This window comes from Spermophilus citellus (genome assembly GCF_964194105.1).
Source record: "Spermophilus citellus genome assembly, chromosome: 10".
NCBI classification, from domain to species: domain Eukaryota; kingdom Metazoa; phylum Chordata; class Mammalia; order Rodentia; family Sciuridae; genus Spermophilus; species Spermophilus citellus.
The window spans coordinates 9,541,179-9,829,536 of NC_138197.1; the positions used below are offsets into that span (position 1 = coordinate 9,541,179).

At 41.8% G+C, this 288,358-nt stretch overlaps 1 long non-coding RNA gene and 2 pseudogenes across 3 annotated transcripts; 2 read left to right on the top strand and 1 right to left on the bottom strand.

Annotated features, from left to right (window-relative positions):
- Nucleotides 1–27,472: 27,472 nt before the first annotated feature.
- On the bottom strand, nt 27,473–81,788 carry LOC308658381 (WASH complex subunit 4-like; annotated as a pseudogene). Its single transcript, XR_014024305.1, has 33 exons — nt 81,674–81,788; nt 78,353–78,492; nt 75,046–75,099; nt 74,883–74,948; nt 74,082–74,127; nt 73,382–73,449; nt 70,342–70,424; nt 68,600–68,642; nt 68,041–68,144; nt 67,238–67,358; nt 65,744–65,867; nt 65,517–65,644; nt 63,803–63,963; nt 58,001–58,127; nt 53,219–53,344; nt 50,497–50,604; nt 49,927–50,073; nt 49,718–49,797; nt 48,481–48,586; nt 47,835–47,951; nt 46,418–46,586; nt 46,007–46,161; nt 44,789–44,863; nt 44,439–44,543; nt 42,336–42,470; nt 40,914–41,022; nt 37,572–37,638; nt 37,042–37,128; nt 33,634–33,781; nt 31,437–31,532; nt 30,483–30,679; nt 30,061–30,160; nt 27,473–28,867 (listed from the first exon to the last, which is right to left on the bottom strand). The product of XR_014024305.1 is annotated as a WASH complex subunit 4-like (transcript).
- Nucleotides 81,789–81,927: 139 nt separating this feature from the next.
- On the top strand, nt 81,928–93,706 carry LOC308658350. The gene is made up of 3 exons (XR_014024154.1): nt 81,928–82,686; nt 83,972–84,915; nt 93,572–93,706. It is a non-coding gene; the product is annotated as an uncharacterized lncRNA (long non-coding RNA).
- Nucleotides 93,707–102,721: 9,015 nt separating this feature from the next.
- Nucleotides 102,722–229,869, top strand: LOC308659092 (mitochondrial 10-formyltetrahydrofolate dehydrogenase-like; annotated as a pseudogene). Its single transcript has 16 exons — nt 102,722–102,769; nt 113,903–114,048; nt 117,523–117,757; nt 119,526–119,695; nt 122,032–122,128; nt 122,310–122,399; nt 123,648–123,782; nt 125,043–125,168; nt 125,829–125,920; nt 128,360–128,507; nt 130,940–131,059; nt 131,776–131,903; nt 133,882–134,032; nt 136,743–136,813; nt 136,894–136,999; nt 229,726–229,869. The product of its transcript is annotated as a mitochondrial 10-formyltetrahydrofolate dehydrogenase-like (transcript).
- The last annotated feature ends 58,489 nt before the right edge of the window (nt 229,870–288,358 follow it).

The following is a 288,358-nucleotide window of genomic DNA, read 5'->3' on the forward strand; positions in this document are numbered from 1 at the left end:
TACAAGAGAGCCCTTCGTCTGACCTACAGAACTCACAGATAGGTCTCCTGAGTAGGCGAGGCTGCCGAGCTGGGTGCCGGCTCAGGGAGGAAAGCACTCCGGGCTGGGATCCTGGAGCCTGAAGTGGAATTCAGGGAAGAAAGGCGGCACTCAGGGGACCCAGGCAAACTCCCTGTGGCAATTAGGGAAGCCAAAGGCAAAGAAGTGGCTCTCCAAGCCACCCAGCTCCTCAGGGCCTGGCCCTGCTGTCTCCTGTCCACCCCACCTGCTGTCGCAGAGGACCTGGCTCTCTGTTGGGTCCTTATTTATGTCTGTTCACCCACCCCTTCCAGAACCCCTCTCTCCTCCCCCAGCATGCTGAAGATTCAGACCTACAGTGCCCTGGGCTCTCTGGGCCCCCTCGCAGGGAATTCTGCTCCTGGGACTTCCAGCCCTCCCCACTCAAGCCATTGTCTGTGTGGCAGGTTTCCCAGGTGAGGAGCTTACCTCTTTACACCTAGGTTGGAACATTCTAGCTTTACTACCATATCTTCACCTTTAGAACACTACCACACTCAACGAGGATAAGCGTTGTAGCTACAGTGGATAATCCTGATCCAAACACCAGAGACCAGGAGTGTTTCAGATTTAAAAATAAATAAATAAATAAAAAACATAAGGGGGGAGAGGTTGGAATATTTACTTATGCATAATATTCTCCTGGGAATGGAGGCCCACATCTAAAAATGAATTCATTTATGTTTCAGAGATAACTTATACACATAGCCTAAAGGCAACTTTATATGATATTTTTAATGTTTTTGTACATGAAATAGTTTCAAGGTTTGGAATTTTCCACCTGTGACGCTCAAAAAGTTTCAGATTTTGGAGTATTTTGGATGTTTGATTTTTGGATTAGGAACACTCAACCTCCATTCCTGTATTCATCAATAAGGAGTTCCTTGAGAGAAGCCCTGACAGAGGGCACAAAAATATCATGAAGTAAGAAAGGGACAGAAGGACTTCAGTCTCCTGAGAACCTTTCATACATGGGGCCTTCAAACCCAAACTATGATTTTTAGATCTAACAAACAAATGTGTTTTAGGGGTTCTGGGGGCTGAACCCAGAGTGTTCACCACTGAGCCACATCCCCAGTCCTTTCTAACTTGTTTATTTTGAGACAGGATCTTGCTAAGTTACCCCATTTGGCCTGGAACTTGGGATCCTCCTGCCTCAGCCTCACAAGTTGCTGGGATCAAATGTGTTCTGCAGTCTTTCTGCCACAGAACACTACCCTCACCAACGCTGTTGGAGTCTCCACACAGTGTTCCAGGTCCCTCCTCATCCCTCCCCTCCATTGCGGACGGCAGTGGTTGGCAAATTCTATTTTCCCAGCAAAACTCTTGGATCCAGTGAAATCTTTCACCAAATCCCAAAGATAAAACTAAAAAAAACAAGACTCTGGGGAAAGGAGGGCACCCAGCACAAAGGGCCCCAGCACCTTTTGGCAGCCCCCAACTCACCCGCTGCTCCCCTGGCCCCCAGGTCACCTGGACCTCACATGAGCTTCCCCTGGATTCTCCCTCCATTGCCTTCCCTCCAGCCCCACCCACACCAGGCTGTCAGCCCACCTCTGACTTGGCTCTAACCTCACCAGGCCTCAAAGCCTGTCACTCCCTGCTGCCGTCCAGCCCACACCCTTCCTGCTGGCTCCAAGACAGGAGGCATCCTCACACGTTAACCCGGGCCCACTGCTCCCCTCCAGCCTCTCTGGCTGCAGTGGGCTCCTGTGGACAAACCTCACTCCTGCCTGGCCGCTTTCTCCCATGGGACCTTCTGAACCTGGAGTGCCTGCTCCTTACCCGTCTTCGCCTGTCTTGTTACGCACCCATCTCCACCTTCTCTGGATCCTGTTGCCTGGAACCCCCTTTCACACATGTCCAAATTCTCCCTCCCCCTGCACTCCCAGTCCTGGGATTAGACCTCATAAGCAGGTCTTGGCCCCAGCCCCTCCTCCTGACTCAGCCTTCATTTGGACTCTCATCAGTTGCAAGGATTCCTGGGAATCCTGATGGGTCCCCCTGCCTCACCAATCCACCTTGTCCAGAAGCTCAGGGCCGACCATCAGAAACTCAGACGGGTTCTGTGGCCACCCTGGCTTAACACCTTCTATGGCAGCCAGAGCTTTGTATCAGCTCCTCACCCCTTAGCTGAGCATAAAATTAGGCTGGTCATGTTCTGGCTTCCACCTACCTTCCAGCCTCACCTCCTTCCACTCCCGGGGCTCAGCCAGTGCAGCCATCACAAATCATGTGGGGTCACTTCTTGCTCAGCTAGGAGCAGACCATTCCACAGACCCGCCCTAGGACAACAGAATCAGTTGGTTAAAAACAGCTACCCAAGCTCTGAGCACTTCCTGCTACCCTAGCCCTGCCACCCTGTCCCAGCACTCTGGGGTGACCGGCCCAGCAGCAGCTCAGTTGTCAAATACCAAGGCTCTTGCCCCTACCAGGGGCCAGTCCTTACTCTCTGCCTGGACTGTCCTTCTCCCCAGGCTTCACGACTCCTACGTCCCTACCCCTGCGGGGAGGCAGGGACTTTGCCACCTCACCCAATTACTCCCTTCTCCATGTTCCCATAGAACCTCTTCCATTCCTTTATCATCCACCTACTTTTGCTATATTTTGACTTCTTTCCTCTCTCCTATCCACCAAGAGCTGCTCGGGGGCTGGAGACGCAGCTCATCCACATAACAGCTGCTCAGTAAGAGCTTGGTGAACTTGACTTTTTAGCACTTTAGGAAAGTCCTAGCCTCTCAAATCCCTCTCATCTTGGGCTGGGGTGTGGCTCAGTGGTAGAGTGCTTGCCAGGCACGTGTGAGGCACTGTGTTCGAGTCTCAGCACCACATAATAAAATAAAGATAGTGTGTCCATCTACAGCTAAAAAAATGTATTTAAAAACAATTTCTCCCATCTCCACTGTCACAGCCTTTCTCACACCTTGAACCCCACTGGGAGCACTCCATGTACAGCTGGGCATATACTAGATGAGTCCCCTCTCCAAGGCTAACACTCCCGCACCTCCTTCCCCTGACATGAGGACACACCAGCCCTCTCAGCCGAAATGAAGGGATACAGCTGAGACCAAGGAAATCAGGAGAACAGCTGCCAAGAAACAGCTAAGCACACTCAGCCACAGGCTGCCAGGCCAGCAAGCCCTGCTCCAGCTCAGCCTTGCAAAGGAGGAACATTTGGCCAGCCCCCTCCGCCGCCCCTGGGCCAACCCTCCTCCTGCCCAAACAAGGGCCCCAGGCCAGGCCAGAGGAAGATGGAGGGGGTCCAACCACACTCTGCTGTGGGGCATTGGGTGTTGTTTAAAGAAAAGGGAAAACAGAATCCAAAGATTGTCTTTTCTCTTTCAGGCAAAGCCCCCCGGGTGGCTGTCCCACCTTCTGCAGGGTTCACCCAAGGCCTCAGAGCACAGGGAGAAAGTGAGGGCACCTCTGGAGGGAAAGGAGGGAGGGAGGGAGAGTTAACGCAGCCTCAGTGCTGGACAGACGACTCAGCCAAGTGCTTTGCATGCGCCCGCTCCCTGAACCATGAAAACAGCCCTCTGAGCTTGGCATTACTCCTATTGTATGTATTTATTTTATTTCTATTTTAAAGCAGAGGGAACAGGGGCTCGGGGAGTCCATCGGTTCACCCAAGGGCAGAGGGCTAGCACGCAGCAGGGCCACGTTGTGAGTAGGGTGTCTGACAGCCATCCCGCGACCCTCTCTGGGGCTCTGCCCACCTCCCCTCTGGACTTCCCCAGCCTCCAGCAGGACCAGCCTGGCTTGACATCCTGCCACTCTCCAGCTTTCTGCTTGGCAAAGCAGGTTCACACCCGCGGGGCTCCTCATCAGGGAGATTTGACTCAGCGCCCGCAGGCAAGCATGTGCTTCTCACAAGGTGACAGCTACAGATGAGCTGTGGATGGGGATTATGGATCGCAGACCGCACTGTCCTGGCAAGCTGGAAGCCAGCAGAGCACTGGACTCGCCCCACGTTTGACCATCTGCTCAAAATTTCACCAGGGTGACCAGGACTTCCTTCGCTCTCCCTCTAGTGCTTTTCCAGCCACCCCCTCCCCCTCTCTGTCCTGAGACAGTCCACCGGCCAAGATTTCCCTCCCCTGCCACAGGAGGTAACCGTCTAACCCCACCCACAGGTGGATCAGGAGCTCCAGATGAGGAGGGAATACTGAGCATGCTCAGAAGCAGCACATTGCTGGATGACACAGAGGGTAGCCTTGTCCTCTTGACGGAGGTGAGCGCCTGAGCTACCTGACTGCTCAAAAAAAATCCGACACCACTGTGGGGGTTTTCAAATAACACTGGACTGGAAGTTATTTGTCTGAGCAAGCTCCAAGTCACCAGGCCAATGCTCTGTCCACAAGGAATGGAGGTTGACTTAGAGGGGACCTGTCTACCTAACACACCTCCCTACCACAAAATATACCTGGCCAGAGATGCCCATAAAGTATTTACCTAATGTGAACAATCTCCTGATGGATGTAGAAGAAGCTTCAGTCTAGATTCCAAAGAGCCACAGGGCAAGGGGACCTCTCCAGGAAGCTGCTCACCAGCATGCCCAGGCAGAGGTGGTCCACACTGCCCATGGGATAGAAAGAGACCCTGCCCACACTTTCCCCTGAACCACCTGCTCCCAGTCACAGGCGTTTGGCCTCCAATTCAGAGCAGCGTTTGAAAGTGCAATTCCTGGAGCATTTGGCAAATGCAGATTCCAAAGCCATGAACTCCTGATTGTGACCTTGAAATATTTCCTGTTGGCCAGATTCTCAGAGAAAGAGAAACCAGAGATGCTGATTAATCCCTGCTTGCTTGAGAGGAAGGGTCACCTAAAAGCAGGTCAGAAGCAAGTCAACCCCCGTTCCTTGTGGATAAAGCATCACCCCTGGTGACCTGAATCTTGTTCACACAAAGAACTTCCAGTCCAATGTTGTTCGAAGAACTCCTTCAGTGATATTTTTTTGGAGGAATCAGAAGGCTCACAAACCTCCACCAAGAGGACATCGTCATGGCTCCCACCCACAGTCATCCAGGCAAGATGCTGCTTCCAAGTGTGCTCAACATTTCCTCCCTGGCCGGAGCTCCAAAATCCACGTGAGGATGGGGTTCATCCATGACCCTAGTGGAGAAATCAGGTCAGGCCAACAGGAATGGCCCCTGTCCTTATCTCAGTGGTAGAGCACGGGCGTAGCAAGTGCAAGACACTAGGTTCGATTCTCAGCACCACATATAAACAAATTAAATAAAGGTCCATCAACAACTAAAAACAATTGGAAAAAAAACACAACCTAATGCTAGATTAGTTTTTAAATATTTCTAATATCCTCCCTGGCTTCTATCATAAGATTGTTGTAATTCATTGAGATAATATCTATAAAATTCTTAGTGTAGTGACTGGGACCTAGTACATAATCAATATTCACTCTCATTAAATTATAATTACTACAGGACATTAAGAAACCATGCACTATAAACTGTTTAGAAAGAACCTGATAGTATTTTCTGGAAAAACATTCTCTCCAAACACCATTTAATTCAGTTCAACTTAACTGAGGTCAATGTCCCAAGCCACTTAAGAGACTTACAGCCTAAGACTTTCCGCTTAGGGGAACAATCTGCTGGGATTTGGCAGGACCACTGGCTGCTGGGTATTCTGGCAGGTGGAGAGGAGGTCCTGGTGGGGGACATGGCAGCCTGGCCACCAGACTCAAAGCCTGCACTGCGACATGAAACTGACTTGCTTCTCCAGAGCTTTCTGTTCCAGCCTGGCCTTTGTCTATACACAGGGGAAATGTGAAAAATTAAGAATTGATGTAGGACTCACCTGTTTTGCTTCTGCTTTATAAATAGTTCCAGTTAATGGTTTGGGGATTTGTGTTCTTTAGAAAGTGAGAACTTTCTCTTGCCTCCCTCCCCAGGCTCTCTGCACACACCTCACAGGACGCAGTATTGAACAGCATCACCCGAGGTGCTAAGCCTGCTCCCTTGTTTGCCCAAATCATGCCAAAACCCTTGACCTGGTTCAGGGTTCACTCTGAGCCGGTGGTTTTTATGTCCTCCCCCTCCCCCAGCTCTCAGAAGAAGGACTCAGCCTGTGTGTCCAAAAAAAGACCTTGGATTCAAACTGGAATCTGCCCAAATTCATCTTGCTGAAGCTGTGACTTCCAGATTCTCATTCTCTCCCTCTGTGCTGCTGATTAAAATTTTTAAATTCCCACAGGAGGTGAGTCAAATCAGCATGAGGACACATTACAGAAATGATCCCGGAGGGTTTTGCCAGCAGATCTGGCCAACAAAAACCTCCATGCCTGCAAATGCACAGCGTGGCCTTGGGGTAGGAAGAACTAGACCCTCAGGCCTGAGACGCCAGAGGTCTGCCCTGTGCAGCGTGGGGCATAACGACAGTGGCTCATAAAGGACCAGGGAGTCTGGAGTGATCTGATGAGGAGCTGGTCCCACCGCAGAATCTTAAGCAGCAGAAGCATGATCAGAATGGTGAGGGGCTCCAGTTGCCCAGGCTGAGTGGACGGGAGAAGGCGACAGGCAGGGGAGGGAAAGTCAGGGCAGACACAGTGATCAATGAGAAGGGAACTGAGCCACCTATGTTGGGTGAGAAGGGGAAACACTGCAGGAGACACTGCAGAGGAGAAGCTAGAGGGAGGGTTGTGGTCTGAATGTGGGATGTGGCAGACACAGCAATCAGTGATAGAATTGCTAGATTTTTCCCCCAGGGACCCAAGAGAGGGCCCCAGCTGGAACTGGGGCTCTGGGAAAACAAGTGAATGCAAAACAGCTGAAGCCTGACATTCCAGAAAAGAAGCAGAGAAGCGCTATGAACCCAGGCCATTGGGAAGGGCTGGGCTATTCCGTCACCTTTGACGTCTGGTGTAGGGACCTAGTCCAACCCCAGATGTGATACCAGCCAGCAAGGTGATGGAACAAAAGCCAGTCAGTGTGGCCCAAACGTGTCTTAGCATCACTGGGGTGCTGGAGCCAGCTCTTACCCAGAAATGCACACAGTTATTCACAATGAAATGAGGGGCCTGGGTGGGAGGGAGCATCTGCCTTGCATCCACAAGGCCCTTGGTTCAATCTTGAATCTCCAATTCAATCTCCAGCACCGAAGAAATATGTAGGTAAATAAATATTAAATTAAACTTACAACTAAATAAACAATGGTGATAAATATTTAAAACTCATCCTTTCTTAATTATTTTACTCTTAGACCATCTCTGCCTTGGGTTGTTTGTGTCTGCCGTCTCTGCATTTTGCAAACACTGTAGAAGGACATGCTACTGCACATCTCTTCCCAACTCCGTTCAATGATGTCATGTGAGCTGTTTGCAATCTGATATGGTGAGATGATTCACACCATGGAGACTGGCAGATGCTACAGTGGCTCTTCCAGGTCAGGGCTCTGCAGAGCTGCCTCCTGCCAGGGTGAAAGCAGGTCAGGAGTCGGGTGTTCCTCAACAGCCTGGGCAGCACTTTCCTTCCCTAAGGCACTATGAGCCCTTCAATGCCTCTTTTGTCCACCTGCCTTGTAAACTCTAGCTTCCCCAGTGCCAGGCTTGGGGTGGAACCAGAACTTCGGGTGGCCCCCCAAGACTATGGGGTCTGCAGGATCTCCAAACCCTGGAACTTTGCTGAGGACAGCAGTATAGTTCCTGCTGCCAACCAGGCTGCTGCAGAGTTGGAAGCACCTGGGTTACTTGGAAGCCAGATATGTCCTGAGGGTGTGCCCTGCAACAGGGTCCCCACCCTGTGTGACAGCTCTGCAGCAAAAATTAGGGGGTTTTCCCCCCAAGAAGTCTGGGGAAATGATGCTGGAGTCAAAGGAAGTTACCAGAGGTGGCTGGAGCAGCAATCCAGTCCAACCCCAGATGTGATACCAGCCGGCAAGGTGATGGAACAAAAGCCAGTCAGTGTGGCCAAAACATGCCTTAGCCTCACTGGGCTGCATGAGGCTATCCTAGCCTCCCAGGAGGGTCCTGGGATGCAAGCTCCTCTCTCCCCTCATCCCTCCCCTGCTGCCCTGATTCTTGCCTAATGCCATCCCCCATCTCCCAGGCCCTTTGCACCTGTGGGTTGCTCTCTCCACTGCACACCTCCACCTGGCCAGTCGGGCTGTCTTCAGGACTCAGTTTAGGGGTATCTTCTCCCCCAAGACTGGATTGAGGTCCTCTTTGGGGGGCCCTCCAGCATCCTTGGCCTCTCCAGCGGCAGCAACCCACTCTGCCTGGAACCTTTTCATAGTGGAGTTGTAAATGAATTTGTAAGTGTGGCTCACTGTGAGCACTCAGGAAATGGTTCCGGTTTTTTTTTCTTTAATTATTATTTTATTTATTTGTTTTTATGAAGTGCTAAGGATGGAACTCAGTGCCTCACACATGCTAGGCAAGCACTCTGCCACTGAGCTACAACCCTAGCCCTGTTTGTTTTTAATTAATTTTTTTTTCTTCTCCACCCCACCTCCACAATACTGGGAATTCAACCCAGGGCCTCCGATATGCTAGATGTGAGCTTTACCACTGAGCTACATCCCCAGCCCATTTGATTTTACTTAGAGACTGGGTCTTGCTAAGTTTCCCAGACTGGTCTCAAATGGCAATCTTCCTGCCTCAGCCTCCCCAGTGAGTAACTGGGATCACAGGTGTGTGCCACTACACTTGGCTTCAGTAAACATCAGAATGAATGCATGATAACCTCAGAGTCCTGGCATGCTACTCTTGTAAGGATGTGGTTCTGCCCTGATACAGCCCTTCTATGAATATTGCACCCCCAGCCCAAGCCAGGCTACTTCTCACTCGGGAGGCAGCCCATGTGGGCTGTCCCTTCAATGTGTATCTTCCTTCCTAAATAAACCTCTGCCTAGGCCTTTGGCTCGTGCTGAAGTCCTTTCCGGTTAGGTATGCCAAGGACCCCTCTGGTCCTGAGTTCCCCCTCTCTTCTGGGAACTCCTCAGATCCTTCTCCAGCAACATCTCTTCTCCTGTGACAAAACCCTGTGTTCTCTGGCATTTCGGATCAGGGAAGTGGAAAGTCAAGATCCAAAGCCCATTCTTAGCCACTGGGCTGCACTGGACATCAGTGGCCTTGAATGGTGAGAGCTGCACTGGACATCAGTGGCCTCGAATGGCGAGAGCTCAGGAAAGGTGAGCTCCCCAGACAAGGGCACTGGAAATCCCAAAGCTCAGGAAGTTTCCTGCACTTACCGGAGCACTGGCCTGATCCCTCCTTAGCTATGACCCAGAAAACATGTTCAGTTCCTGGGGAAGCTCCCTTTGCTCCAGGCAACATGGTAAGGGATGTCACCCATATGACCTCGAACCACACTGAGCAAGGCGTACCCATATCTCTGGAACCCAATTTCCTCTTCTGCAAAACGGGGAGGAAACAAGGGTCTGGACCACCTGGCACCTGTTTTTACATTCAGTGAGATAAGAAATGTCAAGAGTGGTCTGTAACTCACAGAAGCTGTAAACATACTAGTTCCTAGGGGCAACCAAGGAGGCCGAGTGACAGCTCCAGCGTGGGTGGGCAAGACTGTGCGTGCTTCAATTCAGCTAGGACATCGCCTCCCAACGACTGGCTCCTCCTCCCTTCATGCAGCCTGAGCGTGGGCAGAACGGCAGCCTCCAAGTCCACCGCTCAGCACAAACACAACTCAGGATTTCTGGGCTGGGAGCTGTATTATGATTTTTTAAATTGACATGATTTCCAAATAAGATATCACGTAAATATTTTGGCCTTGACACCAACATGAAAAAAGAACTTCAAAACAACAACCCCGTACACAGTACACATGCACACACACGTGCACACCCACATGCACACACACATGCGCACACACACACACATGTGCACACACACCCCTCAAGGCATTCCTCATAGAATTTATTGATGATGATCAGTTTATACTCATTCTGTATAGGATTTTGTTTGTAAAGCAAAACCATCAGCTGCTTGTTTTTTAGAGTTTAATGACTAGCGAAGCTTTACAAGGCAGATCAGGATGGAGCTGGCAGCCTGGCTTCACCAGGCCAGCATGACTATTGGCATTTTTTGGCTTTTGTATGCTTGTGTTCACAAAGTCCTCACCAAACAAGTTTTTTTGCATTTGAATAGATTACAATGTGTTTATAGGTCTGCTTCCTTCCAAGACAGTAGTTAATTGGCCTCCCCAAGAACAGCAAGAGATTCTCATTATCCAGATGTAACAAAGGAAGAGAAGAAAATCGGGGACTTAATCCAGGCCCTGGTGCTGAGTTCAGTCATCATCATGGTCATGAGCATTGTTTTCATCACCCCTAATGCTACGAGGGCACACTGACACTCTCTCTTCCTCCTGGAGCTGAGATTACAGACCTTTGATGTCACCATTCCTGAAAGAGCTAAGTAGGTCATAAGAGAAATATGTGTTGAGAGTAATCCTCTGATACTTCAGGCCCCATTCTTCATCAGGAGGAGTCAAAGGAACCACACCCCAAACCAGAGGGTGCTCCCCTTTCTGCAGCCCACCTCAGATTCCCCGTCAGTTAGCAAAGAACTGGTACCACCTGACCGTGCCCTTGGCCCTAGGATCAGCCAGGATGTTATTAAACAGCTAGGCCCTGACAGTTGGGGCTGGGGGTGGCCCAGGATCAGTCTGCAGGAAATGCTATTTTAACTAAGGATGCTGTAGAGGACAGGTCGAAAGCTTTGGGGCTAAATGTGTCTAAGCTATTATCATTGTCCACTGTGGCCCTCACAGCTGCTGACCCAGAAACACAGCTTATTTTTGGAAATTTGGACAAACTCCCAGCCTGGTGGATCCTTTTTCTCCCTACTACATAGAAATGACTTAACTAAACCTTAAGTGGACAGTGGCCTGATCACCGAATCAGGATCACAATGGCCTTTCCCACAGGGCACAGCCTGCCTGCATGTAGTCAGAACCAGATAAAGATGAGGAACAGCCCAAGTCAGACTGCTTGGGCTCCAAGTGACCTTGAACAAGTTACTGACCTTGCCTGAGCCTCAGTTTCCTTGTCTGTAAAGTGCAAATAACATACAGCATGGGTGAACCTTAGAATCATTATGCTAACAAGATGCCAGACACAAAAGGTCACATGTTTATTACATGGTTCTATTTATGTGAAGTGTCCAGTGTAAGTGAATCCATAGAGACAGAGAGCAGATTGGTGGTTGCCAGGGTGGGGCGGGGGAGCACGGGAGACAGCTGCTTTCTGGGCAGGAGTCTGTCTTTGGGTGATGACGGTATTCTGGATAGTGGGGTTGCTGACACTGTGAATACTAGATGCCACCAAACTATGTGCTTTAAAATAGTTAAAATGATGAATTTTCTGATGTGCATATTTTAACACAATTTTTATAAAATGCAGTTAGTGAGGATTTGCCTCCCATTCTCTACCTGGCAGTGAGGGGGTCAGCATGAAAGAATAGCAGGGTGTCCAGCCTGGGACAGGCAGGAGCCAATATGTCCTCCATCTCATAAGCATCTTAGAGCCAGTCCAATTGCTTGTTAAGCCCATGAGAAAGTCCCTTTCACAGCAGATTCTCCGGGCAGCTGCACACTGCATTCATTCATTCAGTCTTCAGAAACTAAGGCTCATAGGGTCTCAGAATTTATAAGTGGTATGATCGGGTTTGAATCCAATTCAGTCTGAGACCAAAACCCCTGGCTCTTTCCAGAGGATAAGCATTTCCCCATCTGAAATGCTTCAGAGCAGAAATGTTTCAGATCTTGGAATATCTGCATTTACATACATAATGAGATCTCTGGGGGATGGGGCCCATGTCTAAGCACAAGATACTCTTATTCACTATTTTTATATCTGTAATATGAGGTCCTACATGGAAAGTTCCACTTGGGGTATCATGTTGCTGCTCAAAACATTTTGGATCTTGGAGCATTTTGGATTTTGGATTTTTGTACTAGGGATGCTTAATGTGTATTATACTATCCCCCAAAAGATTTTGGATTTTTGTACTAGGGATGCTTAATATGTATTATAATACCCCCCAAGAGAAAAGATACCCACTTTTTATAACTACACATTATATACTTCTTGGACTTTTTAAAAGGCTTTCAGATTCTTTATCTTTATTCTCATATTAACCCTGTGGAATAGGTTATTAGCTCCATTTTGCAGATGAATCAAAGTAACAAAGTAATGTGTTTAACCCAAACTCTCACAGCAACTATTACTTTGTTTTTGTAATCTCTGGATTACTGGATAAATATTTTCCCATCAGATATGGAAATGCCCACACCTTCCCCAGTACCCGCCATGTCCCTAACTGAACTACCACGTCAGCTCAGTTAAATGCGCATTTCCATCCTAAGAAAAAAGTCCATTTAATCTGACACTTCTAGCCTCTGAAAAAGAGCAGAATAAACAAAGGCGAAAGACAAGAAAGTCACATGAAATATGTATTAAGACTTCATTCATTAAACTAATTTACTCAGCATCTACTATGCCCCAAGTATGGCTGTGGACAGATCTAAGATACAATGGTAAACAAGAAGGATATCCCACTTTGAGCAGCTTGCAACTGAATATAGTATTACTGAAACCTGAAGGATCTACAAAATAGCTTTTTTAAATATAGACTCCAGGGCCCCACCCTCCGAGATCTGAAGTGGAGCCCAGGAATCTGGGTTGTGGAAAGCTTTCTCAATAGTCCTTCCTAAATTGGCCCAATCACAGAAGGCACATGGAGCACTTGTTAAGTGTGCAGGTCCCAGGCCTCCTTCCCATCTGGAGTGTGGAATCGGAATGTTGAACAAGCACCTCTGATAGTTCTTGGGACCCAGCAGGTTTGGGAGGCACTGCTCTAAGCAGTTAAAAAAAAATCGAACACAAACCAGATCTCACCCCTCGGGTCCTGATCCACTCACACAGGAACAACCCCATAAGACATTTGAGTCACGCATCATGAAAATGAAAATGGTTTCCCACAATGTCAAAGCCACCGCGTAGGAAGCATTCCCTTCTCACAGAATTTCTTCCTCCTTTGGCAAGACTTCAGTAAGAAGACACACTCAGCACGTATTTGTGCCATAAACCATAACCATCAAATCAACTCGAACAGACTCTAATTTCAAAGAAAGTGTTTCTGTGCTAAGACCTTCAATGCCAAGTTAACCAGAAGATGTTTCTCCTGTGAAGCCGTGAACCTGCACATACCTCTAATGGCCTATAAATAAATAATGGACATAAAAATAGCAATAATGAGCTCGGAAAATACTAGCTAATTTACACCATAATAGAAATACCCAGGAATCTTTAACAATTGAAGGACTGACACCAGCCCCCCTAATAAGTACACCAAACCATATTATTCCACATGTGAGTGTAATTTCTAAATCACAGTGTATAATACAGAAGGGCGTCTGCTCTCTGAAAGGGAAAGAAGTATTTACAGGAGAGCTATTACTCAGCTGCATCGTCCCCTGATGAGAAAAATCAAAGGAATTATTGGAACAATGTATTCTTGGAGGCCCAGGAGCAGAACGCTTCAGGAAAAGGCTATCATTAATCTTTATGCAGTTGCAGAGATAAATCAGAGCTCAGTGCCACGTGAAGCGAACCGAGGTGGAGGCCTTTGTGCGAGCGGCCTCTCTCCTTCCACCCCCAAGAGTCAAGAAAGCTGCGGCTGCCATGCGTCCGTGCCCCAGCAAAGCCTGCTCTAAGACCACTCACTGGCTGGCTCGGGAACAACAGGGAGAGCCCCTGTTCAGCCACAGATTACCCGTCAGTCAGCTCCCCCAAACCTGATCTGATCCCATGTAGCAGTTTGCCCTCACCTAGAGGATAACATCTAAGCTCCTAATTTGGCACATGAGATCCATCAAAAGACAGCCCCTGGCCACCTCCACCGCCTCTCGCTGAGGCTTTCCTTCTGCTATAGATTGAATTTGTTCCCCAAGTGTCCATGGGGAGGAAGCTTATTTCCCAGGGTATTGGAAGGTGGTGTGGGGCCTACTGAGAGGCCCTTAAGCCCAATGGGGGGCATTCAGACTTCCCATTTTTGCAGCATGATCTCTCACTGGCACCCACACTTCCATGACGGATTTATCCTGCCATGAGGCCTTCCTCAGCTGAGCTGATAGTGGTACCATGCCCTCTAATTGCCAGAACTCTGAGCTAAGTAAATCTCTTTTCATTATAAAGTGAGCCTGCCTCAAGGGTTTTATTATAGTAACAAAAAATAAACTAATACTCTTCCTCTCCCTCTTTCTGCTTTCTTAGGTTACATCATCTTATACCCCCCCACCACCCACAATTTTGGAATATTGGAGGTTTCTAAGCATACACTGATGTAGTGGTTTCAAATACCACAGTTTCCTTTGTTCATTTACCCACCCCACAGACATTCAGAAATGCTGGTGATATTTGCGAGTGTCACAAGTGAAAGTGCTACAAACATCTAGCAGCTACAGGTCAAGAACACTGCTAAACACTGAATAAACAGGGCACTAGACAGTTCCCCACAAAAAATAATAAAAATAATAATACAGTCCAAAATGTCTATAGTGTCACTTTGGGTTTTGGGGACTAGGGGTTTCATTTTGTTTTAGTTTTTTAACCAGTACCACTATGTTGTCCAGGCTGGCCTCAAACACCTGGCCAGAAGAGACCCTCCTGCCTTAGCCTCAGTAGTGTGGACTACAGGCATATGCCACCACCCCCAGCTGATTGTTACTTTTGAAACTCTTCCCACAGAAATTGCATTAATCACCCCAAACCTTTACCCATCCCTACATTTATACACCACTTAACTTTAGAGTGCTCTACCAGCACCCGGGCAGGGCTTCCTCCCTGGCCCTTGACTCTGTGCTTGTCCAGGTGGCCTGCTTCGGCCAATAGAATGGGGTGAAATGACGATATGCATTTCCACTTACATGTGCTAGTGCCAGAACAGGCTGGTGGATGAGAAACACATGGAATGGAGCCAGCCCCCAATGGAGCCCAGCCTAAGTCCAACAGCCAAGCCCATGAAAACTCATGATTGTTGTTTAAGCCACTAAGTTCCAGGGAGATTTGTTACATAGTAATAGCAACGAATCACACACAAAACGCTGCTCCGGAGTTTGATATCTACTGTTCCCCTGCTTTAAAAGACTGCCTCCCTGGCAGGTGCAGTGGTCTTGCCTATAATCCCAGTGACTCAGGAGGCTGGGATAGGAGGATCCAGTCAAGTCCAGTCTGAGCAACTTAGCAAGACCTGTCTCAAAATAAGGGGCTGGCGATGTGGCTCAGTGGTAAAGTGCCCCTGGGTTCAATCCCCAGTGCTGGAAAAAAAAGGGGGGATTCCCACCTCATCCACATCTCACTTAGCAATCTCAACACTCAAAGATCTCCTTTCCTGCTAATTCTGCCCTCATTCCCTACAGAAGGTCGTGGGTCCCTCCTGACCCAGGTACTTTTGCTCTCTGCTCCCACTCCCTGTCTTTATCTCTTCCTAGACAGCGACCCCCCCCCCGAGAGCAGAGAGCTCAGGCCCCCAGCAACAGAGCACCACAGCTACTGGCGTGGAGGCTCAGGAAGTAGCAGTGGAATGTCAAGGGATGGACTGGACATCGTGGGAAGGTGATTATCAAGGGCATTTATCAGCTTTGGCTCCCACACTGGAACGGCACCTGGAACCAGGCCCAATTCCTGTGACCAAAAAAAAAAAAAAAAAGGAACTGTTGTCTCCAGCCTGCAGTCTGGACTTCCCTGCCAATCAAAGTCGTCGGGGAGAGGAACAGCCTTGGCCATTACTCTTTAGCACAATGAGATGGTTTAGAGGAGAGCCTTACCTTCAGGAAATTCCAATGAGCCTGCTTTATTGTTGCCCTCCAACAGTAATGATGCCTGTGGGGTTAAACAGAGTGTGAAATAATTGCTGAGACATCCCTTGCCAGGGATGGAGGAGGCTGCACAAGATGTAATGCTCCCACCTCACTTGGGAGGGATGGGGCTCGCTCACGGATACAAAGTGTGTCATTGGAGCTTTGCAGAGTTGGGAGAGGCAGCCTGGCAGGGAGGGATGGGGCAAGGCAGAGGAAAGAATCCAAGGATTGCAAAGACACCTGCTCCGGTCGCCACCCCCATCACATCACAGGTCACGTTGTGCCTCTTGGTTCCTCTGAAAAACAGGGATATAAAACACTTCCTTTCTAAAGAGTTGGGATTATAAAAGAGGTGCTGCATATGGAAATGCCTCGTGCAAGGGAGGGACACGGTGATTTTACTCCCTTTCCTCCTGCGCCAACTTGGAGAAGAAACACATCAGAACAAATGTGTCAAAATTAAGGGACCCAGGCCAAGACAACATAAGCTCCGGAGATAGTCTTTCCAAAAAAACTGAGTAGGAAACAATGCAGCAGGACCCAGAGGACATCAGAAAGCTCCTTGCCACCAGTACAAATGCATGTGGCTGGATCCCAGAACCCACATTTCTCTTGCAGAAATGGCTTCACAAACCAGTGACTTGTGCAGTCACACTCTATCCTGGTTTAATGCTTTGCTATTCCTATCTTAAAACAATGATTTTCAAGCAAGGACACTTGATGTTGGGCTGGGGATGTGGCTCAAGCAGTAGTGCGCTCGCCTGGCATGCCTGCGGCCCGGGTTCGATCCTCAGCACCACATACAAACAAAGATGTTGTGTCCGCCGAAAACTAAAAAATAAAATATTAAAAAAATTCTCGCTCGCTCTCTATCTCTCTCACTCTCTCTTTAAAAAAAAAAAGGACACTTGATGTTTACTTTGCACCAGGCTGTATAGTAACCAAGCCAGCCCCACTCTCTTGTTCTTCAGTCCCTACTGGTAAGGGACTGGGCAGCTTCGCTCCAAGAACTATCATCTGCTAAAAGATGCATGCATCTCACAGGGGCAAATTCTAGCCTGAAGGTTCTTGGAACCATCATTATTGCATAAAAATTCCTAGGACAAGATGTTCAGGACACAAAATTTTGCAGAGTAAAACTGTTTGATAAGGTATCTTTTGGGTGGGGCACTCAATCACTGAGCCACATCCCTGACCCTATTTTGTATTTTATTTAGAGACAAAGTTTCACTGAGGCTGGCTTTGAACTCAAGATCCTCTTGCCTCAGCCTCCCGAGCCACTGGGATTACAGATGTACACCACCACACCCTGCTTGATAAGGTATCTTTAGCTTTGAGTAAAGAACAGGGGACCATGAGACACTGAGACAATTAGTTAAAGTCAGAGGGCAGCAGAACTAAAATTTGAACCCAGGTAGCACTGATGCTGGGCCTGTGTCACCTCTGCTCTTAGGACATTTTTCCACCCAGCGGTTTCCTCTGAGCCTTGATGAATGAGTGTTAGGTTTTCATGTTAAAATGCAGTTAGGGAAGGTGGTACTATTATGAGTCACCTTTTGCAGGGGTATGGTATTCTCCTGGGACACAAAGGTCACCTGGGAATTAAATGCCTTGTGGGAAACAGAAACAGTGAAGGACAGACTGAAAGGCCCCATGCAGTTTTTCTACCTTGCAACTTTGTTTCCAAAAAAAAATCACAACCAGAGGAGACCAGGAGAGTGGCAACCCAGAGTGTCACTGCCTCACAGATAGTTTTCTTTCAGCCGACAGAACAAGGGTAGAAATGAAATACAGAATTGTGTTAAGTCATATGAAATTAGGGCAGTATTCAGATCCTGACATGGAACTTTAGATAATAACAGTTTATTGATTTGTGAATTGCTTTCGGTCTGAATTGGGTCTGTCAGCAGAAAGCTGGATTTTGGCAATGCAATTATTTTCATTGACACAGCAGTTGAATATCAATATCAATAACATTTACCTTTTGAGAAGAAAAAAACACCAACTACCAGGGACATGAGGAATGAAGACCCTTGTGAAGGATTAGGCAGGAGGGCCCAACAGGCACGCAGCCTGGAAACCTGGGGAAAATGCAGACTCGATTCCAGCCATTGTGCACTGCCACTGTCCCCTGAAGAGCCAGCTCCAGCCACACAGCTCTCCAAGGTCAAAGCTGTGCTTCCCCCGCCACCAGTCCTCAGCGTAATGAGAAGTCACAGGAAAACCACAAGCCAGGATTTGTAAAGACCAGTGCTTCTGTATCAGTCTGGGTTTTCTGGAGATAGAACCAATAGGAGACAGACACAACATACCACAGTTCAAATCTGAGATGTTCCCCACAGGCCTGTGTGTGCCCAGGGAGGTGCTACTTAAAGACGCTTTAAGTGACTGAGGGCATGCCCTGGAGGGAGTTTGGGGATCAAGTTCTCTTCCTTCTCTCCCTTCCTGCCAGGGGTGAATGTTTTACTCTCCCATACACTTCCGCCTTGAAGGGCTCACTTGCTACAGGCCCAGAACAATGTGGCTCATTGATCCAGGACTAAAACCTCTAAAACGGTGATCCAAAGAACATCTTTTCTCTTTATGATTATCTCAGGTATTTGTTACAGTAACAGAAAGCTGACTTAGATGATAGATAGATAGGGAGTTTATTAGGGGAATTAGCTCATGTAATGAGGCCAAGAAGTCCCAAACTGGCCATTGCAAGCTGGAGATCCCAGGATGTCAGTAACATGGCTCTGTCCAGGTCCAGAGGCCTCAGAAACAGGTAAGCTGATGGTGTGATTCTTGGTCCAAGACCAAAGGCCTAAGATTTCAGGGAGCTGCTGGTGTGAATCCTAGAGTCCAAAAGTCAGAGAGCATGGAATTCTGATGTCCAAGGGCAAGAGAAGAAGAGTGAGCCCCAGATCTAAGAGACAGAGAGGAAATTCCTGTCTTCTTATTCATTCTGGGTCCCTAACTGAGTAGATGGTGTCCATCCATATTGAGAGTGGCTCCTCCCCACCCAGACCACTAACTCCATCTCCTCTGAAAACACCCCCACAGATACACCCAGAAGTAATGCCTTGGCAATTCTTCAAGTATTCCTTAGTCCAGTCAAGCTGCAGCTGAAACTAACCACCACACGTTGACATCACTCTTCTCTGAATGCCCAACATGGAATTCGACCCGACGCTGTATCTGCTCACTAGGGTGCATATATTCTGTTTCAACCCCGATTGGTACGCTGCAAGCCTCTTGTCATTACTTCCTAGAGTCCGTGTAGACCCCCCATGTTGAGGGCTTACTGTCCCACAGGAAGACTGACCTCACTTTAGAAGCTATGTGCACTTTGGGGATCCCCAGGCCACCTTCGCTTCTGAACACCTGGCTGTACATTCAGGGGTTTCCACTACACTCTCAGTTTTCATAATTTGGTGACTCACAGAAATGAGGAAAATTCTACACTTACCCTTATAGCTTTATTATGAAGGATATCAATCTGGACCAAGCAAATGAAAAGAAATGTCAGGCAAGATCTGGAAGCATCTCAAATGCAGAGCTGCCATCCCCTTCCCCACAGAATCTGAATACATCAGCACATCACTGTGTTCACCAACCAGTAAGCTCCACTGAGTTCCAGGGTCCAGAGTTTTTACTGGGCTTTATTATGTGGGCGTGATGGATTGGTTACATGGTTGAACTTAGTCTCTCATCCTGTTACTGCCCTGCCGGCTCAAAGTCTCTACCCTCCAACTACATGGTTGGTCTTTCTGGTGACCAGCCACCAATGTGAAGCTGTCTTGGGACTCACTGTGAGTCACATGAACTCAGGAGGGATCCAAAAGTTTCATGAACAGCATTGACATTCCTATCACTTGATAAATTCCAAGTGTTTTAGAAGTTCTATGCCAGGATCCCAGACCAAAGGCCAAACAGATTCTTTATTGTGCAATACAAATGCCCTTCTCTTGCCAGCATAAATACAGCAGGACAAGCCAGCCAGAGTCCTTTAGTCTGTCTTTTCCAGTGTTAAGAGGAGATACTGAAGGAGCTGGTTACCTTCAGATTGGGGAGAGTTTGTATTTTTTTAATCAATAAACAAATCATCTCAGGGAATTCCTTTTCTTGAAGTTCTAATCCAAAGTCAGCATCATTGAAATTTTACTGTCCAAAATGCCAAACTAAAAATTGTTCCCCACCCTAGCCCCAACCTCCTGGTAATGACATATTCCAGCAGCAAACACGAACTACTGTCTTAATGACATTATAAACCCACAGAAATTGTAACACAGGATACTCATTTCGTATTCCCCACAGCCAGCATCTATTAAAATGCCAAGAACTTACCTGGTGCTCAATAAATACTTGTTCAATTTAATTAGCTGGTTAATCTGAGTATTAACTATAATGTATCCAATTCAGAAAACCACAAACATTTAATGAGCACTCTCTGCAAGCCAAGATTTTGAGAAGTAACAATGAATAAAGCATGGTCCCTGGTCCCTAGGAGCTGTATATCGAAAGGGGAAGACAAAATTCTAAATCAATTATTTTATTATAAAATTGAAATTCTATAACAGGAGTAAGAGTAAATTACTATGGGGGACTTAAGTAATGATTTTGTTGTTGTTGCTTTGGGGTACTAGGATTGAACCCAGAACTTCATGTACACTAAGCATGCACCCTACCACTAAGCTTTATCCCTGCCCCATTAATGATTATTTTTTAGTTAATATGTGTGTTGTGAGTTTGGGAAGTAATAAGGTTAAGAATGGAGTTCACAGAAGAAAAGATGTTTGAGCCACCCTTGTTTGGTGGTTTAGACCTCAGCAAAGGATCATGAGTAAATTCAGGCAAAGTAAAACCGTGAAAATAAAAGAAAGTATGGGTAAGCTACAGAGAGAACACACAGGAGAATATTGGGATGGTGAGATCATTCTGTATGGTGCTGGTTGGTATGGATACCTTTTTCTAAACATTTGTCAAAACCTATTGAACTTTACATCAAAAGAGCAAACTTCAGTGTATGAAGATTTTTTTAAAAAATCAACCAGGAGATGAGAGGATCCCAGCCTGAGATGCAGATCATGACAAAAGAATCTTAATGCTTTATAAGTGTATTAAGCAGATGGTGGGGGAAAGGGGTGCTGATTTAATAATGTTGGAAAACCCAAGGCAAAATGCAGAGGAAAGTCTGCACATCCATGTACTCTAGTCAGTAAAGCTGTTTGGTGCAGGGTTATAGGTCAAAAATTCTGAAACTATTTTCTGTGTGTACAGGGGTTGAACAAATAATTAAACAGTGGACAGGATTGATAAGGGATATCATGGACAAGTAGGAGGGGAAAGCTAGAATGGACTGTGTGGTGCTGAATGAGATTCAGAGACTCAATATGAACTCTTTTTAGCTTAATGAAGATGTAAATGGGTAAATATGGATTATGTGTGTACACACACGTTTCCCAGTTCTGTCAGCTGAGAGGCCTAGAGGCAGGCACAGCCCAGTAGAAATGAGCACAGCAAGCATCTAAATCTTGGTTTCTAATACCATCCTCCAATGAAAGGTAGTGCAGCTCCTTGGAGATAAGGCTGATTCTAAGGCTGGTCAGGGAAGACACACGATGAGCCAGGAGTATCTTGTGGTGCCAAAAAGCAAGCAAGGATCAAACACCAAAAGGATGGGCATGCCAAAGGAATGTAGGAGCCAACCTGGAAGATCCCCAGCAGCAAAGCAGGAATAATTTGAGCAATAAAATAAATATTGTTGAATTATAGTCCAAAGTACACAATAAGCAACCATGAACTCATATTGATAATATAAGTGATTGAATAAATAAATAACTATGAGCATAGAGACAAATCCTCCTTACAGAAGAATGCTAAATAATTTATGTATATATACTCCCCTTAGAGAAAATGGAAATTAATCTCCTAAATGCTTTCAAACACACACACCTTGAATGTGGGTAAATTTAGTGACTTTCATTTAAAGAAATGAGAATAGAAAGAAATAAAGTAATTTTATAGTAAAGAAAACCAGAAAACCACTCTTGAACTAGATGATCAAGTTTAATATCAGTACTGGGCACAGTGGTACAGATCTGTAATCCCACCGACCTGAGAGGCTGAGGTAGGAGAATCATGAGTGCAAAGCCAGCCTCAGTAACTTAGCGAGGCCCTAAGTAGCTCAGGGAGAACCTGTCTCTAAATAAAATATTAAAAAAAGGGCTGGGGATGTGGCTCAGTAGTAAAGTGCCCCTGAGTTCAATCCCTGGAACAAAAAAAAAAGTTTAACATCAATGATAAGCCATGGGAACAATTTTGTTGTTGTTGTTATGTGATATATAAGAAATGGAAATTTGGGGCTAGGGTTGTAGCTCAGTGATGGAAAACTTGCCTGGCATGTGTGAGGCACTGGGTTCAATTCTCAGCACCACATATACATAAATAAAAATAAAGTTCTATCACAACTGAAGACAAAAAAAAAAAAAAAGAAATGGAAAATTTCCAGCCATCTCTAATTTTGGTCCAAAGTGTCCAAAGTCCAATTGACCTCATGGGTGATGAGTGTCATGTATCTTATAATTACTCTTAAATAATGGCTATACAAAGCTATGTAGTTAAAGTGAGTGTAACCATGAAAACAAATTAAAAATAATTTTGACAGGCTTTGGGGATAGAATTAAGTACTCACCCCAAGTTCACCACTGACCATTAGTCATGTTTGCCAATTTACTGAACATTTCACAGCCTCCACTTCCTTGTCTAAAAATAAAGTTTTAAAAAATAGTGTCTAGATATAGTATCCAATAATAGGGTCATTGGTAGAAGTCAATGAGAGAAAATGCCCAGAGCATCCTCAGTATTTGAGTAACTTTTAATCACAGAGGTGGCAATAGAGTAATAATAGTAGGGGTGTTTGCCTACTTAGTTCCACACGTATGGGAATTCTGTACCACTGTTTCTTGAATTACTGAGAGGGGACAGCTCATCAAAAAGTAACTATTCAACATGAGTATTTTTTTAAATGGGGAATTAATAAAACAACCTTTGCAGCCCAAAACTAAGTTAACTTCATAGGGTGTATTAGAAGAGTCACTCCTGTAAATGTGTACACCATCAGAGACATGGATAGCTGATCTAAGCCAGTATGAGACCATTAAGTGAGTTCTAGATTCATTCTAACTGTAGTAGATCAGTAAATTCTCAGCTGCAAAAGCCACAGTCCTCCCCTTCCCCCCCCCCAATAGACTTTTTCAATGGAGGGAGGTATGAAGTAGAGAATCTTGAGTCTTGAACAGTTAGTCACTAGGATGGAAACTAAAGCATTGTTAATACTGTGGCTTAAATAAGATACAGACCATGCAGAAAATAAGGAAAAGATAAAAAGTCTGAAATTCAGCACCTTAAAAAAATTTTCATCACAAAATACAAGGGCTGGGGAAGAAATTCAGTGACAGCACTTGCCTAGCATTGTGTGAGGCTCTGGATTTAATTGATACCCATCATCATCAAAAAAAAAAGAATGAAAATATTAACTAAGCAAAGATACAAGACCAAATATTCAGAATATATAAAGTATTCCCAAGTATTTTAAAAACGTACAAAGTCATGAAAGCATTTCATAGATTAAAAACTACAAAGTACTCAAACAGAATTGTGCTCATTCTCTCATAATAGAAAGTGCAAATTAAAACCACAGACATTTTATATTCAACAGACTACAAATATTCAGCTGTTGGAAGGGAAAGGAGCAATGGGGAGTCTAACCCACTGCTGAAATGAGAGAACAGTGTGACAGTCTATAGTAAATTTGAAAGTGTGCCTGTCCCACCACTTACCAGTTTCAACACATGCTCTAGGACATGTACAACAGTGATTACAGCAAGAATGTTCAATAGTATCCCAAATGTGAAAACCCCAATGTCATCAATGGTACAGTAGGTTAAACATCTACAATCACTAACAATATTAGAGAAGTAAAAATAGGATATAGCTATGCACCAGCATGCATTTCAAAAATCATACTAGAGTCATAAAAACATACAGTGTAAGATGCTATTTGTGGTAAGGATAAACATGCAAAACACTACATTATTTAGGAAAATACAGAAAGGTGATAAAACTAAACAAAAGCAACAGACCTATTTCCACCAAACCCTGAACAGTAGTTGGGGGAATGCTGGGAGGGAGCCTCTGAGGAAGTGGGAACAAGTGTTTAACCAACACCGTCACTTCCCAAGTAGTATTCTTTAAATAGGTCATACATATTTTTAAATAAAAATTTTAATTTAGAAACCAGGTGATCTGCCCTTTTTCTCAACTTACTGAATTGTGTATTAATGCAAATAGAAGCCCTGTGAAAAATTAATGAGTGCCAAATGAATGGTGGGAGTATAGGAAATGGAACCTTTTTAGAAAACCAGCTATCCTCACCAGTTTCGATTTCCATATGGATTTCTCCATCACATACCCATAAGTCTGCCCTCTTATGACTGCTTTTAGGGACGAGCAAGGCCTTCTTCACATTTACAACTAGCCTAGTCACTGAGCTAAGAACCTAGACTCGCCACAGTTAAATACAGACTGCTTTTCAAACTCCACCTAAAAGAGTGATAATAGCAGCTAACATTTATATACCAAATGCATTTCTACCTAAGAGTACAAATCAATAAGCCATATAAAATAGCTAAAATGTAAAATATAAAGTGTTTTATATAAATTAATCCTCAAAATCCCATGAACTCCTTATTTTTACTATCCCATCTTGTGCCTATATAACCTCACAGGCAGCAAATCAAGATTCACATCAGTCTGTCCTTGGAGTGTATGCTTCTAACCACTATGTGTTATGTATATGACCTCAGAGATAAGCAATTACCAAATATTTCTTAGTACTAAGCTGTGAAGATTATTCTGATATTCAGAAACTATATCAAAGTATCTTTATTTCTACAAAAATTATTTAAGTACTTTAAAATTGATTTTATATCAACAGATACTTCTAGGTATAAAAGTTTCCCCCCTCCTTAATGAGGGCACTACTACAGAATGCTTCAGTTTACATATATCTTACATACATTATACAATGTTTTAGTTCTTAAAGATGATCCCAGAATTATGACATCAGACATGCATCAATGGAAAGATAAATTTCATCTATATTCCTGCGAAATTTATCTCCACTAATGGGAACTCAAGAGATCACTTAGTTTTAAGTGGTAATGAAGAGGTAAGCTATCAAAATAGGGAAACTACTTACTGGCCAAACTTTATGTAAAAATTTACTTTTATATAAACTATAACTTTGCCATCACCATTTCAAGAGTTCCTTGTACAATCTAATTTCTATAGATTTCCATTTATTCTAGATTCCTCTTTTTTATCTGAAATCTTAAAAACCTATGTAATTGTTCCTAACACCTAAAAGCTTTGTTTAAAAATTATTTTTATACAGACAGATACTTCTAGGTACCTGTCAGCTCTCCCTAAGCCAGAGAAGAGCTGATACTGGATGGGAAAACTGCAATGAGCAACCCTGAAGGATGAAGTATCTTCCTCCAGTACACAGAGCAGGCTTTTTTTACTATTTGCTATATAAGTCATGGATTTCCTAAACTCAGTGGTCTTCAGGAGTAACAAAGCCCCTAGGCATTAAAGCATCTGTCAGGATCCATGAAACATTTCCCTATGGAATTTAAGGGAAAGGGGGACTGATGAAAATATGCTGGTGCTCATTTTGCCTGCATTATTGTCCCTTTGGTCAGCATCCATGACATCATGGCAATCAAACGTGGTAGCCTGCAAGTAGGGTAAAAATCACATCCAAGATCCTTATACCAAGAGCATATGTAAATTGTGGTTTGCATTGACTTAGTGGCAAACCAAATAAATAATGTTAATCTCCACTGACAGGAAAATAGTTCAATAAAATGGTGCATCAATACCAAGGAGTAGTGGGGTGATAGACATCTGAAACTTCTGCAACCTGAAGCTGGAAAAGAGAATAGTGCCAAGATTTTTAAAGTCGCTAGGCATGGTGGCACATACCTGTAATCCCAGTGGCTCAGGAGGCTGAGGCAGGAGGATCACAAGTTCAAAGCCAGCCTCAGCAAAAGCGAGGCACTATGCAACACTGTGAAACCCTGTGTCTAAGTAAAGATACAAAATAGGGCTGGGGATATGGCTCAGTGTTCGAGAGCCCCGGAGTTCAATCCCCAGTACCCATACCCCAAATTATGAAAGTCTACCATTCATACTTTCAGCAAAACCAGCATCAAAAAGTAACATGATGTATGTGGTAGTATTATCTTTCCCACAATTTTACAAATTTAATACCTCAGAATAAAAAAGGTGGTAATCAGACATTTCTCCAGCATAATGTTTAACAGGATTGTTATCTCTTGCCTTCCAATGTAGTATTTAAAAGGCTCTTGTTTATTACCGTTTCACTTCAACCCATGTTTGTAAATAGGATTATAGTTATTTCTAACATATTAAGCACTTCATACTTAGGAACCCTTTCTAGGATTAGGATTTAAAATAAATTCATGTTGTTATTTTTATTTGAAAATATCAAGCTATTGGAAAGATCAAGGATGGATAAAGGAAAGAAAACAAAGGTTCTTTTCCTGGGATAGACAAAATCCAATCCCATTATATACTTGAAATTTTTTGCCTCTGGACAGCTTGCAAGCATTTTTTCTTTGAGAGATTCCGTATATTTTATTTGATTTAAGGGGACCCAGAAAGGTAAATGTTAAGAACTACTGGTTCAAGACATTCAATTTTGAACATAAACATCCAGGGGAAGGAAAAATTTAAAATTATATTAATGTTTTATTATACATACTGTATTTTCTTAGAATTGGGAGAGGGAACCCCCACTCAAGTGAGGTAACAAACTTGCCATCCTTTACAAAATTTAATTTGAACTGACAATGTATGGTTAGTCCTTAATTCCTGAGAATTTGAACATCATTAAGTTTTCTGTGAACTTATAACAAATGGTTCACATTAATTTTTAAATTACAGTATGTCTGAAAAAATATTAATATGTTAGTAAGAAAAAACATCCAAGTGTATATATTAACTCAGGTGGGAATATACTGAAGCCCTGTTGCTCTGCAGTTTGATACCATTTAAATACTTTTCAGAGATTTTATTTCAAGTATCTGAAATTATAATTTCTCCAGACTGCAGTGATGTTATTTTGAACTAAAGGTGAAATAATAATCTGTCACTTTCTTCTCAATTGTAGGTATCCAGGGAGTCAGCATGTGGCCTCTAGTATTGATAAAATGATTAATTTACATATGGGGATAATCAAGAGATGTGATTCTTTTAATCACAATTTCTATCCCCATTGAAGGATATAATTTAGAAAGTTAGAGAAGAAAAACAGAAAAAATACTGTTGCTATGAAATGGTGACTAATTTGATACAATTAAATGCAATATCATTAATATAAACATTTATAATAATGAAAATATAAATTATCAAATTATCAATTATGCAGCATGCTTTAAGGCCATTTCTACAGTTAGTATGAATTAAAAATATCAAATGTCTTTAATCTATCCATTGTTCATAATTTTTAAGCCATGTTTACATAATAAACATAAAACAGTTTCTACAAATTCTGTTTCTTCTGACTTTAATAGGGAAGGTATTTATCTTGGGCTGGGAAAGTTTTCCTGACCCTAAACCAATGAGCACAGACAGAGCACTGAATACCCATTCCAAAAATGTTAGAATTTCTTCCTTGCAGGATTTATCCAAAGAAATGTTTAGCAGGCAAATGCAACAGAAAAATCAAGCATTTTCCCAAATGATATTTGTATTACATTTAAAGTTTTAAATTTTCTTTTTCACCATAAAGGTATTATTTTATTATATTTAAAAAGGCCAAGATTAAACCATATAATTATTAACTAACATCTTTACAAAAATAAAGCCAGTAGCTTGCCAGGAACTAAAATTTACTCAAAATCTTTCTATATTCTTAAAATCAGGAAGTGATTTATTAGAGTTTTATTCTCACAGTGGTAATTTTTTAAAAGCCTGCACAGTGCAATTATTTAATCTTGTATTTTAGATTATACTTGATATGAAGAAAAAGCCTGCCCAAACCATCAGGATTTCAATTTAACCTAACATAGAAGAAACCTGAGTTTAGATGTAGAAACAATTCATTCAACTTTTTTTGATATCAACCAGAAGTGAACAAGCAGGATTCTATGGCTTTATCTGACTTTTGAGTATTAAGTAAATCTTAAAACAGTTGTTGGAGGTTAAATGTTCCCAAAGCAATGTAAACTAATTACAATGTCTCATCAAAAGACATCAGCAGCAGCTCTTGTGAGTCACACGAAATTAACAATGAAGGATCATCAGTTATACTGTACACAAAGGGTACATAACACATTTGTACCTCACCTCCAGTATCAAAGTTGTCTTCACATACTCTTTTTGTAAGAATATTGATATGTATGCTTCATAAATTTCAGGTTCAATTTCTTTTTTTTTAAGACATGTATTTACTGGCTATATAGTATATGCATTGAATTTCCAATGACTTGAGATAAAGACCTATGCAAATATAAATTACAAACACTTGTAGACTGCAAGAGATCTGAGGTGACATTTTAGGAATCTGGATTTGCCAACAAATAATTTTTCCTAGAAACATCTTCTAGCCTAAAGTCTAGGCAAAAGTCAACTTTTAAAATCTTATTCTCAACCTTTGAAAAGCAGAGCCTTTGTAAACAGAATGGCTGAACTTCAGAGTACTGCCTTAAGAGTTGTTACAACTAAAATATTTTCCAGAGATGTGACCCAGGAAACAATTTGATGATAGCTTACAACATCCATTTCACTGGCAAAAATATTAACACAATTCTGATGATCTCATACCATAAATATCACTTCACAACAGGATCAGTAGACACAGTGCAATCAGACAGGTCTCCATTGCTTGTTTTAGTTTCTTCTAGAAGTATGAGTGAAAACAACAATGGTCATATTTATGTCCAATTTTAAAAAGTGAATTAAAATGTAAATAAAATTTGAAAAGAGCAATATTGTTACATATCAAATTAAAAGGTTGTATCCATCAAACTTTTCTTCAACATAACAAATTATAACTAGTTTTTGTTTTGTTTTACATAGACCAAATACTAAGCAAGTTCTGACTGGTTGTTAATGGAAATGCAGAGTTGAGAGAGAGGAATCGCAACTGGGGAGGGACTTCAAACTGAGCATCTTTTTCCTGTGGAATCTTGGTATCTCTCATCTAAATAGGTTATGCCCCCCCCCCCACCACTTCTTCCAGTTGAACCAAGAAATCACCACTACGGTGCACTGCCAATACTGACAGAGATGTGGCAGCAAACTCACATATTAAAATTGTCCAGAATGAATAACTTTCCATTTGTACTTGTAACTTACTTTTTATAAACAGCTTTTTACTGTCTAGGATCAGAACAAAATCCTGGCATTTTGTGCAAATGTCATGTGCATATACTATTTAACAAATGAAAATTATTTGACAAATGTACTTATTCAGCAACTGACATCTCTGAGCAATCTTTAGCTAAAATACAGTTAAGAAGTGTAACTTGAGCATGTAAGTGATATACATCAAACCAGACCCCTAGAGAGTTCTTCAAGAAAAAATCAAAGCAAGGAATCCCACTGCCTTGAGACTACAGTGGTTTGGTGGTTTTGTTTTAATGATTCAGGATTTAAAGCAAATGGTCTAGTCCATCTGCAGTTTTTTCCAGTCTCTTGCACTGAAAACAAGGTTCCGGCATCAAAAAATGCCTAAGCAGAACCTAAGCACTCAAGTTTCTGCACAGTTTAGATTATATTAACTCAAATTCTTCCAAATCTTTTGCCTTGAAAATGAACCTAAATGGAATTAATTTAATAAATACTAAATATCTTCCAGATAATAGTCTAAAATAATTTTAAGCATGTTTAATTCTAATTCATGAATTAAGTAAATTTCTTTTCAACTTAAATACAGGCATTAGTTTGTTTTTTTTAAAGACTTATTTCTAGGTCTATATTATTTTCCAAAAGAAAAAAGGAAGCTAGAAATCTGACCCAAAAATGGTGTATTCATGTCTACAGTTAAAAAGAGATTTATTGTTTTTTTCCAAATTCAAGTCACTCACTGACCTTCCTTTTCTTTCTTTTCTTGGTTCTCTTCAGCTGCAGTCTTGTCTGCTCTGAAGAAAATTCTTGCACTGCTCAGTGAGAAATAGAGCAATTCAAATTCCTAAATAAACAAATTTGAAATAAAAAGGAAAAATGCTTATTATCACAAAATATCAAGAATAAAAGAAACAAAACTAAAAAGAAAATATTTGTACTTTAATGTGTCTTATTATATTAAAACCCTCTGGCATAAATCATAAATAAACTTAACTAAGTAGCCCATCCATTATTAAGATCTGAATCAAACAACTTTCAAATATCATTAATCCTAAAATATACCCTATATTCATATAACTTGTTTAAAATGGGGTTTTCCATATGGATTATGGTTTTCAGATATCAAAAAGCAAGTCAAAGCAGATTTGACTTTTACATTCCTCTACCTGTAGATAGACATCCAGTCGCTTCTGAGTGAGGTTCATGGTTTGCAATAGTTTTTCATCTTGACTAGCTGATTGTACGTTCTGTTGCTTAGCAACTGCTCTTATCTCCTTCAGGTATTTCTCTCTAACAGACTGGAACCAGTGAAGTGAATCAAACTCCTGGTACTGATCCAAAAGCTTTAGGATGTAAGCCACACCTACAGTCATAAGCAAAATTACAGTGAGTGTAGAGGTTGTATTCTATGCCTTTACCAATAACTCTTAGCAATAAGCTAACAATTTTGAATCAATACTCTTTCAAATCACATTTTACTGCATAAATGAGTGAAGCTACCGAGATGGCTTAATTTTCCTAAGAAAATATGTAAAAATGTAAAAAACTAAAGAAAAATCAATTAAGAAGAAAATAAATAATATGGCCTGCAAAAATATTGGGCTATTGAGGGTAGCGAATAAAAAGTTCCACTGATAGGGCTGGGGCTGGGTCTCAGTGGTAGAGCACTTGCTTCACACAGAACGTGTGACACACTGGGTTCAATTCTCAGCACCACATAAAAATAATAATTATAGTATTGTGTTCATCTACAACTAAAAAAAATATTTAAAAAAAAAGTTCCACTGATAAAGAGCAAGTGAAGAGGAAGTTACAGGCAAACTAGGGAAACTAAATACAAGATGCTTAAAACTATGAAAACCCAACAAAAACAAAGCCTAAGTGTTCAGTCAAGTTAGAAAAGTGATTAGCAATACTAACAGACTATTGAAATACAGTTAAAGATGATGAGGAAAAAAAAAGTATTGTCAGATGACCCCACTAAAATGAAACAAACAGTAAGCACTATCCCATGAAAAATCAATCTGTAAAGAGCACAAAAACCTATTTTTAAGTCAATATAAAAACATATTTTAAGGTGAACATAAAATCAGTGGGAAAATAGTTCCATTTAAGCTTACCCATGGCAAAACCATCATCAGTAAAGGCTGCTCCAATTTTATTTTTTTATTCAATTTTTCCTTGCAACTAATGGAATGCTCTACAAAGTTGAGAGTCTAAAAAGAGATATTAAAGAAACAACTGTGTTAAGAAAGTCTTTAGAATCTTCAGAACAGACATTTCAAAAACTGCAAAATGAACCCTAGGTTCCTGTCTTTCGTTCTGAAACATTTGCCTAAGACAATCTCTTAGTGAGGAAACAAATCTATTCAAATGTCTCTTAATGGCTTTCTTTCCAAGCCCTTAAAACATGAGTCCTCCTTCAATCACTACTTAACCCAAGCACAGTGTATATGGTACATTATAAAGTATGATGAAAACACTGAGCACTGGGAGATTTAGCATCTTACCCAAAATGATACAAAAAGAATGTGGGAGTCAGAAATGGTCCTGCTTTATAACAAAATACTCGTAAGCCTATGCAGGAAGCTTTTACTTCTGCCTGCTTGATTCATTCTAAAATACTACTTATCATGTTTTTGGTTAAAAGGGATTAAAAGTCCTTTGGCTAAAGGGTGAATTCCTCAAAAGTGGTACTTCTCTTGAAAATTCAGCTTTTCCAAAATACCTTATCTAATCAATTTGTTCAAAGATTTACTGAAGCTACTATGTAACATGCATAAAAGAACTTTTGATTAGAAAAAAAAACTGATTACCATTTAGAGTTTATACCAAGCAGCACTACTGGCACAGATTTTTTTTCGTGTCCAACATACTAAGCCATTAGTCATATGTGTCCACTGAAGCTAGTATATAACTGAGAAAGTGAATTTTTAATTTCATAAAATTAAAAAAAAAAACTTTTAGTGGCCACATGTGATAATACAAGGACAGCAGAGCCATAGAGGGGTACAGAAAACATTGTTTAAAAAACAATTATGATACAGTGATGAATACAGTTAACAGCCAACATTAAAAACAAAACATCAAGTTTCACTTTTATTGCCTGTGAAATTCATTTCACAATCACATATTTGCAAAATATTTATCAACTGTTATTTAAATATTTTTTAAGATAGCTTATTTACATTTTAAAACTGTAAACTTGAGCACAAAGGTAGTGTTCTATACTTCTTGGTAGGGCTCTTAGTCCATTTGGAACTGAATTCTGTAAATCTCCAGGCTCCCCCCTAAGGTCACCAATGGTTTTCATTACTGCTACTAGGGCCTAAACATTTGTCCTCCATCTTAAAGAAATACGGTGAGAACTCACCCTAAGTTAACTACAGTGTTTCCACATACTAGTTTGGACCTAGCCTAAAATGGAAAGATGCTTATTAGATGAATGTGGACATCTTTGCTCTACCATAGCTACTAAATTGTAATGATAACTAACAATAAGTATATAAAACAAAATTTATGAAAAACAAAAGCTATCAATAAGTCAATAGCTATTTCTGATAGGTAATAATGGTTATGTAAAATGTATGAAGATGGGTGTCAACAATTCAGGCAAAAATATGAAAAGTTGTTATTCTTGGTCAAAGGTAGATATAATAAAAAGCTAAAACTGCAAAGTGATATTTAGATTTTAGAGCTATCTATTTACAAATTGAAAAACTATTATAGAAAGCTTCAGGGAAGATTAACCTATCTAAACTTTTGACTCCATTTCCCCCACTGGAAAAATTGTCTTTATAATGTCATTTTTGTTAATAAGCTACTTTTTGATAGTGACTACAGAAATACAGAACATATTACATATTTTAATAAGGAGAAAGCACTAAATATTTAGGTATTGGTATTTACTACTGAATAGACAGAAGTTATCCTCAAATAAGAGGCTTTTAAGAGAGATGTTAGAAAAAACTTTATATTAAAACAGCTGAAGTCAGTCTATGCTAAGCAATTAAAATGATTACATGGTATTATTCTGGTCAAAGATTCTATGGGATATGTAATGGCATATACTCAAGTAATTTAAAACACTATGATTTCTCTGGCAGTGTATAACAAATAATAATCTCTTAACTATTAAATAAGTTCAACATAGCTAATGAATAAAAAAAAAGTTGGTCACATTCACTGAGCTCACACTTAGTTTTACCTACAACCAGAAAGTCAGTAATACAGTCTGTGTGCATTTCATGCTTACAAGAAAACCAGATTTATTAATACTCTTTTTTCAAATTCATTTTAGGTTCTGAATATACTCACTAGAGGAGGAACAATGATATAGAAATTTCGGAGATGTATATTCTTTGGCCTTCGAAATTCTGGAGCAGAAACATCTACAAGCATTTTGAAATATTCTGTGCCTTCAGCAGAATTTCGTGTATGATCACTGAGGACCGAGTCCAAATGCCTAAAAACCAAACAAACAAAAATGTGTTTCCTCTTTTAAATAAGGTGTGGCCTTTAAAAAACAGTGTGTGCTTTTAGATAAAAGCACTCATAAGCAGGAAACATTATACAATTTATATATGAGTTTCCTTGGAGTTCACAATGAAATAATTTTCTTATGGATAGAAACTGATTAGAATCATCTAGTTAACTTAATTATTAAAATAGAATAGAGCATCCAGGGACTTAAAATGATAAGGTTCTGTATTTCTTTTCCCCACAATGAGCCCTGTACATCTCATTGTAAGTAAAGTCTTCATTTTAAGTCTCTTCACTAGTCCTTCCTCTACATCTCCTTACCTCAACTTAAACCTGGCCTTCTTTCAAGAAGCTTTTCTTTCAATCTTCAGAAATATTAGCTGCTTTTCCTCCTGAAATCCTCATGTATACTACTTCTACATGTTATTCCTCCACCAGAGGAAGGCAAAAATCTCTCCTTTAATCCAACTACAGATGCTCCTCAACCTACAATGGGTTTGCATCCTGATAGATCCACAGTAAATTGAAAATAAAGTAAAATAAAGAAAAAAAATGTGTGTATACACGTAGCCAACTAAACATGATAGCCTAGCAATGCAGTATACTGGAGTATATCAGTTGTTTCGCTTTCTGATTGTGAGGCTGACAGGGAGCTACAACTCACTGTTCTGCTCTGTATCGCACAAGAGGTTCATAATGCAAATTGCTAGCCCAAAGAGATCCAAATCCAAGACATAAAGGAGCTAGGGATGCAGTTTAGCGGTAAAGTACTTGCCTCGCAAGCACCAGGTACTAGCAAGCACCAGGCCCTAAACTTGATCTCAGCACCACAAAAACATAAATCAAAATAATCAAAGTATAATTTCTACTGAATGCTTTATCATTTTCACACCATCCTAAAATTGAAAAAAGAGTAGAGTTGAAAGTAAAATAAAATGGTAAGTTGAGCCATTATAAATCAGTGGTCATCTGTATATTCATCTACTCTTTTGGAAAGCAAGCATCTACCAAATTTTAGCCACTACCCTAACTTAATATCTAGGACTAGGATGCCTTCCCTAGTTCTCTACTGTTTATGTGGATAATTTACTCATTACCATGACCCCACAACTCTTGGATTTCATCTGCCATGACATTTCTTCACTTACTATTAACCATCCTCTCCCTTGCACAAATGTGGATCTTTCAGTTAGCAATCATATCTTAAAAACCAATATCCTACTGTAACTTCCTTTGGCTTCTTCAAAGTATTTTTTAAACAGTCCCCAATTTTGAAGAAAATGATGACATTTAAGAGGAGATAAAGGGTCCAATTTTCTTTTTTGGTATGCAAGCCACAACCATTTTAATTATTTTCATGACTTCAAATGACTTTAATACCTGTCTTCTGTAATCTAGTAAAGCACTATGCTATCCAGTAGGATACTGCAGAACAAAGCTTCTGTGTTAGGGTCATGTTTTCATTAAAATGTACACATATATTTTCTGGTATATTTTAATACTTATTTTTAAAAATATCAAGCCTATAAAAAATTAAAAGATAGTATAATGAACCCTGAATGCCCTTAATTAGATTCACACTTCTTCACAATTTGCTAGTTTTCTCTATTTTTCAGAAACATTTCAAAATTGCAGACCCCATGTCACTTAGCACATAAATACTTCAGCATTACTCTATTAGAATAAAGACATTTCCCTAAAAAGCCACATCAGTACACCCAAGAATAAAATACAACATTATCTAATACACAACCCATTTTTCAAATCTCCCCAATCATTCCCCAAATGTCCTTTATAGATAAATGTTTTCTTTACCTGGATTATGATTAAGGACAACCCCATTACATTTGGTTATCAGGTCTCTTTATTCTCCTAATCTAGACAGCCTCTTTGCCTTTTTGGTCTTTCATGACATCTGACACTTTTTAAGAGTCTAGGCCAGGTATTTCACAGAATGCCCCACATTCTGGATTTCTCACATTGCTTCTTCCTAATAAATTCAGAGAAACACTCCTAGGAAGAACATAAACTAGGTGCTTGTCATTACATTACATCAGGAGGCCATATAATATCAGTCTGTCCCATTACCAATGTGCTGTTTTATCACTTGACTAATGTTGTAGACATCTCTTCTACATTGCACATAGCTTTTCCCTGTGATTAATAAGCAATTTTGTGGGATGATTTTTGAAAATGAGTTCTCTGGTTTCCAAAAACTTTTCACCCAACACTTAAGTGTTATAATTGCAAAATGTGATGCTTTTTCCCTTAATTTTCTCATCTGCTTTATGTTAGCTGCCATTCTTTTGTTAAAAGAAAAAAAACAACTGTTTTAACCTTTCTTATTATCACTATAACTCATAGATTTTTTTATTCAATGTTTTATGGCCTATTTCTATCATTACTCTTTTTTTTTTAAGTTGAAGATGGACACAATACCTTTATTTTGTTTATTTTTATGTGGTGCCAGGGATGGAACCCAGTGCCTTATGCATGGCGAGGTAAGCGCTCTACCAATGAGCTGCAACTCCAGCTCCCCATTACTCTTTTTGACATTCAAACTGTCTCCACTTTGTTCAGAGTGCCCCTTCATATCTGATTCAATAAAGTGCTATAAATATTAAAAATAAAATCTACAATTTTCTCTCAAGTTTTATGTTACAAAATCACTAATGACTCAAGCCTGTAGATCTGCACTACCCACTAAGATCACTATCAGTAGTAAAATGAAAAAAATTCAGTTCCCCAGTCTAATCTGCCATATTTCAAGTGCTCAACAGCAGTGTATGGTAGTGGCTGCTCTCCTAGAGGACTCTACTATGCTGCTTTAGAGGACATGAAAGGAAGGACTGGCATTCAAGAACAGTGCTAATGAATAGAAATATTTTTAAAGTAAGAAGAAATAGGTAAAATGAATTTTACGAATGAGATATCTGACAATCCTTTTCTTATACTAAATCTTTGACCCAAACACATTTCAGGTGCCTAGAGTCATATGTGGCTAGTGAGTTCCATACTGGACAGCATGTTCCAGAAGATCCCTTTTTAGTGAAGTTGGAAAGATCCTGGAATGACATAAGTCTCTAAAAAACAATGTTATTTCATAAACTGAGACCATAAATAATTTGCATAATAAAGATCCTGGCATATAAATTACATATTACCCTCTAGTCTTCTCATTAATGTTTTATATAAACACACTATTTTAAACTTCCAAATTTAGTTACTCCAAAATTAGACTACCTTGCTGCTTTTAATGTTTCTTCTGAAAGACCTTCTTCTTTCACAAGTTCCTCAAAGTTTACAATATCTTCAAGATCAGGCACAAATCTACATAAGAATTTGGGAAAGATTTATTAGAGCAACTGACACAGACATAAAAGTGGTACCATAGGACTCAAAATTTTTCAATTATACATTTAGGAAGAACTCTACATTTCAGTAACAATATCACCACTTAAGTTCCAAATCAAATTTTACACATGATCACATTTTAATCCTTAAAATCACATACTCTTTAGATCCTCTCGTTTTCCATACTGACAAATAAACATAACTACAACCTTAAGAGAAATAAAGATTTCAAAAGTATAAAGCAAAGAAATCTAGTAGAAGTAATGGTTTTCTTTCACATTAGAATTAATGGATTTTGTCTACATTTTATCTCAAAATATATTAACACAAATAAACACCTTCTCTATAATCAATAAACAGATTTAAGTAACAATTTTCAAATAGCATAAACAAGGCAAAAATGATATTTGCATCCATACCTAATGGCATTGCTGCTACAATGAAGACCACCAGATCTTATCATTCATACATAGCCCATAGCATTACCTTAAAAACCACATAAAAAAATCAGATATTTATATAAATAACTCTAAATTCTATAATCAGGAATATAATTACATACAGTAGTCAATTACAAGGTTTCCACTCCAAAGTACCAAGATAATCTGCTATATTTTACTTCTGTTCAGTGTTCCATTAAAAGCAAAACTGTTAACATATTTCTGTACTTAAAAGTTATATACATCTACGTTAAATATTTAAAATAAACCTAACTTTCAACAAACTAAATTCATTAAATGCTATGTTAAAATTATCTAACAGTTTTAAATTGTAATACCAATAGTTTATTTGCTTTCACACTGAAATCTAGCTTCCTCTTTTTCTCCCTCCCTCTTCAACAACATTTGCAGTTATCATCGTATTCCTAATTGCCACATCTTGCCTAGAACACTACAATATGCAATGGTTTCCTGATTTCCCTACCTTCACCATTAGCACCCTGCCGTATCCTTCAATCTTTCATTTAACTAGCAGCTAGTTACTGTTGGGGGCAGGGGCAGTACTGGGGATTGAACTCAAAAGTGCTTAACCACTGAGCCACATTCCCAGCCCTTTTTCTTTTTTATTCTGAGACAGGGCCTCACTAATTGTTTAGGACCTTGCTAAGCTGTTAAAGCTGACCATGAACTTGGAATCCTCCTGCATCAACCTTCTGTGTTGCTGGGATTACAGGTGCACACCAATACACCCAGCTACAGCTAGTTACTTTATAAAAACTAAGTTGGAGCACATCATTCCTTTTCTGAAAACTCTACAATGGTTTTCCATCTCAATAAAACCCAAACTCTGTATGTTCAACTTCAGTATAGCCCTGCATTTTCCTGCCCCTGGCTGCTGTTCTGCTATCACACCTTGCCAATCAGGTCTTCACTATCTCCATTCCAGCCCCCAGCCAAGTCCTCAGAATGCCAAGCAGACTCTGGAGTTTTGCAATTGACTGTCAACTGTCAGGTATACTTTTTCCCTAGATATGAACAAGGTTTATGCCCTCATTTTATTAAGTCCCTGTTCATATGTCACCTTCAAAAGCTTTCCCTGAATATCACTGCATAATGCCCAATCCCATTACATAACCTCACCCAGCACTTATCAGTGACATATTATCTTTTGTTTATATCTTTTTGTTTATATCTTATCAGTGACATATTATCTTTTTGTTTATATTGCACTACAATGCAAGATCCATGAGTACAGCCTTTGACTTCTTCATTGCTTCATCCCTAGAGTCAGCAAGTCCTAGCACAGGGTAGGAATTCAATACAAAATTGAAGTGAATTGAAATTATTTAGGAGAGAACAGATAAAAAGGTAAGAAGCAGTTAACATTTTTTAGCCATTATGGTAACATATGTTTTGACATTAACAACCCTACAAGGCAGGTATCACTGAATTTATCTTAAGGCCTGTCCCAGTGGGGTTTTTGAGTTTTTTTTAAGCACATATTAGAAAAATCAATTATCTAGTTTTACTATTTTCCTCCAAACTGTCAGACATATGTCTGGCTAATTGAAATGTGAGAGGTAGATACAGAGCAATGGTTAGGAGCAAAGCTCTGAAACCAGACTACTTGGGTTCACATTCAGACTCTGCCACTCATTAGCTGGAAGATCTAGGTCAAATTATACAACTTCTTTTTATGTCAGTCTCATCTGTTAAACTCTAGAAGGGCAGAGATCTTTTTTACTGTCAAAATTCTGATATTAGTATGTGAAAAATGAAATTTAAGCAATACTGCTCCAAGGACAGCTCTTAATCTGAGGTCCCTAGACCCACACTTAAAGCACCTGGACTCCTGTACCTTATATACAAAAGTATAAGTTCATACACAGGCTAATATTAGTTCTAGGAGAAATCAATCCAGAATTTTCACCAGATTCTCAAAAACTAAGAAATACTGCTCCAGAAGTGGCCACCTAATATGATATTAAATGATATCATATTAGAAAACAATACTCCCTGAAGAAAACAATACTCAACACCTTATATTAAATGGTTTAAGATAAAAAATTTACAAAGCTAATATTTTTGTACTATCATAGAAACATTTAATATCCAAACCAAGCAATCTATAAAACTTAAGCTACAATTCAGTGACGTTACTCTAACACTAAATACTTGTAACGTACTTCCTACTAGTAAATTTAAAGCCCCTTGGGAGCAAAGATTGTCTGCATCCCCAGCACCTGAAAGAACATTCATCACAACTGATGCTTAGTAAATGTTTGATAAATGAATAAATGAATCTCAGAAGGCAAAAATTTCCCAAAATATAGCTAAGAAGATATTATTAAGTGATTGGTGTCATTTAACATAAAATGTGAAGAATTTAAAAACACCTCTGGACTTATACCTGAACAACCTTGATTTAAGCCTCAGCAACACCATTTTTTTTCTCTAAGTCTCTTTTTCTTTCACTCCCTCCTTCTCTCTCCTTTTCTATTTATTTATTTTTAGTTCTAGAGATTTAACCCAGGGATGCTTAACCACTAAGCTATATCCCCAGCCCTTTTTTTTTATTTTGAGACACAGTCTCACTAAGTTGCTTAGGGTCTCCCTAAGCTGCTGAGGCTGGCTTTAAACTTGCAATCCCCCTGCCTCTGCCTCCCAAGTAGCTGGGATTACAAATGTACACCACCATGCCTGGCCTCTTTCTGCATTTTAAAAACAGTGATTACAGTCTCTCTTTCAGAATTATTGTAAGGACATTAACAAAGATAATATGTGAAAAGCCTAAATAAGTATAAGATTTTATTAAGCTATGATTATTTTTAACTACTTTTAAATGTCATATACTATATTTCAGAAGACAAATTCAACTTGTTAGTTCAAATCATATGCACATGTATAAAAGGGTGCAGCATCAAAAATTATAGTATTCAGTATTTTATCTTTAAATTTTTATACAGCTTATTAAATTACTAACTTTTCACGTAAATTCGTTATACTCTCATATTTAATGTGAGAAAATCTCTTAGAAGCCCAAAACAGTGCTTTGAACAGAGTAGGTACCCAGTAATTACTAACCAGCAGACTATCAATTATGAATATAATCTTTGTGAAATTTATTAAGTATATTTTAAATCTGTGATCAGTCTATCAATTGCTTCTGTAGCAACAGTAATTGTGTTAAGAAAATTACCCCAGTGAAATAAAACTAAGTTGAGACATTCACATAATAAGCTGTTTATTAGCATGACCTATTTAATATATGAGATTATTGGGCTTTGTACTTTGTTTCCCAACATTTTTATAGTAACTTACCAATTTGGCTGATGAGTTGCCTGAACTGATCAAGATAGCTCTGTCCCTCTGGTGTTATTCCAAGTTTTCTGATGCCTCGATTGAATTTTTCTGCTCTATCAAAAGGATACTAGAGAGATAATTTTAAGACTACCTTTAGACCCCTAAACCAGAAAATGCCTACTAAATCAATCACGGCAATAAACTTTCCTGTCTAATTTTGTATCTCATCATGCCTTCAAAAATATACCACTCAAGTCTAATGACATAAAAGTTGTGTAAAAAAAACAAAAAACAAAAAAAACTACTAACATTCAGTTTTGTTTTTTTTTCCTTTTTGGTATTAAAGGTATGCCACTAAATAAGTTTTACATCACAAATTACTAGTGTCCTAACACCTCAAAACTCTTATCAGATTGAAAAAGAACCTTATTCATCCTAGAAACATTTGTTTCTAGATGTGTCAAGTTTCTGTGGGCTAAATATGTATCTGATATTTATGAACATTCTTTTCCAATGAAAACACATCAGGTGGCTTAAAATTAATAGGTGCCATCAATAATAAAACAACTTTTTTAAGTTAGAGACATATGTGTTAGGATGCTACCCTTAGCACCATTTATAAAAATGAAAAATGAGGGGGAAAAGATTCATCAATATAAAATTAAGTAAGTTATTATCTCTATACTACCAACTATTAAAAATAATTAGATCTATAGGTACTGATATTTTATGAGTATACTGCAGAAGAATGTGTATAACATCACTCCATTTTTGCTATAAAAAAGAAAGATGTGGGGCTGGGGATGTGGCTCAAGCGGTAGCGCGCTCGCCTGGCATGCGTGCGGCCCGGGTTCGATCCTCAGCACCACATACCAACAAAGATGTTGTGTCCGCCGAGAACTAAAAAAAAATAAATATTAAAAATTCTCTCTCTCTCTCTCCCCCTCTCTCACTCTCTTTAAAAAAAAATTTTCTCTCTCTCTCTCTCTAAAAAAAAAAAAGAAAGATGTATAAATGTGTGTAATTATATGTGTCTACTGTGAAGATATTGTGAAGGGTATAACACAGCACTGCTAACAGCCACTGTCTCCAGAAAATGGAATTGAGAGGAAGAAAATGAGGGAGGATAGTATATATACTTTACATGGCTTAAATGTTTCAAAATTATGTTTTTATATTATTTTAAAATTTTACAAAAGTAAACCTGGCTACATTGATTATTTTATTTTTCCTTATGCTTAAGCACACAGAGAATGCAAAGATTAGGAAATTATAAGGGAAAAGACAAAGGAACTTGGAGGTCAGATGTAGATAACATGTGAAAAATTAATAAAGAAAGAAAAACCCCACAGAGATCTAAATAATGTATTGTAGCATAAACATTAGCCATATACGGCACACAGCTGAATCAAAGTACCTAACAGCAAATATGTAGCATACCTTATGGTCATTTTGGTCCTTGATTTCCCTGAAAAACCGAATATCTTTAATCAATCTGGACTTGATATGTTCATCATACATAAACTGGCTAAATATATAGAACTTCTTTTTCAAAAATTGGTAAGTGAAATTAACCTATAAAATTAAAATTTAAAAAAAGTTAAATTAAAAAATTAATTTTAGGTCAATATTACCAAATAACAATAATCTAAAAAGTACTATTTTAAAATTCAACTTATTTTGGATCTGAAATATTTAAATAATGAAGCTTTTTATTGCCTAAGTTTATAGAACTTTCTACAGGCTTCTCATATTTTTACTAAAAAAAGGAGAAAAAAGTGTACAATATTCTCATGACAGGATTAAAAGCAGTAATGGGAAACACAAAACCAGACAGAAGCCCCTAGCTTTTAGGTCATACACCAGTAAGAAGTTCCTATGTTGATCCATCATTAAGATTACTTATTACTAATATGCACAGCTAGAATGAAACTGAAGTGAGAAACATGATGCTCCTTGAAGATTCCTCAAGGACGATATTAAACATTTAATTATCTGTAAGCATTTTTTAATGCCTTTTATACACAAAGCAATATGCTATTCTCATGCTAGATGCAGTCCTTGTCCTCATGAGGTTATATTCTAGCAGGAGTGACAGATGTTTTAAACAAGTTCTGTTTAATAAGTTGTTATATTTCAACTGCAATAATTTCTAAAAATGAGAAGTATGAGTGCTTTGAGAATGAATAACAAAAGGCCTGAAGTAGATTCAGAATCTTCTGACAAAGTGAAAGTTGAACTGGGATTGAACTAAAATAACATAACATTAATTCTAACCTACAAAATGGAAGCCCCATACTCATTTCCATTCCCATGACTCTCAGATACAACAAATGGTTTGGACAAATTTAAGCCCTTTTTACTGAATCTTCATTTACCCAGTTATAGAAATGGGTCATTCCTCTAAACTTACATTGTGGCTTAAACTTTGTACTCTCCCTGCTCTGTGTCTGTTTCTTTGCTTTTTATCTCCTTTGTGGTCTTTTCTTTGTCCTTCTACTCTTCATAGTAACTCTGCCACTCTGATTCTCACTTTCCTCTGCTCACTTTATCATCACACATCAGTAACCTACATTCATTAGTAAGATTAACTGATTTTCAATATTCCTCTACTAGGAAATGTCTGTTTTTCTCACCCTAGTGCCAGAGGCACATAAAATACACTGGTAATACTTGTTACATGAATGAGTCTGTGGTAGATGATAGAAGGTAAGGAAGAGTTTATCCTCAAAAGTTCATTTATCATGGAAGGTTTCAGACATGATTTCTACATGGATGATTCCTTATTTTAAATTTAAAACTCTGACTACACAGATCTCATTTCTATACTGGTAACCATTAAAATAGAGCCTCAATCACACTCATTGGCTCTAAAACTTCAAAGCATTCCCTACTATATACTAAAATGATCCCAACTTAACTTTCCAATCTTCTTCCTATTCCCTCACTCCAAAGATATTTAATATTTTACTACTTAAGCATTCACAATTTTTTCCTCTTCAGGAGAAATTATGCTAAAAGTGAGGTAAATTCAAAGATCTCTTTCTTCAGAAAGGGAAAAACAGCACGCACATTTAAAAGATTTCCTCAAGTGAATGAATGTCCATTTCTAAGAGTAAAATATTTTTAGTAAATTCATAATTATATGGATATTAAATAATTAGTAGCCCCTCCACGTAAAGGATATAAATGACCTTAAACTACTATCAGTGATTAACTTTTTAATTAACTTCCAGAGAATATCAGAATCAACATACATATGGACGTCCTCAAAACTACAGTGCTATTTATAATGATGATGCTGTGATGTCTGTTAAGGAGCCTTTTATAAGCAAAACTCCCATCACATCGAATACAATTTAGTGCCAAATATTTTTAATTATACTACCAGAAAAAAAATGGAAATTCAGCTATAATATCAACAAGTAGTAATGTGTATTTGCCAGAATATTCTATAAGAAAATTATCTTCCAACCTATTAAATTAAGCAGGGGTCTAAGTACCTACCAACCCACGCCAGTCCCCCACTAAAAGTGCACTTACTGTGGTATTCATGATTCCTGTGCCATGTGTACGAACTGAATTAGCAATATGCCGAATATTAATAGTATTCAAATGTTTGTTATTGCTTGTTCGTTCAATAAAAATCTACAATGAAACAAATTTAATCAGTTATCCAAAGAAAATTTTAGAATTGGTTTCATTAATTTAACTGGGAAGCCATTCAAGAAGATAGTACAACCAAGTCGCATCAAAGCAATAAACAAGATCTCTAAACATTCATTTTGTTTTGAATATTTTACTAATTTTTGGCCTTGAGAATCAATTCCTTGTGCCTTGTCTTCCACTTAAATAACCACTCACATTTAAAAAAAATTCTTAAACCTACTTACCTGATTGTTGAGATTATAGAGGTATCAAGACACAAATATATGAATGTTTCTCATGATTTCCAAAACATCAAGGCCCTACAACATAATCCACATAAGTTCTATAATTATAAATTTAAATAATCAAAATTATATCAATACAGTGACACTGATTATATTAAGCTTCCCAATATTTTGAAACTATTTTAAGAAACTACATAAAAAGTATGACCAAAGGTATAAGAGCCTTCTGACATATATAATCAGAACTACCTCTTTGAGAAAGCCTTGTTGATTATGATTTTACCTCTTCTATGTGAACAGAAGTTCAAATAATCAAAGATGATGACCCACCATCATTTCCCCACCATCCTTGAAAATACCTATTTGTCTTTCCAAGGATATTACTCACATTTTTTTTTATATAAACTAAAGAACAGATTCTAAATGGTATTCACAGGATATACTATGTTTGTAAAATGCATACTATGTTTCAGCTACTATGCAAAGTTCTTTTACAAAGGATTATTCTAAATTCCACAGGTGAAGAAAATGAAGGTAAGGAAGTTCTTTAGGGTCACAAGTCATGAAGAGCCAGAACCCTGGGATTTAAGAAAGCCTAACTCCAAATTAGACACCTTTTAATGCACAAGTTCTCTACTGAGATTCCTTCATTCTTCAGACACAGTATTACTCTATACACCCAATGGTATACCATCTACATTTTTCTCTGCTCTTCTAATTATGGCTTAAAGTAGCATTACAATACCTCTAGTTTCAGTTATAGTTTTTTATTGTGTTCTAATCTAAAAATTTGTTCACACCTTTTTACTCTACACCAAATGCTGCTTTGCACTCATTTTAAGAGCAAATACATTTGTAATTCTATAAAATTAACCACTTTCCTAAGACACTAATGCCTAAGTTTAAAATCCTTAAATATGACCCTGAGTAAACTATTTGCAATTCTGCTGAAGACACCTAGTATGTTTGTGAAATTTATATACATCACCAACACTCAACAGAAATCTGGGTGCACCCAGGAAGCCGCTAGTAAATTCTTTCATAAAGTCAAATAGTGGCATCTAATTTCTCACTCTTCTCACGTATGAGGTTTTATATAGAAAATATTTTCTTTAAAAAAAAACACACACACACGTAGTAAAAAGTAAGAAGAAAAGACTTCCTAAAGAAATATTGTTATATTACAGTCAGATTATGTTAGGAGTACATTATACACACCTGTTCCAAAGTCTGACTAGGAAGATGTGCCTCTGTCATAACCAATCCATAACGTTGAGTAGCTAAATTTCTCATTTCACTGTACGTGGCCCAATCATGAAGGGCTACTGTTGTGAGATTGTAGAAAGTCTTATCTAGGTAGTGAGTTACATAAGCTACCAGAAAAAACAAATTCCAAACAATTTTTGAATCATAAAAACAGCAGAAAAGGAACTAGAAAGGAAAAAAAAACAATACTTGTCTTTGAATATTATATTTCTTCCTTTAAGATAAGGTACTAGGAAATAAACACAAAGGAGTTACAGAATAAATTAGCACATACCAAAAATAATACCCACAAGGTGTTATTTCTTCTTTCATAGTTTATTAAAGAGATATAGGATATGAATTAAGAAGGAAAAAAAAACTCACCTCGAATGTCAATGAATCGATTGAAAAACCTAATTGGATTTAGCGAGAAAAAAAGAGCCAGGTCTTTCATGCCAACTTTGAAAGGGTTTCGGTCATCCAGCTTTAAATGAGTATGCACAGAAAGTCTCAGATCCTTCTCTATTTCTTTGCACAACTTGTCCAACAAATGCTGTTCAGAGATGAATTGATAGTTTAATTTTTCAAAATGATATCCCAATTGTATTGTTTCTCTATATGACTATGTTTTGAGAGTTTATAATCAGTGCATTGAAGAAAAAAATTATCAAAATAGTTTTGTTTAGGATTCTAAATACATCATGATAATTTTTTAAATTGGAAAATGGAAAATTATTTTGCTCATTTTATACCAATAATTTTAGAGGGAGAGGGCCAGGGAGAAACTATCTAATTGTCAAACCTTTATTTTCATTAATATTTTAAATTTAGCTAAAAAGAAAACCAAAAAAGCAATAGCTTCACAATAAGGAACATGAATATGTAATATAAGCATAAAATTTATGGGAACAGCAACAAAGGAGGAAAAACCCCACAAATATGCAAGTGAGAAAAGAAAAGAAATCTTTCTGATCTACCACAGAGTTCTAAATACTGGACATGTATTTCATTTTCTAAATAAAAATATTTATGGGTTGGGGATATAGATCAGTAGGAGACACCTGCCTGCCTAGTATATGCAAGGCCCTGGGTTTGAAGGAAGAAAAAAAGAAAGGAAAGTAGGAAAGGAGGGAGGGAGAAAAAGATGAGGAAGGAAGACATGGAGAGGAAGGAAGGAAAAAAGGGAGGGAGGGAAAAAGAGAGAATATTTTTAATTCAAAAAATTACATAAAATTTTCCCAATTTCATCAAACCCACATAGGTTTACACTGTAAAGTTGACTCATTTTTAGTTCTTCCCTCCAAATAAAACATCACTAGATGGAAATTTGATTTTAAAGGTATCAGTGTTTATTATAAACACTAAAACAGGAAACACTATATATTGCAGTCAAATTGTTATGCAAATCTTTTAAATAATTCTCTCCTCTAAGATACTCTTCATATGAAATTCAATAAAATATTAATAGTAAAATTGCCTTAACTGTACTATCAGCAGCATTCAACATTCAAACACATTTTATGTATACATTCTTCTAATTAATACAAATTTAAATTCGAACACACTGTTTGCTAAATTAAAAATTTCCAAATTCCTAGTCTGATTTCTAAAATGATTATGAATTACAGACTATTTAGCATAATAGTGATATTATAACTAAAAATAGTTCCTTTGCTCTATACAATGATTTATAAAGAGTAATTTTTGACTCAATGGAAGTCTGTTTCAATTCAAAATTTTTTTTCAAACACTGCATTCCAAAACATTATTTAATCCTTTTCAATCTCAAATATGGTCTTACCTCATTTAAAATTTCCATAATTTCCTTGTCATAGCAATCCAGGAGAATCTCATAGGACTCTAAATGCCTTGCATGCATCATAGCCGGCACACAGTCTCATAAAGCACTGAACATGTACTAACGAAAACAAATTTTAAAGTATGAATTTAGAAAAAAAAAACGAGCTATAAACAATATTACAAAGGCTATTTATCTGAATCAAGAAAGATAAAACCTTGATCTGAAGAAAATATGATTTTTCTACAACTATCTAACTTTCCTAAATAAAGTATGTAATTTAACTAAATACATAAAATTTTATATTGACATCCTTTCCTACCTTATACACTGAAACTGCTTTATTTCCATAAACAAAAATGATGAATAACATGTGGTTTGCTGATGAGTAATGTCAGACTACTAATACCAATTAAAATCAAGTGAAATGAGAATGATCAGGAATAAGTGAGAAGTTAAATATATTAAAATTAACTTCATTCATATTAACATAAAATTAAACCACAGAAACATTTATTGGATATTCATAATATTGTTCAAAACAGTATTAGAGGTCAATTTTAAAATAGTTTATTAAATCAGATAAGCTATTTTAAAACTTAAAGTGAATAAAATATGATGAGTTAATTCTTTATTATTCTTTACTTACATGTAATCTAGCTGCATCAATGGCATTTTCATACACATCATCTAAATAAATTGGGAAGACTGCTCGATGCCAGTATAAAAAACAACAGTCACACTGTATTTGAACTCTACAATATAAGTATTATAGTAATTAGTGGTATCAAAACTAAAGTTTCCCAAAACAACATAAAAGAATGACTTTATATACTATTAGGGCAAGAGACCTGTCATTCATTTTACATTCCCTACATCACTTCACCTAACATTAGTTTAGAAAAATCACAAAAAAATTATTTTTCAAATTGAGCTAAGATTTTAATAAAATTCTCCAATACCTGACACTGACAGAATTTTGCATATATGGAGAATTAGATTCTCAAAAAAATAGAAGAAAAAATTATCAAACTACAATGGTTGACTTTTAAAGAAGAGTTTAAAATAAATTTATTTTCAATATTATTTAATATGACTATTGCATAACATGTATCATTTTACCTGTTTCCAAGTTGAAAAGTAAAACTTAAAAAACTGTAATGCAAAAAAGTCCAGTCACACATAACCTATCCATAGTCTCTATCACCAAATGACTATTTCACACCTTATAAAGTAACAAAATGATCATTAAATCTTATAATGAAGGTTTAATATTTCTTCCAAAGATGGAAAACTAAATGCAACTATAAATATATGTTCAGCTCAAAATTAAAAATATATATATTATGAGCATTAAAGATATTATTGTGCTGTAACATAATTCAGCTGGAAGTCAAAATTTGTAAGGCTCATTTTCCCTTCAGGAAGCTTATTGTTTACTCAACAAAAAGTAAACAATAAAGTCACAAGTAGCTGCAAAAATGTGACTGGCTACTGACATTGTAATTAAAATTTCTACCTCAAAATAAAATTATAGGACACTATGAGTCAAAGGATCTCTAAGTTTCTCACAAATTGATGAAGCCTTACAATAAAGCAGCAATTTTGAAAGCCCAGTAAGTGATAATCAGCATAATAATCACAACATGCACAAGACTCTGCCTAAGGCTCTGAGTGCACTGCTTTTCTAGAAGCCGCATGCTTCATGGAGAAGAAAAGCTAAATGAATATGATCCCTAGTCACAGTCTCACTTTGGTCATGCCAAAGAAATTAAAGAGGACTAATGCTCAATCTGAATTTTACTCCTCTTTATGCTAAAAAAGAAAACTAATGCTCCAAATAGCCCTATTTTTTGAGTATTATTATATTCACCAGTCCTGCTTACCGTTCTGTAAGTTCACTGATAAGATCCAGTTTTTTCATGACTACTTGAAGTGGAAAGAGTTCTTCATCTTTGAATGTTTTCTATCAGGAAGTAGGGAAAAGACAGAGAAGTTACAGTCAAAGTAAAGGCAGATTTCTTGGATCAATAACAAAGAAACTGTGAAATTTCAGACCTTATATTTATTCCATAAATAATAGCAATACATTTACCATTTGTGTGCCAACACTTAGTGCTAAAGAAACGATAAGTCACCGTTGCTTTATGCTTGGTCCATTTGGAGTATTTTCAGCCAAAACTAAAGCAGAGAGCACATCAAGACACTGTTCGCTGTATTTTTTGTCAGAAATTACTCTTTTCTTTAAGACAAAACAGAAAACTATTAATTTTGCTCCTGGGATAATGACCAAAGCTACAGAAGAAAAACTTCTCTTTATCTCTTCCACAATTCAGTTTAAGAAAACATAAATAACACCTTTCCCCCTGAGCTTGTTCCATACTAATAAGAAATCACTTCTTTAAAAAAATGATACATCAATTTCAAAAGTACATACAATATCAGTTTTAGTAGAAGTATATTACAGTAGTATAGTATTACATGCTGCAATTTCGGAGTAGATAACAATGATCCTAAATAAAAATCATAAAACACCATGGATATAAATGACCAAGATGTTATGTTCAAAGGAATGGAATAAATAGGCTAAGCTAGAAAACATATAAAACAGCAGGACAAAAAAAAAAGTAACCCAATTATGCTGAATATATAATAATTTGCATACCTTGGCGACAGAAATAGAATTAAGAGCCTGGTGTTGAAGGTGCTGTGTTATATGTGCAACTGAATCAGCCACAACCATGCTTCTTCTGTAGAACATATGCTCTATTGCCTTAAAAATCAAAAGTAATTTTGTTAAGATCAACTTAAAACTTTCAAGCAAAATTAAAGAATATCTTTATGACCTCAGGCAAGAGAAGGAATTTGTAAATGAGATACAAAAATAACACTATGAAAGACTGGAAAATTCTGCTGTATTAAAATTAAGAACTCTCTTTGTCAAAAGCCATCATTACCAAGCAGCTTGGGAGATTAAGGCAGGATGATCACAGTTCAAAACCAGCAACAGCAAAAAGGTAAGCAACTTGGTGAGTCCCTGTCTCTAAATAAAATACAAAATAGGGCTGGGGAAGTGGCTCAGTGGTTGAGTGCCCCTTAGTTCAATCTCGGAACTCCCCATCACCAAAAAAAAAAAAAAAAAAAAAAAAAAAAAGCTATTTTTAAAGAAATAAAAAAATAAGCCAAAGTATGAAAAGAGAATCTGCAAAGTATAAGAAATTAGTATTCAGTATATGTACAGACTCCCAAAGAATTATTTTTTTAAAGGCATACAATCCAATTGAAAACTGAACAAAAACAAGAACACATCTTTCTCAAAAGAAACACAGTTAATAAATCATTGAATAAATATTCAGCAACACTAACAAATAGGGGTTGAACATAAAAAGTCATGACCAAACCCAATTATACCCACTAATTTATAAAAGAAACAAAAATACCTGAAGCCTGATAACATAGGTTAAGTATCCCTAAATTAAAAATCAGAAATTTGAAATGATCCAATATCAAAACTTTTGGGGCACTAGCATAACATGGCAAATGGAAAATTCCACACCTGATCTCATGTGCAAGAGTCATGGTCAAAGCATGGGCATGCAAAAAAAAAAAAAAAAACATTGTATGAAGTTATCTCCTGGATATTTGTATGAGGTATATATGAAACTCTTAGTGAATTTTATGTTTAGATTTGGATCTCATTCCTAAGATAGCTCACTGCACATATGCAAATATTCTAAAAACAAAACCAAAAACAAAAAAATTGAAATCCTAAACATGTCTGGTCCCAAACATTTCAGATGCTATTCAACCTACACAAGGGCTGGCCAGCTAGAGAATAAGAGGAAGTCTAATATATATGGGAGGTATATAAAATGACATAATTATTTAGGAAAACAATTTGTCTTCATCCTAAAACTTGAATACACACATAGCTTACAACCCAGCAACGCACCCATAGGTATATATTACATTAGAAAAACTCTTCCACAGATACACCAAGAAACACAAGAATGGCAGCACTGTTTATAATAGCAATAACTGGAAACCACTCTCAATTCCATCCTCAACAAGCCACCAGCAATGGAAAGCAACAAAATACAGCTACTAATCCCAACATATTCCAATACAAAATGATGAGTAAAAAAGACAAAAGGAATATATATAAAGTATTACTCCATCAACATAAACTCTACAGCCAAATGTAACTATGAGTGGTTCATGGATTCAGCTAAAAAGATAAACAAGGAAATAAGCGTAAAATTTCAGAACACTGATTTCCTCTGAGGGGCCTGGTTGAGATCCAATCCAGAAGGACACACAGGAGGCTTTGAAATCACTAGTAACACTCTATTTCTTCAGTGGGATACTATTTGTTCTTTAAAACTATACTGAAATATTATATATACTCACATCCGTATTTATATTTCATTTAAAAAAAACAATATTTCTTAAAAAAAACCTGAAAATGCAAAGGCACAATATCAAAAAAAAAAAGAAAATATTTCCTAAACAAATCTAATGTCCATTGTTAGCAGATATTTACCAGTAAATCTTAATTTAAATTTTTATATAAGAAAAATTGGGCTCTCCTGCTTGAAAGTTTTATTTTTTATTTACACTATATGCTAAGAAACATTTTATATTTCCACAAGTACTATAATTTTGAATTCATATGACCACCTCTGTAAGTAGCCTACTGTTCAAATCACAAGATTATAAGCACTTTTTCTAAATATCAAAAAATCTTCCTATTAACTAATCTCATATGCATGTGAGCATTATAAAATAATGGATATAAAAATTTAAAAATAACATAATGGATGTTGTGTTTTTTTAACCTCATTTAACATGCTTTTAAATTTTTAAGAACCACTTTTAAAATTTCCATAAATAAAACTGAACTAATAATACTAAAACCTTACTATTTCCTTTCTCACTACCTTAACCTTCAATAAAGTTTAACTATATAAGCAGTCTTCAACCTTCAATTTTTCTACTTTATAATGGTATAAAAGCCTATGTTCTGTTTTTCCCTTTCAGTATACTATTCAATAAATCACATGAGATGAATTCAGCACTTTATTATAAAATAGGCTTTGAATTAGATGATTTTGCCCATCTGCAGGCTAATGTAAGCATCCTGGGTATATTAAGGCGGACTACACTAAGTTATGAGGTTAACAGTACATAACTCCATCATAAGTCAAGAAGCATCTGTAATGAACATTCGAAATATTTAGAAATTTCGTTTGAGAGGCAAGTATACTTTTTCACAAGTTTTTGTTCTCATGAAAACAAAAAGTCAAATGTTACAAACAAGATCATTCTAATTTAAGACTGGATCATCTGAGAAACATGATGGCAAGGTAACATAACCCAAGACCTACCTTCAGAAGTTCAACAAGCCTGCATAATGCCTTAACTGAGGTTTTGGTCATTGGCTTTTGCATGGACATGTAGAGATTCATCGTGGTTTTAATAATAGTACTAATACTATATGCATATAAGAAGCCCTGTAAAAGAAAATAAAACACTGAGTATAATCATAAGAAAAGATTTCCTTTCTTCAAGACTTAATTCTCTATGTTAATAGTAGTTAGTCCCCAACTTGCCAATAATTAGTGTTTTCAAGTTCCTTTTAAAGCCAGTCTTAAAATTTTGAAATAATCTTGCTTTCAGGGACAATTTAAGCTTAAAGCAGCCCTTAAAGTTTAGACTACCACAAAAACCAGAAGATTAGTACCATTGAAATTATAGTATATAATCAGTTTTTAAATATTTCCATTAAAAAAACTTCAGAGAAATGGTTTGGATGTCAGGGAGGTTTCTACTTTTCCTCATCTTACCTGCCAGGGAAGAGAACAGACTCCTATCTGTTGCCACGTAGGGCAAGAACTGAGGACTCTAAAGAGCTAGGAATTAAAAAAGAAGAGAGCTGCTTTCTGACCAAAGCAGACACACAAGGAAATCTCTGAGTTCCAAGCCACTTCCACCTTTCCTCTTTTCCTAGACCAGTCCACACAGTCCATCTGCTATCCTGTCTCTGCTAATCAGGCCTTTTCTCCTTTTAGCTCACTGAGAACAGATTGCCTCCTCCCCTTCAATCCATGAAGAAAGCACAGGTTTAAAAACATTTTTGACACTATTAAATTCAGGGAAAGAATAAATAAAAAAAACAGGAAAAAGGGACGTTAACTCTCAATTTTTTTTTTCTTTGTACCAGAGATTGAGCCCAGGGCACTTAGTCTATAAGCCACATCCCCATCCCTTTTTATTTTTTACTTTGAGACAGGATCTCACTAAATTGCTGAGGCTGACCTTGAACTTGCAATCCTCCTGCCTCAGCCTCCCAAGTAGCTGGGATTATAGTATGCACTTCCACACCCAGCTCAAATATATTTTCCTTTAAACCCAAAAGAGACACACAGAAATGCAAAGATAATGATAGCAATTCTCTGGGCTTCTACAGGTCCCCAAAATATGCATTTATATTTCAAAGATGAACCAACTATGTAATTGTGGATACAGGCAAGAAGGTGAGACAAGATCTACACCAGTGTTTGTCAACCTTTTTCTCCTGCCCCACCACACATGAGAAAGTTCTCTCACAGAAGTAACCATGGCTCTGCTAAAGGAATGATACTCAACACAGAGTAGAAGTGGGAGTTTCTCTGAACCACTACTCACCTGTGGTGAAGAAACATGCTTAAGTATGAGAATGAGGAAATGAAAGAGAAAGAAAGAAAGCAGTAAGACCAAAGCATGGGATATACTTAAAGAAGTAGCTGCAAGTCTTACCTTGTCAGCTACAGACCATCACATCAACCCTGCCCTAGTGCCATGCCGGAAAAAGTTACAAAGCAGAAACAGAAGCAGGGAAGTAGGTATCTACTCATCATTATCCTACCTGCCAGAGAAGAGACAGACTCCACTCTGCTGCCACACTACGGCAGGCAGAAAAAAGGATTCCTTCCCCCCCCCCCAAATTGGGGGTTTGAAGTACAGAACACCTGGGCCCATTCCACCCGCTTCATCACTAATCTGTGAACTGGCTACACATGAAGGATGTACTTTAAAATCTAAATGGGGTCAGGGGAGTCTGGGACCTCACTGTTAATGACAGAATGAATAATATGAACCACCTTTCCCATTGAGAACTAGAAAAGGTGAGCAAAACAGTTCTGAAATCTCTCGGAAGGCATGAAAGAGCTAGAAAAAAAGTAAGAAAACAGGAGGCCAAGATCTAAGAGAAGACAGAAATCCAGAGAAGGGAGCCAGTATTTGGGGTTGCCTTCTCTTAGAATATCTACCTTAGAGGATTCTGTTAAAGACAAAAGCCAAGTACATCTTTCAACAATGTCTCCAGGGAAGAGGATAAAAAACAGGAGTTCACAGCCCATCAAGGAGGGGAGAAAGTTCTGAGAAACCATGCAGGCTCTGTTTGGGGACCCTGAAAAGATGGATTACCTGCCCCCTCCCCCAATTAAGGGTGAACTGGAACAAAACTAGCCATCAGAAGTTTAAGTCCTTCAAATCATCTCAATCCATGACTGGATTGATGTAATCCAGGCTGCCAACTGTCCTGGACTGATTGTGGTAGACTGGGTTCCCAATCTATCCTAAACAGCAGATTAGATATAGAGAATAAGAATAGAAAAAGAAAAGAACAGAAACAGTACTGAGGCATGACTGAGAATTTCCCACAAATTCAAGAAACTACAAATTCCAAACAGCACGTACACAAACACTTATGAGCATCAAAGTAATACTGCCAAAATCCAAAACCCAATCTTATAGGTAATTAAACAAAGATGTCTTAAAAAAAAAGATTTAAAATCAGCAGCTAACTTTAACAAAAACAAAGCAAGCCAGAAAACAATGACATCTTTAAACCTAGATGAAAAAAACCCAGCCAACCCAGAATTCTAACACAGCAAAACTACTGAAACGAAGACATACGCAGACCCAAAACTATGCCAATTCATCAAAAAAAATGCATATTAAATGAATTACTAGCAGGTATTCCACACAAGGATGAAAAGAAATAGAAAGTATAGGGCAGTGTGAATCCAGATGAACACTGACTATAAAATAACAAAATATAAGCAAAAATAATGCTTATATTTAAAATATACAAAGTCTTCTTTGATATAAGGAGAGTAACTAAGAACAGAGTAGGGACGAAGAGCATGAGAAGAAGATTAACATTAAACAGGGATGAGAGATGGGAGGGAAAGGGAGAGAGAAGGGAAATTGCATGGAAATGGAAGGAGACCCTCAGGGTTATACAAAATTACATACAAGAGGAAGTGAGGGGAAAGGGAAAAATAATACAAGGGGGAGAAATGAATTACAGTAGAGGGGGTAGAGAGAGAGGAGGGGAGGGGAGGGGAGGGGAGGGGGGATAGTAGAGGATAGGAAAGGCAACAGAATACAACAGACACGAGTATGGTAATATGTAAATCAATGGAAGTGAAACTGATGTGATTCTGCAATCTTTATACGGGATAAAAAGGGGAGTTCATAACCCACTTGAATCAAAGTGTGAAATATGATATATCAAGAACTATGTAATGTTTTGAACAACCAGCAATAAAAAAAATTCAATAAAATTCAAAGAAAAAAAGAAAAAGAATGAAAACCAAAAATAAATAAATAAATAAAATAAAATATACAAAGAATCAAAGTTACCAATAGCAACACAAAAGGTGAGAGGGAAATAAACAGAATTAAAGTGGTTTAAAACCATTACATTATCTGGAAAGTGGTAAAACTACTAAGTTATATGAGAGCTCAGTGAGAAAACAATACATCTTTAAATCTCCAAAGTAATCTCAAAAAGAACAGTAAAATACAGAATAACAAGCTATTAGAGAAATGAGAAATAAAATGATAAAAATAATCCACAAGGAAGGAAAAGGGATATAGAACAAAAGTAGACAAATAGAAAGCAACTAGTTAAGTGATAGTTTTAAAAAAATATACATCAAGGGCTGGGGCTGTAGCTCAGTGGTAGAGCACTTGCATGGCACGTGTAAAGCAGTGGATTCAATCCTCAGCACCACATAAAAATAAATAAATAAAAATAAAGGTATTCTCTTCCATCTACAACTAAAAAATATTTTTAAAAAATGTATATACATCAATAGTTACATACATTTAAAAAAAAGTTCAATGAAAAACAAAGATTATCAGATTGGGGAAAAAATGTTACTTACAGGAGACACACATAGGGAGCCAAAAGGCTCTAAGAATAAATATCAAGAAAGATATACCATGCAGATATTAACTAACATAAAACTGGTACAGCTATGTTAATATCACACAAAAGAGACCTAAGACAAAAAGCATTACTAAAGATAAATAAGTATTTTTTTCAAGGGGCAGGGGTGATAGGGATCTAACCCAGAGCCTCACACATGCTAAGCACATGCCCTACCACTGAGCTACATCCCTAGCCCACAAACACACATTTCGTAATGATAAAAAGTCCAGTTCTACAAGATATAACAATTCTAAACTTAATACATAATCTACATAATCTCAAATCATATGAAACAAAAATTGACAGAACTACAAAACTAAATAGACAAATGCACAATAGTAGGAGATTCTGACCCCGCTCTCTCAATAACAAATAGAATACACAGAAAAAATCATTTATAAAAGTAAGCCTCTTGTCATATACACAACACTGCAACTGACAAATGTAAATTTTACATTCTTTCCAAGTACACATAAAATGTTTACGAATGCTGAGCCAAGGCTAGGACTTTATAAATTTCAAAACAAATAATTTGAATATTGCTTCAAATCAGTAATAAAAAGATAACTAAGAAATTAACTTGTAAATTAAGAAACATCATTTAAAAACCCACAGATTTAAGTCACAATTAAAATTTTAAAATATTTTAAACTGATAATGAAAATACAACATTAAAATTTATGAGATGCAGTTAAAAAAAAAGTCATGCTTTAAAGGGAATGCAGAGCTTTGGGTTAGGAAATCCAAATTAATAAGGCACATTTATCCAAAAATAACCAAAAGAATTTTAAACACAAAAACATACCCTTATCCTTTCCCAGTATTTTCTAATTGTAACTCCTATAAATTAAATTAACAAAGAAATTACCCCAAAAAATATTCCAAAAAAGAAGATGTAACTAACCTGTATAAAAATATTACATCTATTGGTGAGGCCTTCGGCAAATTTATCTATTCTCTGCTCTTTAGATAAAATAGATTCCATTTTCATCATCCATGAGCTCACAAAGACGTAGTAAGACTGTACATCTCTAACAAAGGAAAATATTGGGGTTACTAAGCACAGGAAAGAAACTGAGTTTGATTTTTATCATGTTGGTCAGAATAAAATTTTTCCGTACAGCAGCCGTTCAAAAGATAGATATCATAGATATAATTTACTTACTCAACAAATATTTCCTGAGTGCCTATACAGGTGAGGCATTCTATTTACTACTGAGAACAAAACACATGCAAATCCCTTCCTCTGTGAAGCTTATATTCTAGAGTTACATAATCAAGAAATCAATTATTAAAATCTTAAAATAACTCAAAGATGTTAGAGTATACATCCTGTGAGAAAAAAATAAAGCAGAGAAAGGGGCAGAGCCTGGATCAGGGGTACAATTTTAAATAGAGTGATCAAAGTAGGCTAATTAAGTAGGTGACTTCATGCCAAGATTGAAAAAAAAATGAATGAGTAATCAAGGCAAAATATATAAGAACAGAATTTAAGAAAAGTAAGTAATAAGCGTAAATGTCCTAAGATATTTGGAAATGTGTCTGGCATGTTTAGTTAATAACAAAAATTTAGTCAGTATGACTAGAGCAGACTAAGCAGGAATGAGAGCAGAAAAGGAAAACAGAGAAGTACAGGGGTGGGGCTCAAGATGTGGGGAAGAGACTGGAAGTCCTTATGGAAAGAACGGACTTCAACTGAGTGACATGGGAAGCCATTAGAAGATCTGATCAGAGTGACTTGATCTAACTTTATGGTGATCAGTATCACTTTTCTGACAAACTATAGAGGGGACAATGGTTTTCTTAGGAAAAGCACCAAGCAAGCTACTGTATTAATGCAAGATAAAGAGAATGACAGCTTGAACCAGAAAGAACAATGGAAGTTGCCAGAATCTCGATTGAAAAGATCACAGTTATTGAATGCTGTCTGCCAGCCACTTTTTTAAGCACTTTACAAAAATTTGCTCATTCAGTCTTCACATTGGCCTTATGAGGTAGATGCTAGATTTCCACCTTACAGAAGAGGAAACTATCACACAGAAGTAATGTGCCAATATCATACAACTAGTAAGCTTCCACACTAATATTCAAGCCCAAATCCAGGAAGCTGTCCCATCCTGAAAACAAACAATAAGGGTAATTCTACTATTCAGAATGATTACAAACAAATCACTCTGCCAATATGTCTAAGACAATCTCATTCAGATGGGAAATTTTAACTCCTACAAGTTATTTAAATTTTCCTCTCTAAAAAAAATATGTGCAAAAATGAATAATTCCTTTTTATGTGATCCAACAATACTAATTCTTTTTTTAAACCCTTCTTCAGATAGCATAAAGAAATATCTGACTATTGCCAGTCAGAATCACTAACGGAGAGCTCTTTGGGGCAGGAGACTAAAGATACTCACTTGACTAAGGGTAGAATCCCACAGTGAGGTTGGTGGGTAGCCACATTGCCAGGCAAACTGTCAATCTCAAAAACTAAGTCTGAAAAGGGATTACATCAAAATCTGTAATGTGTTTAGGGGTATAAAGCAACCCCTAGCATAAAACTCTGAGAAAAACAATTTCTGCGGAGCCATGATTCCATTAAACAAAAGATATCAATAGTTACAGTTTTGGCTTTGCTTCTAAAGGTGCTGAAATATATTATTAAACATCTATTTAAAAGTATGGAACAGTGAAAAAACAAGGTCTTAGAGCAGCACTTTCAGTTTTCAGGAGGCACCTAGATGGGTCATGAGCAACAACTCAGGGGGATCTTGAAGGAAGTGATGAAAGAACTCCCAGTGGGAAAAGCTATGGGGATGATGCATTTGATGGTCCAGGGAGTGTGATAAATGAAGTGTCCCAGGTGAGAATAAATGTGGACTTGTAGGCTGGGTAAATGCTTTGTCTGGCAGTGCAAGGATCGGAAGGAGATGCATTGGAATACTATGAACAGGAGTTCTAGAAAAGAGTCATGTTTAGAAAAGACAACTGTTTAGGGTGAATATAAAGTGTAAGATAATTCCAGTGAAATTCATAAGAGCTGTGCGTTGAAAGTGAGTGAGGAATATAAGGAGTTTCATTACATTATGTTGAATATGTGAAAAACTATTAATTTTGCTGGTCAAAAATGGCAGGATATTGGCAATTTCATATGGAAAAAAAAGTCATAAGCAAGGATCAGAAAAAGAGACTAGACTATGTAGCATTCCCTGATAGCAAGTAGATCAATTATGCATAAGGCATTACAAAAGCAAAAAGCATTCTCAGCCTCAGATCAGACTGTCAACAAAGTAGAGGTTTACATCAGTTTTGCCCATCACTCTCACATTCAGATCCAGATCTTGAAACTGCTTCAAGTTAACAAAAAGTATAAAAATGCCCCAGAGTCTCATCAGATTATCAGCTTCCTTTCAAAGTACAAACAGGAAAAACACTAACAACAACAACAACAAAAAATTTCCTGTCCCAATAAAAAGCACTAAGCAATGTCAACAACAGTACGTCAACCTGAGAGTGACACAAGGGTTTAGACCTCTATCCCCTAAAGGCAGTTATTTTTGAGGGTCAAAATGGTTGTGAATGAAAAGCAAAATGTAGCAACCACAGACTTTGAATCCCAGTGAAGGCAGTGGCTGGGACACTGATGACTTCAAATCTAACATTTAGTGTAGGGGCAGGAAACTCCTGCAGTCCTCCCTCTTCACTTACATAAACACTGCAGCCCACCCTTCAGACAGCTCTATCACCCCCCAACTTGCTTTAAAATGTCAGGACAAAGCTCACACTGACTGCATTTCCCTTCTCCAGAGTTTCACTTTAGCGAGGTGAATTTTAGGTTTCTGGCATAATTGCAAAAAGAATAAAAAACATAACCACCACCTTCAGCTCTCTGAAACTCCAAAATTTTATTTATACACACACACACACACACACACACACACACATATATATATCATGTACACTGTCTCATGTAAACTCTAATAATCTTAGGTGAGAAATAATAAAGATCTCTCTCTCTCTCTCTCTCTCTCTAGAGAGAGAGAGAGAGAGATCGATTCAAATGAATTTAGAAACACAATTTGTATGTGAACTTCTATCTCTACCTACTAAGACTCACTTCCTACTGTCTGGTGGGCTGATGTTCATCTATACTGCACACAGCTCCAGTGAAGCACAGTATATTATCTCAGAGCAACCTGCACAACTCTACCCACTGGAGATGCCCTACAACAGGACTGATACCAGTTTGAATTCCTTTTCTAATGTGTACTGAAGTGTGTGGCCTGGCAAATTTCTTTTCTCTAAACCGAATTTTCCTCCTAAAAATAGGATTAAAAAGTTTAGAGTAGCAGTTAATAGTTTGGGTTCCAACAGCTGAACTTCCTGGTTCTGCCACCTAATAGTTATTTAAACTTGGGAAAATTTAATCTCTCTCTACTTAACTTTTCTAATCTATATAATGGCAATAACATAAGTTATCTATTTACTTCATGGGCTTTTCTGGTAAATAGAGGAAATAATACGTGAGAAGTTCCTGAAATTTTATACATATATATACACACACATATACATACATACATACACACTCCATACAGTGAGCACTCCGTAGTCTCCAGCTGTTACTTTTATTATTTCTCACCTAAGATTATTACAGAATTTACCTGAGACAATGTGCATAACCCTTCAGCACAATGTCTGCTACATAGTGAATTGCTCTAAAATGTTATCATTACTATCTGTTATCTCCACCTTCCATTTTCAATTTAACCTTCTGGAGCCACAGAGATCAAATCTGCTCTCTCTTCACTCTGAATGACCCTCAGAAAGAAACTCACCACATCATTCTTCAGATTTCTCTTTTAAAGGACAAACTACAGAAAGACTCTCCATGGCCTTTAAAAAGAGAAGGCATGGTTCCCAGATCCTCTGCCATCCTGATCGGCTTTACTTAGCTGGAGTTCTGGCCCTTGTAAAAAGCAGTACTTCCAAACACTAACTATGATCTAACCAATAAGAATTTAATGAAATTAACAATTCCCTTGGCCCAGATAAGTCCATGACCTGGGTACTATGTTTATTCATGCAATCCGAGGATACGCTGGCATTTTTAACAACTGCATCTCACCACAAAAGAATACTGAGCTTCTAAGAACTTAATTGCCCACACATTTTTTTAACTTACTGATAACGCAACTATTTTTAACCTAATTCCTGTTAACCTAACTCTCCATCTGATATTAAATTCACCTCTTTATACCCAAACCTTTGTCCCTCTTCCACTGTTTTAGGATGTACAATAGAGCTCTGGTATCTCTGCTGTGAGCAGACCTACCTGAAGTGTTATCATTTTCCACTGACTAATCACAATATATGTGGCTCCTAAAAGATACTTTAAGGATTTCCTGTATTTCAGTAATGTTTCTTCTTCCCTCATTGTAAAGCAGAGACCCAATTTCACCTTGATCATCAGGATCAACAGAAAGTAGTTAAGAATTCCTGTTATATTTTTCATCATAACACAGACAATATATGTATACAGAACGAAGTCAATGGTATAGTCTCATGCCATTTCACTTAAAATCTTCATCCAATTTAACAAGTGTTAGCAGTATACTCGTGTAACAATGTGCTATACATTGATTTCTGAAGCTGGGTGATGAAAACATGTTTCTTTACATTATTTTTAGTATATGCATGTTTGAAAATTAACCCAATAAGAGATAAACAAAACATAAAGATATAAATGTCTGAAGGAACAAAGAGTTAAGTGTTCTTTTAGGAAGTAGGACTGAGGTACAGGGAAGAACAGGACAATTGGGCTCACGACAATTCTTTTTCTCTTTAAGCTTTATCACTTTTTGACTTTTTAAATATATGCATACATTACTTTCACAAAAATAAAAATAAGATGGGCATAGTGGAGCATGTCTACAATCCTTACAACTAATAGAGTTGAGGCAGAAGGATCCAAAGTTCCAAAGTTCAAAGCCAACCTCAGCAATTTACTGAGATCCAGTCTCAAAACAAAACGTGTTGGGGATATAGTTGAGTGGTAGAACACTTGTCTAGCTTGTGCAAAGCCCTGGGCTTAATCCCTAGTACTGCAAAATAAAGAAACAGAAATTCAGATAAGTAAGTAAAAAGGGGAATAAAAAGAAGAGCAGCAAGTTAAAGTCAATTCCTCCAAATATCATGAACACCCAAGGTTCCTGATTTCATCAAAAGACATACATTGTTGGGTGAGGTAGCACATGCTTAGAATCAGTTACTTAGGAGGCTGAGGCAGGAGGGTTACAAGTTTGAGGCTGGCCTCAGCAACTTAGCAAGACCCTAAGCAACTTAGACCCCATTTCAAAATAAAAAATAAAAATGACTGTGGATGTGGCTCAGTGTTAAGCACCTCTGGGTTTGATGCCCGGTACAAAAAAAAAAAAAAAAAAAAAAAAAAAAAGACATACTGCAAATAAATCAGACTTCACTTTAGGAAAAAAAAATATGGCTAATAAAAAGTGTATCTATAAACAATAAGCCTACACTTTAAACTGACTTTAAGACTACACAATTTTTTTTAAAAAGTTTCTAGAAAATAAATCTGGAAATTGCCCAAATTTCTCTGGTAATGAAAAAGTACCCTTGATCTTATAATTCAAATGCTTTCAATATAAAACATTATAAAACATATATTTTCACTAGAATTGCTTATGAAACCTACTTGGTAAGTGATTGAGCTTTCTGCTGTAAGAAAGTATCCCTGTGTATTTTAATGGCTTGAAGACTTTTTCTGTCTAGAAGTTTGGCAGCTGCTGGTATTTTCTGGATCAGAAAATTATCAGGAAACCAAATAATATTAGCAGTTAATGTGATGGCTGGTACCTGAAACAGTGAAGACAAGGGAGAAAAAAATATTAAATGCAAGCTTAACAACACACTGTTTAGTAGTTCTACAATGTACATGGAAAACAATTCATGAAAAAGTAACCACACAAAAAAATTCATTAATAGAGCCAGGTGCTAAAGCGCATGCCTGCAATCCCAGTGACATGGGAAGATGAGGCAGTAGGATCTCATGTTTGAGAACAGCTTTCACAATTTAGAGAGGCCCCCTGCAACTCAGTGAGACCCTGTCTCAAAAATTAAAATAAAAAGGAGCATAGTGGAGCACGCCTGTAATACCAGCAGCTCAAGAGGCTGAGACAGGACGATCACAAGTTCAAAGCCAGCTTCAGCAATTAGCAAGGCTTTGAGTAACTCAGAAAGACCCTATCTCTAAATAAATTTTTTTAAAAATAAAAAGGCTGGGGCTGGGGCTGGGGTTGTGGCTCGGTAGTAGAGCACATCCCTTGCATGTGTGAGGCCCTGGGTTTGATCCTCAGCACCACATAAAAATAAATACATACATACATATATAAAAGTATTTTTAAAAAAGGCTGGGGATGTGGCTCAGTGGTTAAGTGCTTATGGGTACAAAAACATAAATCCCCAGTACACAAAAATAAATAAATAAAATTTAAAAATAAAAAGGCATGGAGATACAACTCAGTGGTAAACATTCCTGGGTTCAATCCCCAGTACCAAAAATCAAAACAGAACCAAAAAAACTCATTAATATATTATAAAACAAATATTTTACTATGGCATAAAGTGAAAGCATTTCTATTTCTGGTGCTGAACACGTCAATTTTATTCTTCCTAAATATTAACACATACACAGGCACATACACACACCCAATTCCCTGCTCTTTTACAGATTTTACAATGAAAGTACAAATAAAAACTTGAATCCTCATGTCCTTACTTTCACTCTATTATTAGTGAAAAGAAATTTTTTTTTCAAATGAGAGGGGGGAAAAAAAAACTGATGTCTGGTTCTCATGTGGTCCTGTATAATTTGATGACATTACAAACTAAATTTTCAATTCAGAAATCCCAGGGAAATATCAAAGAAGCAGAAAAAAAAAATAATTTTTTTATACATTAGCAGAAAGAATACTTTAAATTTTTTCTACGTTAACAGTAATACTGAGTGACAAAAAGAAGAGGAAAAAACAGAAGAAAAATGCAGTATTAGCAGTAAAATATATAAGGAAAAAAAATCTAAACATCCACCTGTCTATATATAGTCTTATGAAGTGGAATTACAGAATATTTTCATTTACTATGTTACTTATTTCTGGAACACTTGGATTTTAAAACTGAATACTATCAAGATACTGGTCAAATTTTGTTACACTGTGTGCATGTACAAATATGAAACAACATATCCCATAATTACATACATCTATAATGCACCAATAAGAAAATGTGGAAGAAAAAAACTCTGAATACTATGGAATTATTTTTGTAAATAAGAATAAAATGTATTTTAAATATCTAGTTATATCCAAAATCTTTTCAATCTACTCAAAAAATAAGTTCCAAATTCATACCTTCTTACAAATATCCAACAAAGACTTATAAAACTTTTTATCAACAGTTCGAAAAATTTGAAAGTGCAGTACAGAGAGTCCACAAATTCCAACATACTTGTCTCTCTGGTCAATTTCAGAAGGTTCTCCTTATAAAATAATAACACAAGAGAAAAATACACTTAAATTATGTTTATAAGGCAATGCAAACTTTGCAAACAAAAACCCCAAAATGTGATCTATATTACCAAGTTTGGCTTCTACATTTGCAAAAATTGAGTGAATACTATGTGCAAATTCTTCAGCAAAAGTGCTATTCTTTGACACAGATACTCCACCATTGAGAGAATCAAACTGTTGTTCTATACAGGCCTATACAGGAGATATTTAAGAGAAATTGAGGCTCTTAATCATAAAGAATCAAACATTTAAAATATATGATAAACACCTATAGTTATCATTTTAATATTATTAAAACTGAAACACAGATTCTTACTTTAGTACCTAAGTCCTCTTGACTGAAAAATGTGTATATACTTATACATCTGACTACAATTATGTGAAAGTAATAAAACTAAACCCCAAATATCTAATTCTGGATAAACAGATATCCAAAATGATGCTTAAGAGGTGTACAGAAGATATTTCTGATGACACACTGGGAAGCATGTTTTTATTTTACTTTGCACTCTCAAGGGTAGAACCTGTATTTTTTTCTGTTTACATTTGCTTTCCTAGCACTTTATTATAGTATGTGTGGAAATATCCCCTGGCAAAAGAATAAATATCAAAAATAGTTACCTTCTGAATCTAATGAACAGTTAAATTATAAAAACAAAAGCTGGGATTACTCTATTTAAATTGTGATCATGAGCAATATAAATTAAAAGTTACCCCGAAGCACATGTAAAACAGAATATAATCCAATCTCTTGGGGACACTACCTAAGTCAGACCTCTCCAATAGAACTTCCTGTGATGATGGAAACATTCTGATTATGTGCTATCTGATTAACAGTTTGCCAAGAATTACATGTGACTATTAGGTAATGGTAATACCTAAATGTAGCTATTATGACTAAGAAAGTGATTTTTAGGGCTAATGAGATAGCTCATAGTAGGCCTTGGTTTGATCCCCAGCACCAGAAAAAAAATAGGAAGTAATTAATGTATGCAGAATTTAAACATCTGTAGAAGGTGCTAAATGAACTGTGCAGACTCAACATTATATTCCTTGAGCCTAGGATGAATTCATCAGACTTTTTTTTAATGGTTTTTTACTTATACATGGACACAATATCTTTATTTTGTTTATTTATTTTTATGTGGTGCTGAGGATCGAACCCAGGGTCTCTCATGTGTGAGGCGAACACTCTACCACTGAGCCACAACCCCAAGCCCTCATCAGACTTTTTTAAGGTAGTTTTACAAACCTAAATCTAGAGGTATTTAACAACAAACAATATGTATTTAACAATAAAAAATATTTAACACAAACACTTAAATCTTAGTCCTTAATTTTCTCCTTTTACATAATTTAAAAGAAAACCCTCACCCCTAGTACAATCAATACACTTTTTTGTTTACTACTAGATACCAAAATAGTTATCAATTAATACACTAACAATGATTTTAAGTCAAAGCACTTTTTAAAGAAAAACAAACTCAACAGTATTCAAAAAATTCTTAGCTGAGTTAACTAATACAAGCTCATTGGTTATAGCCTGATACAGCTCTACTCACCTGAAATATCAGGCCATCAAGTAACTGCCCTTCTAGTTTTAACAAGAACTTTTCAAATGGCTTTAGTTTTTCTTCCTGAATTCCAAATTTGGAAGGGTTGTGATGTACAGACTTCAGTAACCTTGTAGAAAAGCAGGAAAAAGATCTTAAATCTACTTAAATGAATTATTAAAAACTCAAACTTTTTCCTCATTCTTATTTGGTGCTATACATTTGAAAATTTGAGCAGAATAATCCTCATACATGAAATTTTCTTTTGCTTCTTTATATCATCTTAAATTCAGATGCCTGGAGCTCTGTATATACCAGATATTTAGCGAATATTTATACATTGAATAAAACATAAAATAAAGTTTTAGAGCATGTAATAAAATGAAGCCAATTCAGAGAAAAAAAACATCACTTGAATAGAGTCCAAAGAAAAAAATAAATCAGAGTCCTAAGGCAGGTAAAGTAACATTTGACTCTTCTTAAGAATGAGGATGCTTGCCAGGTACACCTTAAATCCCACTGGCTCAGGAGGCTAAAGCAGGAGAATTGCAAGTTCGAAGCCAGCCTCAGCAACTTAGTGAGGACTTGAGCAACTGAGAAGACCCTGCCTCAAAATAAACAAATTTTAAAAAGGGCTGGGGATGTGACTCAGTGCTAAGTGCCCCTGGATTCAATCCCTGATACAAAAACAAAATGAATGAATATGCTTTATATAGGTTTATCATGCCCTCAGACAAATCCATCTCAAATTAAGCAACAGTAAGTACTATCTTCATAAATGTAAGAGAATAAAGTTATTTTAATTGATGTACCTTTTGTACATAGTCCAGTGGTCTTTCAGTGTGATATGATTATCAATAATTTCATCCAGAGTGAGCAAAACTGTCAGCAGTTCTCCCAAGTGCTCATACATAGTCTGTCAAAAAACCTTTAATGATTATCATTTAGTCACTAGTTAGAAATTAAGCCTTATATAGATTTTTAAAGTAAAATATTTGGGCTAATTACTGAATTAGTTTAAGCAGGGGGGTAACATCAGTTTATTAAACTACAGGTTTGATCCTCAAATGAGACTATCAGTCTTAAATAGAGAACCCTTTGCCCAATATTTCTTCCTTAATTATGACATTTTGCAGATTTATTGATTTATTTCACTGATCAAAGAGACTATGAAGAATGTGTACTGGGCCACAACCAGGAAAACTAAAAATAACAGTGATAGTAAGTAATGCCTCATCAACTACACAAGTGAAAAGAGAATATGAAAAAAAAATCCTATAAGAATCTTGGTATGATTGTTACACTTCCTAATCACACATACTCCAAAGTAAAACACAGTAAAAATGAGCTTTACTGGTCAAGTTAAATTACCTGAAAATGAACTCCAGTTGTCTCTATAATTTTGGGGGCAATCCTATAATAAAATAACACCCAAGTTAAAAAAATTGCTTTTTTTAAAGAAACAGTTCATTCTTATTTTAAAGAATATACACATTAGCAGAAGCTCTTAGAATTTTAATATGCACTCATCTTAAGGCTTCAGTCATTAAAATTTAAGAAATCTAAGAAATTACTACCATGTTCCTCTCTTCTAAGAAGGGAACTGCCGTATGCATTCAGACTGCTATCCCTGTGTACTCACAGGAAGGGACATGACAACATGTGGCCCATGAATAATCCTAGCGATTTAAACCTAAAAGATATATCCTGGATAATGACAGAAATAACAAAACTAAAGCTATTAGAATTCTTCAATTATCAGCTAGGCTCTTTGTATCCTAACCGAAGTGGTATTTTGGAACTAGGCCTCTCTTTGGTCAGATTGATTTCTTGTTCTTATTCCTACTGAAAAACATACTTCTAAGATTATACTAAAGTCAAAAGCCACAGAAAATTCATTTCACTTCCTTCCTAAACATCCAATTTACTCAACAATAAATAATTTATGATAGTATTTATATGTTAAAATACATATAGATATTTCAAAGAACACATTTTTTAAAATAAAGAGAAAATTCAAATAAATTTCATCCTTCAGGGTCGAGGTGGGGCTGGGAGAGACAGGGAGCTATACTCTCACTCTCCCCTGACACAGGGATAACTTCACTGATAAGCCAGAACAAAAAAGTACCTGATAAGAAATGCATGAGAATGAGAGTAAAAACATTCTACCCATTTATGAAGAGTTAAGGTACATTTAGAACAATGAATTAATGATTTAGAGTTAAGGTATACTTAGAACACATTTAGAACAATGAATCAACTGATGACCAAAGTAACAGTGCCAAAGTTGCCATGGAATCTTAATAAATAACTTCTATGGGCCTCATATATCTCTTCTTATCATTAAGAGTGCTAGTCAAGGGGCTGGGGTTGTGGCTCAGTGGTAGAACGCTTGTCTAGCACATGTGAGGCACTAGGTTTGATCCTCAGCACCATATAAAAATAGATAAATAAAAGTATTATGTCCATCTACAACTAAAAATTAAAAAAATTAAAAAGAGCCCTAGTCAAACATCTAAACAAAATTACTGTAAGGATATAATTAAATAGTAAATGTGAGAAAATGTTTAAGTATAAAGAATTAATCAAATGGTAGATATTATTGTGTGGTAGTAAGAATAGCAAACGCTCTAGGAAAACTTGATCACGTTTCTTAATTTAGGATAGTGGTCCCTAAATTTGTAAGATTATAGGACTACAAAATTTTTTCAGTATAGATTCCTTAACTCCACTCCTCAGGACCCCTGATTTTAAGAAAAAAAGTCTCATGAATCAGGAAACTACTAATGTAGATAAGAAAGGAGTGAAGAGAGAGTATAGTGCAAGAATAAATTCCACATTAGTTTTTTTCTATATGGTCAAATTTCTTCTAAGTTTTTTTTTTTCTGGTTGACATTCTCATTCAGACAAATAATGGGGTCATGCACTATGGTAGAAATTGTGCTTATTAATTTATGTAATGTACCCATAAGTAGCACTTAAAACATTGTAAGCATTCAAAGAATGCTGAATAAATAAGTGAATAAAAAACTATTTCAGATGTTTAGTTTTTTAAAAGACATTTCCTTTATCTCTAATATAAAAGCAAAAACATATGTAAAATCCATTACTTGTTACTGATATAGAGGGCGGCCAACTGATGGACTACATTCATCACCACTTCATAGCATCTCGTAACAAAACAAGACAGTTCCTGAAATGATAAGTTGAGTATGTTTTACAAAATTGCCTTTAAATGTCATCTTTTTAAACTAATTTTTATGGTAAAGAATCTTTGAAAAATAATCAATTTCTAGTAAAATATCCAATTACCCACAAGTCAAATAACTTAAGCATTCCTCAAGCAATCAATTAACTCACTTCCTGCATCCCAGGCCATTCCTAGTTCTGTTCCCACTGCACTTCATTCATACTTCTATTTTAAGTCTAATTGTTCTAGCTATTCATATAACATCGAAGTGGGATTCATTCCGTCTTTGAATATCTATTGAGTAGCATGGTAGCTAACACTGAATTATTGCTCAGCATGAATGAAGGAGCTCAAAGGCTGCCAGTTTTGGAAAATAGGAAGATGAGAGAAGGGGTCTAGAAATCACTTCAAATATTAAGTACCTTTATAATCTATAAGTGGGCTTGGCACACAATAAGTGAAGTATCAATTACTCCAGGGTTGTGCTTGTCATTAAACAATAAATTCACATCTGTTGTATCTCAGACCTCGACTTTTAAACCCATAGAAAGTGTGTATCTAAAATATTTAAAATCTGATTAAATTTAAAACTATTTTAAATTTTAAGCTCTATGAGGGCAGCAATTTTTGTTGGTTTTATGTACTGTTGTATCCTCAGCACTAAGAGTAGGTGTATAGACATCACAAAGTGTATTTACACAAATCAATACAGCTATAACACCACTAAGCAATATAATCTTATGGGAATACTGTTGTAAATTCAGTCCTCTGTTGACCGAAACAGTTACATGGCACATGACTGTATGTGCAATTATATTAAAATGCATTTTTTTCTTAAAAAATGCATGATGACACAAAATATTTGAAAGAATTATAAAATGATAAATCAAGAAAATGCCAACTAGAACAGAGTTGAGGCAGCCATATTACTATCAAACAAAACAGATTTTATGAGCATTACTATAGCTAATCACTACACAGGTTGAACATCCTTTATCTGAAATGCTTGGAACCAGATTTGTGCTTTGGCTGGAATACCTGAGAATATTTGCATATACATAATGAGATATCCAGGGGATGGGAACCAAGTCTAAATATGAAATTCATTTGTTTCATATATCCCTTATACACATAGCCTGCAGGCAACTGGATACAGTATTTTTATTAATCTGGGTTATGATATTTTCTACTTGTGATTGTCACATCAGTGCTCAAATGGTTTCAGATTTTGGAGCTGAATGTTTTAGTATTTTGGGATAGGAGATTCTCAACCTGTATATGTAACATATATTTACACAAATATATATATAATGTTTTTTAGTTGTCAATGGATCTTTATTTTATTTATTCATATGTGGTGCTGAGAATTGAACCCAGTGCCTCCCACATGCTAGGTAAGCGCTCTACCACTGAGCCACAACCCCAGCCCCCACAATTATATATTATATAATTATTATCATAGCTTAAGAGTCACCTCATAGCAATAAAAGATTAAATTTATCAGGAATCATTAAAAATTCTAAATTTGTATACACAGGATAAAATATCTGCAAATTAAGAAATGCAAATTTGATAAAACTAAGGGGAGAAACTGACACATTTACTGAAACCCTATAAACTATATTTTTTAGACACTTTCCTATCCAGAAGACCTCCTGTTAGATTCTGCCAATAAGAGATTAGGAGGCAGGAAGAGGACATGCTTTCAATTTTTTGCTATTTTTATCAAGATACCTATGTAAGAGCACCTCACCCCAACAATGGAAGTTTGCACCAGTATCCAGTTTCTTTTAGCACTTCAAATATAACCTCAAACCACCCTCTCAAGGTACCAGCACAGGCAGGGCCAAATCCTCAGGGATATGAACACCAATTCCACATGGTTATTTCAAGCTCCTAGATTCTGGAAAACCCAACTTTTTCCTTCTGTTCCCTTGATGTTGAGGTCATATCTACTTCCTTTGGATTACCTATTTTGTTCTTTCAGTCCTCTAATTCCTGTGTAACCAATTCTTTATATTAAATACCCTCTTTTAAAAATATTATTGTGTATATCTAAGGTATGCAACATAATTAGTTTTTTGTCAAATGCAGCTAAAATCTATTCATTTAAAACAATTCCATATAAAATTTTATTGCTTATTGCCCCCATGTGGTAAATTAAGATTTCTAGACTTCTTGCTACACTATTTGCCATTTTGTAACCTCTGATCTAGATCTTTTGAAGGACCTTCTGTGATTTGTTTTCTAGATAAGACCTTGAATAACACATACCATCATCAACAAAGTGCTCTCAATTAGGTCAAGTAGACACCCCAGAAAGAAATTATAAGGATTCGAACCATATATTTGCATGCACAATTTGATAAAACATATCAAGTCTTAACAATCAGAAGGGAGGTGGAACTATGGATATTTTTTCTTTAGTCCTGATTTTTGTTTTTGTCACTTTGTGCATTATTGTATGCTCTCCCGCTGGGGCAGCAAGGGAATAGAGATTATTTCATGCTTTTGATTAAATCAAGCCAAAAGATATGGAATCACTAAAACTCTTCAGAGATACAAAGCATATCTAAATTGAAATATTCTATTAGAAGCATCAAGCACCGCTGCTTTTAACAATCTCATCAATGCTCATTCAACAGCTTAAGCTTCACCATTTACAACTTTCCCACATGTAATTTATCTTCTTCCACAAGGTACAAAGTTGAAGTGACTATAAAAAGCATGATAAATCATCCTTTAAAAAATTATGCAAAGAAACTGATTTTGATACCTTATTCCTCTAAGAGTGCTTGGAAATTTTTCAGAAGTCTATCTCTTAAACTACAATCCAATGCTTATTAAGTGTCTCACAGAGCACACATATCCTTAGCATGTAAAGTTTTCAGAACTTTCTAAGTTGGGATTTATTCAAACTTTTAAAAGAGAAAGCTCATTAAAAAGCAAAAATCACTTACCTGTAAGAATGAAATAAATCTCCCCATTTGAATTTGGCAATCACCTTCCACCATGCTGGAATCTGTAGCTTTAAAGGACAACATGAATAATTACATTTCAATTTTTTCGTCTGAATTCAACACCAAAACACACTTATTTTTTTAATTAGGACATCTTCTAATCCACATAGTATTTATTATATTTTTTTCTTGTCTTTTTCTTCATTATTTTAATCTGCATAACATTAAAGAATTTTTACTGAAGAGAAAAATTCGACATTAGTCATACAATTAAAAGTAACCATCTGCTTCACTATTAAATGAATTCAAGAAAAATCCTCATCTAATTATGGTACTTTTGGGGGTTAGTTTGATTTGGTATCTGGGATTAAACCAAAGGGTGCTACACCACAAGCTACATCCCCATTGCCTTTTCAGTTTTGAGGCAGGGTCTTGCTAAGTGGCTGAGGCTGGCCCCAAACTTGTGATCCTCCTGTCTCAGCCTCTGGTGGTGTAACAGGCATGCATTACCATGCTTTGTAACTTACGAAAATACCACAAATCAGTTTTAGAGAATTCTCTTGTTTAACCAACCAAATAAACCAACAAAAACCTGGAATTTTTTTTTCTCACACTAATACATGACATAATCATGTTCTGTCAACTTTCTGTTCATTTCAATCTCATTACCACAATACCATTTTGAAACTTTAAAACATACCTCCTTCTCCATAAAACAAGAGCCCATTGTAAAACTTAGTTTCAGCCTGTTTAAAAAATAATAAAATAATTTTAAACACTGTTTTGTTTTCAAATTTCTAGGCTCTCTTATTTATACTTAACAACAGAGGACTACAACATCACTTACAAATTTTTTTTTAATTTCAAAAGCTACTTACAAGTAAATTCAATTTTTCTTAAGATTAACAAATATGTTACTGATACTCAAAGCTCTATCCTGATTTCTTTAGCCTTGACTCATCTGACCACCCTCATTGTTCCACACTGTTCCACTAGTTAATAGATAGCAACCACAGTGTCAAAGAGTGAGAGGGAAAAAAAGATGACACTTAAACCAACTTTTATCAGAGTGTAAATGGCTCTTGGGTAAGAAAACACAAAACCAAATAGATACTAAGGATTCAAAGGTTTTTTTAAGAAATCAGTTATATCTAGCTAGCCACTACATATGGCAGGTAACACCAACTTGGGAGGTATCCAGACCTGGATTCAATCTGTTAAGATGCAAGACATTAGACAAGTGACACCCTCTTTAAGCCTGAGTTTCTTCTATTCCTCACCTACCTCCCTGAGTTAGGGAGGACTAACCATATTAGCATGGTGTTTGGCACACAAGAAGTACGCAATGGTGTTATAACTATTAGTATCTTACTATTAGTATTATTACTGTTATTTCAAATAATTCATTTAATATTCAATATTCATAGAACACCACACATATACAAGCACTTTTTTGCTCTAAATGACCTGGTTTTAAAGTTTTAGATATAAAAATAATTACCTCATATTTTAATTTCTTGATTTCACAACAAAGTGCAGCATAAACAGTGATGACTTTGTTTAAAACCTAGTTTCATGAGAGAAAAGAAAATAGAAAAAGTAAATTTTAAAAAATAACAAAAGCATTTTTTTTAAAATACATTTTTAGGTTTAGGACTTTGTACCTTGTTTTCAGTCTTTATGAGTTCCAAAAGGGAAGACTGTTCATAAGGCAAAAGCTATAGAAACAAAGAAAAAGAACATTTCTTTTTAATCTGGAAAAAAAAATCACTGAAATTTTAAATACATGAATTGAGACTATCTATACTCTGTTTAAACTTGTGTTAGACCCTGTACTCAGCACTAAAACCCAACCAACTTGTTTGTTCAAAACAATCTCAACAGAGGAAGTAAAAAATAATAATAAGCTCAAGAAGGAAAAATAAACAAGCTCAAGAAGAAATGACCCAACATAACACCACTATGCTGAAAGACTGTAGTTGTGCTCTGGGACATAAGGTGGTTGATTATAAATGCAGTGCAATAAAATGCTAAGTAATGAGATAATACTAATCAATAAATTCTATTAATTATGAACATGGGAAAGGACAACTATCATTTTGGAACTCATTATGCAGGCATACATTCAGTAAAATATGGTCTGAGATGTAGCTTAGTGGTAGAGCACTTGCCTAGCATGTGTGAGGCCCTGTGTTCAATCTCCAGTACCAAAGAGGGGAAAAAAACAATTTACAATTTAGTAAGATGTTAATATGATACCTAAAAGGGAGAAGTAAGTTATCATAAAGAACAGAACAAAGAAGAAAAGAGAAAATATCATCTTTTCTTGTATAAATCAAAGACCCAAAATCACTTAAAAATGCAGTCTTGGGTTCACTTATCTTCTAAGACCAGCTCACAATCTACCTCTTTCACAAAGCCTTCCTATAATCATCATCTACAAGTGATGACTTTTAAGTTTCAGATCTTTCTACAATTAAATATTTATGTAGGTAAATAACCTTATTATTATGTTGGAATTTGTTTTCAGAGATTTTGCCTGATTTTGTGATTCCCCGAAAGTACTACTACTCTTGTGGAGTTAGAAACATGAAACAATTGCCCAATAATGGAATTAAGAAGATTCCAAAGAAAGCAACAGGGATCAGGAAGGTTTTGTATAATGATAAAATTTAAGAGATTAGAATGCTTCAGTGGGGGAACATAAAAGCTAAGAGATTATTTCACCCTTTTATAAAATCTGAGAGTTGAGAGAAACACCAATGTTTATGATCACAACTATGAGGCTCTTAAAGCTCAAGAATAAGTCTTTAAAAAACAAGAAGTTTTACTGAAAAAAATACAGAAACTCATTACCTTCAGAGATAATACAGGTTGACAATGGCAATTTCCTAGTGAAATTCCTATAATTTATATACAATGATTCTGATAGATGTGTCAAACAAAAAAAAAACAAAAAAAAACAGACAGCAACAAATTTAGCTTAAAGATTTTTTAAAGGAAAACTATGCTTATCCAGTCAGCAAGACAGAAAAGTTTAGCGTAATTTCATTTTACAAATACATAAAGCATTAGTAAGGCAATTTAGAGTAGCAGATAAGGAATGTGCTCTGGAACTAAACTGCCTTTTATTGATTTGTCACTTAAATTCACTTTTTGAGTGTGTTGCTTAACTTTTCCATTCCTTTATTTTTCATTTGCAAACAGAGATGATACAGCATTGTTGTGGGATTTTAAAAGTCAATACCTCTCTTACAACACAAGAATAAAAAGTCCAATTTTAAAATGGGCTAGGGCCAGGTACAGAGGCGAGCACCTGAAGTCCCAGCTACTTGGATGGGAGGCAGAGATAGGAGAATCCCCTGAGCCCAAGAGTTTGAGGCCAGCATGGGCAACAATGGAAGACCCTGCCACCTCCTCCCACCCCTGACAAAAAAAAAAGGAAGAGCAGAGGATCTGCACAGACATTTCTCTAAAGAGAATTTCTCCATTTGTATAAATGGCCAAGAGCACAGGAAAAGATGCTCAACATCATTAGCCATAGGAGAAATAGCCATATGAAATTCAAATCAAAACCACAATAAGATATAATTTCATACCCACTAATATGGCTATAATAATTTTTTTAAGAACATAATATCAAGTGTTGACAATGATATGGAGAGAAACTGGAACCCTCATACATTGATGGTAGGAATGTAAAACGGTGTGGCCACATTGGGAAAAAGTCTTACAGATCCTTAGAAAATTAAACAGCATATGACACAGCAATTCCACTGAGGCTTACACTTCAAGAGATATGAAAACATGTCTACAAAAAACTTGTACACGAATGCTCACAGCGGCAACTGTGAGCACAACTCTATTCCAAAAAGGAAAACCTCAACTATTTAGCAATTGATGAATGCATAAATACACTGTATTTGCATTTCATACAAAGGAATATTATTCAGCAATAAAAAGAAAGTAAGACATGCTCATGAGCCTTATATGGATGAGCCTTAAAAACATTACGGTAAGTAAAAGAAGTTGGACACAAAGGGCTACATATTGTATGTCTCCAATTATGAAATGTTCAAAAGGGACAAATCCATAGAGAGATAAAGTAAACTGATTGGTGATAGCCTAGAGTCAGTGGATATTGGTGTAGCACAATATGGAAGCAGGGGTGACTAAAAGGTGCAAGATTTTAGGGGTGATAAAAATGTTCTAAAACTGACAGTGGTGATGGCTGCACAATTCTGTAAATAAACATAAAAAAAAAGATCACTGAATTGTACAATTTAAGGGGGTTAATTTTATGATATGCAAATTACATCTCAAGAAAGCTGTCATTAACAAAAAGGCAATGTGTGACTTAGGACAGACACAGTATATAAATGCTCAACAAATATTAATTATTATTTAAGTGGAAATAGACCAGTTTCAAAGACAGAACAAGAGAGTAATCTCAAAATGTAACAGAGTAAGAGTAACACATTAAACAATCACTCCCACTTCAATATCTCCAATATAACACAAAGAAACTTTTTGAAAATGATGAAAATATTCTTATATCTTGATTGGGATACAAGTTATGGGCATACATGTTGGCAAAATTCACTGAACAGTATCCTTAAAAATCAGTACTTTTCAGTGTATGAAAATAACCTCCATAAGAACAAACAAGCCAAGCTTAAATAGTCTATCCAGCATTCTTATTATTTTTTTAGTGATGAAAAACAATGACCAAGTCAAAAAGCTGGAGCTTGTACCACTCTGACACTAACATCTTCAAGAATCATTCTTTCAAAAAACAAATTTTAAAAACATCTACCTAGCTTAGAGAAAAGAAAGTTAACAATTTTCTGTAATTTCTTTTTACTCTTAAAGATTGAAAATAAAATATATTTTCTACTTTAAAATTGAAGTTTAATATATTCTAGGTCCTGAAAATATATACATAAGTAAAATAATCAAACCAAATCAAACCTTTAATGCTATAGGATCAAGATTGAAATCCCAAACATCTCCAATTGAATCATCCAGCGCGTCCTCGATTCTTCTCAATTGAGATGTATATTCCTCCAGAAATTTTCCATAATTCTTAAGTTGGACTTCAGCATGAATTTCTAAATTTAAATTTTAAAACAGTATGTTAGAGCCACAAGTAATGAATTACAGAACACATACTTCAAATAACCTCAGAAATCACAGCAAAGCATTGTTAATTATTACTTTGGAATGTCTGGACTTCTTGAAAATAAAGTTCCAAAGTTAAACAGTAATTCAGCCTTCAACTTTTTCCAAATGCATAAAACAATTTTAAAAGCAGTGACCCATTTACCCAGGACTTCTAACCAATCTGAATAATGCCTCTGACAACTCAATGTCTTGATTCTATGTTTTAGTGAGAAACAACTCTACTGAAAAATATAAATATTCACAACCTGGCCTAAAGCAGGTGCAAAAATCTACATTGAGCTGGGGCTATGGCTCTAGGGCTTGCCTAGAATGTGCAAGGACCTGGGCTCAATCCCCAGCACTACAAAAATAAACAAGCTGCTGGCTGTGCTGGTAACTTAAGCCGGGCACAGCACACCTGCAAATCCAGCAACTCAGGAGGCTGAGGCAGAAGGATCACAAGTTCAAAGCCAATCTCAACAACTTAGCAAGACCTTGGTTTCAAAATAAAACATAGAAAGGACTGAATATGTGGCTCAAGGGTTAAGCACCCCTGGATTCAATCCCCAGTGCCCCCCCCCAAAAAATCTGTATTGTTAAAGAAGCAACATTTTTAGATGATAATTTAAGAATATTTTTCTCATAATGCCTAAAACTTTACCATGTTTTATAATTTGTTAAATTATTTAACTATAAAAACAAGTTGGAAAAGTAAAGTCAGAACAAAATACTGTGCTGCTATTTACAGAATTAACACAATTCATGACTTTAAGCTTAAAGTCACTGGAATAAACCATATTTTAAAAATGCCAGATCATCAAAATTAATGAAAGTAATTACTTCATCCTATACATAAGAATTATTTATTCACAAAGGCAGCAAATTCAAGTTTCTTTTATTGATGTGTATAACTATTCAATCTTTGTCTTCTAAAAAAAGAAAATTTTTCTTTTCAAATTAGCAATATGGGGCTGGGGTTGTAGCTCAGTGGTACAGTGCTTACTTAGCATATGTGAGGCACTGAGTTTGATCCTCAGTACTACATAAAAATAAATAAATAAAATAAAGGTATTATGTTCACCTACAACTAAAATTTGTTTTAAAAACTTTTAACTTAGCAATCTGAAGCAACTCTAAGATAAAGTATATTCTGACTCATGCTGTATTAAAGATCTACCTTCCTATTTTTCCTTAGTGTTTGCAACTCATGATCTGAATCAGAAGAACCAATTTAGCTCAATAAAGTTTCTATCTCATTACAGCATTAATCTAGGTAGTTTTGGAAAACATTTAGTCTAGATATAATTCATAGTCCAAAAATCAATAAAAAACAGTCTTCTCTTTCCTACAGCTAACATAAAAACTACGTAAGTGTTCAGGACCCCAAATTGACATTCTATTCTGTTACATGAGAAAGGATCAAGCTTCATTTGACCAGCAAATGAATTCTCAAAGACAATACTAGAAAAACACACCAATAAATTGCTCCCTTAGTTTGAGAATTCACAAGGTAGAAGGGAACAGAAAACCCTAATAACATTGAGGTTCCTTGCCAATAATGAACAGTTGAAAAATTAGTAAAAGTTAAAGTACATGACTTGACATAAGAATCACATGATTATTCAGAATTCTAAACACCTGTATAACAGTCATCTTTTCCAATAGTTACCCTTCCTTGCCTTATCTTTGTACCCTTAACAGCAACTGGAGTGTAGAAAATATCTGTTGAATGAATCAGATTATTCTACTTCAAGTTGGAATCATTTCAAAACCAAATAACATATCTTCATTCATTCTTTTTTAATATCCTTTATTTTATTTTTATGTGGTGCTGAGGATTAAACCCAGTACTTCACGTATGCCAGGCGAGCACTCTATCACTGAGCCACAACCCCATCCCATTTATTTATTTTTTAGTTTTAATTGGACAATATCTTTATTTTTATGTGGTGCTGAGGATCCAACCCAGGGCCTTACATGTGCTAGGCCAGTGCTCTACTGCTGAGCCACAACCCCCAGCCTCATTATTGTTTTGAAGATACTAACATAGGAAACCGTTGCCTACAAAACACCATACATGACAACCCGCTTCTCACAATAAGCACCAAAGATCTGCAACAAAAAATGATTCAAGATTTTTGTCAATAGCTCCAAGATTACTTTTATGTTGCATAAGCGTTAATATCTTAAAGAATGTTTTGTAAAAAAATTCAAACAATGCTGGATGTAGTTTACCCATCTTTGAGAAATGAATAATCTTAAATTCATAGATGTTAAGTTTCTCTTTATAAAATCAGACAAAGTTCACCTAGAATTTTTAAAAACTGACTTTCCGATTTGGGGAAAACATCATGCCCCAATATCTCTTTAAATAGATTAATATCAACAAAGACAGACTGAGGACTTGCAGTAATCTCAAGTAGTTTCATTAAGATAATTAGTTTGGGCTCTATATTTTGCCAAAAGAAACTGTTAGGTTTTCCTTTTTTTGGTTGTTGAATTCTACGTTTAAAAAAAATCAGTCCATTCTATTTATGAAGCAAAATTTCAAGCTCTGTTGTAATTTTTTAAAGCTTTTATAGCTGCGATGCAAGACTCGCCATCCCAGGAAACACACGAGTTAACATAATGGGCCTGGAAGAGGGTAAAATGATATTCGGGTTATTTTCTACCGCGTGAACAGCTATTTCCTCGCTATTTTCTACGGTTCTAAGTACCGGAACCCAAACTTCCAAAAGTTGGTTTGAGAAAAAGAAGAAAAACAGGAAACCGAAACAGGAACCCAGGCAAGAGCCTCTGCTTGAAGTGCACGCTCCGCGAACTCGACGAAGTCCCCGCGAGGCAGGCCGGGGGCCTCCTGGGCGCGCCCGCCCGCAGCCCCGGCCGCAGAGAGCCCACCGCGGTCGGCCCGCTCACGCAGAGCCCCGGCCGGCCGACCCGCCGTCTTCGGGCCCCGACCCGGGAAGGCACACCCGAGGGCGCGTACCACTCACACCCCCGGGGTGGCCAGGGTCCGGGACCCTACGGCTGCGCGGCGCCCCGACGCAGAGCCCTCCTGCAGGAGCGCCGCCACGGCTGCGGCCGGCCCGGGAGGGTCCGCCCGCGGCCCGCGCCCTGACACTCCCTTACTCTGTGAGCCGTCGTCAACACGGTCAAACTCCCAGTCAGGGGACAGAGTCTCCACCGCCATCACCCCAGCGCCTCCCACAGACACAGCCTCAACTAGCCCGGGCGGCGACGCCGGCCTCGCCCCAGCGGCTGTCACAGCACGTGACTTCCGGCCTCGGCCCCGTCCCCGCGCGCGAGGGCCGGCCGGGCTCGCAACCCCTGCGGCCGCGGGGACCGCTGGGAAAGTGAGTCCTCCGCCGGGGACGGACGCGGTCGCCATGGCGGCGGCGGCGCCTGTTTCCGCGGGCTTCTTGGGTCCTTGCGTGGGCCTTGCCACCGCTCACTACTTTCCCATGCCACACAGGCTCCCGCAATTTCACCTTGCGGTCTCACGACTATTTTTATTGCCGGGGGGAGTTGCTCCTCAGTCCGGCCTTGAAAGGGCCGCATCGACGGCGTGAGGGCTCCACAGGAAGGCGTGGTCTTGGGGAGGACGCTGTCCAGGCGCCTTTCCAAGAAGCGCAAATGTCCATCGTCTTTCCTGTCACCCGGCAGCGGAGGCCTTGCGCTCCCAGCTCGTCCAAGACCTCAGTGCGAGAGGAAGAATTAACGATTGCCCTAAAGGGCATCTTCCTGCTTACCCTGCATTCCACGGCTCTCCTCCCAGCGCTTTTAGGAACGCGGAGGGGGCTTCTCCACGAATAAGGGATTGGTGTTACCCGCACATTCTACGTTTATCCAGATATTTGCCCATGAATGTACATTGCAGCGTGGTTTTTAATAGGAAACGATCTAAATGTCCCTCAGAATGGGATAGTAATAGAAAACAATATAGTCTTTATGAATTACTAAAGAGTTATTAAAAGAAGTAGATCTGTAATGGTAAGAAACACCAACAGCAGGCAGTTGCAAAATAATGCATATTTATGGTTGCATTTGTATTTTAAGTTATATAAACATGCATATGTTTTTGCAAATTCATGGAGAGAGAAATCACACTAAAGAGGACAGCAACTCCGAAAAAGTATGTGTTGGTGAGTAGAAAGTTTTAAAGTTTTGTTGTGTATACTTAAGTTTCTACGAATCTTTAGCAAGGAGAATTTATTAAGGTTTTTTGGTGAGTTTTTTGTTTTGTTTGTTTTGTTTGTGTGTGTGTGTGTAACTTCAAGTACCAAAATAAGTAATCAATGTCCAGTGCTCTCCTCCCCACCCACACCTTACTGGCCATTGAACTCAGGGGCAGTCTATCACTGAGCTACATCCCCAGTCCTTTTTATTTTTTTTATTTTAAGACAAGATCTTACCCAGGAGTTATCCAGGCTGGCCTCAGACTTACCATCTTCTGCCTCAGCTTCCCAAGTAGCTGGTGTTGCAGGCATGCACCACAGTACCCAGGTAGAATTTCTCTTGAAAAGCTTTGTTCTAGATATTATTGTGTGGATATGGTTTGAATGCCATCCTCCAAGTTTTCATGTGTTGAAGTTTGATCCCCACTGTGAGGTATTAAGAAGGTGGAATTGGGGCTGGGGTTGTAGCTCAGTGGTTGAGCGCTTGCCTCGCATGCGTGAGGAACTGGGTTCGATCCTCAGCACCACATAAAAAATAAATAAATGAATAAATAAAACAAAGATATTTTTAAAAACTTTTAAAAAAAAGAAGGTGGAAATGTGTGTGGCTGGGATTATAGCTCAGTGGTAGAGCCAGCAGGAGGTCTCCAACACCATGGAAATGTCAAGGTGGAAATTTATACAACAATAGTATTGAGAAGTAGAGCCTTTGTGAGCTGATTTAGATATAAGGTTATTAGATATTATTGTCTGGATATGGTTTGAATGCTATCCTCCAAGATTTCATGTGTTGAAGTTTGATCCCCATTGTGAGGTATTAAGAAGGTGGAAATGGGGCTGGGGTTGTAGCTCAGAGGGAGAGAATTCGGGAGAAATGAACATACCTGTCCCTTAATCTCTTTCTATGTGATAACCCTGAACCACCTTGGGATTCTGTCAGCAAGCAGACCATTACCACATGCAGCCCCTCACACTTAGGCCAGAATTCTGACCCAAAATAAACCTCTTTGTTAAAAAATACAGCCCCAGGTATTTTGTTGCAGTAATGAAAAACAAATACAGAGACCACAGATTTGCAGTGGATCAAATATTTATCGAATGCCAACTCTACTTAAACATAAAAATAATAAAACAGACAAAAAAGATTGACCCATGCTCCTTTGGTTCTTGCTTGTGGTATTAGTGCTTAGTGGGCATTTTATTTATTTTTGACCTTCACTTTTTTTTTTTTTTTTTTTTTTTTTTGATACAGGGATCTCACTCACTGTGTTGCCAAAGCTCATCTTGAACTAGTGGACTCAACTGATGTCCCATCTCAGCCCCCTCAGTAGCTGAGATTACAGGCATGCATCACCATGCCTAGCTTCTGGCAAACCTTTTTTCACATTACTCTCTGAGTGATCTTGAAATCTGCTTTGCCGTGTTCTTCACATTTACTTTAATCACACATAATTAATCTCCCAATAGTTCATTATGATAAACTGAAGTTACAAGTAAGAGCAATTTGAATCTGCAAATACACTAATTTATTAATAAGTTAGTGTTGAAAGGGAGTATCAAGTAATGATTGTGGAGAGAAGGCACTGCCCTGCTCTGAGTTGCTCCATTTGTATGGAACAGCAGTGCCCTGACTTATTCCATTTTATAAAGCAGTTTGACCTGAGCTACTCCATTTTGAATTAAAGTGCTAAAGCAGAATGACTCGAAAACTTGTCTGAGCAAACAGATAACCTCCAGATGGTAGACATACAGAATTCATCAAGAAGAATAACCTCCAGCAATACAGCATGATCATAAGGCACAAACTGAAAATTGAATAATGAATAACGACCACTTGTGAACTTACCAAATTAAATCAGAAACTCATGGATGCAAGGACATCAAACCCATATCAGAGAAACAAGGCGCCTGAGTTTATCAATCTCACCAGAAGTAATCCTTTCACCTGAAATACATAAAAGGAGGACCACCAAAACGGTAATGGGTGGTGTTGCAACCCATCCAGTGAACTGCTCAGGAGGTCCACAGGTAACAAACTCCCAACTCTGTTCCTAGGACTTCAGCTCAGCAGGTCCTCACCCTCCCCCACTTCACAACTGCCTGCCCTCTAGACCTTGGCTTAGAATAAGTTCAGCACCCTGATAGCCTTGACGCCTGAGCAAGTTCTTCAGCTGGTTCCTGATCTGACCACTTGCAGTAAGTCTTCTGTAGTTATATTGCTCCCTGCCATAGGGCCTCTTAAAACCCTGTGTCCACCTTAACCTTCCTTAGCCTTCTGTAACCTATATAGCATTGTGTTAAGTATGATGTGTGATTTGAGTGTTATAAACATTAGTAATTAAGACTGAAATGGAAAGCTAGTAATTATGATTGCCTGGGTCATAACACCAAGTGAACCATGAGTAATTTCAGGAATTTGAAGCTGATGAAATTGATGTAGCTTGTAAATTTATTATTACTCAATAAATCCTGACAATGTGGAAAGACACAAATGTGTCCAGTCTATGTTAATGGCATAGCTTGTTCAGGACATTAGTTAAAAGCACAATTTTTTATTATATTTTTTATTTGTTCTAATTAGTTATACATGGCAGTAGGATGTACTTTGACACATCATATATAAACGGAGTATAATTTCTCATTCTTCTGGTTGTACATGATGTGGAATCACACTGGTCATGTAGTCATATATGTACTTAGGGTAATTATGTCTGATTAATTCTACTATTCTTCCTACCCTCATACCCCCTCCCCTCCCTTCACTCCCCTCTACCTAATCTAAAGTACCTCTATTCTTCTTTGCCCATCCCCCTTATTTTGAAGTAGCATCCACATATCAGAGAAAACATTTGGCCTTTAGTTTTTGGGGGGATTGGCTTATTTCACTTAGCATGGTATTCCAGTAACCATATTGCTTAGGTCTAAATCTAAACACAGCCTCTTGGTAGCCATGTGATATCAGACCAAGCAACTTAACCTCTGCCTCAATTTTCTCATCTTTAAAATGAGAAAAAAAAATAGAAAATACCTCATAGGATTGTTATAAGAACTAAATTAATTTTTACATAGAAGGCACATAGAACAATACCAACCACAAATTGTAGAGTATTTGCTATTATGAACCAATATGGCCTTATTTCTTAAAAACTTAAGGATTGCCTGTCTTGAAATTAAATATCTTTAAACCAAATTCCAGAGCCTAGAATCTCAAATTTGTTAGAAAAGTGCAAGTTAGATATTAAATAAAAAAGTACATTCACTAACTGAAAAATGCTATCTGAAAGTTTTGATTAACTATTTCTTAGACCTAGTCTACAGAAGATGAAAAATTATTTTGAGAAATTAAATCTTTCTTTATACTACTCTTCATTCACACAGTATTTTCTGCAAGGCAAGTTTGCAGATAGAAGGGGAAACATTTTACATGGACAGTATTGTACTGATTTGAGAGCTTCTGAGAACTTTAGAACAGCTGCCCACAGAAGGTGCCTGCTGCCAGCTTCCAGGAATTCTGCCTTTAACCTACAGGTGTTTATACCTGCACATTAAGTACCAGCTCACTCCATACCAAATTATTTTTACATATTATATAAATAAGGTCTTGGTGAACTTGTTTTTAATATACATTATTTTTCCTACAATGTAAAATCTGTGGTTATAACTTCCAGAAGACATCTCACCTAGTGATTTGTCACAGAGTCCTGTGTATACCTGTCAAAAAGATTCCTAATATGTTCATGTATTTTTTCAGCAAATAATCTCTCACTTGAACAGTAACATAACCTATTATGGACCTTCTCTCTCTATTGCTCATAGAAAAAGGGCTGAGGATGTGGCTCAATTTATTGAGCCCCTGGGGTTCAATTAAAAAAAAAAACCTACCAGATCTAGTCACATCCCACTTCGGCTCTTTTCCTGGATTCCCACTGTCTCTGCATGGAGTTTTCACTTCACAGCATGCAGTCCAAGGTTTCTTCCAGTCTGGCCTTTGATTTAAGGGACCCAAGCATCCCTGTACTGGTTGTGTCATCAATGATTGTGGAATCTTATAGATTACCATTATATGTGATTCTCTGAATTCCAGATTGGACTGGGAGTTCCAGTCCTGTGCTTCCACAGTATATACCACTTGGAAATTATCTGTTGATGCAGTTGTCCACCCTAATAGGGTACTATTAGTTTCCCTTTGCTGCTTAACAAATTGTCACAAACTTAGTGACTTAAAACACATCTATTATATTTCAGTTCTGGAGGTTAGAAATCCAAAATCAGTCTCAACAGGTTAAAGTCAAGGTGTCTTCCTGGACATTCTGCTGGGACAATTTGTATCTTTGTCCTTTTAGCTGCCATGCATGACTCAAACCTTTTCCTTCTGTCACCACATCTGCTATTCACTGACTCTGCCTTCCCTTTATAAGGACCTTTGTGATTACATTGAGTTTGCCTATATAATCCAGTTTAATCACCATATCTCAAAAATAATTACTTCTGCAAGTTCCCTTCAAACACATAAGCTAACACATTCTAAGGTTCGGGGGGTCAGGATGTGAAAGTCTCTGTGGCTCCTCAGCCTCACGTTGGCCATAAATTCTTTGATATCAGGGACCATGATTTATTCCCATATTGCACAGTCCCTGGTATACATTAAACACTCAAAGTGTTTGAGATATTAAAAACTGTAGTTATCGATCATTCTAGATATAAGGACTTCTTCAAATTTCTGAGTTTATTTTAAAAATGTATTTTTCAGGGCTAGGGATATAGCTCTGGTAGAACATATACATAACATGTTAGGCCCTTGTTTTAATCCCCAACACCATGAATAAATAAAAGTAGATGAAGAATGTATATTTCAAAATTAGCTGCCCTAATGACTCAATAAACTCCCATTTTAAAATAACAACTATAAATGTAAGAAATTAAGAAGTCTGAAATCCTTTCTGACAATTCCAATATCTAGATTTCCTGTGGGTCTCTTTTCTGCTGCCTGGTGATATTTCTTTTTCTCTTGGTTTTCCATCATTTGCTCTTATTTCCTGGTATATCTGATAATTTTTTCAGTGAACTCTTGCCATTGTGTGTGAAGAGTTGGCAAAGATAATTTAAGGCTATGAATGATGTTATCTTTCTCCATTTTCTCTGGAAGGCCATTAGAGTAGGGACAGATTACTTTAACCCAAACTAAGACTGTTCTGATTGAAAGCTGGGTTTGTCTTTATGACCTTCATCCTGGAGTATAACTTTGCAGGACTGCTTGGCAGAGTCTGTCAAACCTCCACTCATCTTTTCAAACTGTTAATTACTACTCTTGGCTATTCAATCTCTTAGATTCTCAGCTGCCACTTAGAAATCAGCAAATGTGAGCCATGTGCAATTGCACAAGCCTGTAATCCCAATGACTCAGGAGATTGAGGCAGGAGGATCACAAGTTCCAGGTCAGCCTCAGCAACATAGTGAGATCCAGTCTCAAAAAGAAAAAAATTAAGGGCTGGGGTTGTGGCTCAATGGTAGAGCATTTGCCTGGCATGTGTAAGGTACTGGATTCAATTCTCAGCACCACATATAAAGAAAGAAAGAAAAGAAAAGTCCATCAACAAGTAAAAAATATAAATAAAAACAAAAAGGCCTAGGAATGAGGCTCAGTGGTTAAGCACCCCTGGGTTCAATGCCCGGCACAAAAAAAGAAAAAAGAAATCAGCAAATACCTAAATCCCTTCAGGTGAAATGTGGTGTCAAATCACAGGTTCACCTCTCTAGACTTTCTCTCCTGAATTTTGGGTCAAGTCCTCTCTATCCTGGGTCATCCATGCCCTCAAAATTATTTTTAGCAAGAAAAGCAAAATGGATAAATGGGATATGGGGGGGTGGGGGTGGGAAGAGATTTCAGACACTCTAAGTAAGCCCAAATTTAGCAGCAAATTCAAAGTATTAGGGGTTATAGATGTGGCTCAGTGACAGTGTGTTTGTTCTAGTTTTTGAGTTATATTCAAAGAGTTAAGGGATTATATTCAAGGAATTAAAGGTTTTAGTAAATCGATAAGGGCTATCAAAATAATCAAATACAAACTACAGAGCTGGAAAGAACAATAATTGGAAATAAAAATAACTGACTAGAGAGTCAACATAAGGCAGGAAAAGGTAGGTCAATAAAAACCATATAATCCAAATAACTTAGAGAAAAAAACATGCATTAGTACATTACAGCAAAATGACTGAATACCAAGATAATGAGAAAATCTTGAAAGCACCAAGACATAAACGACACATCCCAGGTAAGCAACAATGTGATTAATAGTTACTTCTCATTTTAAAAATAGAGGCTATAAGACATTTATAATGACATATTCCAAGTGTTTTAAAAGAGAATGAAAACAGTCAACTAAAAATTTATATCCAGCAAAGACTGTTTCTCAAAAATGAAAGTGAAATAAAGATATTTTCAGAAAATGATACACCGAAAAATTTTGTTTCCAGCAGCTTTGCACTACAAGAAATGCCAAAAGGTGTTCATTAGGCTAAAGATAGATGACATCAGATGGTAACCTTGAACTTCAGAAAGGAGGGAAGAAGATTGAAAATACAAAATAGTTATGTAAATCCAAAAATTCTTTACTAATTATATGTTCTTTAAAAGTATACATTTTTATTAAAAGCAAAAGCAAAAATTATTGAGTTTATAATGTATATAAGAATATGATACTTTCTAAAATATACATTTTTATTAAAAGCAAAAGCAAAAATTGTTGAGTTTATAATGTATATAGGAATATGATACTTTCTATAATAATACAAAGAATGAAGCTTTGGAAGAAACATACATTTTTAAGTTTTTTATATTTCATCTAAGTCAGTCACTATTAACACTAAGTAAATATTACTAAGTTAAAGATGCAACCCAGGTCAACCAATAAAAAAGCAAAAGTGTCACTAAAAGGGTCAATGGAAGAATTTAAATGGAATGCTAAACAAAAGAACATAGGAAAAAAGAAGAACAAAAATAAATGAGACAAAATCCAAATAACAAAATGGCACACCTAAATTCTACTATGTAAAAATTATGTAAATAAGGGAGAGAATTGAACAACAGCAGAGGAGGTAGAGAGGGAAGATGGGAGGGGAGGGGAGGGGAGGGGGGTAGTAGGGGATAGGAAAGGTAGCAGAATACAACAGTCACTAATATGGCATTATGTAAAAATGTGAATATGTAACAGATGTGATTCTGCAATCTGTATTTGGGGTGAAAATGGGAGTTCAAAACCCAATTTGAGTCAAATGTATGGAAGATGATATATCATGAGCTATGTAATGTTTTAAATAATCAATAAAAAAATTATGTAAATATACTAAATATGCCAATTAAAAAGGAAAGTTTGGATTTCTGCTTCCAGCCATGATGAAGTAACCAGGAATGAACTTAATCTTCTGTCATAAACAACTAGAAAGTTGGAAAATACATAGCACCTGTGAAAAATATATGAAACTAGACACGCTATTTCAGAAATTTGGAAACAGTACTTCTGTTCTCTAATAAATGTAACAAATGAGGTAACCTCTATAATATCCCCAGATTTCTGCCTGGAAGCAATTTGGGGACTATGAACATCAAAGGAATCTGAAGAGTGTAAAACCTTGCTGAGTTAAAGTCAAAGGCCTAGTGAGCTGGAATTGCTGGGAAATTCACAGAAACCAGGCTCAGAAATCTGCTTAGAGGATCTGGGGATGTGGCTCAAGTGGTAATGCACTAGCCTGGCATGCACAGGGCGCTGGATTCGATCCTCAGCACCACATAAAAAAAAATAAATAAATAAAAATTAAAAAAAGATGTTGTGTCCACCGATATTAAAAGTTTCTCTCTCTCTCTCTCTCTCCCCCCCTGCCCCCCATCTTTTAAAAAAAGAAATATGCTTAGACCACAGTCTCTGTTCAACTACCAGGTTACCAGGGTACAGAAGGAGATTCCACAGAGACTGGAAAAATAACCACAGAGACTTAGAAACTGTATAATTCCCATAACTTGAGAAGAATGAGGAAAGTTCTCCATGACCATGAGTGCATCCTTTGGCCCCTCCCCATGGGGTCACCCTTAGTAGTAGGACAGACCTGTCAGTGGAATGAAAACTACTCTAGATTTGTCCTAGTAAAGCTCTAAAAATGGGGCTCTGGAGACGAGACTGATCTGTAAGTAGCTTAATTGCCTGCCAAAAAAACAAAACCCCAAGAATCTTTATAAGAAGAAAACCAAATCCAGGCACACAGCAGTATAAGATTCAAATATCTAACATCCAGTTAAAAACTATGAGACAGTATACTAAGAAGCGGTGACCAATAACTAGGAAGAAAATCAGGTAATAGAGATAGAAATTATAAGGATGATGGAATTTGCAGACAAGGATGTTAAAGTTCAGTTACAGGGCTGTGGCTGTAGCTCAGTGGCAGACTGCTTGCCTACCTTACCTGAGACACTGTGTTCGATCCTCAGCACCACATCAAAATAAAGGTATTCTGTCTATTTACAACTGCAAAAAAAAAATTTTAAGTGCAATTACAATCAGGTTTCAATTTTTTAAAACATAAACATGGTAAGGAAAGAAATGTAAGATATAAAAAGAGTCTAACAGAATTTTTAGAAATGAAAATGAAAGTTTTACTGAGTGAGATTTGCAGAAGATTGGACCCAAAAGAAAATCCCAGTAAATTTGTGGTGGGGGGAGGGGCATCAAAAAATCAGTGATCTTTAGAACAGTATCAAGTGCTATACTGCACATCTGATTGGGCACTCAGAAGAGGGAGGACAGGAAAATATCCGAAGAAACAATGATTAAAACTTTTGCAAATATGAAGCTAACAAAATCACATGCTAAGAAGTGCAGTGAGCCCCAAATCAGATACACACACACACACATACACACACACACAATCATATCATGATACATTGACCAAAAACCAGTTATGAAAGAAAAACAATAAAGGAAGCAAGAAAAAAAACAATAAAGGAAGCAAGAAAAAAAAGATACTTTGGGGTGTGTTGGCACATGCCTGTAATTCCAGTGACTGGGGAGGCTGAGGCAGAAGGATGCAAGTTTGAGGCCAGCCTGAACAACTAAGGGAGACCCTGTCTCAAAAAGTTAAAAGGACTGTGGGTGTGACTCCATGGTTAAAGTGTCCCTGGGTTGAATCCCTAGTGGGGGCAGGGATGGAATTATAGACTTTTCATCAGGAATTATTCAAGCTAGATGACAGTAGACCAAAAATCATAAAGTGCTCAAAGACACATGGCACATGCCTATAATTCCAGCTACTGGGGGTGGAGTTAGGGGTGGGGCTGAGGCAGGAGGATGGCAAGTTCATGGCCAGCTTGTATCTTAGTGAGACCCTGTCTCAAAATAAAAAATAAAAAGGGCTGGGCAAATGAAAAGTAGCTTAGTGGTAGAGCATTTGCCTAGCAAGTGTGAGGTCCTGGTTTGAGCCCCCAGTGTGGGGAGACAAGGCAAAAGCCCTCATCATTCTGTATCTAGCTGAAATATACTTTAAAAGTGAAGATGAGCCAGAGCCAGGCACGGTGGCACATGCCTGTAATCCCAGCAGCTTGGGAGGCTGAGGCAGGAGGATCTCGAGTTCAGAGCCAGCTTCAGCAAAAGTGAGGTGCTAAGCAACTCAGTGAGACCCTGTGTCTAAATAAAATACAAAATAGGGCTGGGGATGTGGCTCAGTGGCTGAGTACCCCTGAATTCATTCCCCGGTACCCCCCACCAAAAAAAAAAGTGAAGATGAGCCCAGCACAGTGGCCCACACCTGTAATCCCTGGCTCCTGAGACTGAGGCAGGAGGATCTCAAATTCAAAGCCAGTCTCAGTATCTTAGTGAGTACCTAAGCAGTTTAGCAAGATCTTGTCTCAAAAGGGCTGGGGGTGCTGGGGATGTGGCTCAAGTGGTAGCGTGTTTGCCTGGCATGCATGCGGTGCTGGGTTCGATCCTCAGCACCACATACAAATAAAATAAAGATGTTGTGTCCGCCAAAAACTAAACAATAAATATTTTTTAAAAAATTCCCTCTCTCTCTCTCTCTCTCTCTCTCAAAAAAAAAATTTTAAAATAAGTATTTTTTTTTAAAAAGGGCTGGGGGGGCTGGGGTTGTGGCTCAGTAGCAGAGCACTTGCCTAGCAGGTGTGAGGCACTGGGTTTGAGCCTAAGCACCACATATAAGTGAATAAGGTACATCAAAAACTAAAAAATATTTTTTAAAAGGGGAGGTGGGGCTGGGGATGTGGCTCAATAGTTAAGCGTCCTAGGTTCAATCTCCAATACCAAAAAAAAATATATATATATATATATATATATATATATATATATATATATATATATATATATATATATGTGTGTGTGTATGGGCTAGGGATATGGCTCAGTGGTTAATATTTAAAACCAAACCATACTAATATTTGCATTGAAATCAAAATTTTCTAAACATTTTAACTAGAAGGCAAAGACAGACTGGGTTTAAAAAGAAGAAGGATATGAAATAAACCCAGCAATGTTTTAAATATAAAGACACAAATGTTTTAAATACAAAAATACAGCAAGTCATGTGCAATGCTGACTCTATAAGAAAGTAGTACTGACTATACTAATATCATACAAAGCAGAGTACAAAGCAAAGAATATTACCTCAGTAAAGAGAGACTTGTTGCAAAGACAAAGGGATTAATTCATGAAAAAGACATGATAATCCTAAATATATATATTTCCCAATAATATAACTTTAAAATATATAAAATATGATGAAATAGAATAAAATAGATATATTTACAATTATATTTGGAGATTTCAACACTCCTCTCTCGCTGTTTTTACAGATTATAGAAGAATATCAAAGAATTAAAGATTACTCTCAATCATCGTAATTGATATTTGTAAAATACTCTCCTCAACAACAGCAAAATAAACATCTCTTTGATGTACAAGGACTATTCAGCAAGATGGGTCATTTGGTAAGCAAATTTCTGGAAATTTCAATAGATGAAAAGTTACATTCTCTAGACAATTGTATTATATTATTATATAGAATTATGTTAGAAATCAGTAAGAGAAGCATCCTCAAATTCATGGAAAACCTGTAAATATCTACACAAATCTCACAGGCATCATACTGAATTTTAAAAAGGCAAATCTCAAAAATTTATATACTGTACAATTTTATTGATTTGACATTCTCAAAAAGATAAAACTAACAGTGATAGAGAACAAGTCTCAAAAACTTATATACTATATGATTTCATTGATTTGATATTCCCCCCAAAATAAAACTATAGCTGTAGAGAGATGAATGGTTTTCAGGATTAAGGGTGGCTAGCAGATACAGCTATAAAGAAACAGGGCAAGGAACTTGTTCAGAGGGAAGGAAATGGACCTGTTCTGTATCCTGATCATGGTGTTCCTTATACAGATTTCTACATATGATTTGACTATATGTCAATTTTAAAACATCTAGCTATAGTTTGGCACAATTGGGAAGTAGGTGGGGCCTGGTGGTGAGTCTTGAGGTCGTTGGAGTGTCCTTGAAGGGGATTATGGAACCCCATCCCCTTCCTTTTCCAGTCTCTTTTCGTCTCCGCCATGGAGTGAGAGGCTTTGCTCTACCATGTGCTCCTGCCATAAGGTACTGCCCTGCCCAGGCCCAAAAGCAACAGACCATCCAACTATGGACCAAAACCTCCCAAACTGTAACACAAACTAAACCTTGTCTCTTTATAAGATGATTGTCTTGAGTGTTTATTATGGTGACAGAAAGCTAACTCAGCCTTCGTGTGCATCTGGCTTCAGGATTCAAATGACACTCACTGTTTGGATTTTCACTGTCTCTTTTCTATATCTTCCACATTTTTGGCTACATTCTTTAGGCTCCATATGGTAGTCCTTTGGCAGCTTCAGGCTCATATCATTCACAATATTAAATCTAGCCTAACGGAGAAAAAGAGCACACTCAACTGATAAGTCCCAGAATTAAGTCTTGCCAGTATTGATTAGCCTTTCAGGGAACTTGTGCATACTTTGCAACCAATCAATGTAATTGAAAAGATGGAAGGAATGTGCCAATTGGCTTAGTGTGGGTCAAGTGCTCCACCCTGCATGGAGTGGTGAAAGGGAGAGGTAACTTCATAGGAACCACTTGGTCTGAGAGTGAAGGAGAAGCAGATCCTTAGATGAAAACCAGGAAACTTTTGTCACAAGAAGTGGGTTGAGATGGCAAGTGGTAAAAGCAATACATGGTTATCACACTACCCAGTCATTTGGTAATCTGAAGTCAAGCAGATCAGTTCCTGTTTGCCAGATATTGAAATAAAAATTTACTTATTAAAATAGGATGATTTTTTTTAAAAAAATCATTATCTTAAAATTCCTTTTAGGGGCTGAGGATGTGATTTGGTAGTTGAGCACTTGCCTAGCATGTATAAGGCCCTTAATTTGATCTCTAGCACCCCAGGACTCCCTATGATGAAGATCTGTCAGTAGGCATACTTGAGATTGCCACCTTCTCCTGTGTGTGTGTGTATGTGTGCATGTGTGTGCACATAGCAGTTCTGGGGGTAGAGCCCAGGAACTCACATGCTAGGCAGGCATTCTACCACAGAGTTACATCTCCATCTTGCAGTCTTCTCTAATTTGGTCACAGAATAACTGGTATACCAATGGAAACAAGGTCCAAAAGGAATACCTGGTCCAAAAGCCTCTCCTCATTCACGTGTTCCTGTGCAAATAACAACAAAGAGGGAAAACTGGAAAAAGTTTATTTTAGGATCCTGATAGTCAATTGTTATGATGCATCATTATGAATTTATCCCAAGAAAACTATTAAAATTCATATGCTTGAGGCTGGGGTTTGGCTCAGTGGTAGAGCACTTGCTTCACATGTGTAAGGCACTGGGTTCGATTCTCGATTCTCAGAACCACATATAAATAAATGAATAAATATCTATAAACAACTGAAAAATATTTTTAAAATTTTTAGACATTGATGGGCCTTTATTTTGTTCATTTATCATATGCAGTGCTGAGAATCAAACCCAGTGCCTCATACATGCTAGGCAAGTGCTCTACCACTGACCTACAGCTCCAGCTCCTGCTCCTAAAAAATATTTTTTTAAAAATTCATATGCTTAATGAGATCAATCACAAGAAAAACTGAAATGACTATTAACCTCAAAGTGTGTCTTTGTTTTGTGTTGCTCTAACAGAATACTTGACTCTGAGTAATATATAAAGAAAAGAGGTTTATTTTAGCTCACAATTCTGGTAGCTAGAAAGTCCAGAAAGCATGGCACCAGCATCTAGTAAGGGCTCTCTCTAACTGTGTCACAACATGGTAGAGAAACAGAAAGGAAACCAACCACATAATATCCTGTTCTCTGCAGAACTAATCCATTTGCAGGAGACCCAATTCACTCCTGAGAGGTGGCACCCCCGTGATGTAATCATTTCCCACTAGGCCCCTCCTCTTAAAGATTCTACCCCCTTTAGGGGGAGACTAAGTTTCCAGCACATGAACTTTTGGGGGTCAATCTACCATATTCAAACCATGGCAAAATAACACTTACAGAAGACCTAATTATTTATCAGTGACAAATTCCATACAGTCTATATGTTAGATAATCTAATTTAAAGCATAATTTTCTTATCTCATTAAAATTATTTACTAATATTCAGTTCTCCCTGTTTTATAGGTTTTCCTGGGCTGGCACTCTCAAGTGTTTGTTTTTATCCTAAAATTATTTTTGTTTGAACAATAATTAGCATTGATAATATAGTTTCAAGGGTGGTTAATAAAAATTAGATATACAAATATAGCATCAATCCTATATACTATAAAATGGAGTACTCAGAAGAGCCAATTTTGAAAATAGAGAGACAGCAATGTTTCCAAATAGTCAAAAAATCCATACATTGATTTGAAAATAAGCAACCAAAAAAAGGCGAGGGCGGGAGTTGTGTCTCAGTGATAGAGCACTTGCCTGGCATATGTAAGGCACTGGGTCCCATCCTCAGCACTGCATATAAATAAATAAATAAATAAATAAAATATCCATTCACAACTAAGAAATATATTTTAAAAGTGGGTCATGGAAACCCACAGAATGTTGTTCTAAAAACTCCAAAAGTTACTGTAGAAGTAAATATTTTCCACATTTAAAAAAAGCATATAAATTGTAGGCCTTGCAAAAAATTTTTTTTTGGTACTGAGGATTGAAACCAGGGGTGCTTAACCACTAAGCCATATCCCCAGCCTTTTTATTAGAGACAGGGTCTTGCTGAATTGCTAAGTGCCTCATTAAGTTGCTGCGGCTGGCTTTGAACTCTCCATCCTCCTGCCTCAGCCTCCCGAGCAGCTGGGATTACAGGCTAAATTGTATGCTTTGCAATTTCATAAAATTCTGAATATTATGTCGAGGACAAAATAGATCCTTGAACAACTTATCAGATTTGTGCAAAGCCCTGAATGGTACTGATACTAGTTGCAAAACAATTGTCTATGCAAAACTGAATAAAAATTCCTAGTTGATATTTTAAAACTTTTTTTTTCTTTTTCTACTGGGGATTGAACCCAGGTTATTCTACCTCCAAGCTACATTCCCACCCTTTTTATTTTTTTATTTTGAGATAGGGCCTGGCTAAATTGCCCAGGGTTGCCTTGTACTTGCTATCCTTCTGCCTTAGCCTCTGAGATTATAGGCATGCACCTCTGCACCTGGCCTTAGTTGGTATTTCGTAAACCTCAAGCTAAAAAACTACTCTTACTATACAAAGCTCTTTCTTGTATAATTTTATGTGGGAATTCTTGTGTTTCACCATGGCATGTCACCTACAGGTGTGAAATTAATGCAGACTTTTGCAAAAGACTGTACAAATAATTTTATTTACAAAAATGGCACCAAAGTGAATTGAACAGTCTATGCGCATGCACACATCATTTACATCTTCAGCACAAATAACAAAAGCTACTCTAACACTAGGTACAAAGAGCAGTTCTTAAGAAAGTACTAGAGTCACACAAAGTTATGCTACACTGAGCAAGTAGCTTAAGAATACATAGCCAGTGAAATTCCATGTCTACAACCACAAGAATGGGATCCTAAGTAGAATAAGTTATACTCCATGCATGTAAAATATATCAAAATACACTCTACTGTCATGAATATCTAAAATGAACAAATTAAATAATTGAAACATGTATAAAGCTAATCAAGTTCAACTATAGAGATAAAGATCTTTCAGAACCCCACTAATTTTTCTGTTTGAAATATCTAATCTACCAGTCTGTGACCTTAAACTTGTTTTCTAAAAATCCAAAAAGGAAAAGACAGAAGAAAGTAACACAACAGAGGTTATATAAAATAAAAAATATTAAGTGCTTATAATTAAGTGAAGAAAGCCAAAATATTAAAATCATAACTTGTTTATTACTTTCTAGAATTAGGACTACATTGGAAGATAGGAAATACATATATTTATTTTCAGTAAATTCCTTTCTATTGTTCTAATTCATCTTTTCCATCAATGCATTATTTAACTAATAAAAAATTAGACACATTAGAGTTTGAAGAATAGCGCATCCGTTGGCTGCCTGCAAAGCAGTCAGTCTCAGTGACTTAGTGTATGGAGAGAAACAAAGAGCAGAGACAATAATAAAATCCAAGAAGAAGAAATAATAAAAAGCAGAAGGTTCACAGTTGACGTCCTTGACTCAGCTGGCCAGTTTGCTGGCTACAGGGATGGTCTCCATCCCTGTAGGGAATGTGGGAATGTGGTCACTTGTCACCTCGGCCTCTTCCAAGGCAGCAGTGGGAGTCACTTGATCTTCACTTTCTCACTTGGTTTGTTATAATGCCCAGAATGTGTCAAATGCCCTTTAACAAGTATTTTCTCAAGAAATCTGAACACCCAAAGTTCAGGCCAGATAAGAATCTTTTGTTTTCCATTTTGCTTCTGTAAGTTTCTCTAAACTATTTTTTCTCTCATTTTTTTTTCCTTCTCAGCAACAATGTCTTGGAAATGTGGACAGACACAGGCTCCCTCCTACGCGATAAATGCTGGGAAAAGCAAAAACCTTGCTATCTTTTCCAGAACTTCCTCTGTTCTTATTTAAAAGTTTTCTTCATTGCCAGGCACAATGCTGCTTGCCTATAATCCCAGAGACTGGGGAGGCTGAGGCAGGAGGATCAAAAGCTGGAGGCAAGTCTTAGTAATTTAATGAGATTCTAACTCAAAAATTTAAAAAGAATGGGGATGTAGCTAAGTGATAAAGCTCCCCTGGGTTCAATCCCCAGTACTGGTGTGTGTGGGGGGGGGCGGCAGGGGGTGGGGGTAGGTTCTTCATCAATGCCAAAGAAGTGAGAATTACACCAGTTATCTTTGTGGTATGGATTTCTAGTTTAATTCCACTGCAGTCAGAAGCCATACCCTGCAATTTTAATTGTTTATAGCCTTGCATTTGGTGAATCTTAAAAATATGTTTTATATATTTAAAAAGAATGTGGGGCAGGTTGTGTCTTAGTGGTAAAGCATTTTCCTAGCATGCATGAGACCCTAGGTTCAATTCCCAGACTGGAATAAAATTTTAAATAAAAATAAATTTTGAGGGGCTGGGGATGTGGCTCAAGCGGTAGCGCGCTCGCCTGGCATGCGTGCGGCCCCGTTTCGAGCCTCAGCACCGCATACAAAAAAAGATGTTGTGTCTGCCGAGAACTAAAAAAATAAATATTAAAAATTCTCTCTCTCTCTCTTAAAAAAAGAAATCTGTCCTTAAGGAGTTTATTAAAAAAATAAAAATAAAAAATAAATTAATTAATTTTGAAATATATAAATTTATGTGGTAGTTGGATGCTTCTTCTATGTTTGCTAATTAAGTCAAATATATTAATTATTTAAATATTCTGAATCATTGCTGATTTTTTCTGCTTCTATACTTTAATGAAAATGTATGTTAAAATCTTTATGATTTTAATTTTTTCTATCCTTTTTAGAGTCATAAAGTTTTACTTTATAAAATTTGAAGTTATTTTAATAACTATGTAAAAATTTAATCTTTAGCAGTTTTATTTGTAAGCAATCTAACAATCTTTTTTCCATTTTTATGTAATGAAATTACTGGTATATTTAAACTTAAGTGTACATCTTGCTGTTTTCACTCTTTTTTCCCTCACCTGTTCTGTGTTCCTTTTTCTCCTTTTGCTTTCTTTTGGACTGTTTTTAAATCATTCTATTATTTTGATAGCCACGCATTATGTTAAGTTGGGGTTATGCCTTCTATTAGTATTCTACTCATAGTTGTATTAGAAATTATTATGTAATATACATCCTTAATTTACCATAAATTAACATTTAACTTGTTTGCAATGCAATACTGCAACTTTAAAATGCTTTAGCTCCATTTTCTTTCTCTGTGAAAATCATATGCCATTGTTTTCAGGTATTTTGATTCTATATGTTTTTGAACTACATAGAACATCATCATTATTGGGGTATACAATTAATATTGATGTACATTTGCCCTCATACTTATGCCTTCCATTGCTCTCAATTCATTCCTTCATTTCTGACCTTTTATGTGGGATTGTTTTCTTTCTGCCTGATGGACATTCCCTTTCTCCAAAATTATCCAATAATTTTCTATAGTTATTTGTATACTTATTTGATATTTCATATATATACAAATATAATCCACAATATTTTATTGTTCCTTCCTCTTCTTCTTCTTTTTGTCTTCCTACATTTCTAGGCTTCCATGTGGATAATTTTTCTCCTGCTAGGAGGATGCTCTATAATAGTCCCATTATCCTGTGCCCGATGATGACAAATTCTCTTAAGCTTTTGTTTTCTAAAATCTTATTTCATCTTCATTATTGAAGTAGTGTTTTGTTTGCCAAACTCTCTAATAGCTGACTTCCAGTTATCAAGGGAACTACACTTTGGGTTCTTCCAAAAAAAAAAAAAAAAAGACACATGAGTTTTTGCCGGGTTTCTGTTCTCGCGACTACAAGGCTCAGGGTTTACTCCAGCTGAACTGGGCTGACTGGGCTACACAAAATAACCACACAAGAGACACAGATATCTTTTTCTTTGGGGTCACTGTGACAGCTCGTCTGACTTTAAGGGTCCGCAGGAAGAGAGAGCATGAGCACTGGCTTACCCCTTTTATTGAGGAGAAGCTATTCAAATGAGGCAAGGGGTCAGGTTTCAGGGGGCTGAGTCTATCTTCATGATGTCCACTGTCAGCAGGTTGACTGACACCTAGGTAGGCCACACCCAAGGTCACAGTAAGAGAAGGGGACACACATAAGGCACTTCCATGGAAGATACTATCCTAAACAGGGCAAGGGGTTATATTACAAAGGAACAGGTGAGCATAGCTCCACCCATGGAGCTGTAGCAAGACATACCCATGCAGGAGACACGGACCCTCGAACCCAAGAAGGGTGGGGAAGCTCTGCCATATTTCTGTAACTGAGCGCCTCAGCACCCAGCAGAGGAGTGTGACCCAATCACTGCAAGGTTGGTCTCCCACAAGTATTACATCATATTAATGTAAACATAAACTCTACATTTCCTAAAGTTGAGAAAGGCAGTATATAACTGTGGTGCATCACTCAGAGAAAGACCACACTCCTTAAGATACACAGATCTGAACAAATACAATGAACAAATAAAATGAACATCAATATTTGGAAGTTTGAAAGAAACCAGAAGTCACAAAACATAGAAAAGGGGATTGAAATGGCAAAGGTTAGTACCCAAAGCTAAACCCTGAATGTTTTCTACAATTCTCCAAGTTTTTAAAGTGGTTCTTTCTCCTTACTTCTTAATCACATTTATTCATTCATTAGCTTTTTCTCTTTTACAAAGTTCTTTTTAAAGCTCTGCTTAGTGCCAGATATTGTAAATCCAGATAAATCTGACATGGACTCAGTCTAAAAAGAGCTTGCAGCAGAGAAGATAACAGGTGGCACAAATATCAATAACAGATTGAGAGGTTCATAAGATGGCATAGTCAAAAATTCTTCTCAACTTAGAGGAGTGAAAGATTGCATAGGGGAATAAGGAGGTTAAGAGAGGAAGGAATTGTGGGTGGGGTGGGAGGTGGAGTGCCTCCAGGAGGCAATCTTTGAGCTGTACCTTTAAAAAGGAAGGAATTTGGTCGTGCCAAGATGGTAACAAATGCCAAACTTTTCTGGGATGCCTTGTCCAGGAAGGAATGTCAAGTACTGCTGTCAGGCTTCGAGTTACGCGTGCAAAAGAGCAGTGAAAAATCAGTAAATGCCAAACTGTAAGTTCCGGTTGAGATAAGTACTTGGCTAAAGCCTGTCTCAGCATTGCTTCCAGAGAGGTGGGGGAGAAGGGCATGTGTCTGCTTTCCACTGGTACCAGCTCTGCACCAGGCCCAATGGACAGAATCTCATTGATCCTTTCATCATCCTACGAGATCGATATCAGGATCCCTATATATAGCAAAGGTGCACCTACCCCTTATATTTCATAGCTCCACGCATACAGGCCTTCTCAGGACGGTCATGGATATGAGTTGGGGGTGTCAGTTTGATCATCATCATTGAGGCAGATCTCTATATACATCACAGGTCTTAGTAACTGGTAGAGGATTCCGCAGCCATCAGTATTCTTCACTCCATGTTCCTGCCGTGGCTGGAACCAAGGGAAGGATCACGTAGCTGTCTTGCATGGCTCCAAAGCCCGGGCCTCAAGGCCCAGGAGACTGTCAGTGAGCTCCGCGGGTTGCACTGGATATGCCCTCAGAGCCTCAAGGGGGCGGGGTCCTGCCATCTGAGGGTGGGGCCTGTCAGCCAAGGGGGCGGGGCCGTGAGTCGGGGCCGCGAGTCTAGTCCCCGACCCGCGGAGGCCCACGCAGCGAGCAGGGCGGTCTGGGCACCTAGGCTGGAGGCAGAGCCCACGGGGAACCCCTCGCCTGCCTCCCGCGCCGCTGCGCGCTCCTTTCCAGCATGCTGAGGCGGAGCAGCCAGACACTCCGGCGCTTCTCCACCGGACGGGTAAGTCCGGCCCCGGCGAGCGGCCCACCCTCACCTCGTCCAGCTTTGCAGACCCCAGGGTGGAAGGGCCCGGGCGGTGGGGCTGCGGGTGGGCGGCGATGCTTAGACTTTGCTAAAAGGAAAGACAGCGTTTTGCTACTGGGAGACTTCGGAGAAGGGTCCGGGAAGGGTCCTGGATGAGAATAGTCAAACGAGCTATTGTCTTTGATGGGGAAGCAGCTGCAGATAGTTTTTGAACACGTCAGATCTGGCTGAGATAACAAGGTGGGGACAGTCGCTTGGTTAGGGAGAAAGAAAGATGGATGGAGCAGTATACAAGTGAGATGGTAGTATCAAGTCAGTTGGATCTGTTTTAGCCTCCTGAGTGGTGGAAGCGCTCTGGACTGGCGTGCGGGGGGGCCCTTTCGGAAAATACCAATTAGAAGCGATGACTGCATGCTCAGTACTGCAGACCCGGGCTGCAGGCGACAAGATTTCAAGGATTTCCAGGCGCTGCAGAAGCAGCCACGCTGGAACATATTAAATTGTAGCTCAAGAAGTGAGCCCTGGCCCAGCCCCGAGGCTTCAAATTGCATCAGCTTGGACACGTTGCATGTGGCACTACCCTCAGCACTTCGGGGGGCCTCAAGAGAGATGCCTTCCGAGTTTAGACAGACTCCAGGCTGTTCAGGGAAGAAAAAGAACTCCATCCCCGGCATATTCTCTCTTTTACAAGAAATCCACGCACCCTGTATTATGAAAGATGCGGGGTTTTCATTGTTCTCTCTGCCAAAGCCATGTGTGTGTGTGTGTGTGTGTGTATATATATACACACACACAGATGTAAAAAAAGTTGGAGGGAGAGAGTGATGAGTAGCACTAAGAACTGTCCCAAATTCGCATAAATGGTAAAACTTCTGTCCTCCTCCCATAAGCCCGAATAGTGGCAATTCATTTTACTCCTTATGATCAGTTCTAGTTACTTTGGGGAATATTTGCGTGTTATAAAATGCAAAGGAAAAGACCTGCTCTAGGACTTTAGCAGGGCTTTTGCTTACTCTACTAAGCAATGTTTTGGACAACTCCTTAGCTGCTTCCTCCACGTGGCACCTGGGGATTTAGGCTGGATGGCAGAGAGCAAGGGGCTTGTGCCAACACAGTTTCATTGGCCTTTTCTGTCAACACTTTTCCACGAACTGTCTTTTTTTGGAAAGCAGGAGGGAGTCTTGAAGAATGAAAATGTTTCCACAGTGGAGTCTGTATAAGATCTCAGTTATACAGGGTGAACATCTCAGGTGGCAAATGATACAAGCAAGAAGCTGGATGCAAGAAGCACTGGCTTCCCAGGGTTTGACTCTTCTCAGGAGTACTCCAGAAAAAGTAGTGACAGATATGGCTGGGAAGAAGATAGGTTTCTCAATGGCCAAAAGGAGAAAATCTAATAAGAAAAACAATTGGGGGCTGGGGATGTGGCTCAAGCGGCAGCGCATTTGCCTGGCAGGTGCGCAGCAGTGCTCAATCGCCACGCGCATGCCAGGCAAACGCGCACCGCATATAAATAAAATAAAGATGTTGTGTCCGCTGAAAACTAAACAGTAAATATTAAAAAAAATTGGAGTTATTTTACTCTGTTGACAATGATTTGGGTGTGTTCTATAAGAACTGAAGTCACACATATACCTGGCTATGAATGTAAGAGCGTACAGACACTTTAGAAAACTGTTCCACTGTTTCTTACATAGCAATCACACTCCTATGGGTTTATCCAAGAGAAAAGAAACTTTACATTCACCCAAAACCTATTACAAATGTTTATAGGGGCTTTATTCATAATCGCCCCAAACTAGAAAGAACTTAAGTGTCCTCAACTAGTGACAAGATAAACTTGGTATATACCTGCATAAAATGGGATTTCACTCAGTGGGTTAGGTTAAGGGGGGGATGCATTACTGTTATAATGTGAATGAAACTCAAATATGTATATGAAGTCTAAGAAACCACACTCAAATGATTTCATTTATCTGACATTTTGGAAAGGGTAAAACTATAGGGACAGAAAAAGGATCAGTGGTGATCAGGAGCTGAGAACAGGAGGGAGTGACTATCAGTGGGCATGAGGAACTCCTGGGGGGGGGCTGGAACTCTTCTAGATCTTAACGTTTCAGTACCCATGTCTTCAACTTGTGTTCGAATTGCCTGACCTGCTTTGATGTCTAGTTTGTTCTTAGAACGCTGAAATTCAACTTCAAACCATATTTAATTGTCTGCTATGAGCTGTTTGTCTAAATCCTGAGGCTATGATATTAATAGAACTGGTATTGCACTTTACTATTTCCAGGCAGTCTTCTAAATGTTTTACATAGATACTCCTTTAATCACATCTCACTGAAGTATTGATGATCATTACACCCATTTTGTATATCAGGAAACTGAGACCCAGAAGTTAACTAACTTTTTGAGTCTCACAGCCAAAAAAGGATAAAATAATAAACAGGAAATAATCTCTGCTCTCAAAGAATTCATAAGTGTTTTTTCAGCGTTGGATAATATTACGTAATACACTAAATAAGCCAATACACCAACTAGGAAAGGTAAATGGACAATAAAATACTAAAAGACACTCAACCAAACTAGTAGTCATGGAAATACAAGCAAGATATCATTTTTCACTCATCAACTTGACAAAAAGAGTGTGACAATTTTCTATGTTAACAAGTGAGAAAATAGTTCCTCAAAAACACGAGAAGCAAATTTGATATTCTCCATTAATATTTAAGCTTAAAAATGATTCTGGTGTTTGAGAAAAATGCTACCACATGGGCTCAGGAAGGATGTACAGTATATTCTATGCTGTGACATTTGTAACAATGACATATTAAATGCTAAAATGTCCCTGTAAAGAAATGAACAAATAAATTCAGACATAGCTACGCTATGGAATATCGTACAGCAATTTTAAAGAATGAGCATATGTACTGACGGAAAGCTCATTATTTCATTTATATTATTTTTTAAAAAAACTAAATAATACTTTGCATGTACATTTCCATGTATATAAAAGCTAGAGGTCTATAGAATGCTCACCAAAGTATACAGTAGTAATTTTTTTCTCTTGAGTTGGGAGTCATGGTCAAAGGGGACTCAGTCTGTGATCTTTTCCTCTTCTTTTTTAAAAAGGAGATTATGTGTATTTGTTATATGTACACTTAAAATTAATTTTTAAAATTGCTATGTCATTAAAATATTATAGATAAATGTTATGCACTGCTGTGCTGCCTCTCTGGTGGGGACTGGAGTCTGTCTCTGGACTCCAGCCCTTTGGACTTCTCCAGTTTCCTCAGTCTTTAAAATGTTCCCTGGTCACCAGCCTCATCTGGGAGTTCTTTCTAGTCCCCAGGTGCTCAGCAGCCCCCTTCTTGCCTCACCTGCTAATAAGCCCTTGTATTAATGTCCTTCTAACAGAAAATCTTTTATCCTCCTCTGATAAAAAAGATATTGGGGGCTCAGGCGTAGCTCAGCAGAACAGTGCTTGCCTAACATGCACAGAGCCCAGATGTCATCCCCAGCACTGCAAAAAAAAGGAGGAAAAAAGTTGGCCAGCTATCCAAGGAAGTTGTCACCAATACCTTCTTTCCCTAATGATGCAATAGGGAAATAAAGTTGTATAAGTTTGTCATTTATGGTGGCATCCTGAGCCTGGGTTGAATCTTGCACAGATTTATTTCCATGAGAAGTGTAATTTGTTGCTTCTGACTATTAGGATGAGAGTTTGTTACACTTGGTAGCATCCTGTGAATACTGAAGGCCAGTTATTGAACTTTTTTTTCACTTTCTCTGCTTAATTCCCAAACATAAGAGGTGTGCCTGCCCCAAGCTGGTTCACACCTCCACAGGGATGTCTGAGGGGTCTGGTAACATGGCAGTGCAATGCTGTCCTCATTCAGTGATTCCTGTGGTCTTCACAGTAAGATCCAAATTATTTGACACAGATGAAGCCCTCCATGATGCCTTTCTGTAGCTTATCATCTGTGGCCACTCCCTGACTCCCAGGACTGGTCACGCTGTACCCCCTCATTCCCTCTATGCCTGAAACTTCCCAAGGATGTCCTGTTAAGTCCTGTTACCCACCCCGCCCTCTTTTTTTCTCTTCTTCTTTTTTGGTACCAGGAATTGAACCCAGGGGTACTTAACCACTGAGCCATGTCCCCGGCTCCATTTTTAATTTTTTTTTTCATTTTTAAGAGTCTCTCTAAGTTGCTTAGGGCCTCACTAGGTTGCTGAAGCTGGCTTTGAACTTGTGATCCTCCTGTACCCACCTCCTGAGATCCCCTGTCTTTTCTTGGCCACCTCCAAGATGAATCTTCTGAGGTTCTGCTAAGGAATGCCCTTCTTGGGAAGTCCTTCCCCTCCCAACCCACACTGGTCTCCCACCCTAGTCCTCCTGTGTTACCAGTACATCTTTACTTGGGCATCTTCCCTGCTAATTGAAGAATCCCTGAGGACAGAGACCATTTTTTCCTTGTGTACTTAGCAGAGGGGTCCCCAAAAGAAGTACCCACAGAGGCCAAGCAGGTAAGACAAATGAGGCTGGGTGAAGGGAAAGACCAGGTCGAAGATCAAGGAGGCCACCATTGCTCATCTCTACCATGGGAATGTGAACCAGGATTAATAACCTGAGTTTTCAAGAACTCCAACCTGCTGATATGAAACCTCCTAAAAACCCTAGAGCTCTTTTAAAAATGATTTGAGGGCCAACGAGAACACTCCTCCTTCCACCCACCCCAGACCACTGATGTGCAGTCTCTACCATGCCCCATGCCCAGAGCATGGCAAATCCTCCAAACATGCTATTTGGACTAATCTTACATAGTCAGGCCCAGTATGGGGCCTGTACACCAAATGCTCCACTAAGTATTAGGCATCTTATTGTCTCAGGAAAATACACTTTGCTGTATTCTTTCGTGTAAAGGTCTTTCATGTAAAAACTGCCAATTCTCACAATTCCTAATGTGTATACATTTGGCCTTATTTGACACTCTGCTTAAATGGTTCTGGCATGGACATATCTTCACAAAATGGCTTCTGATCAGGGCAGACTCTTAGCACTGCACATTTGAGTTTTATATGAAAGACTAGGTATTGTCAGGTATTTTAATCTTTGGAACCTGGCCAGAGCCCACATTCCCCTGATCTCTATGATATTCCACCAGAGAGCAGATTGTTTGGGAAGGCAATATTTGGGAGTTTCAAAAGCAAAACCTATGTTCCCTGCAAAAGGCTCCTATTGCAGATGTCATCTCTAGAAAACCCCGAGACACTAGGACTTGTCACCCAGATTTGGAAATGCTGTGTCATTTTGTGCCCCTTCCTCATTCACGCCAAACAGAAAGCATACTATGAGAGCCCCTTGAACAACGGTGCTGTGTCCCACGTCAGGACCACCACAGTGTTCTCTTAGAAGGGCTATAGAACTGTTTCCAACCACTGACCTGTCAAACTGTTGCCATATTTTCCTTTTGCAAAATAAAAAGGGGTGGGAGGGCAAGTTGGACATGGTGGGATGTGTCTGTAGTCCCAGCTACTCAGGAGGCTGAGGCAGGAGGATCACTTGAGGTCAGGAGCAGGAGACCAGCCTGGGCAACATAGAGAGGACCTGTCTCTTGAAAAAGATGGGTGGACTTTCAACACAGGAGAGCCCCAGAAACACATCCACTGGAACAAGATGGGTCTGAGTTTCAATGTTGTCTTATTCCTGATCAGCTCTGTTCTTAGGCAGTTTACAAACCTTCTCTGGGTCCTATGCTTTTTCATTTGTAAAAAGGATCACCCTGAGCATTAAAGTCCTGTAATAAGCAGTTGATTGTTTTTGTGGTGGTGGTGCTGTGGAATGAGCACACACTAGGCAAGCACTCTACTACTGAGCTTCACCCTCAGCCCAATAAAAAGTTTTTGACTTAGTGAAAACAGTTCAATATAGTGCCTGGCTCATGAAACATTCCCAATGGAGCTACCCCTATCATCCTTCTTCCTCTTTTTTTTTTTAAACTGGCCTGTCCTACACACATTTATTCATTTTTAATTGGAGCTTTCCATACGTAAAGGTGGAATTCACTGTGGTATATTTATACAACACATATTGTAATTTTGTCAAATTCATCCGACATTTCCTCCCCTCTCCCATCCCTCCTTCCCCCTCAGTTTCCTATTCCACTAAATTTCCCTCTATCTTTATTTTATTTTACTGGTTCTTTTTAATTACACATGATAGTAGAATCCATTTGGATAAAATTATATAAGCATGGGATATATCTTACTCTAATTAGGACCCCATTCTTGTGGGTGGGCACAATGATAGAGTTCCCTTAGGTATTTTCATATGTAGACATAGGAAAATTATCTTAGATTTATTCTACTGTCTTTCCTATTCCTTTCCCCTCCCTTCCTTTCCTTTCCCTTTATCTAATCTACTGAATTTCTCTTCTTCTCCTTCCCCCCTTTATTGTGGTTTAGCTTCCACATATCAGTGAAAACATTTGACCTTTGGCCTTTTGGGATTGGCTTATTTCCCTTAGTTTGGTAATCTCCAAATTCACCCATTTACTGAGAAGTGTCATAAAGTCTCATCATTCTTCTTTACCTAAGTATAATTTGTGGCATTATGACAAAAGCAATGGTTAACATTTATTGAGTCTTTCCTTGTGCCACACGATGCACTAATGCAATACAGATTTTATCCCGTGGAATTCTCAGAACAACCTGAAGAGATAGGTACTATTATTATTCTGATTTTAACTGATGAGGAAAACTGGGACCCCACTCAAGATTGCACAGCTGGAGTTAGGGGAAAACTAACCCACACTGGGATAATAACTAGAGTTAAGACTCTCAGACCTGCCACTTGGTAGCTATTTGACTCCTGGCTTTCTTTTTTTTTCCAGTTGTATATGGGCTCAATGCCTTTATTTATTTAATTAAATTAATTAATTAATTAATTAATTTTTGTGCTAGGATTGAACCTAGTGCCTCACACTTGCAAGGCAAGTGCTCTACCACTGTGCTACAACTCCAGCCCTCTGGCTATGTGTTAACACCTCTGTGCTTTAATTTCTTCATCTGTAAAAATGAGTCAAGGTTGCCGTCTCCCACAGTCCTTGGGCAATCAAATGCAGTGATATGTGTTAAATACCTGGCACATACTAGGGTCTTATTAGAGAGCTTGCTATCATTTCCTCTGCTTCTTCCTCCTCCAAATTCTCCAGGGTGGAATCTGTTGTTTGGTAAACACTCTCTATGGAGAGTCCCAGACTTTAGTGTCCCCATGGTCACCAGAGAGTTCACTAAAACGCAGCTTCCCTGGCCTGTGTATCTCGGGTGGGGGCCTAGAGTTCACATTTTAAATATATCTTTCCCATTGATTATACCTAGTCAAAGCTCAGATCACACTTGGAGAAATTAGACTGAAAAACGTCCCTATCCATTCTTTAGAATCCTGCAAGTTTCTTATAAACATAATTGACAGTCATAAAATCTGAAAATTTTCCCATGTTACAAACCCACATTGGGGCTGAGCATAAAAAATAGTGGTAGAATTTATGCTGCATGTATAAGGCCCTGGGATCCCTCCCCAGCAGCCCCCATCCTCCCCAAAGAAAGAAAAAGAAACATTTTTATAGCTTCAGCTTTGACATTAAGTTCAGAAAGTGTTTCAATGAGTACAATATTTTCAAAGACACTGACATGATTTCTTTAAACATTCTTTCTTTAAACATTCAACTAGTATCAACTTTGGAATTGAACTTCAAATAGCCAGGTGACAGCTGAGCAGCACATTACATAGACCTCAGCTCTATTCCTGAGGATAGACAGGAAACACAGGAACACACAGGAATTCTTGTGTTTCCTGTGTTCTTGATTCCTGTGTGTTTTTAAAGTTGTATGTTACATGTCTTTACATATCTGGCAATGGTAATGGTATAAAGTATAGCCAAAAATTTTGTAATGTGGCCAACATGTAGGTCCTATTTCAAGTAGCAGCTTTAATTATAGGATATGAAATTAGGATATTTATAGAACATTTTGATTTGGGAGGGGATACTGGGGATTGAACCCAGAGGCACTTTCCCACTGAGCACTTTCCCAGCTCTTTTTATTATTTTTTTAATTTGAGAAAGGGTCTTGCTGAGTTGCTAAGGCTGGCCTCAAACTTGTCATCCTCCTGCCTCAGCCTCCTAAGTTGCTGGTATTACAGGCATGCACCACTGTGAAGCCCATTTTAATTTTTTGAGAAGAGGAAATTCAATGCTCAGCTATGCATTATATGTAGGTGGATTTGCTGTTGCTACACAGTTAATCTGTTTGCAAGTATTTGTTAGACCCTAAAGCTTAATTCAACTTACTTGGGATATAAACTTTGGTTGACCCTGGAAAAGGACTTTTTTAAAAACTAAAACCATAATTGTTTAATTATCAGTTCAATTACAAAGAAGATGTGTCAGGCATCATTTTAAGTTCACAACTAAAAAGAGTTGTTATCCACACCCTTTAAAAAGTGGGAAATAAGGGACAATTAAGTTTCTTCATAATTGGATTGTCACAGTGAAGCATTACCCATTTTGGATGACTTTCCATATCATTAAAGAATCCCATTTAGATTGAAAGGGAAAAAAACATTCAAAAAATAATCCAAATAGTGCAGGACCCTATTTTAAAATGGAAGAAGATAAGGTGGAGTCCTGGGGAGCTTGGCCCTGTGCCAAGAAGGGAAGCGCTCAGAAGGTCATGGTGCTCTGATCACCATCTCCATACCCAGGATCCTGCGTCCAGCCTCCCTCACCTGAGGGTGCTCATTGGGGCCATAGAATGGTATAAAATGAAGAATAATGAAACAGCATAGTCCTCATGTCAATGTGTGGCCTTAAGCATAGCAGAAAGCCTCCACTTTGGGAGACGTCTCAGAAGGTGTAATTGCTCAGAAAGATTCTTCCAAAGTCCACCCTCCAGCGTCACTCTTATCTATGTGGTGTACATACTTCCTGATAACCACTGCATTTGTGCGTGTCAGTTTTTATCACAAAGAGCATGGAAGAGATGGGTAGTAATATTTCATTGTAATGATTTTATTTTTTTAAGAGATTTTTCTCATTTTTATTTTATTTATTTTATGTGGTGCTGAGGCTCGAACCCAGGGCCTCACATATGCGAGGCAAGCACTCTACCACTGAGCAACAACCCCAGCCCTTAATGGTTTTATTTTTAAGTGCATATGTGTGACCATGGGATGCACTTGACATTTCTTTCTTTCTTTCTTTTCTTCCTTTCTTTCTTTCTTTCTTTTTTTTTTTGGTACCAGGAATTGAACCCAGGGGTGCTTTACCACTAAGTCACATCCCCAGCCTTTTGTTTTGTTTTGTTTTAATTTTTTAAAAATGTGGATGGACTTTTCTTTCTTTCTTTCTTTCTTTTTTTCTTCCTGTCTTTCTTTCTTTTTCTCTTTCTTTCTTTTTTTGGTGCTGGGGATTGAACCCAGGGCCTTGTGATTGTGAGGCAAGCACTCTACCAACTGAGCCATATCCCCAGCCCTTATTCACTTATTGATATGTGGTGGTGAGAATCTAACCCAGTGCTTCATACATGCTAGGCAAGTGCTCTATCACTGAGCCACAACCTCAGCCACCTCCAGCCGTTTTTTAAATATTTCATTAGAGACACGATCTTGCTGAATTGCTTAGGGTCTTGCTAAGTTGCTGAGGCTGGCTTTGAACTCAGGATCCTCCTGACTGAGCCTCCCTACCACTGGGATGACTCTTTACATCTATGAAATAGCATAGATGTAAAGATTAAATAAAATGAAATGATATGGAGGCCTCTGTCCCTTTTCTGAAAACTTTGGGGCCAACTGTGATGAGAGTTCAGGATTATTCATATTTGGAAAGTTACTATAATATATAGATCATACCTTACATAAAATTCCCAGCAGGCTCTGGGGTGTTACCTGCAACATCAGTTTTTTTTCTTGTGGCAAACATATGACTATTCCTATAGTCTTTATAAATGTTATTAATGACTATAAATGGTGTATGTCAATTCAGGTCTGATTTGAAGTCAAAAGAGTTTGTGCCAAACTTAGAAGAAACTTGTAAGGACTATAAAGAGAACTGCATTAGATCAAACCAGGTTGTAAGGCCAAATGGGTTTGGGGCACTTACCAAGAAAAAATATGGAACACATTTTATGAACATCACCGTTTGTGGATATTTTATTGTATCTCTCAACTCCCTAAATGCTTTGAATTCTAGACTATTTGAAAAAATATAGAACACAGTCTGAAATAGAACAAGAGCTTTAAAAAGTTAGAAATCTTTGACTTAAACATTAGGAAATCTGTGCCACACAGTGCAATAGGTTTATTGCATATTACATCCTTTACGTCAGTCAAGATTGTACGAGGTTGGTATTATTACACTTGAGAGGAGAAAGGTAGTTACTTGAATACAGCCAAGGGGTGGCACTGAGTTTTGACCTCAAGAACCCTAGCTCTAGGGCTATGCTTTTTTTAAATTTTTTATTGATTATTTAAAGAATTACATAGCTCATGATATATCATCTTTCATACATTTGACTCAAATTGTGTTTTGAACTCCCATTTTCACCCCAAATACAGATTGCAGAATCACATCTGTTACATATTCACATTTTTACATAATGCCATATTAGTGACTGTTGTATTCTGCTACCCTATGTTCTACTAGATATTGGCCTTTTTGAGAGGTCAGAGGTGAGTCCAGTTCTTATTCCTACATTTTAGGGACACCTTTCCAGAGTTAAATTCCTTTTAACTATGACAAACTTATTTGTTTACACCTGGTTCATTTCACTAAGAAGCTGAGGTTGCTTATAAGAATACATGCAATCCCAGTGATTAAAATGAATAATCATGGGAATTGGAACAAGAGAAAATGGGCGAGATTTAGGTGTGGAAGTATTTTTACTCTCATATACATGTATGGTAGTCTGGGTTCAATGTTAGACATCAATAAAAATTTTAATTTATAGACCTTGGAGTCTTTCACAGTTCCCAGGTCATCTTGCAAGACTACAGATATCCAATATCCCCTATCCACATTGACATCTGCCATCACTGAATTTGCTTCACAGGTTTTTTTCAAAAAACAAGCTGAAGTTGGCACTTATTGGCCAGAGCCTTTTTGGACAGGAAGTCTACAGTCACCTCTGCAAAGAGGGCCACCGAGTAGTGGGGGTGTTCACAGTTCCAGACAAGGATGGCAAAGCTGATCCACTGGGTGAGTGCTCTTGGGGTGCATGGATCAAGAACTCTCCAATCCGGGCTGGCGATCAGAGCTGTTACAGCAGCTCTGCATTGCTCACAATGTGCATGCCCTCTACTTGTTATTTAGCCATGACCTTGGCAGGGCTCCGATATCATGGGCCAAGGAAGCTGCCTCAGCCCCAAGTAAGTTTGCATTCCAGCAAGCAAGAAGGACAAGAGGGGAAGTTGAGGTTAAACTTTTATTATGGACATAATTCAGAGGTTGCATTTGAATTTATTTGCAGAGGAGACAGAGAAACAGAGATGTTATTGGGGGTGTATATATGTTCAAGTCAGCTAAGGGAATCCATTGCTAAAGGATGAATGGGGGACTAGCACTCTCTGTCGTGTACATGGGTTTCAGAATGGCAAGATGTGACTTTCAGACCTCATTTTAGAAGGGGTCCTGGGAAATGAATTCTCCTTGGTGACTGGACCCAGGGTGACTAGCCCATTTTCTGTTGGCCATGACCATTTGAACTCAGCACATAACTCAGAAGAAGGAAAAATAGCAATCTGGTTTTTATAGGGTACCCTGGGAGATGGTACAGCCTGTGTTTTATCAGCATATGTTCTAGAGTCAGGGGATTAATGCAAACTCTGCCACTTACTGTATGACCTCAGGCAAGTTGCTTAGTCTTCTTTCAGTTCAATGGTACAAACCTCAGGTGGCTGCTGTGGGGGTTAAAAGAGATAATGTACATCAAATGCTCAACAGTACATCAGGATCCTAATAAGCAATCAATAATGACAGTAGCTAATCATTCTTGTCAGGTTAGTTGATTGGGGAAGCCCAAAACAGATCTGGGACAGCCAGAAACCAAAATAGGAGATGGACACCTTGGTGCCTCAATCCAGTCTCTGGAGTACATTATTTACAATGCACATTCACAATGAAGATCTCTCTCCTCTACCCCATTTCTCTTTCTCATATAATCTTTCACATTTTTCTTCCATTATCATACTTCTAACCACCATCTGTCCATTTTACTGTCATCTGACATGTGAATTATGTTCTTGAACATTTTATGAACATCACAGTTTGTGGATATTTTATTGTATCTCTCAACTCCCCAAATGCATTGAGGAAGGCCTCACCATAGTGGCCAGAGTCCTTCAGGACCTCCTTAGGTTTTAGAACTTGAGTTTTGTGCTAGAGTCATCATCTTCCCCCATCAATCTATCCTAGTCAATGAATTTAAATGATTGGATAGGGAAAAAGGGAAAAAGCACACAAAAATGCAGACAAAAAGATTTAGTTAAGGTTTCTGGAAAGATTTGGAACATATACACACACATATGTATATACACACTTACATATACTCTATTATAGAATATGTAATAGTATATATAAAATATGTATTTTATCTGTTTATATATATATTATCAACTGTGGATGCATAAAAATATATAGTTGTATATTAATGTACCATAATATACTAACACATTAATATATTAGTAGATAGCATATTATATAATATGTCAATATTATTAATAAATAATAGGTAATAGTATTACTATAAAATATTTATATGTGATATTTAGGTGAATATACATACTTAAATCAATATGTACACTTAAGATGTATGATACTTGGTAAAAATGACATTTTATTGTGAAAAAAAAAACAGGCTTGCCTTGTCTGTCCTTTGGAGGGCAAATTCATTTTCACAGGGAGTTAGGATGAGTCATTGTCTGGGAAGGGACAATGCTTGGATGGAGACTTTGATCTGTTCAGTCTTGGCTAGATCCTTACCAAGTGCTGAGTGTGTCCTCTCCATTTTTAGCCCCTCTCCTTTTTGCAATGGGCAAAGGTGAAACATATGCAGCCAAGGAGAGAAATGAAGAATGTCCACATGCTTCTGCTCTTTTCAATGCTTATTCACTCAAATCACTCCATACAATTTCACTTGATTGGTTATTAATCAAGAAATTGACAATCCTTAATGCTGGGCACTGCAATAGACATAATCAATTAAAGCAAAGAATTCTAAGTTAACTCTAAGCACTGCAAACACATTAATCATGACAGACCTATTACAGACATCCCCTCTGCATGCCAAGCTCAAGTGCCAGATCTAAAGTCTTAAGGCTTAGGTCTTAAGTCCAGCAGATGCACACTCACTCAGACTGCAACGATCACATCAGCAACCAGTGGAGGCTTCTCCTGGTGTGGAGTCCACGGCTGGCTGAGGAGATGGTCATGAGGAGATGTCGCCGATCTCACTAGAGTCAAGAGGCTGCTGTAGAATTTGAGAGCAGTCAGGATGATGCAGAGGATCAGACAGGTGATGAGAAGAGTTGGGATGTCAGTCCAGGTCCTCATCAGGCTCTCCAGCAAGTGGGCATCAGTGTCAGCTGGCTGAATGTCTGTCCTTTTGCTCTATCATTTATACTAAATTTTGGAGGTTCTGCTCACCCTTTGAGTCCCTATCAACTGTTACCAAGTTTCTTAGAGATGTTTTACATTTCAGAGCCAAGCCATTTGGTTTGGTGGTTTCCACCCTGATTTTGCACTCTGATCCTTTTCAGGGTTAAAGCAAGTGATGTGTTTATATTAAGTGACTTCACTCACTCTGACTCATGTCAGGGTTGTGGAAAGTGACTTGTTTATACTTGTTTATGATGTGTTTACCAGGCTATGCCTGATGATGTATTGGAGGGCTCTATAGGCTTGTGCCTGGGGAGGATGCAGGTTTTTAAAATGGAGTTGCTTAGGCTAAGGCCTAAGGCCATCCCTACACTCCTCCACTCTCTTATCCATTTGGTGAACCCGGGAGAAGGAACTAGACTAGTGCAGCTCACCAGCTGTAACCCTTCATCTATTGGTGTCTACCTGTTCAGCAGGGAGAATATGTTGGGCTCTACAGTTTGTCCTGTATGGGGAGGGGGAGACCCAGGTTTTTCCAATGTTCCAAAATTCGAGCATGTTTAATTTGGGAGTGACATACTGGCATGTGGCTCCAAATCTAACACTATTACATTTGTTCTGGAGTCAGGGGATTAATGCAGACTCTTCTACTTACTGTGTATGACTTTTCTAAAAAGAAAAAAACTTCCTTTAAAATTTCAAAATATTATCTAATCACAAGCTCTTTTTTGAACTATGTTTTTATTATATTATTATATTATTTTATTTATTATGTGATGCTGAGGATTGAACCCAGTGCCTCACAAGTTCTAGGCAAATGCTCTACCACTGAGCCACAACCCCTAGGCTCAAGCTTTTGGGTTCAAACATATTATGCCTTCAATAGATAAATGTCACTGTAGAAAAATAAATGATGCTATGATAGTATGTCAAATTCTGATCACTGTTTAAATGGTTGTTCACCATGGTTTATTTGTACATGTTTCATGAAATGTAAAATTGCAATGTATGTATTGAGAGCAATATAAAACTTGGCTAACTTTTAAAAAATGAAAATATTTTCTTTTTTATGCTCAGCTTTGGCTGCAGAGAAAGATGGGACCCCTGTGTTCAAGTTTCCTAGATGGAGGGTCAAGGGCAAGACCATCAAGGAGGTGGCAGAGGTCTACAGATCTGTGGGTGCCGAGCTGAACGTGCTTCCCTTTTGCACGCAGTTCATCCCCATGGATGTCATTGATCACCCCAAGCACGGTTCCATCATTTACCACCCGTCCATCCTGCCCAGGCACAGAGGAGCTTCTGCCATCAACTGGTGAGGTTTTTAAAAATAACAGACGCTGGGCCTATTTCCACTGCCTACGGTCTGTTTTTTTTTTTTTAACCTAGGTGATCAATAAACCAGGTATGCTTGAACAATTGTGAGGTCCTGAGCAGTTGCTTCTAGTACATGAACTCCCTCTGAGATCTTGACATACTGCATGAACCAGGACAGCATATCCTACAAGAATAGTCAGTGGGAACTATTCCAATGACTGTAACTAGGCAAACAGAAGTTCTGTGGTCAGATCAGGTTGGTTTATGCTGGACTGTTTTGTTTTGTTTTGTTTTTGTTTTTGTTTTTTTTGTCATACTGGGAATTGAACCCAGGGCCTCACATATGTTAGGCAAGTGCTTTCCCACTGAGCTACATTCCTGGACCTTATGCTAGAATTATTTATCAAAGGGCTTCCTTGAGTTTTCACTCTGAACTTTAATTGAGCATTATACTCTCTGAGAGGGAATCTGAGTATAATATTCCACCAAAAAAACTTGACCACAATTTTTTTTTTGCATAGAATGTTAAACACATTCCAGAAAATGCTGTATTACCTAAAATTATCTTCTTCATTGTCCATCTTCACCCATTTGACTCTAAGCTTCTTGAGGGAAGGACTTTGTGTAATGTTTTTATGGCTATTTTAAGAACAGTGCCTGATGCACTATAAGTACTCAATACCACAGTTCCATGGTGCTGTGGGTTGATGGGCTTTTCCCACATTTTTTTGGCCTTCTTTCCTTTGCCTGCACATCTTCTTGATATCTCTCAGTGTCAAAATTATTGAATAGGTAGAAAATCTACACTTGGTTTAACTGTGATGAAAAAAATTTCATTGTATTTAAAGTTTAATTATGTGAATTGATTTATTTTTTGCTTTTATAAATAATCCTGTCATTGCATTTAAGTTTGCACTTTTTAAATTTCACATTGTTTCCACATGCAGAATCATTGAGTCAAAGCATATAAGTATTTTCAAAACTCTTAATAACATAATACCAATTAATTCCTCAATAATTCTGAAAAGAATGATTTATTGGTGAAAGTCTTGAACAGTAGATCAGGGAAGTAAAAACAATTTAGACTGTAGGCTTTGCTTACTTACTACTTCATTCTCTCTCTGTGTTAATCTATTCTCTGATGTGTAATTATAGGTATTTGTCCACATATCCAGCCTATCGTTTATGTTTTAAGCTCCTCTAAGACCAAGCAAAGCTTTTCTCTTAGGGTAAATTTTACAGAGCACAAAATACCAAGAGTTGTATTAATCAACTGACCTTTACTACAATTTATGTAGACAATCAAGAGCTAATTCTAATCCTAAGTGACATTTATACCTCAATTATAGAACCCAAATTAATAGCTCTCCTGTCCACATTGCACGGAGTATTTTTTCCCCCTTCCATTTCTTTTCTAGGACAAGGTCAAGTGCAATGTAGGAATTGGACCTCAGTGTACAAGTGACTTAGTCCTAAAGTAGAAAACTGACACTTGGGAGTCAATGAGTGGTAGTAATGGTGGACTCGGAAGCCTTTTGAATTTATTACAAGTCATTACCATATATCGACAAGAGGATGCATAAAATGGCAGTACCATCAGTGTCACTTTTTATAAGCTCTGACATCTCCCATCTCTACTGTTAATTTCTTAAGGTCACTTCATTCACTGTCTGCTTTTCCATTGTAACTACCTTGTCCTTTAATATCACTAAATCTTTAATGTTATAGTCAAGCAACATTTTAAGTTGAAACTCTTCTTTTCACAGGACTCTAATTATGGGAGATAAGAAAGCTGGGTTTTCTGTTTTCTGGGCTGATGATGGTTTAGATACAGGACCCATCCTCCTTCAGAGATCATGTTACGTTGAACCCAAAGACACAGTGGATGCACTTTACAATCGATTCCTCTTTCCTGAAGGCATCAAGGCCATGGTCAGTATGTCTGTGCCATCAAGAAGAATTTAGGAAACCTTTAAGTTTTGGAGAACTTTTTTTCTTGTATTAAGAATTTGCCATGTGATTTTCACTAAAAATATGAAACCTAAAAACAAAATTATATTTCATATTTTTAGTGGAAATTTGAATTTAAATTTTTTTTTTGTCTATGATGCTGACTTGTTCCTGAAAGCAGTGATTACATGAATGAAACAGCAATTAAACTGCTCCACTATTTTTTGACAAATAATACTTGAATTTCCAATCTTGATTATAACGACTAATTGTAAAAAAGCATATAGAATCTTAAAAGTTTTGCTGTATAATTTGGATTTCAGTGTTAGTCAGTTTTCCATTTCTGTGACAAAATATCTGAGATAAACAACTTATGAGAAGAAAATATTTATTTTCAATCACAGTTTTGGAGGTTTCAATTCATGGTGGTTTGGCAGAACATCATGGTGGGGAGCTTGGTGGAACAAAGCAGCTGCTTCGTGTAGCCAGGAAGCAGAAAGAGGAAGGAAGCAGTGTCCCAATATATCCTACAAGGACACATCCCCAATTGTCCATTTCCTCCCACTAAACCCTGCCTCCTAAAATGTCCATCACCTCCCAACAGTGCCATCAGCAGGGGACTGAGCCTTCAACACAGGAGCCTTTGGGGGATATTTAAGATCCAAGGCATAACAACCTCCTTTAAATGTATTTTGAGTTAGTCTGTATAAAAGGGGGAATTTAGGGTTACTTTATTTATTCAGATGTTCTCTGGGTAAAAACCCAATACCTGTATATCATGAAATAAAAATATGAGCTGGCAAAACCATTGAGAGAATGAGCAAATAATTTTCATTTCATTTAATTTTTCCAGAGTTTCGTAGTAGAAGTAGCAAGATTATATAAAGTAGTAGCCACTGATTTAGGAGGAAGGGGAGCAATGCTTCATTTGTATCACCTAATGATTTAGAGTAGGTCTTTGTCATCAGAAAGACCTGTTTTCAAATTCACATTCTACCACTGTTGTGTGACAATAAGCAAGTCACTATAACCTCTTTAGTCTTGATCCCCTCATTTATGAAATGTGGATAACACTGCCTGACTCATAGGATTGATGTGAAAATTAAATAACATTATCTGTGTAAAGTACCTGGCACATAGCAGGTATTCAGAGGTGATAATTATGATCAAATAGTATTATGTGTGTTCAGGTGACATTTGCACAAGCCCAGATACTATATCTGAGGTGCCATAAACTTGGCTCTGTTCCCAGATGGCTTCCTCCATGTATTCTTGGGCAGGTTGTTCAGCAGCTGTGAATTCTTAGAGAGAGAGAGATCTGAGAACATGGGCATATATAGGTCTCGAGTGAAGGGGCGCACTCTCAACTCAAGGCAAATATAAAAATGCCAAAGGGAGAATGCAAGACACATTCCAAAGGCAATCAAACTCATGGACAGATTTAACTTTTTAAATTCCAGGTATAGTAAGCTAGAAAGCAAGTTGAATTCATGGATTACATGAATTCATTTATTACATTTTCTAGAATCATCCTGATGAGTACAATAACCCACAATGACTTACTCTATAATTATATTCCTGAAATACATTGAATCACCAAGGAGGGAACTGAAGCTTGTTTAAACAAGGAGTCTTTGTGTGTGTGTGTGTGTGTGTGTGTGTGTGTGTGTGTGTGTGTGTGAGAGAGAGAGAGAGAGAGAGAGAGAGAGAGAGAAAGTTGGGACTTGAACCCAGGACTTTCCATGTGCTAGCACATGATGGACCACTGGCTATACCTTCAGCTCCAGACAGGAGTAATTTTTTTATTAATTATTTTTAGTTGTCAATGGACCTTTATTTTTATTTATTGAAATGTGGTGCTGAGAATCAAAACCAATGCCCCACACATGCTAGGCAAGCTCTCTACCACTGAGCCACAACCCAGCCCCGGGAGTCATTTTTGAGTGCAGGCTTGGTAACTGGCAATGGACACACCTGAATGCAAATCCCATTTCTGACACCTAGAAGCCATCTCTGTGCTGTTTAGCTAGTTATTCAGCTCTGCCTTGAACCACAATTTCCTCACCCATAAAACAGGAATAACAATATCCATTTTGTGGAATTTTCGTGATGTTTGCAAGGGATATTTTACATGCAGTCATGCCCATTTGATGTGCTTGGCACAATAGATGAATCTGAAGAAATAGCAGTTATCATCACAGCCTGACTCTCTCTGAACAGATACATATGTAGTGTTCTGTTCTGCACAGACTTCAGTTAAACAGACCACGCTGTTGTGGATCACTGGACTGTAACACAGCTGATGTTTCTGGCTTTAGGTAGAAGCTGTCCAACTCATAGCAGATGGAAAAGCGCTTCGAGTTCCTCAGCCAAAGGAGGGAGCAACATATGAAGGCATCCAAAAAAGGAAAATGCTGAGGTATTTAGATCAGCTTGAGAATCCATCTCAAAGTTCCTGGCCCTCTCCCTTTGGAAGTTCCCAGGGTACTATTTCCTGGCAAAAAGGTAGACCTTGGAGCCAGCCCATCCCAATCTTACCAATGACGGGGAGAAATGTTTCTGTTGCCTGTGAGATTCAGGCTGTGTTTGTGCTTCCTCAGATTTCTTGGGATCAGTCTGCTGAAGTTTTACATAACTGGATCCGAGGTCATGATAAAGTCCCTGGAGCCTGGTCAGAGATAAATGGACAGGTATGTTCTGGACTCTATTGTCCCTCATAACCTTCATCAGAGGTACTACGAAGAAGTCCAGGCTTCCTCTGGTTCTTCCCTTGGGCATGAGCCCATCCGTGATTTCTCTTCTCTTTATTCAGTGTGTAGTTGGCATTTATTGTAGGCACAGCCCCTGCTCCTCGGGAGGCTGCAGTTTTGTGGAGAAAGCAGAGAAGTGAATAAACACTGATGCTGCTGTCAGATAAATGCTGTAGCTAAGACTCAAACTCCAGTATGTTGGGAAGCGCTTCCTTGAAAAGCTGGTTGCTTTGCTAGAACTTGGAGATGAGTTAACCAGGGAGAGAGCAAGACAAAGAGGTGAGGTCCCAGAGGCCGAGGAGTCCACCTCCTTTAACAGGAAGATCTGTACAATGGGGTGAATAAAACTGCCTCCCTGTAGGTTATGAGGTTTTGTGAAGATTACACGAGTCAATACATGTTAGTTCATGTAAGCACTCAGTCCCTGGTACAGAGTAGTCAGTCAATGTTATTTTAGCTCAGGAAATGCCAGCCAATAGTCACAGACTCAAATAACCAATCAGTTAGTGTCAGTTGCTCTTGGCTGCAGTCTGGATCTAGCCTTATTTCCATGAACTGACCCCAAAGCACCGGGTACTTTCCATCACTTCCTGCCCTGCATTGTGGGAGTCTGTCAGTCCCCTCCCTGATACCCTCCCCCAGCACTTCCATCTGCAATCCCTACCTTCAGGCTACAGAGGCTCATCTTTGTATCAATTTCAATACATGGTGAATGCTTACTTGTGTCACCTGGATGTGGGGCAAGTTTTAAACTGTTCAACTGTGGTGTGTGTGTGTGTGTGTGTGTGTGTGTGTGTGTGTGTGTGTTAGTTACCCCAGGATAGAACCCAGAGGTGTTCTACCACTGGGCTACATCCCCAGCCCTTTTTATTTTATTTTGAGACAGGCCCTGGCCTCGAACTTGCAATCTTCCTGCCTCAGCCTCCCATGTCTCTGGAATTACAGGCCTGTGCCCCCACACCTAGTTTATGCAGAATGTTTTCTTGCTTGGTGCCAATTTATACTGATGCTTGATACAATCTCTCACATATTATTACAAATACAAAATATATAATGTAATTATGTCTCACTTTTATTATAGATGATAATTCAAACTCCAGCATTTCTGCAAAGAGCAATGCTTGCACACACCCCTATGAGTGCCTTTTACTTCCTGATTTTACAGTCTGCTTTTGATCTCTTTCTTAGATGGTCACTTTCTATGGCTTATCATTACTGAGTAGCTCTGTGCCTCCCGGAGAAACGCTGGAAATTAAAGGTGCCAAGAAGCCTGGCCTTGTTACCAAAAATGGACTTGTTCTTTTTGGTAATGATGGAAAAGCTGTGAGTGTTCAGCATGGTCACCTGTGAAATATCAGTTTCCTTCTCTAACCCTAGCTGTAAAGGGAATAGCTTTTATAGGGTCGTCTGGCTTTGCACTGGGTGTGGGAAGCTCAGGATATCTGAACCATTCTCCTCTGGTGAGGAGCTGCCTCTCTGTGCCCCCATGAAGACAGGATCTTCAGGATGAACCTGCCCCAGAACCTGCAGTCTGTTTTGTGATACAGGAGAAGACCTTGGACCCTAAGAGTCAGGGGTTTGAACTCCTGTTCTACCGCTCTCTGGTCTTGGGCGAGATGGGACACCCCTCCACAACTCATGTTCTTTTTCTAGAAAGCAGAGGGGAATCCACCTGTTTGCCTCCCACTACCCACATCCGGGAAGATCCATCAAGATGCATGTGGCCCTCTCCTGATGTGCACTGCCATTGCTCACTAGCCAGGCACCACCCACCTTGCCGTGCTCAGAAGTGTGGCTCTGGGCCTCAGTGTGCTCTTGGGCAGCTTCCCAATGAACAGTGTGAAAGTGAATTTGTAGTGTAAAGACGTTTCCCAGTTACTGGGGACAAATCACTTGTTAAGATGGTAGACTTTAGGGCTGGGATTGTGGCTCAGTGGTAGAGTGCTTGCATAGCACAAGCGAGGCCCTGGGTTCGATCCTCAGCACACATAAAAATAAAATAAAGATATTGTGTCCAACTATGACTAAAAAAATTTTTTTATAGACGGTAGACTTTAGCATCTAGCTAGTTCCAGGTCCTAATGTCAGCTCTGTTACTTACTATCTGAGTTGCACTGGGCAAATGAATCAACCATATTGAGCCTCCATTTCTGCATCATAATAATAGCATCTGCCTCCATTAGGATTTCTGAGATTAAATAAGATATTTCAGCTCATATACACTGTGCAAGAAAACAGAGCGAGGGTTCACACGAGGATAGCAGCAGACTTGTAGTTAGTGGCAGTGTCCCTTGTTGCTATAGTAGATTCAGTCCAATACCTACAGCTAAATGTCCATTTTTCCTGGTCTTCCTATCCATTTTGAGATGTATCTGCTCTAGACTTGAGTTTATCCTTCCTGATGCAACCATTAAAGTGCCTTATCAATTCTTTTGCACATGTGGAGAGTATTGTTTTTATCTACATTTTTGTTTTTTCCAAACAGACTGGTCTTTATTACCATATAATAAATTAGATTCCACCACGCTCACTTTTGGACCATCTCAATCCTCAATTTTTATGCTTGCTTTGCTGCTATTTTAGCTGATGGTGAAAAGCTTGCAGTTTGAAGATGGTAAAATGATTCCTGCCTCCCAGTACTTTTCAAGGGGTGAGACATCAGTGGTAGAACTTACGGCTGAAGAGATGAATGAGGCAGAGACCATCAAGGTGAGCATGTGATGTCCTTCCGATTACTCTTTTTTTAAAATATTTTTAAATTGTTGACGGACCTTTTATTTTATTCATTTATTTGTATGTGGTGCTGAGAATCGAACCCAGTGCCTCACACATGCGAGGCAACTGCTCTGCCACTGAGCCACAACCCCAGCCCCTGATTACTCTTACCTTGGAAAGATGCAGCATATTCATAACTGGTATCATTGTCCTCCAAGTTGTGGGGTTGAACGTTTATTTCCTATATTTATATAAGTTGCAATAGGAAATTGACTCCAAAATTAATATGCTTGAACGTAGTGTATGCAAATTTTCAAGGCAGTTTTAGGTTGGCTTGGAGGGCAGGGGTGAAGCTGGGGCAAAGGCGGGGAGTGGAGCCCCAGCCCCCAGAGATTTTTCAAGGTCATTTCTATTCCCTGCAGCCAGAAGGGTGATAAAGCACAGTCCTGCATGGAGCAGGTTTTCCATGGCCAAGACCAGGGTGTGTGGGTCACTTGCACTCACATTCCATGGCTGCATCTCACTGAAGGGATGCTGGGAAATGTCGTCGAGCTGTAATGCAAGATGAAGAGGAGACAGGCTATCAGAGCTGGCCTGTCTCTGCTACGTGGTTCTACATGTGTCCCACTGGCAAAGGTTTCCCTTTCTGTGCAGGTCATCTGGGCTGGAATTTTAAGCAACATCCCTGTTATTGAAAACTCCACGGACTTCTTTAAATCTGGAGCAAGATCAATGGACGTTGTGAGGTAGAACCACCCCTGCTAACACACAGGCCTCCATGAGGGATTCTGACTTTGTCTTTGAAAATCGAGTCCCAGTCCTTAGTTCTGGATGTCATCACCCTTTTCAGATCTGTCAATTGCATATCTCTTCATTTTCTTGTTGTGGTTTCCAGGACAGACACATATATCTATATCTTTACTTCTCTTTGTGGCTAATCAGAGTTGTTTTCTTTTTTTTTAATATTTATTTTTTAGTTTTAGGTAGACACCATATCTTTATTTTTATGTGGTGCTGAGGATCGAACCCAGTGCCTCATGCATGCTAGGCGAGCGCCCTACCACTGAGCCCCAGCCCCAGCCCCAGCCCCCAGAGTTGTTTTCATCCCTCCTTTGTACCTAGACAACCAATCCTTCTAATTGTTTGCTACTTCTAAGTCGTCTCTGCACTCCTCAGCTGATTTTCCTCCAGCATGACATTGCAGTTGAGCTCTGGGTGAGAATGCTAAGCGGGGGTTTTTCTATGCAGCCTGACCCAGAAGGACACCCGACATTGATTACACTTGCCCCCAAATCATTTTCTCACATCCCCCAAATTACCCAAGTAGAAAGATCTAGAATGAGGGTTATCGGGCTGCCATTAGTCAGAGTGTCTCTACACAGGTTTACAGTGAGCTAAAGGGCTGGAGTCACAGCCTCGCTGTGGTAATGCAAGTGCTAGGATCCTCGTGGTCTTAGCAGAGGCTTTTATTCCCTGAGTAACTGGGATAATGAGAAGCTGCTAACTGACCAGGGGCCGGGCAGTCCTTTGATGGTGGGAGCAGAGAACAGAAGCTAAGGGTGTTTTGATCCCAGGCACACTGTGGTCATTCACTAACTAAACAGGTAAAGAACTGTCCTCCTCATGATGTGGTCCTTTGTATCCACAAAGCGTTATTCTACCGTCCCATCCCCCAGCTCTGGTACCGGAGCAGAACCCAGGAGGCTTAACTGCTGAGCCATATCCCCAGCATCCCCACCTTTGTGTGTGTGTGTGTGTGTGTGTGTGTGTGTGTGTGTGTATGACAGGGTTTCCCTAAATTGCTGAGGCTGGCTTTGAACTTGTGATCCTCCTGCCTCAGCCTCCCAGGTGCGGGGATTATAGGTATGCACCACTGTGCCCAGCATTTATTCTTGAATATTCTATTTATTAATGTATTCCCTTATTAATTTATTCCCTTATTAATTTAACAAAACTGATTGAATACTTACTACATATCAGGACAGTTGGGGATAAAGGTGCAAACTAGACCAAGTCCCTTCATTCATGGAGCGTTGATTCCTGAAACCAAAAATAATCATTTCAAGAGCATAAAGCATTATCAAAAGTCAAGAGTTTTGGTTCCTCAAATTATAGATTTCTCAGCAATGATTTATAAATTTCTAGAAACTTCTAACTAGCTTAATAAAGATTTCAATAGTGTATTCTTAATACTAATTTGTTTTTACTATCTAGATGCCTGCAGGAATTATTCATTTCCTGTTTGAGTGCCTGACTTACCATAATGATCTGATATTAACATCTTGATAACACCATCTGATATCATTACATTGAAAGCCAAGGCACCTCATTTCTTAGAGAATCAATAATTGAACAAGAACTCTGCTGGCTTTCTACACTTAACCCAGTACACCATTACCATCCAAGAGCTGTTAGGGAACAGCTGTGATTCAACAAATTAGCCAGAAATCAAAGGATCGAAGAGGGGCTTCAACAAAATTATATTGACCTACCATGTGGTTCTAAGCTAGTCCCTATGTTAAACATGTAATACGAATAAATGACTGTTTTGCTCTTGTACATAGTCTAGATAAAATATTCTATAATATTGATTTTCATTTCTCATGATCTTTATAGTTGGAGAATTGCCTTTTTTTCTTACTTATTCTTTGAATTCATTTGAAAGGAAAGTTAACGGACTTTAAGTGAGTAAAATATTTTTGCCTTCATTTATTTTCAATCATGGGTAAAGTTAAAAAAAAGTCACTGTCCTTTAAGACATATTTTTAATTTTCTTGCCCCTAGTTTTAGCAACCTCTGTGATTATTATCACAAAAGATCTCCTAGGACAGGAGTAGACATGTGACAGAAGTGTCACTTCAAAACAAGGCCAGGTGTGGTAAAGAATGCCTGTTATCCCAGCAGCTCAGGAGGCTGAGGCAGGAGGAGTGCAAGTTCAAGGCCAGCTCAGCAACTTAGTGAGGCCCTAAGCAACTTAGCAGGACCCTGTCTCAAAAAATAAAATATGAAAAGGGCTGGGAATGTAGCTCAGTGGTTAATCACCCCTGGGTTCAATCTCCAGTACCCAAAATAATAATCATAAAATAAAAAATAAAGAAAAAAATCAACTTGACAGATGTGAGGAATACATTTCCCCAAAACTCTTTTGAAAATGTGAGTAACATGAGCTGCTTCTTAACCTTCAGGCTGGTTGAAGAAATCAGACAGAAATGCGGTGGCCTTCAGTTACAGAACGAAGATGTCTACATGGCCACCAGGTTTGAAGATTTCATCCAGAAGGTTGTGAGGAAGTTACGAGGAGAAGACCAAGAGGAGGAGCTTGTGGTGGATTATGTAAGCTTTCCCTCCATGATTCCATTCTACCTCATTAAGATGCGTATGCTATAAAAGAATGCAGGAGCCAGGTGCAGTGGCCCACGCCTGTAATTTCAAAGGCTTGGGAGGCTGAAGCAGGAGGATCATGAGTTCAAAGCCAGCCTCAGCAACAGCGAGGCACTAAGCAACTCAGTGAGACGCTGTCTTTAAATAAAATACAAAATAGGGCTGGAGATGTGATTCTGTGGTTGAGTGCCCCTGAGTTCAATCCCTGGTACAAAAAAAAAAAAGACTGCTGGGCTTTTCATCCATTTGCTTTATATATATAACCTTTAAAAATGGCTTTATTGAGATATGCAGATACCATAACATTTCATCACTTTGAAATATACATTTCAGTGTTCTCTAGAACATTCTCATCAGACTTGTTCAATCCTCAACCACCATCTAATTTCAGAGTATTTTCATCACCCCCAAAAGAAAGAACATACCCATTAGCAGTAGTCTACTCCCTTCCCCTCACCTCCTTCCTCCAGCCCAGGAAACCACTAATTTACTGTCTCTGGATTTGCCTGTTTAAAGCATTTCATATAAATAGAATCAGGCCATTTGTGGCCTTTGTGTCTGGCTTCTGTCACTGAGCATAATGTATTCAGAGTCCATCCACATTGTAGCAAGCATCATTACTTCTATCCTCTTTCTGACCAAATAATATTCCACTGCATGAATAGACTACAATTTGTTTATCCATTCACCAATTGAAGTACATTTGGGTCCCTTCCCTTTTTTGCTATGATGAATATGCTATAAAAAAATTCATGTATAAGTTGTTGTGTCCATGTTTTCAAATCTTCTGGTTATATACCTAAGAGTAGAATCAATGAGTCATATGGTTGTCCTACGTTTAACTATTTGAGAAACTGCTCAATTGTCTTCCTAAGCAACTACACCACTTCGTGATTTCTCTAGCAAAGGACAAGAATTCCAATTCTCCATATCTTCACATTTGCTGTTACTGTCTTCTCTTGTAGCTGTCCTAGTGGGGGGCAGAGTGGTGAGGATCTCATTGCAATTTGGATTTGCCTTCCCTGTGACTAATGATCTTGAGCATCTTTTTGTGTACTTACTGGGCATTTGTGTATTTTCTTGGATAAATGTTTATTTGAATCCTTTGTGAATTTTTAGATTGGATTATCTTCTTGTTGTTAATTTGTGAGAGTGCTCTGTGTATTTTTGATCCTAGATCTTCATCAGATATGGATTTGCAAATATTTTTTCTTGTTCTATGGATTTTCTTTTTTTACTTTCTTGACAGCACACACAGCAGATTTCCATTTTGACAAAGTCTGATTTATCTGTTTGTTTGTTTGTTGCTACTTCTGGTACCGTCTTTTATTCCTTTATTCTTCCTTTACTTCAGCCTTTTGTGTTAAGCAGATTTTGCCTTCCATGCCATTTTAATCCCTGTTGTCTCTTTCACTGTGTCTTTTAGGTATTTCCTTAGTGGTTGTCCTGAGGATTACAATTAGAGTTTTTGCTAAAAGCAATCCCATTCAGATTCACACCAATGTAATACCAATAGTGCAGGAAAACTCAGCCACAGTATGGCTAGTCCCTGTGCCTAATCTGTAGTGACATTTGCATACAAATTCCATCTTCAGGCGTTGTAAGATCACCAACACAGTTTTATAATTATCGCTTCCTACAGTAGTCTTTTTTAAATCAGCAAGAAGAGTAAAAACAAAAATATATGTAAGCCGACTTCTGTATTTACTCATGTAGCTACATTTACTGATGATCTTTGTTTCTTCATGTGGATCCCAGTTACTGCCCAGAGTTTTTTCATTTCCACCTGGAGGACACCTTGGGACAGCAATGAATGTTCTGTTTTTCTTCATTTGGAAACACTGTAATTCTTTTTCATTTTTGAAAGACAGTTTAGCCAGGTGACTCGGCTATCATTATCCCCATTTTATTTTGAAAAAACCGAGCTTCATACAAGTTAACTGAGTAACCCCAATTCACTTGTCAGCCAGGGGCAGGGAGTAGAGTTTAGGGAGTACAGGGAGGAATTTAGAAAACGGAACTTATAGTGACACCACGCAGAGGGGAAACCTTAACACAAAGGCGCGAGCAACGACCTGGGAAAGCAGCGACTGCGCGTCACGGATGTTCCACTAGATGGCGGTGTTGCTGCAGGCGGGACCACTCCCGAGTTCTTCCTTCCTTAGGAGACCGGTTAAGCTCTTCCTGACTCCGAGGCCACGCCGAGCATCTTGAGGCCCAAATCTTACCTATTCTTGTCTCTTCTAGACAGTAGACAATAGAAACTAGAATCCCACTGATCACTTCTCCCGCAGCATTAGTGAATTATCTTCTTTACTGACATTCAATATCAAATGGTAAGCACAAAAACCCATCAGATCTATTAATATGATTCTCTCTCTTAGGTTGCAAAGGAGGTCAATGAAATGACAGTAAAAATGCCATATCAGTGTTTCATAAATGGACAGTTCACCGATGCAGACGATGGAAAGACTTACGACACCATCAACCCAACAGATGGGTCGGTGAGTAATCACTGTGGTGTGTGCAGGGACAGGCAGCCATGGATTCAGCTCCCGCAGAGCTGCAGAAAGGCAGTTTCGAGACATCCCTTCATCTGCCACGCTGCCTCCAGGCACCTCACGCAATACACTTCTGCGTTTCTTTCAATGAGTCAACTCTGATAGCGGCTGCTGTTAACCAGAGTAACCTTTTTAATAGGGTGGATGTTTGTTATGAATTTAGACAAAGGGCATGTCAAAGGCACCTCTCTGCATAAAGCTATATATGGGAAAAATTTTTTCAGACTTTGAAAACTTGTGGTAAGAAATCCAGCTTCCCTAAGGCAGGAGGAGAAATATATAGTATTTCTAAATGTGTTCTTCCATAATGAGGTGCAACAGGAGAAGCGCCCAGTTTCAGGCTCACAGTTCTCAGGTCCAAATGATCCTTTTTTTTTTTTTTACCATATTTGTAGAGGTATTCATTTTCCATCAATTTGAATTTTGTAAGTGATACTTTGCTTTTTCCTAGTAACAGAATGTCAATTCCAAGAATCCATATATACAAATATCTATATCTATCTATCTATCTCTATCTATCTATCTCTATCTATCTATCTCTATCTATCTATATCTATCTCTCTCTCTCTCTCTCTCTCTCTCTCTCTCTCTCTCTATATATATATATATATATATATATACACACACATATACCTTGTTTTTTGCTTTCCTTGAAACAGACAATATGCAAAGTAGCCTATGCCTCTTTGGTGGATGTTGACAAAGCAGTGGCTGCGGCAAAAGATGCCTTTGAAAACGGCGAATGGGGAAGAATGAACGCCAGAGAAAGAGGAAGGTTGATGTACAGGTGTGTTTTTTAGAAAAGTGAGTCTGTCACCTTTGGATATTGGTTAGCATTGCCAAAAATTTGTAAATTCCTGCAAAACATTCTGGTAGGCACCTGCTATACACTGTCTTCTGTTACTCAAATCCTATCAGTCCTGAATCTGGAAGCTCCTGATGTTTGAGTCATTGCTTGTGTCATTGCTTGCGTCAGCCTGAGTCCTGGTAGGAAAAGAAGTTGAATGAAGGACTTTTTACAAAGATGTGGGCAAGGTCAAGGGACTCCCACAGAGGATAATGGCGCACCCAGGCAGAGGTGGAAGCAGGGGAAGCTGCTACTCCTCCAAGGTCAGAAGGGACAGAGGAAGGAGCTGTTTCTAGACTCTGGCAAGATCTGTGTCTTTGGGAAGCCACACTGCAGAGATCTTAGGTGGGGAGACAGAGCAACTGCTGAACCACAGCCATTCAAGAGAGGGAGCTGAAAATGTAATCCCCAACCACATTCTCCTCCAGCGTGCCAGCCTCCGCAGGTGTCTCCAGGAGCCAGGTGATGGAGTCGATAAAGGTCATCCTCCAAGGTCATGGAACAGGGTGGAGAATGGACAGAGAGCAGCAGATGGAGATACCCAGCACCCCGTTGTCTTCAAGGATGCAATTTCATTCTCTTTGCTATGTAGGGATTAGGAGCACCGAGGAGTACCAGGGCCGGGAGAGAACATTACAGATGAGTAACTGAGCAGGCCAGCAGGAATCAGGCTATCATCAACTCTGTTTTCTGCTCACCTAAAGCTAAATATTTGATCTTAATTAAGTGATCTCTTAGGAGCCAGTCATGGGAGAAACGTTAGGGAGGGAACACCTCAGGCCTGACCCTAGGGTGGCCCCAAAGGAGCAGCTCGGAGAACCACTCCAGGAAGGAGGGGAAACACGCAGTGGAGGTGGACACAGAAGATGGCCTTGGACTCTGTGGTGGTGATTGTAGTCCCTCCATGTCTCTCCAGTTAGTTTAGAAAACATCTCTGTAGCGGCGGGCGCTGGGCAGGTGTGGGGTTCTCGAGCGCGTGGGCTGCGCTCTGAGGTCTGCCTCCTCATCCCCTCTGTCTCCTGTCCTTGAGCTCTTCCATGGCTGCGGTGCTTGGTCACTCAGGCCAGTTGTGTGCACTAGCCTCTGTGTCTCCTTTGTCACTCTTGCACAAATCACATATGAGATCATCTAAGATCTGCCTTCCCTACTGGACCCTGATCTCCTAAGGGCAGAGACCTGGTCCATTTGTGTTCACCTCAGAAATCTCAGTCCTAGAATTGTAATATTACCTTCTGGGGTATTTTGATAGCTCCCTTTCCATCGATATTAATTTTTGTGATTTTTGCTTTTTTCTTGAATACACTTGTTTGGTTTTTATCAACTTTTAGCTGTATTATTTCTTCTCTATTTCATGAATTTCTGCTCCTCCTCTTATTTCTTCCTTCCTACTTTGTAATTTGAAAATAACTTGTTGGCTATTTTAGCTTCTTTCTGATACAAGTACCTTAAGTTATAAATGTTCATCTGAGTACTATTTCATCCCAGATATTCTGATATTTTAAGCTTTTATTATCTATTAAGTCAAAGCATTTTTTATTTACTTTTCTTGTGCTCTCTTCCTTGACCTCTGAGATATTTGTAAGTGTGCCATTTAATTTTGAAGTAGTTGACATGTGGGGTGGGGTTCTATATATCTTAAGGCGATTGATTTCTAATGTAATAAAAAGTGCAGGAAACACAGTCTGCATGATTTCAAATTTAAAAAAAATAATAGAAATGGTTTTTATATTGATTGTATTGGTTACATACAAGTCGAAGCTGATCAAATCGCATACTTCAAATAGGTACATTTTATTGTACTTCAGTTTCACCTCAATAAAGCTATGGGAGGAAAAAGAAATCTCAGTCTTAGGATATCATATTTATAATAAGGATGCAATCAATAATCACTGATTGACTGTTTTCACTGGCCATGCAGACTTGCAGACCTACTGGAAGAAAACCAAGAAGAGCTAGCAACCATCGAAGCCCTTGACTCTGGGGCTGTCTACACCTTGGCTCTGAAGACTCACATTGGAATGTCTGTGCAAACGTTCAGATACTTTGCCGGCTGGTGTGACAAAATTCAGGTAAACATGAATGGTCTTTGTTCTCAAAGGAAGAGAGACTAACATCCATGAGTTGTCACCAGGTACTGGGTCAGACCTGTTTTTTCCATAGGTTTTCTCACCTATGTGGCATGGCTGTCTTAGTCAGTTTTGTGCTACTATACCAGCTTACCTGGGACTGGGCCATTTATAAAGCACAAAGATTTATTCTGTCATAGTTCTAGGAACTGGGAAATGAGTTCAGGTTGCCAGCAGGTCTGGTCTCTGGTTCCAAGATGGCACCTGGTAGCTGCATCCTATGGAGAGGTGGAACAGTGTCTTCACATGGCAGAAGAGCAGGAGAGAGAGACTCCCCTCCCATCAGCCCTTTTTACAGCAGCATTAATCCTCGAATGAGGACCGAGCCCCCGTGATATAAGCACCTCACATGAGACCCCACCTCACAACACTTGGTTTTTGGATTAAGTTGCTAATACAGGAATTATGGGGGGCACAGTCAGACCATAGCAGTGGTTATAACAGCTGTGAGGTCAGTGGACAGCTGTTGTCCCTTACTGTGGACAAGGAAATGGGCTGGAGGGATGAGTGCCTTCCTGTGACCCACAGCAAGTCAACTGCAGGGCCAGGTTCCACCGCAGGCTTTTCCGAATCTGCAGCCACCACAGTCTTCCTTGGGCTTTGCCATAACGCATCGAGTTGTCATCTAGATGTCTAGAGAGAACCCTAGGGTCAGGCGGGGGTTGCCAATGCAGACGTCTACAGAGGCCAAAGTTGCAAACGTAGGTGGTGGAGGCCGACTGAGCGCAAGAACATTTTGGTAAAAACAAGGGTATAATAAATATTTAATTTTCCTTTTATTCTATGGTAAGAAACAGGGCATGCTTGGTGGTGAATGTCAAGTACACTTGGCCTCAGCACTGGGGACAGATACAAAGGAAAAAGGGAGGCCACCACCAAGAGCAGCACGCGACCACCCTCGGCAGGGATGCACAGAACCTCCCGCAGGAGCTTCTCCTGCAGCCGCATCCCAGCAGGGAGGAAGGGGGAGGGGGAAGGGAAAGGGGCTTTAGAAAGCATGCCCCCCTACCCCACCCCCATGCCTTGTGCTTATGTCACCCATGGGCCATCTCTGTCTCTAAGGAGACTGAGAAACACCTTATCTGTGAGCATCGCTGCCACCAACATTAGCATAGAGTCAGAGAGGCCCGGGTCCAGTCTCAACTCTGCCATTTACCAAGTGTAAAAGCTATGTTAGCACCAGTACAGTGTGTACACCTGTATCCCAGCTACTCTGGAGGCTGAGGCAGGAGGACCCCAAGGTCAAGGCCAGCTTAGACAACTCAGCGAGACCCTGTCTCAAAATAAAAAATAAAAGGAGCTGGGGATGTGGCTCAGTGGTAGAGCATCCCTGGGTTCAATCCCAGTTCTTTAATAATAATTTTAAAAAGTTATTTTACCTCTCAGCACCTTACTTTCCTCGTCTGTAAAATGGCTGCAGTTGATACATCCATTGAAAGTTATAAGGATAGGAAATAAGTGCTTCTACAGGACAAGATAAGCCTGAAGCATAGGAAGTTATACCTAAAGGAAGTGTTGATGGTGGTTCAGCCACAGGGTCGTGCACCTGCAGACATTCAGTGCTTCAGGGCCACCTCTTCTCCTCAAATGTGAAATCCAAATAGCTCTGGAACCTGAAAATTGATTGGATTGGTTCAGACCCCAGGGCTGCCAGACACTGACCTGAGTGAGGATCAGTCTATTTATAATCTTTATTTGTATCACTTCGAGTCAAGATTCCTATGCTTCACTGAGGAATATGAACGTGTTTGATTATGGAGGGTTTTGTAGATCTTATGATGGGTAGTAGATAGGATATGTGCACTATGTTGTTTCTAGAGGCCAAAAAATTCTGAATTCCGAAGTAGACCTGGCTGCAAGGGGCTCAGGTAAGAGATGGTTCCCTGGCATCCATGAGAGCAATGATCTTACCAGACAAAGCAAGTGAATAGCTCCGGTTAAAGACTAAGATTGTGAACTCCTTCGGATTAAGTTTGGCTGTGTATAACAGAAATCCCAAATAAGAAGCTTCTTTTTCTCTCATTTTGAGAAGTCCAAAGGCAGGCAGGCAGGCAGGCAGAACTAGTACGTGAGATGCAGGCTCCTTCCATCTCTGCCAGGCCATCCTTACTGCCATGTGCCCTCTACCCTCAAGGCTGTCTCAAGGCACTCAGGATAACCACTGCAGTGCCAGCCATTTCAGCAACATTCTAAAGTAGGAAGGAGGAGGAAGTGGGAGTAAAGGGTAGGGTAAAAGAGTATTTGTTGTAACTGAGTCAGTCTACGTTAAAGCTTTGGGCTTATATTTTCCACTGACCAGGAGACACTATTTTTTTCTGGGCACAGTGCTGTCGCCGTTGTTAACTGGGGGTCCTACTAGGAAGGAGAGAGAGGAGAGTGGATATTGGGTGGGCAGTTCACATTCTCTGCCATGCTTTGAGGTTGGAAATGGAGGAGACTTAATCAGAATCCTTTATTCTCTTGTCTCCTAGTTCTTTCGAGAAATGAACAGCCGTCCCTCTTGGGTGGGTGGGGATGTATTTCTTATGTGTTTGACAATGCCTTTTCACATCACCTCAGAAAAATGAGAGAGGAGGGCAGAAGATGGATTCTTTGAGATGAAATTCACTACTTCACCTTGGTAAAGGAAGCGTTCACTTGTTCTGTTCTTCAGGGCTCCACGATCCCCATCAACCAGGCCCGTCCAAGTCGCAACCTGTCCTTCACCAAGAAGGAGCCGCTGGGGTAAGACTCAGAGCGCCTCTGAGTGACTCTCCCGCGAGTGAGTCTGAGGCAGCTGAGGATGTCGCATCTCCCCGCTGCAGGGTCTGTGCCATCATCATCCCCTGGAATTACCCGCTCATGATGCTGGCCTGGAAGAGCGCTGCCTGCCTGGCCACCGGCAACACCTTAGTGCTCAAGCCCGCGCAGGTGAGTGGGCCAGCGGACAGCCGCCCTCTGTGTGCTCAGCCACACACGTCTGTGCACGGTGCCTCGCGATCCAATACCGCGATGCCTTTTCCTGTGTCATGGGTGCCTTCATTTAAAATGTTCATTTTTAACAGCCACCTAATCATCCTATGGAGATTCTATAATTTAGAACTTCCAAGGTGGTGTAGCTCAATGAAACCCATTGCCCTGTTACAAACCAGTTCAAAACTTGCAAAATGCCAAGTGCCCAAACAGTGGAGAATTATGTCAAGTAACTATGAGACATCAAAATAAAAATATGCAGGCATGCAAACATGATCATACAAAATGTTGTAAAGATGTGGAAAATGAGGGAAGAACATGTAAAAAAAACCTATAATCGTGGCAATTTTATAAGAATATTTATGTGTGGATAGCAAGGAAATACTTTTAAAATAGATCAGGTAAACCAGGCACATTATCGTAATCCCAGGAGCGCAGGAGGCTGAGGCAGGAGGATCACAAATTTGAGACCAGCTTGGGCAACTTTGCAAGACCCTTTCTTAAAATTAAAAATAAAGGAGCTGGGGATGTGGTTCAGTGATAGAGTACCACAGAGTTCAACCCTTCATACAAAAACAAACAAAACCAAACAAAATTAGGTAATTCTCAAATACATCCATTACTGCCACATACAGTAGCTCTTCAAGAAAAATGTAGTAGCCAATTTAACAGAGAGCATGTACTAAGTACAGTTCTTACAGACAGTGCTACAGTTCCAAGGTGCATAAGTCAGGGAGAAAACTTGGAGTCTGTTCTGGAAGAGTTTACAATTAGTTACTTATCAACTAATTTCTTCTTTTAACATGTAGCTATGCCAAATCTCATTTGGCATAGCTACATGGTAATTCAAACACAGCCACCTTTTCAAAATTCCTAAGTTATAGAAGTAAATAATGAATTCTCCCTCCTATCACTCTTCTCCAGTGAACCAGTTTCCCTCCTTAGTGGCAATCAAATGTTATCAATGGCTATTTATTTGTTTCTTAGGCATTCCAGAGATAGATACCTGTACATAAAAACACAGATTTTTTTAAACAAAATACATATATGTGCATATCTATATATGTATGTGTATATATGTATGTATTTGTAAAATAAACAAAAATCTCAGTCACCGACTTTCTGAACCATGAGTCTCTGTTCTGCATCCTGGCCACGGGTTTGGGAGCCATGGAGGAGTTTTCTCTTCCCTGTAGCCTTAACTATCTGTATCTTAGGAGAGTCTCCTCACCCCACTGTCTCCTCTCCAGTTTGGGGAGGGCTTGCTGCAATGGATTTGGTATGGTCCTGAGATGTGTAGAGGAACTAGCCTACCTTCACTCTTGCCCCAGCCAGCAGGAAACGCCTTTAGTGCATGTGTTGAAGAGTCACCTTGCCTTGGGTTTCTGTAGATCCTCCTGGTGTAATGCCACCTCCAGTGGGACATTGCCTTGTACTGAGGAAGGTCCTGCACATCCAGCTGAGGGCTGTTTAGCTCTGCTCATCTCCAGCCGCCACACTGCAGAAGACCCCTGCCTTTCACTTAGGGAAAACACTACTTTTAATTTCCTCTTAGTTTTTGTCCAGTTTTAACATTCTCTCCCTGTGTATGTACTAGAGACTTGAGGTAGAGTGACAGGAAGTACTGACATTTCCTGTAGCTAGGCATGCCATCAAGAGGACCTACGCAGTCATCAAATTCATGGAAAATGAGCTCCTTGACCCTCTACCCTTCTTCATGATGGATTCTTCCCTCCCACTCTTGCTCCAATGATGCACACAGCCAAACGCTCCCTTCTTCCTTGAATATAACTCATTCAGGGTTCTCTGCATCTTTAACTCTCTAATGGTTTAATTATGGTTTTATATCTTGCCCAGTTTGTTCTTGTTGCTAAGACGGTAAATTAGAAAGGAACGGGCACTGGGAGGTGATCCGTCTCCAGTTTGCTATCCGCTTAATGCAGTTCCATTCTGCAGACCTCAGTTTCCCTGTTACACAGTTGCCATCTTCCCACAAAACGTTGTACAGATTAAAGAGTAAACAGTAGCAAACTACTTCAAGATGGGGAAGGAGTCAGATGTCTGTTTTAATCTGGATACAGTCCACCTAACTGTCTGCTTCATCTCCTTCACTCTCTGGAGTTGGAGGCTCTGATTTTCTTTCCATCAGCCCCCTAAGAGCATCATGTTCTCTGACCTTTGAACATGATGCTCCCTTTGCAATAACACTTGCTTCTTCTTTCTTCCCTTTGTTTTGATTCCAGAAACCCTTTCCTGACCCCACCCTCCAGTGAAGTGCTTTCCCGTCACAGCACTTATCATTTTGTGATATAATTGCATATTTGCTTGTGTATATTCCCCACTGACTGTAAGTTCTCTGGAAGCAGGAATTATGCAGATCTTGTTAATCTTTGCATCACAGCATTTAATGGAATCTATAGACTGGGCACAAGAAGGACTCTGACTAAATAAGTGAATCACTCTAAATAGTGTTACTTCTTCATTTAGAAAATATTTGTTATACATCTATTAAGTACATAGCTTATGCAATTTGCTCTTGGAATGATAATGCATATCTATCTATGACATACAGCTGCTGGCCTCAAGGAACTTCTAATGAGCCAGAGAGAATATGGAAACAGGAAAAGATAAAAGGTACTTCAAATGTTCAATAAAAAGTGAGATGATCATAAAAAATGAAAATAATTTCAACCAAGAAAGAGAGGATCAACCATTTTAACAGGATCAATGTTGTTGACAGGACAAAGAATACAAAATCTGAGAACAAAACTCTATGTTTGGCAATTACCAAGTTAACTTTGAGAAAGACACTTCAGAATCTGGTAACAATAGAATCCAGACTTCGGGGCATTTGGAGTGAAATAGTGGGAAGGCAGCAGAGCATGTGGGTGGGGCCCACACACTCAAGACGTTTGGCAAGAAGAAAACAGAGGACCATTCCTTTGGAGGCAATAGATCAAACTGCAGATGGGAAGGATCCCACAGAGAGTGAGAAAGAGATTAAAAATGCCCAGGAAAAGCAGAACACCTGATAGAACGTCATTCTGAAAGAGAAGCTGGGGACCAGCACTGCTTATTCAGGCCAAGAATGAGCCCAGGGAATGGGGACTGCTCCCCTCCTCTCAGATAGCAGGAGAATGAAGGCAGAGACTTTGAGGAACAGGTAGGGAAGGAAAAACTGACCATGGCTCCTATGGTCTCAGCAAAGCACAAAGCAAGACCGTTTGCTGAGAAAAGAGGGTGACTACCCCAGGAGGGGACCTGAGAGTGGAGCAGGTTTAGAAGAGCAAATATGTGTAAGTGACCTCTCTTGGAATATGGTCCCTGTCAGATGACCTTGTCATCTGCATGACAAGGCAAATATCTAGGGCACCAGACTAAACCTGCTACTGGGAGGCAGCTCGTGTCTCCCAGGGAGGCTAAAGAAGAACACTTACAATGAAGGCAAAGGCGTGTTCAGGAGCTTCATGTGGTAGAGCAGTAGGGCGAGAAAGAGAAATGGGATCCCATGGAGTTTTGGGTTAGACCTCAGGGGACATGGAAGAAATGTTGAGCCCTTGTCCACAAGGCCCAGACCAGGCTGAGTAAGGAAGCCTGTAACCAGAGCTGGGGAGAAAACACCACCACGCAGAGAGGTCTCAGAGTCTAACTTGGTACAGTTGGGAATCATTACCCAACATTAAAGCCTGTTTGGTTATGTTCTTATCAGCACTGTCACTCCTTCCTCGAGCATTTTAAATGTCTGTTTGGTCTTTGTCATCAACAGACACAGAGGCAGCACCAGAAAATTGTGTCACAGCCAGCTGGGCTCAAGGTCAATGTCAGAACTCAAACAAAAGATAAGCTTCTAATCCTGAAAGGGTATTACCAAAGCAGGACTGGCACTGAAGGAATAAGTCAAAAGTCTTCCACCAGAATCAAGGTGCAGCCCGAAGATAGGTTTTATGGAAGAGACAGAGTAGGCCACTTTTTAGAACTGAGGACAGAGAAGTGACTGTGATTTAAGAATATGACAAATCTTGGATCTCTGGCTCTAATTAGGCACAGAGGCCATGTTACATTAATTGCTTCTGTCACAATCAGCATGAATTCTGAAAACTCTAAAATGACTGAATCAATAGTGGCAATGTCTGGGCTCAGGGTACAATCCAAATGGATTTGGATGAGGAACCTCAGGACAGCTGTTGGCCAGAAGCCACATAAGACTCCGGAATGGGCCTGGGTCCACAGAGCTACATGCAGAGGTAAAGGCCACCGGCCAGAAATAGGTTGTTGCCCAGGCATTCCTGAAAAGAGAGGTGTTGGAAAGGAACGGGGGAGGGGGGCAAATTTTTAAAAACGGGAGGAGTCAGAGGGAGTAGAAAAAGAGGCAAATGCCTTAAGGGAAGTAAAAGTAGTCCTCCCAGTGGGAGGAGCAGAGGAGGAGGTGAATATCTCGGGGATCCAAGACATGGGGGGGGCGGGGCACGCTTGGAAAAAATGTCTTTAGATGAGCAAACCCAGGGTGGTGCACTTGCCTAGAGCCCAGAGAGCATGCTACAAACAAGGTGGATCACTGTGACTGTTCATAGGCATTCTCTGACCGTACTTCATCTGGAGTGCCAGGGGTTGAACCCACGGCCTCATGGCCTGGTGCGTATAGCTAAGCATGTTCAACCACCAAGACCCAGCCTCAGCCTCAACCTTTTTTTTTTTCTTTCCTGAGACAGGTTCTTGATAAATTACCCAGGCTGGACTGGAATTGCAATCCTCCTGCCTCAGCCTCCTGACTAGCTGGGATTACAGGCGTGCATTACCATGCCCAGCTCTTTGCCCCTAATTTTTAAGGCCTGTGCTCAGCTCAGAGCAGACAAGCCTTAAAAGGGGGCTGTGGTGCAGAAATAAAAAGGACACAAAGACACAAGGAAAGCTGTGTGGTATTTTAGTAGTCTGGGAGAGTATTTTGAGAGACTTTCTGACTTTGAGAACTTGGGGACTAGAGCATTCCACAGACTGAGGGTGATCCAGAGTTGGCAACTGGAATGCACGTGGTGGCAAGTGTGAATCTGCGTCTGTCCAGCCGCCAGTCTCTCTCCCTGTGAAAACAGACATATCCTTCCACCTGTGTGCATGTGGCCTGGAAGATGGTGGTTCCTAATGTCTGCCTTCCACTACCATCCTCCATTACAGAAGGGAAGGGAGACTGACCCCAGCTCTTCCCTTACCCCCAACCCAGGAAGCAGGCATTAAGATCTCTGCTAAGTCATTCAGGATCCAGGCTTTAAATTCTGAACCCAAGACAAGGCATTGGGGGTTGATAGAGTTTGCAATAGAAGCCTTGGTTCCTTCTCCTTTCCTAAGCCTGATCCTGATGTTTTCATTAAATAAGAGAGCCCTTCAGATCCTACTCATGTTTGCCCTTTCTTCTTCAAATTGTCAAAGACTGTCTCTATTGCTTGTAATCAAAATTTTTGACGGATGCACATGGTATGGCAGACAGTCAGAGGATGAGAGTAAATTTAGGTTGTCAGCAAGGGCAATGTTGATGCAAACAGGTCTTGAAATAGAGATTAGGCTAGAGGTCAAGAACACAGAGAAAGACGCTCCTGGTTAGGATGAAACTGGCAAGTCCAAAGATAGGAAATTTGTGGGCATCATACGGAGGGAGACCACAATGTAATTTTGGTGGTGATTTTAGAAAGGAGAAGAGCTGGTGCCAGGAGGATCTTACCGTGTAGCAGAGAGGAGACAACTACATAAATGATTACCGTTAAACAAGATAAGTGTTACAGTTAAAAAATATGAACTTTGGAGTAAAATTATCTACATTCAAAATCCAAACACAAGAGTTATGTGAATTCTCTGTACCTAAGTTCCTATATTAGTAAAATGGGAAAATAATTTGCCCATGAAGAACAATTAAAATAATGTAGAAAATATGGCAAATATTTCCCCCCAAATAGTTCTTTTACAGAGACCCTAGAGGGCTGTGTGGAAACAAAGTCATCCACCCAACCTGATGTTGGAATAGGGCAGAAGCAACTGGAAGACAGTGATTTTAAACTTGGGACCTGAAAGATAAGTAATAACAACAGTGATAATTATCATATTTATGAATCCCTTTCCATATGCCAGGAATATTATCTCCTTTATTCCTCACAGGAGTCCTATGAGGTAAGACACCAATATCATCACGGCTTTACAAATGAAAGGAACTAATACTCAGCAAAGTTCAGCACTTAGAGCAAAAATCCCTCCCTTATCTAGTGGGACAGAGGGTGGGAGAGGGGCAGATAGACCAGTACATCTGAGACCCTGAGAAATAAATTTCTGATCTGAAGTTATGGGAAACCACTCATTCCCAGGCCCCACCTTGTTGGAGGTTATTTTCCTACAAATACACATACTCAGCTTATAGCATTCTGCAAAGGACACAATTCAGACACAATTCATTGACCAGACTTTGTTTTCTATTTCACTTTTTAAGAGTATGTATTTTTCATAAACAAACAATAACTGCTGTGATTATTGATCTGATAAAATTAACATAGTTTTCTCAATTAGATTCCCATCAGAGCACCCCTCAAAGCCAGTCCTCTCTGATGGGAACAAGGAAAAACATGTTGAATGTCCTCCCTCCCATTCCAAGAGAGGCACATTTGTCCTGCACACTAATCAAAGGAATGTGTTACCACCTTGCCCAATGTGAGCCCTGACTTCATTACTAAAACGCGGCGTCTGCGGAGGTGGGTGACTGGGGCAGCTGTTCAACATATGCCTAGCAACACCGAAGAGCCCTGTTAGTCCAGGAAGTGAGGGATGCTCTATCCCTACGAAGCTGAAGGGGAAATTGTAAGTGAGCATAAAGTAATTACCCACTTGGAACCTGTCCAGGCCATGTTCAATGCAATTGAAAGCTTCTGTCCTTGATGCCAATCTTCTCTCCAGCAGAGGGAGGTCAGAGAACTTGGAACATTTTCACCACTCTACCCTGCAGACACCTGATCGGCTTTGAAGATCTGTCTGAAATTCACTGAGGTCACCGAGGGGAGGGATTACTGCTTTCCCAGCCAAAGAACATCCTGTCTCAGGAGAGTTAACATCATTTCAAATGCTCTTTGGTTCATGTTAAATATTGCTGCTTCTCTCCTCTGGTGTGTAGTGGTGTACAGAGAGCCTTCCGTAGATATTATCTCATTTGATCAGCACAACAGCCATGTAAGAGAGAGTGTCATTATTCCCAATTCGCAGGCAAGGAAACCTGATGTTAGAGTGGATAATTGATTAGACAGGGGTGGAGTCATGGTCTTCTGAGACCTATCATCTGGGCAGGTGGTGTCCTTTTATCTTACCCCACTCCACCTCTTCCTGCACGATGCCCAACCAGCCCACATTTGGAGACATCTTTGTTCTCTTTCAGTTGCCTTAAAATCTTAAGGAAACTGTAAAAATTTTTCAAAATAATAGTCACATAAAGTAATGTTATAATTTAGGCTTTTGGTCCTGTGAAGATGATAACCTGCTGACCTTTTTTCTCAAATTTCACCCTAAAGAATATGAAGAGAGAGAAAAGAAATATGGATCTGGGGAGGAGCTAATAAAAATGAATGTGAATCTCTTGGGGAGATTGGATGATTTCTTGAACTGCTCATCCTGAGACAAAGCTCTGAGAGGCAGCAGTGGGAAGGTCGAGCAGAGGAAAGCTCTCCACGGCTCCTCCAGGCTTTCCACTCATTGTTTTGAGACAAAGTCACCAGCCTCTTCCCCACAGAAGTCCTTCTAGTCCTGACCACTGGGGCTGGCAAAATAAAATCAAAGGCGTACAGATGCATGCTGGGGTGAGAAGATGCTGAATGCAGGTGCAGGTGACCAGGTGCCCTTGGAAGGCCATCACTGAACGTACGGCCACACAGTACATCAGGAAAGGCACCCTGCCTCAGACAGGCAGAGCCTCACACCTGGGTGCACAGCTTGGGGGTGGAGGAGGATGGCAGTGTCTGCTCCCCTCATCCCAAGAGTAAGGACCACCTGCCCAATTTGGAGTGGGGTCCCTGGCCCTTTCTTCCTGCCACTGAATCCTCTGAAGTCCCACTCCTAACAGAATCGCTGTCTGTGAAGACTGACTCAGCCCTGTGCTGCTTCTCCTGAAGAATTTAATTGAAAGTAGAAACTCTGACCAGGGATGTTGCCTGGCAAGAGGCAGTTCAGGGAACTATACAAAATATTTTTGTGATGTATATGGGTTTGTACTCTGGGGCTCAGCACTTCTCCTTATCTTTTTAATCTCTCAGTAGATTAAAAATCTTACATTTGGCCTTCCTCAACAAATATTATCAAGAGGAGAAATTGATACAAGTGGAAGAAATGATTTACAGTAGAGGGGGTAGAGAGAGAAAAGGGGAGGGGAGGGGGAGGGGGATAGTAGAGAATAGGATAGACAGCAGAATACATCAGACACTAGAATGGCAATATGTAAATCAATGGAAGTGTAACTGATGTGATACAGCAATCTGTATATGGGGTAAAAATGGGAGTTCATAACCCACTTAAATCAAACTGTGAAATATGATATATTAAGAACTATGTAATGTTTTGAACGACCAACAATAAAAATAAAGAAGAGAAATTGATATCTACAGAAGAGTGTGCACATACAAGTCCAGATAAGGTCTAATAAAGACAGCCAGAAACTCAGAATCATCTACTACTTCAACCAGAACCGTTCAATCAAATGGAAATAAAATATATAATATTGGTGTAACAACTTTGCTTTAAGGAGATGCAGGAAAAATATCAGTAAAGTAAAGCAGGAATAATAAATCTTAAAAAGAACCAAGTGACAGATTTAAAAAAAAATGCATAGTTGAAATGAAGAACACAGTACATAGCATGAATAATAGGATGGAATAGAGCTAAAGAAAAACTTCATGAATTGGATGATCAGATTAAGAAACTTTTGCTAAAAGCATCAGAAAAGAATAAAGAGAAAGTAAATTAAAGAAGAATTTACTGTTAACAGACTTGGAAGACAAAAATAGAAGCACTGACATCCAGATCATAGGATTCCAGAAGAAATGAGATAGGAAATGGAAAGGAGAAAGTATTTAAAGCAATAATGAAGATAGATTTTTCCAAAACTAATGAAAATAGACTTATTTTTCAGAATGAAAAGCTCTCAGAGGACATAAGAGGGATACGGAGAATGTCACACCTATTAATTTGCAATAAAATTTCAAAATACTATAAACCTCAGAAAAAAATATTAGAACTTCAAAACTGGGAGGGAAAAAGATCTATGAAGTAGCATGTATCAGGGTAATTCCAAAATATTCAAGAACAATGAGAGCAAGATGATAATGGCAATTTCTTTTAAAAAGATAGGACAGAGCAATTTTGAATTATTGAAGGAAAAATAATTTCAGGCCTAGAATTTTATTATTTTTCAAATATGAGGGCATGATAAAAACATAAAAGCTTTCAAGAGATTTGATGTGCGAAAATTCACCCTAAATTCATTCTCTTATAATAAATTCAAATAAGAAAAAAAAGCAGAGATGCTGCAAGTCGGGGGAAAAGCTAAAGTAGATAAATGCCTTGGTGAAGTGTATTATTCATCCTTCAGTCCGATTCTTTTGAATAGGTTTGAAAAAAAAACCTGGAAAAAACTCACCTCAAAAGACAAAGGAAATGTACAAATAAATGAAATATAGGGGAAAGACAGCAAGCAGCTATAAATAGAACAAAGATTCAAAAGAGAATATTGTGACTTAAGACCTAAGAAGAAATAGAAAATATGAAGGTCAAAATTAATGCAAAAAGAAGTATAGGAAATGAGTGGATCAATGACTCTTTTAGGTATGGAATCTGAATTACAGCCCTCCTTTCAAAAAAATTTAAAAGGATTAAGTTCGAATTGATTTAGAGGTGAATTGAAATTTCACAGATTTTCCATTTCCTAAACTATATCCATTTTCCAAGAGAAAAGGAAAGTCAAACCAGGACAAAGATAATCATTTTACTTTAAAACTAGATATATATAATACAAGAAGTTAAAATGATAGGCCCACATCATGTTATAAATTGAAACTGCTAAATAAAATTTTGTTGACATAATTAAACATAAATGTATCATAATGGTATGGTGATCCTGTGGTTTTAAATATTTTATCTTGGAGAGATAGTGATGTATGTTTGTGATGAAGTGATAAATCCATAAAATGAAATTTTCAATAGTATTGGACTTAAGGATAAAAATATGATCCTTACTGTTGACGCAGAAATACTGTTTGATAAGATTCAACACCTACTTAGTTGTTTTTTTTTTAGGAGAGAGAGAGTGAGAGAAATTTTTTTTAATATTTATTTTTTTAGTTTTTGGCGGGCACATCTTTGTTGGTATGAGGTGCTAAGGATCGAACCCGGGCCGCACGCATGCCAGACGAACGTGCTACTGCTTGAGCCACATCCTCAGCCCCCTTAGTTGTTATTTTTAAAGAATCATTCTTATCCAGCCAGGAACACAGTTAACTTCCTTAACTTTTCATAAGGCAATATCACAAAAACCTTTAGCAATATTATATTTAACAAAGGATGCTAATGCTTTCCCTATAAAATTGGAAACAAAAATAGGAAGTCTCATTAGCTCTACCACTATTTAAATATAGTACTGGTTAATGCTCCAGGAAAAGAAAAAATAAGAGAATTAAAATTTTCCAAGAAAGAGAGAAAACTTATTATTTACAGACAGATGAAAAAGAAAATTCAGCAAGTCAGGCAAGGACAACATTGGTTCAAAAAAATTGATAGGATTTTAATATCATAAAGGCATCAGATGTTCCCCCAAATTGATCTATAAATTCAATGTAATCTCACTCAAAATATCAGTTAGAATTGAGAGGAATTTAGTAAAGTCATTTGAAATTTTATATGGAAAAGTAAAGATCCACAAATACTTAAGTCAACCTTGAAAAATAAGTTTCAAAGATAGAATCAGGGAGTTTTCCTATTAATATCAAAAATAAATTTAAAAAATAAAAAAAAGAATTGCCTGGGAAAGATGATAAAATGCATCCGAGGTGGTGGGGCTGTGTTCTCTCTTGAGAAGGGTCTGCATTACACAGAAGAGGCATTTGTCGAAATGTTTGCCTAACACTTATGTGTTTCATGAAAAGAAAAACTATAAATCAATATTGCACTGGAGTCAGTAATACGCAGCCCGGTGTCCGTGGGGAAAGCACGATGTTTTCATTTTACTTTGAAATGGAGGGACAGGTGGGAGAATATACGAATATACGTTAAAGTATGTGCCGTGACACGGGTCAGAGTGGGAAAGGGCAGTACAGGAGTGACAGTGAGGACAAGGATGAGGACTAAGTGCACCACAGGACAGTACTGCTTCTGGGGACAGTGGGAGTCCAGAGGGAGAGCCCGTGGGCATGACAGGGGTGCAGACAGAGGTGGCCCCTGAGTCAAAGTGAAAGAATGGGGTCTATGAGTATGGAGGGGAAACCTGCCCATTACATGGAGAAAAATAAAGCTGGGTGTCCACTTACCACCTCGCACAGAGCTGGAAAATGCAGAGTAAAGGCCTAAGGTAAAGGCAAGTGAAACTGCAGGAGAATATCTATGTGGCTTCCACATGAAGAACACCAAAACTTTCAGAGCAGAAATCATAAAACCAAAAACTAAAAAGGTGTACATATAAATTAAATATGTTCCATTCCCCAAAGTACATCACAAAGTTAATAAAGTAAAAAACAGAATAGGGGAATGTATTTACAATGTCTAGTCCCCCTTTCCCCCACCCCCCAAAAAATTCCATCTGAAATATATGAAATATACAAGGAATTCCTACAAGTCAATATTTCAAAAAATTAAACAGAAACACAACTTTGAAGATGGGCAAAGGATAGAAACATACAATTCTCAGAAGAAAAAAAAATCAATTGGCTGTGAAGTATGTGATGAAACACTCAAAATTAGTAATCACAGGACTGCAAATTAAAACAACAATGAGATGTCACTTTACACCAATTAAAGTGGAAAGAATTAGGAAATTGGTTAATGTCAGGTGTTTGAGAAGTTGTGGGACTCTAACAACCTTGGCACTGGGCAAGGATATCCACTACTAAAGTGTGGATTGAGATGGTGAGCAGGGAAAGGTCATTGCCCATCAATGAAAGTTTGGATAGTCCAATAGTAGCAAAAGCCATTCCTATAATATTCATTAAGTAATTATTATCATCAATATGATTTTCTTCCTAAGTGAATACATTTCATGGGATAATTTAGAAGCACAGTCTATATGTACATAGACTAACTGGATGGATCAAAAATGCAGTGTTGGTAAGCATATAGAATATATTTTACATTGGTTGAAAATATAAAATAATACCTTACATTTTAAGATAATACATTCAAACAAGAGGATATATATTAAGAATGAGAGGAGTTTTCCACTGAAACAGAAAGAAAAAGGGTAAAAAGAAATGAATGAATGAGTTAGTAACCTCATATGAACCAGTGATAAGAATGGACCACGATCTGAGGGGCATGATTAACTTAACACTCACCAACAGACTTCATAAATAAATAAATAAATAAATAAGAATGGCTTGTGTACATGTGTCATCTGACATTAACATCAGCTTTCTGTTATGAAACAAAATGCCTGAGATAACCAAGTTCAAAAGAAGAAAGGTTTCTCCTTTGACTCAGGTTTTAAATGTTTCAGTCCATGGTCAATTGGCCTGGCCTCACTGCTTTGGGGCCTGTGGAGGAAATACATGGCAGAGGAAGCTGCTCAGGTCATGGAAAGGGGGAAAAAACAGAGAAAAGGGGTCAGGTTTCCAATATAACTTTCAAGGGCACATACCCAATGACCTAACCTCCTCCATGTAGATCCTACATCTTAAATGTTCCACTACTCCTGATAGCACCATGGACTTTCTCAAAAAAATATGATTCATATAAGAAATAACATCATAAATACCTTCTATGTCCCCCAAAACATCCCTAACCCTAACTCTAAATCAGAATCCCAGCAGTTTGGGAATCTGAGACGTGAATTTGAAGTTGCCTCAGCAACTTAGCAAGACTATGTCTCTAATAAAATACTTAAAAAGGACTAGCTGGATTGAACTGGCTCTGTTCAATCTCTGGTAACAAAACAAAAATTTTTTTTTAAAAAAATCATATAAGATAGTTTTAGAATCCTAAATTCTAAACTAAGTAAAAAGGTAAGACCTTCAATTAATGGTCAAGTTTGTGATACTAATGACTAATGACTATTGCAATATCAAAGGATTCTTACCCTTAGGTTTGGAGTCTGTCTCAGGATTCTTGTTTCTTTCCCCTGCCCTGACTCATTCAGAAAGCCAGGCAGGAGGCAAAAATTGTATAACTGATTTTGTATATCAAGAGCTTCCAGTGGCCCTGGGCATCGCTAGTGCCATACAGAAGCTTGAAGGGGTGTCATGTGCCCTTCTGCATGGCTGAGATCCTGGCACTGACCCATCTTTGGCTGTCTCCTCCCACTTAAAGAAGCCTTTCTGTCCCTGCATCAGATGATCAGTACCCTGCATTGTGACATATGGTGTGACATATGCCCATATCTTTTAAAATAGTACTTTTAATAATAATGTCCTCAAATTATCCTAATCTAATTTTGCTGTGTCCTACAGTACATCTTCGCTGATGTACCCAACCTGCTTCATATTTGGGAGAGGGCTAGAAACAACTTCCTTTTTCTCTTTTTGGCCCTTAGTAAATACTCAGTTTCACATTTTCAGGTTGATTGGAGATCAGGAACCAAAGTTATACACTCTGCTGGCTCAAGGACCTGGCCTGGGACCCCTCAAAATCCTAGAAGGACCTTCGAGCATGATTTACTACAGCTTTCCTCAATTTGTTCCCAGAGGTGTCACCATCCCCCAAGGGAACATTTTACCCAAGACTACCCTCTGTGCTTTTATAGATTTTATTAAAATTGCAACAGTTTTATGTTTCACTGTTAAGAGTTGAATAAAACTTTACCCATAAAAAGTAAATCATGGCAAACCCCCAGACAAATAGAACAGTCTTAGCATCCTCATATTAATTTATATGGCATGCGCTGTAGGCCGCTCATCTGCAGAGCACCTCCGATTAAAATGACTTACAGGGTTAAAGAAGAGTTGGGGCAGGCTGACAAAGAGCCAGTCCAGGGGACAAAATGGACCAAATGGATATTGATAAGCTCAACACAGGGACCACTTCACCACACCACTGGGTGCCAGACAACTCAGGTGAAATACCACAGCCGTTAACTGCTAGAGCAGAGTCTCAATTTAAGAAAGAGAATAAAGAAAAATAGCCTGCCTACACAGAGTGCTCAGGGGATTTCAGAAGGCACAGCACAATGACTATAATGAGAAGCACTGGGGAGGGTGGGACACGGCCAAGTTCCATCTCCAGCAGTGGCCTCGCCTCCCTAACTACAGGAGTCCTCAAAGGTGAGAAGTGGGTGCTACTTTTCAACACACCCTCTACTCAGTGCTTGCAGAGCTCAGAGACACATTCATGGTACAGACACACGTAAGAGGCAGAGATCAGGAGCATCTCCCAGCCGCCAGCCATGCAGCACTGAGAAGTGGACAATGAATCCCACAGAGCCCTGCTGGCAGGACGCTTACCATCCAGCCATCCATGCTGTGGAGTGGGTGAGAGAGGGCAACAGATATCTCCGGTGGTAAAGAGGGAGAAGGGGGAATGAGCCCCTTATCTTCCTTACCAAGGAAGGCATTCACATCATAATACAGTGGTCCACAGCAGGTGCTAATTAAAGAATGGAGACCAAATGACCACAAGGAGACCATGCCTGGGCCTGCAGACATAGCCCCCCACCTATGGCATCCTGGAGGAAGAACTTGGCGGCCCTATCCCTCAGGACCATGATTTCATATCCTCTTTCCATGGTGAGAGGCAATGACATAAAGTGCTGTGGGAACCATCAAGAGGAAGGTAAGTGACAGGTACCCAGTGAGTCCCGCAGGCTATAAACATGTCACAAAAAAAATAAGGATGATAAGAGTTTATGTCTGTGAAGCCCTAGCCTCCAAGGAAATCATGGGCCTCTTTTCAGGTTGACTTTTAAAGTAATTAAACATCAGGACATACCCTGGTGACACAAGGAAGCGCTCCATGGCTTCATAGATAGTAAAACTGAGGCCCTGGTACGTTCACTAACTGCCCCAAGGGTAAACCGTGGCTGGCAGAGGCAAAGCAGGGGGTTGAGACAATTGGGCACATTATTAAAAGGGACACACACACACACACACACACACACACACACAACCCTATTGCAAGGAACCTTGGAATGAGGATCCTCCCTGAGCAGCATAAAGTGATCAGATACTCAATTATTGTGTCTCTTGCTCCTTCACTTCTTCACGAGGCTTTGCCAGACACCATCAGTGCCATTTGAGAGAGAGAGCACAGCATGGTTGAAATAGCATTGACCATTCAAATGAACACACATTTTACAAGAACAAGAGAAACAAAAAATTCAGGTATTGAGCAGATTTGAGTAGTTCATGAAGGAGGGATGGGGAGGATGGCTGAGCCTGAGTAATGGAGACAGAGGGAAGAAATAAGTAAAATCAAAAAGAATGGATTTGTTTTGAAGTTATAGTGCTAATGTCATGCTTAACTCAACCCTTTAAAACTGAGTAAAAATCAAATAGCACATGTGTGGGAGTTCAACAGACTGGTTTTGAATATTGACCCAGTGGCTCAACTTCCTTAAGCCTGAATCCCAGTGTCCTAATGGGCAAAATAGGGATTGATAATAATATAAATAGCACATCTCATTTGTTTTCAAAATTATAGCAGATGGAAAGAGTTATCTTTCCATTTCAGGGCACATGGAAGATTACGATAATAACCACTAGGAAGTCAGCAGAACCTTGTGACTAGTTCTGGTCACCGATACGTGAAATGAAATAACATAATCTTTCCAACTGAGTCTAAAACGTCGCAGTGAGATCTCCAGCTTCCCACTTTCCCTTTGGTGAAGAGTTTGCTGGCTGTGAGTTGAGGTGCAAGGGCCAAAAGGCTGAGCAGCCCGAAGTGATGAGCCCATGTTTGGTGGACAACTTCCTGGACATTTGCAGAAATGAGAAATAAACACTTGTTAAGTCCCTGGGTTCCTGAGATGATTTTTTGCTGCAGCATGGTTTAGTCTAACCAGCTTTATACACATACAATAGTCATTAGCACCATCACCCTTATAGCTAGGGCCAGCTGACCTGGGCCCTGCAGAAAATGGGTGCCAGGAAGAAATCAAGCATTCATCTATAGGCCTTTGGAGCAGTAAATGTGAGGTAAGGGTCTGGGCATGAAAAGCTAGAGGGGGAAGTAAGCCAGGATCTACTACTGGAAGGTAGAAAGTTCACTGTCAGGTATCACTGTAAATATGACTGTCTGCTTCTGAGAGGAGCTCATCCTTCATCCACAGCAGCACCCCCAGTCAGATCATCCAGCCCCCTGTGCATTGCTTCTCCAGGAGCCATTAAAGCCCAGAACAAATCCCCTATGTGAAGATTTTTACAGTAGTCCTTCCCCAACCTCAGAGTAATAGTGTCTGTTATATCTAGTTAGAAAATTAAAATTTTCCTTGGTCAAAGCTAAAAGGTAATACAATCCTATAACCTTGTGGTTTTGTGTGTACATTACTTACTCCTTGGAGAGAAAAACAATAAATTAACTATCTGTGCATGTAATATCCTCTTTTCTCTCCAGAGACTCATGTAGGTTCCAAATATCCAAATAACATCAGTGTGAAGCAATGTTTGCAAACAGTCTAGCAGCTTCTTTATGACCCTCTCATTAACCTTTTCAACTCTCCAATTCCTGTATCTTAGGTCCGGTCACTTCTATTTAATAATGTTGGTACAAACGATTGCACAGACTACAATAAGAGGATGGGCATGTCCTCACACGTACCCAAACAGTGTGTGTGTCAGCCCCCATTAATTACAGGACTATAAAACATTGAGTGGGCCATAAAATAAAGAGGGAGCTGTATGGATGACAATATCAGTCATAGAAAAAGCTGGTCTTGGTGGTTATGTAGAACAGCTGGTTCCACTCTCAAGATCTCTATGCTCACACCCTCGCAGCCGGCTACAGAAGACAAAGCAGGAGCCTGGAATTCAGCTGAGAAGAACCAAAAAGCAGAACTAGATTCTGACAACCTGTGACTTCTTGACAGGAGGAGTTCCCAGGTGTCCCCGGAAGGATTAAATGGTTCTGAGGTTCTGGGGAGGCTCAGGGGATAGCGGCTTCTTGGGAAGTGTGGTGTACCATCACTGCTGCTGCTCAGGCTCAGCTCAGCCACGTTGTCTGCACGTTAGAGCCAGAGGGACCCTGGGCCTCAACATTTCCACTTCTTCCAGGCCCTTGAAAAGTCACTCAGCCTCCCTGGAGAGTAGCTTTCCAGTGAGGCCCGCCTGGTGGTGGTCCTGAGGTCCCTCTGCTTTCTCATGGCTTCTCTCAATTCCATCAAACAGAAGAGAATCCCATAATGTCATGACTGTTACAATTGGACGAAAAACACCTTCGTAATAATGCATTAGTTCCCCCAGACAATTTTTAAGCCTCTTATCTTTAATTGTGGAATTAAGGATTTTATCTCCCATGAAAGGAATTTCATTCATCAGCTAAGCAAGGTGCAGGGTAGAGGTGGAAAGGAGCCTCCCAGGGTCCCTACAAACCACACTGAGTCATGGTGAGTCCAAGGGATGCAGCTTCAAGAAGGTGAGAGAGACAGAGGTCAGAGGAGAAGATGTGAATCCGAGATGACTGTGGACTGGGATTGTTCCCATCTTTTGCTCACTGGGCTAACTCAGGGGAAAGTGCTGGGCTCTTCTTCAGATGATCATTCTGCACTAGTTGTAGGAGAGGAAGTCCTGGCTTCTTGCGTGGAGGTGCCTGGGCTTGGAGCAGAGGAATGGAGCCTTCCACCTGCTCTTGGGCTTCTGGGATCCTTCCCCATCCCTAGACTGGTGCTACACAATCTTCTGCCTCATCCTCTCTTCCCCTGAGCCACATCACTGATGCGTTTGTGCCCTTCACCTATAGCCTCACACACAGCCACCACTTTCTCCCTTGGAAGACTGTCCCATCCCTCAAAGCACAGAAGATGTTTGCAGAGGGACCTCTGTGAACGTGACAGGACAGAAAGGGATCAAAGCCTCCCATTGCTCAACAACACATGAGCTGCAGAGGCAGGAAGAGATCAAGTTATCACGGAGGGAGCCTCAGTCACAAGACATGCCAGAGGGTGGTGACCACACAGTTGTAGGAACCTGATGGAGGACGTTTTTGACTCCTCTGCACGCAGGAGTGTGCCTGTGCGCATGCGCAACAGCACATGTCGAGAGGAAACTGACATCTTTGACAATAATTATAGTTACCAAGAAACTTTAAAAGTGAGAAAAAGAACTGAAACTTTGGCTAGCTAAAAGTAATACTAATTACAGGCTTTATGCAAATTAAGTCTATTTATCATGCAACACAATAATAATATGTCTATCACTACAATGTGTCAGATTAACTTTCTTGTAAATTTTCCATAACAATTCTGAACTTTCTTCATGTACATGTTGTGCAAGTAAACAGACTCTAATAAGACTACATTGTCATTTCAAGTCCTTTGTCCATATTTCTGTATGTTGTTGATCTTTTTCCTTAATGATTTTTATTTTATTTTTTTTTGTAATTTCTTTTTTTTAATTGGTTGTTCAAAACATTACATAGTTCTTGATATATCATATTTCACACTTTGATTCAAGTGGGTTATGAACTCCCATTTTTACCCCGTATACAGATTGCAGAGTCACATCAGTTACACTTCCACTGATTTACATATTGACATACTCATGTCTGTTGTATTCTGCTGCCTTTCCTATCCTCTACTATCCCCCCTCCCCTTAATGATTTTTAAATGGTCTTTATGTAATGAGGAGAAAATCCTTCTAACTGTTACATGTGCTGCAACTATTTCTTCCAGTTTTGGATTTGTCTTTTAATTTTGATGATGTGTTAGGCTGTATTGAGAAATTGGTCTGCATAAGTCCTTCCTAATCACACCTCCTGTGCTCACTTTCCATGCAGAACACTCGCCTGTTTGCAATTTAAAAAAAAAAGTAATAGGGAAAGTACCCATTATATCCATTTTCTGAAGCCTAAAATTCCTTTGAACAGGAAATAATCTTTCTTTCCACAATTAGAGATAAAAGGGTTGCAAATGCATTAAGCCTTGGCAATAACACATTAGTGTGTTTCAGGTAAATGTTGTATAAGAACAGACTTCCCTGTGTTTATGGAAGGAAGTTTCATTTAGAAAGTGGTAGAGGATCCAGAGCCATAATGAGTGAGGGACAGAGGCCACTAAGACGACTTCCAAAAGGCAAGACTGACCCTGTCCTAGAGCCTTCCCTGGCCCTCCCAGGTAGGTGTTAGACACCTCTTGCCTAAGGTCCCACAGCACCCATAAACACCCCTGTCCTACTGATCACAGGGCACTACAACTGCTAATTTCCTGACTTGCTACTTCCCTATAACGTACTTGGAGGGCAGGGATTACACCTACCTAGCTCACCATTGTATCCAGAGCCTTGAGGATTTTAATAAACATTCATTGAATCAATAAATGAATGAATCAATAATCCACGTTATTACTTTTCTTGGGGCTTGTGTGACAGGGTCCTTGAAGGTATCTATCTGTAGGTATTTAGGGGAAGGCTGAAGCTGAGATGAGTTCCTACGGGATGACTAACACCACTCCCCCAGCATCTGGCCCCCAATGGGCCCCAGAAATACATACCCTAATGGAACCCCACAGAAAGGCTAAGCCCTCCCTAAAACCTAGACCCCAGTTTGTCAAGGTGAATGAGGGTGGTGTCTCCCCTTCCTGTCTCCAGACACAGAGAGTTTCCCTAAACACTGACTCAACAACAACTGGGTTTTCAGGAGGTACCCAGAATCCGCTGCATCCAGCAAGGGACCCTTATCTAATTCATCTCTCCTCAGTGTCTTACGACTGATGTGGCTTGAACCTCAGAAATTTGCTGAACTTTTAATCTTTCACTAGCTGACCTCCTATTCTCTGTCTCTGACCTTCTGAAATGGATCGCAGAGTCCTGTTTACCATGTGTAGGCCCTTCCCAGCCCACCATCAAGGCTGACCTCTTCTGGATTTCCTGGCAGCTTCAGCTTGATTGACCCTGGTTTGGCCTCATTCTGGGACCTTGTGCAGACATGCACTTCCCCATCCTCTGCCCCATACTTAGTAAATACACTCAGCTGTGGCCAAAGTGCCCTGCCTGCCCATGTCTGAACCAGCCCTGGACAAGGCCAGGTCTTCCTGATGGGTCAGTGCATGCATACCAGAGACTAAGGGATTGCTGGCTGTTCTAGGTCCTTCTTACCCTCAAATCACCACCTGCTCATGTCTTTCCAAACTACTGTTGCTCTCATGCTTCAATCTAAGTTCCTGCACTCCTGTTTTCCTAGAGGTGACTTAGGGTCTGCCTTCTGATTACTCACTGATCATGTTTCCAGGCTGCCTCTCTGGATTCAGTCCCTTCCCAGCACCATTCGCCTGGTTCACGACTTTGAAGCCTACAAAGAGGACCTATGGATACGGGGCAAATATAAAATAAGGAGCTGATGGGCAGAGTGGCAGAGTGCACAGGTTCCCATCTTTTGCCCTCCTGGGGAGAGTGCCTGGGTTGGGCACCGCTGGGTGGTGGGCCAGCAAGATGACAGGTGACAAACAAACACAGCCTTCGTGTGCTCTAGGTCAAGTGGATGATGACCACATACACACTGGCCTATGGGAGCAGGTTTCATTTAGAACAAGACAGAGAATTCAGAATGGGTAACAGGAACCAGGCCTCCAAGTGGAGCTTGGAGCTGCCCTGGGCTTCCCAGGCTTTCTGAAGGGAGGGACCTCACTCTAGCCTCTTAACTCACTGTCCCAATCAAAATATAGACATCTTCTGATTCATTTCCCTAGAACCCTGCTTTTTCTAGAATGTAGAATCACAGAATCTTAGACATCCATGATCTTCCCATAAAATGGGAACATAAAGATCTCTACCCCAGCCCAGGAAAGCAGAGGACGCTTCTCTAAGAGGTGGGTGGCTTTACTTCAGTTGGTTGGTTTGGTCTTTAGTGTCCCTCCCTTTCTATAACCTCCGTCCCCCTGAATCTTCTAAACACCAGCCCCACTCTTCACTAGCTAATCAGTCATGGATGACTGTCTAACTTTGGGGCTGTGTTTACTCATCATCAAAACTGCATGACATTAGTACCTTTTTTCAAAGGATGGTCCAGAGGATCAATGAGGGAATCTTATGTGAATCACTGACACTCAATAAATGTTAGGTCTTACTATTTCCGTAAGCCTTTCTATCTCATTCTTTACAAAAATCAACCTAAATCAATCCCTCTATTAAGTTGTATTTAAGGGCAATGTATCTCACCCCTCACAGGTGATACAGCTGTGTGCGAGCAGGGAGGAAGTTTCATGTGACAGAGGGGCACGTGAGGAGAGCGTCAAGCTTCCTAGAAGACAGTGAGGGAGCTTTGGGGAAGGTGAGATTCACCGAGCCCTAACAATAAGGACGGTAGATGCCTAACATGTGCAGATAGTTTGGGGCTTAGTATCCAAATGCCTTAGAGTTCCTAATCCTAACCTGGAAAATAACAACCAGGATTTATTTCCATAGCTTTATTATAAAAGGACATTTTGACAGATCACTTTACTTCCCCTGCTCATGCCATAGAATCCATTTTAAAAAAATGGTTCAAAAGAATTAAAGCATGACCTGAATAATTCAGTTTGAATACCTACACATTCAGGTTAGTAATGTTTATTCTACATATAGATTTTTTTCTGTCTAAAACCATGACATTATTCTGCTAAATATTGACATCAGACCTTTATTAGGTGTTTTTAGCTTTTCCAAAGGCTGATCTTTTACCTAGTTTATTTCCCTAAATTCCACAAAAACAGCAAAACCCAAGGCAAGCTCCATCCCTAATTTTCTCTTCAAGCCACCAAACTGAACCTCCTGCAGTTTGAGGTTCATCCAGAAAATCCTTTTGCAAAATATTTGCTGAAACACTGTAATGTAGGAATTGGAAAGGACTGAGGTTTGTTCCGTTTCTCCTCTCCGCATCCATCTATCTAAACTAACTTGTGCAGCCCAGAAGCTTAAATCCATGCGGCTGAGACCCAGATTCCAAAGCCACCATAATGCTGCCCTCCCCCACCAAATTCGACAATACCACTGAAATATCTCACTTCTAAGTCTGCATCAGTGAGTAAAATCAAAGGTCTTTTATTACAATCCTATACCCCCCAGTAGACCCCTCTTGTCCTTCACTGGCTTTCATATCTGCAAGATGTACGAAGATATCTGCAGAGTATGAGGCACAGAGAGGCTCCAGCCTCCAAGGCTCCATCCAGCTCAGCTGCTGAGATTCAGGGACAGACAGAATGCCTGGCCAGGACCCTGTATGCACTGATTCCAAGGGGGAGGAGGGAGGTGTGGCTGCAGTGGTCTGGGAATATTCAGAACTTCCAGGAACAAAAATATCAAAGAGGAGGAGACATCCCGCAGGGAGAAGTAGCTTAATGGCTTTATTTTAACAACAACAAATTAGTGGAAAAGCACCCTTATTGAGGTGGTGGAATTTTAAAAGACTCAAGGATTGCTTACCAGCTGCTTACTAACTCATCTCAATAGAAATTTCCCCACCACAAGTATTGATGTTTCGGTCATAGTATTTGCTGTTCAGGTATTTTATTTTTAAAGCAAAATGATTTCCGTTTTCTTAAACTGTCATTTCATCTAGTTGTACAGCTTCACCTCAGCCCTTGGACTCACATTGACCCTTATACTACATGGAACATACCAGAGTCTTAACATGTGTACACTAATCTTACTTATACCAAAGTTCAACTTTTTATCTTCTGCCATATTATTTTTCATATTATTTTTCCATCCCTACCACTGGTCTTGAACTTTACTCTGCAGGAACAGGAGTCATTCCTATGTATGCGAATGTGTGTGGCATGGATGACTGTAACAGTGGGTGGGGTAAGATTCTGGCTTCGTTGTTCCAAGTCTCCCAATAGGAATTGTTATCTATCATCAGGAATACAAAAACAATAAGTGCTAGTGAGGATGTGGGCAGGGGGAGGGCCCCCTAAATACTGTTGGTGGGAGTGAAAATTAGTACAGCCACTATGGGCATCGATATGGAGGATCCCCCCAAAATCAAACTAGATCTACCATATGATGCAGGTATATCACTCCTGGGTATATACCTGAAGGAATCAAAGTCAGCATAATATAAAGGTACCTGCATATCCATGTTTATTGTGGCACAATTCACAATAGTTATAGAGTCAACATAGGTGCTGTCAACAAATTAATGGATAAAGAAAATGTGGTATATAATGGATTATTATTAAGCCATAAAGAGAAATCGTGTCCTTTGAAGGAAAAAGGATGGAAATGGAGATCACAATGTAGAATGAAACAGACATTATTATTACTGTGGGTGTAAATATGTGACTATATGACCAATGTGATTCTGCAACCTGTACACTCAGAAAAATGAGAAATTATATCCCATCTGATTCCAATGTATATGTCAAGGTCATTGTACTGACATGTGTAACTAATTTTTAAAAATAAATAAATAAATAAATAAATAAATAAATAAATAAAAGAGATCGCAATGTTAAGGAAAATAAGCCAAATTCAGAAAGGTAGGCATCACCCATTTTCTCTCATTTGAAACCTAGGAGGGAAGAAAAGAACACATGAAAGTAGCAGGGAGGCTGTTAGAAAAGAGGAATTCCCCTCTGGGGTTCAAAGGAGGGAGTAAGGAAGGATAAGCAGGGGGTACATAGGATCAAAGTATGTTATTTGCATGTATGAATGTGCCACCACAAATCCAGCTCATTAGTCTGCATTATTCTGCATATTTTAAGTGCACAAAAATAAAAAAATGGAAAAGAAATGATTCTGCCTCTCCTAGCCACTGCCTCCTCTAACCTCATGTTTCACCCCCCTTGGGACTGTCCCTGTGGGCAGAAGACAGGGCCATGAGGGAGCAGGCCAGAGGGAGACCCCTGGAGACACAGGATGCAGACTAAGCCTGGTGATCATTGGTGCTGTCACTCAGATAGTGACAGCTCTTCTGTCAGTCATGTCTGGCCCATTCCAAGACTGACTTCCATGCTGGCAACAGTGAGCAGAGCCTCCTACCAACTAGCAATGTACAAATAACAACAACGAACTTTTTCTTCATTGTTTTAGCCCCTGAGATTTAGGGGCCTTTTGTTACCACAACAAGACCCAATGCTTCCTGACTGCCGCCTTAAAGGACAGAGTAGAGCGATTTTCTCCTTCCCTCCGTAGAGATCCTTGTCATCCTCCAAGCCAAATGTGGGGGCTCAAAGAGAATTCTCCTTATAGACTGAAGATGCCAGAAAAGTACCCAGAATGATCTCCCTTCCCTGTTAAATATCTGCTTAGGTAACAGATGTGATGTCTGTTTGAGTGAAAAATGAATGGGAGAGAGAGAGAGAGCAAGGCAGAGAGGGGGTAACAGTTCAGTTGATTGAAGAACATCCCCTTGTTTTTCATATTGAGAATGTGAGAGGTCCCTGTGGATCGGAAGGAAAAATCTTGAAAGTTCCCTTTACTTCTAGCAAAGGGCAGATCATCAAAACTGCAAAAGCAAATGTCCCCTGGGAAACGTGGTGCTCATCATCCCTTTATGCAAGGCTCTTGGCCACAGGTACCTCACCTGGGAGAGCAGGATGGTAAGCGGCAGCTGAATTTGAGATACTTGTCCATCTGTTCATCTCTGTCCCTCTTTCCAACATGCAAATGAGAAAGGAGGGACTGCCCTTTCCTGCTGCAGACAGCCATAATTTTTTGAGGATCCTCCATATGGATCATAGCCATCCCAGAACTGGGACTAGAAATTAAATAAGATTGCTCTGGACTTTCAATAACTGAAGGTGATCAGAAAGCCCTGAGAAAATGTCCCATGAGACCATAAGACAGGAAAGTTATTTTGACAAAATATGGTCCAAGGCAGTGATCAGAAAAAGAAAAATCACTTCCTGCTTGTCCTGCACTGAGTTTGGAATGTTCACAAAAATGGTCACATATCCAACTAAAAATAATGATTAATTTTTTTCTGAAGCACTCTGGGGCTCATACATCCAAATGAGTGTTGTCACTCAAAGTAATCTCCAGGGACACACTCTCCATCCAGGAACGCTTCCATTGCTCAAAACATTCTCACAATTGCCTTCACAGTCCATTTATGAGCCACAAAATAAAATATCTCTTTATAGCCCCATCTCAGCCTTCCTTGGATTACTACTTTATTTGCACTCCTTCTCTCTCTCTTCTGACTTCATTCAGCCTACTCCACGCTCCTCCCTCCCACTCTATCAAATAAAGCAAGTGAATTTCATGCTTGCTCTCCAGAGTCCCCTGTGTGTGGAGGGACATAAAGGTTGGGAAGATGAAGGCAGGAGGCAGGGGGGGGGTTATGAGGGGCAGCCTATTTGGATGTTGCCCACCAGAAAGCAGGTAATTGCTAGCAAGGGCACTGTTGGCCGACCATTCCAGATGTGATCTACAAAGATGAATCCCTCTGAATTGAAAAAAGTATTTTTGGCTATTAAAAAAAATCTCACCAAATTTTATATGATTCAAGTCATACTAAATATGTTCTCTGACCACAATAAAATTAAATTACAAACCAATAACAGGAAGATATATGGGAAGTATTTCCAAACATTTGGATACTAAGAAATACCATCTAAAGAACTCATGGGACAAATAAGAAATCAATGGGAAATTAGAAAGAGTTTTGGACCGATCAAAAATGAAAAAAAAAGTCAAATTTGTGTAATGCTGTTAAAACAATACTAAGAGGATAAATATAGCACTAAACAACTATATTAGGAAAAAAGTCTCAAATCAATGACCTCACTTTCAAACTTAATTAAGCCCAAGATCAGCCGAAGAAAGGAAATTATAAATATCAGAATGGGAGTCAATAATAGAAAACAATAGATATAAGCAAGGAAACCAAAGCTTCTTTGAAAAGATCAGTAAAATTGATAAACCTCTAGCAAGATTGATCACGGGGGCAGGAAAAAAAAGAGATAAAACACTAATTGCCAACCCTAAGTATGAGAGGTGACATCATTACAGATTATACAGTAATTGAGAATATGATAAGGAAATATTATGAGCAACTCTATCCTAAGAGTTGGGATAGATGAAATGGATGAATTTGTTGAAAGCCAAATAAATCTCACTTAACAATAAATCTATAACCTGAATAAGCTTTTATACTTCAAAATCTTTCCTCAAAGAAAATCCCAGACCCAAATAGTTCCACAGGTAAAGTCTAACAAACGAAAAGAAAGAAAGAATGCCAATTCTAAACAAACTCCTCCAAAAAAAATTACAGAGGAAATACTGCTCACCAGAGGCTGTGAGCCAAGACCATCCTTGTAGTGAAAGCAGTCAAAGATATTCCTAGGAAACAAAACTATAGACCAATACTCCTCATTAAGCTAGATGCTGAATTTCTAAACAACATTTTAACAAATCAACAAAATATAGAAAAGATAATATATCATGACCAAATAGAATTTTTCTCTGAAATGCCACATTAGCTTAACTTTAAAAAAAAATCAATGCGACTCATCATGTTAAAAAACTAAAACAGCAAAATCACATGGTCATCATCGACATAAGGGAAAGTGGAAGAAAAAAAGAATCAAGATGGAATCCTAGGATTGGGGCCTAAAATTGTTACAGATGTCATAGGAAATTTCCACAGGAGTAAAAAGATGCCAGCCATTCGGGTTTAATATTTTGGAGATCAATTTTTGATTTTTTTCCCTAATAGTTTCAGTAAAAGATGGGGATAACTGTCACAATTTCCAGGGCCCAGAAGTTGAGAGGAGTAAATATTGCCCATAAGTGAGACACTGTTATTTCTATTCACTCCACAACCTCAACCACACTCTTAATCAGAGCAGAGAAATATTTCACCCCACTTCCTATCTGGGTATAAACTATAGCAGACAAATTTCCTGAGTCTTTAGCTGATATAAATTCCATCTTGATCCTACATAAACCCCAACTCCACACGAAGTGCTTACTCAGAAATACACTGAAGACTTTCCTAGCATCCAATTGTCTTTTGGAACATAGGAATTAAGGGGAAAAGAAAATGTGGGAAAACACTAGATGCTTTAGACCTAATTGACAATTTTAGAAACAAATAAATCACCGGGAGTAGATGGCACCCGCCCAAGGGTCTGAAGGAACTCAAGGATGAAATTGTGAACCTGTTGGCCAAATTGTAACCTTGCAGTTATAAATGGCCACATGCCACTGGAGTGGCAGATTGCCAGAGTGACTTCTCTCCGTGTCAAGGGCTGCAGAGACTGAGAACCACAGACAACGTGGGCTGAACTTACAACTGGGTATATTGTGAAAACCCTAGTAAAAGGGAAGCCTTTCACACACAGTGAGCACCTCGTCTCTTAGTCAGGGCGTGTCCCTCACCGTCCCAGAGGTAGAGGGATGCTGTGTAAAGAGTAACATCTGGCAGTTGCAAGAACCACTCCTGTGTCTGCCTGGCCCCTGCTGAGGTTGGAAGCAGGCTGGGCCTCATTCTCATCTGCAAAATTGAAATAACATTTACTCTTCCTACTTCCTAGAAGTACTGGGAGGCTGAGTGGAGATAATAGAGATTACTGTGCTTTAATGTTTAAAAAAAAATTAAGCCTTAACAAATCTGTGGTGTTCCTGTATTAAGAAGAATAAAAAGGATAATAACAATAATAATTCTCTTCTACTAAACGCCTGTAGGAAAGGGACCAACTCTCCAGTAATTGTTCTTCCATTACAATTTTGGAGCACGTTCTTTTGCTTCTCTCTCCCTTGATTTTCATTTCTTTTAACTTACCACCTTCCACCCTAGGCTACCATTTTCAATTGCTTCTTTGACATCTACGTGTCTTACCTGAGCCTCAATCCTGAATCATCCTTTTAGCTTCCAATGTTATAACTCCATGTATCTTCCCTGCTTCTGCTAATGATACCACAATCTTACCAGTGACCTGGGTTCAAACCCTAAGGCAGGCTTTGAGTCTTTCTCTTCTCTACCACTAAACTCACAAATGTGCGCGTTCCCGTGCACCAGGCACAACACATTAATAAACTTGCTCTCTCTTGTCAATTCTCTACCATCAGGCCCCTGGAATCTCTTCCTTCATTCCACTCCCCTACAGCGCTGAACTAATTCAGTTCCTGTTATCTCCATCATTCTCTGAATACTTATCGAGAGTTCTTTGAGTGCCCACATTATGAACGAGGCTGAGGACGTTATGGTGAATAAGACATGAGTCCTGCCCCAAAGCTTCTCAGAATCGAGGACCGTTGCTGACTTTCTATAAAAACAACACTGCATGGGATGGGGCCGTAGCTCAGTGGCAGAGTGCTTGCCTACCATGTGTGAAGCACTGGGTTCAATCCTCAGCACCGCACAAAAAACTAGACAAATAAAGGGCATGCTGTCCATCTACTACTATTAAAAATTAAAAAAAAAACCACTGCATTATATGGCAAGTTTAATGACAGAGGTAATAAGAATATTGACAGAAGAGGGTATCGATACTGATAAGGTTTCCTGAGGGATGTGGCATGTCTAGTCCAACATCAGGGGATCCAAAGAGATCTCCTGGTAGAGGGGTTTACTGAGACAAACCTTCAAAGCTCAGGCTGTACAGCCATTGCTAAGTGGAGGAGAGAAGAAGGTGTATAGAAAAAGAAATATTCTGGTCAGAAGCTGCAGAAATCTTTTTAGGAAATTATAGGCTTCTCAGAAAGTACCAGGAGAGAAGCCTGAGGAGGGAGACGGAGCCCCATGTTGGAGGGTCCTGTGAACTGTGTTAAAGAGCTTCCATTGAGGAATAAGAGGGATGTGGAATCATGGGAAGAGCTTCAGGAGCAGAGATGACACAGGCTTTAGCAAAATCATCCCACAGAGGCCACCCACATACACACCTCTCAAAGCCTGTTACCCAGCCTCAAAAGCTCAGAGCCTGCAGCCACCCAGCTTTGAACACCCAGAGCTCAGCAGCACACAGGAGCCTCGCCTGCCATTGCCACCCAAAGACCCAGCCTCACTTTCAGCCTGCAGTTGAGTCCCATGGGGCCAAGCCGCAGATCCCCTTAAGAAATCTGTCAGGACCTCTTAGCGTGGCAAGTATGAAGCCACGTAACTCCACCTTCCTGAGTTGAGGCCCTACTGTGGCTCCTCCTTCTTTTTCTTTATTCCCAAACACTTGGTGTCTCTTCTCCACTTTCTGGGACTCACTCTTCTACTAAATCCTTTCCCTTTGCTCTGCAAAGTCTCCATTCCGTACTTCCACCATCCCCTTCTTCACTGCGTCTCCATGTGCTTCTCCTGAGAATGTGCCTCCCCTGCAGCCATCTCGAGGGAAAGGTCACGTCAACTTGTGTCCTTCAGAACGAGAAGTCAGTCCCATAACCTCCTTGCCTCCAGCTCGGACCATCTGTCCATCCCTTCCATTGCCACACCAGGTCCCTTCCCTGTGGCATGCTCAGCCGCCCTTGGCTGCGTCATCCCCTGTCCTCATGGACGTCATTCTGCCACCATCCCAAGGCTTTCTCAACTCCAAAGGGCTTCTCTGCCCAGATACCTGGTGTTCACCAGAACCGTTTCATGTCCAAGAGCGAGCTGTCTAGTCACACAACACCCCGTCCTTCCAGTGTCCCCTCCAGTCGCACCCATTCTTCCACTTCTGTGTCTTCACTGGGATTTCCAGGCCATGGTCCTCTCCGACCCGTCCCACTCCCTCGCCCAGCTCCATATCTATTCCATATGCCACCAGCCCTTGTTTAATTCTCTTTGGCTGGTATGCTATATGAGTCTTTACCAATCAGTCAGCCCTTTATTTTCAGAAACCTCTATCCTGGTCTAAATGGGGTATTCCTGAGTTGTCAAAAACTCCTGGTCTGTCTCTTTATATTCCAAATTTCCTTCCACCCTAAAAGTTCAAGTGCCTCACTTTCTAACCATTTTTCTTAAAGTTGGCCTCTGGTCACCCTACCACACTAGTCTCTAATCTTCAAGTAATGTTTCTTGCCTTTTGAAGCAACTTCACCCACCAAGACATACATTCCAGAGCCTCCTTCAGCTCATCTCTCTGTACTTATCGCACTCTGTTCTTGTCAATTTTTAGGGTCCTCTAGTCTCCTTGATCTCACTTCCCAACCATTTAGCAACACCCCATACTTTTCCTTCATTCCTTCCACCTCCAATATCCATCCTAGTCTCTACACTCCAAAGGTAAGTGTGTGTGTGTGTGTGTGTGTATTTGTATCTCCATTGTGAAATGTATCAGAGATTTGACCTTGAATTAGAGTTATAACACCTACTATCTCTAGCTTAGGACCAGGCCTCCCAGTGCCTTTCCAGTTCTTTCTGGGAGAATCCAGGGAATTTCTCCCTCCTTACTGCAGCCAGTGTTCTGTCCCCTTCTCCTGCTCCAGTCCTGTCAGTAGTGTCCCCCACAATGTACCCAGAAGATGCCAGACACCTTGTACTGGTAATAAAGCCATTTCTCATGCATAGGCTCACCCCAAGACTCCCTCTGCTGATGCCATGCAGAGCTGAAGACAAGTCACTCAAGAGGACGGACTTCCCTTCATCCACACAGCCCCTGGGACCATGATCCAAATTTATGATCCTCAAAGAGAGCTTCTGGACATTCCCAATGTCCCAACATCTCACAAAGGTTATGTGAAATCTGTAGCTTGAGTTTCTGCCTGCAGTCTCTTTCTTCCCCAGAACCAAATGTAAGGCCATAGAAATTGGCTGGCAAAGAAAACCTCAAAAAACTAAGGTGTTTGTGAATTCCTTTTCACTCTCACTCTCCGTTACCCATAGCCCCGCTGGAGTTCCGTCTCAGGCCCAAGCAATGAATGCATTTTGCTTCCCAGTGAAGTTTTCTGTACAGTTTGATGAAAAACCCATCAGAAATCCAAAGCCCAGTTCCACCACCATGACCTTGAGAGAGCCATGTGCTTTTCTGAATGCCATAGCTCATCTGACTCATTTATGGCAGAGCTGCTGTGAGAATTCTCCAACATGGTACAGCTGGGATAAGACTAGAAACTGTCAAGTGCTACGCTGTGCAGGCTGCTCAAGGGAAAGAGACTCCATCTATGAAATGGGACTAATAACAATCATCTCATAGGGACCCTTCAAGAAACAAATTAGGTAAGGAAGATTCCTCATAGTGCACTTGTAACCAGAAAGTAGTCACGAATCCCAGTGCAGGTGTCGTGGTGATGGTGAGGGTGACATCCCAGGAAAGTGAATAATGGTGATCTCTTCCAAAACCTAAAAACATCAGCCTGCTGATATAAAAGTCTGGCTGGACTTTTGTTGACATGCTGATTTGCCCAAAAGAAAAAAAAAAGTACCAGTTCACACTAGAAAGCCTCCAAAGCAAGATTCCTTGTTGCTTACAAAACATTTGAATATTTTCTACTACAGGAGTTTTTAAATTTTTCTATATTAGGATATTATCCAGTATCCATAAAACATCATCACATGTGGTGGCATATATAATTTGAACATTTCAAAATCTATTTAAGACACTACAAAAATTATATTGCTATAAAAATATATTTGCAATGTTGGCATATATACAGACACACTTTTATAACAACAGTTTAATTGTTTCAATCCAAGTTTAACTCCATTTCTGTCTGATATATTTTTGCATGAGATTTAATTTGGGGCTAAACAGTCCAATATAAGCTGAACAGAAAAGGCACCACGTGTCCATTTTACATTTTCAGCACATTGTGTCTGACCATACATTTTTAATATCATAAATTTGGCTTGTTCTGTAATATTTTGATTGGAGATTTATGCACATTGCTGCCACATTCTTTAAACAGATGTGCAGTAAATTTGATAAAAAAAATTTTTTTTCTTCCTCCTGAAACTAGGACACTTGCTCATTTAAATAATATAGAACAACAGCAGTCACTGGATGTTTTTAAAACACAGGGTCTTCTACAAAGTAAAAGGCCTCAAAACGTGCCACCACCATTTTATTCCCAATTCACTGCAGATCTTCAAAACTCACAACTGGCATCCCGCCATATTGCCCACGATGGCCTCTCCTAACCATCTCGTCTCCTGGGGCAGCAGCAACACAAACAGAAAGCAAGGAGGAGGCGGACTTTTTTTTTGTCAGAAATTACAGTTGCATGGATGGGATTTAAAGTGACTCTGTGCTCAGGGCTATAAAGCACTCCTAGGGCTGAACCAAAAAGTGGAGAGAGCCCAAGTTTTGAAATTAGACATCTGTGTTCCAGACCCAGTTCTAGAACTTACTTTCTCTGCAGTTCTTTTTCGACTTCAACTTCCTCATCGGTAACATGAAAGTAATAAAGCCTACTTCACATGGACATTGCAAGAATTTGAGGAAATGTTCCCTAAGACCCAGATCAGGGCATAGAACAAGCAGAGCCTCTGATTATTGTATATAGTATGTTTATATATTTTAATTATTACCTTGCTAATGGATATCCTTGGTCTAAATGGGCTCCAGGAAAAAGAGTGAAGGAATCCTTAGAAATCCACACCAGCTACTAGGAAAACCACAAAACCCAGTGCCAATTCCCTAATAGTAATGGATCTCATGCGCAGAACAACAATTACATGGAAAGCTTCCCCAATTCTACTTTCTTCAAAAAGTTTTCTTGAATGTTATGGATATAAATGGCTTTTGCACATCATTTAAACTACTTCCCTGATTCCAGAGGCCGTACACTCTAAAACACCTGAAATGATTTACGGATTCTGCGTGGTGTTTTTATTCAAAGCCCTATGTTTATTAATCCAGAAGAAATCCCAAACCTCATTTAAATGAGTTGTTTCCAGCTCCTCCCCAACTGAAGCTTTTGCTAAATTACTTTTACCAGCGTCCAAAGGGCCTGATTTGAGCCCTTCCTCCTCTGGTGAAGATGCTAATGAATACCAAGAGTCAAACACCAAGGCACTGAAGGGAAATTAGGGGGTTTGGACTCTCTGCTGAAGATAAATCATTAAACACAAACTATATTTTAATTTTGTACATTACCGGGCCTTGGTGAGCTTTACATTTGGAGTCACTCTGTCAATCAAGTCCTCCCCCACCCCTCATTGCTCTCCAGCCTCCTCTGCATGCTGCTGCACCATTTATCCCTGAACTTCTCTAGAGTTGTCTTGATCCATCTTTTTCACCTTCCTCCTCCCTCTCTCTCCAACCCACCTCAATATTCTTTCCCAGCATGTACTTCACTGAAACTGCTTTTGTCAAAGTCACAAATGACTTCCACACTGACAAACTTGATGGCTAAGTTATTGTCTTTCTTTTCATTTAGAATTTCTTAGGCTATATTTAGATCACTTAAAGTACAAATAATTCAGGGATGATCTGTGTACACGACCATCATGTTTAAAAAGCAAAATATTACCAGTACCATCGAATGCCTCCTGTTCCCCTCCCAAATTGCTTCCTCTCCTCCTATTCTTAAAGTAACTGGTATGCTGAATTTAGCATTTTTTTTCATTTTCATGTGTGTCTTTACATTTTTATTATGCAGATTCCTCTCACCAATAAAGGTTTATTTTGCATGCTTTAAAGCTCTGCAAATAGTGTTCAATTGTGCATATTCTTCTTCAACGGTTTCACTCACTATCATGTTTATGGGACTCTTCCATGTGGCCCTAGCTGTATCTCCTTCATTTTTTTCAGATGAATAGACTGCATTGTACAAACACACTACAATTTGCCTGTCCTCCTGCTGATAGAGATCACTTGGGGATGCTTCCAATATTTTTCTAAAAATAAGCAGAGCTCTTGTGAGCATTCTTGTTTATATCCCCATAGTTGATTCTTGGTGCTCACCTTACTTGACCTCCTAGAGACATGCTTCTCAGATCACTCCTTCCTGAACTTGGACTTTGAACTTGACTTCAGGGGGGCCCCATTCTTGCTTTCTCCCAATGTCATTGCCACTTCTCAGTTTCCTTTGCTGGCTCCTCCTCTTCCCAACTTCTAAATATTTGGGTGTCCCTGGTCTGAGGTTTAGTCTCTCCTCTCTTTTCTTTCTCACTCCCTAGATAATTTCATCTACTCCTATGGCTTTAAACACTTTTTTTCTGATAATTGCAAAACAATGTATATTGGTAGCTCTGCCCAGAAACTTTAGGCTGCTCTATCCAACTTCCTACTCAGTATCTCCACTGGGTTATCTAAATTTAACATATCAAAAGTTGATTGATTTACACAATTTCTCGCCAAACATTTTTCCTCTCCAAATCCTTTCCATTCATTGAGTTGAAGCATTCAATCAGTTGCTCCAGGAAAAAATATAAAATAAAGTCTTCTGTTTTTATCCTGTAACCCACTCCAAACACTTAGAACCCATCCAAACTCCCATGGCATCTATCTTAATTTCAAAATAAACAATCTCTCATCACCTCCACCTCTTCCAAGCTACCATACTCTCATCTGAACAACTTCATATTTACTATTTTCATGCAGATCCTACTACATGTCACAAAGCATCCCAAGAGATATTCCAGAAGAGTATGATACATATTTCCATATAAACCATATCATGCCTTCCTTCTGCTCAAACTCCCCAGTAGCTCTCCATCTTATTTGTGATACAGTCCATGGTCCTTCCAGAGCCTGGGGAGCTCTAATGATCTGCCAACCCAGCTCCTGGCCTCCTCCTGCCAACCCTCCTCCCTTTCCTTGCTGGACTCCTGTCACGCTGTCCTCTGCTGCTCCTCAGGAACTTCGCCTTTGCTAATCCTCCCTCTGAATTTGTGGCTCAGTTTTCACATGGTCCAGGTCTCTGCCCAAATGTCTCCTTCCTGACCATCTTACTGAAGGTTTTCCCATTACTCCCTCTGCCCTCACCCAGACTGTTCTCTTTGTGTTATGGTCTACATTCCTTTGGAATTCTGGTTGCTCCAACTTGGACTTTTAGTCTTTGAGAATTAAGGTCCAAACAGGATTTTTAAGTGTTTTTGTTTGGCATTTATGCTACTATGATTCATCTTATAAGAAAAAAGAAATGGATGGCAGAAGTTCAAAGGCATATAATTAAAGGTTCAGGTGCTAAGGGATATATTTTTATTCTGCTTTATTCACCTAAACCATGGTCACCCAACCCAAGACTCCCTAGAACAGTGGTGTAGATAGAACTTCCCATGCCATTAGCTGAAACCTGCCTCAGACTTTCATGGTGTCATGAAGGTGATCTGAGAGCACAGATCTCTTTTGGTTCAGCTAATATCAATTCATTTAAGCATTGAACAACCATGATGAACAATCATTCTCAGCCCTGCATAGGAATTCAGAAGTAGAAGACACGTGAAGTCCCCCTACTCCAGAGGGTCATCAGAAGGTAAATGATGTACTGTGATATTTGGGGAGTGATACCTACCTAATGCAAATAAAAAGAGATGTTGTGCTGCCAACGTTCAGAAGGAGAGCATCAAATAACAATAAACAGTCTATTTTGAGCAATTGGAGTATGCCAGGCTCAGAGCTCAATGATGTATACACATTATTCTGTTGACCTTAATAATAATCCTTGGAAGAAGATATCAGCATGATTCCCCCTTTTCAGATGGAAAGTTTGAGGCCCAAGATCACACAGACAGAAGTAAAGGATATGAGTTTGTTTCATGGCAAAATCCAGGTTCTTTCCTCCCATCCTCTGCACTGAGAGGTTAGAAGTAATGTCAACCCCAGGAGTCCTGAGCTCTGAGCCCTCAGGGCCAGTCACGATGATAGAGCCTGGAAGATGAATGAGCTGGTGTTCATTCTAGTCATAAAAATTTATTTAATAGCAACATTGTACAAGAAGCTGCGGGGGGGGGGTGATGATGACAAGTCATAGTCACCATCCTTACAGAGATCACAATTGAGTCAGGGAAGAGACACATTTAGAGGTTGGTCCATGGAGAGAGAGACTCTCAGGGCTGAAATATGACCCTTGCACTCACATACAGAGTGACCTGGACAAGTCACTTCACCTGTCCATATTTTAGTACAGGATATTCCCTAAGGACCCATCCAAGGACACCGCACCCTCTCCTCGGAAAAGAGTTGGTGTGTTTACACTTATATGCAGAATAGTTGTTTAATGTTAGGCAGAAGTACGACTTTGTTATTCTCTGTATTTGTAGATTATATACCATTTAAGAAAATGAGCATGGGTTCTGATTTGACAGAGGGTGGAATGGTTAATTTTATACATCAATTTGGAAGGTGTTTTGGGTGAGAATAACATTTAAATTGGTGAACTTTGAATAAGTAGATTGCTTTCCATAATCCATGGGTAGGATTCAACCAGTCAGTTGAAAGCCTTAATAGGGTGGGGGGAGCTTCCTGGAGCCAGCAAACTGCCTAAGACATGCTCTGCACTATCAACTTTCCTGTGTCTCAGGCTGCCAGCCCATTAGGGCCCAGGGAGGATGCAAGGGGAGGGGAGGATGATTAGATATGATCAGTGCTTGCTGTATACATGTATGGAAACTTCACACTGAACTCTATTAATATGTACAACATGTGCTAATTTTTAAATGTTGATAGTCAAGGGGGAAAACATTAAGGATAAATAAGTTCCTTCAGGCAATTAAGGTTCAAGTGACTATCGAGTTGGGCCTTGAAGAACAGTCATGTGTACAAAGCAGAGGAGAGGAAACTTCTGACAGACATATACAGAGGGTCATGGGCGGAGCACACAGGGTGCATCCTGGGACAGTCCAAATAACAGAGTGAAGTCTGAGCAGAAAACTGGTCAGGAAATGCCAGGAGCTCAAAAGGAGTCTGAAATAGAGAGTGGAAAGGTATGCAAGGATGTCAGAAGGCCTCAGTCATGTTCCAATCCAACGATGGTAATAAGATGATGCATTGAAGGACTCGGACTTCTGGGCCAACCACACAGCATGAGAGCTGAAGAGGCCTCTCCAACCTCAGGTGAAGGTAGCCAGTGACTGTGAGCAGCTCTCACTGTCTAGGCCTAGGAAGCAAAGCCACCAACTTCAGAATTGAATCCCATGCTTGTGGACTTGTATTTCAACCTCTAATGCCAAAGAAAATGTCTTTCATTCTAAGATGAGAAGAACTGTGAGGCTCTTCACTCCTGCAGCTAAAATTTCCCCTCACTGCCTACTAAACACATTTTTTTAACAATCTGGCAGTAATCTAAGCCTATTAAACTTCTCTGGCCACTTAGAAGTGATATTGATTTGTTTCACTTTTGCCATAATATGTATTTATTTCTGTTTGCTTCTTTATCCCAGTTTTTATAATATCTGTGGTGGTAGATCCTGAAGCTCATGACTTGTGATTTGGGGACATTTGGAGGAAAAGATGTTACAGGGCATGTCACCACTGTTCATCATGATTTCTTAGAAATGGACTGAGCATGCAGACTTAGTGGTCTTGGCCAAACAAAGATGAAAAGGACCCAAAATCAGTGCATAATGAAGGATATTCGTTCGGTTTCCAACCAGTTATCTCATTCCTTTAGACACTACCAAGTGCCCTGGGCTGTTCTCAGAGATAAGGAAATGGAGATGAAGGTGGGCAGGGCCTTTGCCTACAACATGCTCATAGTGGAAATCAGATGTGCCACTAAAACCCTCCACCCAAAGATGGACATGGCTTTGATGCAAATGTGAGCTCTATTAAGATCAGTGGAAGCCCAAAAGGTGCATTCAGATCACCCCAGGGAGGTCAAGGGAGACTTAGAGGGGGTGACTTGCAGCTGAGATGTGAAGACTGCAGTCACCTGGCAGACAGGGGAAGGAGGGTGCTCTGCACAGAAGCAATTACAAGAGAGCACAGCATGCCTAACAAGAAGATTCCAGCACTCTCTCCGCCCAGTACTTAGTAACCAAAGCCAAAAGTTCAGCAGCTCATTTCACATTGGCAGCTCTAAAACCCTAGGACATTCGTTCTGTAAAGAAACACCTAAGTGCCCAGCGCTTTGTGTTTCAAGTTCTCATCAAAATGCCTACACAACGGTCTTGATTCACGCAAGTGCTAAGTGTGTGTCCAACCCTCTTTCCTTGAACTTTCACTGAGGTCAGAAATGTCCTCAGCGGTACCACAGAATGGGCCAGGGCTAGAGGAGCCATTGACTTCTCATGGTTGCCACTGATGGACAAAGCCACAGGCTGGAGAGAAGACAAAAAGCAGATTACAAGAAGTAAAAAGGCAGAAGACCAGAAGAAAGGCAGGTGAGATGAGAGTAGAGAACCAAGTTTCCTTTGAGGGCTGGGGATGGTCCCACCAACAATTCCCATGGTCTACTCAGCTGACACCCAGCCCTGGCACCGACCTTCTCTGAAGTGGACATTACTAAAAGTCTCTTCAGGGGACACCTCATCAGGTCAGCCTCTGGGAGTCTCAGAGGTTGGGGACTCATGTCAGAGGAGAAGCTTGCTGCTTTTCAGGGCCCTTATGTCCTGAAGCAAGAGGCCTCCAGCCCAGGAGCTTTCAAAGGCCTACAGAGATGTCTTAGAGCTCCAAAATGCCTCCAAAACCTGACTCCAAGTAGGAGAAGAGTCAAATTGAATTCATTAAGTATTTAATTGGATGCCTACAAGATGCAACATAATGTCGACCTCCTTAATTGTTCAATTTAATATTTATTAAAAAAATTTAAGATTTTTTTCAACTCATGAGCATCCCTGAGTATAGATATGTCTGCCCCAAAATCGGCCATTATAGATAAAACTAGAAAATGACTTCAAGTTTTATATAAAAAAATAAGTACAGTAAAATAAATAAATTTTCTGGGAAACAGGAAGTATTTGACAGCATGCCACATGCTTGGTGTGTTTGGTCGGGTCTGGGTTCGGCCTCAAAGGAGAAAGAGCCAGAGTCCTACAACATTTCCAAAGATTCCTGGATTTCTTCCAGAGTCTTTCTTGATCATTTTCTAGAGCTTCTTGACCAGCATATTTCACAAGAAAATAAGAAATATGTTTAACTGCTTTTGAGTGATTCAAAATATTCCCTGGTAGTAAATAGTGTTCACTTGGAACTATGTTTGATTACACTGTCAGTGCAAGCTCAGATTCTTGGAATATTCTCTGGGATACCCTGTATTACAAAATGCCTTTCCAACATGTCACTTTTCCTAAGAATGGGATTTACTTGACAAGGAAATAACTTATGAATGCACATTACAGAGCTTAACATATATGTGTTTCTTATTAAATATTTGCTAAATAAACCAACACTCCTTCTAAGAGTCCGCCATACTTTAGAGACACCCCCTCGGATACAAAATGTGTCACGTGCACTGCTGGGTTGCTGGATGGTTCTTTTCCCCCTTTTTTGCATGATTGCCTCTTTTCATTTAATTGTAAAATTCAGGAGAACAAGGGCCATATTTCATTCATTACCATGTATTTTAGACCTGATGTGGTATATATTATGCTTTCAAAATGTATTTGTCAAGAGAATGAAAGAATAATAGATAATAAATCTAAAAGATTAAAGCCAGGTTTTCCTCTAATAGGTCTTCTCATGCTAATTCTGGTTTTAATAATAATTTTTAGGTCCTAGTTTTTGAGTGGTTACTGTGCACTGTTGCATGCTAGATGCTTTTCAGTATTCTCATTTAATGTTCCCATGTCCTTAAAGAAGGTAGAAGTGAGAAAATGAAAGTGATATTCAAAGAGGTTAAATAAGGTGCTCAAGGTCATACACCTCAAATATAATGAAGATGGCAATTAACCCAGCAATACAGACCTCCTTTTCTCAAACAAGCTTCTTCGACTCTCTTCTGTGCTCTAGCATTGCTCTTTGGGGGAGACTTGAGATCACATGGACATAAAGTGGCCAGAATTCCTGCCCAGACCACACACACCAGCAGCTCCCCAAACCACCCTCCACACTTGGGCTACCACCATACCCTGCAGGGGAAGCAGCTGCCCAGGGACCCTGCTGTGACCACAGAAGGGGATGGAAACCTAGGCAGATGCAAGAGGCAGCAGCCCCTTTGAACCCCCTAAACTTTCCAGAGGGCCTCCTGTTGGAAGGGAAGGGCAGTATCTGAGAGCTGCTGGGCTCTTCCACTGAGTGGTTGTGCTACCACAGCCAAGTCTCTGAGTGTGCCTGGATCATTCCTATGGCCTTGTATAGGGCTAACGTCCTGTCTAAATGCCCAATCTCACTTCCACTTTTTTTTTTGCAGATCCCGGGGGATGTGCCTTTTCTCAAGCTGACGACCACTTGATGTCTTACAGTAGAGGATGAATCTCCTCGGGAACTGCAGCCTTCATCAGGGTAACTGCCCAAGTGGCTGTTATTCTTGCAACCATCTGAAAGCCCAGCTAACCGCTTGCCTCAGTTAATAGCGAGAAGGTTAGGTTCCTTCTTAGGTTAATTATACATTGTACCGAAAGCATTTCCTTTCATCAGTTCTAAATTTGTTCCCTTTTAATTTTGTCAAGTGCTGCCTCTTTCTCCCATTCGGGGAAAGGGCAAGAGGGAGCCTGCAATCGCTCGCTGCTCCCCATTCATTACCCTCGCCACCTTGGACAGCGCTCACCCTTTTCCTTCACTCCTTTTGGGAAGAAAGATTTCATTTTTCTTGGTGCTGGAGTCACCTCTCCCCCCATATCCATCTGCTTTGCCCTCGCAGGGACCTTTCCTATTTCTGCCGTGTCCTATCTGAGATTAGGTGAGCTGCAAGGTAAATGAGGCAGTCAAGGTGAGGTGGGAGCACAGACTTATTAGAAGAATAACAATACTTTCCAATTGCATTCCAGCTCTTTCTTAATACAGATTCCTGCTCTGCTCATCTTTTGAATTACCCCTTCTCTTTAGAAGCATATCCAAGATAACTAGTAGATTCTTCTTTCTCAGAAAGGTGCTGGTAATTTAAGACCCAAACGTAGCAGTTTAAATTTTTCTCTTGAGCCAGACACAGTGGTGCATGCCTGTAATCCCAGCAGCTCGAGAGCCTGAGACAGGAGGATCACAAGTTCAGAGCCAGTCTCAGCAATGGCAAGGTGCTAAGCAACTCAGTGAGACTCTGTCTCTAAATAAAATACAAACTAGGGCTGGGGATGTGGCTCAGTGGTCTAGTGCCCCTGAGTTCAATCCCTGGTACCAGGACCTTCGTTACTTTGTTCTCTAGCATCATGTTGTTATCCTCCCAAGAAAGAAGAGGGAAGTTTCTTCAGGTGAAACAGTAAACCCAAGGGACCCAGAGGGCCCATTCCCCACAGGCATTAGGAGCCTGGCACTAAATCCTTGTGTTTTGATCTGGAAGTGGCATTCAAAGCCACCTAGTAGAACCCCCTCCATTAGGAATGCCAGGCCCCAAAAAGTAAGTGGTTATCCAAGCCTCATATTCTTTTGATTATTTAACAAGTATTTATTGAGCCCTTCCTGTGAGCAGACCTGGTGGTGGGTACAGAAAACACAAGGATGAATAAAGCAGAGATAACGATAGCAGCCACACTCCTGAGAACCTGCCAGGCACTGTGATCACTCCATGTTGTCTCCTGCCATCCTCTCCTCAGTCTGGCCGAGCACTGTCATTGCCAGCCACATGTTTAGTGAAGAAACTGAGGCCCAGGAAGGTTACACACTCACTCCTGGTCCCACGGCCAATAAGCTGTAGAGCTGGGAGTCACACCCAGAGATCAGGAGCTGAGTGAAGCTCCAGTCCCTGGGGCTCAGGCCCTGGGGGCCCTCTGCAGCCTCCCTCAGAGCATGGCTCTACCACACCGCAGCGCATGGGGGACCTTTGGCTGTACCTAAATTCCATGTCAACATCAGAGTCCTGGGCTCTGACCACGAAGAGCTTCTCAGGCTTCATAAGTGAGGGCAATCAATTTCTGACTGGAGACTGTGCATTCAAACTCCCACGTGAGATCCATGCACAGCCCAGGTGCCAGAACTCAGCACAGGGGAGAGTCTGGACATTTCTGAAGGAGGGTGCTGAGCAGCCTGTCCCCCAGAAGGAGCTCCCATGGGGCTGCTTAAGACACCTGAGAGCAGCAGCACCATGTGGGCACTGGGGGCTCCTGGTGCTGATGGGGGCAGCTGACGTCCAGGGAGCACTCACTGAGCCCAGGCCCTGCCCCGCCCACAGCGCTTCACTGTCACCTCATTAAGACCCCCGACTCCCTCTGAAGTAGGATCGACTGCCTTCTTCAACAGAGGAGCCCAAGACACAGGAAGCTTAGTAAGCATGCCCAAGTTTGCATATGCAGAGAGGATTCAAACCCGGGCTGCCCAATCCCAAGAAGGACTTTCTCCAAGATACCCAGAGGAAGAAACTCCAAGGCGCCCGGGAGGTCAGTGGCTCAGCGACCAAGTGCCCCAGCTCTCTTTGGCTTTTCCCTCCCTCTGTCCAGGTCATTGACTAGAATCCACAAGTGGAGAGAGGAGCTCTGCCCTTCTCCAGTGGCCCTGAAGGCCCAAGGCTCCGGCTGTTTATTACTGACTCCTCCTGATCTAATGGGAGTTGAAATTTCCATTAATTAACAATATAAATAAATAAATGGGTAGGAAAGACAGCGAGATGGTGGCGTGGTGCAGGAAGGCTCTGCTCCAGGCAGCAGTTCACACTTCATTAGCATCACGGCTCCTTCTCCCCACCTGCCAGAGCAGCCCTCTCCCCCAGACACACTCGGGGACTCCAGTTCAGAGGGGAGGCTTCCGTTGCCGCCTTCAGTGTTTCTGGGCACTTCTGCTTGGCCTTCTGTGATTTCTGATTGGTCTTTAAAGCTTGCCCCAAACCCATGGAACCTTGTGAGCACACTCACCCTCCATCCCACAAGAAAGAACATCTTCAAGAAAGAACAACCCAGCAGGAGCCCTCCTGATGTCACAGTGTTGGACGTGAGACAGTGACTCGGAGGAACTTAACGTCTTCTCCTCAGTTAGGTCTTATGTTCCTCAGCTCAAACTGGAGTGGAAATAGCATTGGTAGCAGTGAATATCTCACAGCAGGATGCTCTGGTGGAGCAGGACAAATAGAAAGGAGGAGCAAAGGAGGCAGAGCTGTGGGGGTCCACCTGGCACACGTGGCCAGGACTCCTGGCACTTGGCCTGAAACAGAAGTGGTGAGTTCAGCCCTCTGCCCTCCATGTGCAAAAGACGTACTACGACAGCAGGCAGCATTGAACCAGGACCAACTGCCTGCCTGAGACTCCATACCATGGAGTTCGTGGGGAGAGAGGATGGAGGGGGACGAAGAAACTCCAGAGTGTCTACATGGCAGGAGCGTGGGGTTGGACGATTGGCTTCTTTCAACTTAGACATCTAAGCTGGAAGGCTCGTGCCCAAGCCGCCCCGGCAGAACGCGCAACTGCTTCACATTGCTGTGGCTTAGCTGGAGTTCAAGGGGAAGAGGGTCCTATGAGCTGCCCCTGGTGCCACTACTGTCATGGAGACTCATAAAATCCCAGGAGTGGAGACTTGTGCTGGGCCAGGAAGTGAAGCTAGACAGCCCTTTCTGCTTCCTTTTGTATTTTTTTTTAAAGAGAGAGAGAGACAGAGAGAGAGAAATAATTTTTTAGTTTTTGGCAGACACAACATCTTTGTTTGTATGTGGTGCTGGGGATCAAACCCGGGCCGCACGCATGCCAGGCGAGCGCGCTACCACTTGAGCCACATCCCCAGCCCCTCTGCTTCCTTTTGAAGAAATGGGGTCAGCAGCTCCAATAGGCGAGTGTAGTGGAATCAGATGAGAAATACTTTAGGAGCGGAGGCAGAGACTTGGAACTAAGGACCTGAAGTCGGATTCTCAACTTCAGTCCCTATGGAAGAGGACATTTATAGAAATTATAGTTCCAAACAGAGATATGGCCTGACCCCAGGGGGAGGTTTGGAGACTCTTCCTCAGCATGACAACGTGGCTTTCTGAGGGGCATCTTCTGGATCCAGACTCCTCTGCACAGTGCCACTGCTAACTAGGATGACACTCCAAAAACCAAGGAAAGGAAGGTGGCAGGGAGGGGCAGGGAGGGAGGGCCCCAAATGCTTGGGCTTATTAAAAAGGGCCTCTGAACGATAAATCTGTTTTGCACAAACATCTAGTATATTTTAGACATATAGTATATTTTAAAAGACTTAGGCATTTTAAGACAAAAAAGAGGGTAAAAATTCTGGTGTTAAATTAGGGTCTTCATGCTCTAAATGCTTGGTTTCATGGATGCCAGCCAGAGATGCTGTGGGAGTTTGAGGACCCGGTGAGGATGCAGGGAGCCCCGCCCTATCCTTAGCCCCGCCTCCCACACTTTTTTAAATTTTCCTTTTTTTGTTTTCCCTGAAAAGGATAAGATCCCCTACTGTCTGCCTGCTTCACTCCACAGTGTTATTTTTATAAATATTTTTGCTGTATTTTGGCTTCTTTGAGGTTAAGGTTAAACTAAAGGGATATCAACCTAGTAGTTTGGGGGCAGGGTGGGAAGGAGGACAGGAACACACTTTAGGACACCAAAAAGAGCTCTCCCGGCATTTCTAGCTTTCTTCCAAATTAAAGTGCAGATCATGTCCTCCCTCGCTCCCTCTCCTCCTCAGTGCTGCCCAGGCTCCTCAAAGGCGCAGAGAACAAGCAACCTCTGGATTGTTTCATTGAGAAAGGACCTGCTATTCTTAGCCGGGAAGTTCCAGGTGGCTCAGACAGCCTGCCTCTCTGCCTCCCCCTGAGACAGTTCCTTCTAGAACAGTAGCTCTCCGTCCAGTCACATATGGGAATCATCCGGGTGCACTTTTTTAAAAAATGCCAGCGCCTGAGCCCCACCTCCAGACACTTGACCTAGTTGCTCTGGTAAGTGGTTCTAATATTCAGCCAGGTTGAGAAAAACTGCTCAAATGTGGGAAATGAGTTAATCATCCATTTCCCTTCTCCTCAACAAATAACCTTCTCCCCCCATTTCTGCTGAGGCGAGAGCCCAGTTACGCTCATGAGCCGTCTACCTTTGCCTTTGTTTATTTGGCTTTGGGATAGTTTTTAATGAATTAGGGAATTAAAATCTTTCTCTTTCAGAGAGATAGCAAGACTTTACAAGAATCAACTCATCCCCCACTCAGCAGAAATAGAAGAGGGCAAAAACTACCAGGTTTCAAATATTCACTGGAATCTAAGGTCCTGAGACATTCTCCACGTGGAGCAATTCCACAATAGACATGAGGTACACGGAATCCAGCATCCCCCACCCACAGGCTGCACCAGAATCACTTGTGTCCTGCTCAGTGTCCCACATTATTAACCCAGGTGACCAGATTTCATCCCTAGAAATACTAGTTCATCAAGTCTGGGGTGGAGACCAAGAAGCTGAAGCTGAAACACATGGCCTAGAACATTCTGACATGCACGCAGTTTGGGAACCACTCAGACAATTTCTCTCTCGAATGGTGACACATCTCTGCAGTAATGTCTTCAACCCTCCTCCCTTAAAACACCCTGTCCACACTTTGTGCCCAAAGTTTGAGTTGCGTTGATACTATGTAGCCCTCCTTAAAAAAATGTGATATAGCATATCCTTTATACAGTTAGAGCTTGTGTTGGAATGTTTTAAGATAGAGCAAGAATTAGAGTTGAGTTAGGACCATAAAACCCTCATTGGAAAGAACAGGTTTTTAAAAGCCAGACAGGCAGATCCCAGTGGGTATACAGTTGGATCAGGAGGTAAGTAGAAAGGGGAAAAGATTACAATAAGGACTTGATGCTCTTCATACTCAATGGCCACATAAGGGTCCCCTTACTGGGTGCTGAAGAGAAACAACCCAACTCCATCCTTCTCCTCAGGCCACGTGTCCAGTGCAAGGTAAATAAGAGGAGCCTTGAGAGAAAAGCCTGGAGGGAGCCAGAGTGGAAGAGACTATGAGAGGGAATGGAAAGGACTTTGGTAAGGAACAGGACTGAAAAGTCTCCAAGGACAGTTTGGCATCAAGGAAGAAAAGCATCAAAGAAAGGAAAAGTAAGATTGGCCACAGACCCCACCACCAAGCACTCAGAGCCCAAGTCTCAAGCAGCTAGCACGCCCCTGTTCAAAAACACAAAACCCTTGGGCCCTTCAGAAAGTCCTTTTTCCTGAGAGCAGTAGATACCGCGCTGGTGTGCGATGGGCTCTGCCACCTTTGCCACAGAAGTCCTTTACCACGTCACAATCTGTCCCTTATGGCTTCCTGCCTGAGAAATCCTGAAGGCTGGGAAGTGCCTGGGAGCCAGCCGGCCAGGTTACACGTGAGGGGGTTGAGTGAAGATCCAAGGAGACAGTGTTTTGGGCATTTGTCATCAAATCCCTCTGATTTTCTCTTTTTAAAAAACTCAACATCTGTTACATGTCGTGCATTTGCATACACATTACCTCGCTTCACCTCACCTGGACGGCAGGGTTACCACTCACATTTTACACAGGAGGAAATCAGAAGTTCAAAAATGTGGTGCGAGTAACCCAAGGAGGCAGAGCCAAGACCAAACCCTGTTCTTCTCTTACCAAGAACAGTGTTCTTTCCGCTGCACCCCTGCTGCCATTGCATTGAAGCTTCAGGGTTTGGTCCACTAAAACTAGAAGGTCATCTTTTTGCCATTAATTCTTAGAATATGCAAAAGCCATTCACTGTAGGGCAGTTATTAAAGCCATAATAGATTTAGGAGACAAATGCATCAGAGGACATTCTTCATTCCTTTCTAGTCTCTTTCTTAAATTTTCCTCACTCTGTTGGAGCTCTTGCTCTCCCCTGCCTTTTATTCATGTTAATTCCCTAGCAACCTTTTCATCCTGATGGATTATGTCCAGGGTTATCTGTAAATGTAAGAATAATTATTATATTCACAATTTATTAAGTGCTTATCATGTCAAGAACCAACTAAGCACTTCATAGGCATTATTTCATTTAATCCTTATAATAAACTTTTCAAGATCAGTTCAATTAGCATCTCTATTTTACCCATGAGGAAACTAAGGCATACAACTCATGTAACTTACCCAAGATCTCAGAGCCAGTTATAGAACTTCTGGAGATTCAGACCTAGGTGAAAGCCCAGAACTCATATGCTGAAACCAATCTAGACAACTCAGTACAACCCGAAAGTTCTCAGGCCAGAACTTTCAGAAGTGGCATATGGCCCACACCAGAGTTCCACAAAAGAGAATGAGCATTGGATTAAAGCATTGAGACTAATGTAAAAATAGATCTGGCTCTTATATTTGATGAGAGAAGAAGAAATGGACATCAGAAGCTTTTCTGGAAAACTGACTCAGGAAAAGAGAGAAGAGAGAGAGACATTAAAAGCAAATCACTCCTGGTAAAGAGTGCACAGGGAATTTACACCTGTAGCACTCTCTGCTCCAAGAACTTAGCAATAAGAGATAAAACATAAAGTGTAAAAAAAAAGTCAGAAGTAAGGCTCACAACAACATAAAGGTTTTTACAGACCAGAAATATAATAAATTACAAAATGGTAAGTGGGGCTGGAGCTGCAGCTTACTGGATTCTGGATCTAAATAAAAAATAATAATAAATAAATAAATTCTGTTTAGGAAGTTGGCCATCTAGAGCAAGGAACAGAGGAGTGCTTATTGCCTTTAGTCTGGAGACTTCCCTGATCTGCAACCTTCCTGGGCCATAACTTTTAGCAGGCTGTAGGCGAAGTAGCTAGAAGACCCAAGACACATGCTCAGAAACTGAATTCAGAAGTTCATGGTTTGGAGACTCCATCAGTGCTATCACTAGGTCTCTTAGGAACAAGTAATACAAATAGTTGAAATCTAGGGTACCAGGGGCAACTTGGAGAAAAGAACAAAACCATTGGACACAAAAAAAAGTGTAAAAGGAGGAGGGGAGGGAGAGATACATATGAAAATAACAATATTTAGTCAGCACACCAAAATTCCATAGCACACAAAAAAATATTTGTGCTAAGAAAAATGTTCAACAAAATCCCAGACTATAAGAGAATAATATTTAGAAAATACAGAGAGGCTAATAAAGCCAAAACTTCCATTTAAAAAAATACAAAATTTATGAGACTACAGAAATCACATGGAAATGAAAAATTACCATTCAAAACATTACAAATAAGAGCTATCATTGAATTTAAATCTCAACTAGCTGAATAAATATACAATGAACATTTAAAAAATTATACTGAGATTCTTTTAGAATGTATTACAGAGAAAATATAAATTAAAAAACAGCTAATAAACATAGAGAACATAAATTTAGAAACAGCTAACAAACATAGAGGTTTTGAACAGAATGACAGATGTTCCAGGAAAAATAAATGAATAAAAGAAGATATAAAAACTAAGAATTTCCCAAAATGTAATAATACAATAGTCATCAAATCAAGACCACCCTATGACTACTAAGCAGGAAAATAAAGACAAATCCACATCTTAACCTCACAGTAAATCTTCATAACATCAAGAAGACATAAACTTAAGAGCTACCAGAAAGAAAACCAAATTATCTACAAAGGAATGAAACTTAGAATGACAGCAGACTTCTCACCAGAAATATAGAAGACAGGTGACAATGGAGTTATGTCTTTAAAATGCTAAAGAAAAATAAATGCCAACCTAGAATTGTACCAAACAAAGATAATTTTCCATCACAAAAAGACAAAGAGTATATCACCTTTATATCCTTACCCAAAGATGCAAAAGGGATGTAGCTTCAGCAAGAAAAGTTTATCCACAGGGGAAACAGCTCTATGGTCTTTATCTTCCAAACCAGCAGAGAAATTTTAAGAAATTAATGGAGAGACTATAGAAAATTTATCCATCAACAGAAAGCAAAAGGGTAAAAAAGAATCAAGAAAAAAGGATGATAAAAATATAAAATAAGTCCAAATATATCATACTGGAATTTGTCTTGAATAACCCATTATTTCTTAAAATAGACAAACCAAGAATAAAATATCCCATTGTCCACACCCCCCAAAAAAACACTAAAAATAAAGGGTAAAGTACTTAGAAGCCATCTGTCAATTTCCAACAAATTTCAAAATGACCCAAATTCTCACTTTTTAGTAATATGCCACAGAACAATGTTTTTCAAACTGCATGCTGTGACCCTTTCTTTGGTCATAAGAATCAATTTAGTGAGCCACAACCAGAATTTTTAAATTAAAAAAAATAGAATATGAAAAGAAATAAAAATAATAGAATAGAAAAGAACAGAATAAGTAAGGTTATCAGAATATAAATCAGAGTGCTCCATGGACGTAGGAGTATCATTTCATTAAACTTTTCTTTATGGGATTTGGGTATATGTGTGGGGCACTGCTCACATACATGCAGAGGTTGCAATGTAAAATGCATTTCTAATTTTTTTTAAGTGTGTGAAATCCTAACTTAGAGAAATCCTGGCAATTGCACACCAGGAGAGATATACAGGAATGTGCACTGCAGAATTGTTTGTGATCAGGAAAACAAATGGAAACATGTTCATCAAGGGGATAATGGATAAATTAATTAAGGTAAATATGAATAGAATGAAATACCACACAACAAGGAAAAAGTATTGAACCTAAGTATGCCAAGAGGAATAAATTTACAAAACACAATATGGCATGAATAAAAGCAAGATGCAGAAAAATAAAAACAAGACACAAATATTTATATAGAGTTTGGAAGAAAGAAAAAGAGTATGTTGTCATGCATACACACCCACACAATATGTAGATTAATGTCATAAGAGATGTAAGGGGGTGATAAACATGATAAATGTCAAATTTATAAAGGTCATAAACTTTTGGGAATGGGAGTAGGGAGGACTTGGTCATGAAGTCAGGTAATGAGAGGCTTCAACCAGATCCATAATGTTGTATTAATAAAAAGCATGGAAGTAAATATGGGGGGAATGTTAAAATTTGATAAGGCTGGGAAAAGAAGATACAGGTGTTAATAATTTACTACTTATACTTTTCTATATATCTATACATACTTTCATGGTAAAAAAAATTACAATTTTCAAAAATCAGTGATTTGAATCCCTGGGCTAACTATGGGGTCGGCCATAAGCTTCCATCTCCCCAGCCTTCATAATTTGCTTCAGCAAAGTTCTGAGCATCATTGACACCCTCTCTCACTCCAAAGCAAGAGACACAGCCAACTCTTCATTGGTCTCCTGATGCAAAAGAAAATTTCCTACCCTGAGTTGTGGCCCCACAAACGTATTTTTTACCTGCAGCCAAAGCAGAGTTAGAACTCAACTCTGTGTACAAATAAAAAAGAAAGAAAAGCCACCACATTAAACCTGGGTACGACAGAGGTTCCACTGTGCTTCTGATGAGCAAAAGATGAATGCATCACCTCACTCCATCTAATGAACATTTCAATCTTCTAATAAACACCCTAATAAAGAAAAATTGAGGCTTAACTCACTTTTATTATAGAAACTGACACCTCGAAAGGTCTTAATTGGGCTGAAAACAGCTTCCCATAATAATACCCTCCCTAATTGATTCATTAAAGGGGCCCCTACTGAGGCACAAGTGCTAGTTCCAGGAAAAGGAATGAAATCAACTCCCAATTTCCCACTGAGTGGCGATGATCCCTCTGCCATCGACTCCCCGGGCCACTGAGGAGGAAGTGAAGGATGTCCAAAGCCTGAGACCGTTCTTGCGGTCCCCAAGTGGACACAGAACTGAAACACCATCTCCAGGCACCACTCCTGTGTGGTGACTGAGGACAGAGACTCTCAAAGAATTCTTTCCTGCTACGAGATGAATCCTCAAACAAGCAACCAGGCAAGGGGATGTGTTGATAGCAGGAGATTAAAGCTTTCTACAAAATTGAACAAAAATCACCACATCCCAGCATGGTGGAGCAGGGAGAGGAGAAGCAGATGAGCAGAGGCAAGACGCATGAGGAACAGATGACAATGACCTGTTTGTGGGAAGCGTGGCTTTGAGCATAAAATGTAGACGATATTGTACAGTCATTACAGACCTGGGATTTGAAGTTAGGTGGACATGAGAGATAGCCCTGCTCTATCCGCCAAACAAGCTCTGTCACCTTGGACAATTACCAACCCCTTCAAAATCCATTTCCTCAGCTATAAAATAGAATAAATGCTACTACCCTACTACAGCAGTCAGAGTGAGCCAGATTGTTTTTTTCTTTGGTAGGGGGTAACAGGGATTGAACCCCCAGAGTTAACCACTGGGCCATATCCCCAGCTTTTTTTATTTTTTCATTTTAAGACAGGCTCTGGCTAAGTTGCTTAGGGCCTCACTAACTTTCTGAGACTGGTCTTGAACTTGTAATCCTCCTGCCCCAGCCTCCTGAGCCACTAGGATTACAGGCATGCACCACCATGCACAGCATGAGTCAGATCTTATCAGTTCTTTTGCTCAGAACCCTTCAGTGGTGCCTTGGTACATGCCTGTTTGTGATCCGCCCTGTCCATCACCTCTCTGACTCTTCTTCTAGTCCCCTTCCCCAATTCCCTCTGCTACCTCTCACCCCTGGCGCTCCACCCAGCTGGATGCTCCCACCTCAGGCCTTCCTGCCTGGCCTTGCCTCAGCTCTCCACACCTCTCCCTGCCAAGCCTTTGACCCAACATCACCTCCTTGGTGACCACCCAGTTTCCTCTGCTTGCTCCGTGTCCCCTGTCCCCACTCTCCTTTCTCCACGGCACTCATCTCCCTCGAGCATTCTACAGGACTCGTTCACTATGTCACCTGTGTGTTTCCCATTGTTCTGCTGAGATCTGTCTCACAGATCTGTCCCGAGCACCTCAAACAATGGAGCAGAAAGCAGGTGCTTAATTTTTGTTACATGAAAACCTCATAAAATTGTTCTCACGGCTGAAGGAGATGAGGCACCTCTGGATAAGGACTTATCCAAAGGCAGACGTACAGGGGCGTCCAGGAAATATCATCTATTGTTTTCACAACCACTGATATTACTGTGATTATCATTATTTTCCATCCAACATGAGGCATATTAACCAACAGGGTGATGGTTCTTTTAACTGCTGGTTCTCCAGGAGGGAAGACGTAGGTTGAACTAGCCTCTGACGCTGCATGACATGTGCTTTGGACCAAAGCAGCTGGGTCACCTGCAGACCCTATCCCCCCCCCCCACACACACACCTGCTTTGCATCCAGGACTGAGGGCTGCTGCAGGGTACTAGGAACCTTCTCTCTCTTGTCCCTTTAGGGCTGTTTTGAATGTAAATAGTGACTTCACAGCTCCTGCATGCCCACGGGAGGCTAGAGAAGATTTTTTCTACATTTAACAAAGACTAAAGGAGGAAGCAGGGAGAGACATCAGACTTGCTTGCTGGAGTCCTCAGGATGAAAGCTTCTGCACTCTGTCTGAGACCTTCATGTTTCTATCCAGGAAGAGAAGAAAACAGCACCATCCGCCCACCCCGTAACCTCCCAGGCACTAATGAGATGTTTTCTTTGTCAAATACTTAGGAGGCCCTGAGATGAAACACCACCCTGGGTAAACAATGGATGGAGCAGACCCATGCACCTTCTGCTTCCTGAACAGGAAGGAAGACGGGAGCAGAGGACACAAGGAGCCGTTCAGCTCGGAGCCAAAGCTGCTCTCCACTTCCCAGCTGATGCACCGCGGGAAGCTCGCAGCCAGGGCTCTAAGTGCAGGTCTCTGTGTGTTTTCTTTCCCACGGTGCCCAGCTCCCTGTGCGTGCTGCAGATTTCACCCGTGCAAGGAAATGCAAGTTGGTATGTCTCAGTGTACACATGGTGTCATCAACATGGTCATCTACAGGGACTTCAGGAGGCAGGAGAGGGCTCTGGTTCAAAAGCACAAGCACCTGACTAAGAAGGCTCTGTGTCCAAACCTGAATCTGCCAGTTAACATCTGTGTGACCTCAGCCCACTTACTTTACCTCTCCGAGCCTCAGTTACTGCATATGTAAAATGTGATGATGATTATACTTAAATCCATAAATTCTGTGGAAGAATAGATGAAAGATTGCATGAAAACACTTATATTGAGTCTGGAGCATAGTAAGTACTCAGTAAAAATTACCCTTGCAGGGAGTCTAAGGAACTGAACTTGAATGTCATGGGATTCAATGATCCATTCATCCAGCAAATATCTGTTGCATGCCTGCTGGTTCCAGGTTAGAGTCCATCTGCTGAAGATGCAGCTGTGAGCGAAGCAGACAGGTTGTCCTTCCCTCACTAATAGAGGTGGTCCATGTATACCGATAGAATCAGTATTTACTAGGTGCCAGGCAGTGTTGTGGGTCTTTATCTGTTTTAACAAACTTAATGCTTATGACTCCCCATGAGGCACACTACTGTTGTTATCTGCATAGGACAGAAAGTGTGACTGAGGCACAAAGCAGTTAAGTAAATGGCCCAAGGTCCCAAAGCTCTAAGTATCAAAGCCAGGGATTGAATCCCCTTAGACTGACTCTGGAGTCCACCCCCTGGAACAGTCCACACACTGCCTTCCCGGAGCTCCTAGACAGGGAGTTTCCGTGGGAGAAACCGCGTCCCATTTATTTGTGTGCTATGGCAAGATGTGTGGCCTGAGAGGCTGCTCAGTGAATGCTCAGTGTAGGAATGAAGAGGGCAGATCCTCTTTGAGGCACTAGAGCTACTCTTTTTGCCGGTCTCATGACACCTCTATAAACCCTGAACATGTAATGAAAACACACTATTCTTTCTATGCATAGAGAATATTATTGATCTTCTGTCCATAAGTTATTAAATGTAAGGCTGTTTTTTTTTCCAGAAATGGTGAATTTTCTTTGAAACTCTACCCTCTTCCTCTTCCCCTTAACCCAAATGCATGCACTTGAAAGGGATCTGGCAGACTTTGTGCTACATTTTTAAAGTCCAGAATTACATGATGCTAAGGGGACAAAATATACAGTGCTCCTGCTCTTTATCTTTGGAAACCAAGGACACCCCAACCACACCCAGCAGATCTCCCTGAAGACCCGACGATGCTCACCCACACCTGAACTCTTCACTCTTCTCAATGCTATTTGTGCACAAATTGAGGGACACTAAAGGGGCCACAACTGAAAAAGAAGATGACACAGGTAACCGTGACACCGAGGGAGACAGAGTCAGAAGAAAGAGGAGAGTCCTGAGGGACTCAGATTGACAGTTCAGTAGACTGGCTTTTCTGTACTGAATATAAATTGTATTTCATATCTTGTATTTTCTTTATTTAATACACTGTATATGTAAATATATGGTCTAAGTATATTTTATATATCAGTCATATTAATAACATAACATTATTTTTTATTAAAACTGCCACTTAGTAAGAACATTTACCAGGTTCTGGGTTTTTTCACATTACTTTATTTAACTCCTATAATAACCATGAATAGCAGTACTACAATCCCTATTTGTTATGAAGCAAACTAAATTGTTTTAATTCAGACACAACAAAAATGCAATGGTTTCAACAAGAACATTTTTCCTCCACTGTGTAATAACCTAGAATCAACATTACATGTAGTCTTAGCTGCTATAACAAGGAGGCTAAGAAAAAACAGACTTAAACAAGATAAAAGTTTTTCCTCCCATGATAGGGGCTGACTGTGTAGGTAGCCTACCCTCACCAAAATGTGGCTTCCATTTAAGGGATCCAAGTGACTCAGCTCCCACAGTCCCATCCCAGCCAGCAAGAGGGGAGAGAGCAATTAGAGAACACGCCCATGTCTTTTAAGGCACAGTCCAGAAAGAGCACACATCTCCTGGACCGCTCTGGCAGAAACCTGGTCACAGAATTGCCATGAGGAATTAACCAGTAACCAGACGGCTTGAGCAAGGCATCTGGTAAATGTTCATCTCTTTTCCCTCTCTTTTTGACATTGATATCTTGAAAATGAATCCCAGTATGATTATTTGAATTCTTACTCATCAAAAATTACCTCCCCTTCCCCTGGACGACTGTGGACAGTGCATACTCCCCTGCTCCAGAGATGTTGAGCTCAGTCATGTAATCTGCATTGCCCAGTGGAATGTGAGTGGACAGGACACCAGCCAAAGCTTTGACTGTTATGCGGATCAGCTGGGCTCCTTGTGCTCGGTGATGCAAAACAAGAAGAGCTTATCCCCACGTAGCTGCTGGACTTTTCAGCCGAGGCTGCAAGCAAACCCATATGGAGCCCAGCCTGAAGCTAACCTAGTCACTGCACTACCTAAAACTGGGCCATTTGCGGACTCCATGGCAAAGACACACCAGCACACCTGGGGATGTCAGCAAAGGGTTTCTTCTTCTGAGTCACTGAGTTTGGGGACATTTCTATTTATTATATAGTATTATTGAAGCAATTGTTAGCTGAACACAGAAACTGGTATCAGAAGTGGGGTTCTGCCATCATGAAAATCTAATACATGTGACTATGGTTTGGGAGCGGGCAGCACATGGTAAGGAAACGGTAACGGAAGGCTGGAACCACGTCATCCTGAGTTATTGCAAGAAGAAGTACTTGGCAAAACTCATCCGTAATGATTTGGAAGACAGAAAATATGCCTAATGAACTCTGAAGCATCCGACAAGAAAGTGTCAAGGCAGAATATTGATTGTGTAATCTAGTGGTAACTAGCAGAATAAGGTATTACAAGGCAAAGTGGAGTTTAAAAAAGAGCTGACCAATTTGCCAGCAGAATGAGAGCAAATATAGAAAGCCCCAAAATTCCAGGTCTTGCATGTCTGAAAAGTGAATCTATTTTTCACCTTATTTTTTCAGTCTCAAGACAAGGATTATATCAAGGGTGTGGCTGTCACATCCTTTGTTACAATTTCGCAAAGGACTGATGTGATACCTAGCCATTCTTTTCAACTGAACAAATGCTCCTAAAAACACAAAACGCATGTAGGACTTCAGAGGCCCGAGCTACCCAGAGCAGCCAATATTAAGTTAGAGAGAGAGAGAGAGAGAGAGAGAGAGAGAGAGAGAGAGAGAGAGAGAGAGAGATCTCAAAATGCTTCACAGATGTGCCTTCTGGTGCATGGAATTCACTGAAATCAGTGAAACCTTTTGAAGCACCTATATTAGTAAAATGCTAACAACCTGAGACTGTAATTGTTTGAGGTATAAAAGCACTTGGGCCGGTGGAATGTGAGTGGACAGGACATCAGCCAAAGCTTTGACTGTTATGTGGATCGGCTGGGCTGATTTCTAAAAGCAGAAAATTTCTAAAATCAGAGAACAGGCTTCTAATTTACTCATTCTCTAACGTCCTTGTCAGAGGTGACCAAGCATGGAACATGGTGGAAGATGGAAAAGGAAGGACCCCCTGGAGATTGCAGTCGAAAGACACAGTGAACACTGGACTGAAGAGTCACTCCCAGGAGCAAAATGAGGGCCTCATCCAGAGGTCAGCAGACTGCAGCCCACAGCCACACCTTGTTGACACCTTTTTAGTAAGTAAAGTTACATCAGCACACAGCCAGCACCTCACCTTTGCACATGATTGTTGAAAAGTTGTAACAAGACAGCCTACAAAAGCTAAAATAATTGCTTTCTGACCCATAATAGGTGCCAGTTAGTAAAAGAATCTGTATACCCTCAGCATAAATACACCTGGCTGTAGTTGCACAGCAGGATTTCTGAAGTACTGTAGTGACCACCATGTGCCCACCCTTCCTTCCTTCTTCAAAGAGGAAGATTCATGGCAATTACTCTGCCTCTGTTCAACATTCTGTGTTAGGAGGTTGAAAATCAAATCACTTGTCTCTTTAATTAAATAGGTGAATTGTCAATAAAGCCATATTAGAATTTGAGATGATTTCAAGATCCTACCCTTTAAATTTGATGTAGATTGATGCCACGTTCAAAGCTCTTCAAAGTTGTACAATAGAAAACACAAAGTTACCACAAAGACACCTGGTTGTGATAAAATATATTTTTCATGTAGGATAAAAGTGACTCAGAGGCCAGATGATCCTTCCTAATGACATGGGATTGTCCAGGTGACTTCCTTTGGCCAAAGGAATGTCACCAGGGATAGCAGGAACAAGGGCTTTGGATGTGTTTAGGCAGTTTATCTTGGGTCTTGTATTCCTGTGATCTGTCATGAGCGGAGCATTCCTTCAATCTAATCCTCAAAATAAACATGTGGACCAGGCCTGAAATGAAGATGCAGCTTAGACCACGTCCAGGGAGTCTGAAGCCTGAAGCAGGGCCTCCCCAGTGAGCCCAGACTGGATCCTCTAACTGCAGTCTGCAGACCCATCCTGGAAAGCACAGGCGCCCTGAGCCACTGAGGCTAGGAATGCATGATTTTACCAACTGGTGGATACACAGGGCTTCCAAAAATGGATGAGGTAACTGGAGTCTAGGAGACGTCATTTTAGTTCAGAAATCAAAGACTTCCATCCAAGTACCCTGCCACTTGCCTGTTACTTAAATGGAGGAAGTCACTATACTATACCTCTCAGAGCTACTAGGGATTATTTAAATATGAAATGAGGACAGTAGAAACCCAAATCAGAAAGTCATTGTAAGATTAAATTAGTTAATGTATTTAAACATGTTTTGTAAATAGAACAAAGTCTGTCTATATATACAACATATTCCCATTATTGCACTTCTATTGACACAATGCTGCCTCATTTCATTGTTAATTGGTGGTGGAGAGGGACTTGTACCACTTCTGTCCTCTGACTCCAAAACGTGGCCACACAAGGTCTGAAAAGATAAAATATCTGTAAGCTCTCGGCATTGTAGTGGTTTAGTCCCTCTTGATTTTGTTTATCTGATTTCCTGATCTTTCTCCAATTAGCATGTGTAATTTTATAATAAGAAAGTAAAACAATAAAAAGGTTATTCTTTTGCAAATTGACTCTGCTCTCAGGCCTTTACTCCTGGGTCCTCCTCCCTTCCCCTCCCCTCCCCTCCATGGTAACTCGGATCATAGCAACCTACCTATCAGACCGAAAGAGAGGTTCTCTGAGTCCCCACTCTTCCCTCATTACAGAAAGAGGACAAATCAGAATGTTCTCCTTTCTATACCAAACAAAAACCCCTGGAAACCTAACCAGTCAACTGGATTCCCAGCAAAGAGGAATCCTCCAGGAGCACTTTCCATTCAGAACTGTGTCCCCAAACTGTTCTCCACGTGCTCCTGTGTGCCACAGGCCCAGAATCTAGGGTGTTACGACCTGGTTATTTTGTGTTCTTGTCAAAATGTTTTTCTTTCTGCAAAACGCCAAAGGGAAGAGCACAGGTTTCCTAGAAATGGCTCTAAATTATCTCCCTACACCCACGAGTGTGGGCGGCAGGGACACTGGACACCGTCCACCACTGGGAGAGGGGGAAAAGGTCAAGTCAATAACACTGACAGGATCCATTTGTTCTACAAAGACAGCCAACACAGGTTTCTGGGGAGGATTATTTGAGAAATAAATCTACCCACACATTTCCTCCCACTCCTTCAGCAAGCAGCAGACCCCACCAAAAACCTCTCAGCTGGCTTTCTAACAGAGCAGCCAGGCTGGGCAAGAACCATCATCAAAGTTCCCCTCTGACACATGGGATCACTGAGTCTAGGATCTGCGGATCAATAAGGTCTTCTTGCATGACAGGCTAGGCTGTCCTGAGCAGTCCATGGCCCCCAGCGCCCGCGGGGGACCAGGATGGAAGCTGAGGCTTGCAGATATGGGGGAATGAACAGTTGGTCAGGTTCGGGAGGCCCCACCTTCCAACCCAGCCTGCTGCTGTTCACAGCTGAGTGGCCGTGGACGGCTGCCTGAGTGGCAGATGACGGAGTATGCTGATGGGCTCCACGCTCCTACCAGCCAGGGCACGTCATCATCATCATCACCCACGACCTTCCCTGAGCACCCTGCATGTTCCAGGCACCATGTTAACAACTTTGCCTGCATTATCTCGTGTGAGCCTCAGCGTAATTCTTTGAGGTGCTATGAAAAGCCCTACCTTATACAAAGAAAAGAGGCCTCTTTGTGAAGAAGCAACTTCCCAATACCACACAGTGCTGCCTGGGGACCGGAACCCAAGTGTGACCAGCTTAGAAACCCACGCTCTCCATCACTAAGGCGTACATATTTCCACAGCCACACCTCAGGCTGTCGGGTGCCCTTTGGGGCCATCACCTCTTCTTCTGAACAGTTTCTTTAGCCATGGTAGCCAATTTCTTAGAAAATTGCTAAAAATGCCTTGGGCAGAGGGAAGCACCGCGCAGGCAGGCCCAGGTTCCTTCACAAGGGGCAGCCATGAGTGTCCCCCACCCCCCAGAGGGCCTGAGGCCCTAACACCTGCTCAAACTGCAGCAAATCCTACCAGAAGGAGGGAAACAAAGGAAGAAGTTACAAAGGGTGCCAGCCACACCCTAGGAACATGGTAGTTTGAAACTAATTTGAGAAACCATCTGAGAAGGCAAGAAAAAGAAAGAAAAACATTCTGTGGTCCAAGGAGCTTAAGGGAGCTACGGCAACTTAGGCCACATGGCAGACCCATTGGACAGGCCCCCCATTCCTTCTCCCTGGACTTCAGGGACGCAGAGAAAAGAGGCCCACTGACCAAAAGGCAGGAGAGCCACCATTTCTGGAGACTTTGGTACCTCATGCATGGGCCTCCAAACACCCAAGGGAGGGCAGAGATTGTGGCACCCACCAAAGAATTTGAGATAGAATCAAAAAATATTTTTTTTAAAAAAAGGAACAGACACAATTTTGAAAGGAGACAGAAAAATCAAGTAAAACTGCAAACCTCTTTTAAACTTGTACCTGAGGTTTTTTTTTTTTTCAAAGCAATAAACAATAGTGGAAATCAAATACTGAACAATAAATGGACGGTCCCCAAAAGTTACAAGCAATAAACCCACGCTCTCTGAAGGGGAAAGGAGAGGAAGAGGCAGCCTCATGCTGGGGGAGAAGGGATATTGAGGAATTTGGCATCAGGAAAGAGCAGGGAGAATGCTTACACCAGTGTAAGGCCTCTCTTCCAGACCAAACGACCTTGCACTGAAGGCAGGAAGAGAAGAAAGGAGGGGATTTCCAGGAAAGGGAGCAGATTTTGATTGTCTCAAAGAAAAATTTACAAGTGGAAATCTATGAGCTCGTGTGTGTGTGTGTGTGTGTGTGTGTGTGTGTGTGCGCGCGCACGTGCGCGCGCACTTGCACGTTGTGTCTGAGAGAGAAAGGGAGAGAGTTCTTCTTGGTGACAGAAAAATAGAAATCAGTGGCACTGGGGAGCTGCTGTTCTCGCAGCAAAAGGAAGTCCCATTACGTCTCCTAACAAATGAGCACAGTGAGCCTTCCTATTAGTACTGGGCAAATGATCTTCCAGATATGCCTAAATCCAAACCACACAAAAGGAGCCAGGCCGCAGAAAGGCAGTTTGCTCTGAGGCAAAATGACATTTTTCATGCTTAAATTGCCCATTCCCTCTCTGTGTCCCACCCCCACCCTTGAAGTGCTGGATTGTTAGAGCCTGAGGCATTATGGGAAAACAGGCAGATGGAGGTTTGGAATTGGTGGAAGGAGCAAAGCAGTTGAATTCCTCCACCCTCTGGAGCTCTGCCGGCTCCCAAGGCCACCTCCCTCCTGCCATCTGACTCCACCTCTGACTTGGGCTCCCTGGAAATGCTGCTGGTCCTCCTCAGCCCCAAGTTGAACTGGAACATCTTGTGTTGAGACAGCCTCAGGCCCTCCCGAAACCTAGTTGACAAGAGCTCTTCAGCTCTGCCCCTGACACCATGATGGGTGGCCCAGGACAGGGACGCAGGGGTAGGGGCGCAGACCAGTCAGAAGTGTGTGGCAAGACCATTTTGAATGATTTCCTCAGCTGCTTCCAAAACAGATGCTTCCCACCTCCCCATCCCTGAAGAGCAGATCCACCCAGACCTCCAAAATGTGAATGGCATGTAACAGGAATATTAAAATGTGAAGTTCTACAGGGCAGGGCAGGGAGGAGGCGGGTCTCCAGGAGGCCTGCATGTTTTCCTCAAACCTCAACCACCCCTGGGTTTTGAAAAAATCAGTGAAGAGATTTGATGGAGGAACTGAAGCCAAGATGGAAGGAGAAAGAGAGTGGGATAAGGGGAGGGAGATAAGAAAGGAAGAAGGAAGTGCGGGAGGGAGGGAGGGAGAAGACAGGAGGCAGGTGCCTTAAGGGCTTGATACAGTTTCCCAGTTTGCCTCAGGATTCCCTCACTTTGAGCACAGTAACATTGCCACCTAGAGGCTTAAAAGTGCTTTCCTGATCCTGGACACCAGTGGGCAAGGCTTGTTTATCTGGGTAGGTGAGCTCTGTAAGGAACTCTGACAGTAGAACTTTCACATCTAGCCATTTCAACATGGCTGATACGTATTGGGCTCCTACTCGGTGCCAGGGGTGAGCAAAGTGCTATGAGTCCAAACCCAGATAACTACGGTTTCTCTGCTCAAGGATCTTAACCTAGGGAGGAAGTGGTCCCATTTTATAAATAACACAAACTATGAGGATCAGCACACCTGGAAAAAGCACAGCACCCACAGTGTAGGCAACGGGGAGATTCATTCTAAAAAGAGGGAGCAGAGGAGGGGTGGGGTCTAGAAAGGAGCCAGAGAGTGACGGAATTGAGCTGGGCCACAGGAATCCCAGAGTTTAGTAACCACCAAACTAGGCACAAGTCTGAAAGGACCAGGAATTGCTCAGCATGACTGGATGACATGGAATGTCGACATTACCTGCAGGAGGTGGAAAAGGAAAAATAAAGGCCAGAAGGATTGTCTGTCTAATTGTGGATGGCTCTGCAAGGCTGAAGGACTTTCCAAGATGAAAATGGAGAGGGCTTTGAACTGCCTAGTCCACTCTGGGATGCTTAGCACCTAGAAGAGTCTGGAGCTCTTAGTAGTTATTCAGTCAGCGTATATGGAATGACTATGATGAGAAGCCCATGAAACTTTTGGAGAAAGAGAATAATTGGATAAGATTTACATTTTGAAATATACAACTAGAGACAATCTGTAGGAAAGGAAAGGGTTGGTGGATATTTACTGCCAGAGCCCAGTTAATATGGGTTTGAACCCAAGCACAGTAGTGTAACCCAATTACACACGATTGTTACCAAGTTGAACCGAGAAGTCTTCAGCGCCAGGTGTGTGGGTCAGACCTGAGCGACGTCACTGGCCAGGACACAGAATGCAGGAGGAGGAGCGGTTGGAGGAAGAAGATGGTGAGCTTAGCTTGAGAAATGGAACCTCCAGTTTCTCCAAGTGGAGATGCTTGGCAAGCAGAGTGTGGACCTCAGATGTGTTGCATCCACCTGAGCTGGATAATGCTGACATTTTCTTCATGCTGGTGTTAGGGATAAGGTAAGCCTGTGACAACCTGGAGGCTAAAACTGCACTCTCTGCTTTGGTAGAGCCAAAAGGGAGTAACCTGTTTCCACACCTGGAAAGTGGAAATTGCTGCACGATTTGAATGAGCTAACTCTTGGATGGTGCTTAGCCCCGTGTCTGCCCTATGACAAGAACACAGTGAGAGTTAGACTGAAACTTAGTCTCTCAGCATAATGAGTTGAGCCAGAAAGACTTTGGGACTAGGTCTATCATCTGCATGGCCTTCAGTGGGAAACTCGCCCTCCCTCGGGCTCAGTTTCCTCATCTGATCAATGGGAAGCATGTTAGTTGCCACCTGAGATAATGCACCAAAGTCCCTTCATACACTAGACACCAGTTTATAAATATTTTAAAGGACTTAGTAGTGGAAGATGGTGGTGAGAAAACCTCTGACCTCCTGGGGTTCTAGGTAGGACACTGGGGTTCTAGGTAGGCCTGTATCCTTCTCACACACTTTGCCCCAAAGAGAGAATCTTCTCTGGCCCCACCTAAGGAATTCCTCACCTGTCCCTTCTCTGCGTTCCAGACACACTTTCATCGCAACACACAGCCTTTATCCCATCTTCAATTGAGATTTAAAAAGAAGCCTTTGAAACTTCCCAGCTAGTGCAAAGCACATTTGTTCTCTCTTCTACATATTCCCCACATGGCTGACCAATCAAACTCACACTGTTAATCTGAATTGAAAGGAACTGGGCCATTATTTAAAGGAGACAAAGATAACCAGAGTGGACGAACAGGAGCAAATGAGGTTATTCAACTTCTGACCCACAAAGAGTTTTTGTTTGCTCTCTGCCCTGTCCAGTCCTCCAGAACACACCTATAATGAAAAGCCATGAATGGTCAGCTGCTGGTTTCAGCCTCTGTGCTTAGGGGGTAGGAAGAGCACAGAATCACTGGGCTGGAACTGAGGAAATCTACAGTACAATAGAGAATGTCTATTGGGCAGAGTAGGTGACCAGCGAGCACTTGGCTTCGGCTCTGTTCCCTTCAGGACCAGGCACCCCACCTACCTTTCTGGAAGGGGCTCATCCCACCAAGGGGCGCATGAGTCCTCCAGGGTCTTCTCCTTTCTGCCTCCCTGACGCCTCCACCCAGCGCTCCCAGGTCCACCCTCCCTCCTGCACCATGTGGAATGGACCTCTCTCTCCCTCCAGTTTTCTTCTCGGGATCAAGTAGCCCTCTCTTCCTCAAGTTCTCCTCACAAGGTGTGTTGTGCTGCCTCCACCCATTTCTAAATAAAAAGCACATCTATAAAAAAGATCTGAGATCTCATTGTTATCCCTGAACCTAGATGGTGCCTGTGGGGGAGCTCTCCAAGGTGCCAGCACTCCACTAGATGATGCTAGGAGGCCCACCCCACCGAGGACAGCTTCTCTACGCGAGGTTTCTTGGGTTATGATGGGCTTGGGGCTGATGGATGAACTGTGCGATACTACAGCAGCCCCTCCGAGGCACACAGCCAAGGCCACAATTTATAGAGGAAAGATGGAGATACGTTCAACTTACCATGAAGCCAAATGTAATAGCCACTCCCCACCCTTCCCATATCTGCTCTGGCCCCTTATGCTCACAGTGAAGCTGGTTCTGGAGAGGTTCTGGAAGTGTAGACCCAAAGGCTCTTTCTCCCATCTTGCTCATCCAGGAAGTTGCCATTCCATCTGTTCTCCACCATCTTCTGCACGCACTGCCCTGTCTGGACCATGGCCAATACCTCTGCTCAAGTCCTTATTGTATTCAAAAAGATTTAATGATTTCCAAGTTTCTTTATTTAGAAAGTATATCAATACTTGAGCATAATCCTCCATTTTCTCCAAAATCTAGGTGTGTCTGAACTTTCTATTCTAGTCTCCCTGGTTTATATTGGTGAGGGTTCCAGCAGGAAGTGATACACCCACACCACAGGGTTCAAGTGCACAGAACTCACCCAGAGGACTATTTATAGGAGTGGAAGTAAGGTTCAGAAAGTCAGTAATGGAAAGCAAATCTCACGGGGACCAAAAACCAATGAGAAGCTCCAACTAACTGCTCCCAGGCCTGAAGGAGCAGGGATTAGATCTATATGAGAACAGGAGCTGGAAGAAGATGAGCCTCCGACAGCCATGTGACTAAAGGACTGTGGCCTCTGCCAGAGCCTTATCCAGCTGGGGATGGAGGGGCATGGAGAGCACAAGGAATAAACTATTCAACTCTCCTTACTCAGGTAGGTGCTGGGCCTCCATCAGGCAACCCCAGGGCAAGAGCCTGTGATCCATCCATAGAAGTCAGCCTCTGGGGCAGAGAGCAAGGATGAGAGAGGCAAAGAATTAATAAAATATAGACATGGAACACCAGGATAATCACCTGCACATCTCAATATGGTATCCTAGCACCAGTCAAATGCAAAAGCTCACTTTTCCTGATTACACACACAACCCCCTGATCCTGTACCCTGGTTCATGCCACCTCCTCTCTTTCTAACATCCTTACCTGCAGTGGAGACTTGCTCAGGATCATCTCAGAGGCACTGAGGGCCTCATTCAGGAGTCTCTGCCTATGTACCTGATACGTGCAGATTTATCTAGAGGGATGACGCAGGAGAGAAGGGGATCAGCTCCTGCAGGCAAAGCGTCAAACACAGGGCTCATATGGAGGGATGCTCAAAGGAAGTCCCACGGGCCCTCAATGCACTCTGTTCACAAAACAGTAGCAGGTGCTGGAAATGGAAATATGGCCCTGGGTGTGCTCTGCATCTGTCCTGCACACTATCTCTTCAGAACCTCCCACACCTCAGATCAAAGGCTCCGAGCAGGACCACTAGGGAACCTGGGACTTCAGAGACCCCACCCCTGCTTCCAGGCTCTAGGCCCTCTGAATCGATCAGTGGAACAGTAAGGCTGGCTTTGCACGTAACAATTCCTTTCAGAGTAAAGGTTTCCTCCCCACATGGTTCTTGCCTTTTGTCAAGGAAAAGAAAGGAAGAATCAACCCAGAGTGAATTCCTTATAGCAGGATGTTGGTAGGCAGCAGGTGCAGCCCTGCACACACAGATGATTTGTCTAAACCTGCTCCTGATACAGCCTGGAGGACCCTGCCTCCAGAGCATCAGGCCATCCTGGGGGCTGGGGCTTGTCCTCCTGCCTTCAGTGGGGCAGAGAAGCCACTTTCCTTCCAAAGAGGATACGTGGGGGACATCCAAGATGGATGTAGAGAGGACATCCATCCCCTCTAGATGGATCCAGAGAGTTGATAATGCTACACAGGGGATTCTTTCCAGAAAGGTCCATCAGGAGGGCTCCAGAGGAACCTTCTCACTTACATTTCCATGAACAGTTGCTCTTAACCTCGCAAAGTAGCAAAGACCATGGACTCTGAAGCCAGGCTGAATGGGTTGGATCCAAACTGCATCATTAACTAGCTGTGGGACCTTGAGTGAGTTGGGTACTCTCTGTACCTCTCTGCCAGGAGGCCTAGATAAATTAGTCCATGGTGAGTGATCAGCACAGTACCTGGCACATAATGATAGCTCTCAAGAAAGCAGCTGGTTGGTGAGTACGTGCAGTATGGTAGGCACAGGACCCTGCTCTCAGAGAATACGGATGGCAATGATGAGGCAGGTCATTCACTAAGCACCAGGCGCAGCTCTGGCACTCACCCCGGGTTGCTGTCCTCCAACCCTCTCAGCATTCCCATTCTCAGGTGAGGCCTCGGGGTGAAGTGCTTACATCATTTGCCCAAGGTCATTCAGCCAGAGGATAACAGGACCCTTTCATGGAACAGGGTCCACTTTATAATTTGAATGTGAACCTTGATGCTCAACCCCTGGAAGCCTATTTTAAAATTGACATTTTTCTTTCTTTCTTTGCCCTCTTTCCCTCCCTAACTCTAGGGAAAACAAGATTGCCATTCCCTCCCACCTCAGGCTGAGTTCTCTGTCCTCCTCTTATTGCTCATCCAAGAAATCCCCAACCTGGTAACAGGAAAACAGCTCTCTAAAGGGTGAAGTTGGACATTAATTATATCTACGTATAATGTCCGGACAACGGCCCTTGTAGTCCTCCTTATAAGGCCCTCTGTCCCCTGGCAGTTAGAATGGCAGCCTCTGTGACATGAGTCTGTTGCCATCTTCCTCTGATAGCAAAGCAATAAAACTTCTTTTTCCCTTTTCTCAACACCTTGAACTCATTATTGGATTGGCACTGGGGACAAGGACCAAGCTTTGGTATCAAGAGCTTAGAGCTGAAGAGTAGCAATAAACGCATAAGCCAAAAGACAAATTCATAACTAGGGCTGGTGAGAAACACCATGAAGAAAATGAGAAGCGGGCAGTGGCGGCCCACAGCGGAGGTCTCTCTGCCAAGGGAAGCCTAACCCTCCCCACACAAGACTTGGGCAAAAGAAGCCGTCAATCATGCAAAGAGTCAGGGCAGAGTCCCAGGCAGCAAGGACAGCACAGGGACAGCGCTGCAGTGAGGAAGCCATCGGGGTGCTCAGGAACCAAGAGAGTCTGGGGCAGCTGGAATGAGGCCAGTACTAGGGAGAGAGGGGGAGGAGCATGAAGTGAGGCAGAGCCAGGCCCTGGTGGACCTCAGGAGACCTCAGATCTAAACAGGAAGCCACAGGAGGACTGCGAAGAAGGGCAGCCTGATCTAATGTCTGCAAGGAGTGAGCCTTGAAGGAGAGTAGGGAGGCCCTCAGTGGTAACTCAGACCAGACACGTGCCAAGCTTCACATGGACAAGGGATATACCCTGTAACCATTACGGAATAAAGGCCTCACCCACATCCCCAGCCAAGACTTGACAAACCAAAAACTCTTGTTTTTTCCAATATCATCATTATCATCATTGCCAGTATCATCACTGTCAGATCTTGGGCCAAGGTCAAAGTGGCTCTGAGATAGTCACAACTCTTATTTGGGCTCCCAGGCAAAGGGTCACCTCTCTAGGATCTACCATGAGATGGATAGCACAGTGCCTCAGCCACAATGCAAACACGGGTGCCTAAAGAAGCCCTGATTAGAGGCTTCTAAGAAACAGGGGGTGTACAATACGTCCACCCCACCGCCCTGGGCACATGCAGAGCACGAAGGCAGAGCATCATGGGAACTGCTCGTTAGACACAGCTAACTACTGATCAAACTTCTTCTGCCTGTGATGCTAATGAGGGACCATAAGCATCCTCTGGCCCCTTCTTCCAGTGTCTGAATCTCTGATACATTACTACATAATATTAACACACTTAATCATTCATCATATTTTACAAAAAAATTATTGAATAAACCCATCATACCCCCTGTACTGAGCATTGGCTTCACAGGACCTCCAGGGTCCTCACCATACAGATGAGAGAAAGAGCAATCATAATGCAGTGTGATTGGACGCAGGATACAGGGGAGAAGGAGGAGCTGTTGAAGGGTTTGATGGGCTTTGAAACCAGGACGGGGGCAGAGGCTCAGGGAGGGAGGCGGGGAAGAAGTAAAAGATGGAGATGCGACGTGTACGAGACTGGGGAGCCCTCGTGGGCACCAGGAGGAATGAGGCACTTCATGCCACTCAAGCTCCACACCAGTAGGTGGGAAGCAGACCGAGGCAGGCCTGCACCACCAGGAAGAGCCTCTGAGCTACGCTAAGAAATTAAGACTCCCCCAGAGCTCTAGGGAAACACAGTCCTATTTCATTTTAGAAGATCATTCTGTAGGGAGCATGAACAGCAATGTAGAATGTGGAGAACTGAACCTGGGGAAAGCCTGGGACAAGACCCTTGTAGTAATTCAGACACAGAATTAAACAAGAGGATGTGAGCTAAGTTAGGGGCCAAGAGTCAGAGGGCAGGAGGAGCTGGGAGAGAACAGAGAGGCAGGGTCAATAGAAGATTGTGATCTATTGCATTTGGTGGAAAAACAGATAGAAAAGGGTTCAATCTTCTCCACTGTATGGGAAATGATGTCATATGACAAAGTCCCTGTAGGCCTGGACATGCATGGTGGACAGCGGGGGAGAAACAAAGTGTTTTTAAAAAGGGAAGGGAGATGATCGTGGCTGTACCTTACCATTAATATGCCAGCAATGTGTAAAACATTGGTGAGAGACAGGATGGGAGAATTCAGAAAGGATGGTCTTATCAGAGTCCACCAAGGGGAAAGAATTCCTTGAACAAGGGATGTGAACAGGAGCGTGAAAAGCTGGGTGGTAAGCTGGGCGTTGTAGTGCACCCTGTAATCCCAGCAGTTAGGGAGGCTGGGGCCAGGAGGATCACAAGTTCAAAGCCAGCGTCAGCCACTTAGCAAGGCCCTAAGCAACTCAGTGAGACCTTGTCTCAAAATAAAAAATAAAAATTGATTGGGGGTGTGGCTCCATGGTAAATATCCCTGGGTTCAAGCTCTGGCACAAAAAAAAAAATTAAAAAAAAAAACTAAAAATCGTGGGGTGGGGGGATGCAAATGCAAGCAAAGTCTTGAAATGACTGTGATCAAGAGCATCAGCTGCATCTGGGATGGGGTGAAGCAGCTGCATGCAGCAACCAGAGGTACCTTCCAGATGAAGAAGAGCAAACTTCTGCCCAAGCTTCCCCATGGTATCAGTGGCCACGAAGAAGCCAAGGGTGAACAGCAAGCATCAAAGCCCAGGTCGAAGGCAAATGTTTAAAGACATACAGAAATGTTCAGAATTTATTGTTAAGCAAAAAAGCGAGTTAAGAAACCATGTAGGTATTGTAATCCTGTCTGTTAGAAACGTGTGTGGGACCTACAGGCCTAACAGCGGGCTCAGGCGCCATCTCTGAGGTCTCCAGTTTATTTCCTTCTACACACTCCTTTGTATTTTCCACCATAAACAAGCATGACTTTTGCAATCAGAAACCCAGCAGAGTTTAAAATATATTTGTGCAGCTTATATAGCATGGCTGTCTCCCGGAATTGAAGAGGGGTCTGTTTGTTAACTTCTTCTTTCCAGTGCATTTATGGTTCTCGACATACAGAGTAACTTAAATGGTTCTGAGGGGGAAGCTGTGGATGCATTTATACTATGCATGGTCCCACATTGTGTAGAAGGACTGTCCCTGCTCACCAGAGAGTGTTCTCCACTCCTTCCCCAATAGAGAGGGCACTGGCCTCCGGTCCCTGCTCCCAGGAGACCCTGCACACAGTGAGACCCAGCAGCTCTGAGGCCCAGGCTCCCCCGCTGATCAGCACATCTCCCTCCTGCCTCCTGAAGTACAGCACTGTCTCCCCCTTTTTCTCTTCCCCAAGGCTCAACTAGAAAAGCTCCAGTTCTGGCCACCAACCCACCTCCCTCATCTCCCTGCTTGTAAATGTTCTCTTTCTCAGATTGTTGAAAATGTGATCCTTGTGGGAGTGGGAGACAGAATAAAATAAAAAGACTTTAATTTCCTTAAAGAAGAAGGAGTGAGGCAGGAGGGAAGGGGGCTACCTTCAGAACCCACAGGTTGTAATATCCCAGCTTGGGTCCACTGTGTTCACAGAAGTTTCTTAACTATTCCTTTAAGTGCAGAGCCCTGCCCAGTCTCAAATTGTTGTTTGCAGAGGATTTCCAAAGAAATGAAGGCTCAGGCTTTCTCAGCAGAATGAATTCCACCTGTTGGGAGTTGAGAGTGGTGTTGCAGAAATAAACAGAGAGGAAGAGGGGGTCCCTACAGGAAGTTCCCCTATTGGGAAGTCTTCCCCTGGCCACTCCTGGGAGTTTCTCCATATCCTTAGGGATGCAAACAGTAAGGTCCAGTTCCCCTTCCATACTACCCACCCCTCAAAGCAGGGACACTTCTGTCCTGCATCTCACCCAGAGCCAATCCCTGAATTTTCTGAGTTAATGAAAAAAATATGGAGAAGTTAAACAAGGTACCCAAAGTCATCCAGTTAGTTTAATCATTTTACATATTTTTAAATACTTATGCATTAGTTATCTCAGCCCCAGGGATTCAGTCCAGGTGCTACCCTGAGTGTCAGGGACAGAACTCCACCCTAAGGTGCTGATTGTCAGGTATAACAGAGCCGGGACTCAAACCCAGGGCCCCTAACACTGTCTAGGACACTTTCTTCTCCAGCCCATAATATCTTCTCAGTTTGATCTTCCTTATGAAAAAATAATTCCAATTTTACCAAAACCCTTCAAACAGTACAGTGAGACCCAGCAGGCTCTGAGTCAGAATTTAACAATTCAAACTACAAAAAAAAAAATTGCTTACAACTCCAAGCAGACAGCATGCCAAGAGTATCCCTAGATTCTGGGGGAGTGCAGGAAGCCACCATGAGTTACTTGAGGGTCTTCTCTCAGTACTGCAGCCAGGACGATTTTAGGTTTAACCTTGGGAACTATCCGTGGCTCTCCCAGAGTCGATTGCCCAGGGCACATGACTTTTATCTCTGCTCTAGGAAGATCCTTCACAGTAGCTCCAGAGATGGGCGTAACCCACTGGGAACTGGACAGCCCACTATAACCTTTTTTTGGTGAAGAACATTCTATGGAAAGCCTTTGATGTTCCCCAATATAAATAAAGCAGCACAGGATCCATTTTGCTTTTTAGTATAGAAGCTCAATCCGCTAGACCATGCAGCAGCCCCCGCTTTCTGAAAATATTTTCTGTGACCTATGGTTTTTTCATTGTTCTGTTTTTCTTAACTTTTATTTCTTAGCATATTCCACCAAAGGGAACCCCATTTCCACCACCTGCACAGAACACAAGCAAGAGGGGAGCATTGCCTTGAGTACATCAGACAGGAAGGGATGCCTTGGGTTTGTAATAAACAGCTTTCTTTTCTTTTTTCTTTTCTTTTCTTTTCTTTTTTCCCTAGAGCTTCCACTGATGGTCTCCCATTTCTTCTCACAATACTTCTAGGACTTTTAATAGAAGGCTGTATTTGGGGGGAAATGGGATAGAGAATTTGAAATCATGATTGATGAAATTTTCCAATTTTCCTGCATAGTCATTTGGTTTTATGAACCTAAAGAGGAACTTCCTAAAACAAGTATTTATGAAATCATAGAAAGTTATTGCCCAAAGGAGCCATAAATGTCATTTAGGACAGCCTCAAGCTTTTACAGATAAGAATATTGAGGCCATTCAGGGGAGCTGCCCTCCCCACTTCCCAAGTAGCTGCCCACTATCACATCCACCGTCCAACTTCAGCCCCTTCCTGGGTGGCCAGGAGTCAGGCCGCAGGAGAAAGCCTTTAGGTAACAACAGACAGAAGAAGGTGTCCAGGGTCCCTGATAAACTGGGCAGAGTGCTTAAGAAGTAAAATAGGCCACAAGGGCACTGCAGTACGAGGACTGTATTCTGCTGACACTTCCAAGATTAAAAACCAGGAGGAGGAGGTCCCCTTGACAAGGTTAATAGTAGCTTGGCTCGGAGGCCACCTCTGCCAAGAGCAGCCAGGGCCATGGCTGAATGTAGGTGAGACCACAAGCAGCCAGGAAACCGCAGAGGAGCTTAGGCAGGGGAAAGCTTGCACTCTCCAGCCAGAAAGAGAACGAGGCTCCAAAACACAAGAACAAAAGGGACTACCTGACATGTTTTCATCTCCAACTTTGTATTTTTCCAGTTTAAGTCAGCTCACAGCCACCACCCAGGGGCTCCTGTCACGCTGCAGGGTGATGGCCTTAACCAACGTGCCCAGGGCTCGGTGCACTGGGAGACAGCATGCTCTCTGCTCGGATGTGCTGTGAGAAGCCCCATGGAAGGTCGGTAATGGGGCACTGGGGGGACAAGTGGGAGGGTGCAGAGTCACAGGGGCTGTGGTGGCTGGTTGGGGGGACAGAGGGTCTCTGGGGCCACAAGCCCACTGTGCTCAAACAATTGACAAATTTATCCACAGTAACAACAACAACAAAAAAAAACGCAGCTAGTTTAAATCCGTGGCTATAATCAAAAATCCCACTGTAGCTAAAAGCCAGTCTTCCCATCCACCAAATCTTTTAAAAGAGCTACTAATAAGGAGAAAGCGTAAGTGGCTTAAATCATCTTTTCCTTTCCATTTCCCTTCTGATCAAGGTGTTAATGAGGATGAAAAGACCCGAAGTGCAGAGAGAGAGAGAGATGAAAATGGTCCGGAAAATAGGAACTGTACCGTACAGTCGACCTTCACGTCAGGGAGGGCTAGTCCTGACCTCAGTAGCCCGCAGACGGTGACAGACAGGTCCAGGAGTGTTTTCTCTTTCACTGCCATGAAGATGCAGTGCAGGTGAAGGGGGCCGTGAAGTGACACGGGAGACCTGGCTGGGCACCAGCAGCGTGGGCTGGGGTCCTGACTCCAGAACTTCTCCAACCCTCAGTCGCCTCAACTGTGAAACAGTAACTTGCATGTATTGATTTAAAGTTCTAAAATCTAGGATATAAATTCTCCAAAATCTGTACCATTTGGGATTCTCTACACAGAATGGTGAGATAATCAAACCTATTTTTCAGGGCCCTCGTGAAGAGGAAATGAAAACTGACAACAGAAATTTTATGATGTGGCGGCACAAGCACTTAATCTGCATCTAGTCATTTGTTTCTATCAACAATCTGGCTGAATGGAAATCACTGTGATCCCAGTTCACAGGGAAGTCCATCAAGGCTTGGAGAAGTTGGTGGACATGCCTAGAGTCACACATGTGCCAGTTGTCAGAACTGAGACTCCAAACAGACCTGCTCCCATGCAAAGCCCATATTAATAACTCTGCACAACAAAGTCACTCCGATAATGCAGTGTGAGCTCCTGGAATATAATAGATTCTCAATAAATACCCTGATGCCTGGACAATCCGCCCACGTGGTATTTATTTTTGGAGGGGGGTGGTACCAGGATTGAACTCCAGGGCACTCAACCGCTGAGCCACATCCCCAGCCCTATTTTGTATTTTATTTAGAGACGGGGGTCTCACTGAGTTGCTTAGTGCCTCACCATTGCTGAGGCTGGCTTTGAACTCACGATCCTCTTGACTCAGCCTCCCAAGCCTCTGGGATTACAGGCTGTGCCACCACACCCGACAAGTATTCTAACACATGTTCATTGAATAATGAACTATGCATCGCGTAAGGTTGAGGGCATAGACTTCCAAGGGCCTCCCAGCCCCTAGGACAGTAAATATAATTCCTGAGGGGACTCTAGGGCAGGTGCCTTCAGAGTCTGGAGTCAGAGTGGAGGGGGACACGTCCGCCCCGGGAAAGGACCATGGAGAGTCTGAATAAGGCCACCCACAATGCAGCATGGGAGTGCCTAACGTACACTTGGGCACTGAGATCCCGGCTTTAACCGAGCCTCAGAATGAGTAAACAGACCAGGAGAAAAAGGAACTAATTCACCAACATTCTCCTGCTCCACTCACCCATTATAGAATAAGACAGCGAAACTGGGCGCTCTGATGAGGAGCTTCTCAGCGTTCACACTGCTTTCCCGGAGTTCTTGTGACTTGACACAGTCACAGGCAAGAGATCCTCCTCAGAGGAGGGCTGACATTTCATGAGGAACTGCTGAGCAGAGCACGTGCCATCACACCCACCCTCCAGGGCAGGTGTCGGCAGCAGCTGAGTGGATCCCCTCCAGATCCCCGTCACTCCCCCTCAACCCCTGCACAGCAAGCCCAGGCTGTGTGGCTAAAGACCAGGGTCAGGGATCTCCGAAAGAAAACAAAGCAGGTTTGCTGGAAGCAGCAAGCTTGGCCTTGCTCTCCTTCCTGCTGGACGCAGCCTGGTCTCCTCCTGTCCCCTTCTACTTCAGTTGGCAAAGACCAGGTCACTCGGTGCTGGCTGGTCCTGTCTCCACTTTCAGCATTCCCACAACCACACCAGCATCCAACTCCAGGGAGAGGATTCTCTCTACCTCGTCCAGAGGACCCACAAATGGTTTGTAGAGAAATAACATTAGAAGTAAATAAATCACTGGTGTGTGAAAGGAAACTTTCACAACACACAGACAGACACCAGGGCAGAGGAGGCAGGGAGTGGAGAAGAACAATGTGTGGTATCCTCCAAGGCACACAAGAAACTAAACTTTTTGCTCCAGAGCCCAAGGCCTGCCTTGTTCCAAATTGCTAATCAATGCCAGGTACCAACACCAGCAACCGCTAACAACGGAGAAAGAATCACCTCCCTTCAGCTATAATTATCTCTGACATGGGTCTCCAGGAAGAGTGTCAAGACTCAGGTTAGCAGCTCAGTGTGATAATAACCCAAGATTACCAGAAATTCACAGTGTCTGGAGAAAAGGAGGGCTGGGAGAAAGGGAAGTGGCAATTAGAAATACTTGTCATGGTAATTGCATTGTGAATAGCAGGCATCTGCTTTTCAGCAGCCAGGGTAGGTTTTCTTCTGCTTGACTTTAGAAAAACATCTCCGGGGCAAGTAGAGCAAAAGAAGAATACATCAACTTCTAAAATAACAGTGTGGAAAAAGTATGATTTCTGTCCAAATAATGGTGTGCTAGGTAATAAAAGCTCTTGGAATCATAAGGCCAAGAACAGTTATTACTTGGCCAACCAAGGAAAGTTGCTTAGCCAACCTGCAGCCACCTGATCTTCTCACCCATAGTGGTGACTTCAGTCAACACATCGTCTTCTGCCAAGATGAAAACAACTCTTGACTTTATCCACTCAGCCACAAATGAGCATAGCCAAAGCTCTCCATGTTTGAACAGGTCTGAGCATGTGACCTGAGACTTGGTCACTCTCAGATACCAATCCTGCAAGATGGTGTGGGAGTCCACTCACAGCCTGCAATGAGTGGGATAGTGTTGCTCTTCTTCTGTGCTCCTTGGAAAACTAGGATGAAACCAGGAAATAAAGACCCTCATCTGAGTCTCCAGTACTGACAGAGTCCTACCTTAGCTCTAACATTCAATGATACAGCTGCTATTAAACTTAGAGCTCATGTGAGCATGCTCAGAAGCGACTCTGATCCTGCCAATCCCAGGCCTAAAATCTATCGGTGGTTTCCCATGGCTTTCCGGGCAAGCTGTGGTCTCCTTAACCAACAAGGACCTCCATGATCTGTCTTCCTTCTTTCTTAGATTCATAAATCAGCCCTGATACACTCACATTAAATGTTTGTGCCCTAGTCAATGACCCACAGTTCTTCAGACACACCACTCTCTCTGAGCTGCCACATTTTTATACAAGTTGTGCTGAGAATCCCTTTCCCCCATTAACATGCCCTGAGTGTTTAAGACCCACCTCCACTCAGAAGCCCTCCTTATTCCCATCCCTCACAGAGTCCTGACAAGTCCGGCTTTGTGATCTCTTCTGTGGTCTCATATTACACTGGCCCATTTTCCCAGGGCCAGTTATCATGAGGAGCTCTCATGCCTCCTCAAGTTGCATGGAATCCATAGATGAAGGAAGAAAATAAAATCAGATCATGAAAGGAGAAAACTTGTTACATTCAAAACCAATGAAACTTCTTTACTAGGTAATGGTTTAGCCTCTAGGCACCGGAGGCTATTCTGTGTCAGGCTGTATCCCCTCTGGCCATGTGATCATATTTTTTGCAATATTTAAAGAGATTTTTAATTTAGGAATTTATGGAGGTTTGAAGAAAGGATTGGTGATAACTGAAGACACATTCTTGGAGAGGCAATGGATTCTGATGACCCTCTGTGCCTCCTTTATGAGAGTCAGTGGTTGGACCTTCTTCTATAGGTCCCAAGGGGTGGGCCTTTGTGGTTTGGTCGGGGCTGGAATGGAGGTGGTCTTTAAGATCTCACTCTCAATTTCTAGCAAACAGTACTCTGTTTGCTCTGCAAATTGTGCTCCATGCCTCTATCACCATGGGACGCCAAACCCCATCCTGACCTCAATGTCTCTGATTCTTCCACCCAGCAGATTGCCTGAGAAGGCTCAGTTTTCCTCTGGGAAAAGAAAGTTTTAGAAACTATTTGGTAAAAGAGTCTTTTCCTGCTCTGATTCAAACTTATTGGACCACATTTGCATAATGACACATTATCTCCTACAGGACACCAGTAAATGTCCCCTGGGCAAGGCAATTTGAGACTTGACATTAGTTTTATTACCTGATGCTGGTGACCTTGGCTAAGGCCAAAGGGGCCAGACAGTTCTATGGTGAACATGCCTGAGAAGGAAGCCACGCACCTGGACAGAGGCTGAGCCCCAGAAGGACAGAAACAGGGAAGCAAGGGAATAGGGAGGAGCCCAGGAGCCAGATTTCCAGCTGGGCTTTGGCACATACCAGCAGGGGCCTCAGCAGAAGTGAAGGAGCTGTTTTCACAGGAACATGCTAATACTCGAGGAACAGAGGACAAAGTAGGATCTTATGCGCTGTCTGGAGGGTTTGCATGGGGAGCCTCAGAAGACAGCACCTCATCAGGAGCCAGCACCCTCCCTCCAGGGTCTGTGAGTAAAAGACATCAACAGGAGGCCGGCCCTGGAGGACACAGATGAAAGGGCCGTTCTTGATCATTGATGATAAAACCCCCTTGGAGTAGCCAGAAATATCTGAATGGTGGGGCAACCAGGGCAAGACTTCAAAGAGGCCGAGATCTTACGAATACAGTTGGGGCTAAAGTCTTACACACACGAATTAGCATTCACAAACTAGGAAAAATGAACATGGTTATTGAGGCCATGTTAGCCACCCCCTTGGCTGTGGTTTGCCCGCTCTGAAAGTCATTTTGAAATTTGAGTGACAGCACTGGGAGGTGCGGGGCTTTGAAAGGGGATGAGGTTGTTAAGAGGAGCGAAGGCCTTTCCGGGGGAGCAAGTTCTCTTTCTCACAATTCTAAGTTCGTTGCCTCAAGCGCAGGTCTTATCCAGTGAGGCCCACTGGTGTTCTGCCTCTTCCGCAGGCGCCCACTTGCCCTTCCGTACTCTGCTAGGAGTTGAGACGGCCAGCTGCCCACACCGGAAGCCCAGCAGATGCTCTGAACTTCTCAGCCTCCAGAAGCATCAACAAAATCAACCTCTATTCTTTGTGAATTGCCCAGTTTCAGGTATTCTGTTATCATAACAGAAAACAGACACCTCAAACACCCTTCCTGTGCAAAATTATCAAAAGCACCTAGGACCTAAGACAGGAACTTAATAAATATCAGGTTGGTAGTTGGAGCAGGATCATGAGGGAATATGAGGATGGGTAGGGTAGCAGCCAGTCCAAGGTAGAAAGACTAAACCAAGTGTTGGCACCTCTGAATGATGCCACGCTATTCAAGTCATTCTTTTGAATATTGCCCCTGTGAAACCAAGAAATCTGAGATTGTCCCGCATCCCTCTGGTGATTGACAAAGCAGTCTGAGCTGGTTCAAATGCGTGGGTTCAACAGCATCTCTCACTGCTCCTAGTGTTCCCTCACCTCCCTCCAAACCCGCAGGACTAGGTGCGTCCCCCACCTAGTTCTTTAAGGTCCTTTCCTGGGAACACTCAACATCTGGGACCTGGGAATAACACAGCCAGTCTTTTGTAGCATTTTGTAGGTTTTGCCCTTAACGTGGGCGCTGGCTCATCTGACAGTTGTTTGGCAAAGCCCAGGGAAGGGGGGTTTACAGCTCGGCTGCTGGGAGCGCAGGTGTTACCGCTGCCGTGGAGAGGTGGTGGAGGCTGAGGAAGGTGAGAGAGCATTAATCATCTCCCTGCAGCTGTTCATTAGCCCACAGACACCTCGCCTTACCGTCTTCATTGCTGACAGCTGCACAGCTCCAAAGCACAGCAAAGCAGGAGACTTGAAGGAGGAAGAGAAGAACCACCTGAAGGTTAAAATGGAAAACCACCCGCAGAAGAGCTGGAGATGCACCCTCTGTGCTGCTCAGAGCACAGGGTGATCACAGAACCCACTGTGAGCTCTGCTGGGGCTCAGCTCCATGGGCACAGCAGCTACTCCCCAATCTGTGCTGCAGGGAAGCTCTGAAACTCTGTACCCACAGGGCGACCACCAACCTTGCAGGTGCGTGGAAGCAGGATGTAGGGGCAAAGCCTTCTCCTTTGTCAATTTCAACTTTCAAGGGCCAAGGGAAGACGATGATTCCACAGCCCTGCAAACTCACACGCTGAGTGGGTTCCTTCAGAGTAGAAGCATGATTCCCATCCGTGGCCTGGAGTGAAGAGTTCCAGACCTAGGGAGGGATATTTAGCCTGCTGAGATTGCACCCCGACTACGTTGCATTTGCTACACGGGGAAATAAGAATGATAGCCTCAAATAATTGAGAGCAATATTCAAAGGGTGTCCCCCTGTGAACCTGGTTCTAAGCACAATGAGGTCAGTACTTTGACGCTTCAGAGGTGGTGAACCCGGTGGCCCCAGGTCCCACCTCTTTTTTGAATCCTTGAGGTCATGGTGGAAAGACAAATACTTTTTCTTCAAGAAGGGCAGTCCTGCATGAGGGGAGCTTAAAGCTGGAGCCTGGGAAGTGAAACCTCAGCAAGAGGGGGGCACAGCCTCAAGACAGGTGAATGAAGACCCTCCCTGGCACTTCATGGAGCTTCTGGCCCCGTAGGACCCAGCCCCTAGTCAGGCCCCGCTGCTTCCCAGCAACAGCAGCAGGGAACGTGACATCCTTGCTCTCAGGTGGCCTACCCCACTTGCTCGGCTCTCTCCCTGCAGCCCCCTGGTGCTACCTCCTCTCCTCCCAACTGTGACAGCCCAGATCACCATGTGGGTTTTACTCACCATGCTCTGCCCAAAGATTCTCACAGGCAGTATTCCACAGCTGTTCCATAACGACCTAAGTGCTACCATGTGACCCCGGAACAAGACGTAACAGAATCCAGGACATGGGGACATCAGAGATGCTCTCTTGTCCCTCCCACCACCCCAGACCCCACCTAAGTCATGGAAGAGAACTGATTTTCCTTTTAAAGATTTCTGTGCAAACAGATCCATGATTTCCTCAGTCCAATTTGGCCTTCGCTTAAAAAAAAAAAAAATTCTTTCTTGTGTCTAACTTGAACTCTTAAAGCTTTGAGTCCTTTCTCCTAGCACCATTCCCAGAAGCTGTACATATTACCTGTCTCCACTAAGATTTAATAACCTAATTCACAGGTCAATAAGAGGTAAAGGCTGTTTCCAACAAATATGGAGGATGGGGATTGAAAGACCACCTACACCCAGAGCCAGTCAGGTGACTGCTTCTCTGGTCCCAAACTTCTAGGCTCTTTCAAAATCAAGAATCTATTCTTCTCCTCTCCCTCCCCCATACTCCCTCAGAGTAACTCAGAGCTATTCATTTTTAAGTGGTTTTTCTTCATTCTCTGTAGTTCGGTTTGGGGCATTTTGCTATTTTTATATTATTTATATGGGTGTGATCCTTTTTGTGATGATTATCTGTGATTAATCCTCGCAGCTCTGGGAAAGTCAGTGTAAAGGCTTGTGCCACATCTAACAAGAGTTGATGCCTGTGTAGCTTTTCTGTGTTAAGCAGCTTTGCAAGTTCACTTTAATTGACAAGGGAAAAAGAGGAGAGGCAATTAAAAAGGTGTTTATTATTTATTTTTTAATTTATAATTTATAGGAATTATGTATCTCGCAGACAGATAACAATGGGCGCTTTCAGCATGATTTAATGAAGCCAGGTGGCATGTCAGCAGGGCCTCGGTGGCCTCCAGAGAAGGGTTCTTCTGTTTTTCCCTTGGTCTAAGCTGACACCCTCTGTCACCCTCTGCCCAGCTGGAGACAGGAGGAAGGAGGATGTGACTCCATGATTTGGAGATCACCTTGCAATCCCCAGGATGCTGGAAAATATTTCCACCCTTCATGGGGGTAAAAAAAAAAAATCTGGCCCTCCAGAATTTGAATCCATAGATGGTAGAATCGGGCCTCATCTTAACCTGGTAACTTATCCAGGCTTCTTCCTTGAGGAGGCCTCGCAATCCCCTCTTACCTAGTCCAGTTGCATTTCCATTTGGGCAGAGCATGGATCTGTCCCATATTGTCAGAACTGGGTGTGGTGCATCACACCCAGTTCTGACCATATGGGACAGGGAAAAGCCAAGGCCCCCTGAAGAGTGGCCGTCTTCCCCCAACTGGCAGCCGCACAAGCACCACTTGTGTTGAAAGGGTTAAAGAGGAGATTTAATGGACCATAATTCTTTCCCTGAAACATCAGGCAGTTCATATCTACATATTTCTCTCCACTAAGACCTAATTTTCCACCATTTCCTGTGATTTGCTGCTCCGTTTCCCCATTTCCTTGATTTAATGCCCAATTATTTTTTGTCCCATTGCCAGTAAAACAAAATATTTCATAACTGCTTCTGTGAGGTTTTTGGATACTATTTTAAATACATAACTTACACACCTTATATTGCAGAATCCGGAGGAAACGAGTGAACACCTAGGTGTGAATTCTGCTCAGCAAGCTGACCTAAGCTTGACATTTCAGAGCGCCACACCATGCTTTAACAAATTCCCAGAATTCCCCTCCTCTCAGCCTCCACAAGCACCTTCCTGGGTATCAACCAGAGAGCAGGAACAGGGGGACCCATTTCTCCCACTCCTCCAGCCTCCTTTCCCTGCCACCATCTGACCTCACTGATTAGTTACCTGGGTATAAAATGAGTTTTTTAATCAAATCCCTTCTAATTTTCTTGTAGCTGTAAAACTCTGGATTTCCTTCTGTGTCCTAGAAACAGGAATTAAACCCCTAGACCAAGGGGTCTGGTTTTAGTATTTGAGGAGGGAGAATATTAAACATCAAGAGGAATCCTTCTCTACTACTAAGATCCTTTCCCCTATTTAAGCCTCTTTTGGCCTAATTTTTGCATGAATATACACAAGGACAGTAGGTCAGAAAGGAATCTTACAGAAGTTGTCTCCAATTTGTTTGACAATCCTACTTTTTTTTCCGCACATCATGTTTTATGGCTTATTGTTCTGTTCTCAAAATAAAAATAAAATGAACTTAGTTTCGAGAAGTCTATGTGAACTTCATGAAAGCTGCCAACATGCTGGAGATGCCCAGGGGTTTCCAAAGACCATTATCTCCAAACCCACCCTGGAAATGTGGTCACTGGATGTAGCCCCTCAGTTCCAGGCCTGCTAATAAGAAAGGACTACTAATTTATTTATTTTTTAGTTGTAGTTGGACACAGTACTTGATTTTATTTATTTTTATGTGATGCTTAGGCTCAAACCCAGCACCTCGCACATGCTAGGCGAGCGCTCTACTGCTGAGCCACAATCCCAGCCCCAAGGACTACTAATTATTTAGGCAAAACTCCCAGGTTCTGTCACATTAGACATCAAAGCCACTGTTTGAATTCTATCATCCAGAGAGGGCACAGCTGGCCCCAATCTAGGTCCCCAGCCCAGGCCCCCTGGCTGGGTTTGGGTTCTGTAGAGATAAGATCTAGAGGGACAAAAATCACAGGGACCAGGAAGACAGGAGATTCAAACCCAAGTCCAGAGACCAGATGGCTCAGAGGCTGGGAAATGAGAAACACAGAGCTTTGAGAAAGTCCACAGAGAAATGCAACTGGACTAGGTAAGAGGGGATTGCCGAGGCCACTTCAAGAAAGAAGCCTGGATCAGTTACCAGGTTAAGATGAGGCCCGATTCTACTATCTATGGACTCAAATCAGCCCTGGCTGAGGGCCAGAATTTTTCTGTACCCCCACTAAGGGTATGATGTTCTCCAGCATCCTGGGGATTACAAGGTGATCTCTAAACCATGATGACACTTGTTTCTTAGGGGCAGACAAGGACCTGATACCTGGTTGGGATAGTCTATAGTCAAGAGGATTCTTGAAAAAATGATGGCTTGACCACAAAATTCTCCCTTTTACTTCCATATGTATCTTGATTTTCTGAACAAAGTCGCTGTTGACACCTCTAGACCCCATGGTGAATCTGGGGGAAGAACTTGGGAGTCTGTGGAAGCAGCAGGTGGGACATCCTGGGGGCTGCAGGAAGCCTGGGTCAGATCCTATAGAATCTAGCAAAGCTTGATGGACACCCTCTCCCCAAGCTGCACATCCCAGTGAGAGGAGACCTCTGTTGGTCCTAAGTAAGGGTCCTGCTCTCCTCAACCCCCAAGAAAAAGTCAGCTGAGTCCCCTCTCCTCCTGGGGTGAGAAGGACCCATGGAGACCAGGAAGACAAGAGGCTCCTCTCAGAGTTCAGCAGGGACACTGGCCCAGCTGACTGGCAGACTCTGGGATCTGTCTTCAGAATACAACCATGCCTGAGCCCAACAAGAGGACAAAGAGAAACTGCAACATACCCCACAGTGAAAGAAGAAGTCACATTGGTCCTGCCCTTGTGGAGTTTAAAATCTAGGGAGAAATAAGAACTGCATCAAAATTGTTTTCATCCTATCTACAAATAACCCATCATGAAAAAATCTCCCTCATTTGCAAAGGGCCCGTTCTACACACAGGAAATGGGCCTTTTAACTATTTTTTCCCATATTTTCTAGAGGAATTTTTAAAGTTAATCAAGTAAAGGGATGGGACCAAGAAAGATTTCCTCTCTTGTGTCTCCTTATGTTTTACTCAATCAGGCACCACTGTAAAGCAAGGAAGCTGGCCGCATAGTAAAGAGAACAGAAATTTATACATCCAAATGAGCATAGTTGATGGAGTTTCAGAGGGCTAATAAATAGCACCTCTTTATTCTTCAACTGGAGATTAAAATCAAATGAGACACTTGAGGACCCATATAGATAGAATTGAAAATATCACCAATGTCATTGCCATGAGGTTTTAAATCTGTGACCAGGAGGATTCACTAATGCATTATCTTAAAATTAATCAGACCCCTCAGCACAGACCTTCCCAATGTTCATGCCAGGAGATCTGCAGGCTGGTTAGTGGATAAGTAGAGCCAAGGAGGGGCTGAGCCACCTGTGCCCAGGCCTTTCAGGGTTCAGTTACTATTGCCCTCCGAGTAAAGGAGAGGATAGAGAATAGCCAGCCCTGTTATTCTAAAGCACGGCCCTCCACACATGTGGGTAAAGCCAGGGGAAGGTGCCTCCTCTGCCCCCAACCTAATTGCCATGTCCTTCAAGTGGACCCTTTGGGACATAGTCTCCTTTTGCAATGCTGCCCCCATTCAGAGCACTGTTGAGCTCCTCTCTGGGAATCCTATTCAGAGCCTGCAGCTAATTCTTTGAATACCTTCAATTACAGCAAAGGTTCATTTCCAAGCATGAAATAGTCAAGAATCCTTGGGGCAAAGGAGGTAGAAGCCATTTAGGCCAATATGTGGGTTACAGTGGAGAAATGGCATGATCTCCCTGTGTGTAATTTGTCTGGAAGTTTGATCAATAGTTTTACCAAATGGCAGCATCCTGGGAATGCAGGTATGATTACTGTGGTGATATCTTCTGATGCTAAAAATTGGGACACATAAGCTGACAATGTCTTTTTAAACCACTTCCAAGTAAAAGAGGCTATATTGCAAATATAATGAAGTTGCTAAAATGGCGGGCTTTCTGGCACAAGAATAAAAACTTTGAAATTTCAATGGAGAACCTTTTTTTTTAAAAAAAAGAGAGTGTGAGAGAGGAGGGAGGGAGAGAGAGAGAGAGAGAGAGAGAGAGAGAGAGAGAGAGAGAGAGAATTTTTAATATTTATTTTTTAGTTCTCAGCGGACACAACATCTTTGTTGGTATGTGGTGCTGAGGATAGAACCCGGCCGCACGCATGCCTGGCGAGCGCGCTACCGCTTGAGCCATATCCCCAGCCCTCGATGGAGAACCTTTGCATCCACAATCCTAGACACACAACTGCCATGCGCAAAGTACTTGAAAGTTGACGGCTTGGAAGAGGCTGGTTTTCATTTCTCAAAATTCTGTTTGTGTCTGTTTATGGGGACTGAACCATGGCAAAACATCAAATGTGAGGTTTGACTACTGGTTTGACTCTGGCGGGGAAGCCAGAGTTGCTCTACCAGCTGAGGTGTTAACCAAAGAAAGGACTGGGCCTCAACTGAGTGAGCCGTTTTGACCACACAGTAGTTTTAGAAGAGGGTGCATCAGATTTTCTACTGCATTTCCATTTTATCCACTGCTCTGTGAGACCATCTCTTCCACAAGGCTGGGAAGTAGTAATGGTGGGGAGGAAAAGGTGAAGCATTACAATGTAAGCAGCAGTTAGAAACCCAGGAGCCGAAAGTGGGCTCAGGAACCACATCTTAAAACCTTGGTGGTTAGAAGGCCCTGCCCCTTCCTGGTGGAAGACAAAGCCCCTCACAGGGAATCAGAGGGAGACAGGGGAAGGGGCTGTGTGGTCAGCTCTTGTCATTACAACAAATACCTTAGAAAAACAACTTAAAAAAGGAAAACTTGATTTGGGCTTATGGTTTCAGAGATTTCAGTCCACAGCTGGCCAGTGCCAAAGCAGAAACACCATGACAGAAGGGAGTGGCAGAGGGAAGCTGCTCAGTTCATGCAATTGGGAAGGAGAAAGAGAGGAAAGGGCCAGAGACAAGGTGTAATTCCAAAGGCCAAGATGCCCCCAGTGACCTACTTCCTCTAACCATGCCCCACCGGCCTGAGTTTCCACCACCTCCCAGTAGTCCACGCGGCTATCAGTGGATTAACCACTGACCAGCCCAGAGCCCTCGTGATCCAACCCCTCCCCACGTCTGTTGGGGGAACCGCACCCTCAACACAGGAGACTTTGGGGAACAATCCCCATCCCAACCATGACAAGGGCTGAGGGTCTGGGGAGAGCAGGCTGAGTGAAGGCTGCGATGATCCGGAAAAGTCCTGCATATTTTTCCTCATCAGGAGGCTAAGAGTGGGAAGGGAAAGGGGAGGGAGGCAGTGGGACACCAGATAAATGACACTCCTGTCACATAGGCCTTAAGACAACTTAAGAGATACGGACTTACTCCTGTCACAGAACAGTGACATTGAGGACATCCTTCCCGACACAAGCGTGCTCAGCGGTTCCCGTCTGCACCGGGTGGGGAGGGAACATGCAGGTCCCCAGAGCCACATTACCATAACACACTGCTCTGCTGCGGCGTCCCCCAGCGCTCCCATGAGAACTTCAGACTGCTCGTCCCCCTGCTCGGAAGATATTTGGACTGCTGTCCGGAAGACAGGAACAGCTGGGCTGTTCAAGTCAACAGGCTCCCACTTCCACACAGACCAGATTGTGTCATCATTGGAAATGTGAAATATGCCTTCTGCTGCTTCAGCTCTTGAGGCTGAGTGAGGCCCGCTGTTGCCGCCAAACCCCAGAAAAGGCCAGTTCCGATTTTGAATAAATGCCCCAGTCCTGCTGGTGGGAAGAGGGTCCCTGGCCCCTGTGGTTCACAGTGAAATTTATGGGCTTAGCAGCCCCAATTGGAGAAGGGGGTCATCCACAAGACAGGAGGCTGCGGGGAGGCTGGACGTGAAAACTGGCCCATCCGTCTCAACAGGAAATGTCCTCACTAGTCTCCTGCACCTGTCCCGGGAAACCTTCTGGTCCTTCAAGGCATGGCTCAAACCCTGCCTGTCCATGAGGCATTCCCAATCGCCTCAAGATCCGCTCGCTTCTCTGAGGTTGGACCTCCAAGACACCAGCTGTTTGCCCGAGGATGCTCCCTGGGGTCTCCTGGGGGACTCCACACTCTTCCACAAAGCTGCTTTTCCTCCAGATCCATCTCTCTGAATCCCTCCCTGAGGTTCCCGTTGCTTTTGGCCCCCACGCCTCTCATCTCGGAACCCACCCCCTTCACCATTTCCACCTGGGGTCTTGTAACTTGCTCAGACTCTGCCGCCGGTGATGGGTCAAGGTGGGTCTACTCCACCCCCGATCTCTGCTGTTGGGGATGTACCTGGGGTCTGAGGGTCCATGTGGAGGAAGAAGGACTTCAAGTTCCACATTCCAGTTTGCAGTCACTCTTTCCCCAAATACTAAACGTGACGGACACATCCCAAACAACAAGGGTTAGTTTCCTGCCAAAACCCATCACCAGGGCAATCAAAAAGACCCAGATTTCTCCTGTTACTCTAATGGTGAGCTAAGTACTCTTCCAGAGGTCTTTGTGCCCTCCTACTCTTCCTGGAGGGTAAAGGATACCCTGTCCCATATCCCTGCCAATCCTGGGTCCCTCCCTGTCTTGTTTTGGAGTACGAGAACTATTTTGCTACCCAAACAAGTTATTTTTTTTCTCCCCAACAAGAACACAAGTTCCTTTTTCCCTGCCTTGGGACTTACACGGGGCCAGGCACACAGAGTTCCCTAACAGCTGGCCGAGCCACACAGCCAGGACCGAGACCTGGGGCTGTGACCCTGCAGGCTTCCCCCACCTCTGCTCCGTGCTCAGCCTTCCTCTGTTCTGCAGCCTCCCAGCAGAGAGTGTCCTGTTTCCAAGGCGCTGACCAGCAGGGCCTCTGGGAAAACAGTGAGAATCTGGTGGGTCTGGGGGTGGGAGGGCAGGGATGTTCAGAGCCAGCAGAGACACCACCCCTGCCTGCTAGGCATGGCCTCATAGCAAGTGCCCAGGCCCTGAGACAAAGAAGTAGGTTCCACAGCCATGTCACATCTGTGGCAATGCCACTGACAGCTGTGCCCCAGCCTTTGCCAAGGCATTTGACACCCCGCCAAGACCCAGCCTGTGGCCAGGGAGAAATGGGAAGGAGGCCAGTTCAGGAACCCTGCTCCTCAAAAATAATTTGGCTGAGAGTAAGGACAGGAAGCATTAATAATTTCTATTCTTTTTATTGACAAAACTCCAGCCACAGAGTGAATACAACCCACCAGGGCTGCACACCAAGACAAGCTCTAACTCCAGGCCAGCAGACAGATGCTTTCATGCATTTGTTAGCATTGCTGACTGATTTTTTTCCAGTGAAATCTTATGCAGAATCCCAAGATAAAAAACCAGAGGGGTCCCAGAGCCCCAGGCCCTTCTCCTTGGTCATTGTCCCAACTCATTCTCTTCCCACCCCTCTCCCAGGCCCTGAGGCCCTGGTCTGAAAACACTTGTCGAGGAGGAAGAGAGGGCAGCAGGAGAGTTGAATCACAAATCTGTTCTGTAGAAGGCCCCTTGAAGTGAGCTACTTTCTCTTTTAGAGAGTAAATAATAGGCCTAGGGATCAGAATGAAGCCTGACAAGGCACCTGTCAGCATTTCTAACATTCGCAGCCTTTAAATATTCAAACACCAAGATGTTGAAGGATCTTTGACTTTTCTCTTCATTTTTTTTCCTCCAAATGTCAACAAATACTGCTTTTGCTGAGTGAAGAGTGTGGCCTTGCCTTTGCTGGTGAAATAAAGAAAGGTAATGTGAGAGAGGAGATAAGAAAAGCAGGATCAAGGCTGAGGGTGCTTAAGGCCATCCTGAAGGAAGGATCCGGAATTTAGGGAAGGAGACGGAGGTGGAGGGGTGGGAGGGAAAGCCCCACGGTGGTGGTCATGCCTTCGTTTCACAGAGAAGGCAACTAAGGCCCTGAGAGGTGAACACAGTCAGGTTGGATCCCAGTGCCAAGCTTAACACAGTCAGTGTAACCAGAGCTCCAAGTTTCTGGTGCCTGGATTGAAGTTCTTTGGACTACGATCACCTTAAAGAAAAAAAGGAGATTCCCACACACTGAGGGAAAGGGTCCCCAGACGTGATTCATTCTATCTGTAAGCACCCATCGGGGATACAGCTAAACAGGACACCATCCCCGCCCTCAGGGAGTCCACAGACAGAATAACAAGTGGCACACCTGCTATGCGCATGCTGCCGTGGGGGGAGAACCAGGACCAGACACCTGGTCTGTGGACCCCGGTGCAAAAGAAAATGCAGGGCACCTTGTTCAAAAATGATGAAGAGCTTTTAAACCGCGACAGCAGAACATGAAGCCCAATGCAGAGCCCTTCTGAGCAGAGGGAGGCTGCACAGGCGAAGCCCACGCACGGTGTCAGACACCATTCCCCAGAGGGGGTGCTGCCATAGCCAGGTCAGAAAAGCTGAGGAGTGGCCAGCAGAGAGCAGAGGAAGAGCACTCCAGGAAAGGGTCTTTCTAAAGTCAGTGACAGTACGCCGTGTATCTGGGACATTGACACAAGTCCAGAGAGGCCAGGGGGGTGAGATCAGGGTAAAAGAGGAGCCAGAAACCCACCTGGAGAGGAATCAGGGCCCAGGAGCAAGGCTCTTCCAAACCCCACTAGGTGGTGTCGAGCGGATGTAGGCGAGTTGCGGAAGCTTCCCAGGGATGTGATATGAGCTAAAGGGTCATTTAGAAAAGAAATCTGGGCAGCGAGGAAATGTGAGCCTGGAGCTAGACCCAAGTTAGGAGGTCAGTGCAATAGTCCAGGCAGAAATTGAAATGAAAATATCCAGAGGCCATCCAAATATTTAGGAAAGAGTTCTTGGCTGGCAGTAGAGACCTGGAGCTACTGAATCAAAGTGTCTGGTTTCCTGGGGTGAGAATGAGAGTGGGAACCAAAGGTAAAGATGCAGGTGGAGCAAAGAACTGCAAAGGAGACACGTTTGGGGAAAGAGGACCATCAAAGGACAGCATCACGTTATTCAAAAGCCAAGAGGGTGGAGGGAAGGAAAGAACAGCCACCTTGTAAAATAGACCAGTGAGATGAGGACTGTAGTGTCTGCAGTAACCAAGGGAGGCACCAGAGAGTCCACCAGTGTGTCAGTGATGGTGTCTGGGCTCTGGCAGCTCAGAAGTGCACCAGGACAGAAGGCTCTGCCTCCAAACCTGCCCCAAGGCTGGTCCCTGCACCACCCCCAGGTCCTCCAGGGGGTACAGAGCCTGAATCACTGGCTTTCCCTAGAGCTGAAGTAAAGAAGCTTCCTGTCCATCTGAATGCATGTTTCCCCCCATAATTCAGAGTCTGAAATCCTCACCCCCAAGGTGATGGTGTTAGAGGTAGGGACTTTGGGCAGTTATTCAGGAGGGGAGGCTTCCTCATGGAAGGCTCCTCCCAGTGAATTAAATTAATGTCCTTATAAAAAAAGACCCCAGAGAATGAGCTCACCCCTTCCACATGTGAAGATACACGAGAAGGGGCCATTTATAGGCAACAGGCACTCACCAGACACCAAATCTGCCTGAGCCTCAGTCTTAGACATCATGCCAAAACTATGAGAGAACTTACTTCTGTTTATCAGACACCCAGAATGACATTTTTGTTATAGCAGCCAAAGTGGTCTAAGACACACTTTCACATACTCTTTCATGGCAGCCATGCTTTCCTGAAGGAGGTGTTGAAAGTCACACTTGACCTTGGAGAGAATGTTGGGATGTGCATCTGCCCATAGCCACCCTGCTTCACCCTCCCAGACTCTGACCATCTCACCCTCCAGGTTACTAGCCCTGGACCAGGCTCTGTAGCCACCTAGGCTGTCTGCCTGCACTGAGGGTACACTCCTCCGCACAAGCCTGGATCTCTCTTGTGAGGCCCCAGACAGAACTTGCCTGGCATGGCGATACTTTTCTTTGACTTACTTTTCCAGAATGACACGTAACTCGTCTGTCTTGGAGTTCAATGCAAACTTCCTATCAGGACTAACTCGGGTGGCCAAAAGTTGTAAAGTGTGCACCGGGTGTTCAGGTCCTCCCTGCTGTGTGAGTTTAAAGGACTTTGCACAATCTTCTGTACTTTTGGAGGTTTCAGGCAACCATAGGCTTCTGGTCTCGTTTCTCCCCAAAGATAGAAAGCAGGAAAAGCCAACCAACGAGTCCTTCTCTCTTCAGTCTTGATTCCACATCCAATGGCATCCAGGCTGTCAGAGGGGGTGTGGCAGGCCAAACCGGCCTGATGGAAGGCTTCCTCCCCAGGCTTCCCTCCTGACCCCAGATGTGTGGCTCCATCCCAGGAAAGCTTTCAACTGTTCTGAGTACACACACACACACACACACACACACACACACACACACCCATGAGTGCGCTCTCTCTCTCTCTCTCTCTCTCTCTCTCATACACACACACACACACACACACACACACACACACACACACTCACCCCTCCACCTTACTTGGAAAACACATTTCCCCTACACAGAGACAAACCACAGATGCGACCTTGACATACTTGGAGACGCCAGCCAGCAGTCCACAGCGATTCTGGCTTGCTTACAGCTGGCCTTCCTTCTGATTTGGCCTCTCTCCATTATGATGACTAGGCCATATCTGTTGGTTAAATATTTTTTACATCCCCCTTATTCTGGGAGAAAATGAGGCTCAGGACAAGGTTAAATAATATGCACACAGACCCTCAGCCATCAAAGAACAGGGCCAGGATTCGTAACCAGCTCTACCCACCCCCATAGCCCATGCTCTTAGCACCAGAGCTCATGTGCTAAATGGGTGCCCAGTGGGTTTCTATGCAGATAGGACCCCTCACAATCCTCCCATTTACATTGGATGTCCCAGGTGGAGATGCAAAGTTCATCCATTTATGAAATTTTTGCCAATCTCAAACTTCAGATGAGCCATCGAGGATGCCCCGAGCTTTTTAATTCTCTAAACTAGATTACTGGTTCCTGGAAAATGGCCACAAATAAACATGCATTCCAATTCCAGGCTTGACCTGTGTTACTGAGTAACAGGTGACCCTTGTGAGTTTAGAGGGGACTTCCCCTAAACATTGCCTAGAGAAAGGGAGACGATGAACTGGAACAGGTACAAGTAGCCTGAGAAACAATGTCCAGGGAGCGATCAATGAGCACAGGTGTGACAGCAGCACTGCCCGGCAGCAGTCATGGGGCTGAGGGGATGGAGCCACGGGAACTTGTTGCCGACCCGCCCCTGCCTCACTGGGCAGTGGTCCTCGGTGTGCAGCCTGTGTCGGCAGCAGCTGGAAACTTGCGAGTAGTGTAAATGCTCCGGCCCCACTCCAGCACTGCCAGATGGGTAGCTTTTGGGGTGTTTTTTGAGTTTTGTTTTATTAATGTGCATTAATTGAACATATTAATCAGGTTCAGTGGATCTGTATTTTAACAAGACCTCCCGTGGATTCTGCTGTGTGCCAAAATTTAAGAGCCACTACACTAGAACTTTGCAAAAGATTGGAAACTGGGCAAATCTGACCCTCTGACCAAGAGAAATTAGGATCCTCGCGTCTGAATAGGAGGCAATTTGGGAAAAGTATCAACTTTAGCGGGAAGCAGGCTGACTTATGGCCCTTTGGCCCTTTCTCTGGAAACATGTAATCATGTGGAATTATATCCCAGCTCAGCCACTTACTAACCATGTGGCTTTGAGCAAGTCATTTGTTTCACCAAAATCATGAAAGCTGGCACAGTGCCTGGCTTATAGAAGGTGCTAAATAAAAAGCAACTGTTGGAACAATGCTCCTGTCAATCAGCAACCAGCCATAACACTCAACAGCCACCGAGGACCTTTCTCTCCCGTTCCTGTCTTGTGGACGCTGAGGAACATGCAGGCAAGGGGAATAATCACCTCCCCTTGTGTGTGTGTGTGGGGGGGTGCTGTGCTGGGCTCTGTGTGTGCTCAGGGAGAATGACAGGCTCACAGTGATCTGAATCCAATGGGCACAGTTGGGGAGCGGCAGATACAGAACCCAGTGCCAGATCTTTGGGGACAGAGTGTCACCAAGGAAAGGCTGCCTGGCTCCTTCACAGCAACCCTCCCCTCATCAGCCATTCCTTTGAAAAACTTCAAGTGCCACACCGACGTTCCAAGCAAAGCTAATGAGACTTCTGAGCGCCCGCCTCCTGTCCTCACAAAGCAGCTCGCTTGCGCCACAAGACAAAGCCTGCGGTGTCCGGCTGTCAGAGGAGGACCGAGGAGAGGAGGGACAGAGTGGACAGCCGGCGGGGCGAGAAGGCAGGGACGGGCGTCACCTCAGCAGAGCGTCTCAACTCCCAGGCAGGCTGGGGTGTCCTCAGGAAAACGCAGAGTCCCCCTCAGAACCCAGATGGAGCCTGGTGCTCTGCTTCCCCTCTCCTTGCCCGGCCTCCCTTCCCTCCCCACCTCCAGTGTCCCTCCAGGAACAAGGCCCCCATCTCGACCTGATCCTGATTCCTTTTCCTGGCTCCGGACCCGAGTTCCCTTGTGGAAAACCGTCTGTCAGTTCTGTTCACCTCGCCCCTGAACAGCGTCCTCCTCAGACCACCGCACACACCAGCGCCCCGGCTTCAGTGCTGCTCCCATGGCTCCTCCTGCGGGCAGCCTCCAGGGCAGCCAGGGCCTCGAGCACCTGCCACGTGACACCACTCACCACTCAGCCCTGACTGCCTGGGCTCCTGTTCCTCTCCACCTCCCTGAGGTTTGTTTGGGTCCATTGCCGTGATCACCTTGGACCTCAGTGCTTAATATATGGCAGCCTAAATTCCAGCCTGACTGTTGCTCGTTACCCAGGACATTCTAGAAGGAGCTGTGAGTGAGCGGAATGATGGCCCAGTGGGACAGAGGAACCATGATGCTATCAGCTGGGCCAGTGCCCAGTGTCCCCCACAGCAGGGCATGAAGAAAAGAACCCGAAATCTTGATGAAAATCCTTAGGAAAGAGAAGAAAGGGAAGAGAAGGCCGAGGAGGGGAGGGGAGGGGGGAAGAGGAGGAAAGGAAGGGAAAGGGGGGGAAGGGGGAGAAGTGGAGGGGGGACAGTTTCTTTGCTCCAAATCCTCCTGCTCCCTTTCTCAACAGTTTATGATACACATTAGCTTAACCCCTCAACAAATAATAATAACAAATAAGAATTCTTTTTCTCTGGAAGGAAAAGGAGAAACAAAATTGAGCTAGATGACAAGATTATTTTTGATGGGAAAAGGGAAATTTGTAAGCATCCTTGATTTAATAAATATTGCTCCCTTGCACAGGAAACATGTTCTAATACTTTGCCTTGAACAATGTAATTGCTTAATAAAATGAAGAATAAACCATAAAATAAAATAGTCTGTAAGAAAAAATACTTATAAATGAAGCAGGACTGTCATTTCCATCCCTGGCAATTCAGTAGCCTGTTTGCCACCAGCCCTTCATCCTCCGAGTTATCCACAGCTTTGGGGTGGTGGGGCGGGAGGGAAAACAGGAATTAGTTTTCTAAGAAGCAATGGGTTTGACATTCAAGTTTGACTTTTTAAATTCACAGGAAAAACAATAATTTTGAAAGCCCTGGCTTTTCAGTGCAAGTGCCAGGCATCTAAGAAAAAGAGAGTCTTTCTAAACCCCACAGGGTGGGCAGAGCAGAAGACATGGCGGGGGAGCAGCATATTTCTACTGGAGGAGGAGAAGCTCAGGGAATGGCAGAGAAGAGGGTTCCAGGGACCAAGTGTCCTAAAAGGACCCAGCCTGCCCCTTCCCAGTGCCTATCCAGGGGTCTCCTTCCAGGACACCAAGTGGGGAGAAAGGACCCTTCTCTCCTCAGGTGATCCTCAACTCTAGGGAGGGGGTGCACCACCCAACACACACACAGGTTTCACTCTAGACATTTCAGGGGAGCACTGGGGGAAGCAAGAACTGAGTCAGTGCATAAGCTGGCTGGGCAGTGGGCAAAGTTGCAGGGACAGACCCCAGAGGACAGACCACATGCTACACTCACAGCACACACTTGGCAACCATTGCAATGAGAAGCAGGGACAGAGAGGAGCCTTTGCACGCCAGAGGTCAGCCAGGCACAGACCATCACACGCCAGGAGACAATGGTCCTGATAGGAAGTTTGAATTTTAAAATGACCGAGTTTTAGTTGTTTAAGTATTATGGAAGAAAGACTGCAAATTAGGCCCAAATTTCACTGAGCTGCCTTTAAATGTCAAGATTAAGTCTTTCTACAACAGCAAACATGGCACTAGTCATGATTCTAGAAAAACGATGTCATGTGCCTGCACATCTGAGATGTACCTAAGTGAAAAACCACTGCCTGCCTTGATTTGGCGCAACTCTTAAGAGAGAACAGATGCAGTCTCCGCCCTCCATGAAGCCTGGCGCCCAGGGGAAGCCGGTCTTTACTTAGGCTGTACGCAGGGCTGTGAGGGGAGAGACAGGAAGGCCCCCATCCCAAACCCTCTCTCCTGCCTGCCGACACCTGCCACATATTCAGCATTTTGAAATGAAGTCCATTGTTTCATAGTTGTCTTCGCTCTTAATCCTTTTCTAAATGCAAAGACCTGTGGGAGGAGTTCATGAAGTGGCTAATATATTAATTGGGGGAGTTTAATACCTCTTATCCTCTTCAAACACGAAAAAGCAGGAAAACTTGAAGAGCACCCAACAAATGCTCTAGTTGGGTCCCTTGGTGAACCTGACCGATCTGCAATTTTCCCCGGGCTGCTCTGGCCTGGGCCAGGGCATTTGAAAGCCAGCCGAAGTTTCAGTGATCCTGTGGGTGGGCTCTGGTGCCTCATGAACTAGGCAGTAGAGGGTGCACCCAGCTTCCAGGATCCCAATGACTCCTAGACAGAGGTGGAGGCTCTTTCCAAATTCAGGGTCCATCAGATTTCATCACAGTGCCCAGTAGGAAGTGAGCACAGAAGACCCTGTTAGCCAGCAATCTCTCTCCCTTATACAAACCACGTGTCCTTGGGGTTAAATCTGTTGCTGAAGTCCAGCTAAAGTCAGACTCACCACTTTCCAAATGAGGGACTTTGGGCAAACCACTTAATACCTCTGAACCTAAAACGGAAAATTAGATGTAGTCATCTCATGATGAGTGTCAAGACCAAATAAGACACTGCCTGCAACAGCTTCACCACATGCTTGTCCTGCTACCTACCAGAGTTCAGAGACAGCCAGTGTTCTACCACCAGCCTCGGCCCCCATCAGGACCCATGAGAAACAGCATTAGCATCACCCAAAAGCTTGTTAGATCTGCAAGTTTTAGGGACTCCTGCCTCAGAACTGGGGGATGACAATCTCTGAGAATCTGTGTCTTAACAAAGTTCCAGATGGTTTTTATGCACACACAGGTTTGAGAAGCACTGCTCTATATAATCACAGATAAGCCTGAAGTCACCCATGGTGTGTGAACACAGCATTTGAGGAGGAACAAGGGTGTTGAGCTCTTGCAAGCAGAGTGGTCTTAGGCAAGTCCCTTATTCTCCGGGGGTAGTAACAGCTAACCTAGATACAAGAGTGAGGTGAGCATCACTTAGATGCTCTGCAATGTGCAAAGCAGTGAGGATGCGTAAGAGAGCATTATCGTCGCCCCTGCGTCTATAACACAGCCCTCAAAATGGGAAACATCCAAGTCCTTGGCTTCTCTGCTCTGCTCTTGGCAAAACCTCCTTTCTCTCTGGGAAGATTTCAAGAATGCTGACCCAGAATTCCCTGCATGTTTCCTTAGAAAAGCAAGCTAACTCCGACAGCAAAACTCGCCACGCGGTATACCGTTAGATCCCCACAGCTCTTCCCTCTGGTTTCTGCAGTGCATTTGGCCCAGGAGGGGGGACGGGGGAGCTCCTGTGCCTCCAGGCCTTCCTGCTGATGGAGCATGGCTTCCAGGGGGCCACAGGATTTGAAGACCAAAGGGTAGAAGCTACAAGGGGTCAGATTTCATCTCCAAACAGGGAAGATCAGTGCAGCCGTCAGAGCTGCCCAGACAGGGGGCCACGACTCTAGTGGGTAGGGAGTTAGCCCAGGACCCACTAACCCAAGGACCACTGGCCCTTTGGTGGAGCTAATCTATCATTTCCTCTTCCTCTCCACTCTCCTAGATGCAGTCCTCTTCTCAAAACCCCCTAATTCCTTTCTCTCATTCAGCCGATATTTGTTCATCACTTAACTGTCCACTTGGGATGAAGGTCCTGGCTCAAAAGGAGCTTCCATCCTGATGGGCAGTGTAGACTGTCTGGGGGGGCAGGCAGGGAAGGCCTCTCTGAACAAGAGATATTTTAGGCTGAGATCTGAAAGGGGTACACTGGGACCATGTGACTCCCAAGGCCCATTCTGGTCCTGGCCAGACATAAATGACAGACCCCAGGGAGGACACAGCCTGCTGTCCCCTCCAGATTGGGCTGGCCTTGAGGTCCCAGGGCATGAGCACACACCCCTGAGATAAGCCGGCCCATTCACTGTCTTGGGCTCCAGATAAAATATTGATTAGGGAATTTAAAATTTCGAAATGATTTAAGAGCCCCGAGACGGGGACATAATGTGCTGTGCCCAGCTGCGTTATGAGCCAGCAAGCAGCAAGAAACTGACAGAATCAATACAAACGTGTCTGAAGACAGGCTTAACTCATTTCCTTGCCCGGGGCTCTGGTTGGAAAGGGTCAGCCCTGAGCCATGAATGCTAAGGCCAGGGCCTGTGCCCAGGGGCCAGCCTAGGGAACTCTCCCTGCCTCCCTGGCCTGGTGCAGGGATCCCTGCTCCAGAGCTCCAACCCTCCTTTCCCTTCCTAAGGTCTAATAAGACCTACACAACACTGATAAGACCTCCTGGCCTAAAGCCTGAAGAGAACTAATAACCACAGCACCCATGTACTTAGTACCCAACGTGTCCTGGGGTCTCACTTAAAAGAGTCATCAGAACTTACTTCCCAGAGCCTCAGTTTACCTAGCTGTAAAAGGCAGATGATAATGCCATCCTCAGAGGGATGATGTAAAATTAAATAAGATGTGACAAGATCAGAGTGAGACTATGTAGCAGCACTGAATTGGACACTTAAAACCATTGAAAGAGTAAATTGCACCTTATTGTGTATTTTGCCACAATAAAAGTAATGTAATGAAGAGCCTGGTTCAAGCAGAAACACCACATTGCCCAGTACAGAAAAGGTTCTCCGTAAGTGGCAGCTGTGGGGAAAACAGGAATGCAAGCTTTGGTAATGAGTGACAATTCCATCTTAACAAGCCTTCAGAGTGACAGAAGCAGCATTCGAACCCCGGCCTGCTTGAGAGTGACACCAGAGCAGCGTCCTCTGCGTGGCACTGTGTCCTGTGTCACGGGAGGAAGGAGAGGTGAGCCTGCTTACCAGGTTCTCTGTGCTGCCACCCGCCTGGTCCCCGACCAGCACCCCGGGTACAGCAGAGCTTGCTGACTCAGTGAGGTTAATAAATATGTCACTCCCCAGAAGGGCTTTGCTCTGTGCTGCCTCATACATGGTTCTATGGCCCCAAAGCATTTATTCAACACGCTGAGAGGTTGAATAGGAATTTAATTTTTCTAGCTAAACAGTGGTGTGTACGGCAAGCAAATGGGATTACTTGTTTAATCTTACCCTTGCTTGCCTACTCAGCCCAAGGAGGCTGGCTAACCCCAGGAACAGCGGGACACCTCAAGATTTAGGATACTAAGGAGCCCATCTACAGAGGACCTACTTACTACGTCAAGAAAAAGCCCATGTGTAGCTTTTTAACTTTTTAACTCAGAACTTCTTTCATGATGAATTTACCTTCCTAAGGACATATGTACTACAGTCACTTTTACCCGAGGCTGTGTAGACCCCTCACAACACAAGATATGGACCTGCTCTCTTTTTTTTTTCTCAGTCCAAGCCTCAAATCCTCATATATTAGAGTGTCCTTTGTTTAATCATAATCTCTCTTTTATTCAGTTCTTTCCTACAGTCTCTCATTTTTTTTAACTATTGAGCATATTCATTCATTCATTCATTCATTCATTCATTTTTCTCATTCAAAAAGCTTCGTTGAGCACCTATTACCTTCCAGGCACTGTGGTCCATATGGAGAGATCATTAAGACAGTCTTTTCCCCACGCAAGGGCATTCACAGACCAGCAGAAAAGATAAACAAAATCAAGACAGGGCCATACAGAAGCAGAAGTGGCCTGACTCAGCAGTAATTCTCCCCGAGGGGTCGGGAGCAGCAACACGGTGCGACTTTTGAATCACTTCTTCATTCTAAGCAGGGAAGCCAGGTGGAGTGAGCAAGGAAAAGCATCCATACATGAGCACACAGGCCGTGCTTGGAGCTGCAGAGGAGGTGGCTAGTCAGGGGGCTGAGTGCGGCTTGGCAAAGCTATAGCAGTGGGGACAGGTAGCAAATGTAGCTGATGACATTGGCCACCAGATCTGGAGGGCCTAGGAGGTCCTGAGAAAGGACTCTGAATTTCATCAAGATAATTATTAGCTGCCCTTTATTGAGATATTGCCTCAGGCACTTCGGATCTGCCATTTCCTTTGATCCTCATACCCACGCCCACCAAGCGGATATTATCCCACTTTTCAGGTAATTAAACTGTGGCTCAAAGAGGTAGGGAATGGGGGATAATTTTTTACAGAATGGTAACGATCATGATTTAGTTTATGCTTTAGAAGGAATTCCTCAAGTGGAGAATAGATTATCGGGGTTTAAATACGAAAGCAGAGAAACCAATTAGAAAACTATGGTAACAGTCCAGGTGCAAAGTGTTAATGGCCTGAATTACAGCAGAAACAGAGAGATGAGAGAGTTGGGGGCGGGGGATAATGAGTACGTTTTGCATTTCTGGGCCATTTCCTCCAATCTTTGTTTCTAGAGTTCAGTGGCAGGGCCCTGTCCTCTCAGCTCAGAGACAGGACAGGGGAGGCTCCCAGGAATGCACCCAGATGAAGGAGAGAGTTCTTATTCACCAGACCTTTTGCTCACTGCCTCCTTTTTATGAGATGTCAGGGACAAGGAGGAAAACCGTCTTCAGGGAGGGTACATGTCTGAAAAGAGTTGTTTTCTTTCATTTTCCTACATTTTTCTAATTCCATTGCAGAAAAGACCAAAACACATCTTTGATGCTGAGAAACGGCCCAGAACTGTGCTCTAGCCAGCCATAAGCATCTCCTTTAAGTTCACGAAGTCAAGGAAGAGCCCCTTTCCTTCTTAGCTATCACAGAGCAAAATGAAACGGGTAAAAAAAGAAAAGCTATCCATTTATATAACATCTTGCAAAGAAAGAACAGTGAGATAGATGGCATTCTTGTTCCCAACTGTTTACTCTCCCTGTAAGAGAAATAGACATCCCTGACCATTGGCAGGCCATTTACAAAACCTCCTTGTGAAGGGAGTATTGTCCCTTCCCTGTTGACCTTGGACTGCATGTGACTTGCTTTGGCCAACTGAATGTGAACCAAAGGGACAATAGGTCGCATTCTGCGTAAAAGTCACGGTATTGGTATTGTTCGAAAATGTATCTCTTTCGTTTTCATTATCCCAGATGTTGGCTGCTTTTTCCACTTTGATTCTTAAAGGAAAAAAAAAAGATATGTGAGCAGGAAAGGTGCCCTCGTAACCCACTACCAATCCAAAATGTGATCAAGAAATTAACTTTTGTTGTAAGAAATTAACTTTTTGTTGTAAGCCACTGAGCTTCGGGGGTTGCTTGATACTGCAACCTAAGCTACAGAAAACTAATCCTGGTGGGCATTTAGCCACACAGGCCTCCAGGCTGCAGGCACATGGAGCTTTAGTGTTCAGATTTCACCAACCAGAATGGAAGCTGCAGACAAACGACTAAAGGAGAAGGAGATTCATTCTTTCCGAGCTGTGGCCCATTTAGAGCAGTGAAAAGTTTCCTAACTTGCATACACTGCATGGAATCTCTCAGATGTCTCACCAAAGACCTTTCAGCCTCATCTTTCTCTGAGGGGAGAGACACTGACTGGTAGGGTTCCCAGTACCCTTTATTGAGATTATTCAGTTGAAGTCTATTACTGAATAAACCCAAGAAATATGATTGAGCTAGCTGACTGCGTGCTTTAGACGTTTTTCATTTATGAACTTGACCATTTCAATCTGTAAAATGCTGAGGCAGTCGGCCATCTGCCACTTAGGGGTCTGCAGGAGCACTTACAGCAGCCATGCTTCTTGCCCGAGGAAAGCTATCTTTCTTCTTATGTGAGTGCATCCAAAAGAGACAGAGAGGAGGTTTTGAGTTACCCAGAAGACGACTCTTCTGGAAGGGCATTCATGGGTTATCAAGCTTCTTTTTCAGAGATGAGACAATGGAAGAAGGAATATGACTTTGAGTCAGGCCTGACATAGCACCTGGTACATAATAGGCACTCAATAAATATCTGCGAATAAATGAATGGGCTGAAAACTGAGCAGATGAAAGCTGGCCCAGACCGCAGATGGTAGGAGTGCCCCTAATTAGGCCCTCTATGCCACGTCAATGCTCTGTCCACCAGGGTAGGTTGTATTTTGAATATCAGTTTATTCAATTCCCAAATTTTACCAAGTTATTCTCAAGTGTTGAATATAATGCTGGACACTGGGGGAGACGACGCTGGCTAAGTAACAGCTTCTGCCCTCAGAGAGCCTTCAGTCCAGGGTGAACTGACCCCACACAACTCCACCTTCTCTTCCAATAGCACCTGGTAGGCAGTACCTTTAATTCAGTGACCGCCCCTGCACAAAGCAAAAGAGGTTGGTCAAGCAGTTGGTTCTCAGGACCTCTTCATGTTCTTAAACATTACAAAAGGGTCATTTAATCCCGTCTCTTTTTCATTTTCCATAAGAACTGGCAATACTAACAATATCCATCCTGATGAAAATTTCAAATGAGGACTATTTAAAATATATATTTATTCAAATATAACTTTTATCATCCCACCACATGTTAAATAAATAATCATTTTTTTTTACTTTTCAAAGCATATTTTTTCAAAATAAAAGTAATTTTGATAAAAAAGAATGTCATTTCTAACATTTTTAAAATATCTGCTTCATATTCACTCTGTGGTAGCACACATTGTGTAGCCTCTGGAAAGCTCCTCTGTATACCAGGAGACATAGGAGTGAATAAAGCAAAGAACATCTTAGTGTTTTTGTTTTTTGTAGCACTGGTAAATGAACCCAGTGTCTCACGCATGCTAATCAAGCACTTTACCACTGGGTTGTGTCCCCAGCCCTTTTTATTTTATTTTGAGATGTGGTTTTGTCAGGTTGGCCTGGAACTTGTAATCCTTCCCCAACCTACCTGGTTGCTGGCTGATAGGTGTGCACCACTGTGCCTTGCTTAGCATTAGTTTTGAGACTAGTTTTGATCTCATGGACCCCTGAGAGGTCTTAAAACACCCCCAACAATCACTAGACTACATTTGAGAACCACCACTCTGCATATAACTTAATCTTCCCTTGAAATGGGAAAAGGTAGGGGTGGGAAATAATCAAAGAAAATGAAGTGCTCACACCCAGGTGTGTCAGCCTCTGAGCAGGTGCCCATTCAGCATGCGGAAATGTAGCCTCCCCCTATAGTCACTTAATGATTTTTTAAGGTTGGACGGCAACTCTCCAGGAACTCTTAATACTCTTCACATCAGGCCTCGTGAAATTTGAGGCAGGATCATTGCTATACCAGTCTTTCCCCTCCATTAACCTGACTTAGTCCTTCTGAGAACCAAATGACTCTCGAAGATAAAGGGAGTTGGCTTAGAGAAAAATGTACAACCTACTATCCATACACCAATACCAATTCCACGTCAAAAAAACAAGAAAAAATACTGTCACCTTCTCACTAGAAAAAACAAAAAATAGAACACCTAAAGATATTTCTAAGTCTATGAAACCCTTCTTGTGTGCATAATCAAAAGTATTTAGGGGAAAAATATCAAAAAGTACTTAGGGGGAAATTATAAAATCCCTAAAATATAGAATACTAAAAATAAAAAGAAAAACATTAAAATAAAGAAAAACTCAACATCTAAGAGTAATAGGAAGTTCAGAAGTAATAAAATAGAGAAATGCAAGATGAAAAGACTTGAACAATTACATAAGTAGCTTAAATGTGATGTCCAGATTCCTTTTGGACCTATCTAAAGGTAAAAATGCAATTAGCTACAAGGAAATCATACACTAGCTTTATCTAGCATAACTTAACTGATGCTGAAACTGTGGGTCCTCATGGAGGGTAGTGGCACAGAGAAGCTACATTTCATGTGACTTCCCTTAAAGCAAGCTGAGGGCATCATAGGAAAGCCCTTAAACCACAGATTTAACAGTTGTCCTATATTGAGGGTTTATGATTCTCAGTAATCCCCAAACTACTTGTGCAAAGATTTTTGGTGGAATTTCTCTCTCCATGATACACATGTATACTCCCCAGGTTGGCCTTCAGGGCCCAGCCTGACTCCTGGAGTGACCGTCCACTGCAGTGGCTCCCCAAATCCCATCCAGAGAGGCTGGTGCAGGTAAGGTGATCCCCCCTCCACCCGCTCAACCTTGACTCTGCCTCCTCAGTTGGTCTAGACCATTTCTGCCATTCAGTAGGTGCCCCAGGGGTATTTGTTATGTGGGGGCCCAGGTTATGGTCACAGAAATAAATACAAGTAAACAGTCTTCATCTTAAGCAATTTCACACTCTTTTTTATTTAACTTTTTATGATTATTCTGTTGTTTCAGAAGGACTAGAATGGGGTGGAGCAAGTGGTGTGGATGTGGACACCCCATCTACTATTTACTGAGTGTCCCCATTACCCTCTCACCCCTTCCCCTCCCTCTCCCTAAGTTCTATGGAAGGTTCCATTCATTCCCCCATTCCCTCGTTCAACAGGGGTTTAAGCGTAAGGTGCTGTGAAGAGTCATGGGGGTTACAGCAGTGAATGAGAGAGACCTGATCCCAATCCACAGTGACAAAAACACAAGTGAACAAAGAAATTGCAAGCTATACAGTTATGAACGTGTTAACAAGAGGATGAGGATGAAATGAACATGTTAGAGGTTGAGGAGTCAAGGAGAGCATCTGTGAAGAGTTATACAGAAGTAAAAACCTAAAAAAAAAAAAAGGAAGTTATCGTGTAAAAGGGGAATGAGCAGATTGTCGGTTTTCTCCTCTGTTAAACTGTGGTCTTACAGTTCCTGTCTTGTATAGGTGATGTGAGAACTTCATCTGTTGATCCACGGAAAGCACATGGTGCTGGCCTAGCCCCTGGTAATGGACACAGCAAGGGATGTTGTGGGGTTTGAATTGACAGGATTTGTTCATGGTGGGGGGGGGCTGGGAGAGTGACATTAAGTTGGAGATGAAATGACCAGTCCAGGCAAAAGGGACACACATGAAAACCCCTGGGTATGCAAGGAAGCACAGCATGGTCAAAGGATGGAAAGAAGACTGGCCTGACCAGAACATGGAGAAAGAGGAGGGAAGTGTGTTCAGAAAAGGTGGGGCAGTAAGAAGGCCCAGAGTAAGTAAGTCCAGGGAAGCACAGTAAGCGCTTGGACTTTACTCCAGGTGAACAGTTGGAAGGTCTCCCATGTTCATGGACAGGCAGGATTCATGTTAGTGTTAGAACGGGCAGATTACCAAAAAGGCATCTACAGATTCAAAGACACCTCTACCAAAATACCAGTGACATTCTCCACAGACCCAGAAAAAAACAATACTAACATTGAGATGGAAGAACAACAGATCCAAAAATAGGCAAAGCCATCCTGAGCAATGCTGAAGGCACCTCAATACCTGATTTCAAATTTTACTACAGAGTCATAGTAATAGAAGAGCATGGTACACGCATTAAAAAAATAATAATAACAATAATGTAGACCTATGGAACAGAAGAGAAGACACAGAAACAAAACCACATGCCTACAATCATCTGATTCTTGACAAAAGTGCCAAAAGCACACATTGGAAAAAAGACAGCCTCTTTATCAAATACTGCTGGGAAAATTGCATAGCTATATATAGAAGAATGAAACTTGATCCCTATTCCTCACTCTATACAAAAGTCAACTCAAAATGAATGAAAGACCTAAGTATAAGACCAGAAACTTTGCAACTATTGTAAAAAAAAAAATAGGGAAAAAACTTAAACTTACAGGCACAGGCAAAAACTTCCTGAATAGACCCCTATAGCTCAGGAAATAAGAAAAAGGATCAATAAGTGGGATGGCATCAAATTAAAAAGCCTCTGCACAGCACAAGAAACCAATTTCAGAGACAACTGACACAAAGGGAGAGGGTCTTTGCCAGTTACTCTTCTGACAGAGGATTAATATCCAGAATGCATAAAGAACTCAAAAATTCGACATTATGAAACCAAATAACCCAGTTCAATAAATGGGCAAATAAACTGAACAGATACTTCTCAAAAGAAAATTACCAACAACCATATGAAAAAAATATGTTCAACATCTTTAGTCATCAGGACAATGCAAATCAAAACTACACTGAGATTCTCTCCCTCCAGTTAGAATGATAGTCATCAAAAATACAAATAACAATAAGTGTTGGTGAGGATTGGAGGGGGGTCTTATCCACTGTAAATGGGAATGTAAATTAGTGCAGTTACTATGAAAAATCAGTAAAGAGTTTCCTCTTTATGCTAAAAATGGAACCACCACATGATCCAGTAATACCACTCCTCGGTATTTACCTAAAAGAATTTAAATTAGCATACTTTAGAGATAACATGTATGCTCATGTTTATCACAGCACAATTCACCATAGCAAAGTCATAACCTAGGTATCTACTGACAGATGAGTGGATAAAGAAAATGGGGAAACTGGGGATATAGATCAGTGGCAGAACACTTACCTAGCATGTGGAAGGCTTGGTCCTCAGCCCCACAAAAGAAAGAAAGAGGGAAAATATGGTATATGTACATAATATAGTTTTATTCAGCAATAAAGTAGAATAAAATTATGTCATCTGCAGGAAAATGGATAGAACTGGAGATCATAATTTTGAGCAAAGTAAGTCAGACTCAGATTGAAAACGATCATGTTTTCTCCATGTGGTAGTAGAGGGATAAAACAGAGGAGAAAGGAATGCCAAAAAATCAGCAAGATAACCATGACTTTAGAGAAAGGGGGTTGGGGGAGGGAGGAAAGAAAGGGTGATACTAAAAATGAAATTAACCAACTGTGTTTTTATAAATGTGTAAATATGCCCCAATGAAACCTACCATTCTTTATCATTGATATGCACCAATTTTGAAAAACTGGAGAGGGTTCGTGCAAGAAAGTTACTGCTCCATGTACTATAACAGTATTGTATGGTAAAAACAAAGGAAAAAGACCAATCAGGAGGTGGTTTTACTTCCAGATGGAATATGTCAAAGGACTAAGGATAGTGAAGTGTATTGTCAAATCTGAGTTAGCAGGATCTGCTGATGGAGATGATGCTGAGGGGTGGGAGAGGAGATGGAAAAAGGCACCCAGACTACCTTGCCCCCTTGCTTTGAAATGTCTGCAAGTAGCAACATCAAACAGCAATTAGACTTACAAATCTAGAACTCAGGATGAGATTGAAGATATTATATTGGAAGCATCAGTGAGGAAGATATGTTTAAATATATGGAACTTATGTAGATTGGCCAAGAGGAGACTTTGGAGAGACAAAAATATAAGTAGTGAGTCCAAGAAGAATTAGAGGTTGAGTAGAAGGAAAGAACCAAGGAGACTGGAGAGGTACAATCAATGAGGTCCAAGAAGAAAGAGAAAAGAAAAATGTTATGGAAAACAAGAAAAAAACTACTTCAAGGAGGAGGAAGTAGTCAACATTGCCCCAAGTTGTTGAGAGTTCAAACAACATAAGAATAGAGAACTGGCCATTGGATTTAGAAACATGTCATTGGTAATCCTGACAAAATGGAACTCAATCAATTGATAGGGTCAGAGGCTTGACATGAAGAGCTTGAGGAGAGATTGAGAAGTAAAGACCTGGAAATAATGTGTCTAGACAGCTCTTTTGAAGTGAGAAATGAGACAGTGACTGGGGAAGACATGGGGTCAAGGAAGGAGTTTGCCATGATGGTTGTGGGAGTTAAAGAAGGAACATTGGGTTCCATGATCTTACCTTGGAAATTCTAAGCTTGATCCTCAAAGCCAAAATGAGTTTTGTCTTTTGTCTCCTAAAAGAAGCTGAAATTGTAGGAAAACCCTGATAGGGCCACGTCAGTAACCTCTTCTGGCCATTCTTCCTGATTCCCCCACCCCCACCACCAGCTATCTCTGTACTTCTCTTTGTTCAGTACAACATTCCTCAAGTTCCCTATCCCAAGGTCAGGATAACCTTCTATGATATATTCAAGAAATTAATTCAGTTCGCTCGAGTTTGGGCTGGAAGACCTGTGTTCCATATGTCCTCCTCCTCACCCACATGCCACAACAGTCCCCTCTCTCACCTGGATGCAGAGTAAATCATTAAGTTTCAATGCGTCAAAGCAGTGTTCATTTAGATAGACACCACAGTGAGCCAAATATACTCATTTAAACGTCAATAAACCCGAGCTCCAACTGAGTTCATTTGTGCAAAGGGAGCTAGGATGGATTTGAGGAACATCAGCAAACCCTGTTAACTCTCAGGATGTTATTAAGGAGGAGGAAGCACCAACCTTCTGCCTAAATAGTCCCTAAATGTGATCACTTTCAATTTGTTCAATTCAGTGGATAAGTGATATACAGATTTGAGGCTTGGAACAAATCGTAACAAGAACTCCAATGCTATAATATTCCTGCAGGAACCAAGGGCACACATGCCTATCCCACCCTGCTGAATTAATTTGGACCCACTGTGTGCTGGGCAATTGGCTGGATCCCAAACCAGCAAACTGAAGAAAAGTAAAATCTGCTTCAATCACCAACTGACCAAGATGTAATGATCCTCCAGCTTTCAAATGCTGGGGGCTATTGATTTCCTTTTCACACTTGCACTTGACCTAAGTGTGGCAAAATGTCCACTGTACAAACTACTAATGAAGGAAGAGAAAGCCAAGCCAATTTCCCAATCGAGATTCTGTTTGAACTTTACATATGAAGATAATCATTGCTGTGTTTGAAGAGAAAGGTTTTGCCTTAAACATTACACAACTTACAGCACGATGCTGAGATAGATCTCCACAACAATATTTAGATTTCAAGCATCATTCACGACACCCAAAACCTATCCTCGGTAAACATTTTCATTAAAGCACTTCATCAAGGCAGAGTTTCTTTTTAACCCAACAAGTAAGTAAAACCAGAACTAATGAATGTGCTATTTTTCCTTGCTATGAACATTCATCATTTTAAAATAATATGGCTATGGCGGAAGGAGACAGAGGAGGAACCTCCCTGTTTATCTGGGTTTCCGAGGTGGCTAGGAGCTGTGTTAGGTCCTCTCCTGTCCATAACTGATTTAATTCATGTGCCTCCCATAAAAGGAAAGTGATATTTCCACCCTTTCCTGGTGAGGAAGCAGGATCTGGCGTGTTAAGTGATTTGCCCAAGGTCACATCCCTAGTAAAAATTGAATCAAGATTTGGCTGATCCCAAAGCCCATATGCTCTTCCCACCCCACTAGGCAGACTCTCTCACAAAATGACCCAAAACATATTATAAATGAGAAAGGGGAGGAAGTCAGAACAATTATTTGTAGGGTCGAGACTCTGGAGCAATCACCTTTACGAGAAATAAATCATGTTACCACATTGATCCATGCCAGTGAGTTAACTTCTCATTTATTCATTACACAAAATAATCTAATTATTTCAAGCCACTAGGGATCACAGAATTACTGCTCCAGTGCACTAAATTGCTCACTAGTAACCTTAAAAAAAAGAAACTAACCAAAATGTTTGGGTTATTTGCAGAAACCTATCAGTTTGTTAATCAGAGAAAACTCAACTACTGCCTGCTATAGATGGAGGCATCTCTCTGCCTTTTCAACTCCTGAAATCTCATTTTCTCCAAATAGGCCAGATCTACACAGCAACACATAATACTGGGTAGAGTTTTCCCGAAAGAGTTATCAGGTCAGTCCTACTTACCTTATCCTGAAAATGGGAATGGAACAGGAAGAAGGAGAGATACATGCAAAGAAAACCAGTGCTAGTGAGCTGCGTGTGTGTAATGCGCTATTTATTTTTCTCTGTGTTCATGTGTTTAACCATCTCTAATAGACTCCATAAGTGCTTTCCAAATCCAGTTTCAATGGTCTATTTGCTGCCTAGTATGCCATATAATCTTTTCCAAAAGTGGTATTGATCTTGTTAAGTCCCCTCATCATCCAGACTTTGAGCATCCTCTGGCTGCATCATTCCTGCGGACAAACCACGTGTTCCTTTCATACAGTTACCCATTAATACTGTCTGAGAGTGTTTGTCTGCTAAAATGGATCAGGAGTTAGGGGATAATCATGATAATAGCCAGCAGGTGTGAGAGGTTTAGGCTAAACACTTTCCATGTATTTTCTCTCAACGACCAACAGGGGGAGTAACCTCAGCTCCATTCTAGGCCGGGTATCATATGTCATTCCTATTAAAGACAGGGAGGTGGAGGCTAAAAGGGGTTAAATAATTGACACCAACTCACTCATTCTTCTCAAAGACAGCTATGCTGGCTCCTCCTTCCTGGGCTTTCTTCCCTGGTTGCCTATCACCCCCGGGTTTTTTGAGAAATCAAAGAGCACTGTGTGATTGATTATGTAGTTCCTTATTCATCTTAGAGGGCAGAATCCAATTATATTGAGAGTTCTGAAATGAAAGATGAAATGCCTGGTGAAGAGCCATTCTGTCCCCTCACCAAGAGCTGAACCCAAAAGGAAATTTAAACTCCAAAGTCTGCGCCCAGCCTTTTCTCCCAACCATATAATGTTCTCTCTGTCTCTCCCTCTCTCTCTCTCCCCCACCCTCTCTCGCACATTCCCCATGTGCCCTAGTCATATCTAAGGCCAGCCTCGAGTACCCACTGCACCTCCCATCTGTCTGAATTTGTACACTCTTCTTCCTCTACAATTCCCCCACAATCCTAATCTGACTAAAGCCCCATGCCTCCTTCAAGGACCTGCTGAATTCCATCTCTTCCTAAAGGAAGCCCTTGTTCCTCTCAATTAAGGATTAGTCTTCCTCCTCCTGTTCTTACACTGCTGCTTTAATTCTTTCTCGTGGTTGACCTGCTCTTAAAGTCACTCATTCACATGCCTCTCTAAGTTGTGAGTTCCCAAATGCAACAGACCACGTCTGATTTGTCTTTGCAGCCACTCCCTGGCTTTGTCTAACTCCTAGAGGTCAGCACATTGCTTTAGAGAGAGTGCATCCTTGCTGCATGTTTAATGAAGTGGACTGACTGTTTGGATCCCTAGCAGCCCATTAGCAACATTGGGCTATTGAAGGCATGGACCCAGTGAAGCTTCAGCTCAGAACTGCATCTGTTCAAATGAAATCTTCACTTCAGGCAGAATGAAAAGGAAATTGAAAGTGAACTGTTACCACCCAGAATGTGTGCCCTTAAATACTCCAAAGCATTTGGATCCAATTGGAGTGGAGATTCCAATCTTGCAGGACATCTCAGTCAGGGGCTCCAACATGCCCTGCCTCGTCCATGCTAGGGAATGGGGTCAGGATGGCACTGTTCAGCAAGAGGGAGAAATTGGGGTCCATTGATAGGATGCCCTACAGATCCCCCATGGAAATGGGTGCATTATGGTATAGAAGGAAGAAGAGGAAAGATCTAGCGCAGTGCTGGTAGACAAGGCCTGAGAGGGGTTCTGGTGGGAGCCTGAGATGGGGTGAGCCTACTGGGTACATGGGAAGACTCACCAAGTGCAAGGAGTGCAGGCCTGGGGAAGGCGAGGGGCAAGGTAAAGACATATTTTGCTCTGGTTCTTTGCCCTGGAAGAGCTTTCTTTGCAAATTAACTCAGCTGTCACCCAAGACAGCAGGGCACTCTGCAGGAAGCCTGCTTCCTCGCCCTGTGCCACTGACAGGAGGATTCACATGGTCTGGGGAGGAACAGAGACCCACCTGCTCTCTCTTCAAGATCCCCAGCAACAACAGTGTGTCCACGGCAGAGAGGGAGGAGGAAGCCAACAGGGAGCAGACACCATCCTCACCCTCTCGACATTCACACGACCTGATTGTGTCAGCGTCACTTGTCCCCCATCTGTCACAATGTCAGTTCCTGCTGGGGCCCCGGGATCCACGGAGGTTGCTCCACGTGTCGCCCCATTTATCTTTGCAGGCGGCAGCACTGATGGGTTTGACAGTTCTATTTGTTATCCTACAAAGCAGGGTCCCCACTCCTCCAAGCGAAGGAAAGAAAAGCCAGGCATGGCCCAGAACTGAGACCGAGATAGGCACAGGGGAAACTGGAGGAGGTCTGCAACTTCGCACCATCTCGTGAAGATGAGGAGGGAGAAAAGGAATTGGGAAAGCAAGCCCTACCCTTGCCTTCTAGAAGATGGCTGGACCGGCAGACGGTGCATGTGGGGGTGGGGGTACCTTACATAAGCAGTGGGACTATCACATAACAAAACTGGCCTGGTGTGCCTTGGGGGGACTGGCCCTAATGTTTGCCAGCTGCCAGAGTCACACTGCCCACCTCGTCTTCTCCCTGCACACTCCTTCTGCAAGGAGGGAATTCATGGAGACCTGGGTCCTCTGCCTGGTGACACCTCAAACTCTGCTCTCCGGCTGTGATATTGATCACGGTTGGTGCTCAGAATACAGACTCTGTCCATGGGAAAGATGTGGATCTGGGCAGCCCTGCCCCACCCTCAGGCTCTTAGTCTGGCACAACACCCTCCAGCCAGTTAACAAACACTCCACAGGAAGGGGTCATACAGCCATGCAGATGGCACTCTGTACCAAACGCTGACACCAGGGCATCCTGGGTAGAACAGATTTAAGACTGTGTGCCCGGGGATGGGGCTCTGCTCCCAGGGGAGGAAAATAGCAGAATGGCTATCAGAGGCTACACGTCAGGGTCTTTACATTTGCTGTGTCCTTTAATCTCTGCAAACAACCCTACAGCAACCCTATGGAGTAACCTCACCAATTTATAGATGAGGAAACCAAGGTGCAGCATCTGTCTAGCCCCAGGTCTCATAGAACATGGTGGACCTGGACTTCAAACCAGCTCAGACTCCAACCCCGAAACTATTAACCAAAGCAGTACATCGCCTCCCAAAACGATGACTGAATAAGTGTGACCCCCTCCCACAACCAAGGTGGCCAACCATCCTGCTTTGCCTGGGACCGTCCTGGTGTTAGCACCAACATTCCTGTGTCCCAGGAAACCCCTTTGGCCCAGGTAAACTGGGATGATGGGTCATCTACCTGTAGCACAACTTGCCAATTCCCACAAACACCCACGTAAACACCTCCTTTTTGACCATTCTCGTGAGTACTGTACATGAGCATGGCCAGGTCAGAGGGTCCCCCACTGCTTGAGCTTTAAGGAAGGAGCCTAAGGCCCAGGAGGCCAGGCCCAGGCAGGTCTTGGGGTCTGTACCCAAGGGAACCTCTTTCTCCCATCTGACCTTCTCTGCAGTCCCTGCTGCTAGGCCTGACTGTGGCTACTGAAGATCAGAGAGGAACTCAGGGAACGGAGAACCACTAGGCAGCTGTGGGGACTCGTGTTGTTATTCATAAAATATTCATAAATTGTCAAATACTCTGTGGGGTGTTGACTGATATAAAAAGGTAACCAAGGAAGATTATCAGATAATGAGACATACTGTTTGGGATGACTCTAAATGTTGAAATGACTCTGAAACGTTGGGCCTTAGGAATTCTCCAGAACGAATGGTGCATGGGAAGGGCAGGATGATCAACCTCTGTGCCTGGTCAAGGTTTGGTAAATGAACATGGCCTCAGATTCAAAAGAATTACAATAAGGATTAAATGAAATGATAAGGGGAATTACCCAACTCCATACCAGATATTCTAATGGGTAAGTGTTATGCTGTTGTTATTAAAACCATCTACAACTGGCACAAAAGGCTTCTGTCTGTGTATCGGCCATTCCACTATCTGTATTGCTTTTACCTTTGAGCCTAGGGAAGGATTTAGAAGGGATGAGTGACAATAGCTACGTTTGAGAGCATTGTGGACAGGCCAGCAGGGTGCAACCAGAGCCAGGGGAGTGTATTTATCAAGGTGATAAGAATTGGCAGCACCCTCAAGGAACTGTCAAGTGGCATCCAGTAGTGAGAGTGTGCAGTGGGGACAGGGGGTGGGGGTAGGGGTGGGGGGCGGGTGCACATTAGGGAAAGTCAGAAAGCCAGTTCTGTTTTGGAGCCTGGAGGTGGCGGGGCAGGTATTTTGCCTCAACTTCACCTCAGTTTGTGGGATGCTATGGATTAGACAACCATGATAATAATATTATAACTGCTGCTGTGATTCTGACTGCAGCCAAACATGAAGGTGGGAATTTTACATGTACAATTAATTAAGTCCAGCCTTGCAGATGTAGAAACTACCTCTGGGCAGTGAACTGGCTGGTCCTGTGTCACTCGGTCCACAATGGGACCCAAACCTACAGACTTCTCCTGCCACAGTTTGGAAGATGTTTTTGCAGCTCTCCCGCCTCCCCACAAACCAGGAGTTTCTAAACTGATTCAGATCAAGCTAAAATGGAGCCCACAGCACAGAAACACCAACCATTCTCTTGGAGAGTACGTGGCCTGGGACTTCTAAAGGCCAGAGCCCATGCTGTCAGGGGCCTTGGACTCTGAGGAGCCACAGTCCTGCCCTCTACTGCTTCCCAGCTCCATGTCAACCTGAAGGCACTTCAGGGGAGGTGGCTGGGAACCACCTCCAGGTGCCTCCATCCCTGAGGGTCCTGTGCACAGCAGCTGCTAAGGCTTCCAAGTCGCCCTGCCTCTCTCTGCATCCCTCCTCCAGGTATCCAAGAGGACCCTCCCTCATCAGGCTGCTCTCAGGGATCCTGATCAGCCCTACTCAAAAGAGGAAACATTGGGAGGAGATCATAAAACAAGCCCATGGCTGAAGAAGACCCAGGTCTTGGCTCTCTGACTCCTGGCTCAGCAATCATGTCCTACCACCATCTGCTTAGTGGCACTCAACCTCCAAGGCTCTGAGGGAATCCTGGGCAGGACAAGGAGCCCAGGAAGCCTGTCACCTGACTATTTCCTAAAAGGCAGAGGATCTCTCCCAGAATGAATAAAACCAATGCCACTCATTCCCAGGAGGATGTGTCCACTCACTCATGGGAACATGGTGTTATATCTTTCAGATGACTTGTATATGGCCTAGCACTTATTCAAAGAACCCCTCTTGGGAACCATTTTTCTAAAACTTTTACCTATATATATTATTTTTCTTTTTTATATTGAACATTCTTTATTTATACCTTCTAAAGTCATTTATAATTATTTTTCCATCAGCTCCAGGGGATCTAATAAAGAGAGAACACAATGTACTCTTGCTTCCATAAGGAGCTGATCATTGAGTAATATCATTCCCATCATATCCCTGGGGACATTGAGGTGGTCAGCAAATGTTTGTAAGATGCCTTTTAAAACATACCCTCCAAAACATGACTTGGGTGAGTGCTTACTACCTACCAGGCAGGTGAACTACCAAGCCCTCCCACAAACAAAATAAATGTGAAGGGACAGGAAAAATACTTAGGCATAGAAGTAGAAAACTATCATATAAAAATTAGGGCTCCTGAAAGAACAGTAGCAATTCCACCCTCACCAGGCCTCAGTGAAGGGCACAGCAGACAAATGTGACAGCCACACAAAGCCTCTGACCTGAAAATCAACCAGGATACAAATGGCAAAGGCTCATCTCTCAGGGACGCTGATATCACCCTCACCAGATCATATCGTGCCTGGTGTGCCTCTGCACGATCCTATCATGCTTGCTTAGAGGAAGTGTGAAGTGTGCCTGTTTCTTGGCTATTCCTGTCCAAGGAGGCCAAGATGTTGGAACAGGGGAACACTGGACTTGGGGACCTGGGCTCACGTTCCATGTCCACTATGGTAAATACGTCAGGCACTTTCTGAGTCTCAATTCCTCTATCAATAAAATGGAATTCGTAGTATCTTTCCCACAGACCTTGGAGGATGGTTGCAAGATTCAGATTAGAGTTTTAATTTGTAAATTATAAACCTGTGTAAAGCCATAAGAAGGAACATTCCTTCATTGCAACTGGAGAACTGTACGATAGCTTTTAGGTCTGGGGACAGACACCGGCAGTGACAACTCATGTTCCACTCTCTAGGATGTGTGTGACAGGAGCGTGGGGTGGGCTCACTTCCTGGGCTATGATGTTTGTGAAAACAGGTCCCACAGCACACACATGGTGCACATCCTTGAAAGGAGGATCCAGAGTAACCTCGGAGATGACAGACAGGAGCAACGCTCCATCTGGACACAGAAACCTCATCAAATGCATCCCTCACTACTTTGGTTTGGGAGTTTGGTGTTTACAGGGATATGGGAGGCAGGGAAGAAAACAGGCAAAGACAGGGAGAAAGGGGGACCTGTAACGACCCAGGGAACAGCCTGAAGACTTCAGGGTATGCATTGTCAGACTACAGTCTCATGAACCCCTCCAATACTGCACATCCGAAGCCATCCCAACCCCAGCCTGTTCGTCTTCCTTTGATCCTTCTAGCAGACAGTGGCAGCCCCAGCCACCCACTGTTCAAACTCTAGGTGTCACCCTGGACTCCTCCACCACTGATTCTAGTCCAGAAGACAGGACATCCTTCAAATGTCCTCCAATCCCGTCCACAACTTCTGTTTGGGCCTGGGTCCTCATCACTGCTGCCTGATCATCACAACCCCTTCTTTGTAGCTCCCTGTCCGTCTTCCCTGTAGTCCTCTCTCCATGCTCCTGGTTTCTAACACCTCTCCCCCGGGCTCCTCTCTTCCTTGTGGTTCATTCCCTGCTTTTTCTCCTACACAGACCTGGCTCTGGTGTCCTGCAGGCTGGCAGCTCTTGGTGAGTGCTGTTCTATGTCTGATGCCTGTCCCCTTCTCTTAGGTAATTCCTTCCAGGAGACTTCCCTAAACCCACAGCTCTGCCCAGTGGCCCTCTCCAATGCTTCCTGAGCATGTCCCCTTGATATGATAGTACAGTACTTAGCATGGTGGACAGAACTGGTCTGCTGACTTACAAGAGCCTCTCTGAAGAAAGGCCCAGCCCGACAGCTGCTCCGAGCTTCCTGCTGCCTCAACAGTGACTGGCACTTAGGAGGTACTTGAGGCCTACGTGTTGATGTGACTAGCTCTGGCGTGAATCTGGTTCGGCTAGTCTAATCTAGAGGTCCAAAGAACCTTCACCCTATCCACCCCAGCCCAGAGGACACTTCTGTCAGCCCAGCAAGGTGGTGACTGAACCATCTCCACAGTCAAGCCATTACCAAATACGCTGTTTGCCCCAGAGTGAAGCTGTTCCTGCACCTCCCTCCATGACCCGTCTTCGGAGGTGGAGGTCACGATCTGGGGTCCAGCACAGGCCTTAGCGGCAGTCCTGGGACAGTCGAAAACCCTTACACAGTGACATCCTCTGTGCTTGTGCTTGTCGGCCTCAGGTACGACCTTCTGTGTGTTGGCATATGTGCTGGTAGCAGGCCCACCCTGGCCCCTGGGGACTCAACCCCCAGTTCTTTGTTCTGCATGTCAATGCGGCCAGCTCACAAGGCCGTGACATGCACGGGCTTGCGGTTTCCTGTTTATCTGCCTCAGCATACGTGTCTCTCAGGAACATCTTGACCTGTTCCAGCCTCCTGATAGGGAACGGTGATGGTGGCGGTAACCCAAGGATGCAGTTATATTACTCTTCCCTCCTTGCTTTTGAGTAATTTCCCACAGCTGTTACAAAAGATATATAAGGGGAACAAATTTGGCAATAAAGCGCACACACACCTCCTCCTGGATGAAGAACCTTGGTGTCCTGTGTATTTCTTAACCGCACCGTCCCTCGCCGGACTCGGCTTCTGTTAGCCAGACGCGGCACATATGAAACAGAGGCCTTCAGTTTTCTCGGGTTTTTAAAGTGTCTCTTCACCTTTCTTACGGACCTGAATTGTCTATAACCCTTAGAAGGTGGCAGCAGGTTACAACGAAGACCCCAAGGCTTCATTTCTGCCTTTATCCAAGCTCTTTTCAAAGTGCCATTCAGCTCCCTCCATCCAAAGGGAGTCTCTTCCCCTTCCTCTTGAAATGGGGCTGGCCTTGTGAGCTATCTGCACAGGAGCACAACAGAATTGAGTCGAAATGACAGTATGCCAGTTTTGAACCTATGCGCCTCTCTCTCTCTCTCTCTCTCTCTCTCTCAACACTGCTAACTACCATGCAAATGAGCCCAGTCCAGTCTAGCCTGATGAACGATGTGAGACTCATGGCTCAATAATCCTCGATCCCAGTTACCTATTGTTATATACAAACCACCTCAAATTATCATTTATTCTGCCTACAAATCAGCAATTTGGGCAGGGCCTGGCAGGGACAGCTCCTCTCTGCTCACCTGGCCCCTGCTGAGAAAACTCAAAGGCTGGGGGTGACTCAACATCTGGGAACAACTTGAATCTTACAGGTGGAGTCATCTGAAGACCCCCCCGCCCCCGCCACCTACTCAAGCATATGGTGAACAGTCGGACCTCAGCTAGGACATTGGCTGGACATCTGTATATGGCCTCTCCACGTGGTATCTCAGCTTCCACACAGCCCTGTGGGCCATAACAACAGATAAGGAAGAAAATGGGGCTGCCAGGTTCTCTAGGCTCAGTCTGGAAATTGGCCCAGCATTACTTCCACCATTTTCTACTAGTCACAGAAGTCACCAAGACCTTCCCAGATTCAAGGAAAGGGACATATAGATGAAATCTGTCAGAGTCACATTGTAAAAAGAACATGTGCAATAAATAAACCGTGATAGTTATCTTTGGGAAACACAACCTGCCACACCCCATCATTCTAGCCAGCAATCCACCAACTGTCAAACGCATGAGTGGGGCTCTCCTAAACCAGTCGGTCATGCACACACTACACACACATTCACACTCACACAAAGCAACCAAAGCCAACTGACTGCAGATGCATGAGCAAGTTTAACCAAAATTTGCCAAGGGTATGCAGAGCTGCCCCCCTAACCTGCCAACTGATGCTGCCTGTAGACATCTGAGCAGTCATAGACGGTTTCCATCGTAAAGTGTTTGTTAAACAGAAATGGTCCTGGCTCCATTGCCCATTACTATCATGGAAAACTCTGAGCCTCAGTTTCCTCACCTGTAAATAAAGTGACATCAAGGTCTTGTGTGCCCAGTAAGTGTCATTACTGAGTTACCAAATGACCGTTCCCTCCCCTCCCTCAAAGCTGTAATGAAGGTCACATTCTCATCATTCCCTGTGCTGCATAAACCAAGGTCACAGAGTCTTGACCAGATGTCAGTCTCATTTCTGCCTCTCAGAAGGTGACTTTCAAAAATAACTCTCCTTACTAATCAATTAAACTAGTGAGAATTTTCAAAGTCACTCAACTCTTCCAGCAGAAGGATAAAGGGCAGGACAAGAGGTGAACTGTATGATGCTCCTAATGAAAATTTCAAGGAGAGTTGGTTTATAAACTCTGCAAAAATCCATTCTAAACAAAAACAACAGCTTTTCACTGTGACTTAGATATTAGCCAGCAATGAAGGAGAGATTGACCTGATTTAGGGTTGGTTGCACAATATGAAAAGTGATTTTTTCCCCTTTCCCTGGACCTAGAGCTAATAGCTTTGTTTGTGTTCCTGATCAACAGCAGAGAACACTAGGCTTGTCTCCTTTAAAATCTCTAAGTGCACAAATAGCAACTTGCTTCTAGTTAACTCCACATGCACTTTGGAGCTGCAGCTGACATAAGCTCAACTAAAGTAGGGAGTCCAGAATAAACACATCACACTCAAATACTCTATGCCCATGCTCCCCTCCCAAGAGAAAGGGGACCTGAGCCATTTTCAAGAAAATTCAAAAGCAAACCTCTGCTTCTGTCTGTGCCTTAGTTGCCCCTGACAATAACTACATAAGCTTATGTTTGCAGAGGTGTTTTCATTCAGCAAAGGGCTTGGTGGCAAATTATTTCCTTCTATTTGTACAACAGCTCTGTGTGGCAAACAGAGCAAGTGTGGATAGTCTCCTTCTACAAATAAAGAAACTTCTGTGATTTGACTAATTTATCTAATAGTAGCCACACTTTTCATGAGCTCTCAAACTGGAGAGGTAGTCAGAAATTGAGAGTATTGGATTCTACTCAGGAATTTGAACTTAGAAAGTCTGAGGTGAAGTCCAGAAATCTGTACTTTTAACAATCTGCTAGATGACCCTCTGATAGCATTGACCCGTCTGATATTCATCCTCACATGCAAAAACCAGAAGATGACTTTTAAAACTCATGCATTCAAATAACTCCTGTTTTCTTACGGCGTGTTACTCTCAAGCATTTGGAAACAACCCAGGTCACATCGTGCCCTCTTGAAACATAACTATTAGCTTTATGAAAGCCTCCAGGAGCACAACTAATATGTCAGCTTGGTGCTTGAGCTGACTGCCAGCCTGACAGGATTTGGCTTTGGCAGGCAGACTCTTTTTTTTTCCAGAAGATTTATCTTCATAATCACATCTGACTTCAGATAACATTAAAATTAAATAGCTTTTCTTTCTTGTTGGGCCCACAACAAGGGGAGGAGAGAGGAAGAAGAAACAGGCAAAGCCATTCCTTAAGCTGGGGGTGAAGGAGCAGAAATGAACGCTCCTGTCCACCTGGTCCAACTTACTTGCTGCCCGAGATGGAGAAAGAGCACAACAAGGAGTTAAGGGTCATCGACAACCCAGTCTTGAGTGGAATCATACAACACCGCCCAATTAGCACCCAAAAACTTTGAGAGAGTAGACTTGAGCCCTCTACCCTATGCGTCCATCCTTCCATGGGGCCGATTACTCACGGGAGAAGCTGGCAGGCATCTAGGGTGATTATTGCTTTAGGACACTGCTTTATGCTTCTACAAATTGTTATTGTTGAATGCATTTTTCATGAACTAACAGTTTCTCTCTCTTTGTAAAGCCACCTTACTATCTGAAGACATTGCCAAAACCTATTTTTACTGTGTTTTCATAATAGATGGTTGAGAATTGTTGTCTGAATCCATGAGTGAGGATAGGGCAAGGCCTCTTTTGATGATCCAGACTTAAATGTGAAAATCGAAACATGTTAAGGGAAATTACTTCAAGTTAACATCAAGTTAAATGAGATCAGCCAGAGGAAAGGGGTTTTAATGGCCCCTGGGATTTACCGGGATGGGTCTGATGTTGTGGGAATATCAAGCAAGCAGAACGTCATTACCACTGCCTCAGCTTCTTGACCTAAGGGAACAAAACTGAGTTCTGCCTACCAGTAGGTCAGGAGCCACCAGAGTTTCTCACTGCTGTGCAGATGAGCAGAGACTCACACTTTGAAGTAAGTGTTTGCCTAGATCTACTGGCCAAGGTATCCCAGTATGCCTTATTGCAATCATTCTATCTATTCCTGATATGAAAACTGTCCTTGAATTCCCCATCAACACCAGTCATCTGCCAGCCTGAGAAGACACCCTCCAGTCCTTTTTTCCCATCTCAGGGATACAGGAACACTACACTTCCTATCTATCCTTACAGTTTGGTTCTAGCCAAAAAAGTAAAAGAAGAAATGATAATTGTCACTTCCAAGTCAAGTATAAAACACCCCGTGTACTTATCCATTCTGTATCTTAGCTCATCATGGGAAAATTGTCAACCAAAGGGGCCCAGGTAAACATGGTAAAACGGGCCTATGTCTCCATATCACCCCTGGAGGAGAGGCCCTGGCCTCTGTAGGAAGTGGACTTCTCTCCAGTTAAACTATTGAGACTTGGGCTGTTGATTACAGCATATAGTTAGCCTAATGAATATGAGCCATGTCGTCATGACTAAAGAATCAAATTCATAATATGCATATCTAAAAACCAATATGAAACCAAATGATCAGAAGGTGAAATAGCCTTTGTGGGATTTTTTTTTCTCTAATCTGGAGAGAGAGAGAGAGAGGGAGAGGGAGAGGGAGAGGGAGAGAGAGAGAGAGAGAGAGAGAGAGAGAGAGAGAGAGAGAGAGAGGGAGAGAGGGAGAGAGAGATTGGAGAGACAGAGAGAGAGATAGATAGATTGAAACAAAAACACTAACCAAAAAAAAATCAAACTAGAAATCACCCCCTCTGCGGATTTAAACACTTTCTTAGAACATTTGTCCCTTTTATGTCTAAAACAGTCAATTCTTTGTCTTTGTGCCTACTTAATCAAATCCACATCAATATAAAATCTGAATGACTCTCTTCCTCTGAGATACCTTGAATCCATTGGTTGTGACTCACAACTCTTTGTTTGAAATGTTCATCTTCTTATCAGACTTCTAAGGGGAAGTAGCTAAATTTAATAATGATAGCTAATATTTATCGAGCACATACTCTATGTCAAGGACAGCTGGCATTCTACAACTACTCTGTGTGATAGCTACCAATTCACAGGAGAGGAAATTAAGGTAGTAAAAAGTTCTGCATGCATCCAAAGGGCACCCGGGCCATTACATCACCAGGCTTAAGACGCAGTCCTTCTCTCCCACCCTCGAATCTGCTCTCTTCACCATTTCACATCTATTTTGTGAGTTCTTTCCTCTTCTATTCAGTTTTTTTATGCTCATTTTCCTCTTGGTTGTCTGTGAACATGGTCTGTGGTAACCATTTTCCTAGAGACAGAAATCCAGATTTGCCATGAACGCAGATACTTTAATTATACTCTGGTCACCTCCCTAAAGGGACCTCTGAATAGACCCTTATTAATGTTATTCCCCTAAGCTTGACATATTTATAAATGCAACCCAAGTTCCTCTGGGTTATAAATGCTTCAAACTTCTAACTTTTTTTCAAAGGCTTAGAGCTCCTAACACTCCTTAGTGACTTAAAGGGACATTTTCTTTCTATTTCAAATTTCAAGCCTGCTTACCTTTTAATACATATTCAATATCCAGGTATTATAAGAGCAATAGGATTATTTGACGTTCTAATTTCCTCGGGCCTTATTTTAAATGCCTTTGTAGCAAAGGGTGATGCCAACAGTAGTGTTCATTCTCCTGCTTCATTTAAAGAGCATCCAGAGAGCCCGATGGATATGAGACCCAGGGTCAAACTCAGAGGAATATGTGGGCCCATCTGAAGCACACTCTAGAAGAATAATACTGTGCCCCTCTCCTCACCACCTCCAAGCAGATACCCCCACCCTGTCGCTTTCTCATAAAATGAGGTAATAATGAGCACCCAGGATGGTACTGAATTGAAAAAGGAGGCACACAGGGTCAATATGAGGCATAACCCCCCAATTCACTTTTTCTTTGTTTCTGGGACTGATATTTACAGATGAATGGACTAATGATGGTAAGTAACACCAATATGGATATCTGGGTGAAAGTACAGAATATTAAGATGGAATTTAGGCTGAAATCCAGATAGTTTCTGTGGTGCAAAATCTCAGATGAGGTTGAACATAAAAAGACCTGTTCACATCCAGGATGTGAATTAGGCAATTTGGGGCTGGTGTTTTATGTGGGTTTTTTTCCTTTTGTTGGAAAGAGCCTGTGGTAAGACTTGTCTGCATTCTGAGCCTGCCCTACCTCCCTCCAAAGTCAGTATAAAGGTGGGATTTTGCCCTCACCTCACACCTCAGGGAAGAGATTTCAAAAGAACTCCTCAGCAGGTCTGGGGCCTAATTTATGATTCTTGTGCACACACCTGACTCCCATATGGAAAATCTAAAAGGCAGGAGATATGGGCTTCCCAGCTGGGCTGGTGGCAGAATGAAAGCGAATTCTTACTCTCAGGTACGTCTCTGCACCACCAGAACAGAGATGCACTGGACCTGTTGGGAACAAAAATCAAAGATCATCAGTGTTACAGGAGGGGGTGACATCTCAGAACCAAAGCATGCCTCTCAGAGCAAGGACAGATTTAACACCTGCAAGCACAGTGCCAGGTGTCCTGAAGTGCCCTCTAGATGCCAGTCTCCACTCTCCCCACCTCAACTCTGTCCTGTGCCCCCTAGCAAGGGGTTAGAACTGGCTGGGGGTAGCCACCTCATTGATTTTCATGGATACTTTCAGGAGGGAAAAGGCTTGATGGGTCATCTTGCAGGTCACTTGGCTAGGCTACAGGGCTGCTGTTTGGTCAAACATTCACCTAGACGTTGCCATGAAGGTATTCTGCAGATGTGATTCACATTTACCAGAAGTCAACTTTGAGAAAAGATGATTAACCAGAATGATGTGGTTAGGCCTCTTCCAATTAGTTGACAATCTTAGAAGCTGAAACTAAGGCTTCCCAGGTAAGAACTTCTGCCTTAAGACGTTAACACACAAACCCTGCCTGAGTTTTTATCTGCCAGTCAGACCTACATATTCAGATTTGCCAGATCCTACAAATAACAACAATTTCTTAAAATGAATCAACTTCGATCTCTCTCTCTCTCTCTCTCTCTCTCTCTCTCTCTCTCTCTCTCTCTCTCTCTTTCTCTAATACATACGTAATATAAATTATGTAACATATATTATGTTACTGTATATTGCACATATATAAAATGTGAAAACCCTGACTGATACAAAGTGAAACTGTTAACAACCAGGCCCTGGCAACCAGCAGGTGGGAGCTTCCTAAGGAAACCAGGATGTGTATCCTCCCCAGTCAGACCCAGGAGTGGGGAGGATGTGGAAGGAGGGCTAGAGGGCTGGTGAACACAGAGGAGAGGCTGAACACCTTTTCCCTGACCACGGTCTCCAGCCTAGAATAAACCAAAACAGGAGAAAGGAACAATTTTTTTTTTTATTTTAACACAAAGCCAGTTTTAGCTAGAACATGAAGCTAGATATCTTCATTAGCATTCTTAGATGGTGTTGTGTGCGTTGGAGTGACCAGTGTTGGTATCAGACAGAAAATTCACAGGGCATGTCTGTGCTTCATCTGGGGACAGAAGGACTTCACTAGCCCCACAGAGTGGACTTAGGAAGTCAGGGAGAGGCAGAATGAAGAAGCTACTCCCTGACTCTCCACGTAGAGACCTGCAAAGCTATGCCAGCAGCCAGCCCCTGCCTGAGGCTCAGGGCTGAGCCTGGATTGACTGCAGCTCAGGGCAGCTCTGATGGGCTCCCTCAGCTGGAATGAGCTCACACATAGCTCAGCACGTTGGCAGACAGCAACCCCTACCTCCTCTGCTCACACTTCAGCGAACATGCTTAGCCCATCAGGGCATATGGAAACTTGAAAGCTCTTTAACACACTCAGTGAGTGCTTCACACATTGAGTACATGTTTACTGAGCATCTTCCCTGTTCCTAGTATTGTTGGACAGAAGTACAAAGATAGAGGCTCTGGCTTCAGGAAACTTAGAACCACATGTGAGCTTTGGGATACCAATCTTCTTGTACTGCATTTTAATCCTCTTATATATCTATTTTGAGTTGGTCTATATTATAAATTCTGAGAGCTCTGAATTTGATTTCCTCTTTTTTTTTTTCCCAAACTTACCCCTGTGAGTTTTGTTCCTGGCTATAAAAATCAGAGCAAAGATTAGTTTTGTGGTTTGAATGAGAGGCCTAATACCAAAGGCCACAAACTTCAGATTGAGAAAAGTTTTACTGGAGATTTAGAATGCGTGCAAACCTCTTTTATTGTGCATAATACACACAGAGACACATACACACACCATACACTTATTTTTAGGATTTCCAGTTTGCATTCATATGACTTAGGATTTTGTACTTTTTTTTTAAAGGCTGAAAGAGGACCTAAGGACTAAAATAAATTGCTCTTCCTGAGATATAGGAGTAGCATTGAAATTACCCTTTTGAAAAGCACAGAGCCAGACAGCCAATCTATAGGCTTCTTTTAAAACACTTAATTCCACAAGAGATGCTCATGGAATGGTTTCAGATTTTCTTTTAGGAAGTGAGAGTTAAGATGAAGCCAGTGGTTAACAATCTTAAGCACCCGATCCATGCCCTAATGGGGAAATGGATCGTGGGGCCAAAGCCTCTTCTGAAGTGCCAAGTTCAGGTGTTGGTCGATAACAAAAGGACAGGAAGCAGATAGGGAGGTCCCTGAGGCCTGATAAGAGACCAGAAGGAGACCTGTGGGCTCAGCTGAGCAGAGGGTCATTGTCATGAGTGTGGTGATGGCACTTAGCACTTATTGGCTGATTTTCATGAAACAATGAGCTATTGAACCGCCAGCTCCCCTGCCACCTGCCCCTTGCCTTTCTATTAAGCTGTATTTAAGTTCTAGTTTTAACCAAAGCCAGCCTTATTATCACTTAAGCCTCACTCTGTACCAGATCTAAATCAGAGACCATCGAAAGAGACATATTTCATAAAGAAAGCAGGGGTAGGAGTGCTATTGTTGATCTAAGACTAGACATTTCCTTGCTCCCTGTCTGGCAGTAGGTTACTGTTCACGGTGGGAAAAAAAAAAAGTTTCCCCAGGATGAATCTTCACGAATTTCCTGCTAAGGTGTGCTACACCTGCCCCACAGAAACCCCATGGCCCTCACCCAGCTATGGTGCCTCCTGCAGCCTCCTTGCCCATCATCCAATCCCAGGAGGCTTGAGGAGCCTTCCTTCCCTGGGGATCCAGTGAGTTCCCTCTTCCCCCCAGGGACACACAGGGGTTCTGCTTCACAGAGTATCCTTGGCACTTCTCCAGCCCACTCCTGTTTTGCACCACCAGACTCTCCTGAACTTCATCCGAGATGATACAGATGTAATTAAACCTGAATTCCGGTCTCTCCTTGTAACAACTCCACGGACAATTAATGATGATAAAAGAGCCCGCCAGCTGCTGCCTGACATGCCAATGTGAGTTCCAGCTCCGACGAAGATGGAGGGTGAAGTGCAGGTCCCTCTGGCTCCATTTCAATCTGTCTTTTATCTTACACGAGCTAAAAGTCATGCTTACTTTGGGGAAATTTAGATTCTTTCTTCTCCTCTCTTAGAAACACCAAGCAGACAACTGAGGGTAACGCCATGTCTGTGAAATAAACAAGAAGGCTTCCAGGAGCAAGAGAAGGAAGGCTGGTTCCAGCCTGAGGCCAGAGTGGACCCCGAGGAGAGGACACTGGGGCCCCTCCACAGCTGCCATGGGAGCATCCCTGAGTGGGAGGGGCCCGCGGGGGAGACGCTTCATGTTTTTTTGTGCAATGATGCCCTGCATGCAAAACTGACTTTGATCACATTTGGGTCTTTCTCTCTCAATTTTAGGTTTAGCTGTGACTACAGGCCGAGCAAGAAAATGCCTAGAGGGAGACCAAGGCTCAGAAGAGATGTGGGCTGTGGCTGGAGTGACTGGAGAGAAAATAATCAAAACAAGGAGGATGAGAGGGAAAGAGCAGCCTGCACCCCCTCACACTTCGCAGCCCCATGCGGGCTCCACGGCAACAGCACCACCCAGCCGCTTGCTGTGTTGCTTTCTGTTTAACAGTTGGTGTTTGGGGGGTTTGAGAATCCATTTAGACAACTCCCAGAAGAAAAAATGCAAATGACTCATAAACATATGAAATAAATGCTCGACATCCTTGTAATCAAAGAAATGCAAATACAAAACAAGACAGCGTTTCACCTATCAAGTTACTGGGGATTAAAAGGAATTCTTAAATTTATCAGGGTGGTGAGATGACCCACCTCTCAGGGCAGCAATGTCAGCTGGTAGAAGCTTTCTCTTGGCAGCACATAGCAAAAGTCTTACAAACATGCATACCCATGGCCCAGCTCCCTTTCTAGGGAGCTCCCTGGAGGTCAAGAGCAGCAATTCTAACAAAGACTTGGGTGCAAAGGTTTCACTGGGATGTTATTTACAACACAGGAAAGTATAAATTTTTTTTTAAAAGACTTTGTTATAAATAATATAATATAATTATAAAAAATGAATTTCAACATTCCCTTACCAAGTCATATTATACAGTGAGTTTATATATTTTAAGATTTTTGTTGTAATAGGAAGTGAAAAAAGTAGTATCATATGTGTAATGTGATCCCAATTTTTTAAATTGGGAGAAAAAGAGTGACACATCAAAACTTGAACAGATTGTTTCTTTTTTTTTTTCTTTCTTTAGTTGTTGATGGACCTTTATTTTTTATTTATTCATTTATATGCAGTGCTGAGAATTGAACCCAGTGCCTCATATATGCCAGGCAAGCACTCTACCACTGAGCTACAACCCAGCCCTGAACAGATTATTTCTACATAGGTGATTTCAATGGATTTTTTTTCATATTTTCCAAAATTCTCCACAATGAACATATTATAGAAAACATAAGCAGTGTTTTTAAAATATGTAAATAAAAGATTAAAGGTATTTTAATCAGAATGGATTTCTAACAAATCTCAAAGCTTAGGTGGCTTAAAACAATAAAGGCTTATCTCCTACTCATTCTGCAGGTCCACTGGAAGCCAGCAGGGACTCAGGCCCACATCACCTCACCAGGCAACAAAAACTAACACAGTGTCACTCATCACCGTGACAGGGACAGAAAACATGGGAAATTATATCCTGGCTTCTCATGACCCTCATCCAGAGGTGACACATGGCATTTATACTATCAGTTCATTGCTCAAAGTCAGTCACCTGTCCAACTTCACATAATGCAGATAAAGAAGTGCAATCTTACTGTGCATCTAGCAAGGAGAACGAGATATCTGTAAACAGAGCCATAATATTTACTATCAAAACAATGTTGATTTTTTTCTTAAGAATTCATTAGACGTCATACTGAAGGTCTTTCCTCTGGGCTACATTAGCAGTAAAGAAATGATATCACGCATCATCCCGAAACCCTAAACAACTTGGTTCTGCTTCTCAATTCTGTGTGTGGAACCAGCTATTCTGCAGACACCACTAATGCAGGCAAGAAGTTATTTGAAAAGGTAAAAACCTGAGTGACTACCATAGCTACACTAAAGAAATAAGCTCTCTTCTCAGGCTCCCTGGCAAATCCAGAAGAATTCTAGAATTTCTCAACCAGCATTCAAAACAGAAAAAATAAATAATGCTGGAAATTTCTCCCATCTCTTCTCCTTGTTGAAGAAAAGGCCCAAGCATGTATCCAAGGTCCTGAAAGCACCCACTAGGGAAAATTTTCTAGCCAGCATAATTGTTTTCTTTTTAAATCTGGTACTCTGCACATAAATGCTTAGACCATACCAATTCCAACATGACTATTAATGTTAAAGAAAATACCACCCTAACTCCCTATACAAGCAGTTCATTAAGCTCACTCTAGTAAGCACCATTTTAAAATATTTTTGTATTGATAAAAAACTAATATAACTAGGGATAACAAAAATGGAAGACAACATAGTCTGAGCATTAAATCAATTCATGTATTTGTTAAAATATAAATTGAACAGAGTTAAAATAAAAGCTAATGACACGGAATGTTGGTTTGTGGCTTGTGCTGACAAACCTCTCCAAGGGATGCAGGTAATTACAGAAAATCTGACCCAGCCAGAACCCCAGGTCATCAGAGAACTTTTTTAATCACCCACTGTATGTAACTGGTCATCAGATCTTAGATTCTAAACCTCCTAAATATTCATTTGACCTGATCTTCTCTCTCTGGACTCAGTGACTGTTTAGGGTTTCATCATCACCTACCTGGGCTACTGCAAGCACCCCTCCCTTGTATTATTCCTTCAACACCCTCCCACCCCCTACACACACACACACACACACACACACACACACACACACACACACCAACACCAAAGCATACAATCCTGTCACTTCTCTTAACATCCCTCAAGGACCTCTCATCACCTGGAGGATAAAATTTGGGCAAAGAATGAGAAGCTTTCTCCCTTCATCCACCTCCAAAGACTTTGAGGGGCCTTCTCCAAACTGTTCAGTGGGACATCAGTTCCACAGTTAGGTGGAGAGACATGAGTTCCATAGTCCAATAAACCGGGGGAAAGCCACCTTATGCCTGTGTCTGTTCTTCAGGGATGGTCAGAACTGAGAATTTGAGAATGAAACTAAATGAATCTCAGGCTCAGTCCTAGCTCTTGTCTCTTCCTTGCCTACACTTGAACTCTGGGTCAGCTCACCCATCTCTGGCTTTGAATACAGTTTCTAAACCAACAGCTCCTGGGTCTATGTCTCCAGCCCACACCTCTCCTTAGGTCACCTGACTGCCTGTGCACAATCTCCACCAGAAGGCTAACAAACCTGGGAAACTTAACTGGACATCCCACCAGCCCCTCCATGCCTGGCTCTCCTTCTTAATTAGTGGCAACTTCTTCCTTCCAGTTACCCAGGCCAAAAATCTTTAAGCTGGTCTTGATTCTTCTCTATAGTTTTCCCTACACCTCCTGTTTAATCCATCAGCAAATCCTATCAGCTTGACACTCAAATATATCCAGAAGTTGACCCCTTCTGCCAACCCCACTCTCCCACCCTAGTATCAGCTGCTTCTACCCCTTGCTGGGACTGTTCAAAGAGCCCTCTAGCTGCGTCTCTGCTCTGCCCTCCTGCCGACTCCATTCTGCACCCAACACCTAGGGTTAGAGCTTCATTTACTTTATCAGGCAACAGCATTCCTCCTTTCAAAACCCTGCCATGGCTTCCCCGTTGGCTCAGAATGGAAGCCAAAGTCCTGACGATGACCCAGCAGCCTCACTATTGCCCCTCCGAGAGAGCTCTCCATCCGTCTTCCACCTTCTCGGCCTCCCTCATGGGGCTGCGAACACACTGGCCTGTTCTTGGCTCCTCTAACACATGGTGTATTTGCAGACCCCTCTTTCTGTATTGCTTGAGCCAGAGATCTGCCTCCCTCCCTCTCTGACTTTCAGGTCTTCCCTCAAATGAAAGCTTTTGTGAGAACTCCCGGCCCTCCCATTCAAAATTCCCACACTGCCTCCCTACTTACGGTGGGCTTTTCCATTTTAACTTCCCCCAGAGCACTAACCCTCATCGCTAAAATACCGTCCAATGTGGGTTCTTTCCTGTGTTCCACACGAGAGCGTCAGCCCCACACAGGTGGAACTGTGACTGTGTAACTCACGGCTGCAGCTCCAGAGCCTGGAACAATGACTTTAAAATAGACTGTTAGATGAAGGGTGAATGAACAAGAAGTGAATAGCCAGAGTGAGCCACTTCCCGAGATTACTCAGCACAGACTTCTTTCCATGGGACATTTCACAGGACCCGTTATGACCACGTGTTTCCACCATCCCTGCTCTGTCTGCTGGACCTCATCTCTCCTTTGCCACTTCTTAAAATCCACTAATGCAGGTTGTGTAAAATACGCCTAGTTTACCTTGGTAAACTAGGGAAGGGCTGGGATTGTAGCTCTGCTGTAGAGCGCTCCCCAAGCAGGGCGGGACCCGGGTTCCATTCTCAGCACCACATAAAAATAAAGGCAGTATGTTGTATCCATCTACACCTAAAAATAAATAAATAAGTTTTTTTTTTAAAAAAGAAATTTATATGTAACAGATAAAAAATATTCCATTATATCTTCCTTCGAGTTCTTTACAAAATCCACTATTTTATTTTAATGTAAAAATTATTCATTAGACGTTAGCTATGTCCCAGGCAGTATGTTAGGCTGCTGGGGCAAAAGTGTCTAATAGGACACAGAATTTGACCTCTGGGGAGAGAAGTAGAACCAAACAGTTGGGGAATGTTAAGTACTAGGACCACAATGACCTGTGTCGTGGAGATTCAGCTGAATGCTTCACAGTCTGCAAAGGCCAGGGACGCTTTCCAAGGGATTGACCTTTGAGCCAAGGCTTAAAGGGTAAGAACCTGAGGTGCAAACCAGGCTTGTCAGGGTCATGCCAAGCAGAGAGAAAAGCAGTGGGAAGGCATGTAGCTGGGAGAAGAATCTAGTAACAGCTTGTCTGAGTTGGAGAAAGGAAGGAGGGTGCTTGGAGAGGAGAAGGGGGTAGTCACGGATGGCATCGGAAATCCTGGAGAACCCACCTCTGAGCTTGGCACTCAGTGGAGGAATGAATTTCTTTAGAGGGTCACAATGGAACAAGAACACTAGGATAGGCATGAAGCGGAGGTGGCTGCTGTAAACGAGTCCCTAGTGCCTGCCCTGTGTACAAGCAGGGCCACCACATGTGCATACACAGGCTCACACAGCCCTGCTACAGTGCAGCCTAGCCATCTGCTGATTGATGATGGGCGCTCGGTGAGCATTGCTCCTGATCATGCCATAGCTGGTCACCCCCTTGGTTTCAGGAACACTCAGATTGTGAGTAGGGGCAGAAGGTGCCAATAAGACCTTAGCTTCATCCCTTCTTGAACAACCCTCTAGACACCCCATTCTAATTACATCACCTTCCCTGAATCATGCCTGTCGCACACATGGAGTAGCCACCTTATGCCAGGCGATGAGCCAACCATTGGTCCATTACTAAATCCTAATTCTCCTGAGAGTTTTCTTGTGCACACAGCACTGGGGGCCTCGGCACTTCATGGAGTCAGCTTTCTTTCTACTTATTTGTGTGTAAGTCTGTCTCAGGTTCTAAGTCATACAGTTCTTGAAATAAAAACTGTTTTAGGCATGTCTGCATCTCTCAGGCACTTTGGGCAATGCCTGACACGCTCTGTGCTCAATAAGTATTTGCTGAATTGAAAGTGACTGTGCAGGGGAAGCCAATCAATCAGGGGTAACCTTTAAGAACTGGTGGCATGGAAATCCTTCAGTGGGACACGTCAGCCCCAGACCTGAGCTGGATTATGATTCCAAAATGGAGCACCAAATCCAAAGGAAATTTGGCATTCCCAGACTTCCATTAGAGGGCAGCACAGTTATAACATTCCACATAATCTGATGTCTAATCAATGGTCTGGGATGGTAGGAAATGTGTCCCAGCCCAACGGACAGAAGGAAAACTGCAAAGAAAGCATTTATGGCTATAAACAATTTTTCTTTATTCCTCATCTGGGTCCTGAGGCCTGTGATTTGGCTTCAATTTTTCATTTGTGGTTGTTTGTTTCAGATAATAAAACTGTTCCTTTAAAATAATGGAGCCTATATTGAATCTAAAAATAAATATCAAAAGACCAAAGTCCCTGAGTGGGAGCAATTATTGCAAAAGGACCAGCCAAGCTCAAAACAGCTGTTAAGGGATCCTGGAACAGGCAAGAGGAGCTTGGCCTCCTGGCTGATGAAGTCACATGGGCAGGGTGACAAAGTGAAAGAGAGAAGATTGGAGAATTACAGAAAACACACACACAGCAATGGCATGCTCGATGCCCTGTGAACATTGCTCTTATTTGATCGTTATTGACCACTAACTACTTGCAGTGTCGTTAAGGACGCTTCACAAAATGAATAGAAAATGAGTATTCACCATGCAAGGGAAATAACACCAACAGCAACCAAGAAGCAGAAGGAAGAGCTACTTGTGAATTTCCAGGAGGAATAACACTGGGGCCCAATTTTGCTGTTAGATATAATAAGTCCCAGTAAATAAGCAAATGAGAAGTAAGCTAAGCTGATGTAGCTTTATTTCAATAGTGTTTATTTCTCCCCTGATGCATTCAGAGAAAGAAGGGGACGGAATCATTTCATGAATTCCAAGTACAATAGTTACGAGGAGTCTGAAACTATTTCACACCTGCCTTCCTCCACAAGATCTGGGCCTGGACAACTCACAGACTCAACGGATATTTATTTTTCAAGAAGCCTCTGGGTAAAGACAATCCTCTTAGAAGCATGGCATTGATATACATGCTTTTTATTCTTTCCTTCCTAGAGAACTGTTCCAGTGTTCGTGTTTTCTAAGAGACTCTCTCCAATCAGCAATTGTTTGATCAATTATTTTTAAGTGGGTAATAGATTTTCTGGTTGTTTTTTTTTTTCAATAAACATTTATTGGGCATGTACTGTATACCAGAAACTATCAGAGAAAGCATCAGTTTCTATACTCAAAAACCTCAGGGCCTGTTAGCAGAGTTAGAAGAAAATAGACATGGATAACTGAATGAATAAGTGCTACAATATAGAAACACATCAGACTGGCACTGACCTAGCCCGGTCAAGGACAGGTTGGGATAGGAAAGGCTTGCTGGACAGAATTTTAAAATGAACAGTAAACGAAGAATCCCTCATCCAGGTGGTTTGCCAGGACCTGTGGAGAAAACAGGAGACTTACTGTCATCTGCTTATCAACAACAAAAATTAATATTGGTTGAGTGCTTACCCTATGCTGAGCCTTAAAGCTGAATATTTTGAATATTAGATTGTGTTGAGGAAACATGGTCAATACATATAGAAAAGAATGATTTTGACATTTAGCCACAGCAGAGAGAGTAATGCTACCCCAAAGATGCCAACATTTACATCCCTAGAACCTGTGAGTGGGTTACATTGGCTCCTATATATACAACATGCCTATATAACAAAGGGGAGTTGCAGATGAAATTAAGGTACCAGATATTGAGACACAGCCCTGCATTATCCACATGCACCCAAGTCATTATGGGGACCTCAAAAACAGGAAAGCGGACAAAGAGCTAGAAGCAGCACAAGACAGAGACGGAGCAGACCTTCCAAGCATATCACATTTATAGGAAACAAACTGGCATTTCTGGCTTTGAAGATGGAGAAAGGGAACCAGGAGCCAGGCAAGGTGGGTGACCTCCAGATGCTCAGGACAACCCCCAGCCTCCACCTACAGTACTGCAACCATGTGGAACTCAGCTCCACCCACAGGCTGAATGAGCCCTGAAGCTGGTGATCCCCCGGTGCCTGCCAATCTGGGAAGCTTGATTTCAGTCTTGTGAGACTCAGGCAGGGGAACCCTCCAAGCACTGGACTGCAGACCAATGGACCTATGAGATAATCAATTTGTGTTGTGTTGAGCCACTGAATTTGCAAGAAGTTGTTATGGAAGTAATAGGAAACTAATATGAGAATATTATCTAATTAAGTGACAAAGTAAAAGGAGTGACAAAAATATTACTAGTGCAGCCACATGGCCCAAGTGTCCCTGAACTCCTAGAGCCGTGCAAGGTTGGCATTATTCTCTCCATTTCACAGATGACAGAGCTGATGCACAGAAATTTTTAAATAACTAAAGTCACAGCTAAAAAATAGAATTGGGACTTGAGCCCAGGTCTGTGAGATGCCAACGCTCCTGCCCCGCGCCACCATGCTGCTTCCAGGTGATCTTTCTAGCTCAGGCTGGTCTGAGGCACTTCTCTGTGAATCATCTTAACTGGACCTGTAAGTCACGTCTCCAAGGCAGAAAGGGCAGGAATCACCCCTTTCTACAGTCGGGACGCCCAGTATCAACATAGCACAGGACTTCCGCTCCAACTCCACCCTCTGTCACCTGAGCAGTCCCGAAAAGTGCCAGCCCCTCAGCCAGGTGGAGGAAGGGGGTTGCTGGTGCAGAAGGAAACACTGATGGCCCTGGGGGGGGGGGGCGGGGGGGAGTCAATGCTGCCAATGAGACCAAAGCCTGAGCTCTTTTGCTAGAGCTGGGCGAGGGTTCTGGGCTCCACTTAGGGTGGTAATGACCAACAAATGCTGTAATACGACCTCGGTGAACACAGCTAGGTCATCAGTGTCCCCTGCAGTGGGGGGACCAGCCACGGTGCTTTAAATGCCTCGTGCTTCACTCGTCTGTGGAATGTATGATTCCCTACAGGCATTTTGTGCCTTGGGCTTTTTTTAAAAATTAAAACCTCACTCCTGAGAAAACCTCCAAGAAATCTGCTTTATCTGTAGCACAATCTATCTACCAGGAGGTCTTTCTGGAACACCTCTGTGGGACAGGCAGGAAGCTGGTCACGGGCAGTGTGCCCCAAGGAGGACCACACCAGCCTCCACGGGGCTTACCCTCTAGTGAAAAAGACAGTAAGTTAGCCACTCAATGAGATGAGTGTATCCGCATATGAAGGCGATAGAAACCTGCACAGACGGCGCCTGTCCTAGGGGCGCATGGAGTGGAGGTGGCAACAGTGGGGACTAAGACGCTCAGAGATGTCCAATGGCTGCATGGCCCCACTCAGAGAGCTTCCCCACCTAGTAATCCACATGAACTGGGCCTCGGGAGGTCTCCATGGCCAAAGCCTAGTATTGCAAAGATATGAGAGTAGAAGGTGTAATTCAGTTTCCACAATATGCACCTGAGCTGCTCCTATGCCCCTTACCAGATGGCTGCAGGCTATTTATTTAACCTCTCTGTGCCTCAGTTTCTACACAGGATTGTGTCGATGCCTATAAATCACTGGATGGTCAACAGTCTCTGGAACACAGTTCTGGCTTGGAAAATATTAGCTTAGGCTGTGTCTGCCCTGAAAAGTGAAGGTAAGTGAGCTGTGCCTGGCACTGGGTCTCCAGCATCCACATACACCTCTCACTGATGTTACTCCCCGCTAACATGGGCCATACTGCTGGGGTTGAACTGTGTCCCCCAGAATGCTGAAGTTCTAACCCCCAGTACCTAGGTTGTGACCTTATTTGGAACTAGGTCACGGCAGATAAAATTAGCAAAGATGAGATGAGGTCACACTTAGATGAGGTCACACTCGAGGAGGGTGGGTCCCTGATCCAGTAGCTCATGTCCCTGTAAGAGGGGGACACTTGGATTCGGACATATTCACACATAGTGAGAAGGTGATGTGAAGAGACCAAGGGTCATTGACAAGTCTAGGAGAGGAGCCTGCAACAGATCCTTCACCAGAAGGAACCAATCCTGCCAGAAACTTCATGTTGACCTTCTACCTTGCAAAACTGTGAGAAAATTTTCTGTGGTTAAGCCATTAAGTCTGTGGTATCTTATTGCAGCAGCACTTGCAAATGATCACCTTTTCCTTAAGTGTATGAAGTGTACTTATTGTTTAACTCTAAGTCCCTGGTAGCTAGCAGAGTGGCACATAGTGAGTGCTTAATAAACAAGTGTTGAGTGAATGAATACAAGAATGAATATCTGGTGTAGCGGCTCATATTCCCAGCCAGAGGAGAGAAGTTTGAGGCCTTTCTCAGGCACTTCAATACAGCTGGAAGTGGGGACTCAGCCCAACATGGGACTGAAGATCCCAGTCAAGACCCAGACCAGTGCTGGACACGGTGGTGGAGGGGAAGCTCTTGGAGACCCTCTTGGTGGGAACACAGCTGTGCTTGGAGGCCTGTTGGGCTGGTTGGCCCTCTGTGAGACCTGTACCTAGAATAGGCTCACCCAACTCGCCTGGGATCAGGCATCAGTTGCTGGAAAGAGTAAACAGCATCTCCATAGGAATATGGACCCTGAGAGCCAGAGGGTGAGTGCAGAGAACCTCAGATTAAGGCTCAGCAGAAGCCCAGCCTGGAAGACCAGGGAGATGTGGGCAGGTACAGGTGCTCTGAGGAGGACTATGAGAGCTAGGGGTGAGCCCAACATGAGGTGGCACCACATCCCAAGCCCACAACTGGGGGAGGAGGAATCTAGGCCTTTCCCCAAGGGACTGGTGATGAGGGCCAAGCCAGCAGGAGTGATAAACCCCCTGTACAGAGGCTGGGGTCCACAGGGGCAGAAGGACAAGAAAGCAAGTCTCCATGAAGTGCAGAAGGAGCAGGAAGGGTTAAGGTTGCAATCATAGAGAGAAAAAGGAAGAAAGGAAGAGGGATTTTGTAATTGAACTATTCTAATTGACTGCTGACTCCACACTGCTCAGATTCACCTGTAATTGCTCACTTCTCCATTTCATTTCATCTGTGTGGCCACAGCTCGAGCGGTTCGTTGGGGAGAGGGGGGTGGAGAACTGATTGGGGGAGATCATTCCTCACAGGCCTGAGGTTATTCCTGTTAAAAATGATGCCAGGAAAATCATAATTAAAATGAGAACACGGTGAATAACAAGAGCCCCTTCCCTTGAATGTGAAACAAATTTAGCAGCTACCTTAGCTAAAGAACTCCACACATTCGACCTTCCAATAAGGGTAAGCAGAGTTTTCTATCAGAGCGAAATAGAAACTATAAATCAAATGTTTCATATCTAAAGTCCAAGCCAGCTCCAGTGAGTAAAATTCCACTCTCCAACAGTCTTGTGGCATTTTTTCCCCCTTCTTCTCTGCCCGGCTATCAGACTTCTGTGACTCGGGAACTCTATGGATCCTGTTTCTTCATCTTAAATCTGTGAAACTACCATCAGGAGCTACAGTCTTGACTGCCGGTGACATACTACCTGAGATAAAGAAGCTGGTCATCCTTAATGTACCAACTAGAATAAACACTGTCAAATTGAACAAATATTTGCTGAATACCGATAGGGGACAGAAACCACGCTGGGAACAGGAGCCAGCTTCACCATCTATTTCATGCTGCCCTCTGCTTGTCACACTTGAAGGCCTGGTTTCTGTTTTGAATTCCCTCCCTTGCTCAACCTTTATATACATCCAAATGACATACAGAACATCCACCTGCAAGTGTCACACACATACCCAGACACACTGGCCTGTGGGTTCATGTGCATCGACAGCTAGCTGACCACCGACGTATTCCTGAGGTTCAGAGTAACCAGAATGGAGAACACAGCCCCCACCCGCCCGCGTGTGAGCATGCCCCTTGCACTCCCCTCTTGTGACTTTTCATCTCTTGATCAAGTTTCTGTTATAATAGCCTAAGGACCTAACTACTGTTAAATATTCAAGATGCTCAAATAAAAGAATTCCTCCACTCTCTCTGCGCTGCCCTTTCAAGTGTTTAATTTTTACCAAGCTGTCAGGAAGAACACAATCATGAAACTCTCCAACCAGTTTCATAATTCTTACGTGTGCCTGAATCTTTGAGAAAAAGAGGAAAATCCTGCTGCTGTGGACACCCTCATGCCCGAGCCTCAAGACCTAAGATCCAGGACCGCACAGTGGCCTCAGGAATATTGCTCCCTCCGCCTCCGCTCTGCCTCCTGCCTCCGCTCTGCCTCATGTTCCCTGATTCAGTTATGTCCGTAATCTGTCTCCCTCTGGCTATAGCTGGCCCACAATTGGTCCTGCGCTGCCACCTCCCACAGAGATGGTCCCTAGCAACAGTGTACCTGTGATGAGCACTCGTGCATCATGCATTGTTCTGGGGCTTTTGCTAATTATGCCTAATCTTTGTTGGACCCTTGGAGTTGGATACTCCTTGCCCATTACACGGATGAGGAAGCTGGGGCACAGGGTTTGGACAACTTGCTTGCATTTACACAGATCCATGCAGCAGAATTATGATCCAAACCCAAGCCTTCTAGCTGAAAGTCCTACTCCCCAGCCTCCACTATACAATGCTGGGACTTAGACAAATAAACACAGCTGCTCCCCAGGTTTTGTAGCTATAGCACTGCGGTTACCAAGGCTCTCTAAATCTCAGTTTCCTCTTCTAGAAAATAAGACTAACAGCACCACTGAGCTCCTGGGTTAGTGTGATGATTAAATTAGATAATGTACATAAAGTACGTAGCACAGCACCCGGTATTTAATAAGCACCTGATAAAAGTTACATGCTGCTGCTGCAGCTGCTGCTTCTGCTGCTGCAATTTGGGTTTCTGTCAACAAGAACATATCGCCTGCTAACCCAGTCTGAGTGGTCAGTACCTCCCTCCATATGAGCAGTGGCCAGCAGCCACTAACTTTTAAAATAACTTTATTTAGATGCAATTCATAGACTGTACCATGCACCCCATTTAAAATATACAGCTCAATAAATCTTAGTATATTCGGAGTTGGACAACTATTATCACAATCAATTTTTGTTGAGAGCCACAGCCAAAGGGGCCCCAGCAAACTTCCAGCTGCCAGCAATTGGCTCACAGCAGCCCCAGCAACATCTAGCTGATTGGCTCCTCTGCGGTGATGTTCATTGGGCTGTTTCCCTGCCCTTCAGACTGCCAGCTGATGATTGGCTCATAGAGGCCCCAGCAACATCTAGCTGATTGGCTCCTCCATGGAGCTGCTCATTGGGGGACTTCTTTGGCTCCACCCATGCAACCCAGCCAATGGGCCTCAAGAACAGGAGGATTGTGGGAGGTGGTGAGGGTTGTGTGGGGGTGAGAGGCTTGGAGGAAGCTGGTGGTGGCAGTTGGGCTCTGAGGGTTTTTTCCTGAGGAGCTGTTTTGTTTGGCGTTTGTAGTTCTAAAAATAAAGTTAGTTTCTTTTGACAAGTGGCTCCTGAATTGTGCCCAGCCAGACTGCGGCAAATTTTAGAACCAATTTAAAATCAAACTTGGAATCAATTCTGGGCGGTTTTTCATCACCCAAAAAATAAACCTTATTATCTGTTAATCCATTTGCCTCCAGCCCCTGGCAACCACTAATCTATTTTCTATATATTCTGGACATTTCATATAACAGAATCAACACGTGTGGTCTTTGTGACTCACTTCTTACTTAGCATAATGATTTCAAAGCCATCCAGGCTTAGCATGTATCAGTATTCTTTTTGTTTTACTAATGACTAATATTCTATTGAGTGTACAGTCTTCATTTTATTTATCCATTTGTTTGATGATGAATACAGGGTTGTTTCTGCTTTGGGGTCATCCTGAATAATACTCCTAGAAACATCTGCCTACAAATTTTTGTGTAGGCAAATTCTCATGCATATATCTCTAAGAGTAGAATGGCTGGCTCCTATGGAACTCTATGTGTAAACTTTTGAGGAAATGTCAAACTGGTTTCCAAAGCAAATAGCCACTTATCTTGTGCTTTCTTCTAGGCGACCTGGAATAAGTCCCTTAGCTTCACTAAGCCTCAATTTCCTCATCTCAAAATGAGGACATCATGTCCCATGGGAGGTTGTGTCTTGCCACAGGCCGGCTGCAGCAAAATAACCAGGGGGTGACAAGCAACTTGTGTAGATTGATACAGCAGGAGTAGGAGACATTTATTGTAGGACAGGAGCGGTATATATACATTCCACACAGCTTATCTTAATTAACATAAAATAGATACAGCAGTCAACCAATAAGGAATCTTCACACTTAATGGCTCACTGGCGTTACTTCACAAACCACTCCCTCTACAAAATGCCAGGCGCCATCCAGACTTGTTTACAGACTCTAACAGTGTCTGTACAGTGCCATCCACTACTGACAGCAAGGTACCCTCTTGTCCCCACAGGTGGTCCTCTGTGCCTGACTGCCTCTCCAGTCAGGGTGAGGAAAGGGAGGTCTACACCATAAGAGGCTTGAGTGAAGCCTACCGGGGTGCTGGGTGGAGAAAATTCGGCTGTCCACTCATACTTCCTTCCTGGATCATGTCCCCAGCCTCTAAATTCCAGAGAGTCATCAACTACTCTCCACTTCAAGGTGCATATATTCTCTGTGTTTCCATAAACTGGATTTTTGTCCAGAAACCACAACAAGTAAATAAGAAATCAATAATCCAAGTTTTATATGCTAATGTAATTTGGTGGAAAATGTCCTACAACGGGCTGCATTGGAACAAGCTTTTCTCCATTGCCAGACCTTCTTTCAGCGTTGTCTCCAGGAGGACCTGCAAAAACAAGACTCAGCAAAACCAGGTCCTCATGTGCCTAAGTGAAGTGTGGAAGTGTAAGCCCCAGTCCCATCACACTGTGGGCCCTGATGAGCATTTCTGTTCCTGGTAGAAATGACTGATGGTCCACCAGTCCCAAATAACAATACATAGCTCTGCAAAAAGAAGCTGTTGGGTTCTTAGAGGAGTTGTTACTTAGAGTAAAAGAGTATCCCTTGGGCAGACGCACTTCAGCAGAAGCTGGTTTCAGAGTCACTTTGCAAAACCCAGAGGGGAAAACGACAAGGAAAGCCAGAAAAAGGTTGTGCATGCCACATTTCACCATGTAAGGAATAGTTTTGCTTTGGGGACAATGGATAGAACATTTGGAGAGAGCTCTCCTAGCATTGGGGAAAATAGAAGGATTGCTCTCTTTCACTGCAAAAATAGTAACAGGACTGACCTAAGGATTGATGTGAGCCTGCCCATAACTTCTGGTCTGCTCAGGTCTGGGGCCACAAACCAGACTGAAACCAGTGTCTCAAGGCCACCTTGCATGGGCTCCTGCCTCCCTCTGCAGTAATGCTAATTATGGGGTAAAAAAAAAGTAATCTATTCTTTCTCTAGAGACGTTGATCAAACCTATCAAAAATGCATATGAGACAGGGCGGGTGGGGGGAGAAAGAGAGAGTGCAAAAAAAGGAAGGGAGGGAGGAGGGAGGAGATCAGTTGTTCAACTGGGGATTGCAATGAAATATTTAAGAGGAAAAAAATATATAGCATTTGCTCACTATTAACCATGGGAAGATTAACAGGAAACTTAAGTAACTAAAAGCCACATGGTGTGTTCTTATTTGAATAAACAACAGAAACTGAGGGAGCATCACAGCCTACCCAACTGTCTAAATGCCCTGTTGATACTAAGTAAAAACATATAGCAGATAAACACACTGGTGGCTCCCAGATACAACGTTGCTTGTTTTGAGGCTGAATTCTATATAAAGCAAGTGCAGCACACAGTCCTTCAGTTTCTAAAGTACTACAGTGACCTCATTCAGGAGCCAGCCACAGGAGGCCTGGACCCCCAGCAAATGCTGCCGGTAGGGCCGGGGCAGGATCTGGCGTGCCTGATGTTACAGCCAGACAATGAGCACAGTGAGTGGCCTTATTGAAGAACACCAGAGGGATGGGAGGAGGATGTATTTTTTTCTGGTACATTCAAGCTCTGGATCAGAAGGGAAAACTGCGAAATTCAGTCTCTAAATCTAAAATGCTTCCTGTAGCCTCTGAGGCCTGGTTTATCTGGTCCCCTTCCCAGGCCACTCCCTGTAGCCTGAGTCCCTCAGCTTCTAAGGCCAGGGAAGGTGACATGTGGGCTTGTGCAGCTCTCTCCCCTGCCAGACTGTGAGAAAAGGAAAGGGCTCACCTTGTTGATGGGGCACCCTCAGGGCCAACACGATGTGTGGCACTTCAGGGATTCAACATCTGTGCCTACTTGAAGGCTCTAGCTGGGTGGAGAAAAAAATGGAGCCTCTCTACCCAAGAGTCAGAAAACCCCGAAAGAGCCCATCAGCCAAGGTCAACAAGGTCAGGGGCTAGGAGAGCAAGGAGCACCAGAGAGTTAGTCCCAGAAAAGATTTTGCCCCTTGCCCATCAGCGCTCATTGGAGCTTCCTTCTTGGAATCTGTGGCCTCTTCTTACTCTGCTTAGGACAAAAAATCCTCTTGGCAATACCTTCAGAAAGTCAGAGAGCCTTTTAAGACAATTAAGTTTTGTTATTACATAAGGAGCACAGATCCTGAGTGCAGATTAATGGAATAGAGACAGTCAGCTGAAGTTAAAATCCTGACTTTGCTACCAGCTAGCAAAGAGGTGAATCACTCAGCTGAGTGCTATGGTTCAACCCCGTCATCCCAGCTACTCGGCAGCTGAGACAGGAAGATGACAAGTTCAAGGCCAGCCTCAGCAACTTAGAAAGACCCTGTCTCAAAATATAATACAAAGTGCTGGGGATGTAGCTCAGCGGTCAAGCACTTGTCTTGCATGCACGAGGCTCTGAGTTCAATCCTTAGTAAACCACTCCCACAATAAAAAAAGAGAGAGAGCTGAATCACTTATCTTTCTTACCTCAGTTTCCTTGTCTACAAAGTAGCTGTTATAATGCTGCCATTGCAGAGTTATGCTGATTTGGTGAAGTAATGTAGCACACACATTTGGCTCTCTATTAAGTAATATTTCTTAGTGATAGATGTGCATACGTATATGACAATGTTTCAGCAACACTTAGAGTTATGATTCACAAATATTTACAAAATTTGTTCCTGTTATGTCAAGTGATAGAAAGATAAGCTATATTTCCTGTCTTCAGGGAAGTCTTGGTGTATGGAATTAACAGAGCCAGGACCAGCTGGAGCACAGAGAGGTTAAGACACTTGCCTGAGGCCCCCAAGAGACAGAAGGGGGACAAAAATACAAATCTGGTCACTTCCAGATGCTGCTCATCCCCATGGCTCACATTTCCTGGGGAGGAAAATTGAGAATCTCTTTAGTGGCTGTGCTCCTTCCGTGGAAGGTAAGTAAGAGAAAAAAGCAATACTACAGTCATTGAGTGGCAAAACAGGGTGTTTCCCAATATGGATGCATTGAGGTTTGATACAGAAAGAAAAAAAGAGGCAAAAATAAATTCAAACAGGTTTTATTTAACCAGTTATTTCATGGGTCACCCAGAGCAGAAAGCCTCAACCAATGAGACGGAGGTGCTGGTTTTTGGCAGTAGAAAGAAAGGCAGATGGGCTTTAATATTTTCCTACACCTCAAAGACTTCTCTTTCCTAAAGACCTGCCTGTTGCAAACACTCTTTAACATGATGACAGGGGAAAGTGATGTGTGAAAGGAACAAAGTCATTTATTAACAATCCACCTTCAAGTTCAACCTGCTCCCATTCAAAAGACTGGATCCCAACTGTCCTCTGGGTTGAGTGAGGGTGCTCAGGCATGGGTCTGGGGGCGATTAATTATTCTGCATAAGGAAGCAAGAACCACAGGGAGATGCCTTGAAGAAAGGGCCCAACCTGAATTCCTTTTCATAAATACATTCCCAACATCTACTTCCCTTTCAGCACGGACCAGCTGGTGTTCAACATGTGATTTGTCACTGTATGTCACAGACCAGGCATGGGGCCTGATTTGGGGTTTTTTTAATGAGGAAACAGCCTTGGGAGATGAGCTGATTTTGAGGGTGAAATGGCGAGCACAGAGCTTGGTAGGAACAGGCCAGGAGGCCATGTGCTTTGAGGAAGAGTGGAAGGAATGGGAGAAGGTCAGGAGGGTTCCTGCAAGGAGGAGGCTGAGGCATTAGGAAGGCCTAGTGTCGGGGACAATGACTGGGTCCAGCCCAGGGAGGGAGGGAAGGCCAGGGACGTCTGGAACTATACCAGAAAGTTATCAAAAGCAAAAACCAGGTGAGGTAGAGGTGACCCCAGGCCCGAGCAGAGGCCTGCCTGTGCTGGCCATGCTTGATCTAGGACCTCAACCAGCAGGTCACCGAATCCCTGTCAGTTTGCCATTTCACACCTACAAAAGGGGTGATGTGTGTTTCACAGCAAGAATGGCTTCATATCATTGAAAGTGGCTCCAAATCTGAACAGGGACCTCAGGGGTGCGGCCTGGGGCGAAGCTTCCAGTCGTTCCCAGCCCCTACCTCCACTTTGTCCGAGGCTGGCCTCCTTAGGAGACATGATCTGTGTCTCGGGCTCTGTTTGCATCCTGAGTTAGGCTCCTTTTCCGGTTGGACCTGACCACATTGCTTTTCTTCCCAGAAAACAGAAACACCCTGGAGAGAAGGCCTGGCACTCGTGCTGCATAACTAAGTGTCCAGTAGCCCTTGTCCTAGCCCTGGCTTGGTGAAATCACTGTCTTCTGGCAACTGAGTTTGCTCAGCCTTAAATGAGAGGGCTGCAACTGTTGATTTCTAAGTCCCTTCAGGCTCCAAAGCTCTATAGCCCCTTGGAAGTCCTTCTGAGGTTGTGGGACAGCTCAGGGTTCTGGAACATTTTCTTTTTGCCCAATTAGCAGCACTTTATCCAACTTTTGTTGTTGTTTTTTTTTTTTTTTTTGGCCAGGTATGTGCTTCTATTCCAGGCATTCTGAGCCAATTCTGCAAAATCAGACTTCTTGGAAGACTCAAATGTTTTAACAATCTTCAAACATATGACATCAAGCATGCCATTTTCCCTTCATCTACCAACTTTGTACTTTTATCAAAAAAAAAAAGGTACTGGGTCCATCTGGCATAATTTGCTTTGAATAAAAGCCCATCTGCTTATTATTTCTAATTTCATTGTCCTCTAGAATGTTTACAGAAGCTTCTTTCAATATTTATTGCACTATGCTTCTAATTACTGATCCAGACCATCCATGCAGACCTGGCGGGTACCAGGCTTAGGATGGAGGTGTCTTTCTCCCTTTCATCTCCACGATCCTCTCCTCTGGAGGCACAACGTGGCCCTCGGCCGTCACCGCAGAGCCCGGGAGACGGAGGCAATTCTGACAATTGGCTCCTTCATCCAGAGTCTCCCTGGGGACTTGTGAAGCTGCCTCTGATGAATTTTTTCCTGCCTCAACACCATTATTGTCATAGGAAGGAAGGAGATAATTACCTGATTTATTATCCTGAGGCTGGCTTCATCCCGGGGCTCTGAGATCACTGGGAACAGAAGGCTTGTCTTGTCTTCAGGAGTCCTGAATAGAGGGGTAAGAGATTCACTTTTCCCACATGACAGCGTCTCTGGCAGGCAAGAGATGGGATCATCTCCACAGTGGAAACGTTCACCACTTGGTCCTTGGGAAAATACTCAAAAAAATCCAAAATGCTAAAACTGTTTTAAATTGAACTTTTTCTCCCCAAATGAGTTTCCACATCTGACTTCCCTGTTCAGAGCGCCCTCCATCACGGCTCCCAATCCAGTGAGTCCTGTTACTCTCTCTGGAGCATCTTTATGCCATCTGTTCCTAGCTTCCATCTCCATTGTCTAATTTCAGCCCCATGTCACGCTGTCTCCATCCCTGCAGTGCCTTATCTTTTAGTCTCTCTCCCAACCCCATCCACTAGGTACCTGGCTCCAGAATAACCCACTTAAAATACGTCTGGATTTCATCATTGCCCAACTGAAGCAATGGGGAGAGAGAGAGTTCTGTGAGCTGGAGCGGTGCTCTACAGTGTCCTTGGCTGCAGGGGCACCCTTGGCCTCACTATTTGCAGGGGCCCCACTGTCCAGCCTCAGCAGCTGGTGGTGCATCCCAAGACTGCCCCATGACTGCCCTTTCCAGACATACAGCAGGTGCTCTGGGCTCTGTGCCCACAATGATTCCCCAGGCATGTGAAAAAGTTAGGAAAGGAAAGACAGAATTTGAGACAGACCCAGTGCAGACCTCTGGGGATTACAAGTAAACTTGCACTAATTTTTTTTAACCAGGAATATCACAATCCATATGATTCTGATGTCCCCCCTAGATCATGGAAAAGTGTTTCCACTGTGTAATCCACTAGATAATCTCACAGTCTCTCCAGTGATTCAGATAGGAGTTCTATTTTTTAGAAAAGAAAAGCTAGGCCTGGCAGCACAAGCCTGTAATTCCAGCTACTCAGCAGGCTGAGGAAGAAAAATGGCAAGGTCAAGGCCAACCTCAAGAGCTTAGTAAGACCCTGTCTCAAAATAAAAAATAAAAAAGGCTGTGGATGATTCTCAGTGGTAGACTGCCTCTAAGTTCAATCCTCTTGAGGCTGCTTACCAAAAAAAGAAAGAAAGGAAATGAGGGGAGTGGGGGACAAAAAAGCAAAATGCATTACATAGGCGAGGCCTTGGGGACAGGTTAAAAAGATAGGCTTTAGAATCCATGAGAACTGGGTTCAAATCCCAGCTCAGAGATTGATTAATGCTATAATGTGGGCAAGTTATTTAATATTTCTGAGACTGCTTCTTTTTGGTGAAAGGTGGTAAAGACCCCTCTGGCAGGTTTGGTGTGGAAATTTTTTCACATTGTGACAGACCCTGTCCTCCACTGAAGCATCTACTACTGCAGTCTTGTGTCCCAGAAATGACCACCTGCTAAGAAAACCAGGCTGAAGAGGTGGGGAATACACACAGAATCAAAGATGCAGGTACTGGACAAATGTCCATTGTCCAGATAGGAGAACTGTGATCCAAAGAACACTGGAGGGGTGACCTCAAGTCCAAAAACAGCAGAGAGACACCGAACAGCCGCAACGTGGGGACGCTCCTGCCAACACGTCCCACTTCAGATCCCCAGGGTGCTATGCGCTGGAGCCCATCCCATCTGAAGGTCTCCGTGACAATTCTCAATTACCTGCAGCTCCATTTCCCATCTTGGTCATTCCAGATCATTCCAGTTTCTTTGGTCTGGCTCTCTCAACTGGAACCAGGAAAGTCCCCAGAAGAAAAAGGAGACTGAGGAATTGGAAATGAGTTTGGGAAGACAGGTGAGTGTCAAGCCTAGGAACAGTGATTACATTTGTAAACCACAGGGAGTCCCTGAAGGCTGATGAACTGAAAGCAAACGTTCAGAATAATCATCTAAAACCCCTGTGAAAAACCCATTGACGTGCAAAAACCTACTCAAGGGTCTTTCCAATTAGACCCTTCAGTTACCCCTTTGCATCTTCAACCTCTGGTGCCGTTCAACTCCAGCTACTAAGGGCTCTTGGCTCCCTTTCTCGGTAATTTTTCAACCAGAGGGGACATAGGATGTGGAAGTGAGTTGATGGAAGTGAGTTGGCACTTGTTACAGGGGTTGTTGTTCTTTTCTCAAGTTGGGGGAAGTAGGGTACAGCATTTAGTTCCACAAGGGCCAGTGGTGCCAACATCCCAAGAGCTGGACAATCCTGTCCAAAATGCCACCAGTGTCCCTGTTGAGAAACATGGCATCTCTTTCTCCTGCTTCCCTTATCTTTGTCTCGGACAATGTTTCTTCTTCTGTTTTCCACCAGGCACCCCGCCAGCTGCCTGATTAGCAGGTTAAATGATCACTCCACATCATCAACCTCTTCCTCCCTTTCAGGAGCAACTGGAAAATAGCCAATGTCCATTACTGACCTCGTTCCACAGCCCTTGAAATTTTCACAGTGCTCTGCAATGGTTTCGATTAGCTGATTCTCATGTCAACACATGCACAGAGTTAGTTTGGTTATTAGGAGCTTGCAAGTGGGGAGACTCACGGAGAGAAGATCTGGCAACCTGTCAGCATTTCTCACAGTTTCACACAGTCAGATTTGTGGAAGTTATTTTCAAATTCATAATAGTTCTTTCAATTCTCTTGGAAATTCACTTAGTAGGGTGCCCCTTATGAACAAATTTTAATAGAAACATCCCTTCCTTTGGGGAATTTAAGTACTTTGGTGGCCTAGTTAGGAAAAGTGAATCTCCTTCTTTGGATTCATTGTAATATTCATATTTTTAAAAATTCATATTTTAAGACATATTCATATTTTTAAAAATTCTCTTACAGAACTAAATGTTCTATTGCAAACTTTATGGGTCACTTTTTCATGTCTGTTATATTTTATGACTTGTATTACTGGCTCACTTTTTTGGAAATAGCATATCTTGCTAATAGATGGAAAGTGTCTTGAAGGCAAACTGTCTTATTCTTGATACTCCCCCAGCACTTAAGCTGGCACTTGGTCTACGGTAATTGCTTAGCAACTATTTGTTGATGAATTGGTGATCAAGTTGGTGGTCAGTTCCATGGAATAACAGCTTGTATCTATTGGGAATCATGATCTTTGCCAAAAAGTTTACTCTTTGAAATAAATCCTCACCAAACCTTACCAACTTTGAAGACCTCAGAAGCTATGAGGCCCTCTGTCACAAATAGCTTCCTCTCACCCCCACCCATCTCTAAGCCATGGATGTTTATCTCATGATTAGGGAGTCCCTGATTCCACACCCGCCACTTCCTTCATCTATTTCCAATCAGAAATTTACTATGCCAAGTAGAACTGGTTACTTACCCTTTGAGAGTATGGTACATAGGTTACAAATGGTCACAGTTCTCCACTCATCCCATGTCACCCAACTACCCAACTACCCTGTCTCTTGGTTATTGTTTCAAGGCACTAGGTTTGGGATGGTTTGTTACACAACATTATTGTGGCAATAAATGATTTTAAAAGGTCTTTTTAAACCATATTGAACTCAATAGAAAACTAATTTAAACCTTTTAGGTAATGTTAAAAAATCTGTTTTGTTGTTGTTGTTGTTTTTCATTCAATTCATTTGTCTAGAATTGTCAAGATTAAGTTAAAACATATAAGTAATTTTCAGATAATTGATGCTTTCCTGATAAAATAAAAGTATTTTATTTAACATAACTATTTATATGGTAATCTTTATTAAACACTGTATGTCCATTTATGCTATATATACCAGCATAATTTTTGAATGCTATACTTAACTCTTCTTTGATGACATTATTAATTTTAAAAATGTCATCCTAAAGTATATGTCATACTGACCTCAGGGAGAACTGCAGCATATTGGGCATTTTGCTTTCTATATTCATGTCTGTGGTCATGCATATTGTTGGGACCCCTCCTTGCCTTTTAAGATATCATCACCATTTCTTGCTACTGTGGCATGAGCTTGTCCCCAGAAGCTCCTCTGTCTCTTTCAGTTTACCAATGCTACCAAGCCATATAACCATAGAAACATATGTGTAATTTTTCAAAGTCCTCCAAATTAAAGAAACTCTAAGTGAATATAACACCAGAAACACTTCACCCTGAGATAACACACACATAGGTAACACAGATTTACTGTCTCCCCCTAGAAACATGTTATCAGCTGAGATAGAGAACAACCCAAGAGCATTTGAGCTTTAGGAAAAATGAACAAGATGTCAAGTTCAAGAAATAAAATAAAATCATTGACCCATGACATATAATACTGGACTAAAAGGCCAGACAGGGAAACATACATACACACACACACACACACACACATACCACACATACATACACACAAAATCCACTTATAATTATAGAACTATAATTATAATTTACATAATTTATTATAGTTTATAGTTATAAACTATATGTGTATTACATCTAGTTTATATAAGAGACATGGAGAATAAACATAGACATCCATATTACTGGAATCTACATTACTACAAACTCCAAAGGGGTAATGATATTCAGTAAAATAATAACCATAATTTTCCAATAATTAAAGACATGAGCCCTTAAATTAAAGGCCTCATAAAGGCAAATAAATTCAATAAGAGAAAATACCTAAACATTATAGTAAAATTATGATTCATAAAATCAAAGAGAAAATTCAAAAAGCTTCCACAAAGGAAAAAAGAAACGGCCTATAAAGAAATGAAAATGAAATTAACATCCAACTTCCCAACAGTAATAATGTATATAAGAACTCATAGGACTAGGGTTGTAACTCAGTGGTAGAGCACTCACCTAGCACATATGAGGCCCTGGGTTCAATCCTCAGCACCAAATAAAAATAAATAAGAAAATAATGGTATGTGTCCAATTACAACTAAAAAAGAAAATTAAAAAAAAAGAATTCATAGATGACTATGTTCTAAACTGTAGAAAAATTGATTTAACCTGGAATTTTATAGTTAACTAAATTATCATTTAAGTGTGAAGGTAAAATAAAGCTATCCATGGGCATAGAAGCCTTGAGAATATTTGCTGCACAGAATCCATCATTGAAACATTCCTTACCTCCAAAAGAAGAGATCTTAGTCCAGATGGTTGGCATGAAATATGCAAAAAGTGACTAAAGATCTCAGTGAGTATCCAAAGCAAGGTAAGAAGGGGTAAGTGACAAAAATTATGGTAAAAGGAAAACATATATTAAACTGGTAAGAATGAATACTAATGTAATGGTAATTTAAAATGTAAATGGATTAAATTCAGTGAACAAAAGAAGAGACTTCTAGATTGAAGAATATAATCACCAAGGAATAAAAAATTTATAAGGGCTATGTTTTAAACATGAGTTTTCCGAAAGCAGAAAATATTTTTAAAAATATTCCAGGCAATTATGAACCAAAGAGAACTGGAGTAGCAATCTGCATCTCAGACAATTAGAAATCAAAGTACAAGACACAACAAAGGACAAAGAGATACTACATATTGGTAAAAGTAATGGCTCTAAAATATATGAAAATAGTATTACCAAAAGAAATCATTTACATTTACTGAGGACTAGGCACCCATCTAGTCCTAATCTAAGACCTTCTCATCTATTCGTTCCTTTAATACTCACATTGCAATGATATAGGTTTTGCTATTATCACCATTTTATGCATGGGGCCACTGAGGCACAAATATGTCATGATCATAAATACAAATACAGCTTAAAATGAACATAAGACAATAACTAACAAACTAAGGGAGAAGTAAGTCAACCATTACAGTTAAAAATGTTAATTACAGGGTAAGATGGCCGCTGCGTACGGGGGTTGCTGAAGTGCTGAGCCTGGTGCTCAGAGCAGCGGCTTTAATCGAGACTTCGCGCAGCTTGTTAGAGCTCCTTTCACCATTAATCTGTAGTGGACCACCCGGCCAAGCAGCAGAAAAAACAAAGAGATTGAAAAAGAGACGCTTGGCTCCCGGACGCTTTCCTGCTCAGAGCCGTGGGCGCTTTGCGCCCATCTGCTTCCTCTTTCACTTCACTCCTGGCAGAGAAACTGAATGGGTAATCAGCAGTGGATTGTAAGTACCTGAGGCAAAGAAAGCTCAGTACACCCCGCCCTTTTTTTTTTTTTTTTAATATTGTCTATACAGGGAGAGTTAGTGGATTGAAATTGTTGGCTGGGCTGTGGTTTCGGGGCCGAAAATCCACTTTGCTTTCTGCATGCTGTCTTGATGGCCCTGTCTACATGGTCCAGCTGCCGCATCTAGAGACTGGAACTGGGCTGCGTGCCGAGCCCTGTCCTCCGAAGGCTGGACCACGGCCTCAAGTGCCTCGGTCGCCTGTTCCCTGCTGCACCTTGGGGCAGAGCCTGCTCTGGGGTCGTTCAGCATCCCCCTGCGAGGGGACCCGTGCTCCAGAGGAAGGGGTTGGAGAGGCGCGGCGGCAGCCGCTTGGGCCCTGGGTGCAAGGCACCGGGCCGAGGAGCAGCGGAGGCCGCGGCGGCGCTGCTAAGGTCGCGGACAAGCGCGGCGCCCAAGAGCGCGGCCCAGAGGTGGAGGCGATGGCAGCAGGGTTTCAGTTCTAGAAAACTGACTGGAAACAGAAGCAGCAGTTTGTATAACCCCAAGATCTTGCTTATGCCAGGAAACTGTAAAGGTAACATGAATATCATTGAGGAGGTCTAACATGGCGGCAGGCGCGGAGAGATCAAGTCTCTGACCTCTTCAACTGCGCGGGCATAGGGAGCTGTAAATTATCTAAAGCCTATTTGCTCAGGATCACTAGGCAATGCTGAGCTGACGTAGAGCTAGGGCGTACACTTTGGGCCCCTCAGAAAACACACACTGAGCACGAATCTGCTACATTTAAGCCCCGGATCGCCTGCTTCTCGTGACTCAGCACTAACAATCCCGCTGAAATAACTAGTCGGCCCACCTGATCTCACAGAGGTAAAAGCCAACTGAGCACCATAGCCAGACCCAGGGAATCAGGAGTGACGTGGGACTAGCGGCACAGAACCCCCGGCTATCGCTCCCACCAGGGCTGACAACAGAGGTCCCTTGCACCAGCTACCAGGGGAGTTGCTACCTGAGGGCAAACAAATTCGCTGGGGGTCCTCAGCCCCAAGCCTACAAACTTAGGGTCCGAGGGAGGCAAACAGAAAGGGTGTGCCCAGGCATCCATGAAAACAGGGCTCCCAGGAGCAGCAGACCCGGCGTGTAGCCAGT